Source organism: Larus michahellis, chromosome 7 (genome assembly GCF_964199755.1).
Source record: "Larus michahellis chromosome 7, bLarMic1.1, whole genome shotgun sequence".
NCBI classification, from domain to species: Eukaryota; Metazoa; Chordata; class Aves; order Charadriiformes; family Laridae; genus Larus; species Larus michahellis.
Genome location: NC_133902.1, coordinates 29386555 through 29614306, shown reverse-complemented (window position 1 = coordinate 29614306; position 227752 = coordinate 29386555). Strand labels below are relative to the sequence as shown.

At 39.2% G+C, this 227752-nt stretch overlaps 6 protein-coding genes across 12 annotated transcripts; 4 read left to right on the top strand and 2 right to left on the bottom strand.

Moving 5' to 3' along the window:
* The first annotated feature begins 12801 nt into the window (after positions 1–12801).
* ADAM23 (ADAM metallopeptidase domain 23) lies at positions 12802–92424 on the top strand. Of its 5 annotated transcripts, XM_074593988.1 has the most exons (27): positions 12802–13236; positions 14360–14586; positions 26401–26477; positions 39204–39267; positions 42585–42667; positions 43361–43424; positions 44597–44669; positions 45193–45266; positions 46200–46265; positions 50527–50598; positions 53296–53462; positions 55548–55632; positions 56594–56684; positions 58297–58345; positions 60527–60626; positions 63143–63214; positions 64029–64115; positions 64603–64683; positions 66646–66696; positions 67161–67224; positions 68900–69005; positions 70451–70570; positions 71506–71674; positions 73583–73694; positions 82441–82531; positions 84902–84956; positions 89125–92424. In XM_074593988.1, exons 1-27 carry the CDS (start codon positions 13083–13085, stop codon positions 89236–89238), a joined length of 2568 nt encoding a protein of 855 aa, XP_074450089.1. In that variant the 5' UTR covers positions 12802–13082; the 3' UTR covers positions 89239–92424. The 5 variants fall into 5 exon arrangements, with proteins under 5 accessions (XP_074450089.1, XP_074450087.1, XP_074450085.1 ...); XM_074593984.1 differs by lacking the exon at positions 84902–84956 and having other exon boundaries at positions 12803–13236; XM_074593987.1 differs by lacking the exon at positions 82441–82531 and having other exon boundaries at positions 12803–13236; positions 89125–89263.
* DYTN (dystrotelin) lies at positions 92102–138775 on the bottom strand. The gene is made up of 15 exons (XM_074593989.1): positions 138739–138775; positions 136584–136658; positions 134803–135004; positions 132643–132728; positions 131677–131765; positions 130928–130999; positions 130419–130582; positions 129427–129538; positions 126676–126821; positions 124912–125080; positions 123109–123179; positions 120868–121027; positions 119115–119595; positions 118410–118556; positions 92102–92762 (listed from the first exon to the last, which is right to left on the bottom strand). Exons 1-14 carry the CDS (start codon positions 138755–138757, stop codon positions 118453–118455), a joined length of 1950 nt encoding a protein of 649 aa, XP_074450090.1. The 5' UTR covers positions 138758–138775; the 3' UTR covers positions 92102–92762; positions 118410–118452.
* Positions 108227–112915, top strand: FAM237A (family with sequence similarity 237 member A). Its single transcript, XM_074593990.1, has 2 exons — positions 108227–108635; positions 112782–112915. The coding sequence occupies exons 1-2, from the start codon at positions 108227–108229 to the stop codon at positions 112913–112915; spliced, it is 543 nt and encodes a 180-aa protein (XP_074450091.1).
* Positions 138776–143133: 4358 nt separating the features above from the next.
* On the bottom strand, positions 143134–154939 carry MDH1B (malate dehydrogenase 1B). Of its 3 annotated transcripts, none has more exons than XM_074594544.1 (10): positions 154870–154923; positions 154102–154214; positions 153004–153138; positions 152700–152842; positions 151529–152031; positions 150320–150461; positions 149176–149339; positions 147871–148010; positions 147285–147369; positions 143134–143189 (listed from the first exon to the last, which is right to left on the bottom strand). In XM_074594544.1, exons 1-10 carry the CDS (start codon positions 154889–154891, stop codon positions 143134–143136), a joined length of 1503 nt encoding a protein of 500 aa, XP_074450645.1. In that variant the 5' UTR covers positions 154892–154923. The 3 variants fall into 3 exon arrangements, with proteins under 3 accessions (XP_074450645.1, XP_074450644.1, XP_074450643.1); XM_074594543.1 differs by lacking the exon at positions 143134–143189 and adding an exon at positions 144809–145566 and having other exon boundaries at positions 154870–154939; XM_074594542.1 differs by lacking the exons at positions 143134–143189; positions 154870–154923 and adding an exon at positions 144813–145566 and having other exon boundaries at positions 154102–154385.
* On the top strand, positions 154739–167795 carry FASTKD2 (FAST kinase domains 2). Its single transcript, XM_074594541.1, has 12 exons — positions 154739–155061; positions 155728–156518; positions 156934–157037; positions 158538–158646; positions 160166–160289; positions 162546–162685; positions 162992–163164; positions 163539–163702; positions 164700–164921; positions 165907–165991; positions 167073–167187; positions 167648–167795. Exons 2-12 carry the CDS (start codon positions 155835–155837, stop codon positions 167765–167767), a joined length of 2040 nt encoding a protein of 679 aa, XP_074450642.1. The 5' UTR covers positions 154739–155061; positions 155728–155834; the 3' UTR covers positions 167768–167795.
* Positions 167796–179867: 12072 nt separating this feature from the next.
* CPO (carboxypeptidase O) lies at positions 179868–194067 on the top strand. Its single transcript, XM_074595717.1, has 11 exons — positions 179868–179947; positions 183183–183258; positions 183679–183803; positions 186313–186427; positions 187467–187568; positions 188310–188414; positions 189015–189125; positions 190294–190384; positions 190969–191171; positions 192508–192592; positions 193799–194067. The coding sequence occupies exons 1-11, from the start codon at positions 179868–179870 to the stop codon at positions 194065–194067; spliced, it is 1362 nt and encodes a 453-aa protein (XP_074451818.1).
* Positions 194068–227752: the final 33685 nt, after the last annotated feature.

Below are 227752 nucleotides of genomic sequence, written 5' to 3'. Positions count from 1 at the left end.
AGTTGTATATGGATATATGCTTTGTGCAGTTATATAGCAAAATGTTCCTCTGACACTGGCAAGCACATTCAGCAGATGGCTGAAGAGAGTCTAATACTCTCCCTCCTGGCACAAGGTATGCTAATTACTATGTGCCTTGGGCAAAGAGCCTTCTAGATATTCAGGCGCCTTTCATATTGGGGCAGAAATGTCTGCTGGAGAAGGTAATAGAAAGATCCGCATGAAAATTCCTTGAGGACATCTTTATCATAAAAATGAAAAAATGTAAGAAACCTCTAATATCTCCAAAAGTCAATTGGAAAAGTAACAGGGCTTGCTGTCTGCCTAATTCAAATCCCACCAGGGATTTGTGCTGGGTGGAGGCTGGGTTTGGCAGGGTAAGTAGGAAGAGATTACAGCTGCTTCCATCAAAAGAGAATCAGTTTTCAGGGGAAGCAGTAAAGGATCTCTCAGTGTTTCCTCCCGACACAGCCATCTGAGACCCGTGAAAGACACGGTATGAGGGTCACTGGATGAGCACTTGGCACTTCTTGTCTCATTATTTGCAGTTCCATTGAAGTGACAACGTAGCATCACAGCAGAGGAGCCAGAAAGAGGCCAGGAAAAATGCCACTTGCCTAACAAATTGCTTGATGAAACCCAGGATGCTCCACATGAAAGCAATCCAGAGAGGTCCCACACTTCCAGAGCTGTTCAAAGAGAGAGGCAACCCTAATGCTGACCCAAAGTTGCAGGTGCCTCAATTCCAACAGCAACATGATGGGAAGCCAAGGGATGGGAAAGACAAAAGGATACAGCGCTTGCCCTGGCACCCCCAGAGGCCTTGGCTGCCCTTACCCGATTGCTACTGCCACCGAGGGGCTCTGCCCCTGTCCCACCACTCGGCAGGGCAGTGAGTGTGAAAGGTGACCAGGCTGCAGCAGGACGTCTGCCGTGGGGGCTGCTGGTGCCTGATCTGGCTGGCAGCAGGGAGCCAGGGAATCTGGAGAGACGCTGACCAGTGTCTTCACTGGGCATTGAGGTTTCCTCCAAAGAAGGGCCTGGAGATGGCAGCGGAGATGGAGAAGGAGCTCAGTGCCTGACGCACGTACCTACCTGTGAGTGTGTGATGGGGAGGCTCCTGGCTGGTGGAAGGGAGCCAGTCACCCGGGGGCCTCCTTGTCCTTGAAGTTCCAGTAAAGGCCATCAGGCCCAAACGCTGCAGGTCTTGGGCATGTTGCTTAGCTCTTTTCCCTGCACACTCTTGGAGCCTTTTACACAGGGACTTACTCAGGAAATGACGCTCATGAAACAAGCTCCCCCATCACTGCCCCAGCCTGTCCCCAGAAGGCGGATGGCACATGGAGAGACAGCAGTTGTGTGCTCTTCCAACATCCTCTGTGGCGGTAAGCCAGCTGGAAGGACCTCCCTGCCTGTTACATGGGTTACATGGGCAATACTGACCTGTTCCAGCTAATATGGTGGCATCAGCCAAAAAAATCCCAAAGGCAAGATTATAATTTACCCTGTAACTCTGCTTTTTAGAAATTAAAGTTGTTAGCACCTGGTATTTGCCATCTTAATACTCTAACATAACAGCTGCTAAAGTCTCCATGCTGACTCTTCACTTGGTGCTAGAAGGTCCTGTTTCTGCTCGCGGTGATACTGGTGGAGAAGATCTTGGGGTCCATCGCTCCTGGCCTACGTCGCTGCTGCTGGGAGCCCTGCAAGGTCCAGCGCCAGAATCGTGGTGGGAACTGCTGAGAGGCAAAGGTGGCAGTCCAAGCCGCAGTAGCAAGCTGGGAAATATGCTTTCTGCACGCTCAGAAAGCTTTCCCCTGCTGTGTGAGCACGGTATTTCCTCAGTGACCTAGTTTTATGAATAAAGAAGTCTTCATAACTATATCAACTGAGAGTTTTATTAATGTTTGCCACTATAAAGGGAAGGTTACTGTGTCTTAATTTTACTAGGTTGCTTTAAAACCTATAAGATCTTTATGGAAGTTAGGAGGTAGCTTGTGATCAGCTGTCAGTCCTATGTGCACGCTTCTTCTAGAAATGAGTCTGTAGGGATGACTCAGGCTTGGCAGCCCAACAAAAGATGTTCCCTCTGTAAAACAAATAGTTACATCTGAGAATGTAAGACTGTGTCTTCGTTGCCCTCTTGGAGAGGGGAGGGGGGAAAGATTGCGAGGATGATCATGAATATTTTAAATTTGAGCTCTGCAGTTCAGCTGCATGACAGCTCGTATAAGCCAAATAACATTTTATACCCTGACTGGATAAGCACATTAGTGCTTCCAGTACGGTTTCTAGTTTTGGCTCTGCAGCTCGTTGCCTTTACACATATGTCTGGGACCAAAAAGGGTTCTAAAAACCAGCATTTAAATATCACTTTAAACCTATTCATGTACTTATCGAAGCCTAGACTAAGGGCTGTTACCATACGGCCACATCTGTAAGGGCTGCTCTGGCACTAGGAATTAATAAATACAAGGCACCTTTCCCTGTAGCCCAGCAGCAAAGAGGAGGTACGGTGTGAGCTCTGCCTGGCGATTTGCCTCTCTAAAAGGAACGCTTAAAAAAGCAATGAAGGCAGATTTAGGGTTTCTGTACTGCTGAAGATAGGACCCACAGAGAATCCAAGGTCATGTGAAAAGGCTGAATGTCTTAGTCGGTAGCCACACCTGGAAACCAGGGAGAGGGTTCAAGCTCCTGGGTGGTAACCAGTGCAGCTTCACACTGGTCTGGGTACTGCACTGTGCTGCAGAGTGGGAAAGTCAAGTTTAAAACAATTGGGGCCAAGCAAGTAGGGTGATTCTTTAGCCATCATAAAACAGGTTGACATTTTGAATTGCGCTGTTGAGTGGCCAGCCTTCCTAAAGCAGAAATAGAACTGCATGGGTTTCTTGTGGCTGTATGAATGCAAAATAATGCAAAAGAGATTATATAACTCTGATTGCATCGCTTTCATTCTAAGCATGATTATTTATTTTTTTTAAGTGATGCTCCTTGTCTATATCCGTTCAGGTATTGTTATTTCCCCCATAAAGATTGTAGGTGGTGTAACATTGTGAAAGACTGTTGTATTGCTTAAACGGTTGCCGAATCAATGGATAGCTGTGCCTGTTTAGAAGCAGTTTTCTCTTCTACAAGAAAAGTCAATTTATCTATAGGCAGAATGAGGAAAAAGAGACAGTTTGTGCTCAGCAGGATTTCTTACCATTTGCTAAATGGAAGATTCATTGATTATGCATCTGTGTCGGAGAGCAATGTAAATTTTGGGATGTGGCTAAAATAATACAAAAAATAAATGCAGGAAAACACTGCCCAGTGGGAAGGGCCTTGAACTGCTTTTGGCCTGCAGGGGTCAGATCATCCTTTGGACTGTGCAGTTAATCTGCTTCGTACTTTTGGGCATGTTCCTCTGCTGTTTAGTGCTTCAGTGCACCGAGCTCTACCAGTTGAAGTGTATTTGTTTGTTTATTTAAGAAATTCTTTTGTACTCCAAGCTCCACATGCAGTTTTTATCACATGAGAACAGTAAAAAAAATTAAAAATAATTCTTTATTTTGCAGACCCATGATCCAAGTTTTGTGTATGCATTCGTTATGGAAAGAGGGTTTGCTCTGAAACCCAATTTAATCAGAGGTGAGATTTCTTTTGATTTTGGTTCTTGTTTAGGCACTTGCTGCTTGCAACGCTTTGATTGTCAGCAAACTGGTCCCTTTCAGCTACAGGTAGGAGCAGCTAATTTTCTGGAGTTGCTTACAATAAGCAAATATTTTCTGCTGCATGTTAATGCATTCCTACGGTTTTCTTAATATTTATGTGAAATTCTTTAACTGTGATAGCGTACTTGGTGCAACTAAACCTTCATTGGAGGTGTGAACTGCTTTTGGTGATGTCTCACTTCCAGTGGTAGTTGGTGCATGTATGCATACAGATAACTTTGCCACGCCACTGTAGCTTGTCTGCAGCAAGAAACTGTTCTGACATCATTATGCATTGAAGCCCTTGGTTTCTCAAGGCAACAGTCTTGAGAAAGGAAGTGATCTCCTCCTTTATTTATGCAGCTTCTGGTGCCCACATGTAAAAAGCAGGATGAAGAGGATGAGAAACTGAAAGATGGTTAAAGTTGGAGCATTTCTTAGCCATAAGATATGGATGGAATTTAAGAGAGAAAAACAAATTAATTCCCCATAAGAAGCAGTTTTGTAAGTAATAATAGAAAAGGGTTTTTTTTTGAAGTATGGGTTTTGAATAATAAACATGTTCTTGGGGGGGTAGTATAGGAAAACTAGCACTTTTTCAATCATGGATGCTACAAAGATACTCCATGCAGGATAAAATATCGCTGCTTTAATTTCCAAGGAAGTCTTTGAAAAAATGCTACATTACCATAGCAACAACAAATAATAATGTGTGTTTAAACTTATAGTTAACTAGTGGGATAAGCAACTCCAGGAAATCATGGGGAACATATGTAGAGAAATAATAAGATCTTTGAAGGGTGACTAAGTGTAAGTTCGTGTGGGCGAAACGAAGAATGGAAGCAGCGGGGTAAAGGGCATAATTTCACATCCCCCAACTGTGGGTTCTCGACATGACAATCCACATGGTCAGGCTGTGTGTGGCTCCTGTGGGTGTGAGAGAGGACTATCCACTTCCATGGTTGTGAGGACTTGGGTTTTTTTTTGTGCTCTAGAGATTTGTGTCCAGAAAATCAGCAAGAAGACTGAGGCATACGTACTACATCAGGAAAGACTGTTTGGGTCTTATTTGCCTTTGTACCAAGCTGACAAAGCAGAAGAAGTAATCCCCTGAAGGATCTGCTGCATTATGGCACTGGCAATTCGAGTCTAGTAAACTAGTAAAATATTACTGGGCCATTACTCTTTCTTTGCTTTGGGAGATTGAAAATTTACTGGAGTTTCCTTAGGAAGCAAGAATCTGCTCAAGGAATTAGAAGCAGAAATTATGCAAAGCATTCACTGGGATCTGTGCATAATTTTGATGCAATGTTACAAAACAACTATGTTGACATTACCAGATGCTGTCTCTGACAGAAGGGTCGTGAGAATCACCAAATCTGTGACTGACCTCTTTAAAAATCTGGGAATCCATAGGTCCAGACTGATTGGTGGGGAGAAGCTGAAAGACTTTCTTTGGTCGTATATCAAACTTGTAAGGAAATTAGTTTAGAAGGTCTTTTGTGGTGGGGATGATAACACACAAATCTGTGATCCACATCTGACACTGAAAGTTATTTATGTGACAAAAAATATATTTTAGTAACTGTAATGTGTCAGGGACACCCTAGGACTTCAGTGCAACACTTTGATTCTACTTTGCACTGATTTTTTCGTAAAAATTCAGACAATCTCTCTAGGAAACTGCTGGTTAAATGTTTTAGGCTCTCTAGAGGAATCAGTGCCAAATCCTAGATACATCCTCAAATAGGAATCTTTCAGGATAGCATGTTTCGTGTCTGATTCATCCTTATGCCTAATTAGGGAAGGAATAGGGAAACTGGTCCAAGTTTGTCTACAAAGAAAAGGCAGGATGCCTAATTGGATATAGCAGTTTCTTTTTTTTTTTTCCCTATTTTTTATGGAAACGTCAGGATTTTCCCCATCTGACTAACATTGCTGCTTCTCAGCATTTTTACCTACCTTTTATAGCATAGCATGACAGCGGTGATGGCAGCAGCAGCAGCACAGGTCTCTGCTGAACGCGTAAAAGTCTCTTACCTAAGCAGCAGCCCCAGAACCTGCAAATTGCTGGAGGAAGAATATTTTTATTTTGGGGTGAACATCTGGAAAGAAACTATAACACCTTTAAATGCTGCATGTCCATGTCAATCAAACCAGCTCCCAAGCAGGACTAATTGTAGCCAGTAAGTTCCTTTTCCTAGTGAGGTTTAGTAGCTCAAGCATGTGTTGTACTGGCACGGCCATATTCCTTCTGCTTCTCAAGCTAATGCAGTCTGTGTTATTCTGGGCATCTCTGTGCTGAAGACAACACCCTTAATGTTTTCAATTGCAGTCTCATGAAATTTTCACCCATCACTTGGGCCTAGATGCTGTAAGCATCGAGAGGCCAGTCATTTCTACCAGCAGGGGGAATGAGCTATTAATGCTAGCGTTGGCAGAAGAACAAGTGGGTTTCTGTTAGGCATGAATAAATTTAAGATGGGAAGTGGGAGGATTTACTTAGTGATTCTAACAATGAGCTTCTGGAACAGCCTTCCAGTGGTAGTAGAAGGGCAAACCCCCCAATTACTTTTACGTGCAATGTATGAAAGGAACTGTGTGATGGAATAACCAGGGGTAGCTGGGGGCTGGACTTGATGACTGGAGAGATCCCTTACAGCCCTCTTCTCCCCTGTGCGTGCACAAGTGGGTCAACAAAAGAGTGATGATATCTCCCCTCCCTTTTGCAAAGACACACTGGAATAGCTGCAATCTCTCTTTTTTAGAAGCTACCACTTGGAAGTATTTGATCAGCTGTGGCAAGTCCTTGGGATGTGAACATGTATTTAGTTTGAAGGAAATATAAATCAAAGTACATATTTAAGTGAGACTTCCCCTGCCACCCCATCTTACTTTCTTGACACTGTTTTTACATTTTAACTCACAAGAGTGAAACGAGCTAGCAAGGAGCAAGCTGATGTCACAGCCACAGTTAGAACTGCTTCCTTATTAGAAGAGCAGCATTTTTTTTTCTGCTGGTGGCATATGTTTTACTTGCTAAGTATATCCGTATCAGAATGGCTGACAAATGTGTTCTAGATAGCATCACTGACCAGCATGTTTCTGCTGCTTCTCTGTCTCTTATTAATAAATTGGACAATATAGTGAATAATTAGAGCCTTTAGTATAATAATATTTCCATTGATGGCAAAAATGCCTCACTGCAGTATCTTGTATACAATGACTTACACGCAGTTATTTCAACATTGCTGAGGAATCCTACTAAACAAGGTGTGAAATCCTTCGGCTATGAACGCTTAGTTAATTGCACAAGAGTACGCAGCAAGCTAATTCTGAAATTACAGTCTGGTGTGGTTTATTCAAAATAATTTTTTCCTGCAATCAAAAGTAGATTACTGATGCTAAGTTTCACCTGGATACCAATTGAACTGCAATTAATAAAACCTCTGACTTGTTTGCTATTAGCAGCATGGCTGTGTTCCTTTCCCTTCCTTGCTGAATGTTGGTAAGATATATTCTTTTTATCATCTTACTTTCTTCACTCGACTTTACCATCAACATTTCACAATGTTGAGGGGAAGGGGCTGGCAAGTATATCCTAATTACCATTTGTATTCTAACTTGTAGTGCTGGAACATACGGTACTCACAAAAGAGTTCATTTGTGTAGTACTACTGGTGAGAGGAGTAGATAACGATGATGTGCACATAGAGCTTGATAAATGAGTGACAGTTCTGGTGGAAAAGGGACATTTTTTCTGTATTCTATTTTATAATATCACTGTGTTTAAAATAGCGTTGTGTCCAATATTGTATGTTGTTCCACTATTGTACATGGAGGGGAAAGCTGGGTTTATGGCTCTGTTGCAACTGTGGACTAAGTAGTAGGAGAAAGCTCTTCCTCTGAAGAGTGTGAGGTTGAAATAAGGAAGATGGAAAAGCAATGGAAACCCTGTACTGTTAGAGCCACAGTTTGGAAAGTGATGCTTGCTTCAGAAGAATCTAGAGCCACAGCTCTGTTTCCTGAATCAGTCTTATGTGTTTATTGCATTTATGCTTTTTCTTTTTCCTCCCAGTCGCTAAAAGGAATTTAAAGAAGCTAAAACAAACAGAATAAATGAAAAGTACTTATTTTTCTGACCAAATGCTGGTTGCTGCTGGGCTGTTAGGTGGTGGGATGTGTAACAAGTTATTAAAAAAATGTTAATAGCCCTTTGTATAGACTTTCACACTAATGATTGAGGAGCTCTTTGAGAATAGCTGAACATGGAGAATCAGTGAGTATTCAAACATGTGTGATTAAAAAAAAGTTATACTAATGCAATGCATTGTTCATTGCAATTCCCAGGTTTCTTCTAAGTATAAATTATCCATACTTACACTGCATATGATATAAAGTAAGGAAGCATGAGTAGCATGACATTTCAGTACAGCTTTGTCTTGGTTGTTAACCCCCTGTTGAGAAACAGGGAATGGCCACCACCTTCTTTTGCATGCAAATTACAGGTTGTGTGGATTAGTTATGTGCCAACTAATGAGGTTCTGTCGTTGTTCAACGTCTCCTCTGTAATTACGGCTTTTTTGACCTGCAGTGTGCTTGGTACACCTCCTAAAGCTGTTATATTTCTTCTGTTATTTACAGCGCTGGCTGACTTATTTGCTATTGCAAATCAAAAGAAATTTCTCCAACAGACCTGTCCTTTTGTCCTGTGTCTGTACAGCATGGAGCACAGCAGGACCTCAGCCTACGGCTGAGCCTGCTGGTAATATGAATAAATCATAATCACACTTGATTACTGCACTCACCTGAGAGCAGAGTTCAGCAACGGCTGCTTCTGCTCTGCTGTTTGTCTTGGTGTTCCCTATGGTGTTGTACCCTTCATCACCCAAGGCCAGTCTTGAGCTGCCCAACTGGCACCACCTGTTATTACCAAAGTAACTATGCTAGTCTTCCTATACTTAGCCTGTTAAACTTAATAATTTCCTCTTCTGTAATGATAATCACTACTGTAAACTTGGCAGCCAGTGTTCCTACGGCATCCTTGCAAAGACTTTTTTTATAAATTAGTTACCCATGTTTGTACCTCCTGAGCTTGTCTCCTTCATATTCCATCTGCAACAGTAATATTCCTCTTTCTACTAAACTGGTAAATAGTTTGCCTGTGTGAGGAATATCCAGGAATACCCCACCTGCTCATTTGTTACAGGACCTAACTGGATTCTTGAAATAAGTGTTAAATAAGAGACCACTGTCAAAAACCAGAAATTTTCTTTATTTCCTAGTAAGACGCAGTCTTGTTGTGCTCACTTAGCAAGGTCAATATTATTTATGCCTTGTATCAAGGAGCAAGTGCTCTAAAAACATATTCTATGTAGAGACTTTCCCAAGTCAAGTGATACACTGACTTCTTTTCTTGTTTTGGGTGACATCAAAAAAGGCATTTGATCATGTTGGAAGGTTGTATCTTTATTACTGGGTTACTGAATCCTGGACTAACACTTCCTGACTGGCTGGCAATATGAACAGCCAAGGCTACTGTCAGCAGTTTTGCATCTGAAGCCTTTTTGATTTGAATTGTAGCATTACAAAATTTCATCCCATGTGCTCACTTGCCCCCATCCTGATAAAGAAGTAATGAATTCAAAAGTCCTGGGCAATCATCTGGAGATATAATGTAAAGTTTATTGATTACCCATATTGAAAGTATGTATATACCTTGCATAGTATGCCTTTGGTCCCTAGCCAGTCTTGAAGCACCAGCTATCAGTGGTTTCCTGATTCAGACATTTCAATTTCTTTCATTGGATACAGATGTTGCTATGATAATCCATGCTTCTGGTATTTTGTTTTCAAACATCTGCAGAGCAATCTATCTGGGATTATTCCATAGTGTCTTTCAAAGATGAAAGTACATTTAAAAAAAAAAATGTAGCTGTCATTCCTACTGGGGTATTTCATCTTGAGCTGATTATGCTCTGTGAACTGCATATGACCATCTGAAGGTTTGTGGCAGGTTTATGAAACACAGCTTGAGTTACGTGTCCATCAGGGTCTGGGAGAGAGGCATGTCTGCGTCAGATGGTTATTCACGTGGTTATTTCTGCTGCAGACTTGTACCTGAGTTAAAAGAACTTTAGAAAATCCTTGATGTAGGCAATAATTGTAGAAAGAGCAATCAGGATTTTGTCCCCTCAAAATCTGAACAGCAAAAATAAGAACTGATAGTTTCATAGAGCAGGCGTTTCTAGCATTCATTGTTGCTAGATTTGTTGTTTTGTTGTGTGGTGAAAGTTAGTTTCTGGATTTTTTTTTTAATTATATGGTCATTTTACTCTTTTGTTCCTTGTATTTATTCATTTTAGATCTAGATGCACTGACGTAACCAGTCCTTTGATCTGTTTATACGTTTATGGGGAGAAACAGGAGCTGCTGTTGGTTGAAATGTTCTAGTGATTATCTAATGATGAGGAACAACTGGGCTAGATGGGCTGCATGAAAGGGTCTGGGAGGAACAGTATCAAGGAAGACCATTTTATATAGAAAACTGGTACGCTTTTTCCCTAGACCCAGACAGCAGATAAATCCTAAGGCACATTTTCTGTTATTTTTCACACCTGGTCATCCCATGGGTCTGTGTCGTCTATGTGTTTGTCTGCCATTACGCACTTAGATTTTAAGCTTCCACAAGTAGCACCTTTTTGAACAGCATGATAATTCAGAATTAATTTTTTTTAAAAGTAATAACCCTACTACTATGAAGTAGTCTGCATGGTAATGATTTTTAAAACTGCTTATGCTTTCTAAATTAACAATGATAATGAATTCAGGCTAGAATCTAAAGAAAATTATGTGTAGCAGAGAAAGTTCCTATCTTTCTGGAAATCCATGTGTAACCCAGACACAAATTAGAAGGAATAAGCTGACAAATAAAAAGTAATATCGAGACAAAAAGGAGAAACATCATTATTTCCTCATCAGCCAGACCTGCACCAAAATAAAACATATCTATGCTTGGGTATTAGAAGTCTGCTGGGCAAAATGTGCACTAAGAACTCAATATCTAAACTCGTCTCTGAACTCAGCTTCCAGGTTTTTCTGACTCCTGAAGCCATGGAATGAATACAAAGCAGCAGGTTAATCTTCTCCTATCTCTTTGAAGTTATTTTTATCTCTGCAAATATTCTTCATATTGGTGGTTCACCCCAGGCATGCTGCACTGAAGTATAAGAGATACTACTCACTGTACAGAAATGCACTAATACTTCTTTATGTTCATGGTCCAGACTGTCTGCTGCTGAATGCAGCACGCCAGAGTGAATTTATACCAGGTTACTGCATCCAGCTCTGGAGCCCCCAACTTAAGAAGGACATGGACCTGTTGGAGCGAATCCAGAGGAGGGCCACAAATATGATCAGAGGGCTGGAGCACCTCTCCTATGAGGACAGGTTGAGAGAGTTGGGGCTGTTCAGCCTGGAGAAGAGAAGGCTCCAGGGAGACCTTACTGCGGCCTTCCAGTACCTGAAGGGGGCCTACAGAAAAGATGGGGAGTGACTCTTTATCACGGAGTGTAGTGATAGGACGAGGGGTAACAGTTTCAAACTGAAAGAGGGGAGATTTAGATTAGATATCAGGAAAAAACTCTTTACTGTGAGGGTGGTGAGACACTGGAACAGGTTGCCCAGGGAAGTTGTGGATGCCCCATCCCTGGAAGTGTTCAAGGCCAGGCTGGATGGGGCTTTGAGCAGCCTGGTCTAGTGGGAGGTGTCCCTGCCCATGGCAGGGGGGCTGGAACTAGATGATCTTTAAGATCCCTGCCAACCCAAACCACTCTATGATATATGACTATAGCACTCGACTCTCCACCCAAATCATGCTAAAATGTCCCCTCCCCTAGGGAGGGGAACAGGTAAGGTTAGGATGTAAGAGATATTGAGAGCATTAGAGAGAGATCTCTCCAAGGGAGAAGAAACTGGAGACCTAGGAGAGACAGCTGATGGGCTGTGCTCCTCTTCCTCTACCAAGACAGGGACACCTTCTTGGTAAGCATTGCACCTTCGCCTCTTGGTGAAGAACACCCGGGATATCATTCATTCATTTATTCATTTATTTTGCTAGCATTATTATAGTATATTATCACTATTGTAGCTAGCGAATTTATCAACGGCAATTCCAAATCTGCTCTATCTGTCGCTTCAATAAATCATTTTATCTCCTCAACTTTGTGAAACTATCTCAGTGAAAGTCCTTTGCGGGGGCTCTGAAATGGGCAAACGTTGAACTGTTTCAGTGAAAAGCCCTTAGCAGGGCTCTGAAATGGGAAATCATTTACCTGTCCATCTGTGCGATGCTGTCTCAGTGAAGGCCCTTGGCAGGGCCTGGAAATAGGAACAAAACTAACTCTGTTATGAGGAAAGGCTGAGAGACCTGGGTCTGTTTGGCCTGGAGAAGAGAAGACTGAGAGGGTTCTCAGCAATGCTTATAGATACCTAAAGGGCAGGTGTCAAGAGGATGGGGCAAGACTCTTTTCAGTGGTGCCCAGCAACAGGACAAGGGGGCAATGGACACAAGCTGGAACACGGTAAATTCTGTCTGAACATGAGCAAAAAATTCTTTACCTTGAGCGTGGCAGAGCACAGGAACTGGCTGCCCAGAGAGTTGGTGGAGACTCCATCTCGAGATACGCAAAACGTGCCTGGACACGTTCCAGGGCAACCTGCTCTGGGTGACCCTGCTCTGGCAGGGGCGTTGGACCAGATGATCTCCAGAGGCCCCTTCCAACCCCGACCATTCTGTGACTGTGATTTTAATGCGGGCGGTGAAACGGCTCCTTTGCCTTACCCATGCCGAGCTCCCCTGGGACCTGAATAATCCGTGGCTTCCTCTTCAGGCCGCGCTCTGCCTGCCCTCACCCGCGGGGCTGCTCGGCGTCACCCGTGGGGCGACACGGGGGAAAGGCGCCGCGCCCCGCCCCGCCCCGCCAGGGTGTGTCGCGGTCCCCCGCCACCGGCGGCAGCACAACGGACAGCGGCCGCGCGGCCCCGCCCCATCCCGCGCGCCCGCCGTGGGACGGGGTCGGCGCGCGTGCGCCTGCCGCGGGGTTGGCGGTTGGGAGGCGGCGGGGGGGGGCGGTGTTGAAGAGGAAGGTGCGCGCGCGCCGGTGCCTGCCTGCCCGCCCTCGCGCTGAGGTAACGGCCTCCCGTAACGGTGGCGAGAGGAGCCAGACGGGCGGGTACCGCTGTGGGCAGCCGCCTGCTTCCATCCGCCTCCGCCCGCCCGGGCCCCCCGCCTTCCCCTCCCCCGGACCCCCGGGCACGGCCCGCGGGGTGAGGGCGCCGCGCTGCCCCCCGGCCGGCCGCCCCCCGCGCCGCCCCGGGGCGCTATGAGCCATGAAGCCGCCCGGCAGCATCTCCCTGCGGCAGCCTCGCTGCGGCGGCCGCCGCCTCCCCGCGCTCCTGCCGCTCCTCGGCCGCCTCTTCTCGCTGCTCCTGCTCCTCCATGGCTCCTCCTGCCACCGGGCCCGCGCGGCTGCAGCGGCCGCCGGTGGGTATAGCGGGGCGTGTGGTGTGTTGGTGTGCGTGAGGCATCTGCTACTCTTCGGTTCCCGTCCTCCCCTCGACCCCCCTGTCTCCGCCCGGGGTGACAGACCCCAGTAACATCCATTTTCCCCCGGACGATTTCTTCCTCCGCCCCTTTCAGCCTTGTGTACGTGTCTGTTTCGGCGTGTAGGAGAACGGGGCTCAGAAAATGTTTCCTCGGTTTGCTTGCTTACACAAGAGAGAGGAACGTGAGGTTTCCTCCTCTGATCTTCTGAAGCCAGTGCTGCAGTGTTTTAGATGAGAGGATGGGGTGCGTAGAGGTATGCTGGTGAGGTATGCGGCAAAAAAAAAAAAAAAAAAAGAAAAGGCTTAGGTGTTTTTTGCGTGTGTTAGGATGCGTGTATACGGGGTTCTGACTGGGAAGCTAATTTGTTTGTTTGGGGTTGGATTTTTTGTGTGTGCTTTTGTTTGTTTGCTCTCGCATGGAGATGGCATGTGGAATGCTGAATGCAGTCGGTTTGTGCATCGTGTTATTACTGTTATTGTTACGTTGCTTGTTGACTGACTGTATCTTGAAATTTTAATGAGGAAGGGTACAGGATTTCATATGAAAAGCTGCCACTGAAGAAAAGGGCTCTTTTCAAAGTTAGAGAGGTAGAAAACTTCCCATTATGTAAATGGAATTGATGAGCATTCAGTGCGCGTGGACTCTGAATTCAGTTTGTCTTAGGAACATGGGGAGTGTTCTTAGCTTTTTGTAGATGTATATTTGTTTTTGTGTGTGTGTCTTTGAGTAGAGGAGAACTTGGCTATCAAAGAGGATGTAGGGGTAACTAAATATCCATTGAGGTGCTTTTTTTTTTTTCTTGGAGGCTGAGAGGCATGAAAATATTTATAATCCATGACTACGTATGAAAATGTATATGCATTTAAATAAATAATGTTATTTCTGAAGCCATTTTATGTGTGAAAAATGAATGAGATCTAGCTCAATGAGTAAGCTATCTTTTTGTTTGCTTGAGTGATTAATAAAATATTAGAATACTGCAAGCTAAATATGTAGCTTTTTAATGGAAATAAACACATTCTGCCATCTAATTTATGGCTGGCGTATCTTTCTTCCTCAGACCTGCATTGGAATGAAACGACAGGCGGTATAGAGGGAGTACTGGCAGATGTAGAGAATACCTTTCAACAGAACAAAAGCAGTAACAGTAAAAACATCAGCTACAGCAATGCAATCCAGAAAGAAATCACACTGCCTTCAAGACTAATCTATTACATCAACAGAGACTCTGAAACCCCTTACCATATCCTGGATACTAGGGCAAGGCACCAGCAGAAACATGACAAGGTAGGGTAAAAAGAGGCTAATCTGCAGAATTATCAGAATGGCAATATGTGATGTGGAACTGTGTTCGAACATGTTATTCTGTAGATCTTCAAGGCTTAATGATGGTCCTTACCACCCTTTCTAGGAATTAAAGGAGGACATGTAATTAAACAAGAATGTAATTTCCCTTGTGTTAATTTAAAAATAATTATTTTGAATTTCAGGATGGTTGGGAATCTGAACTGGAGATAAAATGAATGGGAATTATGCAAAGTTGACTTGTCTGATCAGTGTAGATTCCGATATCTTGACTTATGGTATATCGTTATCAACAAAATGCTTCTTCTAAAATAGCTCTAGACTGCAAAAATGTCTGCATAGGGACTTTATAATTCTGAATTTACAGCATGAGTTACTTGGCTTTGGCTTTGAGTGTACCTAATAAATGCAGTATTGGTTTCCTGCCAGTGTATGACCAGTGAACACCACTGTGAAGTGTTACCAGTTTTTGTCAGATAGTATCTGCATTTTTCATTTTTAATGGCAACATCTATTATTTAATTTTGTATAGACGCAGATAGCATTTTTTTTTTCTGAAATTGCACGGGATTGAGCAACCTTTGGTTTTGTGAAATAACTTGGTAAAGAAGTAAACCTAAACTATACCGCTTAGGAGGTACCTTTTAAAATGATTCCATCCTATTTTTATGAATTTTTATTTAAAAAATTAATTTCTTCCCACAGGCTAAAAAGGTAAAGTGAAGGTAAAGATGGTTTGTATAGGAAGATATTGCCATGGTAGAGAAGAAAGACAGCAAAGCAGATCAGTGTGTATGATATTACTGAAGGACTTACCTATAATGCAGTTCCTAGCTATTGAATTGCATTTCTTTTGAAATTTTAGAAAGTGAATTTATTATGCATCATATGTGCTTTTGTTGATATTAATTATGTGCCATTTTAGATGTGGAATTAATATGGAGGCACCGTATAATCTTTGGAAAAAAAAAAAAGAGATAGTTGTATAGTTTTGATCTTTTCATGCGGGGAAAGGTTGCTTCCTAGCTTATTAAACTTGAACACCAGTATGTACCTTTGGATGCATCTAAATACACCAATGTGTTATGGATGGCATAGAAAAACTTTTCAGTTGTTGGAAACTGGAGCTACTTAAGATAATGCTACATTCAGAACTAATACCCCTTTAAAATGAGACCACTCTTTAAATAAACACTAGGGACTTTATGTTCCCCTCTTTGGAGAGGGATGTGGGAAGAAAGGGGTTTGCAAGTGCTTGCAGACCTGCCTTTGGGAATAATGCTTCCTCCGTGTTTCTACATGATTTTTTTCTTGGGAATCCACAGAGGACAATGTCTGCCAATCTCTTTACTTACCTAGCATTCCCACAGGAACATTACTGCTGTTGCGTATCCTTCCCATGCCCTACCTTATCTCTACCTGTTGGGGTAAAGCTCTGCAGAAATCCGTGCTGACAAAATTGGTATTGATTTCCTTGGGTATGCTTGCTGCTGAGTACTGTGTAAAGTGGATCTCCTTTCTACTCACCGTGTCCCTTTTAAGCGTAGGGAGTGCTCACGCTGCAGTTTTTCCCACAGAAGGGTTCTGTAAGCTTGGGGCTTCATGGAGTGACATTATGTTGACTTCATTCTTCTGGCATGAAACTTTTATTGCTTTGATCCATTTAATTGAAGGAAAGGGTTGATTATGTTCCTTGTCTGGATTGATTTTTGCATGTCTTGCTTCCAGAGCACCATAGAAGGCTTCGACCCTCTCCCCCCCAACTTGCATCTTGTATCTTTCCTTGCATGAAGTAATTTCTTTGCCCTTCCATCTATTTTACCAATAATACAATAACAAATATTTTGGTTATTTTGTTCTAACATTCACTATAATTAACTCTATAGAGCAAAAATTGCAGGGGGGAAGTCTGCCTAGGAAAACAACCCATAAAGAAACCAGAATGCAGTTGGATTGTGAAAGATACATAAGATACACAAGGGTTTTGATTTTTTTTTTTTTTTTTGTTGGGGTGGGGGGTGTGGGTGGGCAGTAGGGAATTTTTTAGTGCTTGCTTTTATCCTTTCCCAGAATTAAAATAAATGCTATATTGTAATAAATCCTACTTGCGAGATTTTGCTGTGCCCCATATTGGTAATAAAAGGAAATAACCAAAATGCTTTTATAGTTAGATAAAAAATAAATCTATATTTAGGATTGATTTTTAGAATATGAAAAAAGTAAACTAAAATATGATGACCATATATACATACACAGCTGAGGAAGAAAAATGCCATCTTTTTTCTTACTGTTCTTGGAACATCCTTTACCTGTATTTTCTTGTCAGCCTTGATATACCATTTATAGACATATGGTGTGGATATACTCCCTGGCTATGGATATTATTCAGTAGACCCCTTTCTGTGGAACTTCATTATAGTGGCCAGAAGAATATAAGCCATATGGATAGTTTGTGGCATTAGGCCTGAATACCTCAGAAATGCTGAGTCACCCTGAGGAGAGGGGAAGAGTAGAGAAAACTGTGTGCAAGTGGGAAGAAAGAGGTAAAGCTGGAGAAATATAATTATGTAAAATGATTTAAAATATTTTATTTTTCTAAGTCCCTTCCTAAAAGTAAGGTTATGCAGCCTTCTTCATGAAATGTATGTAGAGATGAAGGGCTGGAGGAAAAAAAAACCAGTATACCAGAGAACCAAAAATTTAAATAGTTAATTGCTTTCTTAGCACTGATCCTCTTTATGCCCTTTTGAATTTTGTGAAAGGGCATCATAATGGGAGGGTGTATGTGATTTAAATTGTTGGTAGAACCTCTCTCGTTCCTTCTTATTCTTCTAAGAAGGTTTTTCTCACTGTTCAAAGAAAAGGAATGTTCACCATAGTTTTGATTAAGTGAACTGGTCTATCTCTAAGGTGGACAGAGTTCTACTGTATAATCTATTTTTTCTTCGTGCTCTAAAAAAGCCTATTTTAAATACCTGAAGACTAAAATCTGTATACCTGTTTCCTCACAGTCAAATTAAGGCTAGCTGGTTTTGAGTTCTTCTGAAATTATTTTTAGTGTGAAATGCTCAAAAATGAGCATCTGTTTATAAAAACAGACTGAAGAAGCTCACGAGAATCCTTAAACTTGCCGAAGAGGTCTGAGTCATCTGTTTTCTTTAGCTCTGTCTCTCTAAACTTCTGCAGATGGAGGTAGCATTTTGAATGAACTGGTAATCTCTTTATTGAACCAGAGTACTGCTTTGATTCATTTTTGCAGACTGCATATACAAGGTTTTTAGGACTTAGTAGGAAGACTGTACAGGACACTACTTGTCACAAAAGGCTAGGAGCAAGTCCTTATGGTGTCCAGCAGAGGGAGAAGTCTCGCAACACGAGATGTGATCTCAAGATAATAGGATTGCCAGAGAAACACAGCTCAGGGCAACCTTACCAAATTTTCAGTGGAAAATAGCTTGAACTAGGTGCACATGAAAGACAACTGTATCTACTGGGCAGTTTCTAACTGGTTTTAGATCATTGAATCATGAGTTCTCAGAAGCTGTAAAGAAGCAATGTCTTCATGCATAATTCTAAATTGTTAGTGTAATTTTTGGGAGGAGGGTGGTGTTAAGAAAACTGTTTTGCAGACCCTAAAGACTTTTTTTTTCCCCAAAAGAAGTGTGGTAGTAGTTTTGACCGTGAAGACAGTTCCACCCTCCAAAAAAAATTAAATTAATTTTTTCTTGGAGTGAAAACTCCAGGTGCTTCTGCTCAGTTCAGCCGTTTGCCATTTAAATAAGGGAAATATTCCTGCCAGGCTGACTGTTATGTTTTCTGCTATGTTGCCCTGCTTCAAATGTTGATATGGTGCTGTCTCAGTCCTTTATGCAATTTTGGTACGTAGTGTACAAAATTTGAGAGGGAAAGCATCCTTAATATGACAGGAAAACAACTGTATCACAGCAAAGGAGGTAGTATTGAAGAAAAAGTGGGCCTGTTTTGTAAAAGATGAAAGATCATGGTTAACAATCTCTCAAGGGGAGGCATCATGTGAATTCTTACTAAAATCCAGATAAAAATCCTATGTATTAATTATTGTCTTCCCTTTCCTTGCCTGTTTTAGGCTAGGTCTTCACTTTTAATCCCCATGTAATGAAAATGGATCAAAATAATGAATGAACTTCATGTGGCTTATGTGTATAAATTTAAGACTGTTGGAGACTCTTTGTAGTATTTCAGCTGGCTCAGCTGCTTCAGTTTACACTGCTTGCAAATTGATGATTTTGTGTACTTTTGTCTCTTTTTTTTCTATTCTATATTGAGTTTATATTAATGCAAAAGGCTTATCTGGATTCAGCGTCTTCAGTAGTTACTAACAGGAGGGCTGAAATTGGTCTTCCTATCTTCTTTGGTTTCTGGGCTTAGAAGGCCATTTTCCTTATGTCAGCTTCTCAAGCAGATCTACATCTTGGTTTCCTAGCTGAAATGTGAGTCATGATATTTCTAAAACTTTTAAAATCCTTTTTTAAAAAAATATGTTTCTGGGTCCTCTCATGGGCTTCAAGTGATAACCTATAAAAGGTTTCAGTTCCTAAGTGTTAGGTAGTGCAACACTTGCGCTTCTTAAGCCTTGTTCCGAAATTAAAAAAAATGAAGTTTATAGGTTTTCTAGCATTTGTGGGAAGATGGGTACTGCAGGAAAGTGGTCCAAGACATGGACGCACTACTTCATAGAGCTTTATGAACAAAACCCGAGAGGGATATAATTTTAGAGGACAGTGTCACTACAGTCAGGAATCTAAGTGTTGTCATGTTGGGAGAGAATGGTGATTTCTGGCCCCTGGGGTTAAAAATGCAACAGTAGGATTGCTTTTAGAGGTAGGCCTGAGCCTTTGTTCACATCCTGACAACGATTCTTTCATAGAACAGTCTTCGAGGCTTGAGGTTCAAGTGTGTCAAAGTAACCTCTCTGTTGTTACTCATTAAAGATCAGAAACAAATCATCAACAGGAACTTTTCTGAAATCCTGCGTGTTTTAAGCATGAGTTCTTACTTATGCTGCTGTGACTTTTATGTATGCTGTTTCAGTATGAAATGTTTTTAAAAAGACTAGAAAGGAGGACTCTGGGAACTACTGACCCGTCAGCCTCTACTCTGTGCCTGGGAAGATCATGGAACAGATCCTCCTAGAAGCTACGCTAAGGCACATGGAGGACAGGGAGGTGATTTGAGACAGCCAGCATGGCTTCACCATGGGCATGTCCTGCCTGACCAACCTTGTGGCCTTCTGTGATGGAGTGAGTACATCAGTGGACAAGGGAAGAGCTACAGATGTTGTTTATCTGGACTCCTGTAAGGCCTTTGACATGTTCCCCCTCAACATCCTTCTCTCTAAATTGGAGAGAGATGGATTTGATGGGTGGACTGTTCAGTGGATGAGAAATTGGTTGGATAGTTGCATCCAGAATGTAGTGGTTAGTGGCTCGATGTCCAGAGCCACTTGAGACAGGTGACAAGTGGCGTGCCTCAGAGGTCTATGTTGGGACCAGTACTCTTTAATATCTTCATCAATGACATAGACAGTGGGATAAAGTGCACCCTCAGCAAGTTTGCAGATGACACCAAGCTAAGTGGTGCAGTTGACACACCTGAAGGCTGGGATGCCATCTAGAGGGACCTGGACAGGCTGGAGAAGTGGGCCTGTGTGAACTTCATGAGGTTCAAGAAGGCCAAGTACAGCATCCTGCACCTGGGTCGGGGCAACCCCCGGTATCAGTACAGGCTGGGGAATGAAGGGATTGAGAGCGGCCCTGCCAAGAAGGGCTTGGGGGTACTGGTGGATGAAAAGGTGGACATGAGCCAACAGTGTGTGCCTGCAGCCCAGAAGGCCAGCCATGTCCTGTGCCGCATCAAAAGAAGCGTGTCCAGCAGGTCGAGAGAGGTGATTCTGCCCATCTACTCTGCTCTGGTGGGATTCTGCCTGGAGTACTGCATCCAGCTCTGGAGCCCTCAGCACAGGATAGACACAGACCTGTTGGAGCGGGCTCAGAGGAGGGCCGCAAAAGTAATCAGAGGGCTGGAGCACCTCTCCTGCGAGGACAGGCTGAGAGGGTTGGGGTTGTTCAGCCTGGAGAAGAGAAGGCTTCAGGGAGACCTTATTGCGGCCTTTCAGTACTTAAAGGGGGCTTTATAAGAAATATGGGGACAGACTTTTTAGCAGGGCCTGTTGGGATGGGACAAGGGGTAATGGTTTTAAGCTAAAAGAGGGTAGATTTAGACTAAGTAAAAGGAAGAATTTTTTACAATGGGTGTAGTGAAACACTGGAACATGTTGCCCAGGGAGGTGGTAGACGCCCCATCCCTGGCAACATTCAAGGTCAGGTTGGATGGAGCTCTGAGCAACCTGATCTAGTTGAAGATGTCCCTGCTCATTGCAGGGGGATTGGACTAGATGACCCTTAAAGGTCTCTTCTAACCCAAATTATTCTACAATTTCCAATGAATAGTGAAAGGTTATCTCGGTATGTATGCCACATAGGAGATGTTTTTCAAACACTAAAGAAGGATGGCTTCTGTATGAAATCTGAGGATAGGCAAAGAAGAGTAAGGAACTAATATATTTGAAGTCACATGGATTTGTGACAAAAATTGTACTATTATCAGAATGGAGGTCTAGATCAAAAAAATGTTTTAATGGTGTAAAATCCATCTAAATGGGACTTAAGTTTCTAATTCCAAAATGGGAGTGATGAAACCCCTTGCTCAGCTACTGAAATGAGAGATGCAGCTTTTGGCCATTATTTTAGTCAGCAGAACTATATGCAAAAATAGATTTCTAAAAGCAATGAGCTTGTAATTTGGAGATCATATCTGTCTGAATATAGCAAAAGACCCATAGTAACTATCAGTCAGTTAAATAATGCTGTTACTTTTGTTTAAAGACTTGTGACAGAACTTAGTATTTTTGAAGTGATAACACATTAATGCATTTGGCATAGTTTTATTGTGAAGAAAGTAAAACCAATATAATACTTTACTTTTGGTGATGATGGCTGTAAAATTCCTGAAAGTCTTGAAAAAATGAATTATGGAAAAATGGTGCCCAAGCACAATAATGAAAATGTTCAAGTTGTGACATGGATCAATAGAACTGAGATTCCAGTTACAGCCTTCTGGTCCATTTTTGTCTTGAAACTTAAAGTAAGCTAATAACTAATTTGAAAGAAACTGGAGTTCTTTATGTGTATGGATTTTTAGCTTGGAAAAAAACCTGAGAACTAATGTTTTGCACAAGCAGATACTGCAATATCCCCAACTATGAAGAATCTCTTATTACAGTGACTATGCTAGTAATCTGAGCTTCCGGAACAGTGAAAAAAGACTTTTTTTTCCTCTCTAAAATTTGGGTTTGTGGACAGGAAAAATTTTAAATACTCGGACTCTCCCTTCAGCCTGCCCCTCTGTATATCATCAGTAACTCTTTGTTGCAGAAAAAACTTTATGTAATTTTGCAGCTTTGCCAATGGAGTAGCTTATAGCTGTCAAAGCGGGAACCTCTGCGGAGGTTTTAAAATTATAAACAAACATGTTCAAAGGAACTTAGTCTCCTGTTTATGTAAGTAAAGAATACTTGTGCAGATGCGAACATATGCAGGTATGCAAGTCGTAGGAGAAGTCGTGTTTAATATTTTTCCTGTGAAAAGACATGGTAAGATATCTAGCCCATATATATTCTTCAAAATACATGCTAAGCTACATTATATTCTTGCTTGAATTTTTATTTCTATGCCAATAAGAAGAACACCGTATTTCATATTATACTGCAGGCATTGTATTACACAGTAGCTGTTAAGAGAATACTGTGAAATGATGAGCTGTATAACAGAATTCCACAGATGCTTTTCTGAAATACTTCCTCCCAATCATGGTGGTACCTGATGCTTTTAACAGTTAAAACACCTGGTGATAGCTCACTGGTAGCTTTCTGTGCTAACTTGTTGCAGGAAAAATGTCAGTTTGGGGATTAAATACTTTAGTCCTGTTACCTTCACCTAATTTCTGGTTTATGGCTTTCACTGGTGGTTTTTTATTGTTAAACTGGTTTAACAAAATCTGTATTTTGCTGCAGCAGTGGTGTATCACATTCACCTGAATTCAAAACGGTGTTTTTGCTAAACTGCACAGATTTAAAAATCCAGTGTTCTTTTTGTAACCAATGGTTTGAGCTGAGTCTGGTGGAGAACACACTCTACTGCAGGGTAGCAAACTAGTGTCAGCTGCTTTGCAGCATTTGCTTTTGTGTACGGGCTACACCTGTTAAGTGAGGCACAGTAATCAATAGCAAGTGGTGTTTTTATATACAGAAGGAATTGTTTTCAGAAATAGCAATGATATTATATCTAATCCTACAAGATTAACTTTTTATATGATATTGTAGACTGAGAATGCAAGTTAATTTAAATAATTTTAAATTGCAGAAAGATGAAGAATACATGGTTGATGGCTTAGAAACTTAAAGGATGATATACGTTTATCATTGAATGGGCTTGATTGGACAAAAGAAGAGCTATAGCAGATCAGACTAGAACGTCCATTTAGCTGTCCCTGAGAGCAATCAGTAGCAGATGCCTAGGGATGGATATAGGAGCGTAACAGTCATGGGGTGCTACTTCCTAGCCTGGTCTCACAGACTCCAGCAATTTGTGTCTCAGGATCTCTGGGAACCAGAACTTGTCTTTTGGATTTAGTAGCCCTTGATGGAAGTTCCGAACCTTATCCACGTTTTTTTTATACACATTCATTTTTAGTATCTGTGATGTCTTATGCTGAAGATTCAGGATTTTTGCATGTTTCAGTACACCAGCATTGCTTTTGAAATATGTTTTGTTATTCAAGGTGGTATGTCATCCTCCACGCTTAAGCATTTTCTTAACCGGTTAAGTAGCTTGAATCTTCTTGAAAGGAAAGACATTCAAGAGTTTGACTTACTTAGTTGGTTTGGAATTGGCAGTAAGAACAACTGTACTGACAAAAATGGAAAAAAAAAAAAAAATTTAAAGTGGGAAACAAAATACTTGGGTATTTCTCTCTTGCAGGTGATTATTTAGCGTTGATGCTGCTCTTATTCTAAAAAGTGTTTCAAATAATATGCATTTTAAGTAATGTATAGTATGTTAGGAGAAGTGAAAGCAATGCTGCAGTTACCAAACTGAAAAGAAAGAGTGTATTTTTGTTTCTAAACTAACCCTGAAAAAGTCATGTTTGATGTTACTTTTTTGTTCAGCTTGGCTAAGTATAGCATTTGGGATCAGCAGTAGTTAGTATTTTTTCTTAAATGACTTGTAAACATCATTAATGATATGCTACGCTGAGTAAATCCTGATTGCACGGTCACTTTTTGCCAAGTTACATGTGTCAGGAATGTTACGTCATAGATCTGTAAATGATAATCTTATCTTAAAGGGAAGACTTAGTCTTCATGGTTTCTATGTAAAAATGCAATATACTCAAAATTACCATGTTTATCTTCAAGCAGGAGGTACTTTGAAAAACTTCCAAACAGATACATACATATAAAAAAATAATTTTTATATATATTAAAAAAGGATGATAAAATTAGGTACTTTGAGATTCTGTAGTTCTCATTTCTCGTGTTTCAGAATGATCTTAATGGAACAGTACATGCTCTTTTAAACTTCCAGATAGTTAATATTGAAGTCTTGTTTGTGGCATATACATGAAGAGACATAATTTTAAGTAAATGTTACATGTAATGGAGACTCAAAGCAGTAGCTCTTGTAACTCTAAGTGGAATCTTTAAGGGATAAAAATAATTGCAACAGTTTTCTTGCAATAAATTTTCTTTTTTTTTTTAATTAAATTAATAATTGTTGAAAACAATTAGGTTTTTGTCATGAACAAGTGCTTGAAAAACTCCTTGTGACACTTTATCTTCACAGTGCAAAAAAAGTGGAGCAGGGGCTGAAAAGCCCCTCCTACTAGGCATGCACTTAAATTGAGATTCTATGCTTTTTTAAAAAAAATATATATATTCTAACTTTCATCCTTGCAGATTCTCTAAGATTCTCTCTTGATGCAGATTCTCTCCTGATGCAGATTCTCTCCGTCAAGTCACCTGTTTGTCTTTATACTTAAGCTGTTTCACTCTGGTGATTCAGAGCAGCTGTAAACTCAGTTTGCCAGGCCAGTGTTATCTCGGTGAACTGGTGAGACAACCATTAATATTCATTTACCAAGAAATGGAACAGAGAGAAAGCTTGATACTGGTTTGCTTCTGTATTATTTTAGATAGCACCTAGTAATATTATTTTTAAAATTCTTGTTTAAAGTTATTGTATTTTTTTGATAAACAAAAAACAGGCTTTAGGTAGGAGGTTGATTAATGATATTAAAACTTTTTGGAATATTTTACAACTACATGCTTTTTAAAAAGAATATTGACAACAAAGCTCTGTGACCCTGTTGAAAGGGAAATGATAATTCTGGGGAAAAGAATGATAAACTAACACAGGAAACATCACAGCTGATTTTAGTCACTATAGCAACTTTTAGAAATAGTTTTTTAAAATTATATTGCAGGGGTTTATGAAAAATGATGGATACCTTTGCTGAGAGATGAAAATCAGTGCTGGTCTGTGTAGTGCAGGAATGGAAAGGAAGGTAAAGAATTTATCCTTTGTGGAAAAATTTCTAAAGGAGAAAAAAAGTGTAGGCCTTGTGGGCCATAAAAGCTAACCTTCATATTATTTAGGTTATGTCATAAACTACCTAGAATTTTATATAGTTTTTGTAACATACCTGAAGATTGATTGTGGAGTTTAATAAAAAATGGTATTTTTTTGTCTTTTGATTAAAGGGCTTAGTCATAATATTCCAACTTTATATAATTATTAATGCTGTATCAAATTAGTGTATAAGTAAGCATGATTTAATTAGAATATTATTAGCAAAGAGGTTCTATGAAATTCAGATCTAATCTCTTCCATCCTGCTGGAACAGTGTCTTCACAAAAATAAGTTCTTGGATCATTTCTTATCTTCTCCTTATTTTTCTAGAAAACAGGTGAGCATGTCTTAAGTGTCTTTGGCTTCGATTACAATGGTATAGAAAAGAATAAAGAATACAATTTATACATCTGACAAATGTTGAATATCCTGCAAGTTAAAGTTAACTCCCTATGCAAGACAAGCTAACGTTGTTGTGTTGTTGTTGTAGCAGCATCGGTCTTCTGTACACTGGTTTGGCTACAATGCCAAGTACAAAGCCTTTAATTGTGAAGGGATTACTTTGAAGGAGTCTTTTATGACATATAATGCAAGCTTTGCCATGATTTTCTTATTTGAAGGCGCGTATTACAAATGCTTTAATTATTTCAGGCCTTTTAAAGTGAATGAATGTAGTAACATTATTAAAAGAACAGTATGCTACGTTACTTACAGTTTTGTTACATAGCCATCTGGTTATGGCAAAATATAGGCATTTATGTGAATCTTTTTTCTTTTTTCTTTTCTTGTTAGGAATGAGTGTGCATTTGAAAGCATGCTTTTCAAGTACCATTTGCTTCTCTCTCTTCCTTTACCCTATAAAAAGGCCAATCTTTTTGAATCAGAATTTGGTACAAGGGCAAAGCTTTTCATATGCCTGTGAGATTCATGAAAATAAACATGTTTTCCATAACTTTGCTTATCACAGGTGTTTGTCATGTATTTGTTGCATATGAAGTTCAGTGATTCTTTTGACAACTTGAAATGTTCTGCAAAATTGTATAGTACTCCTGTGTGTTCATGTTTACAGGCTGTACATCTGGCCCAGGCAAGCTTCCAGATTGAGGCCTTTGGCTCCAAATTCATCCTTGACCTCACACTGAATAAGTAAGTGCGCAATTTGAGGTTTCTTTCTTTCCTGCTCTTATTTTCTCTAACTTATGGTACAAGGTCAGAGTACATGAAATCCCAAGATCTGCAGAAAAATATGCTGTTATCCAAGTTTATTAATGCAAAATAACACTGAGCCTTTTTTTAGGTGAGGTGTTATCCGTGCTGACATCCATAACATACATACTTTTAAAATTTATCGCTCATGATAAATAGAGTGTTTTTTAGTAGTGCTTGAAAGGTGTGGATTTTCTTGTGCATTTTTTTACTTATTGATGAATTGTCATGCAGATGTTATTTTGGTTGCCAAACTAGGTGTGTAAGAATATTGTGAGTACTTGTATGAATTGTTTGGCTACTAGTTATCAGATGTTTTGCAGTAAAGATGAACTGGAAACATTTTCCTTCATCCATGCATGATTTTGAAGTTAGGTTGCTCCTGCAGTTCCATCTTTTAAAATATGACACACGGGCTTCAGTGGCTGGCAAAAGATGAGTTAGTACAAAGGCCGGGAATAGCACACAAGGGAAGGAGAAAGAAGGCTTGAAGATAACTGGGTGATCTCTAGCCTCTGGAAGAACTATAGTGTAGTGTACAGTGCAAGACTATGGTGTTTTATGAGTATGCAGAGTAATTACAGTGGGATAATCACAATGCATTTATGAAAGGAACCTATATCTAATGGCCTTTAAGCTACAGAGAATTTCTCCTCTTGGTCTGCTTGCTGCTGTTCCTGTTTGCATATCCAGCCAGTAGCGAGACTGAGCACACAATCCCAAGATGGCACTATACATAGGATATGGCTGGTCACGCAGACCATCACAAAGGAAAAACATTGCCTTTACTGGCACCACAGATAATCGCAAACAGCACTGAAGTAAACAAGAATACAAACAGCCTGATAAAGTTCTTCTCCAGCTGATGAGAATTGGAAGTTTGCTAGTGAAACACATGCACCAGCCCTCTTCTGATTCACATGCACGCCCAAATTCTCAGACTCAAATGTTAACACAGGCTTTAAGATCAGCAAACATTCACGTCTAGGTCTGAGGTCTCTTACTTGGCTTAGACCTTAGGTCTTCCCGGATACAGATCTCCTCATAGTTGTTGACTGACTCTGAAGTTTACTTGCACATCACACCTATGCAGAATAGAGAGCAAAGTCACATAGAAAATACTACAAGTAGGACTCAATAAAAACATAGGACAAACTGCAGTGATAAGGTGGGGGGCTGGACCAAACAAACCCTACTGACTTGCAGCTTACACTAATGACTCTTCTTTTATGCCACTACCTCTCCGTTTTCCCCTCTATTCGTTCCGTCCTGATTCACCTTCCCTACCTTTGGCATTTCCCCTGAGCATCCCAATGTCTGCACATTTCTGCAAGCCCCTACATCCTGTAATAAGTTTATTCTTTCCCAGGAGACCCATGATGACATTGTTTACCACTTCTTATCTGTTCTAAAGTTCTGGTTGAACCTCTTCAAGGCCATGCCTGAGTGACTCCTTACATGGCCTGTCAGTCAGTGACCTAACAGATAATAACAAAGACCAGGAGGCTTATCTTCTGTTCATTAGGGTTTGTGTGTCTGTGTGTTGGTTGCTTTTCCTTATGCTGAATGGCTGTTAACCAAATGCCATCACAAACCCGATAGCCTTACATTCCCCATATCCTTGCAGTGCACCCAACAGCAGTCCAGCCCTGCTGTTTGTCCTTGCTTATTTATAACAACAAGTGGTCCATAAAGAAAGTAAATGTACATATTTTCTCCAACTATGGTTGCTTTATCAGCAATCAAGAAATGCAGTGTCTTTCCCTTCAAAAAGAGAAAGGGAGATCACTTGCTGTGCACCTTATGCAAAGAAGTTCTGTTCTTGGGCTATCAAGAATTTTCTGACTGGCTATATGTAAAGTGCAGGGTGTTCAGGTGCCTTACTTGGTATCCCTACCATTTGCCTCTTTATACATTAGGTCTTCTCCTAGCTTCCTAAGTAATTTTCGACTCTCAAACATTTGACTCTCTAGCTGGTTCTGCTCCAGAAAATAATGACTTCAAAAACCTGTCCTACTTTTTGACCTGACATAAGGAGAGCTACCAGGCTGGTGAGGGGTCTGGAGACGAGGTCATATGAGGAGAGGCTTCAGGAGCTGGGCATGTTTAGCTTGGAGGAGGCTGAGGGGAGACCTCATGGCCCTCTACAACTACCTGAAAGGAGGGTGTAGAGAGGTGGGTGTTGGCCTCTTCTCCCAGGTGAATAATGACAGGACCAGAGGAAATGGTCTGAAGTTGCGTCAGGGGAGGTTTAGATTAGATATTAGGAAGAATTACTTTACTGAAAGAGTGGTCAGGCACTGGAACAGCCTGCCCAGGGAGGTGGTTGAGTTACCATCCTTAGAGGTATTTAAGAAATGTCTAGATTTGGCACTTCAGGGCATGCTCTAGTGGCAGAGATTGTAGGGGTTTGGGGTTTTTTTTTGTGTGTGTATGGTTGGACTCAGTGATCTCAAAGGTCCTTTCCAACCATGAAGATTCTATGATTCTAAAACCACAAGTCATGAAACTTGTAACATCATAAATTGTAAATACCCATAGACAATGATTGGAAAAAGACCCATTCTTGTGTCTCAGTTATATTAATGCGTTCAGCAAAACGCTGCCTTTTGCTACTATGTTGGATTACAATGAATTGTTGTGGGCATACTGGTATTACTAATGTCTAGTCAGAAGGAAAGGCAGAACAACAGGGCCACAGACTTCAGCTGTTAATGTGCTATTGGCCAAAATAATCCAGTTGCATGTAGAATACGTATTCAGAATTCGGAATACCCTTGAGTATGTTGAATGTATGTTTGTATCAGTTTCTCTAAGGTGAGTTAATGTCACCTACTCTGTGTGTTTATTCTGTGTATTCTGGTTTTGTCCCTGCCTTTTTTATGAAAGTTCTTTGCATATATGAAACTAAAATCAGAGGATAGTTGTTGCCTACACACAGGTTCAAGTTTTAAGTTGTCTTTACCTTTGTTAGAATATGTGTCGTCGCCTACCTTCTATGTTCCAGTTGCCCTTTTTTTCACAGCAAGTATTGTATGCAGGACATGAAGAAAATTGGATATTCACTTGCATTAATAACTGTCAAGATTTTGTAAAAAAAAAAAAAAAACAGGTGGCAATTTGAAAGTTTCTGGAGCATTTTACTGTACATTTTTACTTGATGTTTTCTATCTTGCTATAGCGCAACAGCGCAAACAGCTTGAAGGAAATACAAGCCCATCAAACCTGTTGAATTCAGTGTGCAGAGAAGTTGAAATGTAAGATTCGTATGGAGTTCGAATGGGTAATAACTTTTCAGTTGCACAAAGCTACCGGTGTTAAAACAGATGAATGTTTAGGACAACAATTTTTTGTCCTAAAAGTCATTGTTGGCATTTTTTTCTGACACTATGATTCAGGAAAAAAGATTAGTTTTGAACTCTTTAACAAGGTGGGCTGCTCTGAAGTTTCAGACATCTTGCCCCTCGTTACACTTAAACGTTTGACCAATTTCAGGCTGTCAGTGTGATGTCATTGATGACAATGCATAATAATTGCAGATATGTGGATTATGGAAATAATTTGATGCAAAAAGTAATACTTTTTCTAATCTGTAATGGATTAAATAACGTTTTCAATTAATGCTCTTAATACAAAAATGAAAGATTATAGGGTTTTAGGGGTAACGATTAATCCCGTTTGAGAAGTTCAACTTTTTATAGTTCAGATATGATTGTCTGCCCAACTCAATAAATTCCTTATGCAACAAGTAACATGTAGCATTGTCTTAAAACCCAATTTTTATATAAAGAGCCTTGAAAAGTGTTCATTACTTTCAGTAAACTTGTATTTTTGTCTTCAAACAATACTGCCAGTTCATTTGTTGTAACAATGTATTTGAGTAATAATCCTAATGTATCTGAACAACTTCTTATTTTTTCATTTATGTAATATATACATAAACGTCTGAGGTGCTACCAAATTACTTTTTAATGATCTCTTTTCCACCAGCATATAAAAGGCTTTTAAGCTGCTGTTTTTCTGTTGAAGGACAAGTGTTACTTCAGGTAACTCTTATGTCCTGTTTAAAGCTAGCAGTCTTTATGTTCTGGTGTAGTACTAAAACACATTAAAGAGCAGTACTGCCAAAAGCAGGGAATTAAAAATGTCTACTTGCTGGTTTTTTAGTGATGAGGGAAGTTGGCTATATTGTCCGGCAATTTTCAGCTGATGGTCTAGCACCAGTCTCTGAATAAAGGGATCTCTTCCAGCACTGGGGCTGGGGCCGTGCTAGAGCCTTCCCCCACTGGTACTGTGGTGGCTGGGGGGCACATACATGGAATGGGGAATTAGGTACCCGAGCTGGACAGAAATGGAAGGTAAAAATCAGAGACAAAAACTTATCTCCCTTCCTACTGAAAACTTCCCTCAAAATATAGGATTTTGGGGGAAGGGGAGGGAAAAATATCACCAAAACCAGCCTGTATTTTTCATCTTTTTCTTTCTTTTCCCTGTAGAAGTCCACCTTTCCAGGAAAATCTGTTTCCAGGAAAATGGATTTTCTTTTCGATGAAGAGCTAGATTTTGGCATGATATGCCAAAATGATCAACTTTGACATGAACTAAAAAACAAACAAACAAACACCCTACCACTTTTCCACATTTGGCTGTAACATGACTTAAATATTTGAGATATTAAAACATGATGACTCTTGCGAGCAGTGAGTCTCTTATGTGAAGTGCAGCATTACAGCCAACATATTACAGCCGATTTTATCCATCAGTTTAAAACTTATAATTGTTCTGTAGTCTTTGTGGTGTATGTTTCTGTAGGGCTGAATTTAATTTGAAACTAGTCCCAGAGGAGATTACATTGTTAACATAATTTAAAAAACAGTAGGGCAGTAACTGGATTATTTGAGAATCTGTCTAATTCTTGTTTTTTCTCAAAATTCTTTTTTAATGGAAATGGGAAAACTAGTCACAGTTTTCTAGAAGGAAACTTCAAATATTTATAACATTTTCTTAAATAAAAGCTTAAACATTTAGGGTACTGAATAGATCGTGTAAGATACACAGGCTGTGTAATTAAATGTGATATTACTGTGTCAAGTTTAAGTCTAGTCAGCTTTTTAAAATTTGTTACAGATGAGTTGCAAAGAACTCAGTGTTAGCATTTTACAAGAATGTGTGTGTACTCGTGTGAGTAAGTGCAGTCTTGAGCGTCTCAGTGGTAGATAACAGAGCTGTACTGCCTCATTTGCCACTCTCAGAACTGGACGTGATCTATTAAAAATTATCGTTTGCTTCAGTGGACATTTCACTTGCAAAAAGACTTAAGAGACAGATTCTAAAAACCTCTGCACGTTTTCACACATATTAATGTGTGAAAAAAGCTTTCTTGTTTTCTTTTTTTTAATTATAAAAACCTGATGGTTGAAGAAGCTCACTCTCAATTACTGTGTTCAGCTGTAAATTAGAAGCATTAATTATAAGTAATATTTCAGTTACTCGGTCTTCTCTTAATATTTTGTTTCTGTAATTTGACGTGTTTCGTAGAATTCTCTTCAGGTATTTTTTTCCATCACTAGGTTACTAAGATTATGATAAAAATGTGTATTTTGTATTATGTGTATGCACATTTGCACGTTCAATAATATGCACTGTCTAGTGTTTTACTCATTCACTCTTTCAGTACAGTAGAAGGCAGCACCAATCCTGTCATTGCACTCTTCGCTCAATGTCTCAAATTTCCAGCTCCTTGCCATCTGCCTCTTTCATTCCTCCTAGAACTTTCCAGATCAGTCCTTTTAATATTTTTCCTCTTTTTTGATCTCATTTTTCTTCATCTCATCCCCTTATCTTTAGCAAATATTTATAAAAGAAAAAGAGTGTATGTGTGTCTGCTTCTGTATATGTTTTGTAGGGGAGAATTTATAACTCTAGCCATAGAAATTAATGTTGCAGTCCCTGCCTTTGTCGTAATTAAATAATGTCCATATGCCTGCTGTGCAATGCATGAGTAGAGTTGTGCTCCATAAAATGGCTATCAATAAAGTCATTGACTGCAGAGTTTATTTCAACAAGACTGTAAGAAACTCAGCATAGTCTAACTTGTTCGAAATTCCACTTTTTTTTAACTTTTTTTTGGCCTTTTTTTTTTTTTTGGCCTTTTTTTTTTTTTTGGCCTTTTTTTTTTTTTTGGCCTTTTTTTTTTTTTTGGCCTTTTTTTTTTTTTTGGCCTTAAGACCTTACAGAAAAGAAATCTGAGGGCCATTGAAAACAATTATGCTAACTCTGGTTTATGAAATTCTGGTGTCACAGATCACTGGGTGCTGTGAAAACTCCCTGAAAAATTCCTACATGTGTATTTGCAGTCAAACAACATACTAAGAGTTGTCTGACTTGATGCATCTGTTCCTAGGTTATGTTCGTACTCCTTGCTCACATGTAGCCACTGTAACGTGTCAGTGGTAAAGAGCTGTTACCTTTTGAATCTAGTAGATTTTTTGGCCTGTTTCTGAGATGGTCCAGTCTTGTCAATAGTGAGATCTTTATGCTGAAGTGAATTACTAGGATCTCAGATTCTATTACAGTCAGGCTGAAATATTTGCATTTGGAGCTAGTATAAAGCCTGTGTATACTTGACATATGATTAATTAAGTTCATCAAACTAGCTCCTAAGAGTCTATAGCACTGAGTTTAACTCGATTCAATGACAAAGCTAAAATTGTGCAATGTAGTTCATCATGGAAGCATGGATTAAGGGAAGCAAAATAAACTTTTAGTTTGCTGGAGTAACAAAAATGTATCTCTGATTCTGCTATAGTTGTTAATCTAATCTGAAGGTGGTCAAGTCAGCTCTCTGTAATTATAAACAAACCAATTTCACTAGTTTTAGTATGAGAAGGAAAATAAAATAATTTAAAAAACCCACACCTGCATCTGGTTGGATTTTTCTTCATAGTAAGAATTGGTTTGAATTGGGCCGTTAATTCATTAGATACAGAGTATCAGAACATGTGGAGCATTCGTGAATTCTTTGAGAAGAAACCAACGTTTCTTTTGTATATAAAAAACCCCTTGCTTTAAGTGAAGGAAGCTCTGGCAGATATGATTACCCTTGAATGAGACCATTCTGGCAAAGACAGATGGCAACCCTCAACGTTACACTACATGTTAATAAAATTCTTATTGATAATTCAAAACTATCTGTTTTCCAAGCTGGTCATGAAAGAAAGGGATCAATTAAAATGCAGTATTGAATGAACTTGAACAGTTCTTTAAATGAAATCCTTATTTTGTCAATTGCTCTTCTAGGAAAGTTCTGTCATAGCAAATTGCATTGAGGTATTTTCCATGACACAGTACTCATGTCTTCTGTAATATTGTCTCGCTGTTCATTTCTTCATATCCTTTTACATAGCACTTTTTAAAGTGGTATCATCTTCAGCGCTATGGTAAAGGAAAATAGAAAATATAGCAGAAACTGAGCAACATAATGTTCTTAATATTCTGGAGAATGCTTCAAGTTCCTACTTTAAAAATGCCTGCTGAAGTACCCATTAAAATATAGCATGCTGCGTTCTCAGATGGAGGACTTCAGGACTTAACTAGAGAAAAGATCATGAAGAATTTGTTGTGTGAACTCCCTTGAACTGACTCAGGGTTTCTTGCACTGAGGAAGGCAGACTGATCCAGAAAAGAATCTGGAGCATTTTCTGCACCATTCTATATGACTTCAGAACATGCTTTCCTGTCAGTCTTTTCTGGAGATCTTTCCCCATTTGAGGACCTCTTAAAAATACCTAAAACATTATCTACATAATTTCAGTTTAATAAATTTGTTGTCAGGTCATCCTTTTCTCTACCTGAAAGACAAGCCAAACAAAAACAAACACTGAGCAAGACTATGCAAGAAGTGATTTTTAAATAAGCATACTGTTTACTGTTATAGAATCATTATGGTAACAATAGCGGAAGTGAGCGGGGACTTTCTTTGATTCCATAGTTAAGAAAAAGTTGACCTATATATCTGCATCATCAGTTGTTTCTTTTAATTGCTTGGAAACACAGATGCTTGACCCACAGTATCACGTTTGAATTTTTAAGCTCATTCAAGATAATATAAGAAAAAGTAGTGAAACCTTGCTGAATATTTGCAGTATATGTATTCCTTGGAGACACTCTTGTCAGAGCAGCTTCAAAGACAACAGCCAAGTAAAGACTACTGTAAATACATGCTAGAAACTTAATAATAAATTCCAGTAAGAACAGTCGATTCAACAAAGCTTGTGGATATAATTGAAACTGGTAATAGAAACAAGGTTATAGATGGCCTTTTCATTAGATGGCAGTGTCTTGATGATCTGACAAAATGCTGTAGCAAGGTCTTAATTTGTTTTTCACATCTTTATGTGCTACTAAACTGTATCTGTCAAATGGACAAAAACATCTGATGGGTATTCTGTTAAGTAATTCCACTAAACTAGGTTGCTCAGACACTGGTACTGAGCTTGAATCATTCCAGAATACTTAAAAATTAATAATAAATTATTAAAAAATAATAATAAATTGGTAGTCCAATTTTCTGCAGGCTGTGTCCAAGGTTCCTGGAAGCTAACTTGATTACTTGTGTACGAGATATCTTTTAGTCATTTCATAGCCTTTACCTACGCGAATCAATTCTTTTCATCAGGGTAGCTAGGTGCCAGCTGTGGTAAGCCACTTCTCACACTGCAGTTCTCCTGCTAATGAAAACAGCAGCAGTGAAATATGTGCCAGGGAAGTAGATGTGAGTTCTTCAGAAAGCATCTGCTGCTTGCTTTAACAGCTGGCCTGTGTCTTCAAAGGCAGCAGCTGCTGGGAATGGCATATCCCCAGGCATATCCCTGCTGCATCTCTCAGTGTAACTCAGATAGAAGAGCTGGTGGTGCAGGACAGCTTAATAAAAACGGTTACCAATGATAAACTAGGCAGGGTCCTATAGGAAAGGACACAGCAGTCTAAAATTAATTTTTTTTTTCATGAGTTCATTCGGCATGTTGCAATTTGATTTGTTCATTTTAAGGCGTCATACTAATGTGTCACTAGCCTAAATATGCTTTTGTTTGATGCCATCGTGACTTACACAATTGTTTCAATTAAAGCTTGCACTGTTTCTGGTGTTCATAATATTGTAAATCATATTTGCTGTACTGGATGCATTTCTGCTCAATGAAAATGTAAATGGATCAACTGAAAGGTGACAAAATACAGTCCAGTGTTGACAATGCACAAATGTTTTTTTCTAGAAAACAGGGCTGCCTTTCAGAGATAATTTTAGGCATTCTGTGAATGATAATGAAGGAAGAAGAGTTATTTTGTGATGTAGGGAACCCTACTTTGTGCATGAATTCTGTATCGTTCTTCAGGCATCTGTACTTATATATGAGCTCTTAATCAGTGCGTTCCTAGCCTTTCTTTTTGATGTCACTTGCATAAAGGATCCCATCGCACTTACTGGTGAAATTGCAGTGCTCTTCTATGTTTCTGTCTTTCATGTTGGAAAAAATGTTTGAAAGTTATTTTGTTTAAGCCATGTTGGAAAAGGCCTGCAAACATAATGTCCCCCATCCATTCGTCCCACTTCCCCTGAGTAAGATCATGTTTTTCTCAGATTAGCAATACATATTGAGAGATTTCTGGCTGGTTGGAAGTAAGGTGTTCTTGAGGATGTTCGGTGGTTGTAGACAGACACTTGAAATAGTGAAGTGATACAAGGTACCTGGCAAAAATCGGGAACCTACCAAGGTAGAGGCATACAGTTTAAGGAGAAGCTGACTGATTTTTTTTCAATGGACAATTCAAAATTCTTGCTGGTCTCTGGGAAATGTTAAGAGAAAAATGCCCGTGCAGTACGTTGGTGGTTATGTGTGACAAGCTGAGGAACATAATATGACTAATAATGACCAGAAACTGGTGTTAAATACCCTGTTACAGTGTAGCATGAGAATGGGTTTGTGAAAGACAATAGCCTTATAATTTGGATTTTCTGCTTCAGCTTCTAGGTGGTAGATACTGTGTTGCATTTGTCAAAAGGGTAGTTCACAAATTGAAGGTGCGTTTTGTTTATAGCATGGCATTTGGGAAGTATATCGTGAATAGCAGGCCTCAATTTTCTTTGTAGGGAATTTGTTCAATATGGAGAATTTCATCAATGTACCTTGTATCCAGCAGATCCCACAGGACAGTAACATTGGAAAGTCAGCAATGAGAGAAGTGTAGAGTCTACTGGAAAAGCCACTGTCTCCTGCGTCTGTGCTTTATACTTGTACTGTATATGTAGAAGTATTCCATCATAAGCATGTCATGTTAGATATCCTATCGTGTGGGACATTGTATTTACTACCTGAATCAGGAATCCCTTTGCAGTTGGAAGTAATGAGAAGCTAAAGAATGGAAAAGGTTGGCAGATGAAGGACACAACTGGGTTACAACAGTTGTTCAACCAAAATCCAAGAAAAGAGCCCTGAGCTCTGGAAGGATTCTGCAAAGGGTGGACTAAAGAAATTTTGAGCAGCTCTTATGTCACATGAAATGAGATAAATCTAAGAGACAAATGCTGTAATTAATCTACAGTTAGTTGTGAGTCAGTAGACACAGTGGGAAACCACCTACTGCAAGTCTTACAAGATGCCAAAGGCACTAGATAGCACTGAAAGCAGTTCTGAGATCAGTTGTGTAAGGTTACTAGAAGAAGGCAAAAAACGAGGGTGTGAGAGTGTGAGCATGATTTGAAAATGGGTAGATAAATGCTGATCCTGGAATTGGTTGGAGGAAACCAAATGGTCTCCGAGAATCCAAGCAGAAGTGTCTGTAAAAATCTGAATCTGGTCAAGGCCCTTTCAAGCTGAGCATAGTTCCAGGGTTTAACTATCCTAAGTGATTTTTTTAAACTTACATCTGATAAAAGTTTTCCATTTTCCTACTTGTGTCAGTTACCTCTAGCCTTGTCTATAGCATACCATTAAGTACTGAGGACAGCAGTCCTTATGCTTCATAGTAAGTATGAAAAATGCAAAGAAGAAAAGGACATTATCAACACTGAAGTTTAATTGCTTTGTATATGTAATCCTCTTTAGAAGCTTCAAGCCTTGCCACATTGAAGAAGTGAATGTTTGCATTGTAGTCAAGTGCTTACACTATTTATAAAGCATTTGTGTTCTTGTACAGAAAATTTATAGCTTACTATGATACAAATAGAGAAAGTTAAAATTATTTTATGCAACTGAATTTATTTTTAAATCTGCACTTAAAAAACGTATCTATGAAATATTGCTGTCAAAATGAAGGTTAAGACAAATGACGAGACTTCAGTAATTATTCATGGCTATTAGTGTTGGTTTTGCAGGCACAGTGTGCCCATAATGTGGTCTCTGAGTTCCATGAAAAAGGACTTTTGAGACAACCACTGGTAACAGACTTCTGCAGGATCTTCTCTGATAAATGTAGTGCCTGATAAATGCAGCATGAAGAATTGATTTTATGAGCCAGTAGTCACAGAGTTAAAGTGTTATCAAGATTGCTAATAGCCTAATCTGAGTTTGAGGTACCCATTATCATAAGTTGTTGTTCGTTGTGAATTCCCATCAGAGCTATTTTGTTAGACCAGGCTTCCATAATGAGGATGGTTTTTATTCAGAGCAAGAATATTTATGTTTTGATATATATAACACTACCAGATCCTTTAATGCTGTTTTTGGTTTTTTGGTTTTTTTTGTTTTTTATTTTATTTTGAAGAATACAGGCTCTTAGAGGCTTGAAAAATGATGAGAATTATGGATCATATGAAATAAAATGCTAACCTTGCTTATATGATGGGGCCAGTTAACATTTTTAACTGCTTTGCTCTCCCTGGGCTGCTATACTGCAACCCTGATTATAATGGAGTGAGAGGTGAATGGGGCATTGAAGTTCTCCCAGGATGTGTATAAGCTAGCAAATTCAATTTAAGAAAAATGAAACTTTAACTGTAAATTATAACATATGAGAAACTTTTATGCTTCAGGAATTTGTCTTGCCAGAGTTAGGAAAAAAAATAAGAGTGAGAAAAGAATCTGAGAAAAAAAAGTGAAAGGAAGAAAAGGGGTAGTATGGTGTTTTTTTCTGTGCGTTGTTCTTTTTTTTTTTTTTTTTTTTTTAAAGAACATTACTGGTTTTGGAAAAAATTGAGTATTTGCAGTTGTGAAAGTGAGGTACAGGTAAAGTATACACTCTTGTCTTCAGAACAATCATTTTATGTATTTGTTCAGCCTTACATATACCCTGTTTAAGTTTCAGACAAAATATAAAACTTATTTGAAAACAGTAATGAACTAAACATACATTTTGTCAGTACCAGTTACTGGCAGCAAACAGAGTTCTAAAGCCATGGGATATTTTTTTGCATATTTAAAAGGCTGATAATCTAATTGTAAAGCTAAAATACAGGGGATTAGACTGCAGAATGAAATTCCCCCTTCAATAACACTGACTTCTAGTGTACCAGCAAGCCATTTACTGGACACAAGCTGCTTGATTTTTTTAAACTAATTTACAAGAAAAAAAAATGTTTTGAAGATTCTAACAAAAAAACTCAAACCCACCCATAGCAGTAGAAAGAATATTCAGATTTTTGTCATCTTGATTTTTTCCTTTCTTTGACAGTGACTTATTATCTTCCAATTATGTGGAGATTCATTATGAAGATGGGAAACCGAAGTTTTCTAAGGTATTGTGCTCTTAAAATGTGTCAGAATGGTCTTTCTAAAGGAATTATACCAATAAATTGTTAAAAAAAGAAAGTTTTGCAAGACTCTAAACCGCCAGAAGCCTTTTTCCACACCTACAAGGTAACTGTGATCTCATCTTGTAAGGATACCTCAGTAATGCAAGAAGAACTGTACAAAAAAGGAAAGCTGTGTGTTGGAGTGAGGGGTAGGCAGTGGTTGGTGGTAGCAGTGAAGATCATCCAGATACTGCCAGAACAATTACATCTTGTAAAATGTAGGGGGTGGAAGGGTTTAAGTCACCGTGAGTATAGTCTTCGTTAATTATTTACATGTCCTTAGCACAAAGTGCAAGGGGAAGTGATAATGGTAATATAAGACATTCAAACAAACCAAAAAAACTTGCCGTGACTTTTCTTTGCAAGAATTATACAGTTGTGAAACAGTAAATGAAAAACTTAACTCCAGAGGCTAAGGTTTCAGTTATTACAAAACCAGCATATTGCTTGACATCCAATTAATTACATTTGTCAAACTAACTCCCAAATTGAATGCAGTGCCATAGGCTATTGATCCAAAGACAAAGAGATTAAAGTTATGCAAGATAGTTCAGTCCTCACTAATGGAACCAGATCAGTCTTTTTGTTTGTTGTAGTAACAAAATGAGGACTGGTACGTTCCTAGGAAGGTTATAAACTCTATTTTCAGGGAGCGGCTTTTTCATATTTGGTATGAATGCTGGAATATTTGTTGTGAGCTTATTACGTGTGAAATACCTCTCTATTTAGAGTGGAAGGAAGCAAACATTCAAGTTGCATTTATGCCTTCAGCAAGTTGGGACTGTTGTTTGTCCAAGTATTAGGTGTCTAGTTTATTATTTTGCCCTCGTTATAGAGAATCTCAAATAAAACATTATATCTCAGATCAGGGCAAAATTAAACAATTACATTGCAGTATAATTATTGCAATATACTGTTTTGTTTTCTTCCACTGAAGAAGAAAAATAGTTTCATGTCACGTTCTAAGGAAGTTGTTTCATTAAGACTCAGTACTCTGCAGAATAGGCAAAAATGCTAAATGATGCAAGAAAACAATTCCCTCTGGCATTTAGACAAGCTCATGCAATTGTCAGCTGCAGCACTAGCATTGAGCAGTGCGGTTGCTGAATCATGAATCTGACTGGAAAATTATATTAGAACTTTAGACTCAGCAAATGGACTACCTTTGCATGCTGCAGTAACTTGATCCAAACTTCCTAGGGGATGTTTTTTGAATTGATTTATTTAGAAACAATAATAGAGCTCCTGAGGTCACATTAATCTGTAAAAGGCTTCATTATAAGTTCAGAGAATATACACACAATTTGTGTAGGAGATCAAATAAGGACTGTATCTTGGTCTTTTGCAGTGTTTTCTAATCCTTTTTTAGACCTGAATAAGTAAAAGATTGTTTTGTTTCCTGACGTGGATGTAAAGAAGTGAGATCTTGATGAAAAGTATTGCATTTTCTAGAAAGGGATAGTTTATTACAAGAGTGAAAACAATGAAGAGCAAACAGCAATTGCTTTACTTGGATGACCATCTTCTAAAAAAAATTCTTGAAAAGTTACTTGTGTGAGAAAGACAATAACGATTAAGCTGTTAAAAAGCATGGCTTATGCATTCTTACTGATGGAAAGGTAAATATGTAGCGATTGCTTTCTGTGTAGTACTTTGTTTTAATTACGCACAGTAGTCTGTTAGGAATTTCATTCAGAAACTGAATAACTCATTAAATAAGGTGCAAAATGTAAATAATGCTGTGCATTATCTAAACAAAGAGCATTTACATTTTTGATACTTCCTTGATTATAATAATAGCAGAAGGAGTGAGTCCAATATGCTTGTTGGAATTCAGATGATATGACATCAGAATTAAGAATATTTTGATGATGAATGATACGTTTTTCAAACAATGTGTGTGAACCAACCACACTTAAGGGTTTTTAATAAAACTTTTTGAGAATACTTTTTAATTTAGCTGGGATTATTGTTGATAGACATTAAAGACCAACTACTTAAGTGAGGTAAATTAGTATCATTCAGTTTTCCTCATTTTAGCTTCACTGACATATAGCAGCAGAATTTCTGGTATTTTACAGCTTCTAAATTCACTAGATTTCTTTAGAAAAGTAAAAGTAATGCTTTAGAAAGTCCAAGTAATGTTTCTTGGTTTCTTTCTAAACATTCATAGCTTGTACAGTCTGTTAATGTTGCTCTTGGTGCTTTGTTTCTGTTGATAGAAAATAAATATGCTCTTCGTGTTTACTTGGTTGAACCATTCCTATGAAGCCAGTTTATTTTACCCTTAGTCATGATAAGTAGCCCTGTAAGCCTCTAACACTCTCGTGGAGAAGTGGAAGACTATACACAGAGCTTCACTGCATGCCCATTTGGTAGCACATTTTGCACTAATTCTATTCAGCCTAATCCCCGCATCAGTTGACTGTTAAAATCTTGCAGTGCAGCATTCAGCAGGGCTTCCCTTACTTCATATCATTAGGGCCTTTGAGAACTGAGGTTTTGGATCGCAGTTTTGATAATTTAAATGTTGTTAGTTTTTAAATAAAAGGCAGGACCTTGTTTAAAACGTGACTGCCGACTTCCTTAGGGAAACAAAAATCCTGCCAATCCGGAATCATTTGGGTTTTGCATCTATTTGGAATTTTATGCAGTTAAAATCAAGAGTTGACTTTTAGTAGCCTTTTGATATATACAGTAAAAGTGCAACTGTAGACTTTAGTGTTGCTAAACCAGAGTCACTTTCTAGCTCATTCATCATTACTGATGTTGGTACCTACAGTCTAATTATGTAACATTTTAGTTGATAAATTTTTAGTGAGAAAATTGGTAGAATCCAGATCTAAGGCAAATATATGCCAGGTGATTGATGAACACTGTATCACTTGTAATTTTAACAGACCTGGAACACAACAAGAAGCAATTCAATGCTTATGTAAACTGCTTTACATAATATTTTTACAGAATCAATTTACAGAAAAGAAATGCACTTAAAAAAAAAGGATAAAGAATGCTGTGACTTCAAAAAAAGAATAACCCATGATATGGCTTGAAGACTTATATAAATTAATCTTTACTGGGCACGGTTTTTCTCTTATAAGAAATTAGGGCTAGTCATTGGTATTTAGTTTAGCAATCACTGCTTTCTCTGAAATTTTACGTAATGCAAGGTGTTAGATCTTTTTTTCCTTGGTTTTAAGCAAGACATTAAATCGGGATAATTTTGTGCGTGTCATTGTTTGTTTTTTAAACATTATTAGGGCGGAGAGCATTGTTACTACCATGGAAATGTCAGAGGTATCAAGGATTCCAAAGTTGCTCTTTCAACATGTAATGGACTTCAGTAAGTGCATGTTCTCATTTTACAAACGAGGCTATTAACTAATTGTTACTCTTTAATATGATCTCTTAATATGTGAGGGACTGAAACTCTAAAGGCCCAAAGATTTTTGACGTTTTGAAATGCCGGTACCAGCTATGCAAAACTGCTGGTCTTTTGATGCTGTCCCATGAAAGTTTTGAATATGGTAAGTGCAAATAAATATTTCCCCAGATGACTTATGGTAAAGGATAAACAATGATTGTACTTCAGCAGTTTGCATGCTCAATATTCACATATAATTTTGTCAGCCAATAGAAAAATCTTTTTGTTAGATTGTACAAGGAAAAAAATATAAGAAATTAGTCCTCATTAGGATTATTTTCTGTTAAGTGCAACTCAGCTGGTGATTATATTCTGCATGCTTATGTGCATCTTAGGGATTCCTCCTTCCAAGGTCAAATCTTTAGTCTTTTGGGTGCTTTATCATTGCATTGCCGTTACATTCAGTGTTACTTCATTAAAATGTGCATGACCTTTTAAAAAAAATTCTTGGCTTTAGCCACACACAGTAGTAATGAACATACATGGAATTTATTTTAATGTTGATCAGTTTTTCAGCCCTGAGTTTGGTTTTGTCTTGTCAAAAATCATATCCTGAAGTCAAATTAATTGCCATGTAATCCTAAATATCACTTATTTTTCTCTATGTTCTAGTGGCATGTTTGAAGATAGTACTTATTTGTACTTGATAGAACCAGTAGATCTGACCCACAGTACAGTAAGTTTATTTTTATCTAATCTATTTGGTTTGGGGAAAAAGAGCGCTCAAGTAAAAGCAAATAAAAGTATTAGAATAAATCAATAAATGAGTGACCTCTCTCATGCATTTATACGAAAAAACAAAGTTTTTTTTAAAACACTTGATTGGAATTTATTTAAGGCAAGAAATGTGCAAGTATGAATTACCTAAGATTTTTCCCTGCTTTTCTTAAATCTTTCTTTTCCTAGTTATTGTTGATCATTTTGATGTTGGGAGTAGACTAATAAGACCATTTCCATAGCAAATGGTTATGGATTGCCAAAAAGCCTTTATCAATTTGCTCTAGTACTTGAACTAAAGGATTTATAAATTCATAAAAGGGATCTCTGGAAGTCGTTTATTCATCCCTCTCTAAATAGTTGCATCAGATTGGTCTTTGACCTACCACGTTTCTGCAAAGAGACCCTCCCCCCCCAAAAAACAAAACCAAAATCCCAGCAAAAATATGCAATATTTTCCTTCAATATGTTATGTATTTCTCATGGAAGTTACAGACCAGTAGCATCCTACCCTTTGAAAAGAATTGCTTGTTTTGGCAGGCTCTGTGGAGGAGGTGTTACGGAAGAAAAGACGGTTGTTTTCTAGAGCAGATACCAAAATGTGATAATCTGGGGCATGTCAGATTTCTAAAGAAAATATGCATTGAAAGTCTTCTCCTTTGTTGAATACACCAACAAGACAGGGTGAAATAATCCTCTTAAAGATAGTGTATTGATTAATTTCTTGCATTTTGCAGCAGTTAGAAAGATACGTTTTTGTCATAAATAGTAATAGCTGCTTTTCATCTGTGGAAGATTTCAACTAGATATGTACTTTTAAATTTGATTTATTGGAATAAATTGTCTGTGTTCTCTAAGACTACTGCTTTTGAAAGACTTTATTCCAGTCATCTTAAAGACATCTGTGGTACTTCAGTTTTGTAGTGTAGTGAACGTTCTTGAAGCAGAGTGGTTCCATGATTTGTTCAGGATTGCAAATAGATTGCTTTAAATTAGTAATATGCCAAATTGGTACTAAGGTTGCTTGCATTTTATGGAAAAATAATAAAAATTATAAATACTGAAAGAAGTGCCTCACTTTTAACTTGACATTATTAATTAGAAGAAAATGTCACTTATCTTTCTTATCAGGAAAGTAAAAGTAGGCCTCATATCATCCAAAGAACTTATGGAACACAAGCCTCCAAGCAGTTGCAGGACCTTGGTATGTTTTTGCTTATGTTATGAATTATTCAATATTGGAAATAATTGTATATATAACTTGAAAAATTTGAATATTAGGCTAACAGTCTGTATAAAATTTAGAAAAACTTGAAAAATAGATACTAACCTGACTTTTTTTACAATTGCAATAAAATTTAGAGTTGTCAAAACACAGCTGAATTGTTTTCATCCAGGAAGACCTGTATTTAGCTTTCTTCTGCAAATCCTTTAATTTAATCAGTGATATTAATGCTATTGAGGACACGAAATGGAAGAAAACGTATATTCTAAGCCCAGGTTACAATCTCTTTACCTCCCCTTGCATGCTTTAATTCTAACTTTAGATTTCTAAATGACTTGAGTTTTGGTATGAGATAGTTTACATTTTCTATATTTTAAAAAGTGAACTTTTCAATATCAAAGGTGTTTCTAATTTTGATGATCTTAATCTACTTTTGGTTTGGACAGTGTACAAACATAGTTTAAAATAATGCCATGAAATTCTTAAATTGTAATTTGTACAGAGACTGAATCTAGTTCTGAATGGCCCTTTCTGTCTGAACTACAGTGGCTGAGGAGAAAGAGAAGAAAGAGAGCAGTGAGTAGAAGTGTGACCCTGAATTAAGACCATTTATAAAACCAAAACCAAGACCACTAATTTCCAGATTTTTTTAATGTTGAGAGAACATAGACTTTAGAAAACAAGCATTTTTGGTAGATTAATATTGTCACATAATACAATTATCAAATGATAAAACAAGATGACTATTCTATAAAAATAGAATCTTTGGAGAAAAGTGGATAAACTTTCTAAAGTGACAGTAATACTATACATCAATTGAGTGGAAATTTAGTAGTGAAAATGAGTTTAGAATTTTAAGTTTTGAGTCTGCTTGAGGATAAAGAATAATTTTGAATGAAGTCGTACTACTTTGTAGATATCTGACTTTATTTTCATTTGGCTCGTTAAGTAGCATGATTAAATTAAAAATCCAAATGAGGACGCCCAGAACTGAGTTACTGAGAGAACAGAAGCAGACGGTCCTCATGATCTGCACATGCGTATGTGTCAGTTAGGGCAATAACTGAGTTAAAGAAGATTAATCTGTATTTCTTCACTGAGTTGCACAATCCACAGCATGTTTTTTGAGGCACGTCTATTTTTAGTAACTTCCTTCCTCATTAAATCTGTGATGAATAGTACGGTAGACCAGGAGTTTTTAGTGTTTGAGATTTTTCTCCTTTGTGAAAATAAGAGAGGAGGGAAGCAGTGGTTGCTTCTGTGCTGAACCAAAAAGAACAGACTCTAAACATTCTTAATGAAGTGAGTCAGATTCTCAGCCGGTGTCTCTCATAACTCACTAAGTTACTGGAGCTATGATTATTTACCCTATTTGAACATCTGACCCAGTTTTTACAGGTTTACACACCCTACGTAATACTTATGGGTAATCCTATTAAATCAGCCATTGTTATTTTTGAAAATAACTACATCTTCATGATTTCTCAAACAATTTCTTTAATCTATCAGGTATCTCGTGGTATCTTCGAAGAAATGAAATATCTGGAGCTCATGATAGTCAATGACAATAAAATGGTAAGTATATCAATTCTGTGCTAATCTTCCTTTTGATTATAATTTGTAGGTTAATATACAGCATTGTGCTACGTCAGCAACTTTTCAGTCAAATATTTTGCTTATCAGCAACTGTTACCATTTGTACTGTAAGACACAGTATAGGCCATAATACCCAATAATGTTTAATGTGACGTAAGATTTTCTACAGCAATTATATATTCAATATATATATTTATATTAATTGAATATATATATTCAAAATACATCTGAAACACTTTGGTATCATATGGATAATTTAATATGCCCATGACCAACAAAGTAAAGCAGCAAAACGTTTACGTCCAGAATAAACATGCTAAACATTCTAAAATTACATCCTATCACAGAATCACGAAATTTTTCAGGGTTGGAAGGGACCTCTAGAGGTCATCTAGTCCTGCTAAAGCAGGATTGCCTAGAGCACATTACTCAGGACTGCATCCAGGCGGGGTCTTGAAAGTCTCCAGAGAAGGGGACTCCACAGCCTCCCTGGGCAGCCTGTTCCAGTGCTCTGTCACCCTCACCGTAAAGAAGTTTTTTCTCATATTTGATCAGAACTTCCTATGTTCCAGCTTGTGCCCATTACCACTCGTCCTGTTAGTGGGAACCACTGAAAAGAGGCTGGCTCCATCCTCCTTCAGCCCACCCTTTAGATACTTGTATGCCGTAATAAGGTCTCCCCTCATTTTTGTTGCCCTACGCTGGACTCTCTCCAGCAGTTTCCTGTCTCTTTTGAACTGGGGAGCCTTCTTGGCAACAAGGGCACATTGCTTACTCATGGATAATTTACTGTCTACCAGGACCCCCAGATCCTTTTCTTCAGAGTTGCTTTCCAGCAAGTCCACCCCTAACCTATACTGGTGCCTGACATTCTTCCTCCCCAGGTGCAGGACCCTAGACTTGTCCTTGTTGAACCTCGTTAGGTTCTTCTCTGCCCAGGTCTCCAGCCTGTCCAGGTCACGCTGGATGGCAGCACGGCCCTCTGGGGTGTCAGCCACCCCTCCCAGTTTGGTATCATCAGCGAACTTGCTGAGCATACATTCTGTCCCCTCGTCCAGGTCGTTGATGAATATGTTAAACAATACTGGTCCAAGTATTGACCCCTGGTGTTGATCCTTAAGGTATTGATCCTTAAAGTAATGAAGAAAGAGGTCAGAACTTCTTACTTTGAGTTTAGTTTTACTAACTTACATTTGAATGTGGCAAAGTATATAGACAAAACTATCTGATGCTTCTTCCTGGCTATTCCACATGTATAAACAGGATTTATAATTAAGTGCAAGATAAGTTTCTTATTCGATTCAGAAAGTGTTTGTCATCTGATTTTAGGAAAAAAAAAAAAAGAAAAAACCCACTTTTTTTTCCCCTTTTCTCTTGAGGGATGACTGGAAAAAAATCAGACCAATGGAATTTTTAAATCAAATTCTATTGAGAAAACAGTTTCTGCTTATGTTATATGCAAGTAAAATGAACTTTTAAGTTTCTGTAAGAGCTCCTCGCATCTCTCACTCTACTGCGTGTTTTCCCAACGCTTTATGTTGTTGTAGGCTCTTTGTCAATGCTGAGGGATGATTTTAAAGAGCCAGAAATAGCAGATATCAGAACAGGATGCAGTACTTGTTCTAGCGCTGAATAAGATAATACAACCTTCCCTTATCTGTTTTATAAATCTTAGAAGTAGTCTGGATAAAAATAACCTATATTTAATCTGTGTCAGTTCAGCAATTTGGGGGGAATTCAAATGGGTGGAAAGAGTAGGACAGAAATTTCTTTAACTGTTTTCACTTGCAAAGCCACCTGGTAGGAGATTATTGTAAGAGTGCTCACGTATTAGTTGTTTAGGGGTTGGGCACAGTAACTGAAGTTATGGACATTTTTTTATCTTGTTTGAGGTCTGTAGTTGGTGTTCCTTATAAAGAGGTCGTATTTCTAAGTCCCTCTGTTTCCTCTGGCCTCCAGTATTACAGACATGCTTAAAGGACAACCATCCTGTTCACTACATTTGTTACAGGCACTAACTGTTGTCTCTTCTCAGGCTTTATTTGTTAGAACTTTAGACCACAAGCATTCAAGATTTTTTTTGCTTCAGAGTTGTCAGTGACTCAGAAGCAGGTAATAACTCTTTTCAAGGAATAAAATGGATATACTTAAGAAAGTGTTCACAATTACAAGTTAAAGCCTGCCAGTCCAGGAGCTCCCTAAATGTACTTTCAATGTTTCCTGCTTACCAGTAGAGGTCATATTTCTCCTGCAGGAAGATTCTGTGTTGCAAGAAGTATCTTAAACCTCTTGGGACATTGTGTTGTTAAGTGATTAATACTATGTATTTTCAAAAAATTTTCCTTTCCTGTAACACTACAGACACAGCTAAACGTATTTAATTACCTTGTTTCACTTTTTACTGACCTAGCTTAATTTCTGTTTTAGGAGCTGTGTTTAAACACATTATGTCATATGGTATTTAAATACTTTCATGAAAATCAGAACATTTTCCAGAGCATATTATTTTACTTTCCACTTCTGGGAGAGTTTGGGATTGGCTCAAAACAAAAAACCAAAGCCACCCTTCCCCCCTCTCCTATTATTTTGTTCTAGTATCATGGTTCCCCAGGGACCAAAGAGAGTCCTGTGATACGGATACTCTGCTCAGTGTAGATCCAAAGTGCCTACTAGCACTGTAACTGAAAGTGCTTTTTTTTGAGAATGGTTACAGGTGAGGGGTCTCTGCAACCCTATGTTGTAGGATCTTTGGGTACTAAAACCTGCTGTGGGTGTGCTGAAGCATTGTGGAATGTAACAGTGAGTAACTGCATATGTAAAAAATTTATCTTCCTGCAGTCAAATGAATGAGTGTAGTCCTTAAGTTTGATGAACTTTTTGTTATCTCTATGGCATTTCATCCATATAAAACTAGATAGCTTGTGCAAAAATAATTGGAATTTAAAGGGATAGAAAATCTGTTATCTAACAGTATAGTGTGCATGTCATTCTTCTGACTTGCAATTTGAGAAAAAGATTATTTAATTTTAAAAGCATATATGTCTTCCAATTTTACTCTCACCTTCGCACCAAGCATAATTCTGGAAAACAGAGGATTTGTCTGGTTTGTAATTCTGATCTGGGAAGACAGTTAATCATCTAACTTACTTGATGAGAGTAGCTATTCAGTTTCTCAGAGAAGAGTCAGACCCTCTTGTTTCAAGGCCTCTTTTTGGGTACCGTGTTTCGGAGTGGGAATAGCTGACACTTTCATGGAACTTGATAATGTTTGCTCATGAGGTGATGAGATTTGTTGCTTTTAACCAGCAGTTGAAATTAGTAAGAGTTTTTTAATGAAGACTTTTTACCCTCTTTCTTCTATGCAATTTTGTGTTCCTTTTCTATGAAATTTTGAAGACTTGTTTTTCCTGCCTGCAAATCATATTGTGTAATGCAATTTTGGTTTACAATTTTTCAGTTTTTTGAAAATTATGGGTTCATGTTCAGATATCATAGCAGCATCTTTGGAAAAGTTGACTTGGAATGGAGGGGACTTGTGGGGCAGGATGAAGGACGTGAAATAATTATAATATGCACAGAAATTAGGAAGCAGAACTTGTAATACAGCTTATCTAAGTCTACAGAAATGGAAAAAATTGAATTTAAAACTTAAGATACTCAGCTTAACTCTTTCTGTATTCAAACACATATTTACTTTTAGCATGCACTCCCTCTTCCTTTTTGCCTTTTGGTATAACTAATGCTACTTGTCATAGAAGTCTGGTGCTATAGTAGAGAAAGGATGCCTTTGCACAGAGCTGTACACAGGACAAATGGTAAATGCTTCATCTTCATGTCTTGTAATTATAGTCATGGTATGTGGCTAGTACAGTCTATGATATTTTACTCATCAGGTTAAGCACAGTTTTAATTGGTACAGCATCCCCTCAATTTTCAGCTCATACTTATGCTCATGTTTACCTGTAATTTTGTCTCAAACATTTGAACTCTGTTTCTAAATAGGATATTTCTTGTGGCTAAATGCTCCTTCTATAGATGTGGAAAGCTGTCTAGCATAAATGGCTTCCTTTATCTTTCAGGAATTCTGGAATATGAGATATAGGCTGTGATCTGAAAAGCTTCTTGAGTTTTTCCCTTGCTCTTTCTTAAAATATTAATTTTCTTTTCCTCCTGTAAAAATCAAGAATTAATAATAAATATTTAAGTTCTCACTGTGTTCTACTTTTTCTTCTCCTTTTAGTTCAAAAAGCACCGTTCTTCAAATGTATACACAAACAATTTTGCAAAGTCTGTGGTAAACCTTGTAGATGCTGTAAGTATCAATGTTTCTTCTGAAAACTGCATCACTGACTTTTAGTTTAGTGCTGTATTAAAAAAGTTAGCATTAGCAGATACCAGGATAAAATGTAATTTTTATAGGTGGTCATTTTTTTAAAAGCACATTTCCAGTTCCTCTGCAGAAGAATGTGAATGTGTAAGAAACCACTAGATTATCCTTGGCATTTTCTCAAAGCTTGCAATTGACAGAGTTTGCTCTTGGCATGGGGGATTTCAAACTTGAAGGCGCTTTCAATGTCTGTCACTGCTTAAGAATGAGATTTAATCAAGTGTAGATTTGTGAAGCTGCAAGTATAGTTCACAAAGGATGCACTTATCTATTGGGAGAAAAAGAGTGTGAATAAAAATTCTCCTTTATAAATCTGTATTTTGCTTAAAAACAAACAAAATCTCAGCATACTACCTTATAAATGGGTAGCACTGACACGGATACCATACTTGTACCTGTGACTAAATTTAGAAAAATTTCACATACAGCATATAAACTAAAAATAAGTTTTGTTGTAAAATTTGATTTTTTTCTCTTTTTGATATACTTGTAGTGACTACACACATTTCAGAGCTGTGTTTGTAGTGAAAATAGCATAGATTCCGTAGTAGTGATAAATACAATGGCTACCAAAATTCTGACTCAAAGTCCCCTTTTCATATGATGTTATTGATACCAATAGAACTGTGTGATATGATTCAGTGCAAAACATTGTCAACAGTTTGTTTAGTTTGGAGGAAGCAATAAAGTATTTGTTCTTAATATCTTACATATGAAGTATTAGGTATACTGTATGTATATTGAAAATATAGGTGAATATATTTAAAATACATGAAGTACTGGAAGTGTTTTGGAATATTTTTGTGTAATGGTTTGAAAATGCCAGTATGAAGAAAAGTTACAAAAGCAGATAAAAATATTAATAATTGAAATAGTATTTCTGCAATTTATATTGGACATTCCCAAAGAAAGGCTGGCATCTTAATTTTTTTATCACCTGATCATTATTTCTTCATATTTCTTCTGCATTTTAATAAAAGTTATTTAATCTGTCTTTCCTTTCTCTGACTATTCCTTCTGTTTTTCCATTTTTATTTGCTTTATGTGTGTATACAGAAACATTCAACTTCCCTCCAGTGTAGAATTCAGTCTCATCATAGAGATCTTGCAAAATGACATCTTAATGGCCTTTTCTTTAAACAAAGCATGAAAAGGAGCAGGAATTTTCGCCTTGTTATTCCCTTGTGTTCCCAGGGAGTGGGCTTTATTTCTTACTGGTATATTACTGGGAAAAAGATATTGGCTTACGGAGGCTTCCAGGTTCTCTGCCCCCTCTTCCATTCTTTACTTCCTGTTTGCTTCAGGAAATAGTTTTCCTCTCAGCAAACAGAAGTAAAGTCTTTATTGATCCACTCATATATAATTTCTGGGGTTTAATTTTATTGATTTTTCTCATGCCATTAACCATTTTCTGTGTATGTTCTCAGCCTGTCTCCCTCAGATTGAAGCATATTAATATTATTTTTTCCTTCAAAGTTCTTGGACGAAATTGAGCTTAGCTGGTTGCTCTCTCTTGCTCCTATATTTTTTGCCTTTTTTTCCGAAGATGAATATTATGCATTGACTTTTTTATAAGGACAATGCTGCTTTGGTACAAAATAACTAGCGTGCTAGACAGTGCGAGTTTATTCAGTATAAATATCTGTCATAAATGCAGGAGGATATTTGCAATTCATGTTGTGTATTGTAGGTATAATTCAGAAAACTATAATAAAAGCATGTATTTAATATGATGCCTCATGGGACTGACCAAGTAACTTGCTTTTTGTGTATTTTATGCATTAGGCAGCCAATGGATTAATTATCCAGTGCTTTAGATCATAACTAAGTATGATCAGTAAGTGTTCTTCGTGTCCCATGTAAGAGTTTTGATGGGCAGACTGTCTATTGTGGATAAGGAGTGCATCTTTTGTAGATTTGCATGTTCTGAATAACCTTAGTTAATAAAACTTGGCATTTTATGACCTGAACCTAGGGAGAGCAGCAGTTTTATTTCAGAATGAAGTACCATGCACAAAGTTAAAATGGATATTTTAAAGCCGTTTTGTAATTATTAGAGCCTGATTTTCATTTCCTTGTCTATTGCTACAGTGACGCTAATAGTGAAAGAAAAAAAAAAATATTCTTACTTAATTCTCACATGACTTTAGTAGCATAAAGTGATCATACTATAAATGAAAATCAAGGATTATGTGAATTAAATTTTGGATATATTGGAGAACCGAGAAATTATTTAATCTTGACTTAAGAATTGGCTTTGGCTATTCTTTGTCTTTGAGATGTTTCTTTTCTTTTTCTTTGAGATCACCCAGTGTGCCTTTACATTTCTTCTTTGCTGCTTCTTGTACAGGTTTTCTGTAAAACTCAGTCATGAAATTATTTGTCAGGAGAATTTTAAAGAAAAGGGAGTAGCTCAAAAAAGCAACAAGGGTATTTTTTTTGTCCTCTAAAACATAAAATTTAAGATGATCAGAATATTAACTTTTAGGCATTACCAGCTAACTGTTTCCCATGTTTCCCTCCTGCTTTATCCCTCTTGTCCTTCCGCTTTACTCTTACTGGCTAACTGTGCATGTTTGACCCAGTGTTCTACTCCTGTGCCTGTCCTGTCTCTGCCCTCAGATATACAAGGAACAGCTGAACACCAGGGTGGTTCTTGTTGCCGTGGAAACTTGGACAGAGAAAGATCATATTAATATTCACCCTGACCCTCTGCAGATGCTTCATGATTTCTCCAAATATCGACAGCACTACATCAAACAGCATGCTGATGCTGTGCACCTGCTATCGTATGTACCATTATACTGTTGTTTAGACTATTACAGTTTTATGTACTTTTCTGTCTACCACTTTTATCTACCTGTCTCTTCTTGCTTACTTTTGCTTTGTAGTCACTACATCAGTCAACATCTGCCTTCCTTAGGAAGCTTACTCTATTTTTTACCATGTTAGTCTATTTTTAATAGGTGTGGTATATGGTCACGTTGATATGTATCTATAATGAAACTTTAATGTCTTTGCAACCTGGAGACAATGTCACATATTTGAAGTGTCTTCTGAAGAGCACTTAAGGACATGTAGTTTTGCTAATCAGGTGTGTAATGTACTGCTTTCCAGTAAAGAGCAGGAGAGGGCAGAGCTGACAGTATTATGTGTTGCCACAAGAGCATTCCAGTTACTATATTTAGTCACACATGTGGCTGCAGTGATGATTTGTTAATGGAAGGTCTCCTCCTTTAGAGCTGTAATGAATTGTTTTCTGAGACACAATGCATTTTGAGGGGAAAGTCCACTCGCATCATTAGGCACGACATCAGCCTTAACCAACAGTATTTTTTTTACTTCTTGGCATTGTAAGTGAAGAGGAGGAAGAGTGTGCTCCCCTGTGCAGCGTAAAGATCTTAAGCCTTCTCCCAGCAGCATGACATACTACAAGGATGGAGTGACAGATGTCTTCCGTGTGATTCTCCTATCATTCATCTTCTTCAGAGGAAGATAAAAATAGGGGATGAATATTCTCCTCCAGTGTCTGTCATAGCTGTACTGCCTTAACACAGGCATTGCAGCACAATACTAATTGTGTTTTTCATACGATATGCAAAGTGCTGATGATGTGCACTCTTAATTACTTTTATGCATGTATTGTGTCACTTGGTGAAGAGTTTGCCCGTGGGCAAACAGAGTCTTCTCAGTGGTGCGTGGTGAAAGGTACCAAACACAAACTGAAATACAGGAAATTCTATTTAAACATAGGGAAAAAAGACCCTTTCCCTGTGCAGATGCTTGAACAGGTTGCCCAGAGAGGCTGTGGAGTGTCCATGCTTGGAGATGTTCAAAAGCCAATGGAACATGGCCCTGAACAGCCTGCTCCAGCTGAGCCTCCTTGGAGCAAGGGGATTGAACTAAGACCACTTCCAGAAGTGCCTGCCAGCCTCAGCCCGTACTGTGCTTCTGTCTCTTGTAAAGCATCTAGCTTTAATCATTTAGTATAGTTAAACTGCAGTTTGAAAGTTCTGATGGCTGTCAGAATGTTCTGAAAAAGTAAATATATACCTGTCTGGAGTATCCTGACATTTAAAAAAATAAAAGTGACATTGATTCTGCTATTGTAAAATAGTTTAATTTTCAAAGAGTAGCTATATTTGTTATGCAGATACAGATTTATGCTATGTATAGGTTTATTATTATACCCATGAAGTTAAAATAGGTATCATTCATAATCATTTATACACATTTTATAGAATAATTTATATCTTCCAGATTACATTAATTTAATTATTTGGGGCTTAGCCGCTTTTAAAAAAAAGCACATTTAAATATAATTATCATGTGGTATATCAGTTGTTCAGAACCACCTCCCCAGTGATTAACCATAAAATAAAGAAGGCAGGGTTAAAGACCAGTATTAAATTACTTTCCCTTTAGGTATACTTCTCAGTCTTTTCATTTGGAGTTGAAACTAGGACTTAAATTGGTTTGGATTAGGAGCATAATTTAAAAAATTCTCAACACTGACACATTTCAGTACAGAATCCCTTCTTGACGGATTAGAAATTGGAATATATTGTTATCTTTTTAAAGAAAATGTTATCATTGTATTTTCTTAGGAATCTGGTACTCTAGCTTTGTCTGCTTGGTTTGTTTGTGGATTGGGATTGATTCTGACTCTACAAGATAAAAATAGTATTTTTGTCAAAGGTGTCTAATTGACTCTTTTGGTGTCGGTGTTCTCTTTGTAAACTTGCAGTTGCTTTTGATGTTATATGAGGATTAATATGCATGCAATATATCATAGTATGTGTGAAAGTGTGAGCTTTCACTGAGTTTTTGGTGCTCAATATCGATGTGTTGTATTTTCTTTATTTGTTTGTAAGGAATGTGACATTTCATTACAAAAGAAGCAGCTTAAGTTACTTCGGAGGGGTTTGCTCTGTGACCAGAGGAGTAGGAGTGAATGAGGTAATTTTTTTCATGACTGAAGTGAAATAAAATAGAAACTGTATGTTATAACCTCAGAGTTTAGTATTTTAGTAGATGTTTCAGTATTCAGGGCCTTAAAGATAATTTACATTTTAAAAAGTTAGGATTCTTATAGCCAGCCTTCTTGTATTGTCATTGAACTACTGCTCACTGTGCTTTTCCTTTTAAAAAGTATTCCTCCTGTCTCCATTATTCTCTTATTGAGATCTAAAATTGGCTTTTAGTATATATGACAGGCTGCATTATTCTCTTATTGAGATCTAAAATTGGCTTTTAGACAGAAATTTAGACACAAAAATCTTGTACAGGACTATTTGAAATATATCATTGAACCTCCTTTTGGGTCTTCTCAGTATAAGAGTCTTGATCTTCTGCAGCGCTGATGTAATTCTTACATGTAATTCTTACATGTAATTCTTACATGTAATTCTTACATGTAATTCTTACATGTAATTCTTACATGTAATTCTTACATGTAATTCTTACATGTAATTCTTACATGTAATTCTTACATGTAATTCTTACATGTAATTCTTACATGTAATTCTTACTGATTTTTTTTTTTAACATTAAAACTAGAAAAATTTGTTCCCTGTGTATTGATTTTTCTTTTTAAAAGTTATTATTTTTTTCCTGAAAATCTCCTGTTTTAACATGGGTTAACCATACTGTACAAAACTATATTACATATATATCAAACACACTCCTTTCCGTAGGTTAACCAGCAGACGGGGATTCTGTCAGGTTGAGAGGAAATTTTTTTTCCGTTACATACTTCATTGTGTTTATTTTCCTTATGTGCACACAGAATTGTTATTGGCTGTACAGAATTACTGAAGTGTAGGTATGTGGTAAGCCAGAATGAGTGTTCATTACAATAACTTATGTTTTGTTTTTTTGTTGTTTTTTTTTTTTTAATTGCGCTCCTCTTGAAATACAGTATGGCCTCCCTTTGGCCATGGCACAGGAACTAGCACAAAGTCTTGCTCAGAACCTTGGAATACAATGGGAGCCAGCTGCCAGGAAACCGAGTATGTACATGGACTAGGAGTCATCTTTTGTCCTCCTTAGCTAAATATATAAACTGTTTCTATCTAACATTTGAAACAAATATCAAACTTGCTGTAACTGTAGAATAAGAATTGCTGCTTTTGGAAATACATGCACCAAAAATGGAGTTTAATCAAAATAAAAGCCACCAGTTTAGGACTCACTTAGCAATGACCTCAGTGATGTCCTGTGTCAGGAGGTTAGATTCATAACCCATATTCAAATGTATAGTTGTAAACCCACCATTAATTTAGCTCAGAACTCCTTATCTATGATAATGAAATCTGTAATTCCTGTAGAACTATCATTGATCACTTACAATACAAAAATACCTGATTTATAATTGAATAAATGGTAAGAAGCTCTAACCTAGTCCAGGGTGACATTTGCTCAACTTGTTATTTTGCTGCTTCACAGCCAGAAGATTAGACTGACATGGCCTTAACACATGTAGAGTGTAGGTACAGAAGCTGCTGCAAAAGCAGCTGAAGAAAACTGTTGAGTTTTTCCACTTATATCTTGTAAACAATTTGGCTACTTTCTGTCTTTGATTCTTCTTTAAAAACATGAATGATAAAGCTGACTTTATTTTGAGACCACTTCAGAAAACTGAATTAGGAAACTGTGGAAAATTATAGGGAATGTTGTTTTGTAAAGCATCGCTTTTGAGTTGGGTAAATTTGGAAATTGCTAAAATATTTTCTATATCATTGTTTTTTGATTACAGGTAAAACAGAGTTCATATAATTTGGAAATCAGAATCTTTTTTATAAGATAGAGGTTTTTACAAGGATAGCCTAGCTTCCTTATTTCGATACCCTTCATAGAGAAAGATTGATGGAAGACCTGGATAGAGCAGAAATAACCATATAAATAATCTGTGAATATTTTCTGAGGATAAACAGTATGGATTTTCTGTAGTAATTAGAATACAGAATCCTCCTTATTGAAAATATTACTTCTTTGGCAGATAATTTTTATGAGCAGTTTATAACTTCCGTTTTACCAACTGTAAGATGTTGATCTGTTGATTTTGTGAATTTGGTCGCTGTTGACTTACATGCTATAGCTGTAAGTAAACTGTAAATCCATTTTCACTCAACTACTTTTTCTAATGAATGTTTGATTGGCTGATTCACATATTACTAACTCTATTCCAAAGGGAAAACCGTGGCCTGACCAGTAACATTCTCCTTCAGGGTGTTCTATACACATTTTATCGGGGAGAAAATGCCAACATTTTAATCATCAGTGTCTTGTGTACTGCACATACCCTTATGCTGCCTCTTTTGAGAGCATGCAGGGAAGAACGTTGCCAGCTATTTTTAGCTTTCTGTACTGCCTGAAACTTTGTGTTGAGTCTAGGAACGTGCACATATGGTAATTTGAAAGTACTGCATTTTTATTAAGTATATTAGTATCTCTTCATGGGGGCTGGTTTCCTTTCTAGGGCTAGAAACTGTACAGCCAAGCAACCATCTAATCTTTGTATAATTGGTCAAGGTCCATTTTTATAGTGAGTACTTTATATTTATTGTAAGCTTATTTATAACTGCTTTCCTTTTCTGTTGTATTTTGTTCTTGTCTGAGAAGAGTGTGACTGCACTGAATCCTGGGGTGGTTGCATCATGGAGGAAACGGGGTATGTCATAATTATCAGTAATTGAGAGCTCTGGATTGAGTCCATAGTTTACATTATGGCATAAATATTTATGTATTGGGATTTGCCCATGTGTTTTAGTACTAATAAATGAAAAACTAGAAGCAGTTGGAACAACCCAAACATATAGATTAATGACTTCAATTTTCAGCAATTCATTCCCTTTGCTATTCACATTTTAGGAAGTTATTAATAAATCTTATATTTCAAAGTGCAATGCAGTGTATTCACTAATGCTTTGCTGTACTTACAGTGATTGAAAAGAAAAGCATATACATTTTTCATTAAATAACTGCAGTTGTACTTTTTATGTGCAGCTGAAAAAGTGTTATAATACAGTTTTGATAAGTGATATTTCCATTTTCCTCCTAAATTTTAATTACTTTTTCCCCAATTCCTTCAAAATTCTAATTTTGAGCAAACAGATCTCTCTGCTTTTGTTCCAGTGAATAAAAGTAGAAATCTGAAGCTTTCAGCAAGTGCTCTCAATCCTTAGCAAAATGGTCAGTGAAGTCTGAGGGGAAAGCACATCTATGTGCGAGGAAACTGTGTATCATTGCCCTCTACCCTCACACACTGCCAAAGATTCTCTTCTCTATACTGTAAGGAATCAATTAGAAAAGGATAGCTTCTGAAACATAGGTTTTTGAGTCTTATAAATCACTTCCTGTCAGAATTCTTGCTCACTGTGGAAGTTTGATTGCAAAAATCAAATAAGGAGAAAATGAGTTATAAATAAGACAGAAGGAGCTTAGTTTCTTCATATGGTATTTGGAAATTGGTTCTTCAATAGACTTAATGTGTGGCATTCCTGTAGATTTCTAATTGACAGCCACCATATGAATGCAGCAGAAAATTATTCATTAAATTTGCTTCTGGAATCCAAAGTAAGGCATTGATCAGAATAGATACTAGCTTCCTTCCTATGGTGAACTCATCAAAGTATCTGTCATGGATGGAAATATCAGCAGAAAAGGTTGTGGAACAAACCTCTTCCATATATAAGGTAACATAATAGATAATAATATTCACTTAACTCCATCTGTGCCAGAAGACATTTTATGTATATAGAATAATTCATTGGGGAAGTACCAGCTCAGTAGCAGTGATCTACTGAAAGGAATGGAGAACCTCCTTGTGGCATGGTTACCCCCATCTTTAATAGTGTGAATAGTTCTCATTCCCAGATCTCAAAACGTGGCTAATAAAAATATCAGGCAGTTTCTGTATGAGAAATGACTAATAAAGTATGTTTTCATCAGCCTGGGAAAAAAGATGGGGATGAGGAAATATGAAGAGAACATCATGAACAACATAGCAAATAATTACTGTTTCTTCCAGTGTAAGAACTAAGGAGACATGAAATGAGACTAGCAAATAGGTGACAGAAAAAATAGGATGAAATTGTTCTTCTACCAGTCTGTAATTAAGTAGTGAAACTTCTTGCTATAGCATCTTGTAGATGCTAAAAGATTTTGGGCAAATTCATGGGAGAAAATACAAAGATGATTATTAAATAAGACAAAACAAGGCTTCCTGAGAAAGTCATTGAGCTGAAAATTGTTGGAAGCTGGAGAAATATTCTGCAAGTAGTAGTACGGGCTCTGTTCTCTACTCTTCCCTGGGCATATTCTTAGGGCCGAAATCAGAGATGTGATTTGGGTAAAGTGGATTTTTGGTCTGACCCTATACAGCTGTTCTTTTGGCTACAATTTTACTTGAAAAATTAACCTCATTAACAGGATCAGATGAATTGAACAATTTTAAAACCCTGGCATGAAATCAGGGATCTGGAGTGTAATCCATCTTTTAAACTGAAGCTGCAGGGAAAACAAACCCAAGAAAACACTGGATTACGCATGCAATCAGGAAGGTGCATAGCAGCTATTATGATAATGTGGTTTCACATTATTAAGAAGATTAGAAGACCACACTTTCATGTACTGTAATCTATATAATAGAAATATGAAAATGCAAAATGTTTAAAAACTTTTCTTTTGCTCTGATTTTATTGCTTAAGGATAAGACTGAGCTGACATACTGTTGCACACAGTGGTTGTAAGAAACTGGGATTTACAGTATTAAAAAAAATGTTGTGACCCCTCCTTCCAGTAACTGTTGGTGTTTCAAGGCATTTACTCAGCTAATTCTTTGCCATTTTAGGGTATACCATTCCAGGAAATTCTCCAAATGCAGCATTGCAGAATACAAAGAATTTTTACTTCGTGGGGGAGGTGCCTGTCTTTTCAACAGGCCAACAAAGGTAATAAATATGACGGTAGTCAGCACCTCTGCTAAACATTGTAATGAAAATGTACTAATTTCACTAACACTCATCTGTTCTTAAATTATTCAAACGTTTCTGTGGGTATTTTCTTGAGGTTGATTGTAATTAGCTGATTGTTCATTCCCATTATTTATAATAATCTTCAGAGTAGTGCAAAATAAATCCAGAAGTGAGGTCGTAGTGCATGCTCCACAATACATTCAGTTCTCTGACTTTTTGCCTGAGGTTGTTAAAAAGAATTCCAGTTACCACACTAGAAATTAGAAATCAATAGTTTACTTCATATAGACAGTATTTGTGTTTGTTCTGAAAGTTAACTTCATTTCATTTCAGATGTACATCTAGAAAACTCTGTAATTTATAATTGTATCCTTCTACCATCCATTGGTTTTTTTCGCCTAAAAACTTACCAAGGTCATAATTTTTTCAAAGGCAATGTTAGCATGACATCCTACTAAAGCTGAGTAGTATAAAAATATTCCATGTGGCTCTTTTTGCAAAGTAAGATCAATCCAAAATATTAATATTCAATTTAATCATGGTGTCAAACTTGCTGTCCTTGTAGAATTTAATACCACATGAGACTACTAGGCTGTTCTGTTTACTGCTCTGTATCCTTTGGTAGACCATCACCTTGCACAATTAACTAAAAAAATTTTGCTTGTTAGAGTGTTTTTTAATCTTTCCCCAGGGTAGCAATCTTTGCTTATAGAATAAGAATGTAAGAATTCTTACAGAAAAGAGTAAGGAGGGAGAAAGAAAAACACAGCTTCATTTTTTGATGATGGCTGTCTAGCAAGGTAATGTGAACAAATTGTCAAATTGACTGTATACGGAATAAAAATCTGGTTTACTTCCCTGAAAATAGTCCCAGGAGAATGGTTGAGTTATCTTCATGTGTTATGTGTGTCAGTATTTCACAGCTTTGAAGTTAAAGTACTTTGAGGTAGGGGGGAGGAATCATGCAGTGTTTTGAAACCTGTTATTTAGAGGTTGGGAGGAAAGGTAGAAAACGGTGTGTTTAATCTTTAGGTAAATAAAACGTAGTTGTGTTAAGCAGTCACCATGGTGTCATTTTTAATTATAACCTTTTAGTTATGTTCTGACATATATATGAACACATGATATTTCCTCATTAATGCCGTAGGAAATTTGTGTGTGTTCTGTTATTTTCTTGCATTCCGCTGGTTGACCCCTATTTGTTTTCTTAAGAGCTACAGGTCAGATAACCAGGTCTGTTTGATGGAGAGCTGAATTTCAGGTTCAGAATAAGAGATCTTACTGTTTCCACTGAAGCATGGTTGTAACAGTAGCTTATAGAGGAAAAAAAAGACATTTCAGTTTTCTGAATCATGTTGACATTGCTAGTGAAGAAGAGTACACACGAGTATTGCTTCAGTGTAGTTTTGCTTCTGGCACCCAAATTTGTAGGTGTTATTGATTGTTTATGCAACAAAAGTAAAATTTCTTTCTTTTTGATTAGGCATTCCTCCCCCACCCCAAAGTACTGAAGAAGAATTCCATCCAAATTTATAAATAATTTCTATTATATGATATGTTATGTTTCATATCTTTATGATCCTCAACAGCTGTACTGCCACTAAACCCGTCCAGAACATGTTTACTTGCATCTTTCACTGTCATCTAGCTGTAGATTTACCTGTTCTCATTTTAACTTGTTAACTTTTAAATTCTCATTTCAACCATGTTCTAATGATGAATTGTTTCAGTTGCTAATATCCCGGTTAAATTGGGGATTCCTGATGTTCTTATAGGATTTTAATGCAGAATTATTCTATTGAAAACAGGCAAGTTTTTTGCAAAATTGTTTCTGTGACAACACTGAAAAATACAGTATATCACTTTTAATCAAAATTATGATCTTTGAAACCAGCATAGAATCTGTATCATCCTGAACTGTAGAATTTATGTATTGTATATATCTGGTCCCAGAAGTAACTGTTTAGCACTATGGTTGTGTTATTCTAACTTAATAAGGCACATAGAACTTCCTTTTGACACTGTTTCTTAATTTGTATTGTTTTGGTGTACAAACATGTGACACTGGCATAGACAGTAGCTAATTGCATGAGAAAGTACGGGTACCTGAGTAGATCCCAGGGATCATATTACTGACTGGTTTCTTGAAGGAATTGTCAGAGAAATTAGACTCCATAGAATTGGAATGAAGTTCAGATGTTATCCCCTTCAGAATTATTTTAGTGTCTCTCTGTCTATCATAATTCTCTGAGATCAGTATTCTCCTAAAGAGGGCTAGCAATCAAGTGATTTAGCTGTACATCTTTTATGTCTTAACAATTCTGACTAGCAGCACTTGAAAAACATGCCGCCTTCCCCATCAGAGTGGCACGGCATATATATTCTCTGTGAGACTGTGTTTCTGTAGCATTGCAGAGATGGGCTATGTGCGACAGAAAAGTCATTTGATACTAGTTTTATTGATACTTTGGGGGGGGCTTTTTTGCTTTCAGCTGTTTGAAACCACCGAGTGTGGAAATGGATATGTAGAAGCAGGAGAAGAATGTGATTGCGGCTTCCGAATGGCAAGTAGAGTTATATATTACTCCACAAGTCTTTCTTACTCTTAAGATAAATTATGTGATTGGTAAGGGAAGGGGAAAGGTTATGGAAATTAATTTTGTTTGCCTATTGTTAGGGAACAACTTAAAGGACTGCGTTAAAACATTTTTTCAAGTGAGAAAGAGTGCAAAGATAGAGTGTGTCCCCAGAACAGGCTTCCTATCTGCCCTGGTTCGAGGACGCACACTGTCATACTAATGACAAGATGTTGCTGTTTCCCAGCAATTTTTGAATGGCGCCGTAGCAGTGCTTACCCCTTTACTTTTCCTGGATAGCGTCCCTGGAGTGGTACACTCCTTTTCCATGCTTTGGAGAGAGCTGCCTGTGTTTGGACAGCATAAGTAAATCGTTGTTTTCTTCTCTATTGTAGAAATAGTGCAAGAATGTCTTTTGCAAAAATCTGCCCTGTAGCTTTGAGTCCTAGTTCTAGTATTTAAATGTAATTACACCCGTAATAAGTTTTCTTAACTTTTTTTCTGCATTGAATGCAATGTAACTAAGCAGCATGCATTGGCACAGGCTATTCCACACCTGTGAAGAGGCTTCAGGTGTGAATCCCAGTGTCGCTATAGCATATATGTCCCTGTTTTCCCTTTACTTTAGTATTTGAGCATTACAAAGGATTCTTCCAGCTGATAATTTCAGGTCATCAGTGCTGAACTGAATCTTTTGTCTGCTGGTACTTTTTTTTTGAAAAATTTTGTTTTTTTGAAAGATTGTGAAGTAAAAACTTATTCAAAATGGAAGACTAAAAATGTTGCTTAATATTTTCTTCAGGAATGCTATGCAGACTGTTGTAAGAAGTGCTCTCTTTCTAATGGAGCTCATTGTAGTGATGGACCCTGCTGTAATACATCATGTCTTGTGAGTGTTGCTGCTGTAGATCTATTGTTCTTTTCAGTTGTCCATGGAAGTCATGTGCAGCCTGTTACAGTTCAAAGTGTGTTTCATGTAGAATGAAAAGGAACAGCTTATGTAGGCTAAGACTGTTATTCCAGACAATAATGTGGTGTCTGCCCCAAATATAAAGGGAATGGATTGCACTGGCTATGTATTCATGTTTATATGAACGTCTTTTGCGTTTATATCTCAGAGATGAAAAAAACCCCTAAATTTTCAAAATATTATATACTTCAGTTTAGCCTTTCAAATATTAAGAAACTGAAATCCTTTTCAACGCTTTGAAATAATTATTGAGGTTGTGGTGTTCTTTTCCTAGCCAAGCAAAAAAAGACAAATATGTGTGAGTATGGTGTTCACAGAGTGTTAAAATGAGGAGTAATTCCAAACAGGAACCTTTAATTTTGCTTTTACATAATCTTAGTCCTGAACTATATTCTTCATTTTCTAGTTTTTTCCACGAGGCTATGACTGTCGATATGCAGTGAATGAATGTGATATTGCAGAGTTCTGCACTGGAGATTCTGGCCGGGTATGTCTGCAGAAGCTTTCTCTGCTTACACTACTGATGTTTGCTTGCGCTCATTTTATATCAATTTAAGAGGAAAATCAGGATTGACAAACTGCACTCATATACACACAAATAACTGTGGGGGGTTATTTGTTAATCCTAACAAAATTTTTTAAACATAAGAATAAACTGTCATAAGCTCAAAGAGAATTAATCTAAATGGACTCAAAATATGACTTTTGTGGTTTTATTTGTTTTTTAGAACTTGTGGGGTTTTGTGTATCTGTATAGTATTTGTGTCAGATATCCTCCTTTATTCTTTGCCTGGTCTATAGCGTACATACTAAGAATAAATTGCAAATGTGAATGTATTCAAAGGTAATAACAGTAAGATTTTATGGAATAAAATAGTTTAAAATATAAATGTAGAAAATTACAGCTAATTGAGTATAGAATCAAAGAATCATTTAGGCTGGAAAAGACCCTTAAGATCATCAAGTCCAACTATTCATCTAACACTGCCAAGTCCACCACTAAACCATGTCCCTCAGCACCACATCTACATATCTTTTAAATACCTCCAGGATGATGACTCCACTGCTTCCCTGAGCAGCCTGTTCCAATGCTTGATAGCCGTTTTGGTGAAGAATTTTTCCCTAATATCCATCCTAAACCTCCCCTGGCACAACTTCAGGCTGTTCCTCTTGTCCTATCACCTGTTACCTGGGAAAAGAGACCGACCCCCACCTCGCTACAGCCTCCTTTCAGGTAGTTGTAGAGAGCGATAAGGTCTCCCCTCAGCCTCCTTTTCTCCAGGCAAAACAACCCCAGCTCCCACAGCTGCTCCTCATGAGACTTTCATTATGTTTTTTAAGAGCGTGCGCATGTATGATAATTTTAAAAGTTGTGGATCTTAAGCATTTCTCTTGAAAACATTTAACTAATACTCAAAAGTATAGGAATAAACAGCAACCACAAGGTTGTTTTAACTTGAGTTCTTTTAAATAGTCAACATTTTGTATATCTTTCATTTTTGCAGTAACTTTGATGCTTTAGGTGGTATATGCTCCTTTTCAATATTGAGTATTTAGCTTCAAGGTTATATAAGGACTTCATAAGTCATCTACTGCGTTAAATTCTCAGCTTTGAAGAAGTAAGATTCAGGACAGAGAACATGTCTCTGGGCATTGTCTGTAATTATAGATGCCAATAAATTAACAATATTATATTATATTATATTATATTATATTATATTATATTATATATCATCTGAGACATCCACACTTAAGTAGCTATTGCTGAGACTTTATTGTAAATCTTTAGATTGTAATTTCTATAGATGGAGCACTCCTTATGGGAGGGAGAAGGGCTTTCTTAAGCTAGAAAGGCTGCCCTCAGAGTATTGGCTAATATGGTGCATTGCAGCAACATACCCTTTCCACATCTTCACAGGTCTTTTTTGATGAGGAAAAGCTTTGACAATGGTCTGCTCCTAGCTTTATTAATCTGAGGCTTCTGGACCTAATGACTTGTTCATACCAAAAAAGTTTCTAATACCAAGAGAACATGACAATTAACATTGTAAAAAAACCCACAGCTCTGTAAGCAATAGACTGGTAGGCTACAACTAGGTGCTCACTTGTTTCTCGGTAGAACTGAAATGAATGCAGTGGCAGCATTGCAGATATGGCCCCTGTATTAGCTACCAAATATACTGTTACTGAACACATTTACTTTTTATTTTGCCTCACCTCCTTCATTTCTACTTGCAGTATGCAGAAAGCTAGGATCAAACCTTGTATTTCATGGCTCAAAATGTTCATTTTTATTTGTATTTGTAGCTGTAAAGATTCCTGCACTAATTATGGTATCTACCTCCTTTATATGTTGTGCAGTTATCTTTTAAAATGAGGAAAATTCCAATGTGATCCTTTGATGTATTGCTACAATACACAATAAAAAACATTTCTTCATTTTTTTCAGTGTCCACCAAATCTTCATAAACAAGATGGGTATGCCTGTGATTCGAATCAGGTATGCAATGTTTTGTACATAGGCAAAAAGAAATTAACCAAATACAAGTTTTCATATTTTTTTTAATCCTGTCTTTACATTTCTTCATAAATTTTGTCTTTTGGACATCAGTGTTGCTTGTGCTTTATGCACTCTATGAATAGTAAAAATTTCTAGTTTGAGTAAAATTTGCTTGGTGTCTTTACATTTTACATGTAGATCTTTTATTACACTCCACATTAGTAAGTTCTTTACAACTATGTAAATGAAAAGTATAAAGCAGCTGCCGAAATGTCAGTATGTATTAGACACCAAATGACTTTGAGAATCTCGTCCAAAATGTGTACTCCATCTACCCAAATTCATGAAAACTATTATACATCCCAGTACGTGTGTGAAGAATCAAAATGAGACGTTTGTTGGGGGAGGGGAAGGAAATGAAATAATGTTCAGTTCTCATTGCTAACATCTTGTGTTTTGTTTAGGGTCGTTGCTATAATGGTGAATGCAAGACAAGAGATAATCAGTGCAAATATATCTGGGGATCTAGTAGGTTGACTTTAATGACCTTAAGTGTGTTTTAGTTCTGGTTCATTCCTGCCTTTGTTTTGTGTTTCTATTTTTTGTTCTTCCCACTGTAAGTTAAAGTTTTCTGCTCAGGAGAAAAGGCTGCAGCGAGAAACTGTGGCTTGACTGGCAAGTGCAATTTGGAGCTGTATGCCTGTTTGGGTTTGAGGGTGATGACAGTGAGATTGTTCTGACATGATGTGGTTGCAGACAGGTAGGGCAGCAAATGCTGGACTGCTGGAATTAGGTGAGAAAACATACAAAATATTAGCAACTTTGAGTTACTGTTACCAAGGGGGGGAAAATGGGTTTGAGGATTTTTTTGGTACAGTTCAAAACAGATGTTTTTTACTTTTTTTAATGACAGTTGTCAGTTCCATTATTCCAGCAGTGGTTCATGCTAAAGCTGCTCCATCTTGCCTTTCTTTGCTGTACCATCCTATAGTCAGGAAAATTAATACGTTAGTGTGAATTTAAATGTACATAGTATGATTTAAGCCCAGAGGTGTTGAATAAAATAGAATTTCAGTTGCAATGGATTTTGCTTGCAGCTGAGATGGGATAAATGCTGTCTGTAACGACTTGGAGGCAGTTCAGCAGAGCAGAACTATCAGGATGTCCTGTTCTCTAGCGCTTAATGTTTTCTTCTGCATTTTCTCTAATCATAACTGCCACTCCTGACACTGCCTGTTTGAGGCAGAAGAATCATTTCATCATAGGGAAGATGGGATGGGAGGGATATAGTTTTACCATTTATTGTTTGTCTTGTACAATACAAAAGATGCTATGTAAGTGTAAAATTGGATGGAGACATTTTCTTTGTCTTCTGATGCCTTTGTGAGCTTTATGTTGCTACCACATATTTATTGATAATATTAAAGGCAACAGGTGTTTTTGTTAACTAATTTCTTTGTATTTTACACACTTATGTTTTAAAATATTTGGTTTGTCTTGCATGCGAGTGATTTAATTTAAACTACTCTGTCTTTTTTACCTGTAATATTTTATCTTACTCTGTATAATTGCTGTGGTTTTCTTTTTTCTTTTTTAACTGATTTTTAGAAAAAACAAATGGGGTTGTTAGTAAATTTTTGTGGTTTTAAACCTATTAGTTCAGATTTCTACTCCTAAAAAGCAGCAGGAATTAGACTCTTGACTGTTCAACCTTGTTTTTTCTGTGAACTCCTAAAAAATAAAATAAAATAAACATTGAGTTGATGTCAGAACATATGCTTATGGTATATGTCATATATAAAAACTTCGATCTCCTGAAATACAGATCAGGAATAATTGCAATGAAAACACCTTGATTAAATCTTGTGCAGTTGTTATGAAGTGACAAAATTATACCACAGATAAACTCAAATACAGAAGATCATAAAGCTTCTGTGGAGATTGCTTTTTTTAAAAAAAAAATTATAGCGAATTTTGAATATTGAGCGTTATTTTAGAAAAGCCATCTGGAGGTATTGCAGTTCAGTCTGCTAGGTTCCCACTGTAATTACAGGAAAATACCAGCTGTGTACATATACATGGGGTTAGATTTATGTTTTTTATTAAAAATATACAGAGAACTGCTACAATAAATTATGCAGGTTTTCAAAGCTCTCGTGTTGCCAATGGAAAGTACATTCCTTTTTCCTTTCTTTATCAACAGAGTCTTCAGGATCTGACAAATTTTGTTATGAAAAGCTTAATACAGAAGGCACAAAAAAAGGAAACTGTGGAAAGGATGGAGACCGATGGATTCAGTGTAGCAAACAGTGAGTTCCATTTGGTAGAGATTATTTGTATTTTAAATAGATTAATACTGGGTTAGTATTGTCTACTTTTTCATGAATGTTTCAGCAGTGTATTTTGCATTATTTGGAATGTTCTTTGCCTCAGAAGATTTGCATCTTGAAAAAGTTCCTTTGTGACAAATCCATGGGTGACTCAGCAATAGACTTGTAAAGAATTCCTGATTTTCAGAACAATGTACTGTGACTTTAATTCTTTCAGAGGAGCTGGGGATAAGGCAGCAAAAAGTCACAAGTTCATAGTATACAAACAACTCAGACTTGGTAGGGATAAATTGGGCTGGAAATACGCACACTATTTCCACTTGCTCTGGGACTGATACCAGATTATGCTATTTCAAGTTTGTTCCAGCCATTACTTTGACCATAGAGGACCATTAGACATTTGGATGCTATAGAGGAAATGGCTGATTCATTTGCATGTGATCATTACTAGATGCATATTTGATTAAATTTACTTTTCAAGTTAATGATCATCAGTGGATAGACTTAAATTTTTACTGAGTTACTTATTTTTTCGTAATTTTTAAGTATGCGTGTAAATATTTCAGTCTTGGAATGGTGGTTTCCTTTGACTATTTGATGTTCGTCAAGTGGCGCTATTTTTTTTTTTTTATTACATGATGCACTTTTCAGATAGGATCACAAGGAAAGGAGTTATTTAATGGATTTTTTTTTTATATATCTAGAGGAGAATAGTGTTATTCTGATATGTATATTAAAAACCTCATTTATATAAAAGCCTTCCTTGGTCAGTAGAGAGAAGCAGAAAAATGGTCCAGCTGAAGGTCTGTTTAAATTTTTTGCAGTTTTAACAAATACAATTTCTAGCATTTATCTAGCTGCTTCTATGACTTAGGACAACTAGAGTAGGAGATTGAAGTTTTAAGCTGATATCCTTCTGCTGAAGATCGCATCAAATGAACAGATCAACATCAAATGAAGCAGATTCTTTACTAAAATGCAGGCACACACACTGCATGCTAATGATTGTTATTATCGTTCTGTTGTCCTGCAAGGGAAATAAAATTAAATTAAAAATTCAAACTTCACATTAATGTATGGCATCCAAGCTGCTAGAGGGAGGGAAATGTAATTTAGCCTGATATGACAAAGCACTGTACAATTTGGCTCCTCTTAATTGTACTGTATTGTATTTAGAGTACACATAATTTTTTTGTTCATGTGAACATTCACTGGTGCATTAGAGAGAACGATTGCTTGTTTCGGCCTCTTGTCATTTATATCAAATAACATTTTATTTCCAGACTTGCACTCCGAAAGTCTGTCATGTGGTTTATGGTAATATATTACTTAATGTGATCAGCAGCATCATTGCAGTCTTTCTTTTTTGTAAGTTTACTTCATAGTATTCCAGCAACTTTTTGATTTATGTTTTCATTTTACAGTGATGTTTTCTGTGGCTTTTTGCTTTGTACTAATCTTACTAAAGTACCACGAGTTGGTCAAGTTCAAGGAGAAATTATACCAAATTCTTTTTATCATCAAGGACGAATAGTGGACTGCAGGTAAAAGATAATGTAGTGTTCCAACATGATTTTGCTCTGTCAAACCTAATTGAATTAAGATAAACATAAATGTAAAATTTTGTGATTTTTACGTAATTAATATCTTTCAGATAAATCATTATTCTGAGTGGTATTTCTTTTTAATTAAAAAAATAAAAAGCCTAATAGTCCACATTTAAAGAGGGCGACATGTGGGTTATCCTCCTGATTACTCTATCTGATCTCTCCAGTAGCAGAAGTTCACAGTCAGAGTTTAATGCTCAGCATTATATTTTTCTGGGGGATGTGGGGCAAGTCTGTAATTGCCAAAGACCCATTTATTAAACACAGTGTTTCTGAGTATTATATCCGCAGAGAAATAGCTGTAAGGAAGCGAAGGCTGGGAGGGAGGATAAGATGCTAAGCTACAGTTCAGTTAAAGGGCAGGTAAATGGGTTTTAGTCTACTGTGCACAATACTGGATTTGTATTTTAAAGACATTGGCAATATTGCTGTCATGCTAGTACTCTCTTATATAGTTAGGTCCCGAGAGAACAATGATTCTTAACTCTTCTACTATTCCACAGGTATTTTTATTTAAATGTCATCTCATGGGAAGTTAGTTTTTAAACATTTTTCTAGCAGTAGTGTTTCACAGCATTTGGAGAAAAAAAATAAAAAAATCAGCCCATCAAAGACTATTAAAAAAAACCCCAAAGACTAAGGTACTCTTTTTGAGTATGTAAGTCATTATCTAGACTTCTTTTTAGTCTGACAGCTGGGACACCTTGTCAATGCCATGGACAGACAGAAGAACTTTATAATTTTGTTTAATCTGTCTGTATGCTTAAATGTGAGAAAGGTGTGAGGCTTTCAGTATCTACACTGACATGTATAATACTTTCAAAAGACTCTGGTCATAATACTAACAGTATATTAAAACTTATTTCTCCTAGTGGTGCTCACGTTCTTTTAGATGATGATACAGATTTAGGTTACGTGGAGGATGGAGCTCCATGTGGACCTCACATGATGTGTCTGGACAAAAAGTGCCTCCCAATTCAGTCCTTGAACATAAGCAGCTGTCCCATTGGCTCTAATGGAAAAGTCTGTTCCGGTCATGGGGTGAGTCTGTACTGGGAGTTAGCAGCTAAGCTTCCCCAGCTGTCTCTGCTCTATCTATCTGACCTTAATGTACCCTGTGGAGTTCTCTACCTGAACTTGTGCTTAAGACCTGTTGATGTGAAAACACAAACGTTAGACTTGGGGGAAGAGTGCCGTTCTGTGAAGCATGGATAAAATTTTAGAAAGCAAAGCTGTCAAATTAGTTCTGCAGTTATATCCAATGTGTTGTTTCCGTTACTAGCAAGAAAGAGCTTTGACATCAGTTACTGTAAAGACTTCTGTAATGCACTACCCGTATTTCAAGCTACTTGCCATCCTCAGTTAAACTTTTTCCTGCATACTAACATCTTTATAAAGTTATTCCTGTATTTGTGGATTTATACCTCACGGCTTAAATAATTAAAATTCTAAACTGTTGGATCTCAACAGAGTTGATGTATTCTTCTTGAACAGATACAAAGTATCATTTTACATTCTGGTACATTATATTCTGTTATTCTACCTGTAAGTCCATTTATCTAAGGCGTTAGGTATGTTTTGATGAACAGATTCACTGTTCCATGTCTTAACTGTAATACTGATAAAACCTTTCCACTCTGGGATTCAGTGAGAGATTCTTGCCGAAGGGGGCTAGACTTTATACAAGGGTTTTTGGCTTTTTTTTTTTTCCTCTTGTTATGTGTAATTGAAGAGGAATTTAAGTGCTTCAAAGAGGCTTAGGTTCAAAATCAAGAAGAAAAATTTCAAAATGGAAAATAAAGGTTCTAGGAGTTCTAGAAATCATCTTGGCACTTTTGGTGAGTGGCATGAGTGATGAGAGAACTATATTACCTTCTTTGTTTTGCTTTGGTTTATTCCAAATCATAATTTTAAAACAATATTTAATCAAATCTGCCATAAGATGTATTTATCTTCAGCTTCCTAGATAAGATTCTTCTGTGAATATTCAAGAAGCAGAGTGAGCTAGAAGTTAAAGTTAAAAATATCACATGTAGTACTTGTAATCATTAGTGTGTAAGTTATTTTCTGGGTTTTTTGACATCATGTTCCAATGTCCAAAAGACATTATTAGCTGATGCCCAAGGACAGACTTTGATTCTAGTCCCATAATCAAAACTTCATTCTTTGTTTTGTGTCTGTTTCTCATGTCATGCTTTTTCTTTAGTAACCTCTTCTAGCAATACATTCCATGTTCTTTTTCATGTAGAAAGTTTATGGCTATTGACTCTCACTATTGATTTGATACTTTGGGTTTTGACAGTTGGATAGGTTTTCCTGTATCTGAGAAATGTACTGCCAATTTTAGTGAGTCCTAAGTCCTTTTTCAGAGGTCATTCAAGTAAATATAGACTTAGGAAGAACTATTTCCTCTCTTTCTAGAAGATAAACAAGCACTCCTCATTGCTGCTTAGAAAAAAATGCCAACAAAACCAATGAAAATATGACTTCTTTTTTTAACATGGGAGCAAGCTGTAAATGAGAGGTTGTAAAGCATAACCATGTCTTGAACTATTTAAATGCAAATGCTTGTACTCCTGGACATCCAGGCTCAAAGTCTAAATAGTTGGTTGGTGAAGATCTAACTAGTCTACATAGGGGTGGTTTTGGATGAGAATTCCTGTTATTTTTTACATTCTACACAGCTGTATAGTGCAAGTGATGATGGCACCACTGGGAGCGCTTGTGCTTTTCCTAGCATCTGAGTGTATTTAGAGGGTTAAAGCAAACGTTAAGGTTACTGATGTATTATACTCACTCTAAACGCTGAGTGCTATTGTTACAAAAGATAAATGGGTAAGTTTTATACTGTGAATTAAATACCTAATTACACGCTAAATAACCTTAATAAAATGTAATAAAATGTAAACTTAATAAAAACCAACTGCTGTCGTTTCTTTTCTTTTCCAGGTTTGTAGTAATGAAGCCACTTGCATTTGTAATTTCTCCTGGGCTGGGACTGACTGCAGTATTGATGATCCTATCAGGGATACTGGTGGCAAAAAGGATGAAGGACCCAAGGGTTTGTGTGATTTCAATTTTGATGTTCGCTCAAGTATTTATGATGTTTTTCTGTTGATACATGGTAGTAGAATTAGCATATAGAAAGAGAATATTATTGTACAGTCCTGTTTAGACCCACAGGTAGATGGTTTGTGTAGATGAAGTAGGTCTTTCTGCTTTCAGAACTGATGAAACTTACTTTTCTAACCTAAATATGGGGAAGATTTCAGTGGGTAATTGTATGTACTTTCTGGTTTTTCCTTCATAACTTATTCTCTCTTTTATACAATAATTTTCTTTGTGATTGAAATCTGACTAAGTGTGGCTCTTATTATTTATATGATAATTGAGTATTTATGTTTTACTAGAGATTTCTGGTTCCCTTAGTTGTTTTCAGCTAATTCAGAGAACTGTGGCATAAAAACGGGCGAAGTGGAATATCCCTGATGAAAAAAAGCTTTGGTTCCTTGAAATTACATTTCAATGGGAGGGCACAGAAATAAATTAAGATTTTAAGAACTTAAATTATTCTTACAGTTATTATTGCTTACTCTTAAGTATTTAGTAGGTATTTCAGTTGCATATTTAGTATAAATACAAAGAGGAGCTATTGAGGAAATAATTAATCAAAAAAGTTTTTCAAAGAGGAAGAAAAAGCATTTGAGATTCTCTCTTACCTCTCTGCCAAGGAATGTCTTTGGATTGTACTGTCCAATTTTTTTTATGTCCTTCCTGTCACCAGGATGTTGTCCTGTCCATCAGACTATATTTATCCAGTGTTGTGTTATGCATTTACAGATAAAGTTCCAAATAAACAACTGAGAAACACAAACAAAATTTTTCTGCTACGTCCCAGTTCCAGGTTCTTCTGTCCCTTATACAAGGCTGATGGAAAGAAGAGAGATTTGTTTAAAAATGTAGTCCTTAGAGCTCAGACTCTAATTGATTACTCCTTAAAATACCCAAGGTTTCAAGGGAGGGTGGCATTTTGCATGCCCCTCCAGAATGGCTCTACTTCTGTCTTGTGTGCCTTCCTCTTTTGCCCCTTAGCAGAATCGTTCCAGTAGACCTTTACCAAAAACTGTGAAGAGATCGTTTTAAAACAAGTTGCCACTGTGAAGGAGGCTCTCTAGAACAGTCCAGCTTTGTATTAGTGAATCTGTGCAGGTGCTTCCTGGGTTCCTAACCCCACATTGTTCAGTGTAGAGCTGCCTGGTTTGTACCCTCCCTTACAAAGCAACTTGTCATTCCATTTCCCATAAAAACCTTCCTAACTGTGGAATGCTGCTTACAGAGTCTTAAAAAAAATAGTGGAGAACAGCACTACAGAGTTGGCTACTTCTCTTTGTGTGGATGAGGAGAGCAGTACTTACAGTTGTGACACTGAGCATATGCAAATGTTATATTGCTTATTTCCAAATCCTGTAGGTAAGAAATAATTTCCTCCTCTGTAAAAAGGTCTCTAGGAAAGGCAACACAGAAGGGTACGCTTATCTCGGTTAGATTTTTGTAATTCAGATTCACTCCTCTAATTCAGACTGGAAATACCTTCATGAAAATTAATATGTCAATGCTGAAATATTCTGGGAAAAAGTCTTAAATTAATAGTGTGTGCCTGGATTTCTGCCAGTAGGTACAGACGTAAAGTTTAGACTGCATTTTTCAATGGAGTCCTCTGCAAAGAAGCAGAATATGTTTTTGTACAAGGTGGCTCAATGATTTCAAAAGATGGGTTATTTTTCCTTAACGTTGTTACAGTAATTTATTGATGTTGAATCACCTAGAAATGAATTCACTGACATTTATTATAATCTCTTTTGGTGTGCTAATAAAGGAATTCCTTTGTAAGAAGATGTCAGAAGGTTATGGAAGTAGTTTTCTGTATTGTAAAGATCCAACATACTCAAGTAGTTTCCATTAAGTTTTTTCCCCTTATTACCAGTACTTTGTATGTCATATGACAGTTTACAAGTCTGAGACAGAAACCAAAATACTTGTTTTCCCTTAGCCCTAAATTTGAGGTTTGTTACATTTCAGAAACACAACACTCATGATGTGAAAATTCACCTAACAGATTTAAGATTTTTCACACCATAAATCTAAGCATTTTTCTTACTACAGTTAGAGCATGCATAGCTAGGAAGTATTGCTGCTTATTTATATCTTGTTATGATAACTGGCTGGTACCCTGCTGCACTTTTCTTTTTAGACCTTTCCATCACCTATCAATTGCTTTTGGGTCCATACTATATTTCAGGATTTAAAAATTTAGTGATCCTTAATTATGTTGGTATTAATACATGAGTCTTGAATTACTTTAAACTCAGCAACCTACTGTATCCTGTACCAGCAGACGTACACAGCATGATAGCAGTTTTGGAAGACAAAGTCTCCTTGCTGTTAGTTTTTGGCTACTGCAGAAACTTTGCATTACTTCAGAGCGTTGGCTAGTAGTTTTGAAATCAGTAGGACTCCATAGGGACACAAGATTCTTCCTTTCCAGTTTCATTTGCAGAATTAGGCCTTTGTTTGACTAGTGGAATAGTGTGTGTTTGGTTTTTTTTATTATAAAACTTTTGTCTGAAATGTGTGTGTGTACGTTTGTGTGTGTGTATATTTATGAAACAAGAAAAAATGGTGAACCATTTCAAAACAGGCTTTATTCAGCATGAAGAGTATAAAGTTTCTGTCCCTTGGGGAGTTCCCATTAGGGAATTCAGCTGCTTGCTTGTGGTCTATTATGACTTGATGAATCTATCAAGCTTGTAATCTTGAACATAGGAAATGTATAGATGTTTTTTTCTCAAAAGAGTTCCCTTAAAAAATGAAAAATAAGGCCTCACTGCCTTGAGAGACTGTCTGAACATACCGACATTTTCAGAGTGTTAACCTGAAGCACATTTCTAGGGTAGGTTTTTCCTTTTAAAAGGTGCTATCTGTCTTTAGGTCATACAGATAAATAGAGTCCTACTGATAAATGCAGTAACAGAGAAAAATATTACTAACTAGTAAAAGAATGACTTTAAAAGTTGGGGCTTTTTCTTTTCCTTTGATGCAACTGTTTCCAAACATTTTTCATTTGCTTAGTTATATTATGGATACAGTAAGTTTCTGGTGATCAAAAGGAATTTTTCTAATTGGTGACTTATTACATTTTGTCTGTTTTAAATAAGCACTAGGTTGAGGATGTTCCCTTTTTATGTAAATAATAGAATCACAAGCTAAAAGGAATAGTCTTACATTTACAGGAAAACTTCTCAATGAAATATTTGCAAGCATTCAAAGAAAACCAAATATAGCTCATTTCAGAATCCTTAAAGCTACAGTATTTGTTAAATAAAGATTCATCAGGAGGTTTGAAGTGTTTATCCGACGATGGATCGTGGTGTAAAATACTCCTTGAGGAATTATTTCATGTTTTCATTTCAGACATATATGTGATCATTTCCTTAAAAAATCTTCCCTTTTCCCTCCACACAGTGAGCATGGCCACTAACAGGCTAATAGGTGCAGTGGCAGGGACCATTCTGGCCTTGGGGGTGATTTTTGGAGGCACAGGGTGGGGAATAGAGTAAGCATTTTTCTTAGTTTGAGTTTGATGTTTGGTGCCTAGTGTGTGAGGTAACCGTATGCACCCGAGCCCTCTGTGTATTACCCCATTAGCTTTGTCATGTGGTGACCGTATTTGTCATGTGATTGACCGTGTCTGTGTCATGTGGTTTGCTCATGCAGTGTTGAACCTTCTCCTGTCTGGGATAATGTGGGGCATAAAACAATAAGTTTGTGAATTTTTACATTGTCACAGTAAAATTAAATGTCTAAATGTTTCCATTACACCAAATTATAAAAATAATGGGGAAAAATGGAAGTTGGTGATTACTTTGAAAAGTAGACTGAGTAACGTGGACTATTTCATAAAAAGCAGAAATTGTTTATTATGATCTATGGGGCTTTCAGTGTAATAATAGGTCCCACGATTTAGCTAGGAAGATGAAAGCTGCTGATAATAGTGTAGACAGCTAGTTTTACAGTAAAGCTTCTGAATGTTCCATTGCTAGGATTTTGTTACCTCAAGGCAGTAGAATGGTGAAGTATGGAATTCAGATAGAAAGAATATGTATGAGCATTTTTTACTGTCTTTTCATAGTTTTAGGAAACTGTAATCTTAAGTGTTAGCCCACTACCGCAGTTTTAGCAGTGGCTATGATTTATATACTTCTGTGTGTGTGTATATGTATATACACACATATAAAAATGCCCATGTGAGAGCTCTCTTCGTTCTGCATTCACTCTGCAAACTACAGAATAAATTGCTTTTATTCTGCTCATCTGAGATTTCTGACTTCGCTGTGTTTCTAATGCTGTATATTACCTCTGTCATGTGGCAGTGCCATCTCTCTGAAGGAGGAATCATAACAAGACAGTTTGTGATTTCTGTTCAGGCTGTGTGAAAAAGCATTCATATGCAGTTCTAATTAAGGCTGAATAGGCACTCTTCTGGTAGGCAGCATTTTGTGTGTCTGAGTTTGCAGCCCTAGATACAGCCTTTTTAGCTTTTGCTGAATGGGAATGTTGCATGAAACCCATCTTAGATTCTCAGAAGAGTAGAGACCTTTGCACTCTCAGAGGACAACTAATACAAAAACAAAGAGAAGGAAGAAGTTAATAGATCATCTGCTGGAGAAAGATCAGGTTGGTGTTTTACTGGTGGCTAAAAATTTTTGCTAATGTTTGCTAAAAATTGAAGACTCCGAAGATTGTAGAGATTTGGGACCCGGATTCTGGAGCAGAGATTTACCTCCAGGTTGAGGACCCATGTGCCTTTTGCTTACGTTCTGCCTTGCACCCTTCTGTTTTTATCTTCCCTTACCTGCTGTCTTGGTCCATCCAGCTCTGACCGATGTCCCTGACCATTTGTTCTTGCTCCTGTATCCTTCTGCTCTAATTCCAGCTTTTCTTCATTTTTCCGCTCCTCTGATCACTTACTACCCGACTCATTCTTCTTTTTGTTTCTATCCATTCTTCTTTCCTGGATCCCATCAGTCTTTTCTCTGTCCTCTGGTTCCTTTAGATACAAACGTATATTCAAGGCAAGCCTTTTTGTTGCTTTGTTTAAAGAAAGTACATGGGGAACACAAATACACTTTCTGTTCCTAGTGCCCTTCAGGCCCTGGTGGCTGCTACCATCAATGGCTTCAGGGAGGTTGTGTTCATCACAACATGATGCCAGGTCCTGCCCTTCTTCCTTGCCATTTCACTTGCAAATTGCAACCTTTTCTTCAAAGTGCTGGAAGAACTTTAGTTTCTTAGTGGTTTATAAATTTACTGTAGTAATCATGAGGGACAAAATGGCAGAGTTGGTTTTTTTTCCAGATGTTATCCTAAAATGGGTACTTAGCTTTGATAACTGAAACCAGAGGATTTGCCTGGCAAAGCGATAGGCAAGAAAAGAAAATATCAAACCACCACAGTGTGTTGTTATCTGCAGGACAATCTGCAGGAAACTTGCTTCTTCTACAACTAGCAGAGTTTCAAAGCAATATATATTAACTCTTGTAGAATCTATACGATGATGATGAAGATTTAGGGAATAGTCTGAAGTCCACTGAAATTGAAGGTGTGTTCTGTTTTAACACCTTCAGTAGGATTTGTGTCAAGGTCCTAAAAGACGACTAGCAATGGTAGGATAGCTGTGCCAAAGCAGATCATGCCTTGCAGGAAAGGGTGCTGTGCCAGGCAGTTACGGTTTGCGTAGTTGCAGGAGCTGATAAATCTGTGTCTGCAGGTTATAGCAGTGGTACGGCAGAAGGAACAAGTATGGCAGAAGTGTTCAACTTGTGATAGTCTGGATGGAAAATGACCCCACAATATGGTGGTTGTTAAAATCTTCCTCTTACTTTTGGTTTGCGTGTATTTCTGTTAAGCATCTGAGTTCAGTGACTAGAGAATCTTATTTAGCTGAAACATACTGACCTATACTTTTCTTCATGAATGTCACTAACTAAAAGGAACTGATGCAAAGCGAGCTTCATACTGTTAGCAAAATTCTGCTTTATTAATAATACAATTTCCTTGATAATGCTTAATAAAGCATAAGGCATTCATCTTTAAGGTAAGGTATAACATGTAAAAGCAGTCCCATTGTAAGTACTTTTATCTACAGTCTGTTATGGCCTTAAAACGGCTCACCAATAATCCTCTTAAATCTCTGTATTTCAAAACCGGAATTCATTACTTGGAGGCCTCCGCTACGGTAGACAAATGGTTGCTGTTTAGTAATCATAAGTATTTGGTGAGCTTTGTTTTTATATTGAAGCAGAAATGAGATTATAGTCTTGTTGATCATCAGTGAAATGTTACCTTGATGTAGCCTTTTCAGTTTCTTTAGCAGGACAAATAGCTGTTTCTCTGCATTCCTAGGAACTCTCACTCCCAGCATACTGTGAAATAGTTTTAAAATGATTCCAGAGGAATGGACGTGCCTTTATCCACAGCCATCTATCATTTACTCTGCTCTTAGGCTCTCTCTAGCAGATAGCCTAATTCTCACTGGCATTTGATTTTCAGGGGTTTTTGGGTGCTAAAAATGAACATCACTTCTTTAGTCACTGACGCTTTATAAAATTGGGTCAGATCCAAAAAGTGTTTTTTATCAGGACCCATTTATTATTTAACATAATTTTAGTAACTTTTCTATTAACCGATCATAATTATTTTGTATATTATTCTCTTCTGTTTAAATTTTTATTTAATTCTTCGATATTTATAGTAAATAAAACCATATTGATTTTCTGTATTGAAAGAACAAACTGCTGTTTGTTGAATGGATGCATGCTATGAAATAGATTTTATTTTTAATTTACTTTTCCCTGTGAACATTTAACAACCAGGAAACATAGTAAGAAGAGGGATGTAAAAAAGTGGCCAATTGGTACTTCCTTATCAAAGATACGACTATATTACTATCATTAATCATTGTACTCTTTTGTTGGAAGACAGCATTCAATGGCTAGAAAGAAATCGGCTTCAGAATTTTTCAAGACTTTTAACATTTATTGCAGATAAATTATTTGCTGTGGTTTCAGTCTTTTGTTGTGTGCAATCATTTGATAAAATCCAGAGTAAGCCATAGATCTGAGTCAGGTACAGAAGCTCATTAGGCTGCTGTTGATAGCAAGCCTTAATTGGGAATATAATGCCTATGGAATGGCATTAATTCACCCTCCACTGTGCTCACTCCTGTTGACTTGAGCCAGGTGTGACTTTAAAGGTAAGTCCAGATAAAGATACGTTCTTCCAAATTGTGAAAAATTATTGTTGTCAAATTTGTGCACTGCTCATATCTGTAAAGCTCACTATTTTTTTTTTTTTCAGTCCAGGTCTTTTATTAATAATCCTGAATACTGTTTGTGTCAGAATTGCAGGAAGCAATTTTTAAACCTTGGTTTTTCTTTTAGCTAATCTGATCTCCAGAAGCACTGATATGGGAAACATGTAATGGATACAGTGAAGTTAGGTCACTGCAGTAAATTTTAAAACTTAGGGCACATACTTACTGTAGTGTCTGGGACTGGGCAGAAGGTTTTGTGGTACCAGCTTAAAACTTTCAGTTGTTGCAGCTGCCCTTGCTCTTTCCTTTGCTGATCTCTGGCTGCTCCTTTTTCTTCCTTATGTTAGCTGTCTGACAGTTTTCCAAACTCAGTTTCAGAACATTTTAAATAGGAAAATTCCAATTGCTTGGTTTGGGGAGACTGGGATAGGAGGTAAGAACCGTTTTTGAAGGCTGTTCCTGGATATGTAAATGTTTAAACAAAACGTGTGCAATATGCTGCACAAGAACTCTTGGGTTCATTTTGTTTTGCCTTGAGCTCAGATGCAATGAGCTTTACATCAAAGACTGCTCAATAGGAAATTTATGTACAGAGCAATTAAAATGTTACTCAAAGTCTGTTGTCAGTTTTCCTCCACCCTGTGTAAATAGAGCACTTAAGGGTCAATTATGACTATCTTATTTAGGTGTCCTCTTGCCCTCTTCAGAAAATTGCACAAACATATTTTGTGCTGCTTCTTTCTGTTGCCCTTTTTTCCTGCTCCACCCTTCCCCGCTTTGTTGTTAAGTAGCTTCTTGAGGATGTTGAAGAGATGCTTTGATGTTTGGAAAGCTTAATGGGAATACAGCTTTTATTTCAACTTCTGCTCCTTATTATGTAATCCTTTTGCTTTTGTCAAACAATTTTTTGTAAATTTAGGATTGACGTAACTGTAGGGAGTCTGGACTCTGAGTAGCAAGTGGTGCTAGATGCTCTCAGGTCAAATTAAGATATCTACCACCTTTCAGGATGTACATGAAAAAAGTTAGGCTTTTTGATTGTGGGGTTTTTTTCTTCTCATTTTCTGTAGTCATAAAACATACAGCTCTGATTGTTTTTCCTTTTAAGTTAAGGAATTAATTATTCACCAATATCCTAGTGTCCTCAGTTGACAGTTCATTTGCTAGGTAATGGAGTAAGTCACAATGAAATTTACTGTCTAACACTAGGTTTTTATCTACGGTAGAAGTCAACATAGCACAATGCAGAGACCAACAGCTTTGTTCATTCTTACTGTTAAAGAAAACTAAGTTGGGCTTGCTGAAATTGTCTGGAGACATCACCTTGTGTGATGTCTGTACTCCTTGAATTGTTTGACTACCCTTCCGTTGCTTCACTTAACGTGAATAAAGTGGTTGGTTCTTATGTCTGTCTTACCATAATCCTTTATCACAGGTCCTAGTGCCACCAATCTTATAATAGGCTCCATCGCTGGTGCCATCCTGGTAGCAGCTATTGTCCTTGGGGGGACAGGATGGGGCTTTAAGTAAGCAATGCCGCATGTCTTCTCTTCAGTGGCTATGGCATTTCTATTTCTTGCTTACATCACTAAATTTTGAGTTCCTGCTACAAGATATCAAAGGTAACTCCCCCACCAAACTATAACAAACTGCTTTAAAGAGAAAGAATTATGTGTGCGCTGAACAAGAGGAGGAAACAGATTTGAAAGTAGCAGATGCCATCAGGGTGCAAAGTTGAAGAACAATAAAAGAATGAATTTAACAATCATGAGTTCACCCTAACACTTAGGGAGCAAGGCCTTTTTTTTCATTTCCACTGACTAGTGTTGTTCTCAGAAGTTGACTACAGTGGTTAAAAACCCCGAAAGACACATGTCTTGAGGAGCGTTCATTTTGAATGCAGTAGTCCTTTCAAACTGATAAACTTCGATATAATTAAAGACTTCATGTGTGAGTGGTGGCAGTAGCTGAGTAGCTTTCAGTAACAAACGTGTTGACACAGTTGACTCGGAATTGCTAGAGCTAACTTTTGTTTGTGGTTACTGATTTATTTTTATTTATTTATTATAAATTTGCATTTAAAAAAAATATTATTATTGTATTTAATTCTCACTTTTTTTTTGTAGTGTCAAGTCTACCTACATGCATGGTCCATGTTTGGTAAAAAGGATCTAAATGTAGAATCAATGTTTGTAACCTTGCAAATCATGGAAGCTTTAAGCATAAGAACAAGATCTTCATTAGCCTTTTTAATTCCTGCTGACAGACTTACCTTGAGCTGCTGTATTTTTTTTCTTACAGCTTCTTATCAGTTAAATAAATTAAATCCACTTCTTTGTACAATAAATACCCCTAGGTCAGCCTCCAGTATTTATAAGTTATTACAGGGCAGCTCTAAACGACATAGTTTTAATTCGGTCCGATATCTTTTGCATTGTCTCTCATATGGCTGAGATTTATATTTTCCATATTTATAAACAGTAAAATAATTTAGTATTTATGCTTTTTTGACTTATGTTGTTTCATCAAATCTGTGTTCCAAGGCAGAAATTCAAATGAGGTACACACTTTAGAATATGCAGCGACAGACACGGATTCGCATGTGGTGTGAACACAAGAAAGAACCGGGATTCTTTCCATTTGATGGATTGTAAGATTTCTTCTGTGTAAGGGCCTAGTCTGTAAAAAGCATTATTCCCAGACTCTCTGTAATACTTGGACATATTCTATAGCATTAACTAATAAAAGTACATTTACATTTTTTCTATCAGATCCTACTAGATGCAAAATTATAGGAGAGAGTTGTCTTTTAACCTAAATAAAGCATATAAAAAATACATTAAGATTTCAGTTAGTGGCAGAACTGAGGGTTGTCTTTTCCCTGCGCTTCACTGCAAGTAGCTTTCTAAATAAATACAGATAAATTTTGTGCAGGGCTGGCCTTAGCATTTCTGTTAAAATTTTTGTTTTATTGAGAACAACAATGCACGCACATTTAAAGTGATAATATTGGAAACATTGATACTGCAAGTTCCCATGGGAATTAAGCAAGCTAGATTTTGTTGGAAAAAATAAATGTCAGATTATGCTTTTGGACCAGTTTTCTACTATTAGAGACGTATGTCTGTTACTCAGCAATTCATATACTTCACAGAGAGTACACATCCCTAAATAATACATTTGTATTGCAGAAGGTAATGTGTTGAAAACACGGTACGAGTCATAAAAATATAAAAACTTTAGGCGGTTTCTTAATCTGTTTAAGCTGTCTGGTGCTGTGACCACCTTTGCTCTTTTGCATGAGTGCTGCAGCACCTGCCACAGCTGTGCGAGCAGCTGGGCTGCCCCGGGCAAGCCTGCGCTCCAGAACTCGCATCAACACAGATCTTTAGAAGAATCCCTCCCTGTCTGAAACTATTGTAAAGTATTTAATTGACTGTTTATTTCTTCTTTGTGTTCCACTTCTCTCAAAATACTCTCACAAGCATTCAGCTTTGCATCCTGGTGTCAGTCGTTTGCCCAAACGTAGAAGCTTGTTATCCCTATAGAGGAGCTGTATTGGAAGTGTCTCTTGAAGTTCTTATTCCCAAAAGAGCAAGATACAAATGTTTATTCTGTAGCAGAACCTCAAATACACTGGCCTGGCCTAGCTCACAGCTTGAAGTGCATGTTTCTTCTGGGGGTCAGAAAAGGCTTTTCAGCTTGTATGTGAAAGAAGGACTAGCACTCGTAGACGCTCTGATACTTTGCTTCAGATTTATCTGCAGGGGCAGATGAGGATAATAAAGAGGATTTTAACTTTTCCTTTTTAAGCAAGTGATATGTTTAGTCTCTGCAAATATGAGAGAAGGTAGCCAATGCTTTACAAACTGGGAGATGTGATTTCTGTTTCACAGGTTATCAGATGTTCATATGAACATACGGTACTGTGGTGTCAAGTCCATATCAAACGTAAGCTGCAACTAAGCAAACTTTGCTCATGAACTGAAGTGGCGCGGGGTGGTGGGTTGGAGGGGAAGTGGAAAAGAAGGCTTGGTGCAAGTTTGGAGAAACAAAGTTAAAAAAACCTAACAACTTCCAGTTTCAAGAACAAATCCTTGGTTAATTTTTCTAATCAAGTTACTGTGTGGATAGAACAGGAAAGAAAAAAGTTAACTGACAATCTTAGGAGGTATAGAGCCCTGTTACACATTTCAGGTGGCTTAGAGTTAAAGGCGGAAACTCTTGAGAAGTAGATCTTACTTCAGTTGAGCCTTGCGTAGTATTTTTAAAGCTGTTGGTGTTTAGACTGCAGTAAGGGAGCCCTGCATATTTCTACCGGAACTCTGCTGGGAAATGCACAGAAGTACAGCATTCATGAAATGTGAAGTTCATTTTGATGCAGCAAGTCTGCAGAAGATTTCAATATACAGCATTTAATATAGGACTGTTACAGGAAGGACTTTTTTACCATTAAAATAGTTCTTTTGTTCATTGGCTGCAATTGCAGTCTCAGGGGCCTACGCTCACTTTTTTTTTCTAGCATACATTCAGTTACTTTTGCAAAGCTACTGCAGTAATATAAGCCAATTAAATGCTTTTGTCGCTGACTTTAACTGCTTTAATTAAAGCAATTTTTGGTAATAAAGCAGCACTGCTAAGAGGCATTGCTAGTAAAATGTGGAAATGCATATGAAAAGCTGCTGCGTGTTATATCAGAATGCAAAAGTGTCTGACAGCAGAGCTGACTGTAGGCACAATTCTATTTACAGCAATTGTTTCTTAGCTGAAGAGCTGCGGGGTTTTCTGTCCCTTTAATGGAAAATTAACGGATGGACCAAAGACTTACCCAGTCCTTACAGATGCCAAGTTTTTAACTGGTTCGTGCAGGTGCATTTAGACCCCAAAAGTTTCTGCAGGATAAGGCAGTGAATGCTAATGGCAACCTTGTGAGGAAGGAGGCGTCGGTCCCTTACCAGCATTTCTGTAAAGCATGTATTGGGACCTAAGTACAGTCACCACTACACAAATGTCAGAAGCAAATGTGAGATATGTTCTAGGAGCTTGGAAAAAAGTGAGAAAAAATGGCAGGTTAACATTTTATTTTAAGCTGGTAATTTTAGTCCCTCATTTTGTTAATTTGAATCAGTTCTGTAGCAGAAGGCCATTTATTTAATCTCCAGCATTTGAACCACGCTGCAGGAATGGCTATGAAAACATTAGCTATTTGAAGTGTTTAAAATACTGGTTTTGGATAAATCTTTAAATGCTTAAGTAAAGCTTTGCATTTAAAATACTGGTTTTGGATAAATCTTTAAATGCTTAAGTAAAGCTTTGCATTTGTGTGATCACAGACACAGATTTGCAAGTAACATACTCTGTAGCCACATTCCTAATTGGTTGAAAAAAAATGCAGAAGGTCACAGCAAGGTATTTCTTACAAACATCCAGCCTTTTTGAAACCAGCTTTCTTTTATGAAATATTTTTCATTTGTAAAGATGACCATGTTACAGAGGCAGTGATGTGCTCTAGTACGGTGTGCTTTTCTGATTCAGAAACATCTATAATTTTGGTTTTGTTTGAGACACTTTATCTGGTTGGATTACAGACTGAAAGGCTTACCCTCATTATTTAAAGAGGCATTTAAACATTAAATGCAAGAAGAAGTTAACGTTCTAAGATCTTTCAGATAAAGAACGAACTAGGAAAAGCATTATTCTCCTGTGTGTCCTTCCACAGAGGACTCTTCTGCCCCTGCCTTACTGTTTTACTGAAGGAATCTTGTACCACTCTAATACACAGCTATGAAGAGGTGCAAATATCCAAGATCTGATACTCACCTAGTTTCCTTTCTTTTTATTGTAATTTTCTTGGGGAAGAAAGAGACTTATTCTATTTGCTGATTAAGTAAGACTGCTGTCTTCAGTTTAGTATTAAAATGGGCGGTGGTTTGGGATGAAGTTGTTAAAGCAGGTTGGGGAATCAGAATAGAATTCCGTATTCCTGCAGGGTAGCACTTCACAGAGGCAGGCAAGTGTTACGCTCGCAGCAGAGAGATGTGGCAGGCTCCTCATAATGCTTTGCACACGTGCTCTGTGTTCCCTTACTGACACTGTACCTGATGTTCCCTATCTCAGAGGCTATTTCTGGCTCTTACGTTAAATATTCTTTTAGTTCCTCACATGTTTCTTTCTCATACAACACTGTTAGCAGAATATCCCAAGTGAAGAAAAGTACTGGTTTGGTTAGTAACTTATTCCTTAAAGTGTATATTTCTGCTGGATAAAACTAGGAAATGAGTAAATGTATGGTTTGGACAGCTCACAGAATGCTCGGCGAGGGCACAGCAGACTTTGCCTGTTGCCTCATGGCACGGGTGCCGTCCGAGCTGTCGTACAACCCAATGGCCCTTGCTGGGATACTGCGCTGGTAGAGATCAGTTAGAAAAGATTTGATAGGATAAAAGTCAAAAGAGTTTTGTTACAAGAGTTGTGCGGGGAAGCTAGCATAGCATTTGTCCTCTGTACCTACTTCTAAGACTTGTAAGTCCTTTTCTTTAATTAAAATAAGCTCAGGTAACAGAACGTAATTCAGTGTGTTTTAATGACTTGTCCTCTTCGAGCAAACTGGAATACGGTACTTTCCTTAGAGTAGGAGGACAAGTTACATCATTTGGATTTTTTACATGCATTGATGATTTGTTTTAGTTGCTCATTGGTAGTATTTGAATTCGAGTATGCTAGACAGTATTTAAAGCCTGGGCGGGGGAGTGGAAGAGAAGCAGACACGTCCTTTCCCCATTGAAACTGGCAGGGCAAGCAAATGCAAAGCGGGTTTTAGCTCACATTTAACTAAGTTATATTCATACTTCCTATCATGCAGTTCTGCAAGTTGGCCTGAAAAAATAATTTGCTTGTCTCAAATTTACCTGTAGTACAGAGGAGGATGGACTGAGATATTGAAGTAATGTCAGCGTAATTCAAAAGGAGCATTAGTATGGTACTCCTAGAGGAGAAAGGATTAAAAGATTAATATAGCAATCTTTCAGAAACCAGCAATTCTTAAGCATTCACCTTGCAAAAATGTAGGCACTGGTACCCAAGGGAAAAACGAAACAACAGATGCCCAAGAATTACCAGTCTCTGGAAATCTGCTCAAAAAGAAGTCGCCTTTGCATACATCCATTAGTCTTTTAAACCACCAGGCAAACCGTGTGTATAGTACATTTATAAATATTGTAGCAGTGGTAGTACTTAGCAGGGCTGCAGAAAATAGAAAGTCCTGGGGCTGGTGTATAGCTTTAGGGAATTTATGAATTCCTGTTCTGTATTTTTTGCATGTCATTTGGTGGCGGTAGTGGTGCATATGCCCAATGTTAAAACTAAATGCATGAGCCCCTTGCTTGATGCCCCACATAAAGCCAGATACCGGGGAGGTTGCACCCAACTTTTGTTGTTGCTTCCTAATGTCTTGCTGTTTGACATAGGATATCGGTATCGCAGGAGACTGGATATCACCGACCAGCTTGCTATCCACTCTTAACCTTAAATTCTAATCGCACAATTTACAAAACTGTCCAGTCTCCTACGAATGCAATGTTTTTGCTACATTTTGCACCTTACTAAGATTCACAGCAGTTATGGTCAATAGTGGGGTAAGAGCTCACAGAGGCACTCACTTTTTCATCATACTGGAACACGTAAACTAAATTCTGGTATTGCCAGAGATGGGCACTTGCTCTGAGAACTCAAGTCTCCGTGTGCTCAGTATTTCCAGTACTTGCACTTCTGACTCATTCCCTTTAGGTATACGCATGCTTTCTTGGCCTAGGGGACACACGTGTTACTGTGGGCTGAAAGTTTCTGCAAATTTAAAGCACCACTTGAAGTACTACAGAAATAATTGAATTCTGTATGCCAGCATGATCTTTAAACTACATAAGGAGACCAATACTTGATACTATGCTACAGAAAGCATGCAACCAAATTCCTTAAATTGTTACCCCTTGGAAAAGTTACTTGTTAAACTGTCTCAGTGTGAGCCTTTTACTTTACTGTGACCTTGGCGATGACATTGTTCCTGTTATGTCTAACATCTTGCATTTTTCTCTTTTCATCTCCTTTTGATGCAACCTGGAAGAAATGTCAAAAAACGAAGGTTCGATCCAAGCCAACAAGGCCCTATCTGAAGAAATGCAATTCAAAAAGCTTCTTCTTGCACTACTGGATTTTGGGTATGATGTCTTTGCTGTAGCTGCACAGGAACTAAACGAGTAAGAAAGAACATGAAAAATAGTAACTATAAACACAATGCTGGGATGTTAGGATTTGAGGTGGTAGAAGACTGTCCTTTTTGGAGATAAGTTCAAAGTATTTCCTCCATTCACCTTTCTCTTGTTAAAGTTAACTGACAAGCGTTACAAGCAAACTGTTTCAAAATCAGGTGGGTTTTTTTTTTTCTTTCCTCAAACAAAGGAGGAGACACACAGACCAAGTGCAATAACAGAACTGTTCCAAACCAGTGAAATAGCAGAAGATTTTTTTTCCCAGCCTGCTGGCACTCTGACTTCACTTGAGTTCGCATGAATTCCTTTTTCTTATCAAACTCCAGTGGCATGAGTTTTGAAAGGGTAACCTGCATGGCTCACGTACAACCAACCAAGCTAGCAAGCTGACCCCAAGCAGAATCTGCAGCCCAATAAATACAAACCGCTGGGAAGCTGATAGCAGGCTCCGACAGCTTTTCCAGCCACGCAGTGCATTCTGCTGCTGGACTTCAGAGTTCCCTGCTCTGTGAGCTCGCTGTCGACCTTGTTGTGGTCTCCTGGACCAGGAGTCTGTTGGGTATGGAAGCTATCAAGTGATGGTTGTAATTCTTCCAAGAAGGAAAAAGTGTAAATATGGAAATAAGATATTGACATATCATTTTCACAGATTATATATAAATATATATATATATGAGGGAAAAGGATTTCCATATGAAAAGGTTCTATTCTTTATGTAAATCTATTTTTGATGTTGGGTTTGGTTTTGGGTTTTTTTTGCTCCCCTTTTTTTCCTGTAGCATGTTGTACAGCAGATGTTCTGGGCTTGCTCAAAAAAGGCAGATAATAGCATGCAGATGCAGGGAGTTCTGACACCAAACAGATATGATCTAAAGTTTGTATGCTTGAAACCAAAACCAATTAAAATGTATAAATGCATATCTATGTATTGACTATAAGTCTGGATTACTTTTTTTTGGCTGTTATACAGATTTTCCGTAATATAATGTAAGATAAGTGACACCCTCTCAAACTAATCACAGAAGTGCCAAGCTTTTATTTTATTTTAACTATAGCTACTTTTTTTCATGTCTAGATCCTGTGAAATAAAAACTTAAATAAGCCTTAAAATACTCACAAAATGTTAAAAGCTTGGAACGAGTTATCATCTCTTGCCTTCTGCCCACCCACCCGAACGGGCTTCCAAAGGTGACTGACGTTTCTAACTCACTCCCTGTATCTCTTTGACGCCTCTCACTCTTCGGGATATAACACAAATCAGTACTTTGACCCTCAGCTACCAATACCTAGTTACCATCACAAAGGGTGCGCAATCCCATGTAATTTCAGGGGGATGGGTGTTGAAATTACTTCTAGATACACCTTGTGTCCAAACATAGATTTTTGCAGGGAAGTTGCAGGGCAGCGGCGCTGTTCCCATAACCAGGTGTGTCTGGCTGGAGAACGGTGTGAGGATGTCGAGTTTAGGCCTCCCTTAAAGTATCAAGCTGTACAGCCTGGCTCATCCTTTTCATCTTGGATTAAAACTTGGGTAATTCAGTTTGTGTAAGTGAAGTGACCTGAAAATTTCATTGCTCCATCTGATAATCAGAATTAAAAACTGCTGTAATTTTGGATTTGATGTAAAGGTTGGATATTAGTAACAACGGAAGTCCAGTTCCACTCCTTACTGCATCTTTGTTCAGTGGAAATCCATTTCCTGAGTTAGCTTTAAGAGCCAGAACATTAAGAAAATGCTGCAGATTTCCTGTGACTTACAAAATCTTATTTCAATTATATTTCTTATTATGATAATGTTCAATCCAGCAGTCTCACAAGAGAGCTACAATACATTGTTTTGGTTGACAGTTATTATTAAATGTTTTTAAACAGCTTTAACATAATCACATTAACACTTACTACGTTATGAGTTAAAGGTGCTGCACACAGGTAGTCAACATTGATATATATTATAAATCTTACTCTGAAAAATTCCTGTCTGGCTTCAAGCAGAATGAAGTTAGTGACAATACTGTTATGGCAAACCAAAAATATTTGCAGCTGTATTATTGTCCTCTAAAAGTACTTTGCTTGGGAACATAATCCCCAACTATCTTAGGGTTCTGCTTCCAAAGCAAGTGAAACCCACACCAGAAACACTAGTGGTTGTGGTTACCAAAAATTAAAATAAGTAAAATCAACTGGATATACGTAAACTACCTGTGTAATAAACCTTTGAGAAGCATTTCACAAACAACATTGTTAGTGTGTGATGTGATGTTTTAATTCAGACCACAGTGGTCCCCAACTACTATGTACATATGTTCAGTGCTGGAGTAACTTTTCTATTTACACCAGCGGTTTCGTAGGAGTTACGAGTTCTTGACTGAATTGATGCTCCACTCATCAGCCGCTGTGCGTATGTGGCAGGCCACATTTGCGTTCTGCCCTGTGTGTACAGAACACAGCGACAGCAGCTCAGGGTAGGTAAAGGTTAAGTGCTTTCTGTGGTGGTAGACAATTAAAAAACTGGTTTTGGTAGGTGTTGATTTTCTACATCCTGCTTTTGCTGTGCTTTGGGAAGTACATATGCATTTGGTGTTAATTTGTTCATCACAAAGCGTCATCAAAGGAAGACCTGGTCAGCGCTGCCTCCATTTCATCCGCTGCATATTTACTCCATCATTTTTGTATTCATCTGGACAAGAAACTGTGGTAACTGTATAGCTCCTTCCAGTTTGCTGCATGATCTCACTGAGTTGATCTGATCCTCCTACAAGAGAAGTCTGCTAGGCAAATTAACAGCTGTATAGGTGCATGTTAAAAGAAACAGACTACTTAAGGCTGGAGTTTAACCAATTTTTCTTTACTATGCAAAGATGGGTACTGCACAAACAAAATTAAGACAAATGTCTGAGGAAATGCCATAGAATACTTGAAGTTATGTTTTAAGCCTAATCAGTCATGTCTTATATTCATTATTGCTTCCACTGTTACTCTTCCTTTTAAAAATGATTTGTAATTATTTTTTTAAGTGCACAACTTGATGTTATAAATCAGTTTTTGTTTGAAGTTAATACTCATTCATATCTTGTTGGCTGCTAATGAATGGAAACTCAATAGTCCTTGTTCTGCATCTTAGCAAGATGAGTATTAAAAACATCATGAACATGGAACGGAGTAGTTTTTAATTTTGAACCATTTTTTCCTTATTTATTCTCTCCATTTTATTTAATTTTTGTGTTCAAGATATCACCACCATTACAGCAGTGGAAATGGACTGGAGTTTTCTTTTACTGAAGATCTCTAAAACTGTGTCCCGTCTCGTAGCGAGGTTCCCTCCGTGAGAGGATGTTGCGCACAGGCTTTCAGCCCCCGCACCCAGGGCTGGGCAGACCCCCAGAAGGAGCTGCTGGGCCTGCTGCCGTCCCAGCTGCTGGCTTCACCCAGTTGAATGAGACCCGCCTGCACCAGCTAGTTCAAGGAGGCCTTTTGCAGTTCAAAAATCTGAATTCTACAATTACATAAAGTTTAAAATTATGTCATTATTTAAAAAGTATTTTGAAGGCCTCATATAACCAAGTAGTACGGTCATCATTTTAATGGATTACTGAAGGAAACTCAGTTTCCCTTTCTGTTTTTTTTTTTTTTTTGGTTGGTTGGTTGGTTTGGTTTTTTGTGGGTTTTTTTAGGCCAGACTAACTCTAGTGAAGCCAGTCTGGGAAAACAAATGCATAACACAGTTACAAATAACTACTGTTATTTTTGTGCTTTCTCCAGCTCCAGACAGGGAGAAAAAAAATACACTTTTGTCTTAATCTATCCCAAAGTTATGTATGAAATCCTGTTTCTCATTTAGAACTATAGAGTGAGGGAACACAGATCCACTATCATCCACTTTTATTTCCTGTCATTTGAATATAGGAGGATTCATCTGGAAACTCAAGACGAACATGCAACATTTTGGCTATAATGACTGTCTACAGTCATTCCTAAAGTAGGAGTTAAGCCTTTTGCAGCATATGAATACAGAAGCAACATATAGATAGATGCATACCTGCCTTTGATTTTTACAAGAAAAATTCTTAAGATTGTTTTTGAAAACTTTGACAATTACAGCATGAAATACTGAAGAGTGATCTTGCAGGGGCACTTATTAAGAACAAAACCAACACAACACAACAGCAAGTCATGTTGTACAAACCCAAAAAACCACCTTTTGTTCTAAATGCACTTACTACAGATTCCTACCCACAAGAGCTGAAAAATTTAGCGTGACTCATCCATCAGAAATACAACAGAGACTGTTTAAGTGCCCTCAAAAAGCTTGAAGGAAAAAAAAAGTAACTAACTGGGAATTTTAGTAGTAGTGATGCTCAAACCAATACTATTGAAAGCCAAAGGTCACAAAAACATTATCTTAAAGCTGTGCACACTATACTTCAGTTCAGAGATTTGTTGTTCGGAACTCGGCAAGCACAGCAGCACATCTCCACATTTCTGTAGGTTTGTTGAGTAAGTTCTTTAGTAGAAGCGCGTAATGCCAAGAGGACGTATGGCCTCTAGGTTAAGTACAGGGACTCTCTATCAGACCAACAGAGACATCCACTTTACGGGTGTTATTTACGAGCAAACACAAACCGCTGAGGGTGGCGTAATTCAGCGTGCTCTGATTTGTAGAAACCCAGTAATAAGCGTCAGTCTTGTTTTAAAAGAGCTTATTTTTTGTCATAAGTCACAGGACATCCTTCATCTTTATCACTACTAGTATAACAGGCCGTGCTGTAGTGAGGCACTTTCTAAGCCAGTACAAGAATTTCCCCACCAAAACTGGTAACTCAAAGCATGAAGGAACTAAATGTTTTTTTGCCTGCTCTTGCATGCAGGACGCAGCTGTGCCCAGCATCCATCCTACAACCTGGAGGGAAGCTGCTGCTCTCAGGATTGACCTAACCACTGCCTCAGGCTCCCAGTAGTGTGACGAGTATTACTGCCCCAAAGGCTGGGTTTAGTCTGAAGCACTGACCCGGGAATTGGTCCTCTCTGGGATACACACTGTTACGTGATGCTTAACTGTGGAGAGGCAGAAACCAGAACAAATCTCCTGGTCCAAGTCCAGTTCTCGGACTTCATAAGCCCAGCACTGCATCACTTTTAAGAAAGTTCTCTGACTGTTTATATACCATACACTGACACATTTCCTCAGCCATCGGACCAAGTTACAAGCTTTGAATTTGCTTTTGGGACTGTGAAGCAATAGGTTTTCATCTGCGCTACCTCTGGCTTTGTCTAGTGCTTGAAGTCCTACAGAGAAGCTCAGAGAGAAGCGCAGGTTATTAAAGCTATGCTTCTAACTGCTGACCAAGGCGGGAGCATCTGACACACTCATTACACTACAGACTGGTAACATGCTGTGGTTCCATAACATCAGTTTTGCCTCTTCTGCAGAAAGGAAATGCAAACCTGTGCCGCTTCTCTGCGGTCTAACCTGGACAACGTCCAGATAAGTAATGACACAAGAAAACAGTACTTTTGACTGGTTTCCTACCTCCAGCTGAGATGGCGACCAGTTTCTTCTCAAGAATTAAAAGCATTTAGACACCTCAAACCTAGCGCTGTTTGCATAAGCTTTAATTGAAGAGAAATTGAAAAATGGTAACTTCATGGCAGCTGTGCTAAACTTGCTTCCATATCAATTGCAAGAAGCACTGGGTTAACAACTGACAGCTCTGGGTTTACCCATTTGACTCCTTTGGAAGTATTTTGAGCATATTCATGGTTATATGGAAACAAGAATCAATATCCATGTGCATGTTTTCCCTCACACATTCGATCCAAGATATAAATTTGACAATTTGCCTTGGAACAGAATAAGCACTGACCTTATTAATTTTTCTATAGATTGGGGGTCTTTGGACTGCAAAGGTTGAGATTTTAACTATCTACTATGTATAACTGCTCTTTAGAGGGGACTCTTCAATACATGTATTACTTAGAATGCTATGGATTCACAGAACAGTGAAACACTCCTAACCAGTACACAAAAGCTTTACTGTTCCCAGAAAGGGCCATTTAACGTTCCAGAAAACTGAACGGGTCTACCCTTACTGTCTAATCCGGGCAACAGGGCACCTGGATGCCTTCTGGAGCTGCAGCACAACCAAGTAATTCACAGTAGTTGTAACAGCAGAGGCATTTTCTTTCTTGAGAAACCTCCTCCCCTCCCAGCTCGCTACGGAGCTCCAGGCCGGCTCAAGTGGAAGCCCCCTCACCCAGGGGGTTACAGAAGAAAATGGCACTAGCAGCAGCAACTGATTTCCCTGTGACCCTGCAGCCTTGACTCACCATGGACGACGTCCTTAGGACCCTCGCACAAAGGTGGTGGGAGCTGTGCTGATTGGCACCTTCTGCTGTCAAGCCAAAGGAAGAGCTCGGATCACGCTGGCACAACAGCCACCCTGCTTGCCACTGCTCAGTGCATGAGCTGCGCGGCAGCAGCAGCATTATGGACACTTAAAGCTCCAACTGTCTATAGCACTTAGGTTTGACAAAGCCTGAATATCAACCTTACTGCAGTCACACAAAGTATGCTTCCACTCATCCCTTCAGATTATGTAAACAAAGATGTTGCCCTTCCTAACAAGGACCTCTTCCCAAAACATGATTTATAGCAGTCTAATGTGCTCCAAAACACACCAATAACTATATAATTAGAGAATGACTGTACGGAACTCATGGTCGTGTCAAGCAGTCTCAATTAGCGCTTTCAAAGAGAAGTCTCAAGTTACTTAAAAAACTCACGGACTGGAGTCTAAGCCTCTCTACTCTATTCATGTATTTATGTAGGCATTTGACATACTCTGACCATCCATTTCCTCCCCAGACCTATTCCCTTGTCAGCATGCCCCGCTCTAAGTAAGGGTGGCACAACAATGAAGTCAGATGGACGCAAAGTGCTCAAGCAGCCCGTTTGCTTTGGAGTCAGTCATTTCTCCCCTATTTCCTTTCAGGCACATCCGAACTCTCTTGCTACTGCAAGACTTGCTCCATTATGAAGTTACTCTTACAGATATTGTTAACAATAATATAGTTTACAGACAATGCAGCTTGACTGGGATTTCTGTGTAATGAGAAAGCAGTTCCAAGAAATGGGAACTATTATAGTGCCTTCCAGCATTCACTGAAAAGCTTCAGGAAATTAAAGACTAAGTTCTCCTTTGTTTAATGAGGAGGCCCTGAACTCAAGACACAAAACTGCCTTATTTGCAGGAAGAAAGAAACAATTCCCTTGCATAGCAGGATCCTGACTGCATGCTGTTGGATCAGTGGGCCGGACAGGTAGGTAAAAGATTCAGGTACCATTATATTTTGCTTCAGTTTTCCTTTCTCCCATCTGGCTGAGTATCTTTCACTTCAAACGTAAGATCTCTAGGACAGGAACTGCCTTACTCAAAGGTGACCTTCAGCACCTGCCCAGGGAGCTCTGATTTTAGGCAGAGCTGGTCAGATGATATCTTTATGACAACCCTGCACATAGGCATTCGAAAAAATTATAGTTCTTCATGAAATATGCTGTGCTTTAGGCATGCCTAATTAAGAATAGAACAGGAGAGAAAGGACCTTGTTAAATCAAACCACAGTCTCTCCAGAAGCTCTGATTTAAAGATAAACTTACTACATTGAATTTCCACTCTAGCATCAAATTTGTAGCATCTCCTTTGAGAAAAGGTTTCAAAGGGTACACTTGTGAAAGAAAAATGGGGGTTTCAAAGGCTGACTGGTCTGAGCTATTAAAAAATCCAAAGAATAAAAAGAAAATACATTGAAAAAAATAATTAAAAAACTGCTTTATCTGCTTCCATCACAATATTCCTCACTGAAAATCTATGGGTTTTGTCTGGTTTAATTATACTAGATAACAGAGCTTGTACTACTTCACTTGGAAAATCATTCAAGAAGGCAGATTTTCCTGCCAGTAAGTTATCCATGACAACATATTGACACTTCTAATCAGATTTTGCACAGAAACAACCATTTCATCTTAGAATCATAGAATCATAGAATTGTTGAGGTTGGAAGGGACCTTTAAGATCATCGAGTCCAACCTTTAGCCTACCCTGACAAGAGCCACTTCTAAACCATGTCCCTCAGTGCCCCATCTACCCTTTTTTTAAACACCTCCAGAGATGGTGAATCCACCACCTCCCTGGGCAGCCTATTCCAATGTTTAATAACCCTTTCAGTGAAAAAATGTCTCCTAATATCTAATCTAAACCTCCCCTGACGTAACTTGAACCCGTTTCCCCTCGTCCTATCACTTGTCACCAGGGAGAAGAGGTCAGCCCCCATCTCTCTACAACCTCCTTTCAGGTAGTTGTAGAGGGTGATAAGGTCTCCCCTCAGCCTCCTCTTCTCCAGGCTAAACAACCCCAGCTCCCTCAGTCGTTCCTCATAAGGTTTGTGCTCCAGGCCCCTCACCAGCTTTGTAGCCCTTCATCTGACTACATGAAACAACCATTTTCCTCCTGCAGTGGAAGATGTAGAAGGCATCACATCTCTGAGTTAGTGAGATGCAAGTACTTCAAGAGCAGCAAAGAACCCTAGGCCAGAACTCATAGCAGAACACATAATTGTTTGCTGGACTATCTGAGAATCGGCAGGTAACTAGCGAAACCTGAAGATCTCACAAGTCCATCCCTTTCACAGCAGACAGAATATCCTCGTTATTCTCCAGAACCTCCTGTGACCCATTTCTTGGCCCTAAATAATTTGCTGGCCCCCGCTTCAATTTCTTCTTGCAGACCAGTTTCCCCAAACAGCTTGCGATCTGAGTGTGCAGGCTTCCAGCGTCAGGTCCCGGCTGCCAGGGGAGTGCCAGTGCTGCAAGGTGAGGTGACAGTGGCAGGACTGGCCCACTGGCATGGCACGGAAGCTGCCCTGAGGCCACTATGCTCAAACACCCTTTTCTCCCAAGAGCTGCAGGAAAGAAACACCCTTAGAGCAAGAAAAGCTAGGAGAGACCACGTTACAATCCTATTCACCCTCAAGAAAGAGCACGCTGTGACAGTGTTTTTTCTTGTCCAGAAGACTTGCTGTAACACGCTAGGAGAAATCGATCCCATACTAGGCTTGCTTTCTTAGATGTTAGTGGAAGTTTTATGAAAGCATGTGTCACTAGACTGCTCTTTTAACAGTGACATCCCCAGGGTGACTCTCACTTCTGCCTTGAGGCCCTGAAGGTGAGAAAGGTTTCTTTATTGCCTGCGAGTACTTGAGCAAGGAGGGGAATGGGGGAAATCGGGAAGAACCAATTACTTTATTCTTGAACACTGAGATATCAGTGCAGCACCCAAATGGCATGAACCGCTTCATTCAAAAAACAACAGTTGTCTAGATATAAATATCCTGGATGCCATTAAAATTAATCAGAAGCTCTCTAAAAGCTGCACTGAATGGTTCAAGTATGACAACGTGCCCACAGGACATGAACAGTTAACTTTTAATGTATTATATTAGTCAGTTTGGGTTTGGGTTTTTTTTGTTATTTTCTTGGAATGTTCCAGTCTGGATACAAATGTGGGAGGTTCATAGTCACATTCTTTACAGAGGTCATTTATATTTATAGTGTCACATGTCACCAAATTACATTTCAAAAAATATATATTAATTTTCTAACCAACATCACTTAGCTTGCACTTGTAAAATACCTGCCCCAAATGTCTTTTCAATGCTTGTGTTAAATACAATTGCCACAAGAAACATTACCTCTTTTATGAATTTAATTAAATCAATGTCAGTCATGAAGCCATTTCAAACTTCTGACTAATGGCACCTAAATTTACTCTTGGGAAAACACTCCTAATATGCCCCTGGTGACAGAACTGCTTGCACACAACAGCTAGCAGACAAGGAGAGAGAGGGGAAAACTTCTTTCTTTAATAGAGACAGATCTCTTCTAATAAGGAACTGCAGTTCCTCACACCTTCTAGTGGAAGCAGAAAGGTGCGGACATAAAGGGATGTGCGCTTGACCCATTTACACTAAGGCCAAAAGATACCAGTGATTCAAAAGGCCTTAGTAAACAAGGTCCCTACACACTGTTGACACAGGACGAGAAGATCTAGCAAGAAGAATTAAACCTCTAAGATCTAGAGATCTGCCACACAGTAGGAAAACCAGAACAGGAATATGGCCCGTGTGATGACAAGTGGGGAAACAAAGAAAGCACACTGCACGGCCTGCACGCCACACGAACAGTCACCTAACATCGGAGTTACCAAGAAGAGCTTTGGCCTGCTTTTCTTATATGAAATACTAACTGCTGCAGCAGCTCACAGTGGAGATCTGTACACACATTTCTCTGAGTACACAAGCAATTACCAGTTATTAGCAACTGGCAAAACCCAATGGTATTCCAGAAAAATACCACAAATGCTTGCTCGTAACTCAAGCTGTGTTCGAAACGTCAGTGTCACCAAAATCTATGCATTCAAATCATCTAGAAGTTAATCAAGGAATTAGACTTTATACTCTAGGCAGGTTTAAAGGTAGGACTTAACAGCAATGAAAAAACATTGCCTTTTAAAAGCAAGGAGAATAGCTAGATGTAGCCTGCATCAGGAAAGAAATACCAGAACATTGCAACTTATAACTGGCTAAGATTTAGCCAAAGAAGGTGACAAGTCAGAGGCACTAACAAGCTCTGTTAGGCGAGATACGGAAGCCCTTTCACAATGGTGGTGTTAGATGTTCTCGCAGGGCCAAACAACAGATGGCAACCGAGTCGGGCTCCTACCACCTCATGAAGACAGGCTGAGGTAACTTGGCTTGTTGGGCCTGGCAAAGAGGCAGGTAAGAGATGATCTAAAACGTCTGTAACTTCCCTTCGAATAATTGCAAAGATAACAGAGCCAAATTCTTCTTGGTAGACCAATCTGTACTGTTATTGGGCAGTGGCCACAAATTAGGAAACTCAACCTAGATGGTAAGAAAATCGTTTTCCACCAGGAGTCCAGACACAGCTGACTTGATCCAGTGTTGGTAATAGACCTGCTTTAAGCAGAAGTTTGAACTACAGACCTCCAGAGAACTGTTTTCACCAACACTTCTCAAACTCTTTGAAATCCAACAGAGCGCAGAAGCATGTCCTGGCGGAGGAAAACAGCAGCAGCAGAGCACCACAAAGCTTGTGTAAGTCAGCAGGGGCTTGAGTCCACTTCTCAGGCATAGGCCAGTGACATCGCAGGGTGTCCACAGGGCTCCAGGTCCTGGCTCAGAAATACACTTGTCTCCTACCTGTCCCATGTCTTGTCTGCTACCTCCGTGGAGACATTTCAGGTCATCACCAATAGTGTATAGCACTGAAGACTTCTATGTTTAAGTAATTACATATCTCCACCAGTTAGAACTAGGTAAATGTCACATCACATGTACTGACTTTCCTGTTGGCCATTTCATCATAGAATAGATCCAGAGGATTGTTTAAAGCAGTGTGGGGTCATCAAACACTTTGTGACTGCAGATTCAATCCACCAGAAAAAAAAACAAAACAAACCACAAATAAACCAACCACCAAACCAGAAGACATTAAAAGTGTAAAAAAACATGTTTTGATTCCAGTACTTCGATGTAGACTACTTATCAAGAGTTACACAAGCCATCCTAGATGGGATGGGTGCAATCAAATTATTTGGTGAAGAATTTGTTCAATTTTGCCCCTCTTCCCACTTACAAAACATCAGTCTCCTGCTAACAGGATACAGACTGCTCACTATCCTATATGATTTCCTTGCTAAAATTAATTTTTTTGAAACAGATACTCTACTTGTCACACAAGTTCTGCATTCAGAGGCTTTCACTGTCCTTTACAAGGCAGTAGTGTAACTCTGCATCCACTCCGAGTCCTGACTCAAAGCCCTCTAAATATCACTTTAAAAATTAATAAAAAATATCCACAAACAGACTTTGGATCAAGCATACGTATTTCATTTCCAAGAAGCTCTTAGGTATATTTGTCAGGGAGCCAATTTTAAGCATAGTTTAATCTCCCACTTAAAAGAGAATTTTAAAAGGTATAAATGGGAGTTAGATTCCCCACTTTGCCTGTGTGGATTCTGAAGAAAAATCAAGTCTCCACCACATACTGTGAATTTAAAAACTAACGGGCCTTTGGGTTTCCCCCCCCCTCTCAGAGTCACAAGTTTTGCCTTTGCTGTCATTTAGCCAGGTTTCACACAAAGCTGGGATAACTTGGAACCCAATGCATCAAAACACAAACTTTCAGCTAAGACTATCTCTTTAAAGCTTTGCGGTTTGGGTTGTTGTTGGTTTTTTTTATTATTATTTTTATTAAGGCTTAAACAGGTCTCATCATGCAGATCATTTTACAAAGCTTAATACTGCATCCAGGTGTGGCTGCTTAGGAAAGTAGCAGGCAAGCTGCATGTAACATCACACATTGCTGTGTCTCAGTGCTGAATTAATTTTTTTTACATTTGTAAATGCTTACTTAGCTCAAGCAACTGTAAGCCATTGCCTATTAACCTGCTAATGTTAAACCATTGGAGGGTTTGCCGGGAGAAAATGCAGGAAGGACACAACGCTGCAGCTTTACTCTATTCAAAATACAAATACCAATGAGATGGCCTCCTACTTTTCTCTCTTTCCATCCCCTACCCCTATAGCCTGATCATTTTAACAGTTGCTTGTATTTTATTTTGATATTTTTCAGGTAGAAATAATGTCATTTCTGTAGCATTACATAATCTGAAATATCTCTCTTATCTCTGAGTTAAAGAATCAACTTTTCTTGATAAAAACATCCTTTTGCAAATGACTCTGGATACAGCCTCCAGCCCACCTGAATTAAATTCATTCATGAGATACAGAGACCCACTGAAAATGCGAACATTGGCTGTCAGGGGAATACATCATGCAGGATTAATGAAAGAAAGATTACTGATAGCCTAAAAAGGGCACAGAAAGCTTTACTGAGGGAGCACACGTGGAACTGAGATGGCCAGTCTTTCCATGTGTCTTCTCCACTAGGAGGCTGAGGTGATGAATCCAATTATCAAAAACCTCTTTCCCAGAAATAGAATATGAGTGCTCTGGTTCAGAGGGAACAGAGCGTAGTAGGCTCAGCAAGTATTTGTGGCGCCGAGTATTTTATCTGTAGCAGTATTTCCCCTGAGCAGCAACTCACATTTCTCTGAGAACCCTGGTTCAGCACCCTTGGGTCTACCAGAAGAATTCCACATGGAATGAAACCAATGTCCTTCTTGATCCAAAACCAGATAGAGTGCTCCCCAGAAGGGGACTCAATTAAATAAACTCACTTCTCCACAATGAGTCCAGAAAGGTTCCAAGTTGGCAGAAACATATCAACTCACAAGAAACATTTTGCCTTTTCCTTTCCAGTTGCAGCTTTTTGCCCTACCCTTAGCAGCACGGGGCAGAGTCCTCAGCGCAATGCACCACAGATCCGTCGATGTCAGCAAAAAACACTCCTGTGGCATCTTAGTCCTGCTCTGGTCTGGCCTCCTGCACCCAGGCCAATCATAAACACAAGCAGCTTCAGAGATTTTTCTACCCAGGAGCTGCCTTTAGGTTGCATCGCAGCACCCACATCTTACAGGCGCATGTTCCTTCTCTCCCTCACCCAGTTCAACCCCCAAACACAGAGGCCAGGAGAAGCACAGTGGTTACTCACTGGCCAAGGGGGCTCCAGATAGAGCACGGGCCCAGAATCAGCTCCTACAGAGCAGACTGGGGGAAAAAAAAAAAGCTTAAGGATCATTTTAGCATTAGAACCAGGGACAGGGAAGTTTACTGGAACAGCCTGTATTCAACAGAGAAGAAACGCTGGAGACCCCATATGTGACAAGAGGCTTCCCCCTGCCATTTTGCAAGGGCTCCTTGCAAGGCATTGCACACTTCAGTTCTTCCTGAAGTCTCTTTCAGCAGTTGGTGCTCACTGCTCCCCCATTCCTGACCCCACACTTCTTGAGAAATAAATGGAACATTTGCAAATTTGCCAAAGCCCTACAATATAGTTATTTACATTGGTTCTAGCCAGATGTCCTCTAACCCCCAAAAGTTCCTTTCACTTTTGTTAAAAAGTAACATTACTTACACAAAATACACTTTCACATGGATTGCTCATTGAGAAGAGGAAATAAAGCACCAGGAGAAAAGAACAGTGTTTGTTGTCATAGACACATTGTAAAATCACGGGTTAGGAAAGGAACATGCTTCTCCATTTACATGGACTTGATGCACAGAAAGATATCAATTAAGAGGATATAGATACCTAACAGTGTTTCAAGCCAACTTTCCAGATGGTATAAACCAGTGTGGCCTCACTGACTTTAGCAAAGACAAGCCTGGTGCTACTGAAGCACAGTCGCTTCACGGAGAAAGGATTATGGTTCAAAGTACAAAGACAGAAGGGAGTGGCCAGTCAAAGTCTTGAAGCAAATGGGCTACTGCCCAGTTGGTATGGACTGGTGCAGCTGCACTGGCTTCAGTCAGCAGAGTGCTACATGATGTGGCCTATAGACCACACAGAGTTATGAAAAACGAATGGTTTCACCCTCCCTGTTGCTTCAAATAGCTAGTGTTAAAAAAGTTATGCCCAACACTGGTTAGTGGCCTGTTACCAGAGCCCCAGCTGTTAAAGTTGTATGTTTTATGCATGCGAGAGGGTAGCTACAGCAGGAACAGTAAACACAGGCAGTGTTGTCGCTTGCAGAGTGGAGTGCGGGCTTTCCTCTCTGCGCTGCATGTACCAGGAGATGGCCCTTTCACCTTTCCCTCCACTTCCCTCCTAGCATGGCCCATTTCCCCAGTGTGTACAGAGGTTTGCAGCTGTTCCAAGGAGCTGGAAGTTAGTGGTTGCAGCTGAGAACCTCACAGAGAGAAAATACAACAATAATAGGCCAGATTATTACTTTTTTTCCTGAGGGAAGAAAACATAGCCAAGTGCCCTCTCCTCTTGGAGGGCATGCAGCCGTCCAAGACAGCTCTCCTTTACCTAAGGTTGTGTGACTTGAGCTGCAGTGAGCAGCTCAGCCCCGTTGCTGCAGTTAATGCCTTTACTGGCTTTCTTCTGGGGCTCTACTCTTCTCTGGGTCTCTGCTTCAATTCCCAGGAGAGCTGGACCTGCTGCAGTACAGGCTGAGCAAATAGCTCCAGTTGTGCCACACAGACTCCTGCTCTGGGGTGGAGGGACGTCCAGCAGCCAAGCACAAGCAAGCAAGATGCCTGTGGGCTGAGCCAGGTCTGGACAACTTCAACTCCAAGCTGGGGACTTGCTTTCTACCCTTGCGCCCCCCCCCCCCCCCCCCCGCCGCAGCCGCGCTGCTAGGAGAGGGGCAAGGGGAGAGCTGCAGCTTTGCCAAGCGCCCGGGCGGCCCCTGCGCACAGCTTCCCCCCGTCCAGAGGGGACACCGCTGCCGGGCTGGAGGGCCGGGGGGCGCAGGGAGAGGACAGGCGGGGCAGGGGAGCGGAGCAGGCTGCGGCAGGGGCAGCTCCGCCAAGGGAAGAAGGGAGCGCCGGCTGCCCGGCAGCGGCGGCCGGAGCCCCCGGGGGTGGGTGGGGGCTTCTCCCCGAGCCCTGACGTAAAAACGAAGCGGGGCTGCCCGCTCCGGCTTCTTAAGGAGCGCGGCGGCGGGCGCGGAGATCCCTGCCCTGCCCGGAGCGCCGAGGTGAGTAAGGGCTGCGGCGGCGGGGCCGGGGGCGCCGGGACCGGGCCGGACGGGGCGGGAGCGGGGTCGGTCGGGGAGCCCGGGGCTGGCGGAGCCCCCACGGACGCTCCTCTCGGGCAAACGCTTTGCTAAAACCGCTCGCCACCGAGGCGGGCACCCGCCCCTGCGCCCCGAGACCGGCTTTGGCATCTTTACGGTGTAGGGTCGAGTAACTAGTCGTAACCGATAGCTCCAACCAGGTAAAGCGGGGATAACGAGTGAGCTAATTAACTTTTAAATTATTGTTATTGTAAGGCACCATTCATGACAGGGAGTGGAAACTACGAGCAAAACAGGGAGGGGAAAAAAAAAACCCAAACAAAAAAATATTCAGAGCCAGGAGGAGTAAATAGCACAAACATACAAACTTAATTTTATGGACAGAAAAACCTAAAGATTGGAGGGCGAGGAGTGGGGGGGTAACTGCATGGAATCATTCACCGCAAGCATAGGTAAGAAATTAATGAAAACTGACATTTCCTGAGCATCTCCCTCAACTCTCAGACATCTTAAAAAAAAAAAAACAAAACAATAATAATCCTGAACCTTGTAAAAGACTAATGTCAAAATGCTGCCCGCGTTTGACCAGACCATAGGACTCGTGCTCTTGGCTACTGGCCCTGGCCAACGCCATTCACACCACACCTTAAATGGCACTCACTCTCCTATTAATGTCCTGCCAGCTCCCTGCCCACCGCAGTCCCTTTGCTCACACCTCTGACAAATCCAGAACCCTTGTCCTTGTCTTACCCAGTTTTGTAACCTAGAAAGCTTCCAAAAGGGCAGGGGGGCAGAGAAAGCAAAGCAAGCAATTCAGTTGTTAACCAGTGTAAACCAGACGGCTTCTGTCCAAGTGACAGAACCACCCTTAAAAGCCAATTTTAGTATTAGTCCTTTGTTTGAACTATCTGTTGTTGGTGGGTTTTGTTTGGGTTGTTTCTTTTTTCCTCTCCCTATGGCCAAATCTGACATTGCTAAGTGTTTATCAAGTTTCTAGTTTTCAATAAAAAAAGTTAATTATGTCCCTTGAAAAAGTCTCAGTAAACAGATAAATATGTGCATATTGCACAGCATATATGCACAGGTGTCTGCTGCTCAGTGGAAAGGCTCTGATGCACAAACAAGAATTAAGTAGTGACTCACAGGATGTCTTCAGGTTTGCTTCTGAGAAAGCAATCAAAACCTGCAGTAGGGTACAGAAGAATGATGCTTCTGGAGATCTTTGGAGCAGCATGAGGACAACCCTATTACTACCACCACTGTCATAAGTGACATCCCACTGGGCAGAGCTGTGTGGGAAGAGCGTGCTGTTCCTCTTCTATTCCTTAAATGCAAGTTGCAGATTCAAGGCTGTCAAGCCAATTCTCATGAGATCCCAACTCAGATTAAAAAGTTGGAGAGTAAAGTCTGAATAGCACCAAAGTGTTCCAAAAACCTGACCAGACAGCCAGATAAGGGGCTAGGTAAGAATATGACCGCCAGGACTGAAATCTCTGAAGAGTCCTTTAGCTCTACAATGAGATGTGTTCCACACAGCAGCCCAACCTTCCCTGGGCTTTCACACTGGCTGTGGCTGGGCGACTTTTGACACACAATCTGTCTGCACATGCTTATCCTGCCTTTGACATTTTTCTTCACATAGCGGAGAAACATTGCTCATGCTCCAGATGAACACTGATGGAAGAGGCTTTCTACTAAAAATCCAGTTGATTATTAAGTTAAGCTTATTAACAGGGGTAGCTTCTCCCCCTCCAAAATAAAAGTATGAATACTCAACAGATCAGCACACACGTTTAACAGTATTGTTTGTCCTAAAAGCTGATCTCAGATGTTGCAGATTTCCAAAATGGGAGGTTCCCAGGAGCTACACTAAAGACAACCCCCAAATCTGTTACACATTAGAAATGTGTATCAGGAATGGAATAGTAGAAATACTAGAAGCATGTTAGAAAATGCACAATAGAAACATGTACTAGAAATTAAATCTGATGGAGACAGCTGGGCCTTTCTGTCCCCCAAGGGTATATCATTCTCAGGATTTCTCCCACTATAGCTGCTACAGAACAAGTTATACAATTTTAACATAACAGACAATTGTTACAGTGATCTGCAATAAGCATCTGTACTTCCTGTATTGAGATATATATATTTTAGAAAAACATGGATCTGTTAGAGCAGGTCCAGAGGAGGGCCACAAAAATTATCAGAGAGCTGGAGCACCTCTCCTGTGAGGACCGGCTGAGAGAGTTGGGGTTGTTCAGCCTGGGGAAGAGAAGGCTCTGGGGAGACCTTATAGTGGCCTTCCAGTACCTAAAGGGGGCCTACAGGAAAGATGGGCACAGACTTTTTAGTAGGGCCTGTTGCAATACGACCAACAGTTACGGTTTTAAACTAAAAGAGGGTAGATTTAGGCTAGATACAGGGAAGAAATTTTTTACAATGAGGGTGGTGAAACACTGGCACAGGTTGCCCAGGGAGGTGGCAGATGCCCCATCCCTGGCAACATTCAAGGTCAGGTTGGACGGGGCTCTGAACAACCCAATCGAGTTGACGATGTCCCTAGTCATTGCAGGGGGTTTGGACTAGATGACCTTTAAAGGTGCCTTCCAACCCAGACTATTCTATGTTTCTATATGTATGTATACATGTTGTGCAATACAGCTGCTGTGCTGCGGCTTTGCTATACCCTCTTTTCAGAGCTGTTCTGCATTTTGGCAGATAAAACACTCCTGTTCAATGGATGATTTTGCAACATACCATTAATTCATTGGAACACACTTTCAACAAATAGTTTTCCACCTGCTGCCCACAGTTTCCTGTGAGTACAGGCTATTTTAAAGGGCTCACAAAATTTTGAGAAGAATAAAATTTTGAGGAAAGCAATACTGCCTAAAGACTTTAAAAAATCTGTAAAAAAGAATGGATTTTTACTGAAGAAGGTTAGGGATCTGTAAATCAAGAAAGGCCAAAGAATTTCAATATGAAGAAGTTCCAGACAAGAGATCATCATATGGATTTGAGGATTATTAACAAATTTTAACACACTTCTAACACTGCACAGAGTAATGCAACTCCACTAGTATTTATATTTACAGATCTTTAAAGAACAGCAAAACAATTATCAACATCTGAACTGCCTTCTACATAATGTAAGATACCAGAGCTTTGTTACTGCATCTAACAGTGAAAAGTTTTTCAGCTTCTTTTGGTTTTGTTATATTTCAGTGATACAATGGACCCTGGGAGCAGAGGAAGAATTCACTGCAACATGAGACTCACCTGCTCTCTGCTCATCATGGGAGCATTCTGTGTGACACCTTTCCTCTGCCATAGCCAAATTGATCCACTAGCTCTTGGGCGAGCAGACCCCCAGTGTTGGGAATCCTCCTCAGCTGTCTTACTGGAGATGAGGAAGCCTCGCATTTCTGACTCGGTCAGCGGCTTTTGGGACTTCATGATCTTCCTGAAATCATCAGAGAACTTGAAACATGGGGCTCTGTTTTGGGACCTGGCTCAGCTCTTCTGGGATATCTATGTGGACTGTGTGCTCTCCAGAACCCATGGTCTAGGGAGAAGGCAGCTAGCAGAAGCTGAACAGAAGATCTCTACTCTACGTTCTCAGTTCACAGGGAGAAACCAAGGTTACTACTCCTTTAATACACGTCTCACGGGCAATAACTAGAGTCTAGTAGGAAAGAAAAGAGATACAGGCTTATTGCACTATGTGGTAATAGTACAGAAACAGAGGACAGTGCTGCACAACTGCTCCCCACTCTCCCCAATCCAGTATAGAGATATGTTTATGTTAAAAATGATCTCAGTAAAAATTTGACCTCCACAAAAGCGCTGCCATTAGAGTTCAGGTTAAGTTTCAGTTTGGTGTGGGAGGAGGGAGAGCAGAAAGTGAAACATAGGAGGATTCAAACAAAGAAGGCAGCTCAGCAATTGAACATACAAATATATTCTTCCACACCAGCATTTTTACCACTATTGTACCATGGACAGGCTAGTTCCGAATTCCTCATTGCAAGAGGAGTGTCGCCCCAGGAATGCATCATACTGGTGCTGCTGGGGAGAGTGGCAGTCGTATCACAAGAGTAAGGATACGTTTACTTGCCATCCAGTTGTTAACCACTAGGTACTTCCTATTTCCATACTGGTAACTTTGCCCAACACACAATGGAAACAGACCTAGGGCTCAGATGCATGCAGGCTTTCAGACACAGCTACAGCTTCAGGAAGAAAAGCACTACCCTATAACACTAAATGATCCCATTCCCAATCTCCAGGTTCCCAGCCTCAGAGCAGATTCCCCAGGCTCAAAGTCTCCATAAGCAGCGAGAGCTAGCACCTCACAAGATCTGCAAAAGGTCGCATGTTGCTTAGCCTCCCCATTCCCAGCAGGAAGATACATCATAACTTTTCATAAATCTCAGTCCCTTCCAAGGCTTCATTTCTGATCCTGCTACCAAGAGATGCATCCTTCCCTTGAGAATGTCCACTTTCAGAAAGGGGCAGGTGCCGTATTTTGATGGAGGGCTAGAAGTACTGTTGCCATCACCAACAGTGTAGCACATCGGGCCCACAGGGAGAAGGCAGAACTGCCTTTCCACTTAAATAGATTCAGACCCTTATCTTCACTTACTGCATCAGTGTCTTAGTTATTAAGATGTTTGTGGGGAGTGTCCATGGAACAATGAAGAACCTCGCTGCACAATGACCCATTAGAATGTCTTTAAAAGAGGGACTTGAACTCAGAATTCTTCCACCGTAGGGCCACTATACCACTGGACAGTCCAGCTCTTGTTCACAAACCTTAAAACATTTTGTGTACTTAAAGATAGGATTTGAGATGGGAAGGATCAAGAGGTCTTTACCCCCATTATTTACAGAGTATCCTAGCCATTAAGACAGTTGTATTTGAATTGATCCCCTCAGACTGAAGAACTCCTCAACCACACAGGGCCAGTTCCTATGCTCCGAGCCAAACAACCACTATCAGCATTTTAAAAGCAAGGATTGGATCCTACTCCGCTCTGCAAAGAATCTGAGCTATCATGTAGCTCTGAGAAGATCTTTACTGTGTTAAGATACACTGATGGCAGGCAGCACAGAATTCCCTCTGTTTCCCAAGCGGCCTTAGACATCACAAAGGCAACGAGTTGCTCAGTCCTGACCGGACTGATGCACTTTTGGGTGCAAACAGAATGCAGCTTTAGACACATGAGGCATCAGTACTATCAAAAACTGAGATGAATTTTTGTTTTCAGGATTGCAGCTTTGAATATCACTCTCTGAATTTCCCCTTAGCCTTTTGTTTACATCTGGCTCTTTATGTCTATACCACACCGTGATTTTCTTAAGCAAAGAGCTTTTGTTCCAGTCAATATTAAGAGTAACAGTCTGATGTATTTTGAAGAATCAAATAATGGGTTCTGTGATTGATAGTGACTTTCATTTACTCCCATGCAGAGAGATTTTAAGTACTACTAAGCAGTCACACTTTAAGACAAACAAGGATTCCTCTCCTTCTCTATCCTTTTACCTCTTTGTTTTGTGAATTGTAAGCAGTTAATCTGGTTTCTCTGTACAATTGATTAGCATCAGTCAGTAGCGGGGAGCTTATAGCAGTAACAGCCTAAATTTTGTTTTTTGGAGGAGCTATCTAACCTCTCATCCAAGTATCCCAGTTTCCTAACAAAGCCAACTGTTTTAATCTTTGTAACCCTTGACCCTGCTGCCTTGTTTCGTCAGTGAAAGCAAAAATCAATTGTTAATAATTGCAGATAGAAATCACACCTTAGCAAATGATGAGGACTAGAATTACTGCTTCTTATGCGTAAAGAGATGTACAAGCCTGTTTTCTTAGCCCAAAGAGTAGCACCAACAGCATTTGAATGACCTTATGTACTTCACCCCACGTCTACATGGGCAGGTATGAATAGCTTTCAGTAGGCTTGTTCTAAGAGTCGAACAATAAAGTAAGATTTTTTTGCTTTATACTGTTACTTTTGTAACTGTTGATAATATCCTTTTTGCTCCATACTGAAGTTTTCCCATCTTATTCCTCTTAAATATTCACAATTTTAGTTTAGTTTTTTAATTGCAAACAGGATCATAAATCAGGAGCAATCTGTAAGCTGCATTCACTGAAGTTCCTTAAACATAGAATTGAATTGGAGAAACAAGACAGAGATCCGGACTTGGCACAGAAATGCTGATGTTAAGGTGCTACTATTCTAGTGTCAGAGCTACTAGATTTCAGAACTAAAGGATAAATCCCATGAGGTCATTGTGAAAATTGAGTATCAGGAACTGAGCTTTTCTAAGAAAAAAACAGAAAAGCCCTCCAAGCCAAAAAACCTAGTTAAGTCCTTGGTAAAAGCTTCTCAGTAGTACTGAGCAGAACTACCTTGTTACATCTAAGAAGCGCTTCCACGGTTCCACATGACTTGCCCTCCTGGGAAACAAGTCTGTCTGAGTGTATACCAAGTCAGTGATAGAAGTAGCCCAGGTCCAAACTTACAGGTTCAAACACTGTTTTCTGAACTGATCTAGTCCTGCCAGGCTCCTGATTGTAGTTACTAACAAGTCTAAAAATACTCTTCAAACTCCATACAAGGCATGAAAAACACAACAAAATCAGAACAGCTATATATGAGTTATCTAACAAACTGCCTCCATCCAGCTAACAACCTACTTAACCCAGCAGCATTTCAACTTCCCTAGATACCCTCGGGTTAGTTTGCTTTAAACTGAGACAAATAGGGAGAGTCCTTTAGAGCTACCTGGCCAAGGTATCTTCAGCAACTCCCCTTTTTCCCCTAACAAAACCCGAACACTATGAAAAAGCAGGTTTCATAAAAACATTTCCAATATATAACAACACTGAAGTTCGATGCAACAACTTTTAATTAGCCAAAATAAGACTTAAGAACCACAAGGAAAACACAGCTTTTGTACTTACAGCAAATCATCCTGAAGAGCAGTCGTACAAAAAGACCCTCCTCAAGAAGCTACATAGCACATGCCCAGTATAAACTTTTGAAGAATACCATAACGAAAACCTCTCTACCTATTTTCTCCTCTTTCAGCAGTCCCCCTGATACCCGTCACTCAGAGTGGTCACAGCTGTGCCCACTTCCCTCACAGGTGCAGGTAATTGGGCTCAGATCAGCCCTTGCACCTGGCCCAAGACAGACACAACTTGCTGTCCCAGCTCTGCCGGGCTGCAGGGTGCCAGGGAGGGCAGTGGGGCAAAGGCTGCTGTATTACGCATTTGAGATCTACTAACATAAACAGGTACTATGTTAACCAGTTATTTTTTCAGAAGACAAATGTGTCTAAAAGAAATAAGGCCAATCTAATGGCTTTTGGATATCATTGCAAAGAAAATGCTCCATTAGTTCCTCAAGAAAATAAAAAACATACTACTAAACAGTGTGAGAGATCTCATCCACTGTGCAAGGAGGTTGATGACAAGCCAGTGAGTCTGTAAGACTGTGAGCAGACTCAAGTGCTTTCACTCTGCTAATTACAAGCGGAAGTGTTTTATAGGAAGACTGATCTTTTCCCCCAGCATGGACCTTTTTCTTCAAAGTAACTTGTCACTGAAAACGGAGGGATGTGACCATTGCCAAAACAAGAGGGTTGGGGGCAATGCAGATGAAATGGGGACCAGTAGCAGCTAAAGATGGAGCAAACATGGATGTGGGAAACTGAGTATTCAGCTCCTTTTTGCTGTTTGAAAATTGCTTACTTATATGCATTTTCATATCACTTTTCAGGGATATTTTCTCATATTCAGAGGTTGCCAGAGAAGAAAGACTCATTTGAAGATTTAATAAGTATCCACATGCATAAGAGCAGATCTACATTACTTGGAAGAATCTTTGGAGAGCTCGGGAAAAAGAGGAAATGACACATTTAGTCCAAGATCTTGATTTGTAGATATTTTTTAACTACTTCTCTTTAATTTTTGCATTTTATTCCTCATTGATGTTAATTTACATTGTGGAAGAAGGCCTATAACTATGAGCACTGTATCTCTGATTAACTTGGGACTTGTGTTTTTTTTTAATTACCTATGAATTCAAGTCTCCTTAATAAACTGCATGGTTTATAAGCAGTTGCCTACTTTAATCTGTATGTATGTGTCATGGTTTGGGCTGGGCTGGCGACTAAAACAAACGACAGATGCTCCCCTTCAGAGTAGGGAGTGCATCTCCCTTCAGAGGAGAGAAAATGAGAGAGAGACCCTCTGCAGTAGGGAATGGAAAACCTGGTCACCCAGGATATGGAGAAGGCTGAGGTGCTCGATGACTTTTTTGCCTTGGTCTTCACCAGTGAGTGTGCTAGCCATGCTGCCCAAGTTGCAGAAGGCAAAGGCAGGGACTGGGAGAATGAGGTACAGCCCACTGTAGGAGAAGATCAGGTTAGAGACCATCTGAGGAACCTGAAGGTGCACAAGTCCATGGGACCTGATGAGCTACATCCATACTTCCTGAGTGAATTGGCAGATGAAGTTGCTAAGCCACTAGCCATCATATTTGAGAAGTCGTGGCAGTCTGGTGAAGTTCCCCCTGACTGGAAAAAGGGAACCATAACACCCATTTTTAAAAAGGGAAAAAAGGAAGACCCAAGGAACTACAGGCCAGTCGGTCTCACCTCTGTGCCTGGCAAGATCATGGAGCAGATCTTCCTGGAAACTATACTAAGGCACATGGAAAATACAGAGGTGATCAATGACAGACAACATGGCTTCACTAAAGGCAAATCATGCCTGACAAATTTGGTGGCCTTCTATAATGGGGTTACAGCGTTGGTGGATAAGGGAAGAGCATCTGGCATCATCTAGCTGAACTTGTGCAAAGCATTTGATACTGTCCTGCACAACATCCTTGTCTCTAAACTGGAGAGACACGGATTTGATGGGCGGACCACTTGGTGGATAAGGAATTGGCTGGGTGGTTGCCCTCAAAGAGTTATGGTCAATGGCTCAACATCCAAGTAGAGACCAGTGATGAGCAGTGTTCCTCAGGGGTCAGTACTGGGACCAGTGCTGTTTAACATCTTTGTTGGTGACACGGACAGTGGGATTGAGTGCACCCTCAGCAAGTTTGCCAATGACATCAAGCTGTGTGGTGCAGTCGACACACTCGAGGGAATGGATGCCATCCAGAGGGACCTGGACAGGCTTGAGAGGTGTGCCCATGCAAACCTCATGAAGTTCAACAAGGCCAAGGGCAAGGTCCTGCACGTGGGTCGGGGGAATCCCAAACACAAATACAGGCTGGGCAGAGAATGGATTGAGAGCAGCCCTTGAGAAGAAGGACTTTGGGGTACTGGTGGGTGAAAAGCTGGGCATAAGCAGACAATGTGTGCTTGCAGCCCTGAAAGCCAACTACATCCTGGGCTGCATCAAGTGTGGCCAGCAAGTTGAGGGAGGTGATTCTGCCCCTCTAGTCCGCTCTTGTGAGAGCCCACCTGGAGTACTGCATCCAGCTCTGGAACCCTCAGCACAGGAAGGACATGGACCTGTTAGAGCTAATCCAGCGGAGGGCCATGAAGATGATGAGAGGGCTGGAGCACCTCTGCTATGAAGACAGGCTGAGAGAGTTGGGGTTGTTCAGCCTGGAGAAGAGAAGGCTCTGGAGAGATTTTTGTGGCCTTCCAGCACTTAAAGAGGGCCTAGAGGAAAGATGTGGAGAGACTCTTTATCAGGGCGTGTGGTGATAGGATGAGGGTAATGGTTTTAAACTGAAAGAGGGGAGATTTACATTACATATTAGAGAGAAATTCTTTACTGTCAGGGTGGTGAGACACTGGAATGGAACAGGTTGCCCAGAGAAGTTGTTAAGGGCTGGATGCCTCAGCCGAGTATGATTGGTACGGTAGTAGACTGAATGTTACCTGGTCCCATATGCTTTCAAGCTTTAGAAAATGTAAAACCAGACAGATTATCTGAATAGCTAATGCTCTTCCACAAGGCCCCTTGGGAAGATGCTATTGTTTCCACTGCAGATATGTCCAACCTATAACAATAGGATCCCCTAGGAAAGGGCTGCTAGCAACTTTCTTCCTCCCTTCAGATAGCAACAGAAATGGTGAAACACCACTATGGGCTGAGCTGCTGTTTAGCTTAAATAAATTGGCAATACTTCTCTGCTTCAGCAAGCTTCTTACTTAACAGGCCATAGCATTATTTAGCCCTTGAAGAAATGGGCAGGAAGGGATTAGTATGTGGAGGAAAGACTGAGAAAACAGACGAATTTCTAGAAGAGGTAACACTATGGAAAACATTTGAAAATTGCTGATGTAAAGGAGACAATCTCTGTTATTAATTGTGCTGAAATAAAACAGGGGATGCAATTAATTACATGTAAGCCTGCAAGTGATAAAGTTCCTGAAGAAACTCCTACTTCAGTCGATTTCTTCTCTCTGAAAGTGTCAGAATTTAGGTCTTGCTTGCTTTTATCTAGCTCTCAAAAATTTGGCATGAAAACATAATCAGATAATGCTGATGTTTGCTATTGATTCACTCACTATCAACTGGGGCCTTCTAGGGTGACTGTGTTAAGAAAAAGCAAGCGCTGTGAGTATGAGATGCGAGCAGATTAGCTGTACAGGAATAATTTAAAATGTTCCTGTGGTTAAAGACAGAATATTGCCTCCTACTACTCCACTCTATAAACTTCATGGTAGATCTTGGTGTGAGCTAGGATTGTTTTTGCAAATACTGTTCCTGGCTTACTGTTTCTCAGTCTGAGCATGTCAGAAGAAGTATGGGATGAACATGTTTGACTGAGGTTGCTTCGTTGTCAACTGAACTGACTAACAACAAAATAAAGGCCTTGGGATTTTGTCCCTTTCATCATGTAGGGACTTGGCAGCTAAACAACTGCTTAGTAGTATGGAAAAACACTTCATTGAGTCTTTATGTGCTAACATGAAGTAAGAGTTCATGGTGGTTCAGGAATATCTATTTGTACAAATTTGTGCTCCAGACCTGTTCCATGTTGCGTCAGACCAAACCAGTATTTGTCAGCTGTCACTGTTTCCAATCAATTTTAATTCAGATCCACTCACTCTAAAGGAGACTAAAAGTCTCATCAGAAGCTGATAGATATCTTCCCGTAATCAGCTTGTATATGTTGGCACTGGTATATTGCAAAAGCTACTAAGCACCTATCTCACACTATATTCTGTTTATGTGATAATATGGCTGTATCCCCTTTCTAGTGACCCCATCGCTATTTGTTTTCTGGGGTCTTCTTCCTTCAATTAGTTCCTTTATTTTTCACCCTATTCACCTTCCTTTGCTAGAGACAAAATGCTTGTTGGCTTCCAGTTGAATACCAGTTTGTTGCTGTAATTCTTGAATGTTTGCAGTATGTGTAATTAAGGCCTCCAGTACAAAAACTAGCAGAAAGAACCAGGAATGTTCATTACTATGACTACCACAGTCTAAGGTCTTTCAAGAAAGTGGCTGAGGTGCTACCAACAGAAAATAAGATTTCTAGACATTTTAATGAGTCAGACAGTCCCTTTATCTTGGTGATTATAATTCATTCTGAAAAATACAAGAACAGGAAAATCTATATGGAAAATTAAGCGTTCTGCTGAGCAGCTTTTCTTAAGCACTACACTTTTCATCGGCCTTTTCAATCACATCAGCCTAAACTTCGTTTAATTATACATGAAACAAAGCTTCAGAATATGTAATTTACCTAACTTTTCTCCCAAAGCTTCCAAAAATACTTTGCTTTCACCCAAACCAAATTAATTTTCTTAATAATCACAGAAAAATTCCTGTAAATACTAGGAGTATTTCCTCTCTTGGAAAGCTGGTATAGTTCCAGTGATTCAACTAAAATTCTTTTGAGCCTGCATGCACATACTCTTTCACTATTTTTTATGCACCTCCTTCAGAACAGTAATAGTGAGTCGTTGAATCTATAATCTTTATCTCCGAAGTGGTACTGAATAATTTCCATTTCTCAGATCTTTAAAATACTTCTGTGCATTATCAGAAAAAAATGTTTTCCTTTCTGCTGTCATCAACAAGAGATACAGCACAATTCCAAGGAGGTAAATTGACCATGGCATATAAACAGCTAAAGAGAAAGTATTGGGCAATCATTTGCACTGCTGAGGAATTGCACTTGGTATATTTGCCATTAGTTCACGTTGTCACTTAACAAATAGTTAACAATACAAAGCACAACATCTGATAATAACATGCAAATCACTAACATGCCATATCTTAACCCATTATCTCAACCTTCATAACTGCTATCGCTAAAACAACACGCACTTGATGACACTATCACCACAGCCTATACTGATGTATCTCAGTGAGTTGCACTGCTGTAAGAAACATGTAGGAAACAAGAAGCAATCAAAGGAAAGCAGTGAGCAGCTATTATTTTTCTTCTAAGAATGATCTAAATTCTAAGGCCTTCACTTATTCATTATTCTAAGAAATGAAGCTAGACCGTAGTATGAATGGATCAAAGTAGTAGGCAATGTTTCCTTTGTGTGATATCTTCCTTTCTCTTAAAACCCCAGCCTCTTTCCCTGCTGATGCCTAATAGATGCTTTGTAATCAACTTCAGCAAGTACAACCCGCTACCTACAGCCAATCACCTATCTGTTTACAAACTTCTGTGCAGCTTATATGTTTACTTACATGCATATATATGCCTGTATGTGAGTGTGTACAGACTTGACAAATATTTTTAGTACTCTGGGAGTTTTAGATATGTTCCATCAAATACAAAGTACTAGCAACCAAGGAAAAAATTACTTTTCTCACATTTTAGATGCTGCAGGTAAAATTACATTCTTATTAACCATTCTATACTAATATATAGGTAATCAATAGAAATCTATAGAAAGGCTCTTCTAAAGCAATCAATCAAATTCCTTTAAATGTTCAAAGCATCTTTTCCTATAGATACGAATTCAGTAGTTTGGAAAAATACAAATATGTAAGTATCAAGTATTGATTAATCTGACAGTTAAGAACTTATTCCTTCCTTTAGTCTAATAAACATACAATAATACAAACATACAGTAACAGAAAATACATCACTGAAACCTGTTGACTCAAGCCAATTCTCCTATTAACAATAAATGTTCCCAAAACACAAGCCATTACATATTACATAGCAGTGAGAAGGGAGGACAGGGCAGGACAGTTGTGAAAGCCAGTGTGACATTAATGAAGACATGCTGATTTTTATCAGCTGGGCCAACATCTACTGCACAAGAGCTGAAAACCACCAATAGAAAAGTTACATTGCTCTTTAACACTATTTAAGGTTCCTGTTGAAATCAGTAAATGCAGAAATCTGGGTTATTACAATGCAACATCTGAGACACTTTAAAGAGTCTGACGTGTCATCAATTACCTTCAACAGTTCAGTGAAGCTGTAAGGTGAATAGTAGTTTCCATCATTTACAAGGTGGTGAAGTTACTTGGTTGATGAGGTCAGAAAAGGATCTGCAAACATGTTCAGCTGTAGAGAAGAACTCCTGCTGCAAAGCAGACTGTTGAGCTGAAAAGTAGAACAGATTTTGAGTCTTTCAGGACATTTGGATGCTGCCCTGAAAATCTCTTTATAAATCTCTAATTAAAGATAACTGTAGAAACGGCAGCTTTTTCCGTCACTCTCCTCATTACATCCTCATTATCAAAAGTGAGGCATCCTAAGTGTTGAACACAGCTCTGCTGTGTAAGAGCACTGATTACAAAGGGATTTTGTACTGCTGGAAGTCTGCCTGGGACTAGAGTCATAGTTACAGTGTGACATAAGTGGAAACAGAAAAGGCCTCCAGTGCCCTCACCAGTATAAGTTTGCTCCTTAATTGACTGCTGAGACTGATTTCCTCTTATGCGCTTTGACTCATCCTGTTTCAAATCAGTCCAACATTAGGGGTTATATTCCACATTACAGGAATATGCTCTACCTTACAGGACAGAGCTGGAGTACTTCTGCAATGGCAAAGGCAAGATTCTGAGTTTCCTTTGAGGGTTAAATGATTATGAACGATATTATAGAGTAAACTGGAGGAAGGCGAGAAGACAGCGTCAAGATAACTGGGAGAATTTATACCTGGTTGGGCTTGGAGAGACAACGCATCCTTCAGTTTCATCACTAGCTGCTGCAGTTCCACTTCCTCACTGACATCCTTCTCATCAGGTGGTATCTGCACTGCAGTGGGAGTAAGAACTGTATTCTTCACCATGCCACTGAGGGAGTTTTCTGTCAATTCAGGCAGATATGCTTGATTCTCCTTTGCTCTTTTATACTGTCCCATAAAGCGTTTGTCGCTCTGCAGGGACACAGACTCCAGAGGCTCTTCTGAGAATACAAAGTCCGCTGCAGTGGGAACCTCAGGTGTCTGTAAAAACTGCATTCTATTTGCAGAGTTGGGGGAATTCAAAGATTTCCAGTCTGCACATGTTCTGGAAGTAGGCCTTAATTGGGCAGGATTTAATCCACCGGGCATTCTCCTTTCCAGCAGTACATGTGGATTTCTTGCCATTATATTCTGACACTGTGAAAAAGGATACTCTGATGACTGTAACATTGCCTACAATAGACAAAACACATAAACTACATTTTGAGAACAACTGATATTTTGGTTTGCTAGTAGTACTAAAATAGGTAAGAAAATAATTTGGGGTCAGAATAATAATATTTTTTTAATTTCTGGTGAACTAAACCAATTCTTTTTGCAAATAAAAGATTTTCCTGCAATAAAATAAAACTGTGATTGAGTTTGGACAAATTTATGTCCACAATTACAATCTGAAGACATTATATGTTTTAATGTCATTGAAAAGTAGGAATAATAATGTTCCAAGAGTACATTTGCAGGAAAATTGTTCTAAAAGAATTAAACAAAGGGAAAAATAGATGTGTATATTAAACACATATCAAACACCTCACACTTGTTAACATTTGAAATCCCAAACTAGGTAAGTTGTCAGTGCCACAATTGTACTTGGAATATTTTAGACAGAACTATGATGGCAAATACCATTCACTGCATGAACGCCGAGTCTGATGTAACTGGGATGCACTGAGCTGACTGTGCATGCACTGAACACTTAACTGTATGTGTGCAGCCACTCCTGCATGTTGTGACAGGCTAGCATCACAGCATACACACAGGATGGTAGGACATGCCAGGTCTTACTGGTCTCCATGTGCAAGTGATACAAAGCTGACCAAGTGTGCACTGCAGATATGTCTGGCTTTTCTCTATGTTTGACCATCCCTGAAAAATAGTCTAAGAAGAGCAGCACTACAGAAAATGCTACCTGAATGCTGTAGGTGGCAAATATATATGCGTTCCCTGTGAAACAAGGGCCTTTTTAGAACCTCAGAGATACTTTACATGAACAAGAGTCAATACAATTGAAAAGAGATAAAATACTTTCTGTAAGAGGTCTGTATTACATCTCACTTCAAGACAGCAACTAGGAATGACAAAAGATTATTTTATTTATGCAATGCCAACACAGGATTCTTCTTTAAAGAAAAGACTGCAATGAAGTATCTATCACTTCTGTTTGTTGGAAACCATTTTCTCACTCTTATTGGAATACCCTCTCATTGTTTTCATTGCAGATATAAACATCCCAGACGTGGACATCTGTGCCAGATGCTAAATGACAAGAAAATCTCTGCTGCAAAGAGCCTATCTGCTTTCTCTGAAGACAGGAACCTTAAATGACTAAGCAGACAAGCCGAAGGTGCACCAAATAGTATCAAGAGCACTGGTCTGTAGGAAAAAGAGTAGTTAGTATCCAGAAATTGCCCACAGCTGTGAAGATTCTTGGTATATTTATCACTATACCTTTACTTCTTGCTTCATTTGCTGCAGCTTCATTTGCAGGTTTTCATGGCTTGCTCTCAGGCTCTGGAGCTTTGCCTCTATTTTGCAGTTTTTGTCTTCCTGGCAGTTGTGAAGAAATTGCATTTTGTCCTTCCACTTGTTGAACTGCTTCTTCATGTACCTGCCAGGGAAACAGAAGAGTGGAAATTTTGCTACATCACACACACGCAAATATATGCAGTTATGGAAAAGAGCAAATACTGTAGCACAAACTTTCTCCTCTTTGTCAGTTCAGGAAATTCTTGGCAGCTTTGGGTTAGAGGGCAGTATTTCAGGAACTGGGCAGTATACATGGAATTATCAAGAACAGGAGTGTTCTCGATGAGGAAAGAGGTGAGCTGAGTGGAACTGTGGCAAAGACTGAGCCTTACATTTTGGGGTTTTACCTTTCCTGCAAACATGGCTGCGACAGGAAAGACATTATAGCAGTCCCTCTGTCTAGAAGCAAACTACTTATGGCAACTCCCTGACCTGCAAAAGATTCCCATCATTCTCCCCTGGGCAACAAAGGAGTAAAAAAAGCCTCTCCCCTTTTGATCGAGTTCCTTCTTGCTCCTGGTATTCTATGCAGCTTGTTTGGTGACACCAGTAGTTTCTGCACAGGCTACTCGTCCTTGAAAAGATACTGTGATTTTTGCAATAAGTGCCACCCTCCCACGCAGACCAGAAAAAGTTTAGAAATTACCTACTCAGAGCACAGTATGACAAAAATACCACCCATATCTCTGTTCTAGAGTTGAGATTTCTCTAAGAAGTCAGGGTAGATATACAGTTTTGTCTTCCCCGCAGCTGAGGTGGAGACGGACAGAAAAACTTGTTAACACTACAGTAATAAATCAACTGCTGCTTATCACACATTAAATAGTTATCTGCCTTGCTTAGTTAATCCAGAAGTTCATCTGATTCACTTTCCTGTGGGTATGCATTGGTTCACAGACAAGAGCCCCATCAGTTTCACTGGAATGATGCAAGAATGGGACAGCAAGTCAGACTGTTTAAAATTAAAATTAATATTAATATTACAGTGGTCCCTTGTAACAACATTTAATGGGTGTTTACTGTAAAATGCTGTAAAAAACTAGCTCCAAGCCCAGTTCTGTGAACTGGCAGATAAATGCTGGAAGTTGGTCCACAAATAAGAACAAAGAGCTTCCCATGAGTAATATGATTCACTCACCCAGTTATATGATAAGCTTTGTGTCAGAGGGTGATGCAGTATTTCAGGAGCAGGCTTTGCAGATATCCTCTCAGCTATTGCTAATCTAAATGAAAGCTGAAGATCTTTGCCATATCTCTTTATTTTCCCATGTAAGAACAGAGAGTGAGGTAAGAACACAGACTTACAATAAAACTGCAATTGCTTTGCTCTAGTCTTGGAGTGCCCTTGTGTGAATTTGGAGCAACAGTTATACGTTGACTTGTATGAATGAAACAAAACAGGAACAGAGGGAAATGAACATACTGAAGGAAATAAAGGGAGTAGATTCAGGATCAAATTCTACACTTAGCTGTAATTCCATTGGTTTCAGTGGTCACAAACATGATTATATCTACAGCACATTCATACATAACTACAAAAATGAAGGAGGGAAAAGCAAAAGTGAAAGGAAGAAGTAAGCGTGTCTGCCCATACACCGATATTCCCTCCTCCAACAAACAAACCACCCAAGAAATTTGTAGTTTAGGAATTAATATTTTATTGTGTCAAAGATTTGAATATCAGAAAGGACTTCTGTGATAATCTAAGTTGTGGAATTTTTACGAATAGTTACTGTATTAAGCTTGTAATCTCTATTTGACTTATAGCATATTTTTTAGCAAGATATCCTACTTTGATTTAAAAACTTCATGTGAATGATGAAATTTGTTTTGATTAAGCCTTACTCAGAGAAAAATTTGAAAAAGTATGCTATTCTGACATTGTTATGTGAATGAACATTTTTTTCCCTTAAAAATGCCTTTTAGGAATGTAAACTAACAATTGCAAAAATGCTGATGAAAGCAAACCAAAATGTTTTGCTTTGCCAGAAATTGTTATTCCAGTGATCTCCATTTAGAATTTTTGTTGCTGAGTTTTTATCATTCATCACCATTTGACAGGATTTTTTTTTAAATCTCAAAATCTCTAAAGTATGGAAAAATCACTTTAGCTGTTCCCACCATTCAGTCCCATACAGTAATTATACCACTGCATTTACCAACCTGCTCTCATTGTGAATGCTTTTGATGGATTCGTGCATTTTTAACACATCTGCTTCAAAAGAGCCTATTGCCTATAATAAAAAAGAGAAAACTATCTGTTTATAATTTTATCAGCAATAACATTTCATTTTCTATGCAAATTTTGCTATAAGAGGGCATGATAAATTTGGGATTTAGTCTGTTTTACAGATTTACTAATTAAAGTTTTTATTTAACTGATTGCAAACAACTGATGCATTAAAGTATTTCTAATGGCTATTAGAATGGACTGGAAAATTTACTCTATAGAACAAATTCTTTGTCCTATATAAAATTCTAAGTGTATGAGAATTTCTTTTGTTTTAAATTAGAACAAAACCCTCATTCCCTGGAGTTTCTGCAAAATGGAATATTCTGATTTGGGAACAGTCTCTCCCAAGTCCCACAACTGGTTTGGGCCAAGGAGACGAAGGGAGAGACTGGATGTAGCAGAAAGAAGAGAAAGTCAAGTCTTTGGTCTTTGGATGGAAGTAGCAGTCTCTTGGGCCATGCAGGGGACAGTAGTCCAGAAGTCAGGGAGACAAACACTTTCCAGGTAAGCTGTTTTAGAGGCATGGTATAAGCTGGGCTGGAAACAGGGATGCCAAGAAATTATGAGACTAAGAGCTGGGTCCCTAGGACCTCCAAGCTCATGGACTCTATTAAAAACTTTCATTAGACTTACAGTCTGCGTGCTTTCAAGCAACATGGAAATAATCTGCACTATAGCATGTTGGAAATCAGTATAAAACTGCTCAAAAAGAATTCTCAGCCTAGAGAGAAAATGAACAAGAGACCAATGCATGTGACAGGATCCTACTACAGGCATGCAAGTTCTGTCTCAGTGTCTTCTAGAACAACAAATGCCAGCCAGCAAAATTACATGCTTAAGAAATGTCTGCCCACAACTTCTCCCGCAGGTATGTGCTGGCTGGCACTATATCTCAAGCTGGGCAGTAGTGTCCTAAAAGACAGATCTTCCAGAGGGCAGTACAGGAGTAGCAGCCAAAGGAGAGACCTGACACGCACAGACTAGTTCTCAGTTACTGAACCCTTGGCTTCCGGGAAGAACAAGATGAGTGGATGACACAAACTGGTTTGAACACTACCCAGTGTTCCCTATATTCCGAGTATGTGCAGGGCTACCAACCTCTCAAATAAATATAGAAAGAAAAAACTGTTATGTAATTATTTTTATCTACACCGTCCTACCCACTCCTCTAGCATCATTTCTATGAGGCAACCTGGAAATGGATTATCAGAGAGCTTTTATGCATGAGCTATTTTAGTTGGAGTGGACACTACTCTGGGTTTATCCTTAAGAAGGGCCCATTCTGTCCTCTTGCTATTGCCATGGTGACAAAAATGGCCTGAGCCTAATAAGAATTAAGGCATCCTTCCTTGACATTTGCTTGCAGTAGGAGGACACGATGGCATTTTTTACTGTCAGAACACAGAGAGAGGAATCCAGTCTCAGTCAGTCTTTAACGTGCTACTCTAAGACAACTTGAAAAGAAAAAGAGTAACAGAGAAAATATTCTTAGAAATACTTCTGAAGGTCATGGAAGTCAAGGAGTTAGTCCCTAATCTTGAGAAGGTATCAAATTCAAGCTTCACTAAGTCTTCAGTTTAGACATTTTTTTCCGCAAGTGAGAAATTAACAAAAAGGTGAAGCTGCCCATTACATTTATTTTTCATTGGTGATTATTCAGAAGGCAATTAGATATTAACTTGGTAGGTCTTCCTCACAGCTTTAGCACTATTACAGCTTCATGTTTTGCTCACCTGAGCTTTTGTCTTGCCTTGCTCCAGTGTCTTGCTGTTATTCTCGCTCTTCTGTATTGCAGTTCTGTTTTCAGATACGAACTTGGGTGACTCCAGGACAGGTCTGTCCACTGGGAAAGACAGGTTTTCAGGCCCATGAAGTGGGGAAGCGCTGAGTTCTGCAGGGGGACTGTATACCAACAGAGAAATAATGAGTAGAGAAAGGATCAAGCCTTATATGGTTTCAGTACCCAAAAAGATAAAATTAATGCCCTATAAGTAGAGAGACAGCTGTGCTATTGGCTAAGCAAGAAGTACGGTTTAGCTATGCTTGCTGGTACATTTTGGCTAAAAGAATTAAATTCCTTAAAACAAATTCCATTCTTTCAACAGAATCTCAACAGGTTCTTCTTTCCACCCATTTAGTATCAGAGCAATTTGACACCTCTTGTTTTTGCTTCCTTTAGCCAAGAGCTAAACATCTTGGGAAATTCAACTACAACAAGACAGCAAAGGGCCAGATATCCTGCTGTTCAGTCCATTCTATGCTAGGAAAAGCCCAGAAAACTATCAGCCCCACGGTGATGCCTGTAACGGCAACCTCAAATTCTTCTTTCTCTCATTGCTACCCAAGCATTAGGTAAGCAAATCCCCATAGAATTACAGAGAAATCGTGATTGCTCACAGAAGGATTAAATGACATTCAAAATGAAGAAAGACTTTTTGTTGCTGAATACAAGTGGGGAGAAATCAGCAATGGAAAATGTTTTGCATTTCACATTCTAAAAAACAAACACTGAAATAATATTTTCTGAGAGAATTACTGTAGCTATCATCCATTGGTCTTACTGTATATAAAAATTGGTTTCTAATAGCAGTGTACTTACCTAGCAGTGTAGCACAATCAAGTTTTATAAACAGATTTTTCTCCTCCTTTGCACAAGGATGAAATAAATTCTTTTAGAGAGGAGTGACCAATTTTTTCTATTTCAGCCTCACCGCAGCCTCATTTGAAGAACACACATGAGATGCAAGAGAGTTGCTAGGTCTTTGTACTACTAGGAAGGAATCTCACCCTTCATATGTTTGGAGTGCTTACCTTGTATAATCATTCCTTCAATTCCTACACCTAAATATCAACCAAAACTTCAGAGCAAGGAAGGAGCAACTATAGGGAAAACCACAACACAACCTCCAATGCCTATTATTCACAACTGTGATCAATGGAAACACAGTAATGAATTTTCTTGTTAACTAAAAGCACACAAAACTGAACTGATCTGAAAGAACTGGAATAGTGAGATCAGCTACTCACTATTGTGAGTAATCCCACAGAGCTGCAATTCAGTGGGACTTGAGTAGAATGACTATCAGTGAACACACTGTGGGTCACATGTGGAAAGCATTCACAGTTAATTTCCAGTGAATTTGTCACAGAGGAGGTGCTTAAAAATGCATGCAATTGTGACAAGTACTAAATATTGGCAATGCTTCACCCTAGACTAAGCATAAGAAATGGCATGGAAAGACATGACATAGGGAAGGAGGGAATGAAAACACAAGTACGCTATATTTTACCAGACAACTGGTCATTAGGTTGTCAGCATGGTAATCATGGTTAAGCTACACAACAATGAGCAGCAATTTTCCATTTATGCTTTCTCTTTTTAATGGAAAAATCATGACATGGTGTCTGTCATAACAAAATCACTTACTCAAAGGACACAATCAAGCAGCCTGACATATTATTCAGAGATTATGAACTCATCGGAAACAGAAACTCACAAAGTCTTTTTGTGAGTAGGGAAGGGCCTTTCCTCCATTATTTCCAGAGCCCTCCTTCTCTGAGCCTCCTTTCTTCTGCAGCGCTCTTGAAACACGTTGTTCCTGATGGTGCGGAGAAAGTGCTTTAAATTCGCCTTTGCTGACATCTATTAGAATGAGAGATAATAAAGAAGGCAGTGAATTTTCAAACAGGTGCTGCCCAGAAGTAGACACAGTCCAAGGCAAAGGCAAGACATAAGAAAGCAAAGGTACACCTGTTCAACAATTGAAGGGGTTAATGGCTCCTGTCAGCCCTAGAAGGGAAGCTGAGGTGGATGATGATGCAGGACCACAGGCAAGAGCGGCTCCAATTCTGCTAGGTAAGCAAAACACTGCCTGGGCCAAATTCAGGCAGCCTGGAAATGCTTAACGCAGGATTTCGGCAGTTACAATGATTAAGTTCACAGTCACAATGATAATTCTGCCCAACTAGTGTCTAAGTTTCCTTTTGATCAATGGGAAGAAGTACTTTTATACCTGTATGAAGTATTAATCGATACAGCCTTCTGTGCCTCACATCCTCCTCTTGTACAATACATTAAAAACCACACTTCCATTTGTCACAGCAGTGTCAGGCTCAGGCACAACAACTAAGCTCAGTATTATTGGAGGACACAAATCAATTCTGCCCCAGGAAGTGATTGCTGCAGAACATGGGGTGAGCCCTGACTGACTGAACAGGAAAATAAAAAGAAAACATACAGCATGCCTCCCAGTCATTTCTCAACATGGTAATAAAATTACCACAAGGTGTCAGCACAGTAAGGAATAAAAAAAGTGCTGATATTTCAAATCCCCACTCAGCAGCCTATTTCTGATAAAGACAATGTGAATACTCACCCAGCCAAGGACAGCATCTGATAAGAGTGGAAGGTATAGGAAAATCCTTTTATGTCTCACACAAAGGATATAAAAATGGTATCTGTCACATTGAGTAGCTTATGTTTCTAATTTTGGTATAGATTTTAGCCACAAAAGTAATATTTACAGGGTTAGTGTTAGAGTAGGGCTTCATAAAGGAAACCTAAGTTCAGTGATCCAGTTGCAATATTGCAGCAACAATGTAGGAAAGCTCAATGTCAGACAATATAGGAGAGGAAGGGGACTTCATTTTAAAACAAAACTGATTTCACTCACTCATACTCACTCACTCACAATCTCTAACATACATGTGTCCAAGTAGCCTTGCCAGCATTCACACACCAAGGTGTATGTATACACATGGTAGGGCCATGATGACTTACAGTGACATGGAGAACAAGAGATGTCAGTTCTCCTTAAGCCTCCTGGGTTCCTCTTAGCATGACTGTGTGCTGGTTTTTGGCTGTGCCTTTAGCTCCTTTAGGAGCTAGCAGTGATTGTGATCTTTTGTCTCCTTATTTGGGTGTTTTATGTCTAGTTCTTTACTTTCACATCATCACCTCTTGTGATGGCATCTGCAAATGGCACTTTGTCCTTTGTTTCAGGCTACCTTTTGTTTTCCTGATTTGATTGTCCTGAGAAGCTGTGCATGGAAGTGCTGTGATCCTGCTGACCAGCTAATCTAGATTGCATCATCTCCTACCTTGTTATATCCCTCTTGCCCTTCCTTCTGGTGCTTCCAAATCCACACACTCCCATTCACTCTCCATGCACACTGATTTTAATGTCTCTATTAGTAATCTCTACATGAGGAGATCAGCTGCCATTTGATTCTCCTACTTCCTCACACATGGAGGACGAGGAAGACTATTTGGAGGAATGAACATCTATCTGTTATTTTTAATGCAGATATTGAGCATTCAGATATAGTTCCTCACAGGGTTAGCAACAGGGTTTGGTTTACAGAAAGAGAGCAATGAAGTGGTGACAGTTTCATGTTCCTCCAGACAAAGGGTGACTGCAAGAGCAGTCTAACATTCTTTAGTTTTGGTGCAGACGCTGGCTACCCAGGTATCTTTCATGTTAAGTGCAGGGTTTCAGGAAGGAGACCATGAAGTACAACTTACAAGGGAAACTTTCATGGGTGCTTTTTAGCTCATTTACTGGAACAGAAGAAAATATTGTTATATAGATCCATAAAAAAACCTGCCTGCCACTATGTGCAAGATCTGGAATCTCCTGCTCAAAGGAGAAGCTGATCTTTCACGCACAAATTCCCAGTGTTGAACTTTGCCGTTAGTGTGATGAAAGCACAAGTTACACCTGTAATGGAGCTCAAGTAGGTGAGTTTAGTTGGGCCCATGCTGCCTCTTTGTGCTGCATCCCTAACTGACAGAGAAAAATGGGTCCAAAAGGTTTACAATAAAGTGAAAAAGCTCTGAAATAAAAGAAATTTCATGCAGGAGTTTGTATAACTTTAGGATGAATTAATTTCTGAATAAGTCGGCACTGGGACTGGGAGGAAGGAGCACTGGGAGACACTGAGGGCCTTTTCCAGAGGTTTAAGGACAATCTACAAATGGCAAACTTGCCATAAAACTCCTTGGGAGGAGGACTTGCACTATGACATTTGATGGCTCTAGTCAGTTATTTCAGAACAAAACACTCCTAAAGTTAGAAGCCCTCTTTTTCCTTTCACTGAGTCACTGTTCCCAGATTAATAATGCTAATATGTCATGACCATTATGGCTGACACACAATTTCATAATCAATGTTGTTCAAAAGCCTACTGCCTACTTGCCTACATGAAGAACCTGAACAGGGAAATGAATCAGTACAATGGGACTCTACCTGCACACAGTGTTCCATAACAGGATGTGACCTCTTATGTGGTTTGCTGAGACGGCCAGTGAAAAAGCAGGCTTGGCAAAGGTCAAAATTGAGGCACTTCAGACAGCGATATCTGTGAGAGAAAACAGAGGGATTAAGTTACTTCCCCACAAGTAAGAAATTGGCGAACATGAGCGTGATTACTGGAAATCCTGATCCCTGGGTTCTGAAATGCAGAGAAGCACTTTTGTCAGAATAACGACTTTCCTCAGCATTTTCTGAATGCAAGAGTTATTTTGTCCAAATGACGCTGGACTATTCTCCAGAACCCACTAATTATTTTGCTATTATTTATTTGCAGCATCAAAATTCAGTCCAAGGAAGAAACAGTAGTTCTAGTACCATTTTTGAGAATGCAGTTCCATCTTCGTATTCTTCTTATGCACCAGCTTATCTCTATTTGCTGCTCTCATGGAACAAGTAGTATGACTATATTGTTGATATAGGATTTGCAACTTTGCAAAAAAGTAAACCTGCAAAAAAATAAACCTGAAAGCTTACTATTAGTGAGAAGAGAGTAACAGAAAATGCTTTTCTGAGCATTCTGGTCAGTAGGTAATGGATAGTGTTGTTTTTATACCGTTAAGCCATTTTATATCATTACTTAAATGAATACGATGCTAAAATGGATAACTTAACTAGCCAGTTAATACACCTGATTATGGGACAAAGAACTAAGAAATGAGATACATGGGTTTAATTGGCTTTACCACCGAACTTCCAGTTTACTTTCAGTAAGTGTCCATAATCATGTCTGTGCTAGTGAACTGAAGAGAAGCAGGATGCAGGCTTGAGCACTAGCCTGTGATGGTTCTCTCTTTCCCTATCTTACTTGTTAAACTGGATTATGTCCAAAGTTTGTTGCTTAACAGCAGTAAGAGCCTGTAAGGTATGCAAACAATGGTAATAACTATTTATGTGGATGCTATAGACTACAGTAATTATTGACGCACCTGAGGCCTGTAATGGGGAAAATTTTGCAGACTCTGCATCTAGCTCGGTGAGAAACCATTTCTGTGGCTGATAATCTGTAACATGTAGGGAGCCACAGGAGAACAGCAGGCTCCGATCTCAGCCAAGAGAGGAATTTTTCTTCAACAATTGCTGAATTCAGAACCTTGAAAAAATACATGTCTCAAGTTCAGTCATTTACTTGAAAAGAACCGGTGTCTCATCTACAATTACTAATAAAAGCTCTGATGTCGGACTCTTCTAGCATAGATTTTCCATTCATGTAAAATGGTACTGGGTTACAAAGGTGTTGGAATAAATGCAGGAGTCTTCAGTAGTATCTTATTGAGCAGCTTTTCTATAGATATAAATTCTGCTATACTGTGAGACTGACAAACAGTCCCGCCTCTTAAAAGTAGATACTGGTGGGTGTTATATGGTGATACACTTTCAATTTTAATCAACCAGCAACATTCAAAACCATTTCCCAGGACATCATAATTTCACTCACCCCATGGAAACAGCTGTGAGTCGCCATCTCCACACAAGACAGAGTGCAGCTTTCTCCCACAATGGCTGGGATCTGCATCAAGAACATAGGCTTAGAAACACCTCAATAAAAAACAGATGTTCCCATCATACTCTGCTGATATGGTGACAGCACACAGATGGTGAAGCATCTATAGAAATGCCATTGTACATACTGTTCTGAAGAGAACCTGTTCATATTCATACCATCACTATGCAATTTCGTAGTTCAGTATGTGTCAGAATTATTTGCTTCCAGCTCACTTATTGAAACAGATCAACATACTATGTTGCCATACTAGAATTCTGAAAGACACTGGGTTTGAACCTCAGGGGTCATTTTCATATAGCATTTTCAGTGCCAGTTCAGCTGGAAATACCTGTATGCTAAGCCATTTTTCCACAACTGCAAGCTATTCTAGTGAGTACAGGACATCCGAAGTTTGGAGTTTCTTTAGGAAGAGCTGTATGCAGCTGTTCTCAGGACCTGTAAGCTCAGGCAAAATGAATGCACGCAGGCACTGATGAGAAGGCTTAGTTTGACTGAGAAAAGCTACAGAATTTGATTCCTTTGCCTATTTTGCATGGTAGCTCCCTATATCCACCGAGTGCCCTACTGACTACAGTCCCACAATGTAATAAAACATAAAATGTATCAACTGTGTATTTTTTTCTCCTAGATTAGGATAGTCCTACAAGATCTGTTGTGTAACAGCACTGCAGTGGTATTACCTGATTTAAGTCTGTTAGTAGGCTTCTCAGGGCACTACGGGTAATCAAGGCCGCATTCCCATCAGGGACAGCATAAAACTGGAAGAAAGCTGAAAACAACCAGAGGAAAGAAACTGGAATCCTGGGCAGAGCCTGAAGTGTCTTCTAACTACTTATTCTCAAACTGTCTGCATGATGATTGCAGCTTACCAAATAAACCCCTCACGAAAGTTCCCCTTAATTGTCTACCTGACAGGCACTCAGTGACTGCTGTGACAATACTTTCTTCCTACAGGCAGGGGAAAGAGAAAAACAAAGAAATTATGGCAATTCCTTATTCCTGGCAGTTAAGACAGGTAAGGATGAAGGAAACAATGAGCTCATTTTCATGTCTGTAAGAAAAATATTTAAATATGTTTACACAAGATATGACCTATTTAAATTGTGAATTGTTAATTCCAAATTGTAATTTGGAAGGAAATACACAATATGCAGTGGGAAAGTATGAGGCCAACTGCCACTTGTGGTCCATTTGTTCTCCATTTTGAGCATTTAATTCAGGCAGAAATCTTTGTGCTGCACATTGCACTGGGGTACCTTTATCTGTCATACTTAGTTTTTTAAGCATTTTTGCCTAATGTTAAAAGGTTCTAAAAGTTTACTGGACCAAATATATAAAATTGTTTTCTAACTTGAACTAGGGTTTTCTGTTCTTTTCTGCTAGGCAAATAGAACTTGGCCTTCACTTTTAAGGTCTACTTATCTTAAACTTTATTATGACTTGTTCTGAGACTCTTTAGGCAAAGACGGCTACGGACATTGATGGAAAAATTCTTCCACATCAGCCTTTCTCTACAACTAAGCAGTCAACATAATTTACTTTTTCCATAGCAGAACTGTATTCTCTTTTCAACTAAAAAAATTACAATGGAGATTTTTCTCAACGTCCAGTATTTCAGGCAGTGTATAAAATCATGTATTTCCCACCTCTGTATTTAGCCAGTAGAGTGTCTCCTGAAAGGGCAATTAGGGCAGCTGCAGCAGATCTAGTTTTGATATAACCTGTTCCAGATCTAGAAAAATAAAATAAGTTACACCATATTCACTGAGAATATAAAAACTGAAATCTCTAAAGAAAAATATATTGCTCTGTTGGAAGACAACTTCAAAACTGATATTCTTTCATATGTATATAGCTGATGTTGCATTTTAGTGGTATTTTGTATTTAGGACCCTTTGTCACTGAACAGAGTTAACTGTTAAAGATAACATGCAATATAAAACAAAGAGACAGCATCTCCTTCAAAGACCTCACATTCCAAATAAAATATAATTTTACATTTACAGTATGTGCCCTAAACAAATTCTGCTCTTCATTTGTGGAAAGCCTTCCCAAACATGAAAGAGAAAGCAGGATTACAATCTGATTTTTGTATTATATCATCAGGCATCTTCACTGTGGCCCCAGATCTGCAGTAAGCTTCTCTTGTAGGGAAGGAAGTAAAGGAACTTTATTTCCTTTACTTCCTCTTGTAAAGGAAGTAAAGCTTCCTTTAATTTCACTGCAACTCAAATTAATGAAAAGGATATCTGCAGGAGCAGGACTTTAGTTTTGATCATTAGATCATAAAGAATGTAGCCTAATTTAGAACTCAAGTTTGCGACATAGGCACCTAATGAAAAAACTTTTCTCTATGTGAAGACAAAGCAAACATGAATTGGAAACCACAAATCAGGAAATCCTGGAATATATTTAAGATACCACTTTTGCAAAGCAGTGCTGCACTTCAGAATATCACTACATAAAGTTGCCTTCAAGAATCTTTAGGTAAATGGCATTTTTACAGAGCGTACTGCATAAAGCTACAATATAGTCTCTAAAGTATGAGCTGCATGGGAAATTGTTGGTCAAAAGTTTCTAGAATGTATATATGTAGTTTTTCCAGAACTTTCAGAGAAAAAGTCTAAAATTAAAGCTAAGGTATACAATCAAAACCCCTTATGATGGTTTATGTAAGCTTATTAAGTAAGCTACCACACAAAAATGCTCTTGCCATTAAATACTTTCCAGTGTTGATAGTGGAGAACAGCACCCTATAGAGAAAAAAGGATTGGAAGAAAATTGTAAGAAGCTTTTTATATACTACATACATGGCAAGAAACTTGTGAAAATTTTTTTCAGATGCAATTACAGCAAAACCAACACGATACACTGTCCTAAGAAAACAGAAAAAAAGGTCAAGATAGTCCTGTTAAGAATCATTCTTCTAAATGATTTCCACACAGTGCACACAAATTACAAAATATTCTTGATGTTTCTAGTTTTGTTTCATATTACAACATTTTATTCTTAGCCTTAATTGATTTTTTTAAGTACAAAAAAATTCATAACATGGGACCTTAAGCAGCAGTGATCATATTATTAATAGTGATTCAAGAAAAAGTCCTGCAGACCATTTACATCTCACTTTCAGTAAAAAACTTTGCTCTGATGTAGAAGGGAATACATTTCACCTGTAGTGAATAAATTATACAATGAACTTAGCCTTTTTCTTTTAAATCTGATACAATCACAAACCAATCCTGCATTTACTGAATGAATTTATTATTCCCAAACAATACATGAGAAAAATATACTCTGTGAGCTCCTTCCTTATTATTCCCAGAAACTATTTGCTATTCACAGGAGCTAGCTGATCAGCTTAGTTTAAGACAGTAGTTTTGTTTCATAATTGGTTGATGAACTTTCTAAGCTGGAGAAAAATTAATAATGAAAAGTGACTGGCCAATTCTTGACCTGTGCATGGGTACTGTCATTCAAAGGCAAATACAAATTCTTTTCCAGGAGTGTATCAAGATATCTTGGCAGTCAAAAGAAAAGCTACTCTCTGTAAAGCTGTTCACAGAAAAAGTTAGCATGGACTAGCAGACATCTGGACTTCCAGATAATTTTGGAAACATTTAACCACCGTTTCTCTGATAAAGCTTTGCGCCACATATTCCTACAGCTGAACTACTCCCATTGTGTATACCAAACAAAATACCATCAAAATGGGAGAGTTTCATATAGAAATGGTTTAAGAGTGGTAGAAACAGACTTAGTCTAGCAGTACGTCATGATGGATTTACATTTGTGCTTCCTCTCACCTGTCATACATAGCAACTAGCAGGCTCAATGTGAATTCAGCGGCTCTTGGATCTACCTGGCCTGGTTTTTCTAATCTCGCCCTCTGGAACAGTTTCATCAGCATTCCAGAGATCTGCTGCACTTTCAGAGAAATCTGCTTTTCCCTCTGGCTCCGTTCACTTGGTAGGATGTGCTGAATCAGAGAAACATCAATCAAATGCACTGTGGGAAAATTAAAGGAGAAATGAATGAGAATCCCCTTTCCTTCCATGAATGGAAGCTTGACATTTTTTTATTACAAGCGCCTAGCCAAGACAAGTCTGTAAAATGAAGTCTAAAACAGTATGCAACATAAGGAAATAATCTGGGAAAGGTCTTGCTAAGTTTATGTATGTAGTAAAACTTTTGAGGCTACAAAGACAGAACAGCTCCACTGAACTTCCCTGGATGCGATTTTGGGATAAATAAGAAGGGAAAAAAGTAGCAGAACTAACTGCATTCAAATTATACAGGAAAATAGCATTATTAACTGCATACAAATTATAGACTTAACTTTAATTCCACTTACAGATAGCATAAAACTATGCATCATTCACTAGTTCAGAAAAAAGCTCGCCTGGGACTGTGAAAACAACTTGTGCTTTGATGTAAGCTTTCTCCTCAGGCACAAATACGAAGAGAGGGGGGCACTATGGCCAAGAAAGGGGCAAACAGGTTGTATTATAAATGTGCCATGGAATAACTAATATCCAGTGGGAAGAGAGAGCTAGGGCTTCTTAAAAGTCACATTCAGTACTGCAGAAGCATGATCAATTAGAATTAACATTGGAAGAGAAAGATTGTAGTAGATTGAAAGGTTGTAGATTGCTGAAGAAGCAGAGAACCTACAATATGTCATCTATGGTCTTTCCAGCACAGATGGGAAAATATCAGCATGAGACACTGGTGAATCTCAATCTGGAAACCCATGTGCAATTCGTATCACCAGTGTTCAAGGAGGAGTAGTGTAACTGGGATAGACACTATGAGTGCCTAGAGGAGACATGGAGGATTAGGCAACAGAGCTAATATCTGTCTGAGTTGGTATGTCCATGTTGTGACACATAACACCAGGCAGATCTGCCAAATCAGGGCTGAGATCAGACTAAATACATTCATAGAAGAGCGTGCCCAAATGAAAAAACATGGCCAAGGCCAACAAACTTGTCATCTTTTCTGTGCTACCATGAAGACTTCACTTGCAATGTTGTGCATTTTCGGCAACAGACTGTTTCAGGTGGAAAATTCAAGATTTCCATGCATTTTAGCTCAATATGGAATTTACATGCAGCAAATAGCCAGGGGTTTTCTCGTCTATCGTATTTTATTTTGTTCTCATTAATACTTATAGTATCAATTATAATGCCTGTCAATGCATTTTTGATGATCCACGATTATTTGCAATAAATCAACTCCTAATAAACACAAGAGAATTCGACATTTAACGAAAATAATAATATACAGATAAAGATGCATAATTGCCAGTGATATCTACATAGCAGTGTTGCAGATTGTAATAATAATTTGATTCTCCCATGCCTTTAGAATTTTACTAATGTATTTCCACTGACATTCAAAAGGGGAAAAAAAATCAATTTGTATATGATGTACTATCTAGCTCTTAAGCGTTCGTAATGCATCCTGAGATTCTCAGGTGGAAAATAAGAGAGGAAAGCAGCATAATAACTCATTGTGACAGCAACACAAATTTTTTACAGATTCTTCTCCCTGTTAAAGCAGAGGGTTCTCTTCAGCTACTAACACTGGCACAGACTTTGTACAGAGCGTAGTTTTAGGGCTGTTCTGTAGACAGAGCTCTGAACATCATTGAAGGCCTCTGTGAAAGAAAACAAACACACGTTACAATAGAGTGGTTCATTTAAAAAAAAGGAAAGAAAGAAAAACAAATCGTTTAACTAAAACTAAAAATAACCACATTTGGACTTGATCAAAACCGACAATATTCTGAAGGAAAATTTTGAAAAAATGAAAAAAAAATTAAAACATTTTCTTTTTTTCCCAATAGCTTTGTGGTGAAAATGGTCTTTCTATGACCAGTGACATCACAAGTCATAAAAACATTATTCAACATAGACAGCACTCCAGTTTCTTTGGGAATCAAGTCTATTCACAGACCAGAAAAAAGGATATGCATATTTTTAGCCAAGATCATAATAAAACAATATTTCTTCAGGCAAAACAGTTTCTTGATCAGAGATGCTCTTCGACAAGGAACAGTTTGTCAGTCTGCACAGCAGGGTTATTGTTTTGGATACATATTGTTTCAAGTATTAAACAAATTTTCTGTCAAGATGCACATCTGGGACTCTCACAGAAGAAGATAAGCAATTTACCAGAGCAACTGGCTTTTGACATGTCTACTTAGTAATTCCACCCAAGCTGCTTGACTAAATCCTACACCCTTACATGATTTCAGCTCATTCCTTTCACATCACTGAAGGATGGGTGGGAATTAAGGGCTTCTGAACATGACCCATACCTGATACTTTGCACACATACCTAGAACTTCAAGAGAAAAAAAGGTTTGTTAACAAAGCTTTAGAAACTAGAAAGGGATTTATCAGTTATCCTCCTGTTCTCAGAGACTCTTTTGCCCTGTACTTCAGAGAGGAAGAGTTATTCACAGCTGATAAAGGTCACAGATAAGCAACAAATATGCATAACTGAGAAAAAATAACTCACAAAACTCTCTACCTGTTTAGTCTGGCAATCAACTGTGTGCAACAGTTTCCCACAAATGTACCAGACCAACATGAACAGTCAGCAAATTACGGGCTCTGCTGGTTCCCAGATGCTGCCTATGATATAGAAATAAGCCAATATCTGCTATACCATCTGTTTAGTCCTGCTCTTGTCATACTATGTTTTGTGATATTACTTGAAGATGTATTGTAGCATGTCATACAATGTGAAAAATGAGTTTTGATTTCCATGCATCATCAGTTCTTTTTCTTCAGTAAACTGATCCAAAGCTCTTCTGAAAGTAACAGACTCACACAGTTTTCAGTAGGCTACGGATTAAATTCCAAATGCTTATTTTCAAATACAAATGCTAGAAACGTACACATGATCCAACTCAAACACCTTCCATGTGCAAGATGACTTTCTAAGTGGAGGCAATCTGTTTTAGTAGCCATCTGCTACTCACTTCAAGTCCATCCTTACAGACAAAATGTGACCTCAAAGTAGGGCATTCTGTGCCTGTCAAGCAACAGTTCCAGAATTAACATGCAAGAGCACACGAGTAAAACAGCAGGCAAAGGAAAAAAAGCCCCCCCAAAATACAAAATATTTTAGGATTATTATTTATGAGAGGCTATTTAGGGGCACGAAACTCTTTCATTTCTCATAGGAATGGAGCTTCCCCTTTGGACAGAAAACCAGCATGTAATCATTCTGCACAGGGTCAAATTTCACCTCAACTCATAAATGTCCTTTCTTGAGAAGCTGACAAAGGAATTCCTACACATATAGAAAAGAGTGCATTGTTTCCTGACATCTCTAGCTGGTTACCTGCTAGGCCTGCATTTTGCACTACTTGTTATGTAGCAGATGAAGTATCCACTAAGATTTTGCACTCAGAAAGGCAGCGTATGGCCATCCTTCATGCCTATTCTAGAATACGTCAAAAATACTTTATTCTATATTATAAATTAGGGAACACGGCCCTGTGCACCTGACCATTCCATGAGCCAAGGTGATAATGGTCAGGGAAGGTGCCAGGACAGATCCAAAAATAAAGGTAGAACAGCACAGCTGTATAATTTGTCATTTATGTGTTTCAGCACAGAGATTCTGAAAGTGGCGTGACTTCACTACAATTCATTAGTTTCTGTTCAAACAGACACAGAAATGCCTCTTGAGAAAAGTTGGAAAAAAATGAGAAAAATCCTTACCCTGCAAGTCTGGATCCATTTAAAATGAACAGATGGCATTAGGCGTTCTATAATGAAACAAACCAAAGTGTAAACCCACATTTTTTAGACAGAGACATATCGAACCACTCATATCAAACCTTTTAATCTGAACAATTTACTGGATGCATTTCAGAGATGAAATTAAACAGAATTACATAAACCAACATAATAGTTTTGGTGCCACATATAGAGAAACTCCAGAAAATTGCATGCTCTGTATGCTCTCTGCTCAGGATAAAGTAGGAGTAATTCTAGTAACTGCAAAATTGTATCAGGGTGAAAACAGTCCCCAAAACAATTTTAAGTACAGGAAATGGTATCTTTCAGTATTGGAAGAGTCCAGTGTTTACATACAGGATTATACAGTCCATAGTGTATAATTTCAGGTCAGAGAGGGCTTACTTCTATACCAGACTCTTCCCAAGATTCATTGATTGCAATGGCTCATGAGTCCATTTTCTAAAATTTTCAAACTGAACTAAAGTTTTCAGCTAAGCTGACCATATATCTTTTGAGCTGAGAAGGAAGGGAAAAAGGAAGCATAACCATGAATCTACTTCTTTATACAACCCTGAAAGCAAAAGTTAATTATGTCCTCGACAATAATAGAAACTGAATGTCTCTCCTGAGGATTTATTTAATGAATCATAGAATGGTTTGGGTTGGACGGGACCTTAAAGATCATCTAGTTCCAATCCCCCTGCCCTGGGCAGGGACACCTCCCACTAGACCAGGCTGCTCAAAGCCCCATCCAGCCTGGCCTTGAACACTTCCAGGGATGGAGCATCCACAACAACTCTGTGCAACCTGTTCCAGTGCCTCACCACACTCACAGTAAAGAATTTCTTCCTAATATCTAATCTAAATCTACCCTCTTTTGGTTTAAAACTGTTACCCTCCTTGTCCTATCACTACACTCCCTGATAGAGTCCCTCCCCATCTTTTCTGTAGGCCCCCTTTAAGTGCTGGAAGGTCGCTATAAGGTCTCCCCAGAGCCTTCTCTTCTGAAGGCTGAAGAGCCCCAAGTCTCTCAGCCTGTCTTCACAGGAGAGGTGCTCCTGCCCTCTGATCATCCATCAAATCCATGTCTCCAATTTAGAGACAAGGATGTTGTGCAGCACAGTGTCAAATGCCTAGCAAAAGGCCAGCTAGATTATGTCAGATGCTCTTCCCTTATCCACCAACGCTGTAACCCCATTATAGAAGGCCACCAAATTTGTCAGGCGCGATTTGCTTTTAGTGAAGCCACATTGTCTGTCATTGATTTTTTTGTTTGTGTTCTTATTTTCCATGTGCCTTAGTATAGTTTCCAGGAAGATCTGCTCCATGATCTTGCCAGGCACAGAGGTGAGACCGACTGACCTGTAGTTCACCAGGTCTTCCTTTTTTCCCTTTTTAAAATGGGCGTTATGGTTCCCTTTTTCCAGTCAGGGGGAACTTCACCAGACTGCCACGACTTCTCAAATATGATGGCTAGTGGCTTAGCAACTTCATCTGCCAGTTCCCTCAGGACCTGCAGATCTATCCCATCAGGTACTATGGATTTGTGCACCTTCAGGTTCCTCAGATGGTCTCTAACCTGATCTTCTCCTATGGTGGGCTGTACCTCATTCTCCCAGTCCCTGCCTTTGCCTTCTGCAACTTGGGCAGTGTGGCTGGAGCACTCACCGGTGAAGATCAAGGCAAAAAAGTAATCGAGCACCTCAGCCTTCTCCATATCCTGGGTGAGCAGTTCTCCTGTTTCCTTCTGGAGAGGGTCCACATTTTCCCTAGTGTTCCTTTTATCACTGATATACCTGTAGAAGCTTTTCTTGTTGCCCTTGATGTCCCTGACAGATTTAACTTTACCTGGGCTTTAGCTTTCCTAACCTGATCCCTGGCTGCTCGAACAATTTCTCTGTATTCCTTCTAGGTTAGCTGACTGTGCTTCCACCCTCTGGAGGCTTCCTTTTTCTGTTTGAGTTTGTCCAGCAGCTCCTTGTTCATCCATAGAGGCCTCTTGGCATTTTTGCCCAACTTCCTCTTTGTTGGGATGCATTGCTCCTGAGCTTGGAGGAGGTGATCCTTGATTATTAACCAGCTTTCTTGGGCCCTTCTTCCCTCCAAGGTTTTATCCCATGGCTCTCTGCCAAGCCGATCTCTGAACAGGCCAAAGTCTGCTCTCCTGAAGTCCAGGGTAGTGAGCTTGCTGTGCACCCTCCTCACTGCCCTGAGGGTCTTGAACTCCACCATTTCATGGTCACTGCAGCCAAGGCTGCCCTTGAGCTTCACATTCCCTACCAGTCCCTCCCTGTTAGTGAGAACAAGGTCCAGCATAGCACCTCTCCTCGTTGGCTCTAAACTACATTATATTTTTAAACATAAAAATATAAATATTAATTCAGTATAGTAACTATCTTTCAGTTAACATTACAGTTGAAAAACACCAGATATAACCGACCTAAGCTACATGAGTCTCCAAAGGCCACATACATGGCTTTTAGTGGGGACAAAAAGGAAACAAAAAGGAATAAATAAAAATTAAATAGTCCAAAACTGTTTAGAACTTAAACAATAAATTTGGTATTAAATCTGAACTCACCCAACCTTTCCCTTTATTACCTTTTTCCAGTGAGAGTCACTGATCATTTGTTATACATGTGACAGAATATTAGCCAATTATGAAGCATAAATATTCAATGATCTATAATTATTGAGTCTACCATAAATGTGGTGGTGAAAGCTGCAACTTCGTGTTCCACTCAATAACCTATAAATATTTAAAATGATGGGAAATAGATTTGCTTTAATAACTTCTTCATTAAAGACTACAATGCCACAGTTGTTACTGAAGTCCTTCTTTGAAAGAAATACCACTATGTTTCTTTTTCACTCTTCTGTTTTCTTCCCTACTAAGGTTCAGAGCTTGGACTCAACTCTGGGTTCTGCAAGACTGCAGTTCTATCCAACAATTACATAGGCATGTAAATTTGCTTATACAATTACTCCTAAAACGAGTGCAGCAGTATATGCCTCTGCATGGCTTGACAGAAATGTCAATGTAGGGAAATCAATGAAATCAGAAGATTCTAAGCAATGAATTAAACATAAGTGTTTAGTGAAAGCTACACGTAGCAACCTAGAAGACAGAGTTTCAAACACACAGCTTGCCTCATGTTTTCCTCCTTTTTTTCTCTCCACCAAAGGTACATAAAATAAAGCAAGATGATGAATATAAAAATACACAGGTTAAACTCAGATTAGAACTCATTAGAATTTGCTCCCTCAAATAAGAGCAGATCCACTGACGTCACTGAGTTATACAGCATGCATAATCTATTAGCACTTGATACTTACTGTAAGATGACAAGCTCTCTATCCAGTACAGAGCAACATCTAACCTTTAAATTACCCATATGGATAAGCACGCTATACTCTTTTACTAGGGTATTCATGGTCCTGAAGTTAAGTATGTGTTTACGTGTTTTACCAAACTGGCTGTCATTGTGCAATATCATAACATCATACCCATGAACCCTGCCTCCAAACAGTTATGAAAGGCATTATTAACATATGTACAGTCTACATTTTGACGTACAAAACTCTACGAAGAGTCCAGATCTTGATTGCTGTAGGAGTGCTTGGGTTAAATGAACAGAATCTACTTCAGTGTTAGCACATCTACTTTATAATGAACATTATGAAAGCAGAAGCAGCATCTGCCTGCCAAAACATCAGATCTGAACTAACGCTGTTAGTTGATACACTATTTAAGTCAGTGTGTCGTATTTCAGCTACATGTGCCCCTTATTAATAATTAAAAACACTTCCACAAAACAAAAAAAAGAATTTTAAAATTAATTACAAATGTACAGGCAATAAATTTTTACAATTATAAACTCCGATCCCATTAACACAAATACTGTTATGTGCAGACAAGAGTAACCTTATTCTTGAATCCTACTGGAACGTGCAAGAAAAGTAACATGTTTGATTACTTATACGTATTTTGTTTGCCTATAGAGGCTGTCAGAATACATACTTTAGCAAATAAAATGCATTTTTAAACATGTTACATAATTAAGTTAAAGTACAGAGAAAGACAAACCAGATCAAGTAAGGCAGACATCTCCAAAGACTTGATGACAGAAGCCTTCCTTCTTCTGAAATCAGACAACATATGATCAACATTTGAAATATGCATAAAATAAACAACAATTACTTTTGTTTCCTGTGAAGGGTGAAAACATTCTATGTTGTGTTCAAAGGTCAAAATTATTTTCTCTTAAATACAGTAATGGCGCTTACCTTTCTCTCAGCTACTTACTAACGGCCCAGAAGTCAGACAACACCGCCAGAGAAGTCCAGTAGTTTTATAGCACTTAAAAGTTGACTTCAAGACAGAGTGCTAAAGGTTTTGCTTTTGAATGAATGCTGTTCACAACAAATGCCTGGCAAAGGCCCAGATCAAAGTATCAGGTAATTGTCTAAGCAGTCAAAACAGAGAACACTAATTAATTAGTAATAAATATCCTGAATTATTAAAGATAAAACTTCTTTGATCTTTGTTTCAAAGCAATTTTTTCTTATGGTTGGAGTGCAATATTTCTAAATTGAGGGGCCTTTACTAAGCACCTCTGAGTTGCTGAGAAATAGTGTTGCTATAGAGACTGAAAATGAGGTGGAAGCTGGCACAATAACGCAGAAAGCACAGTATGCTGTAACAGACAGTTGGTGCAACTACACAAAGAGGAAAAATAATAACTCCTAGTAGTAATGTCCTAGAATAAGAATTGTTCAGAGCAACCAGAAAGCTTACACAATCTTCAGTACACCCAAATGCTAGGGTTTATGCAGAATATATATAACATTTGTAAGACACATACATGTATCTTAAAGACCATTTTCATATTTTTTTCCACAGTTACTCTAAGACCCAGGTAGTAGGATTCATCAATGCTATGAATATCCTGCATACACAGCATTACTCAGTAATATATGAGAAAGTGTGTACTAGAAATTACTTATTACTTATAGAAAACCCAAACTTAGTGATGACTATCACTGTGTTACGACTGTATGAATATGTTATCATATTTTAGCTTTCCTATAATTTTTATTCTTTCTTTCTCTTCGAAGCAAAAGCTAGGAAAAGAAACTTTAGTTTCTATTCTTTTATGCTTCCAGGAGGAGAGACCTAATTTCCCTGCAGACCACTAGGCAAATGTAATTAGAATAATTTAGGATACAAGAGACATCCAAGACATTTGCTTTGTCTTTCTCCTCCCAACCTCTGAGAAGAAATTATTTGCCTGTGGTTTTCAGGTAGTGCCTCAGAAGTCTGGTAAGCCTGCAGAAACAACTCATTTCCTTCTCATTAACAGCTGGCAGTGTTGGTGCTTGAACTGCAGTCTGTTGGAACTACTATCTCTCCACAGGTGGAATAAAAAAAAATAAATCAAAGAGTAAAAGACCGCCAAATCATATTTCATATAGAAAAAAACAAATGTAAATACACATTAGAGAAGACAACTTTTCCTCTCCTGTCTTGGACAAGGAGCTATGGAACAAACCGGGTAGTTTATAAAGACTACTGGTAGCATCCTTACCTGCTATGGTCTCCTGAGACATCTGCCTCCAGGCGCTCCTCAGAGACTCGGCCAATTTTCTGCGCATATGCTACTGGAAACTAATTCCCTGGAGACCACTTCCTCATTAAATGAATGATTACCAACCACTTTCTTCAAGACGATTTACAACACCTGACTCTACAACTCCCATGTGAACTCTTCCATGAAGATACTTGTAACAATATCTCAGGTCCAGTAAATGTTGCTTCTCCCATATACGTTTCACATAAGAAACTACACTCTTCCAACTCCCTTGTGATACCCCAGCTTTCTGAGCTCCTCTTTCTAAGACCAGTGAGACACCCCTCCTCATTCTGTCCACATCAGCTGATAAATAACAAATAAACTCCTCTTGTTTTCCTCATGTAAGAAGTTGTCTACTCCTGTTCAGAGTTTGAACCTCCACTTGAACAGAAATAATGAATTTATTCCAACTATATGTATCTGATTCAAAGAACAGGAAACTTTTTATTTCGCTTTAAATGCTCACATCTGATAAAAAATTAGCAAGTACAATAATACTTCATTTAACACAGCCTCCATCTTTTAAGACACCAAAGACATGCAAGTGAAAATGGTACTTCAACAACCCTGTTTAGACAATAATTTAATTAATTGCATGTTTGACTTAAAACATATGAGTAGTCCCTACGAAACTCACGAAATAAATAAAAAACATGGAGAGAAAAATGATCTTGTCACTAACGAAATGCATGCAGTTAAATTTTTGTGTTAAAAATCCATTTTGCCTAAGAATACACATTCTTACTGTGTTTCATTACATCTGAAACAAGAACCTGGAGTTATAAAACTGTTACCTTATTTGTGACATTCTTGCTCAAAATTGTCTTAATATGAATGCTTTTGACATTAAAAGATGTTTTTGAAACAGTTTATCGGCCTGAAGAAATAAGTGGTTGGATGTAAATGAAATCTCAGACTCATTAAAGTTAACAGGAATTTTGCTTTGGTCTCCAGATTAAGAATGTTACATTCACACTGTTTTTGAAATATTTTTCTGCCTACAGATTTCCAGGTTTTTGATGAGGAAGATGATACTGTAAAAGCTATGACAATGTTTAGCCTTTGTAGTTTGTTTTTTTGAGCAATGGAAACTATGTTTTAGTATAGGAATTTTCAGCATTTTCTCCTCCAGAAATCTCTGGCTAAGATGAGCCAGTAGGCAAGGTTTCCACCTCTGTAAAAAAAAGCAAAAACAGTACATATTTCTGCCAACATCCTAAAATACTTACGCATGCAAGGAGATAAGCGGGGGCACTTTAGGTAATCCTTGAATAGTTCTGCACTCGATACTAATGTCACAAGAGGAGGCCACAATTAAGCATTTAGCTGCTTGCAGTAGAAAGGCCCTCTACTTAGTGTTCAAAGCAGCCACAAGAGGAATGGGACAACTCTACAGAAAAGCAGTGCCATACGAGTAGAGAGAAGACAGGGAAGGACACTCCTATCTAATGGGAATCTCCTGTCTGGGTTAATCAAGGTCATGATTAGTAGAATAATTAAACTCTGCATTTATCAAGAAAATCTTATTGTAGTCCTTTCCAGAGAAAGAAGCATGGATAACCAAAAGGCTTATGTGCTCACAAAAGGCCCTGGACATCAAGCTGCAAATAGTTTCCCCATTCTTCAGCCTGCCCCCAATGCAGAAGGACAGCTCACAGTATGGTAAGTGCTTATATAAAAGTACTGGCAATAATCTGAAGGAAGGGGGAAAGAAAACTAACTGGGGAAAAGGCCTGTAGGACCTAAATGTAGAAGAAATGGCTAGAACATTGGGAAAGTGCAGGGATTTCAGAAGCTGAGTGTAGAGAAAAAGTGAAAAAACAAAAACAAAGCACACTTTAAAGTTCATCTGTTCTTATTTTGATGAATGATTCTTCTTGCCTTTATATAATCTAAGATGATAGAGCACTTGAAAAGCAAAATAGGTAGGAAAAGCAGCACAGAAAGATTTGTGAGAAGATGTGGGGGTTTTATTTGGCATGGGAAAAGTACATTGTGGATTCGGGGGAAGTTTTGCCATGGTAGAATCATGTAGCCTACAGCCTTCCCACATGCTCCTTAATATTAGGAAGGGATATTGGAGTTGTTCTATAGATTATTAGTTGAAATTTCTCTTATCATTGTGCATTGAAAAAAATCAAGTCATGATAAACTTTGTGTGTCATTAAAAATCAAAGCAAAATGGCTTAATAATTTATAATGTAGGGATCTCTAAAAGATCTGTCATCTACTGTAACTGGAAGAAGTGGCAGATGTGGCTGCCACTTACTGAGATTACTTTCTCTACAGAAAGTAGGAATATCTCCTTTTTTTAGCCTGCTGTCTTTGGGTGTCTCAACCTTTTCTTCTTCTGACTGGCTTATAGACTAAAGATACTGAAGGAACTGTTTGGTACTGTAACAAATGGAAAAATGAGAAGTTTGAGCTCCAATTTACAATATTTTTTTCTCTGTTAGAAACTCAACTCATTATTTCTAGAAAGTAAAGAATAGTAAAGTATAGTAAAGAATAGCTTCAAAAACATATAGTAGGACATAGGGTGAAAATGCTTTTCTAATAATAGTTACTTGGGTTAAAAAGATTTTATATTTACTAATACCCTAAGATAAAATTTGTCATGATAAATGTATTATTTATGCTCAGCTTTTATATTCATGATCTGTGAATGACACAATAGAAACTTATCAAAACAAGGGTGCTACCATGTAGGCTTGCTCTTCCTATCACCATGCCCCAGGCACAGTCAGGATACATTGGACAAGCACTTGTTATTTATATTCCTTCCTGAAGGATTTTATATCCGTTTTAAACAAAAGGGACATAAAATAAGAACCCATTCCTCAAATTCTCACTTAAAACTTGATCTCATCTTTTGTGGGGAGAAAAACCCACCTTCACGCAAATAATTTTTACTGGTGATTTCATCAGCTCCATAAGGATGCATTTCTTTAATTTCCCTTAGTGCAATGAGCTTTTCCTGAATGGGAAAAAAAAAAGAAGGCAGTTTTAATATCACCCGTTCTTTTCATCCACTAATCCTAGTAAAATCTGGCCTTCATTCATGCAGACTCACAGCCATAAGGATCCCAAAAGATACGTCTCCTGGCATAGAACTACTTTGAATACCACACAAGCAAAATCAACATCAGCAGCATAGAGTGTAAAAACATTAAATTAAAGCTAATATTTCTGTTTTGCTCAAAGCCTGCACAACTTAGGGGTGCAAATTCTACACTTTCATAGGTAAACTTATTTTTTTATTTCACCTCCTTTTTGAGCAACAGAACAGTCATGTGTTCATTTTAATATATAAATACTACCTAACACTTATAAAACACGTGGTATTTGTCACGCATAAGTGCACGTGTGCAGTTTGTATGTCTAACATTTGGAGTAAAGGTCTCAGTATTCAAAGTTATATTGCAAGCCACCCATAGGTGGCAGAATGGGTATACTATTAGATACAAGAAAGCATCACCTGAATCAGCTCATGGGCTAAACGTCCCAGAGCTTCTTGGGTTGTTTCACTAATTTCTAATTCTGTGATGACTTTCCAGTTACCATTCTGGAACCTCACTGGCATAGAGAAGACAATTCCATCAGGAACACAAAATTGACCTGAAGAAGAGAGAAAAAATGATCCAAACGTATCATTTCTGATTAAAAAACACATCCTCACCAGTATCAAGGTTAAGTCCTACAGGCTTGCAAAAGTCTGCAACTGTAAGATCTTAGTATAAACAGAGACTGCCTTTTTCAATGTACAGTTCAAAGACTAAAGAGTTCCCCTCTTACTGTAACTTTGTATTTTAGTTAGATGTACATGAATCATAAAATCATAGAACAGTCTGGGTTGGAAGGGACCTTTAAAGGTCATCTAGTCCAACCGTCCTGCAATGACTAGGGACATCGTCAACTAGATTGGGTTGTTCAGAGCCCCATCCAACCTGACCTTGAATGTTGCCAGGGATGGAGCATCTTACCACCTCTCTGGGAAACCTGTGCCAGTGTTTTACCACCCTCATTGTAAAAAATTTCTTCCTTATATCTAGCCTAAATCTACCCTCTTTTAGCTTAAAACCATTACCCCTTGTCCTATTGCAACAGGCCTGCTAAAAAGTTTGTCCCCATCTTTCTTATAAGCCCCCTTTAAGTACTGAAAGGCTGCAATAAGGTCTCCTTGGAGCCTTCTCTTCTCCAGGCTGAACAACCCTCAACTCTCTCAGCCAGTCCTCGCAGGAGACATGTTCCATCCCTCTGATCATGCTTCTAGCCCTCCTCTGGACCTGCTCCAACAGGTCCATGTCTTTCCTGTGCTGTAATACAATTGCTGTAACAATTTTACATCTTAAAAAGGGGAAAAGCTCAAATTTTTTTCTTTCATGCAAGGGTTAAATGGCTGTTGTGAAACATTACGTTTATTGGTCCACATAACTACACAAGGAGAACATGCTTTTATAGCTTATGCTCTAAGAACTATAAAGAGTCCTTGCACAAAACACATATAGCAGAAAATCATTTAGACTAAAAGACTAAGAGACAATCTGCAACAAGACTATATAAACCTAAGAGATGCTTACGAGATGTGATTATCAAATCACATGCTCTGGAGATCAAAATTGCTTAGATTTGGAGGTTCTTATGCCGAAACAAACTCTCAGCCTCTCATCATGTCATGATTTGTTTTACAAGTTTTTATTAAATTAAAAATCTTGATTAAAAAATATCATTATACATAGTGGGGAAAGCTACAAGAGAATATGTGAAGCAAAAGTAGATTTACCTTCAGTAAATACTCCCACAGAAACGATCTCCCCAGGAGGAGAGCCATGATACCAGTATCTCAGTACAGTGGCTACTGCATGAGCAGGTAACATTCCTACACAATGACTGACCCGGGAATTCAGTGAATTCTGTGCAGATAGAAATTCTGAATGTATCCATTCACTATCAATAAAAAAAAAGGGAAGAAAAAAAAAAGAAGGAATCAAAAACTAAGATGACTGCAGGAAGAGTATTTTTCTAAAGCAAAAAAGAACTAAACCTGAGGGAAGAAAATAGTTGAAACTTATTCAAACTTCACTGCTGAAGGCAAGGCACTTAAAGACAGAAAAAATAGCATTGAACAAAAAGTGGCTCAAAAGGTAACAACGAGCACTACTTAACCTATCAAAGTTAGGTCATTTACTCAAGTCATAACCTCTATGATGATGATGATTATTATTATTTATATGTATTGACGTCTTATGTAAGAACCCAGCCATGAACTAAACCCCCCTGTGCTAGGCACAGTACAAGTACAGAACAAACGAAATGTCTGCTGTCCAGTAAATGCTAGGTTTAGACCAGAGTGGGAGCTCCATATAGCCAGGCCTGAGTGTATGCCGTATCTGCTGCCCTCTCCCTGCACCCATCCTTTCTCTGCTACTTCTCTTTCCACAAGAAGCTATCTAGCTGCCAGGTAGCCCTCTTACGTATGTTAGCAAATTGTCTCTTCTGAGAAACTGACAACATTTGTGTGCTCAGGCCGTATGTTCAGTGGAATTCAGGTACTTCAAGATGAATATATACGTTTAGTATTATTTCAAAGTTTCTTCATGCATACTAGACATCTAAGTCACTATCTGGACTTCTGTTACTTTATAGAGGCTGCTCATGATACGATAGAAGAGAAAGACACTTAATATGTAGGAAAATACAGTTATAAACAAAGCTGTCAGGAGAGCCAGAACTATGTATAGCACTAGGAATTACTCAACTTCTTTTGCAGACTACTTCAACTTGAGTTTTCCTTTATGCACAGCGCTAGTCAGTAAAGACAAACCCTAAAAACAAAACCTTCCTTGATGTTTATTAAACAGTTCAGATAAACATGGATTGAAAGCAGTTATTTAGTTTTACTTTAAAAAAATAAATCTGTACTGTACCTATCATAAATCATATTCAACACAGGACGTGGAAAATTAGCTGGGCCCCAAATAGCACAGTTATACCCATAAAGTTTTGCATGTGACAAATCAATGTAGTTACAGCCAGTAATATTGCCCCAAACAATCACATCTTTAACTCCTGTAACAGAGGAAAATACATAGATTAATGAAGAGATAGACAAATACTTTCACAGTGTAGGCTGGACTAGATGACTTTCAGAAGTCCCTTTCAAGATGAATTATTCTTCAACTCAGTGTCCTGCCTTGATAGCAGAAATGATTTGATCTGAAAAATGCAACAAGATTCTCCATAACATATGAAACTTCATCACAAGCTGAAAAAGGAATTTTAATTTATATCATTTTATTGTGCATAATAGACAAAACCTAGTAAATACTTATGTGTTAAAAACAACAAAAAATCATATTGCAAACATACAGCAATGTTCCTTTTAAAATCCTGTACATGCAAATATAGAATGCCTAACAGTAAAAAAACATTTTAAAAAACCCTAACTGCTTTGGTGCAAAAAGAATTTCCAAATAATCTGCTGAGAGACTGTTTGGCCTATTAACTTATTTTATTTTATTAGGCTCCAAAATGTCTAGACTTGTTATTGATGACCAGTTCCTGCCCCTGCAACACTGAAAGAATCCTGATGCTGAGCAGGCTGTTAGAGCACACCTTTGCTATGCAGTGCAGAACCGTGCAATGACCTGAGAAAGTGAGCTAATTAACCCGGAAATAATACTACAGCACAGTTCTACTATACGCTCATTACCTGCACAGCAGTATGTTGTCATGTTTATTCACAGCTAGTTGGTGTGTCTCCAAAATAACAATGCGCTGCAGAGTGCAAATGCAATCTTGAAGTCCTAGTTCCTGATCCGCAGCACAGCTCCATCCTTCTTAGTGTATTTCCAGCATGAAATACACATCAGAATAGCAGGGCTGCGTCCAAGAGTTAGCAAAAGAATTGACATTCATGGCATCAGGCACAGATCCTGATGGTGGTAAGCACAGAGAAGAGTAGTACCTGCTAGTCACACCCTGGCATTCTGTACAGCCATGCAGTTCAGTGGGTGCACTGCTGTGCTTGCACTTCTGCATGCTCATCAACTGTGTTCTGCAATGTAATATGTACTCTTAAAGGTGTCCATCCACTGAATTCCCCAAATGCTACCAGAACACAAATAAATATTCACCTGCTGCATTCGTATTCAGCTTCCTGGCCAGTGTGGCTTTAGCTGCGCTTTCCCAGGATGTCGCAACGGCAATGACATTTTCAGTCTTAATGGATGGGCCATATGTCATAATCATCATCGCCTTAAGGTTTACGAAGGTTTTTCCTGATGAAATTACTCTGACCTCACTCTTGGCATTCTTCTCAATCAGGGGAGCGTACACTTGACAAATGTCACTCACTTCTCTGATGTAGTTCCCAACGGACTGGACTTCACAGTTTAAGAGGACATCATCAAGAACAATGATAATATCAGCTTGAATAAAAGCCTCATCTATTTCAGTGTGCGCTGAAATACTGTGGAGGAGTGGGAATGCCATGTCTTCAGCTTCCATTACAATACCACAAAGAACTTCCTTAAACTGGTCAGAGTCAAGCAAATGGATACTTATATCTGTGGTCATCCCAAACACTTCTCCATTTGCCAACAGAGGGATCAGCTGATAACAGATTGGAGCTGATGCACTGATAAGAGAAGGGTATAGAAAAATTACAGTTCACTACTAACCACTGCTTGTTTGGAAATATTACATAAATAAATACAAAGATCTTTCTTTTGTATTTGATTATATTTAAATAGACCATTAGCTTAGGTCCTTTATTGCTCTTTCTGTCATTTTAACAAGTTAAAAATTAAAACAGTTGGGTCCTCCTTTCATTTGGAAGTTTTTCCATCCTATACATTTCAGTTGATACTGTCACTTAAAAGTTGGTGTCTTTAAAGAACCACAATTTTTTTTAAGGTGCTCTGTTAATACTACCACAAATAAAGAAATTTCTAGAGCTAGAACTGCAAGAAACTCTTTACTTATTTAAATATTTCCAAAAACATTTAATGCAAGATAGTTGCACTAAAAAATGCCTAGCTTATTTTGTAAATACTTGCTTTTCCCTAGGGTGACTGGGGTCTAAATGTTGCCTGTTCGCATCCCTCACTTAAACTGGTGCAAAATGTAACAAAACTAGAAATAATTTCTAAATTATATACTGAATGCTCATAGTGAGGGGTGCAAGAACCTAGTTCAAATCATCAAATTACAGGGATTCATGTATAGCTTCAGATGGTTACACCTGTTATATGTGATAGGAAAAGGTGCATTCCTCTGAATCACAGATATTCTTTTTACTCTCACCTGGTGATCCAGATCTGCAAAGGCTTGATAAGACTTTTAATCTCTTCCTCCTCTTTTTCAATTTCAATATATGCCTGCAGGTTTTCCTCAGCAATGTCTAACATTTCCTCACTCAACATCATTGAGGTGATGCCGTAATAGTGCTAAGAACAAAAAGGACGATCTCTAATCAAATGACAACCCAAATACAGCAAGGTAACACCAGAAAGGATAGCTTTACTTTACATTTGAAGGAGGTATAAAGAACAACAATGTCATAAGAAAACGTAAAATATGGGTTTACAGATTAGAGGCAACTCATTACCTGAGCATATTCCAGGAAATCATTAACTCCTCCCAGAAGCAGGCCCTTCCCTCCACGGTCCAAAAGTTCTCTCCAAATTATAGGAGATTGTCTGTGTTCCCATCCATTTGTTTCACAAATGTCATGAAGCCACTGCTAATGTAAACAATCCCACCAAAAGGTTTTAATACTTCTTCCCATTTGATAACACTTAAATGTTACAACTATAAACATTCTTATTATTTCCTCTCAATACATACTTACAAGGTGATTCACAACTAAGGTATCAGTGTGCGCAAAACGGGGGAATAACACAAAGCAAGGCATGGTGATATACTGTGATACTTCAGCAAAAGCGCAAGTCTTACTTCTGCTTGATTTTATTGCTGTAATTTTGCTCAATTTTCTTAGTGATGCTGAAGACAGCAATGTTGTGAAGCAGCAAGTAATCTGAGGATTCCTATTTATCTGCAGAAGGTAAGCAAGCTGCAGAGGTTAATTGCTGTTGGTTTAACTCTTTGAGTTACTTGGTTGAGGTTTCAAGCAAAATATGAGGTAATAAACATCATAGTACTGTCTATCTCATGAAGTAATATTGCGGTTTTTCATCAGTTCCTTATAGGGACTACAGTGTAGACACGGCAACATGTCTACAGCTAAAGCATTCAGAAAGGCCCATCCACATTGTAAACAAACATGTGACATTTAATTTCATACTTCCATTGTAATTCAAACGCCCTAATGCCAGAAATGTTCTCGACAAGTAACAACTCTAAAGGCATATGCAATCACAATGTGCAAAAGCTTTACAGGCTGAGCAGCCATTTATACATAATAAAAAAATAATAAACTTGAACTTGTTACTGACAAAATACAGCTTTAGGCTGGCTCACATTTTGTGCCCATCTTCTGCGGTAAGACTCACGAGAATGCCAGTCTCTCACAACATTCAAACCTTTTCTCTGGCTGGCTCTCCTAGCCAAAGCTGCTTCTGCAGCACCTTTACCCACATACCAAAACTGAAATACAGGAGGAGGAGAGACATACTAGAGATAAGCACATTTGTAGCTTTCTAGAGCACTGGGGCATCTACCAACAACTTGATTTACGATCCCTTACCTCCCATTTGTCAGGGTGCTGAGTGATCTTGTGAACCCTGAAGTCTGGCAAGTTAGCCTGGAGGTAGTCAGCCAGCAGTTCAGCTTTGGCATAGTAAGGGCAGTTCGCCTTACCTGTGAACACAGCGACACCACCACAAATGGAAGATTTCATGACATTGATTGATAAGGGCTTAACAGGCCAAACGCTTTTTAATTGTTCCAACTAACTGTTCCAAGAGTTCTCTCCAAGTGATAGGAGATCATCTGTGTTCCCATCCACTCATTTCACAAATGTCACGAAGCCCCTGCTAACATAAACATCCCTGACAAAAGGTTTTAATATTTTTTTCACATTTGATAACACTTAAACGTTACTCTTTCCTCTCAATACATAATTAAAAGGTGCTTCACAACTCACGCATCAGTGTGTGCAAAATGAGGGAATTACACAAAGCAACCGTTCCAGTTAAAAACCGAGTCTTATGTAACCAGCATCCCGGGAGTTCCCAGAAAGTAACAGGACAAGCATATGAGCCAGCAAAGAAAGGATAATTTCTGAGGTGAAACGGTCTCTTCAACCAGGGCTTAAGGGGCTGAGAAGGCCACCCGCGAGGGCGGAACACCCCAGCAGAGAGCGGCAGGAGCCTCACCGCCGGGGTAAGAAGAGGAGCGGGCTGACTCGGAACCGGCTGAGGCAGGTTGCCGTACAGACACCGCTCTCCAGCGAGGCGACAAGAACGGCAAGTTTCGAAGCCCGCGGAGACGAGCGGCCGCCGCCGCGCCTCACCCGCCACCACCAGCTTGGCCATGCGCGCGGCACCCTCCAACGGTCGCTCCGGCGTTGCGCAGCAACGCGCCGCGGTGGCGGTTTGTCCCTCGGCCCAGCCCGTCCCGTCCCTCTCGCGAGGCCCGCCGAGAGCGCGCGGAGAAGGCGGCGAGGGGGAACGACCAGCGGTGTCATGGCGCCGCCGCGTGAGAGGTAACGGCTACCGGGCGGCGGCGGGGCCGGTGCGCCGTCCGCCTGTCCCATCCCGGCCCGGCCCGGCTGAAGCGGGCGGCCCGGCCCGGCGGGATCCCCCGCCGTTGCGCTCAGGTGTATCGAGCCGGTGCGGAGCCGCTGAAAGGCCCGTGTCCTCTGGCGCCGGGCCGCGGGCCTGCGCCGCCGGTACCTCGCCCCACCCCGGGCAGCGCTCCCAGCGCCTGCAGAAACGGAGAGGCCTTGCTCCGCCGGGTGCCCCCGCCCCGGGGGGTGGCGGCAGGGAGGCCGGGAGAGGCTAGATGTGGCCGGGCAGGGTTCTGTTAACCGGAGCCGGCGGTTGGCAGTGACCCACCGGAGCCCTGCCAGGAGACGGGTCTGCTCAGAGAAACGCCCGTGAGAAAAAGGCTCTCCCTCCCGGCATAGATTTTGGTTAAAATAGCAAAGAGGAAAAGAGTTGACAACCCAGGATGAGTTAGCCTTGTGTTGAGAGCTTTGACTAAAACGTAGGAGACCCAATAAAAGTCCCTCTGCAAATAATTTTCCAGCGGTTGTTTTCCTTTTTTTTCTTTTTCCCCCTCCTGTATAAGATGTGTATAGATATGGAAATTGAAACTTCGGGAACTGAAAGGCTGGTAACTAATCCATCATTTTCAATTGTTTTTACAGATAAGTGATCATAAGCAGTTTATCCGTCGCTGTTTCCGCTGTAGAATTTCATTGGATCCCTTACTTTGATTTGGCATTTCAAATCTGCTCATGAGACATTAGCAAAAATGAAAAATAAAATAAGTTATTTGTTATATACTGTTAGATGCATTCATAGGTGCAATTCTGTGCTCACTCCCAAATCTTCAGCCACAACAAGAAAACACATTTTATGGACTGGCAGATACAGGGATCCCCTGGAAAATGTGAACTTCAGGAAATTATTTTTAAATATTTCTCCTTCTCTGCATGGATCATCTCTTCGATTTCTGTCTCAAAAGATAGATGTTTTTAGCACAGGTGCTAAAATGCAACCAGAGAAGAGTACAGAGGCTTTGGTGAGTGAGCAGGTTCCCCACAGCTCCTTGGAACTTGAAAAGTTGGATGATTCTGGGAGCTTCAAAGAGAAGCGTGTAATGGATCATAGTGGACCGTTCTTTGATAGTCTCCAGAAATGTACCTGTCCTTGCGATGTGCTCGACTTGGCTGCAGAGTCTGCTGTTTCCATTAAACACTTCACAAACTCTTTAACTATGATATGGAAGCTCTTCAAACACCTGTCCGAAGACCAGCAGCGTTATGAGAAGCAGCTAATCTTTGAGCACCCAACTTTTGTCAAGCTTTGTCAGCAGCTGCTGCGGGATGCCAGAAGGATGACACGAGGTGACCTGGTATTCAGTCTGCATGCTGTGGTGAACCTAGGTGTTCCTCAGAACACTCTCCTAGTCCAGACTTTGGTGAGGGTGTGCCAAGTAAGTATCAAAATCCCTCTTTTCCTGACTTTGGGCTGAAACCTTGGGGCTAGTTCTGGGAGTCTGTGCAACATCAGAGAGAGTTGGGTTACTTTCCTGTTTTTGTCTGATGTTCTATGGAAAGAGGGCTCCCATGGTTAATTTGTGTGTACTTCCAATTTCCTTCATTTTTGAAACTACTGCCTGATTTCAGACAGATTTAGCAGAGAGGAGAAATCTCAAAAGTCATTACCCTTTTCAAATCAACTAAATTTGACTGATGTGAGACCTTGTAGGCCACTGCAGAATTAAAGTTTATGAATTGACTTCTGGGGAAAAGAGAAGATGGCACGTACAGGTTAAGAGTGGTCAGTTTTTCTTTTCTGAAACTGTTACTGGTCTGAAGTAATCTGACGTTGTGAAAACTCTTTAACAGGAGAAACTCAATCAACTTGATAACCGATGTATCTCAGTTTTGGCAACTACTTTAGCAGGGCTGGATAAAGACAAGAATGTGAGCGCTCTTCAAGCTGGATTACAGTGAGAAAAATAAATCTTTCACATGTTCTTCATATTTAAATGTTGTTTGAATATATGTCTTTTAGAAATCATGGAGGAGGTGTTTGGGCATAAAATACATACTGTGGTTTTAGGACTTAAATGATAACATGAGATAAGACAGTGATTTTTGGCATTGTCTTTGCAGTTTCAAGCAGAAAGGCTTCCAATGGCAGAGGGTGCTAAGACTGCTCTGTAGGGGATTCATATTCTGACCACAGCGCCACCACTGTGGGTTTTTTTTGATGTTGCTAAGTCACTCGCTTTGCATATCTATGCCTCTGTTTTATCCATGTGTAGAAAAGAGTTAATGAGACTAGCTTAACTTGTGAAGTAGTTTGATTTGTCATGATGAAAAATGGTGTTTAACAGCCAGGGAATATTTTCTTTTAATTTAGTAAGTAAAAATTAAAATTAAGACAAGTTTAGACTTTATGTGTGCATCCAGGAAGGCCGCCTGTGTAGTGCTATGTCAGAATAACTTCTTTGGCTGTAGCGATTCTTTTCTGGGCCAATGAGATTTATGTGGGTAACCAATCTGCTCACTCCCATGACATTGTTTTTACTGAGGCTGTCACAAAACTTGCCATGGATTAGGGCTTTTGATCCTGTGTCACGTCCTGCTTTGAGAAGGTGGATGTGTTAGTGATACACAAAAACCAGGTTCTCCTGGAAGCACAGTTACACAGTTCATGTAAGTTGGTAGAAAGCAGGAGATCCATCTACAGTTCTTTCTCTCTCTGGATGTCTGGAGCTCTTGCCCGTTTGCAGGAAGCTGCATCTGCAGGGTTGAATTTCAGAAGGGTGCCTTAGAAAGTGACACTTCATATTTTTGTAGCTGTGCACGTATATTTAAGGGTGATTCAGACATAACAATTACAATACTCCCTCTGAGCCAGAAAAGGAGGTGCTGGGAATGCAGAACTCCTTCATCTTGTGCTTGTGCTCCCTCTGTGTTATGATATCCCTTTCCATTCCTGCAGCCCAAAGCACTGCTTGTTTGATTTTTCCCTCACTTGCACCAAGTTGTTGTCAGGATCTGTCCCCAGGTTTCTTGGCTGTTTCAGAAATTGCCTGCACATACATGATTCTACGATAAAAATGTGCAAATTTTTTTTTTTCTGCAGAAGAGTGTTAATTCCTTGAGGCTTAACAGCACTCACGTCTACAGTCACATGTGCCGTCTGGTCAGGTGCCCCTGCTGTTAGTGTATCAGCAACAACACTCATCTATCAGGATAACATTAAGAAAGTATATATAACTATTTACACGTGCAAAATATCTGTGCTGCAGCTACATCATGTAGACTTATGCCAGCCTTTCAAAAAAGAGGTGGGAGAGGAGAAGGGAATTACAACTTTAAGTCGGGTGTACATCAGTGAGGGAGAATGGGGGTACCGACCTGTTTCTGCTGAAATGAGGAAAGCTCTAGTAAACAGTTCCTCTCTTTAGCTCAAGGCTTTGTGTGTGTTTCTTCATCAGGTTACTAGTGGAGCAGCGCATTCCAAGTATCAGAGACATCTTTATACTGCAAAACCTGATGAAATGCTTGGGAAAAGATGTTCCAGTCTTTCTGAAAAAGAAATTAGAGGTAAATTTAGTTGGAGGCTTATTTTTATTTCCACAAAGCCTGTGCTCTTGCATTGTTTCTAAATTGTGTATGGTTCTTTCCAGGCACTCAAAGAGAAAATATAATAGAAAGGTTAACTGCGTTTGCTACATGAATCATAGTCCAGCTATATCTGTAGGAAAAACTTAAATTAGAGGGCTGGGAATATCCCACCATGAAAGGGGGCAGAAAGCAATGGAGATGGTACAAAAGGAATTGAGGCGGGAAAATAGCAGTGCCGTCACCTCTTGTTTGGGTTGGTCGCAGTTGCAGGCTGGTCCCTGATTCCCTTGCCCAGCTTGTGGCTGGAGGATGAGAAGACAGAAGTAGTCTGTGACGGGGCTGTGTCCAATAATAGCATGGGGCTAGAGGACCGATGGGAGTGAGATGCCAGGAGAACTCACCTACCTCATGGCCTTACCTTTCTGTGTATCTGAAAGGTCCCCTGGGAAATACAGTGGTAGGGAGCAGGCTGCAGATTTTATGGCACGACGTACTGGGTTTTGTCCCCTGGTTTAAAGACGCTTTTTGAAACCTTTCGAACAGGGCCTGCTAGTGTTTTCATCACATAGCTGAAGGGCTCTGAGTTTGTAATAGCATTAATGAGGAAGTGAAGGAAGATACCACTGATGGGAAATTGGGCAAGAATAGAACAGTGCAGGGGGCTCGTGTGTTAGATATAAGTAAATCATAAAACCTTGGACAAGGTAACACTTTTTACAAGATGGTGGGAAACTGGCTGAAAATATGGTGGAATATGAAACTGAGAGGAAAGTAACATTTCCACTTGTTAACTGAAGGGAGCTCTTAATTTTCTAAGCCTACAGGGTGCTATTTTTAATACTGTGTAATTTCTATTGTAGACGTATTTTGTATTTAACCTTTGATATGCATGCAATAAGGATATTATATTTTAATAGCCAATATACTTTGTAGTCTCATTTTTACTGTCATTTATACCAATCTAATTACGGCCTTGATAAATGAAGTCTCTCTTGTGGCATCAGAGCTGACCTTCTGTTCCTCAGTCCACATTTGCAGCTGTACGCCACTCGGCGTGCTGTTGGATCACTTTGAAGGCTTACAGCTTTCACACACATACAAAACAGTAATTGGAGTACTATTAAGTAAGTCAGCTGTGCCAATTAAATTTCTGCTGCTTTTTAAAGAGTTGATAGAAGATACATATTCACAGTAGTTGAAAATGAGCTTTACTGAGCTCAAATGAGCTTTTTTTTTTTTTTAAAAAAAACCATATAAAGGCAAATTGCTGGGAACTTGCATAGTGACACAGCTCTAGAACACTTGATCTGTTATAATTGTGTGTTAAGAAATTGAGAGTGGTTACTTTATGCTTTTGCTATTTGTTGCTCCTGTTTCTTTCATATAAGTTTGAACAGGCTAAGGAATTTGGGTAAGTTTTGGTGAAAATGCCGTTACCAGAAAGCAGTGATCGTATACCTGAAGAATGAAGGATTTAATAAACTCTAATTCACTTTAGATGGCAGTTTTGAAAGAGATAGACCATCTGACTTTCCCGAATGCTCTGCGCATGTTTTTGGCTCTTGTTGCAATGAATTATTGTTCCATTCCAATCCTGAATGCCTGCAGTAAAAAGATCCAGGGTAAGAAAAATATGTTTATTATATTTCCCTTCCTTATACCAAATTCTTCCTAACTATTGTCTCATCTCCCTTTTCTGATTTCCTTTAAAACTTGGGAAACATCTTCGTTTTACAGGATATTGTAGTAATGTGGAGCCATTTGACAATCAGCAAGACAGAAAATTACTGATCGATAATGAAAGCAAATAGCTCTTGGCATCTCTACCCTTCTTAACATTTACCTGAATTAGATATTTTTCTTTACATTTTTGTGTATGCAGAATTTAGGAAAAAGAATTGAATTCTAGCAAGAAAAAATAGATTTCAGATAAACTTTTAAAACAAATCTGAATTCGAAGTGGACAGGTTTGTGGTTCGGTGGCTTAGTGTGACTTACTGTGATTTGTTGATAAACTAAAGGGAACATAGTGTTTCCCTGATTAACTGGATTTAATTATTGAGTGCTGCTTAATAACTCATGCTGCAGTCCAGAAAAGAATTTAATGAAAGCTAATGCTTTCACCTATCTCCATACCTTTACAATACATATCTTAAGTACATGTGGTCAGTATGTATTCATTCACAGTTAAAATACGTGTGAATTTGTGTCTAAAAAAAGATTAAGATAACAAAATAGCGTTCTTAACATAAATGAACCAGGAGTGTTTGGGCTGCTTGTACAGCCTTTATTTGTCATGGTTGTTCATATGTGTTTGGACACGGTCTTTAATTACACATACCGGCTTCTCCCATAGGACTTTCACCGCACTCAGGACACAGGCTAGATGGCGCACACAGAATGAGCAGCTACTCAGTACATTTTCTGCATTTTTTAGTGCATGTTCTCAGGACTTACATGCTGCACATCATGCAAATGATGCTCTGGGGGCAGAGTGATTAGTTTCTGGACAGATATGAACCTCCCTACCAGAGGCTGGAGATAGAATAGGAAGAGGAGGGAGGGGCACGCTTTGGGGCCCATGGGGCAAAGGAATTCTCCAGCAGGTTTTCCAGGTCTTGTGCTGTTGCTCTCATATCTCCTCTCCCATGTCTGGGGACCTGACCAGAATTGTAATAACTGTGTACTTCATAGGTACTTATTGAGTTAATTTTTGTAGCAGCGAGAGAATGACTCACTGGTGATATTAATTTTCTAATTGGGCAGAAGAGAGAGATTAAGGTCAAAGTGTCCAGTAATACGAGATTTTGTTAGCCTATTTTCTTTAAGAATACCTAGCATTACAAACCACTTTATTTGATGCACAGCTCTCATTGGCTTCCATTGCAGTTGTCAGCACTCAGCACTTCAAGAAATGAGGTGACAGTGTTTTATGCTGAGCCTGGAAAATTACTGATCACAACTCAGAGGAGTTAAATTCAGTTGTTTTCCTGCTATCCTCTTGAGTCCACTGGAAGACGAAAAGATAAAGTCTAGTTTCGGTGGGTGCTGATCTTACTACAGTAACTATGCTCTTTTCTCTTGCAGTCACCGTCTTATGACGTGTATGCCCCTCGTTGCATCAAACAAAGTGGGATGTTCAAGAGGGAGCATTGTTCTTCATCTTTGATCTCAGGAGTAGGTCCATCTTGTGTAGCAAATGAAGCAGCAGTCCTGTGCAGAAGTCTTTTGTCATCTGGCACTCAATCTGTGTCGTCATGCTGATAATGCCAGGAGGTTATGTTATGGTTCCATGTTTTCCAGTATGGTGTACACTAATGCTTTAGTGCTTGACAGCCTTTAGTGCTTTCTAGACATAGATTCATATATGTGGTTTCTTGCCATTTTGTAAAACCAAATGGTGAAAAAAATGTAAATTTAATCGTGTGCTAATATCTGATTAATCAGCAGCTTTAGATCCACGTCTTTGTTACTCCCTCAGCTGGCATGGTGAAGTGGACAGCCCAAAAGCTCAATCAATACTAAAGAGGCTAGCCCTGAGGGTTTCTGTGCTGAGTGCAGGGAGGTGCTGAAAATCAAGAATCCTGGAACAGATGATGTTCTGGGAACACAACCTTCTTCCTTCTTTTGTTAATTTGTCCCTTTTTGCTGACTTATCCCTTCTAGCCTGATCCTGACTCAGTTTGGTTTCTTCTGCCTCTCAGTTTCTTCATGTGTTTTAGCTGAGTTGACTTTGCCTAGCTAGTCTCAGTGTGTTCCACAGTTCCTTATCTGATTTTTTTCCCCCCCCTCCTCTAAACTTAGCCAAACTGATCCCACAGAGTCTCCAACCTACAGTTGCTTTGTATCATTTGTCCTTTTTTGCTCTTCTGTTATAGAGAATGTCCACGATGTTTCATTTCGGCACTTAATTCTCATTCTGGAAGCTTGCTACAGTCTCCAGTACCGTAATGTAAAATTATTTTCAGCAGTAGCAGACTATGTTAATTCCACTGCCTGCCTTTGGGACAAAAGACAGGTGAGTTTGAGATCCCATAATTGATAGTGGCACTAGTAGAGTATCTGGTGCTTTCCATCTTACGTTTCTTTGTGTTTGTGTTTGATCTTTGGAGAACAGATTTATTAGGAATACCAATCTGATGAAGTTGATACAGTTAAATTTTTTTAAATGCTCTTCTATTTATTGATGAATAAAGAAATAAAAAATAAAAGGGGTGTTATGGTTTGAAAAATTTGCTTTCGTTAAAAATGCTTTTTATGAAATCAACAGGTAGGATTCACTTTACTGGCTTTCTTGGCCTTATAAAACTATCTTTTCTTTTAGATTATGCTGTTTCTTTCTGCCTTCGAGACACTTGGCTTTCAGCCTAGTGAGCTGATGGATGTTTTTGCTGAGAAGGTGACAGAAGACCCTGAATTCCTCAACTTGAAAAACCTTTTGATTGTTCTCCGAGTATATTCACGACTCAACTATATTCCCAGAGGCCAAAAGCATCTGTAGGTTTTCATTTAAAATGCCTGATAATATGTTATGTAGTCGTTATAGAGTAATGTACAGCAACTAGTGTTTGATTTAAGTTGTGAAAGAGTTCATAACCCTGTTTTATTAATCTGTAAGATAAATTTGCTGTGTCTTTTCACATTTTTTCTACATAGGAATTTTTCTCTGTAATTGAAAACGGACTGACCAGGCTACTAAATCTGTTGATAGGTAGCTGTATCCTCAAAGAGGAATCAAAAGCTAATGCTAGATTACACAACATATGATTATACAAGATAATAGAGATTTTAACTTGTATTTTTGTTTGGAATCTGGGTTTTATATAGCCTTATTTGTGTACTTAGATACTTTTCTTCTGCTTTTGGAAAAGGTTTTTTGAGACTCTTCATAACTGCTTGAATGAGTACCTCCCTCAGATTTCCAACACAGAACTGCTGAAGGCAGTGTATTCACTTTGCATGTTAGGATATCTTCCTCGCCGTGCACTTGATGAGCTGCTGCAAAAGGACAGCAGGGATGAACTTCTACTGTCAGGTCAGGCCTTACTTTGTCATGTTCTTGTTTTAAAAGGGATAGTCTGTGTCTGTACATAATTTGTTGTAGTTGTGTTAGAAGTTCAGAAATCAAAGAATGGAAACTTGATTAATACTAAATTTGAAGTCCTCAAGACAAAGCTAATGTAGTCATGGTGATCTGAGTGATCTGTTTCTGCACTAGGGCATCAGGATTATTGTATTGTATACAGTTGAGTAGTATGTGTGCATGTGGAGAGATGTGAATATGAGATTTGTGGAAGTGGTAGAAATGTGTGAGAGCCAGGGGTTCTATCTTCGACAGATGCTCAAGCATTTTTAAAAACTCAGGAAGTCTTAAGCTTTGTACACCAACTTTAGTACCTGGAATCATGAGTAAAAGGTTTTTTTGACTGCTCTGAGTTATAATGAGGACCTTGGCATGGTTTATAGTAGAATTTGGTTTCCACATTACAATTCGCTACAGCCAGTAGAGTGGTTCAGCGGAGTAGAAATTCAGTGTAGAGTAAAACACGGTGTCTTGCTGTTGAGACTGCTGTAACTGGGCCTGAAAGCTGTAAAGCTGTAACTACTTAGAGTTTGTGCAGCTTTAGTACTCTTAAAGTACAGTTTCAAAATTATGGCCAAGTCTGATATCCCTTCTTTGTTTTATAAATAGCCTTCTAGTTGTCCGAATTTTGCATTATGCATGCTTTCTCATTCCATGTTCTCCTTAAGTCACCTGTAATAACTGGTAGCATGCACAGAGCTGTGTACAGTAGAGGGGAAACACTGGATAAATAGGCGGACCCAGCTGTAGACTTTATAATTAGTGAATCAATGGTGTATATTTAACAATATATTGAAGATACTCAATAATATTCAGTGAAAAAACAATTGGGTTTTGATTTCTGTATTGAAATTCATTTGCTCTGACAGAACAGGCTATAAATGATAATAAAATGAGAAATTCTGTGAGATGATACATTGGATGAAATATTTTTTGTATCCTTTTTCAGATGATCTTTACAAAGAACAAAAGGAAGTAATGATTCGTGCTGTGAAAGCATGTATGGAACTTGATAGCCCTTCCTTCACAAAGCCTGCATTTGTGCTGACTGAGAATTCCTCCTCATTAGTATCTCTTAATCTCAGAAAGGCTCAGGAGGCACTGATAGAACTTCTGGGAGATGAGAACATGTTTCAGCAAAATGTTCAGCTGCCACATAAATATCATATTGGTATGAAGCCAAATTACTGTCATAGTCTTTTTAATGTAGATTTATAATCCCCAAGATAATAAGGTGGTAACAAATTTGTGTAGGGTGCAAGTGATTAAAAGTGTAATACTTTGAAGACACGATCTTTTCACAACAGATGTTTTTTATCGGTGAATCTACTTTCTGGGATGCTTCTGTTAAAGTACTTAAGTCAATTTACTAAAACTTTATGATTGCTCTTATTTACAAAACTACTTTGGACTTTTTGTTAAGCATTAGCGAGCAGATATTAATTGTACATAAATCCAACATGGCCAATTGTTTTAGAGAGTTGACATGTTAGTGCAGAATCACATTAGTGATTCAGCCTTCTTTTGTTCTCTGACTTGTTTTTTTTCTGAAGCTATGTTGAAGGTTTGGATTCTACTTTAATTTGTGAAAGTGGATATGACCTTCTTTATAGAATCATAGAATGGTTCGGGTTGGAAGGAACCCTAAAAATCGTCTAGTTTCAACCGCCCTGCCACGGGCAGGGTGATCTTTTGATAACATTTGTTTTCTTTTACATTTTGATATTTTTTTTATTTTTTGCCAGCCACCCAGGTTACCAGTTTTTCTGCATTTGTAATAATTTTGTTCCTAAATATTTCTAGTGAGGAATCGGATTACAGGAAAATCTGAGTAGGTATGATGGACTGTGATCAAGATTATTTTCTTTAAACTATGATTTCACTCCCATAAAGTTATAACTACAGTTTCCAAAAATAAATGTGGTTTTTTTTCTGGAGATGTGCAAGCTATAGCTGTTTATATGGGTTGCAGGGAGGAAAAAGCCATCAGTAATATGTAAGTTATTAGAGAACAGCAATAAGAAACAGAGCAGTGGCACTGTCTGTTAACTTTTTCGAATTAACTGTGAATTTGAAAACAATTAGGACAATTAATGTTTAAATAACATCAGTTGTAACCTCTTGTGGTGTTAAATGTTTTGGTTTTTTGTTTTCAGATTTTGAAATCAGAATGGATTCAGACAGAAGGAAAGTGCTCCCAATATCTGCAACAGATGATCATACTGACTCAAGTGTTCAAAGGTGTCTTTTTTGACTGCATGTTTTTCTAGCAGGCTAGTTTTATTTGTATGTATTCCATCCAGTTACTTCTTTGGTTCACTGATTTGAAGAAGCAAAGTAGATAACTAACTTGTTATTTGTGCTCACTGAGATATACAAAAATTGCCATGCTGGTTCAGAGCAACAATTAATCCAGCTCACTACCTTCTTCTAACAGAGGCTAAAATTTAACATTTCAGAGAAAGAGGCAGGAAGCATCACTGTGATCTGATACAGTTGTAATGGATACAGGTTTTGAAGTATGACTGCAATCCCTTCAAAAAAATTGCTACATTGTGGTTTTAAAATTCCAAGTATTTGTGTGTCCAATTAAATGTTCAGTTATTCTCTTAAGTTTCTAAAATGTGCATCTCAATGGTACGTTATGGTAATTAATTCAGCTGCTGAAATATAATTTGAATAAAAAGGATCATCATATCCACATTTTTGGTGATTAATTTAGTCTTGTGTAGAAGAGTGACCTCTCAGTAACTGAAGTGGGACATATTTCATTTAAGTAATGCTTAAGTAGAATTGGGTAGTACTTCACATTTGTGTGCTGGATCACTGCACAGCAATGTATTTTGTGTAGTTTGCTTTTTGGGAAAAGGAGAACTAGTGAATTGTGTAACAGAAACTAACTGTCAGGCTTCAAGGCATTCAGCTTTCTCACCCTTCCAAGTAGGTATTTATGGCAGGAAGTAACTGATTCTGAATATTAGCAAAGGATCAAAGTAAATGGAGAAGCTGTCAAAATAATGTATAATTCTGAATGATCTATTTCCTTCTCATTGCGGGAGAACTGGACATCTAAGGACTTAATTCTGCTGTAGGTATTTGGGTAGATGCTGGAACTTGTGTGAAGCTCACAGAAGAGAGGTTCTAAATTACTTAGGTGTGGAGAAGGAAAGGGATAACGAAGTTTGTGCAGTCCTGATATTTTTGCCTGCCAGAAAGACAGCTATATAATCTGCAGTGTTAAAGAACATAACTGAATCATTGTCTTAAAAAGGCTCATTCTGCATTTGTACAATGGAGTCTTCCCTACTCTTCTTGGTTGTAGATTGGCCTTTCTCTTTGTTCCTCTGTCTGCCTTCTGTGTGGGTACAACACATCCCCAAGGGAAGCTGGCAATGAAGAAGCGGCATCTAAATAAACTGGGCTATCATGTGATTCTGGTAAGAAGAGTCCTGTTATTCTCTCTGTTTCAGCCCTGCTGTCAGCACAGTGATGAGTATGTTTGTTTGGTAGAACAGGCCTTGTTGGGAATAGTGAGCCTTCTCCAGAGTGGTAGTTGTGTATCACCTCTACTTAGAAGGTAGTGGTGTTGTCACTAGGGAGAAAAGACAGAGGAACTCTAAAAGACAAGCTACCAGTTATCGTTACAGTGAAATAAATATCAACGTAGTTCAGCCAAAAAAAAAAAAATCAAGCCACCTAATTGCTTTGTACCTAAAAAACCTATGTGACTTTGGCTTATTTCCCTGTTTTTTATAGAACAAATGATAGAAGTCAACTTGTTTTCACAATACAGTGACTCCCTATGGCCTTCCCGTCACTGACCGCTTGGTTTGTGGGACAGGGTAGTTTGCTACAGACAGTAGAACTAATGTACCCTTCACTTTTCCTTTCTTCCAGGTCCTGAACAGGAAGTTTCAGGAAATGACAAATGAAGATGCAGTTGAATTTTTGAGAGAAAAAATTTATTCGGAAAATGCTTTCCCTTTTTCTGAAGGGACTGTGCAGGATAGTAATTAAAATAAACTAACAGTTTTGGTTCTCCTGATCTGTCATTTTCCTGTGTAATTAATGTAAGGTTTTAAGGGAAGAGATAAGCAGTTTTATACACAACTGCCTACTCCAGAGTATTACAGATTGAGAAAAGTTTGTAAAGTGAACAATGTCTGCTGATAGTGGGGGTTTTCTTTGGTGAAGTGGGAGTGGGTTTTCTTTAGCGGAAGGAACTACTTAATTAATCCAAAAAGCATTCTGGCATGAATTGCTTTTCAAATGTATTCATTTTATCTTCACTTTGCTTCTCCTCCCCTATGCCCCAAGTCAAATTTGTTTCTTGAGCTGGGTCAGGGAAGGGAAGTGACTATTTCAAGTGCTATTGGAACCTGGCCTACAAATATGCACTAGAAGGATTCCCCCCCACCATCCACTGTGTTCTTTATGCAAAACTACAGATGGTAAAGCAGTAAATAACTCAGCCTAAGACGTATATTAAAAGATACAAAGTTATGTGAAAAGTTTCTGAAGAAATCAATCTCACAGAGTTTTCAGAAGTTCAGGCCAATAATGATTCTGTTAGCTCTGTGCTTTTTCTTTTGAACCTTTTGCTTCACTGCTACTGTAATAGATTTTGAGTTTTCTCACTACAAGAACACAGGTCTGTCATATCTATAAACTGACTCTTGCTCTCTGTTTCTGATACTAATTTTTTCACAGCCATTTCAAGAGGTGTTGCAATACTCAAATTTGTTCATTACATACAGTGATGCATCTCTACTGGCCTATTATGTAGGGGTGGAATTGATTATGTTGTCAGAGTCCTAGGAGTTCAAAGCAGCTTTGTGCTGAAGGAGCAGAAAAAACTGGTACATCTTTTCCGTTCCCGGTAACGTTTACTTGTAGAATCCATTTCGTGTGCTGGAGTTGCTGAAGTGCTTAGTAAGAGCATTTGACCGCTCAAAATGCATACATTTGCCAACAGCAGCTTGCTTGTTTCTGTGGTGTCACAATTTTGCTGTGTCGTAGCCACAGCCCAGTCGACATGAAGGGAAACGGCAATACTTTCTACAGTGACTGTGTGCTACCTAACGGTGGTGCACTTGCTTCACTTGATAAGCTACAACCACTACGTTCTTTGTCTTTCTGAAGTAGCGTGGACACATGGTTCAGGTATTACAATGATGAGATAAAAAAGGCATTACAATGATGAGATAATGTGAAAAGAAACAATGTGCTTAAAAAAAAAATTCACTGCAGAACTTTTTGCAGAACATGCAGAAAGAATATGGTGCACATTTTTGAAGGAAAATTGCAACCAAAGAAGTGTCCCAGCAGTCTGGCATAAAAAGCAGAGCGAGCTGTTCAGCATTTCAGCCTCTGAAATGCAGCACATGCAGAAAAACAGATTTGATGCAACTGTAGAACTTAACAAACAGAAAAGAGTTCGTCTGTTTGACTTGATAGAAGTTTGTGTACCTTTTTTGGATCTGCTACTTTAAGAAAGCATTGTCTGTGCAAATTCGTCTGTGAAGCAGACTGGTCAGAGCCATTCTGATGTTCTGAGCTGGCCGACTGATTCGTGGTCCTGGCCTGCGCTGGAGGAGGTCTGAAATACTCTGTGCTGGAGAGCCGGGTGGTGCTCAGAGCGGTTGTTTGGGAAAGCATTTGGTGCTGTTCAAAGCTGAAGCCCTATAAACCAAGCTACTGCAGTGTCAGCTGTGGCTCTCACCTGAGCTGTGGAACTGCTTCCTCTGCTTTGAGCTTTTCAGTCAGGTCCCCAGTAGCAGGTAGGTAGCTCCCATCTCTTCAGGCACAAAACACCAGGTAGGGAAGAATACTGTCTTCTTGGGTGCCAGCAGCCTGGACAGAATAAGCCACCAGTGGACACAAAATGGCATTGCATGTTATGTTAAATTAGCTGATCACCATCTTTCTTTTTTTAAACACCTTACAAATAGGTGGAAACTTAAACAAGCAGGATGGAAGTGTAGTAGTCTGCCATAGCGACCACCTTGCTTATTAAAATATCTTGCTTCATGCTACCCCTAATCTAAGTCGTTACTATCACCTACGCTGATTCATAGTTCCAAGCAGTATGTAGCTGCTGCCAGAGGGACTTCAGAGCTGTGGGTTTCTTGAATATTAACATCTGCTAAAAAGCTTCTCTGCTGCAATGTCTGAAATAAATCCAGGTTTCTCAGGTGTCCAATTCACACACTAAAGGAGATCTAATCCCCTGTTTTGTGCATTACAATCTGTATTTAGAATACCATTCTCCTCTTTCTCCTAAATCATGCTCGTTAAAATTAGTGGGAGACTCACAATGAAGATCAGCAATAATAATTTTGCTCCTGTAACTGTGGGCTTTGTCACTGCATGGATTGCTTGGTGCAAAAGGTGGAAAATCCCCTTTTTTAAGCAAAACAGATACTAAACATGTTTTTAGCTGACCTGCCAGTGAAGCTAACGGGAGATGCAAGCTGCACCTTTTTCTACCATTTTCTCATTCTGCCTGCAGACTCAGGAACGTGTGTTTCTAATCTTTATTCACACTGGGAACGCTTTGCAAGTGCAGTGGCTGGAATTTTTTTCTGAACAAGGGGTGAGGAACCAGGAAGCTGAATATGGCTTTATTTCATACAGCCCATGGGTGTATCTTATCAATGGATGGAACCCAGGCATTTGCTGTGGTGTTTGGCTCACTAAAGGTATTTCAAGGGTGTGTATCCAATCTGTAGCAAGGCCAAGGTTCTTAATGCCGTGTAAAGTGAAAATAGGTAATTTATTAAGTAAAATAAATTGCTGAGAGAGGGGAGGATCTTCGATGAATTGAAGGCTTGTTAAAGAAGATAAAGCAAGCATAGGGCTTAGAGTAATTATGTAGCTATAACTTAGAGACAATGGACTCAGCTGCACAGAGCAACCTTGTATTTGACCAGATTCTTGTATGAAGGCAACATATTTTATTCCCGGGCCATAAAGAATTCTGAAAAGTAGATCCATGCAAATCTTTCCTTCATTCTGAGCTATGAAATACTGGACTAAAGCATTTGTCCTGCTAATCTCAAAGAAACAGATACTGCCTTTTATGATTCTTGTTTCCTACATGGTGCTTGCTGTTAGATATTTTTTTCGCTCATAAATCTTATTACAAAACAGTAAAATGCCAAGATAAAGCTGGCTTATCTGGTAAATATTTCCTTGAGAATAATGCAGATACTGTCCATCCTTTGAATTCTTCAGGTCACCTGAGGGATATCCACATACGAAAGGGTGACAAGCTCAGATCATTGTCATGTATCACACAATCAATAAGAAAACATTTTGAGAAGGATTTGCAAATATAAGTTAAATAGCAAACTTCACTGGCCCAAGGATGATGTTAAGCATTGCAGGATGTGTGAAAAGATCTAAAATGAGAGCAAGAAACAGGAAGGCAGAAAATGTGGGCTGCAAGGGTGAGAAAGGCTCTTGCGTGAATAGAAAATAAACTAGTACCATCTGAGCAAAAATGAAACAAAGTTTGTGAAGTAATGCAGAATGAGAACAGTGAGTGTTGGGGAAAAAAAAATTGTTTCCATAAGCAGCTGGATTTGTAGACCCTGATGACTTGTAGTTCTCTCCTGCTTGGATTTGCTTATGTCCAAAACCACATTTGAGCCCTAACTCCAGCCTTCTCAGGGTATGAAATATTCCAGCCACTCATTTACAAGAAACATCCAGGAACTCTCTTTAAAAGTTCTACCTTGCTCTCAAATTGGCTGAGACGTCCAGAAGTGACTGGGAAAGAGGGACTGTAAGTGCATTGCAAGAGTTTGATTTTTGTTAAGAAATCAGACTCTAAATAAACTGGAGCTTGGAATAGAGAATGGAAGTCTGTTTCTCAGGTATTGCAACTGTTTCTGCATAGGTAAGAGGTTGAATAGTGCTTTGTATGCAGAGACCTAGAGATGTAGCTCTGGTTAATCGCTAAAATGAAGAAAATATGAGGACTCCCCTCTAATGCTTTCTTTGTGCCCCTCCGCCATTCAGTAGGTGTTATTTTATATTGCTATTTGTTAATGTTAAGGTATTCTCTTTGCACACAAATCTCAGAGCACGTAGGTTTGCATGAATGAGGTTCCAGTTTCAATACCTCCTGACTGACACTAGAATATCTGAAATAAAAGAGAATTGCAAGTGTTTTGTAGATCTCAAAAAAAGGTGGAGCATTCAGTCCTAGGCAAAATGTGCTGAGATTTGTTATTTCAGAACAAAAGCTGAGCCATGGTTATCTGTTTTTCTCTACAAGCATACTTTTAAAGCAATTATGGTACTTAAGCATAGGTTTTACTGAACATGTAATCCTGTGGGTTTGTTGTTTGCTAGTAACCACAGTGGATTCAGTAGTTCTGCATTGTTCTTCTCTTACAAGTGCTGCAAATATAATGGAACTCCAAACTGTGTTTAAGATCTGTCCTTCTAGTTGCAGCAGGTTTTTCCCTTTTTTCATTATTTCTGGACAACCGCAGTATAAAGTGAAAGCATAAATGTAGTGGCAACCGTAAACAGCCACCTGGGAACAAGAAGAAGGAGAATCTGTCTTTGAGTCTGCAGCAGAAGATGTGTCCACATATAACCAGTGAGCTTCTTGTTCATCCCTTCCCCTCTCTCTGAAAATGCTCTATACTCCAGTAACATTGTTGCCATGGCACCCATCAAAACCCAGATATGCTCTTGCTTTATGTAGCAAGATGCAAAATTTTATAAACAGAATTTCTTTTCACTGCTATAGGTGAGGGACTCTATCCATGCCTCCAGACAGAGACAATTTACTGAACGCTCCTTGTCACTCCTGAGTACGTGCCATAGTTTACTCTTATCAGTTCAATCCACAAAGGGCACTTGCTAAGTTTTCTTTATTTGCCTGTTTGATTTTCAACATACAGATTCTGCTGCACATAAGGTGTCATCTGTACCCAACCACCCTTTAGAAAGGTGGGGAAGTGTGTGGGGAGTGTGGGAAAAGGGGGAGTCGCCCATCAGCTGGTTTAAATTAAAGTTGGGGCACTGCAGCAACATCCACCAGCTGAGGCTGTGGCTCTATGACTTCAAAGGAGAAAACTTGAACTGTTACATGAGCCCAGTTTTCCCCTTCTGCAGCAGGGAACAGCTGGTGAAGCAGACTCTGACTGCATGGAGGCTGGTGTAAATGGTGACAATTGTCACTGAAGACGATGTATACTGACACGGATGAGATTCAGGAAATAGAGTGGCTTGTCGTGAAGGAGATTATATATCTGTATGTTAAGAGGTTTTTGCATGTAATAGCTAGTGAGGGAGGAGAAACCAAGCACGAAGCCCACATTTGAAATGTCAATCACATAATAAAAGACTATTTAATCTTTTTAAATATACATATCGAAGGCCAATACTGGGTTGTTACTTGCCCTTTGTGCTGGCTCAGCAGTTAGATATCAGCTTTTGCAGAACAACAGACGGTTCATTGGCACAGGGAATTCTCTGGAAAACACAAAGGCAACCTAAACCTTTTATGCACTGTGGTGTATGAGGCAAGAAGAGGGTAAAGACTGCTTTTTTTTAAATGTGTGTTTGGAGATTTACTCTGTATCAGTCTATGCTCAAGGAACAGTACAAAATGATGAATGCTTCACCGATGTCAGCAAGCAGATTTCCTTCTCAGTAGGCAGTACTTCCCCCAAAAGGTAGTACTGAGGAGGATGAAGGTTGGTTTGATTTCTGCTGATGCAGAATAAAAAGAGAACTTTCCAAACCTTCCACTGCTGGTGGTAGGTTTGATATTCATTTGCTGAATCTAATAACTCAGTATTTGAAGGGGTGAAAAGAATAACAATGAAGGTATCCAAACCACTCTCTCTGAACAGAGGATGAGATGATCTGACACTAAGGCATTAGAGAGAGACATGGGGAATCTGAGTTCAGCTCCCTGCTTGCCACCACTTATCTGTTTGCTCATTGGCAAGTCTCTCAGGAGGTCCCCATGACACACCCGGAGTCCCGGTGTCCACACCCATCTCAGTAGTGCCGTGACTCAAAGGAATGCTCTGCTTGGTAGCAGGGGCACAGTCCCAGCACAGCCATGTATCGATGTTCCCTGTCTGTATAATGGGGATGTCCCCATGTTGAGTTGCTTGGATTTGTAAATTCTCCCAGGCAGAGCTGGCTGATGTTTCAGATCCACTCCTTGTACAGAGAGTAGTAACAGTTCAGCCATGAGAGTGGAGAAAGTCTTGGCTAATTGTAAAAGAAACATCCTCCTTTGCTGAAGAACCCCAAAACTTGTGACCAATGCAAGCCATGTCAGTAGCCTTACTGCAAACCTACCCAGCCCTGTCACAAGCCGTGCAAAGTTACACTGCCCCATCCCTTCCCCAGATACTATTAGCAGCAATGTTTTTTTACAAAATCAGACCCCAAAATACAAGCTGTTTCTACTGCATGTCACACCCATACGTACACAGCATACTTCAAACCCAGCTTATAAATTCTTTAAGGCTCCTTTGCAAAAATACACTGGAAATTCTACTGAGTCTAAGTTACATAGAATGGACTTGTTTTGCTCAGACGAGATCCACTTTGACATCTTTTGTCAGGTGCTATTGGTTTCATTAATAATCACTGAGATTCCTCAGGGACATCATAACCATTTTTAACAGATCCTCATGCTAGTTGAGAGGTTTGGAGTATTACCTACCTTGCATGGACGTACATACATAACTGCATGCATGCAAGCAATACTGTTATGCTCAGTGGTGCTGGTATTAAACAGGAAGCTAAGTATGTGTATCATTGATAGAACAGAGGCCAAAGGTTAATATGAACACATTTTATGCTTGCAAAAGCTAATTACTTAAGTTAAAGGGAATACAGTGTATATTGTTTGGGTCTAAGAAATCGTATGCAAGCATATTCACATCTAATCATAAAGTATTTTAGTGCTTGTAATAGAACTCATTAAAAGTAATGTTGGTTATTCTAGAATACAGTGCAGTAAGCTTGTTTTTTAACCATTAAGCAATAATAGACTTATGTGCTGTCCTGTAGAGTTCTGCTGGTAGCAATGAAATAATGCTACTTCATTTACTTACGAAGGTAATTATTTTATTTAAAAATACAAGATAGGCTTTTAATCTTATTTGACATCTTCTTTTAAACAACAATACATTGCTTTGACAGCTAAAGGTTTACAAGAAGTTTTGTTTCTTCACAAAGTCACGCATTCTTGCCTAATTCTTGCCCACTCAGAACAACAATGTAGGATCAACCGCTTCTGAAAATCCTTTTCCCCCAGAGCAATACCTTTGAAATCATAAGTTCTAATCACGTCATTAGAAGGTATTCTTACGAGGGAAAGTTTTCAGGACTGGAGAATGTGAGTGAGAAAATCTAACTCGTCTTTCTCACAGTGGATTCAAGCACATTAAAAGCTGTCAGCAAATTGAAACTTCCTTTGATCAAACTACAAGGGCAATATTTTGCAGCCAGCTTGTATGTGTGGACTTTGGGTTCAGCAAGTTACCATTGCACCTGAAATATACTAGTAGTACTTATTTTTAAGTTAAATTGCACTATTCTTATGCAGACAAATTTCCCATAGAAAAGGTGTTTACATAGGATTTTGTGCGCAACTCCTTGTAAAGGTGATCACCTTTAGCTCCTGGAACTGAACCAATAGTGTTTGTTACCTTTTAGAAACAGGTGGTAACCTTCATCTTGAACTCAGATTGTATGTTAAAGGACCAGCTCAAGGTTCCTTAGCAGTGACATTTTGCTGTCTAAAGCATGAAGGAAAAATAATCACCCAGGCCACCTGTTATTAAGCAAAGACAATTCACTAATATTACTCTGCTTTCCTGGTTAAAGAAAATGGTGTCTGAGGAAGCTGCTCTGCCACCCTAATTAAATCAATACAGATTTTGTCAGCCTGCTTCAGCCCACTTCCATAAGGAGCTGCTTTCTGAACAGGTACTTGAAGCTCCTCTCTGATAACAAAGCTGTCTAAAAACTGCATCACGGGACTTGTGGAGAAAAGGCAGGTGTTATTTCCCACACTGTCACAACACACTGATATTTCCAGTTTTGGCTCAAAATATGTAAGTATGCATGTGTATAAATGCTGTAAAAACTATGGAGAAATCTTTGAAAGTATCTGTAAATGTGTATTTCTTGAAATTACTAGATCATGTACCAATTGTCAAATTAGTTTCACTAAGCTAAAGCCTAAGTACCCTGTATCACTTGATGATCTGCAGGACACTTAAGGTTGGCTTAATGGAACTAATTATAAGGTTTGCTAGTAATGTCATTCTAATCTAGTGTATGTTAGCTGGATTACTTTCTGGTTTAAGATTATTTTAAAATCCCAAATGTAAGGCTAATGGGGTGTTTTCAGTGTAACCTCAGAGAAAGAGAGGAAAACTCAGCAAGATGACTAGAAGAGAATTGTCATAACTCAGCATAGCTTCTGGTATATTCCCACTTATGCTAGGATTGTTGATGGAGCTAATGAGGCTTGTGAACAGTTAGCGCTGTCAAATCACAATAGAATCCAGAGAATTTCAGAAAAAACTTTCTCTAAAAAAGCTGTGAAAGCTGAAGACTTGGCATATTGAGAGAAAAAAATGATTCACATTGCAGACCACACAACATACTGTTGAATATTCATATGCTACAGAATTAAGACCATGTACTTAATATTGTAGAATGAATTGGAGTATTTTGAACATTGCTCAGAAAGACAGAAATATCTTCTAATACTCACAGAAAAAGACAATACCTATAGAATAAACTATGTCCTATGATAAGTCAATGGGAAACAGCTGTCGATTCATTGTGTGCTTCCTCCAAGTAAAGCTACAGTGATAACCAGAGGATAGTTTAGTAAAACAGCTGAATTATCCACCCCCCTTCTTCAGTGTAACAGAAGACTAGGATTTAAGGCACATTAGTCAGCATGCTACTGTACTGACCCTCCTGAGTGATGATTCTGTCTCGAACACATACTGTGAGTGTTTTGCAGCAATGAGAGAAGGAGATTTACTGGTTTTCTCAGAATCAAGGCGATGATTTAAAAAAATGTTGATCATGTTGAATTCCATCTCGTTCTAGTTTGGTTTAGTTCAGACGGACTCAGTGCAGGATTTAGCTGTGGGACTGTGAGAGATTAACGTGATGAACTGACGTTTGTGGAGACGCACAAGTGTGTAAGTTTTTTGTCTTTTTAATAAGCTCTTTGTCCTTGAAAATTACATGCAGCTCAGTAGGAAATCTGGGTGCAAGCAGCTACCAGGATCAAACTCACTGCTATATGATAGTTGTTTAAAACATGTGGTATGCTTCAGTATGGAATCTTTAAACAAAACAGTTCTAGCTTGAGGCTGTTGCTACACAGACTGTATGCAGATAATTCACAAATAGCTGAGCATATGTGTGGTGCAAGGTTAAAACAATAACAAGCAGGTCGAATCATTCAAACACTGGAAATCACTTTGACTCCAGGCCAAAAGCTTAGCTTGAGATGATATCAGTATGGGATAAAAAGAGGATAAACTAACAGGCTTAGCAGCCAGCTTGTTGGAGTCAGCATATAGTATCTATACTTCCAGCAGGAGAGCAGATGGTCATATATTTAAGGAAGCACCAGACAGGGAGTCAGGAGATCTAAATTCTATTCCTGGCTCTGCAGCAGTATTCCTATGTCACCTTGGGGAGTCACTTTTTTCCCTGTTTTTCTTAATCTTTTAAGTAGTGGAAATAATATTTGCTTGTCTCACAGGGCAGTTGAGAGGCTAAACTGATGCTGAAAAAAATGCTCTCAAGCTCTAAGAAGAATGTATGGAAGAACTGCAAAGTAAACTTGTTTGGAAGAAAGGACACCGTATGGTTTCATATAGCATGTTTGTGCCATATGTTTACAACCTTTCCTCTCCCCAGAATGTCCCATGTCTTTTTGCACACAGTTTTCAAGGAGGGAATAAATGGATTAAACTGCCTTCCACATTTGCTAGAAAGATAAGCAGCTGCCAGTAAGAACCTGACCAAAGAACAGACTTTATTACTGAGATAGACATTATTTATGCCCGAGAGGGCAATAGGCTTGTTGAAGTTAACTGTTCGTCCCAAGATATTTTTGCATTAGTGGCAGAATAAAGTCTCTAATGGCTTGTATTCTGAATTCAGCGGTGCTGCTTGCAAGCTGAACGTTAAGTACATACTTAAGTATTGTCTTTTATGAACAAATCTTCTGCTGAAGTCCCAAAACAAGTCCATTTTTTAAATCAGTGAGAAATGTCCATGATTATTTCCACAGGACTTTAATCTAAAGCCCATTAAAATCAACTAGACTTCAAAGGAATTTGAATCAAAGACTTAGCAAGCAACTGCCATTTCTTCCGAGTCCTATGCCCATCAAGCAAAATGACCCTATCTGTCTTCATAACTATTTAGCATCATAGGAGTAATGTTTTCACCACAGAATAAACACTTTCTGCTTTCAGTGTGGAGGTGTAAACTTTGGGTTGGAGTTGAATTTTAGCATATTATTGTGATTTGCTCCATTTGTGTACATCTTTTTTGGAAAAAAAAAAAAAAGAGGATAAAGCCTCTTGTTTTTTTCCTCTATATCTCCATTTTTCTTATTTCTAGATTCTGAGTCCCTGTCAAGGGATTGAACACCAATACAAAGCCAGCTTTGGTTAAAGGGCACAGACAACACAACAGAGGTCTTCAAAACATTAGTCCATCTCATAGCAGTGGAGACAAAGGAAGAAAAGCAAAAGTTATCTGAGCAGATGTCCTGAGTGTCAATATGGAATATGGTCTTCCAACATGAGTTTGTTTTTCTGATTCCTCACAAACAGAGCTGCCTCTAATCCTGTAAAGAGGACTTCCTTCAGCTCTTTTGGAAGTCACTGTGGGCTAGATATCTACATGGAGTATCTACAATATCTGTCATTTTCAGCTTCAGGCTGTTGAGCAAATTATAGAGTGTGGCAATAAAATGGAAAGGGTCTCGTGTGATTTATGAAGGAGAACATATTCTTCTCTTACATACAGCCTGGTTTCGTGAGAATACACTTTTGAGTTAAGCTGGTCCTCTTTTATACTGGGACCGTTCTGCTGCCTGTTTCCTTGGTGACAGTCTTGGTAGTAATGTAAGATGACTTCATACTTTGCTGATAAAGATTTACAAAGATATCATAATTACAGTTAATGTCCATTGCATGTGTACACAAACAAACTGACTGACTGGATTCTCTTCACCCCAAATCCATGCAGTTTTCTGCATTAAATCACCATGGGATAGCTTTAAACCAAGAGAGAATCTGAGTGAAACAATTTCTTTCTGAAGGACTGTGCTGTATGTCTAGTTGTAGTCTATTAAGCAAGGAATTCAACTGTTTAGTCTTGATATATGAACTAAGCAAGAAATCAAATATTTCAGACAGTAACCAGCCCACTGTTTTGAGTATATAACAAAAAACACTCTTTATGACAGTGTAAAGTTGATAAGTTGATAGTCTGTGGCCAGAGACTGATCTGGTCCAATTTAAAGTGATTTAGATGAAACTCTGATTTCCCCATCTTTCCCTTTTACAGGAATGTCAGTTGTTTTTTCATGTCCTCTTTTTGGCTAGGCAAGTGACAGAATTGCAGTTAAGAGGTCAAAGAAGAGCTCCACAAACACAGGAAGGAAGAGAGCAAGGATGGAGCTTGTTTTACCAGCGTTCTCTTGATCCTTATAAGCTAATCTTCACTAGTTGACATGGACCTTGCAAGTAACATTTTCTCCAATGACTATCAACTTTTTCACATAACTTTTTCAAAGATTTGAAGGTGTCATACAGAAAAATCTTCGTAGGAGTGCTTCAGTGAGAATGTTGCTATTTGTATGTGTTTGTGTTTTGGGGTGTGGAACAGAGAGCTTGGAGAATTAAGAAAAAGTAGAACTATTTAAAAGTGAAGTTAATGATTCAACAAGGGCAGGTTCCCTTCTAGGATAAGTCTGGTTATATATTATAATTGTACAAATAAAGCGTTCATTCCAGGTCTATCCTCCTCCTCTCTAGTCCTGCACTGTCAGGGCTGTGTTCTTTGCACAAAGATGTGGCTTTTTCTTGGGATCATCTTTTCTCTGGGGATGCTGATTCCTGGAAACCTCAGCTTGAAATTGCAATATGATGGGTGAGTGTGAATGGAGTATCATGAAGAATTGTGCATGCAGTGAAATTCCCAGGAACTGTGTAAGAATAATAATAACAATTATGAACCGAAAACCTGGAGATAGGGTTACTAAGCTGTAAGCTTTGTAAGATTTCGAAAGAAAATTTAAAGACAGGAAATGAAGAAAGAGTGAACCAAATCCGAGCCAGCAAAGATATGGCTGCAGCCATAGGAGACACAGAATGCCCCTCAAACGGACCTCAGGATGCTCTGCTTCCATTAGCTGAAATTCGTTTGTCTTAGCCTCTTTCATAATGAACTTTGAAATCAGATGCTGTAGGAATAAAATGCCTTTCCTGAGTATAAAGCAGGGGGATGACTGTGCAAAATTACATCCATCAATAAAAGACAGCTGAGGTTATGTGGAAAAGATGGTGTCTCAAAAAGCAACTCGGATACTGAACCCCTGTTGGAAATCAGTAGAAATAACAAAAAAAAAGCTAGTGAAGTTGGTCCAGAAAATCCTCACCCCAAAGTGTTCAGAGAATGAGATTATCACATTTTTTCTTACTGTTTTTGAAAAGTATGAAATGTCTAGTTTTGCTGTTTTCTCCATTCTCAGTTCTGCTTCATAAGAAACTGAGTGATATAAAATTATGCTGTTTGCCTATCTAAATTATTTTGTTTCCTTCAATCTCAACTTTACAAGGAATGGTAAGTCATTCTGCCTTTACAGCAGCTGCGATTTGCAGGAGGGGCACAAATATAGTGTGGAGGCCAGCCATCCACATATAACTTTATATATGGAATTTTCTAAAGTAAACAAAGAAAGTAGCCCAGTGCTGAATGCCTCTGGACTAATTATATCCCCAGAATATAGTTTTAAAACAGAGAGAAGACAAAGCAATACCTACCGCAAGCAAGTTCCTTCATAGTATACCTGTTCAACAACTCTCCTGGCAAAGCCCCTGGAAGAGCATACAGAGTCACCACTTCTCTCTTTAAAATGTGTTATTTCACTTGGATAATAGTTAGTCTTTAGATTTGTATCCCGGACTCAGTCAGAGCCTGTCAGTTTCACTGGATAGAATTCAACAGGCCCTTGGAAATGTAGCGTTCGTTTTTCTTTCTAATTGCTGTCCAGGACCGAACCTGTCGAGTACGCGCACGGGATTTAAAAACACACTGAATAGAATGGTCAGTGTGACTTTGGGTGGGCAGCACCTGCACAAAGATGAAATGACTAGTAAAGCCCATGATCATTGTTATTTGCTCTGTTCAACAACTTAGATGAAATTTCCGATCTATGAGCATTCAAAGAAACACAGCTTGTGCTGAGAAAAGTCCTTTAATTTGGTAAGAAAGCTTAACTGTAGCATTTTAAAAACTGTTGTTCTCACATGGTTACATGGGCTGACTTTGCACTTCTCTACTGAGAATCCTAGTCCATAATCATAAATGAGCGTGTGCTTTCTAATCTTAGTTTACTATTAAAAATGATTTGTCTCCACACTGGCTATTGTAAAAGGTTTATCAGTAAATAAGAGCTGGCCATCTGGCAGCAATCTGACTGTCTGGCATTTCTTTCATTTGGTGTAATTAAGACATAATGTCAATGAGGATAGAAAGATATTACAGGATATTGTTTCCCTTCCTGATAGACAAAGAGCAAAGCAAGCCCAGGCATTTAGAGAGAATAAACTCTGAACTGCAGCTGAGATGTTTATTCTCCCAGCAAAGATGTTTATCCTGCATCTACAAGGTTCTATTACAAAGATATCATGGCTGTTGCAGCAAATTGTTAGCAATGCAAATGTAATCATTTTGCCCCATAGATAACGGTGCTATATGCTAACAGCATCTCCTGAACTAGTAGTAAACAGCCCATTTTAACTATCAAGTTCTACATTTCTCTATCAGCAAAGGTGATACTTTCAAGAGAGATGTAAAAAGCCCCAAATCCCCCTATTTTTCACTGCATAATATGAATGAACAGTGAATTCTATTTGCATGTATATTAAGTTGATAATTGTACATTTGTGTATGGAAGCACAAATGATAGCAGTTACAATTCAGATGATGAGAGCATATTATATTGATGACCATAATGATTCACCATACAAGACTTTTGCGACAAGAATTTCTGTTACAAAAGCGTTAAAATGTAAAATGTTCTTTTTTTGTACTTATCCTGTAAAGGCTCCAAGGCTCATTGAAGTCATTAAAGGAGATTGTAAAGCAGTGGTTATTGGTTACTAACAAATACGAGTATTTCTCAGGTTCCCCCTTCTATCACATGAGTAGTGGATAACTGCTATCTCACCTCTGAGTAATGTAATGTAGTCATCAAAATCCACTCCTCTTTATGAAACCCTTTCATTAGAGATGTCACACTTGCTATGAATTCTGGAAAATTGATTTGAACGAACACTGAAAAAGAATTAGAAAAATAATTACAGACAGGTTTTTTAATAGAACATACAGATTTGCTTTTTCTGCATTTCCAAACATTCTAATTTGTTCTTTGTAAACTTTCAATATTTTTTTTCAGATTAAGTCTGCTGTAGATGAAAGTGTCATGGGTCCTCATGAAGATATATACTCAGACACTGGATCTGTGTGTATTTTCTAGAAATAAAAAAAATCATAGATCCTGTAGTAGAAATTTTTGTTTCCTACAAATTGATTAAGAATATGCAGTTCTGGAGACCACGCTATTCATATTTGTGGAATAAATTGGCTCTTCTCGTGGCAAGTAGTTTGTGGACATCTCAAGCTCTTAGCAATGTTCATTTATCATGACTATCTAATGTTTTTGCATGCTCAAGTAGATCAGCGAAGCAACAAGTCTATCTAGAATAACTGAATAATTCCTGAACAGGAGGAAAAGAAAGTGACATCTTATCAAATAAATAGTTTATTATATATTACTGATGATCTTGTTTTGGCCCTGGTCCCACAAAGGCAGAAACGCACACCAGGGCTCATGCAAGCAGTTGAGTTCAGTGAAGCCAGTATGGGGAATAAAGAACAGCCACCGGCAAGGAAGCAAAGTTAACCTAATGTTCTAGCAACAGAAAACCCACATCACTTACTTCTACATGCAGCTAAACCATTCCAGAAATTCATCACTCAGATATGCTTTTGTTTGAACAGCACTCAGTTACATGCTGTGTCTTCCTTTTACATAACAAAATATCTCCTTTTGACTTTAACAGACATTAAAACTGATCCTGTTTCTCTGCTGAATTTCCAGGGATCAGGTTTTTCATATTGTGCCAGAAACATTTCAGCAAGTCCAGCATCTTCAGCAGCTTTGCAGCACTTTACTGGTGAGTAAGGATAACCATGTGTGCCCAAAAAGCGGAGTAGGGTCTTGAGCTGTAAAACAGATTTGCATGCAAATTTGGACAGGAATGAAGGTTAAAGTAAACTTGAAAAAGCTTTACCTAACTTTTTTTTTCTTAGTGTAAGGTGGAATTGCCCTTCCATTACCTGAAGGAATTTATGGGAAGAAGTTAGTTTCCTTGCATGGCTCTGTGAGGGTGCTGCTCCTTACCAGTGGTGCCCGAGTCAATGGAAACACTAAGCCTGTGTTGCATGCTCTATGAACAGATGGCTGGAGAATAGTTATAGAGAGAATTTGAAGGAAAACTTCTTTCAGTTATTGATATGCAGCTACTCTTTCTTAAATATATTTTCTCATTCTGAAAACAGAGCTTGATTTGTGCATTTCTTTCTTCTCTGCACAGCTGGATTTGTGGATGCCCCAGCTGCCTGAAGACATCAGGACTGGAGAAGACCTGCACATAAGGGTCCCAGCCCCTCTGGTGCAGGCAGTGAAAGATAGCTTAGATCATCATATGATCTCTTACAAGTACGACCTCTGATTTCCTGATGGGAAAGACTGGTTCTAAAAATTTTTGCAATCACAAAAGGACCTAGCCGTTTCCAATGAACAGTCAGCAAGTACTGACGATAGGTCCCAATCTTTGTCCAAAGTGCCTCCAACTTACCTTGACCTGTCCAATGCACAGATACTATATATACCTTTGAGTTTTAAAGGCACTTCCCCCTGTGCCCTGTTTATTCACCTTCCAGCTATCCTGGACTGTGAATTTGGAGCTGGGATCTGAGACAGCCCAGTTTCTCTTGTTTCTTGCCATTGCCTTCTCAGCAGTAGAGGACGGTACTCAGAATTATGACACAGTTTTTTATTTTAAAGTCAGGAAGCCAAGCTTGGTATAACCATTACTTATAGGAACATGCTTTGCTCTTGGAAAGTATGGATACTTCAACACAGGGTCCTCCCTATTTTGGAAAGCCCAAAGGTTTAACCAGTATCACTGCAGAGAAGCAGTTTCTGTAGCTCTCCTTTTCCCTTCCCTGTCTTTTGTTGCTCCTCTGTTTTGGAGAAGAGCCCTTTCAAAGTGAGTATCCAGACAGCTTCTTCAGAGCTGCAGTTTCCTACCCCAGTCCCAGCCCCTGCCAGGCTGGTGAGAATTTCCTGGCACCATCCATTCAGGACATCCCAGCCTGGGACAAAGGGCCCGGTGGCAGGAGCACCCAATTGGGAGCCACGAGCTGCAAATGGCCCATGATGCTTTTACACACCTACCCAGCCACACATCTTCACTAACTGCCATGCTTCTACTTCCAACCAGAAGATCTAATCCAAAGAATGTTTATAAAGACAAATGGGATTAAATAAAATTCCCACAGTCCCACTCCCATTTGGAACTGACTCTTTCATGTAACCAGTAGCCAGCTGTATTTCATATAAACAATCCTGTAGTCATTCAGGGCTGGCAACAAACAGCCAATGGACACACACTGACATTTACCAATCAAAGATAAGTTAAAGGATAATGGGTGCCACTTCAAAACCGTTTAGAGTTAAAGCTGATCTTGACTTCCTGCATCTTACCTGACAAATTCTTTTTAGTAAGCATGATGCCCTGACAACCAGAGATGGAGAGAGACGAGGTAGGAGCCAGTATGAACGATCTAGCATCAGGTTCAGGTATTCATAACTTAGACCACATTCCAGAAGATATTTAACCTCTTATTTATATCAAGGCTCTTCATTTTCTAATGGTTTCAACTGATTCTATTGGACATTTAAAGACTAAACTGAAGGTAGCTTAATCTTTTTTTTCTTTCTTTCTTTTTTCTCCTTGGATTGGGGCCAGAACTGTATCCACCTTGTGTAGGGTCCTAAAGAAAGAGGTGGGTAATTTAATAGTCAAGCTGAAATTTTGGCTTTGTATCGCAAAAGGGTTGAGATGTGTATGGCAATGTTAGAGTTAAATTTCCTATAACAGATTCAAAGCAGGAACCACCTTTTAGAAGGCAGTTGACATGCAAGGAAGGTAACATGACAGTTAGGTATATAATGATAGAGACATAAATGACAAATTATAATCAGGACATCAATATTCTGACTGTGTCAGACTCCAGGATTTCAATTCTCCAGAGCTCTGATAAGGCATTTTGCATGTGCAGCTTCAGTTCATGGGAATTTGCACCGCCTAAATTTTAGTTTGAAGTTCAGATGTGAATAAACATCAAAGTTCAGAGTGAAAGTCAGCTGTAACTACTCTTGAAAGTTTCTTATGTGCAGTTTCCAGAAATGCCTATCAGTGCTACTGTCAGCAGAATAGTCTATTAGCCCTTACAGTGTTTGAAATAAACAATGTTTAATCTACCTTTGCAACTGTATTACCACAAGCATTTACAAGAAGCACAGATTTGTAACAGTGTTAGAAGGGCTGATTGCAGTGTGAAAGCACAGTGTATAATCCAAAATCCTCTGAAGCCATGGAAAAGGTCTTATTGACTCCCTTGATTGTGGAATCACACTTGTGCTATACTAATTTATGAACTAATTTGTAACTAAAAAGCAAGAAGAGCATTATGAAGGAAAGAGGCACTTTTGTTCTGACTTTTGAAAATTGCAACGAATACTTCTGTGAAGTCTTTGCAAATGAAAAATGTCTCCATAAAACACAATGAAACACTAATCTTATTTTTTTTCTCTCTTCCCAAAAGGTGATATTTTACAGTTTTGCCCAGAAGTAGAAGCGGTGAAAAAAAGAAAGCTATTGAACATTTTTTGGTAGAAAATTGTCAATCTGTAAAAAAAAAAAAAATCTGGTAAAATCATTACTTTATTGTAAAAACCCAGTGAAAATCTCAGTATTTTGAAATTTCTCTTACATGAAAGTAACCACTATGCTGATGGTGATGAATTTGCCAGGCAGTTCACAACAGAAGGGGCTAAATCCTTTAATTTGTTGATGTAAGCAATGTACCCGCCATGATAGTTCTGCAGTAATTTTTATGGATTCTTTTCTTTTCTATCTCCCTCTTTCCTTGCCCCTCAGAGTCCTCGTACCTGACCTGCAGAAACTTGTGGATCAGAGCATGCCGAAGGAGAGGAGCAGCCACAGGCAGGTGCCAGAAGGTTATATCTACACCCAATATCATCCCATGGAAGAGGTAGAGGAACACAAGTCTGCTTGCTTTCTTTGTTGCTGCTATTTTGTAAATACCACAGCAAGCAATGCTGTGCTTGCAGAAAGCTCCGCAGAAAGCTCTTTCTGGCTTTCTTCTTTGCAGAGTCAGTCCTTACTATTTGACTAGAATCTTGGCCTGGTTGAGTTGGACATGAATTTGCCGTTGGTTTTGATTAAATCCTCAATTCCTCCCTGACCAAAATCTAAATGCTCTGCATGAAGCAGCCATATTGTTTTGCAAATAACATTCTGGGGTTCAGTTGCTTGGTTTACTACCTTTCTACCCTGTTATGCTTTATCATTATCTCTAGCATTTATTCATTTAAGCCCCAATACATTTGATGCTGAGCCAAATGTGAAGTGCAATGACTATTGCAGTATCTGGAATCTCAGTGAGGAAGAAGAGGTGAACTGTGGGAGATCTGTAGAAAGATGTAATTTAAGGAGAAGTTTTTGACACTTTAGGAGAGAATAATGTCACGACGGCGGGTAGCGAAGACTTCTTGGTGCTATATTTCACAGACCAATGGGTAAGCAGAGCATGGTGGTATTTTTCCTCCTAGCCACATAGTAAGAGTGAGAGAGCAGAGTCAATCCTCACATAAACGTTGTTTGAGCTACCCATTGGGGATGACTGCTGCTAAACTCAGGTGTGAAAAATCAGTACTGATAGGGAAGAGACTCTATTACTGTTTTGAAGATTTGATGGTGTGGTTCCACATCTGGTGAAGTCAACAGAAAGATGCCCAAAAGGACAGGCATGTTGAATGAGATCCAGGACAGAGTACCAGTGTTGTATTGCAGTGATGTTATATTTTAATACCCAGTGAGATATGACCATGCATTTGCTCAGAGGCAAGTGAAAGGCTTTCCGTGAGTGTTAAGTGATATCACAAATTGAAATGAGCTCTGAGGAAAACGTTGCTTGTCTAAGCAAAAGAAAATGCTTTAATCTGGAAATGGAGGTGGGAAAGAGAAGGAAAGTCCCACTTTGGACCAAGAATTCTCTGTGACTATTTCAGATTTATCAATGGATGACTCAGATCCAGAAGAACAACAGTGAGCTGGTGACTCAGCACTACCTGGGGAAGACAATTGAGAATCGAGAAATGTATTATCTGCAGGTATGGAAGGAACTTTCTTAAAATGAATAAAAGCTATCTTCACAAAAAAGTACACAGGAGAAGACAGGGTTCAGATCCTTCCTAAGACAGTGCTCATCCCAATTCACTGAAATAACAGGAGATGGTTTTCTCCTCTACACAACAGTAAGATTTGTCAACTTTCATATACACTATCACCATAACCTTGCTATTATGCAGTGAAAACAACAAATTTAACTGAAGTCTTGTTTAGAAATACTAATCAAGCTGAAACTAACTTGGCAACAGCTGTGTGCGAGGATAAAGAGTTTTGTTTTGTTGGTTTTATTACTTTTTACAGCATATAGCCTTTCTGCTAGGAGAATTCCATGACATTTTTTATCAGACACTCTAGTAAAAACCATAGCTTTATTAATTGGTTTAGTTATTGTCTAATCTGTTCCTGTCACCGAGTAAAATTAGATTCCCTGCCTTTTTGTGCTTCCCCATCAAAAAAAAAAAAGAATCCCAAAGTAAGAACATAAATGAAAAATAAAGCGGTTTATTGACAGTCCTGCTCAACAAACACTTTAAAACTTGTGCCCTGAAATACTACAGAGATGGGTTTATTAGGAAGGAGAGCTTGTCGTAATGATGTCTGTAATAATGATAATCTCAGATGGCTCAATGGCATATCAAGGCACATCCTTTTCTTTCTGTGTTACACTAGGCTGTTTTATCGTAATGTAAGTTTTCCAAATGATCATTCTTACACTCTCTCAGATCAGTCAACCATCAGATAAAACCAAGAAGATCATTTGGATGGACTGTGGGATTCATGCCAGAGAATGGATCTCTCCAGCCTTCTGCCAGTGGTTTGTGAAAGAAGTGAGTCCTCACTTTTCCACTTAGATAATTAAAAAAACATATCACTTTGGATACTTCTCTGTCATTGTACCAAGAATTATGCTTTTTCTGTTAAAAATGTTTCTGTTATGATTTTCAAAATTAGTACATAGTACAAATACCCGTGGAAACCTAAGTGCAAATCACAGTTTGAGGTGAATATTTGTTAGCTCATTGTTTCCTCCACCTGAACTGATTCCAAAGACACCGAACTTGATAGCAATCTCTCCATTTCCCATGGTGGCTTTTGGATCAAGCCTCTCTGCATCACAAACCCACAGTCCCCCTGGAATAAAGCAACCCTAAGATATGGTATAGCAACATTCCACATGTACTGAAAGTACCTGGCGCACAGTTACGCTATCACGCAGCTTTCATGCCTGCAAGACCATATCCATATGACTATACAATGTCACCTTGTAAATGGCAAAAGGTAGATATCTCCACATATCTGGGGATTGCATAGATCTTGGATAACATGGTGATACTCAGTAGTGATTCCCTGATGATAGTTCTAAACTAGCTCTTTCCAGTGATTACAACTAGATTCTCTGCTCGGTCCTCTGTATTTTTTCTTTTCAGATTCTTCAAAATTACAAATCTGACCCAAAGATAAGCAGATTTCTACAGAATTTGGACCTCTACGTCTTGCCAGTCCTTAATATTGATGGCTACATCTATTCTTGGGAAAAAGTAAGTAGTGAAAATCCAGGAATTATATTGAAAGTTCGATGTGCACAGTATGTTTTGTTAATTTTAGATACAATCACAGAAATTATATTTAAACAGAGAACAGTGACAGAATCATTACTCACACAAATCCTCTCATGGCAGAGCAGTTCTGTTTCTTCTGGTAAATCAGCAGTCACTTGAGATTACAGGGCTAAAAATTCCTAGTAACGTCATGAGCCTGGGGAAGAGAGGACAAAACCACAGTATCAATTGGTTTTGTATTTCTGGGGATGGATTTACTTTCCTCATAACAGCTCAAGGCTTGGTTGATGGAGTTAAGTATGTCTGGAGGAGACAGTCATTCTTCGCAAGAGATGTCAACTAGTAGATGGGTGTAAGCACCTTTGCAGCATGGGACAGAAGGGGAATTGATCAAATATTGGGCAATTTGGTTTTGCAATAGGTGTGCCCTCCCAAATAATCTTCCTTTTCTGATATGGAGGATAATGCAAAATGTTGGTCTTCAGCTACTCTCATCATGCTTCCAGCCCAGACAAAACACCCTTTAATGCAGGACCTCAGCATGGCCCAAGAGGCTCAGCCTACCACCATGTGGATCCTGCTGTCTCACAGCTTGCTCCCTGGCAGGTTTGGGGCATACCACACATTGCACTTGGATGCATGTGTAATTCAGCCAGGAAGCTCATACAGGCAGTGCGGTGAGGTCTGCAGAGAACCAAGTGTAGCAATAAGAATAGTAGGGAACCAAGAAGCAGCAGCAAGATTAACTAACAAAAAAAACATTAATCTTCTTTAATTTGAAACAAACATAAGTTCAGGTGTTGTCTCTTGGACACAGAGGTACCCCTCACAATGCCAAGTCTTTCTTAGGAGTGCAACACTGCATGGGAGCAGTTGAGTGCTACGGAAAAAGCAAACTTTTTTTTTTAAAGCTCAGTAGGCTCATTTCAAGGTGCACAGAGGCTTGTGTAATACGACAGCCTGGCTGTAGTAGATAAAATGTTCTGTCACTAGGCTTTATCACCCTTGCACACAGAGTTGCACTCTTACAATGCAAGAGTTACTCAGAATGCAGAGGTCTAAAGTAAAGGAGTCTTTACACCATATTATTACGAGGCCCTATGGATCATTGAGTTGTTATTATGTAACTGCAGTTACTTTTGCTTAGGATCGTCTGTGGAGGAAAAACCGTTCTCCACATATGAATGGCACCTGCTACGGGACAGATCTCAACCGAAACTTCAATTCCTCCTGGGGCAGTAAGTTCCAAGTATTTCAGATCAGCAACGCAAATGTAAAGCAAGAGTAATAACTAGTCTCTGAAGTAAGATGAGGTCTTATAAGAAAGGAATACTCATCTTGTTGTCATCAAGACATAAGTAAAAATAAAAACCTGGTTTGTAAAAATATTAAGTCATTGGCTCTCAACTGGCATTTAATTTTGTGAGCAGAAAATTGCTGCTTATATAACTATACCTCTAATTCACTGCCGGAGCAAGCATCAGTTCTAGGCAGCAATGTTAGGAGTTAGTCACTTAACAGCCAGCAGTTGGGTATGCCATGAATTTCAAGGACCCTCTACAGCTTCCCTGGCAGGTGGTACATTGTGGTGGTGTCAGAGTGTTTTCATTGCAGCCAGCCTTTAAATATGCATTAAATATTTCAGTGTTGTAGCAAATTTTAGTTTCTACCAATAGAGTGAAATGTTAAAGTCGCACTGAGCTGTCTAGTCTTCCTGTCCACATAAACACACACCTTTACACTCCCAGGTAAACTTCCCTGTTCCCTCTGAAATGGCATTTATATGTATCTCCTTTGATTCACTTTTTGTATTCCTTTCCAGGTGTTGGTGTTTCTTATAACTGCAGCAGTGAAATCTTCTGTGGATCTGGACCAGAATCAGAGCCTGAGACAAGGGCCGTGGCTCAGTTTATCGAAAGGAAGAAGAGTGACATTTTGTGCTATTTAACAATTCACTCCTACGGACAGTACATCCTCACTCCATATGGTTCCACAACTAAACCTCCAAGTAACAGTGAAGAACTGGTAGGGCAAAACATTCATCTTCTACACTTGTAGAGAACAAGTACAGGCAGTATACTGCATGTGGCACAACTCTAGTTGCCCTCTTGCCTTTCCTTCAGAGGAGCTGGGCTTATTCAGGGACTTGCCTTGGAGTTACTGCCGCTCCTCACATTTCCCACACAGTGAGGACAGGCTATGGGCTGACATTGGTTCCCCTCCCCGGCTTAGTCACAAAAATTAGAACCATGCTGTGCAGAGTTTAATATTTGCATTAGCTCTGTGTACTCTCTGGGTTTACAACTCCTCTCATGTCTATCTAATAATATATCAGAACTCTTGGCTTCTATCTAACACTGCTTTCCTCTCCTCTAAACAGAACCTCTGGTGACAGTGATTTAGTGTTTCTATGGAGGAAAGGGGAAGTAACAAGGAAAAGAAGTAGAAAGTAACTTTTCTTTAAAGAAAGCTTTCTCTGAGGCAGGTCTCCAGGGCTTCAGCTGCTCATTTCCCTAATGTAGGGCTGTGGTCTCTTCATCTTTCTTGGTTGCCTGTTGTATGTGCAGTATCAGCAAGATCTCCTTGCCGCAGAATTAATCCTAATCCTTCGTTTTAAATCAGGAAAATTGAATTATTACAGATAGGGTTACTGCAATGCAAGGTAAGTGGAGAAGAGCGCCAAGTTCTTGCTGCATACAAGAATGCATTTGCACTTTAGGATGCCAGCACACTATACACACATGGCTGTCACGATTGTATCCAGAAAGGGTATTCCAAATGCCTTCACTAGGAGAATGGGAGAAACGTAGGCATCTGCTTCTTGGTTACTTATTCCCTCAGCTTCTCAGTTCTCTAATTTGAGTTCATTAATATATGCACTTATGAACATTTCAGTAGCTGGAGCACTAGTCAAGAGCATGAGGGACTTGGGTTTGAACTTCATATGAGTCATTTAGTCTGTCTATGGCTCAGTTTCTAAAGATGGTGGGATACAGAGTCTATGGCAATATAACAAATTTAAGGGATCAGTCACTGCTGTAGTCAGCACCAGTGTGCTATACGGCATAGACTCTAACTCTCCAAAACACAGCCCTCTAGCTTTACAACAAAGTAAACACTTTCGCTAGCTAATAGCAGAGTTATTTTCAAAATTTTAATATAATTTTCATTAAAAAATCAAGAACAGTCTGCTCACATGTTTGTAATGGGTTTCTCTAAAGTCCTGAATTTATAATATCAAAACTTAAAGCTGATCATATGTAAATGTAAAGCTGAAAGAGACAAAAATTTTGGCCCACTCAAAATAATTGCCAAATGTACTGGTACTGACGACAATCCTGTTCCTATTTTGGACTTACAGATGCATGTTGCAGAGAAAGCAGCTGCTGCCCTGATGGGAAAGTATGGGACCAGTTATAAAGTAGGATCAACCTCTTTAATTTTATGTAAGTTTCTTTACATTTCCCTTTGATTGCTCTGTATTTCAAAGAAGAGAGTCGTTGTGTCACAGGCATCAGTAAGTACGGTTTTGATGAGTTTCCTCTTTGAGTACTATTAAATGGACTGGTTCGGTGGAACATCTAAGCAGCAGTCATTTGAATACAAGATAACACTGTACTTTATAAAGCTGACTGCAGGAAGGAAGGAAGCATTGATCAGAAGCTAGTTCCTACATGAATTCCTCACAGATACATCACAGGGGACAGGAGATTGGTGATACATCATCCTGACCCTGCTGAAGTCAGCAGCAAAACTCCTATTTGTCTTCACTGGAGTCAAGCAAAAATTAAAACCCCAATCAGGTCTATAGTTACTATACCAGACATTATCACATGGCAGCTGCTTGCAGTTCTGCGTGAAATATGTCGGTTTCAGCCTTGTTCCTAATGGACTGGATACCCACATCATGAACACACCATCACAGCCGATACTAGTTGATGGCCTTTACATATAGGACTAGAGGGCCCTAGAGACTTCCTGGTAAACCAAATCTTTTCCCAGTAAGCAATAAGTCATGCTAGTCACTGAGAAGAGTAAGTAGTTGGCTCTAGTACCCATGCGGTTTTGCATATTCACAGCATCTGTGCCAGTCCCTGAGTCACACGAGTCACCTACTGTGTGAGCAACGTGGTGTAAGTATAAGGTAACTTGCCTACGTCTAGCAGTGCATTTTGCCAAGGTTTGTACTTATACTGAATAGGTAATAAAAAAGATCCATGAGGCAGATGAACAGGGAGTAGCCAGAAAACTTTCAGACTTGACCAAAATTATGCTTAAAAACAAATATACAAAGAAATTTCAGGCAGTGTCAATGTAGGTAATGACATACCAAAACAGACAAATGGCCAATCCATCTTGTACTCCAAACTAATCACAGTAAATTGTTAAAAACACAGAATTCCTGGAACTCATATCCTGTTATTGTACAATACCACCTTATGGAGGATTGTTTCACTCAGGAAACTCCATGGAAGACTTTTAGTATAATTAAGAATTGTAGCACCTAGAAACTCTGCTTTCCATGTCACAGTGATATACGGTTACTGCTTAGTTCAGGGATTCGGGTATAATCTTTCATTAACTATAGCAAGAAGTATTTTCAAAGAACTGTGCTTAGTACATATGTCTCCCCTCTATTTTTAAATTCACAGACAGTAACTCAGGCTCCTCACGGGACTGGGCTCACATGATTGGCATTCCTTTCTCCTACACATTTGAACTGCGAGACAATGGTACTCATGGATTTGTTCTACCTGTTGACCAGATCCAGCCCACATGTGAGGAGACTATGCTGGCTGTGACAACTATCATAGACTATGTTGATCAGAAGTACTTCCCTGGTGGGGCTGTGATGCTGACCTCTGGCAGCTTGGGCCTGAGCCTTTGCCTGAGTGTTGTACTTACATGGACTGTTTCTTAAAAACGGCTTAGAGAACCCAGCAAGAGACTCCCATGCAAAGTATAATGTCGCTTTGAAAAGACAAAATTCCATGAACAGAGGAACTAAATGTCAAGTATTTCAATAAAGGCTCATCCCGCAAAATCCAAGCACCCACTTGTGTTTTTGATAGCTGTGTTTTAGGGAAGGAGAAAAGGATGAAGAGCTGTGGCAATTTCCCAAGCTTCCCTTGCTGTACTCAAGAAGCCAGCTTGAGTACACACGGGGACAGAATACTGTTACTCCCTGGTTCTTGAGCACATTTTCAGTGCTCACCTGGGCCTACGCAGCCCTTCTGTTGGCCACAGTCCTGCCTTGTCACAATTCTCCCCACTGCCTGACCCCACCGACTGCTGGGTCTTGCTGGCATTAGCAGGATGCCTGTGAGACTTAAATATTCCCGGTTCCCACTACAGGACATTGGACAGCTTCGTTGAGATCCACCCTCCTTCCCTAAACTAGCACATTGGGATTTACCAGAAAACACAGGGCCGCAAAAGCTGGTGAAAGGTCATAATCGGGCAACCATGAACAGCAGCCTGAAGCAAGAGTTGAGCTGGTGCAAGCATGTGGGGACAGACAAGAGGTCTGGCCCTGCCACTTAGGTGCAGTCAGATCAGTGATGATAGAAACTGCCCAAATCCTTAAAAAATACAGAAGGTAAAGGGAAAAGGAAGATGAGGATGGGGTGCTAGTCCTACCTCACAGAGCAGAGCAGAGAGTGATTTCATTGCATCCTCAATTGCCAAAACTGTGTGACTGGTGGATACAAATATTCTCCTAAAGTCAGACTCCTAAGGCACTTCATTGCAGATTGTACATAAAAAAAGTCTATTTACAGAGGTGTGTCTTTCTTACAAACCACCTTAATCCTTTGGGGTCGACTCTGCAGAAGGACTGGGGCCCATTTGTTGGCTTTCCATCACTTTGGAGAGCCTGCAGCTTGCAGGGTTCTGCCTGGGATCCCCATGCGAAGCTAGAAGCTCACTGGAGTGCCAGAGGAAAGGAGATGTTTCAGCCCGTTGAGCAGGGCCCCTCTGTCTGAGCTGCTCGGAAGGCAACACCAAGAGCTTCTGTGTTGTTACAGCCAACACCAGAGGGTGCAGGGCATTCACTGAAATAGAGACAACCTATTTTAACCTGTACTCTGTCTGCTTTTGAATCCAGGAGTCCCACTTCCCAGAAATATGTCCACCAGGCTTGGCTATACAGATAATAGGACAGATTTTTTTTTTTTCTTTCTGATAGAAAATGAAGAGTCCAGGGGGAAAAAAAAAATAAAAATTTTGTATTAAATGTCTGATTTTCTTAGCAAGTTTCAAGATTCTGCTTGAAAATTGAAGGTGTTCTAACCAGAGATTTTCAACTAAATATTTCCAACTTTGGGGAAGAGAATGTTTTTTTTTTTCCCCTTGATCGCTTGAAGGCCAGTGATGGCAAATGCAGATCAAAAGCTTCTGCCAGAAAACTCACAGATAAAGGACATTGGAAGAACTGTAATATTACTGTCTTCAAGTTATAAAGTACAGCGAGACTCAGTGACTTGACCAAGATCTTAAAGAGGGCCTGTGGCAGAACCTGGAAAATTCCTTTGTCCGATTCTCTTACAATGCTGACAAGAGGATCATGCATATCACATGGTACTGTTTTAAAAAAAAAAAAAAAAAGACAAAATCTTGCAGACATTTTTTCAAAACACATCTTATTGTCATTTTATCTGTACTGTTAGTCGACAAATATTAGCTCCTGTGTTCATTGTCCACAGATTATTACCAATTGGTGTAGCTAAATCTGTCTGACTCCTGCAGGTTCCCCAGAGCATAGTCCTTCCAGACCAGCCACTCATTTACAGTAAGACACGTCTGTCGCCGGGCTCTGCAGCAGAAGGTGTCGCTAATTAGCACTTCTCCCCACTGGAGCATCACTCCCCAAACTTATGTTTAGTTTAGGATGTGACTTGTAAGCCTTTAAATTTTTATTTGTATATTGTGTCTTTGGAACCATAAGAAACAAGACAAGTCCATCTGGCCCATCACTGTGAGCTGTCTTTAAGCTTTTGCCAAGAAAGGTTGGACCGGATGATCCTTGAGGTCCCTTCCAACCCGGTATTCTATGATTCTACGATTCTGAGTGGGGTTTGACCACAAGCGTTTCGTAGCCATTTGCTGGCACGCAGCAGTGAAGCTCCCAGTGCCACCAGCAGCAGATGGTAGTGTCCTCTGGGGACCAGTGTCCACACGGTCACCTTGCCAAAGCCAACCCAAGCTTGGGCTGCCACCAATCACTTTCCAAAACTAACCTATGACTACACCGGTACAAAAATGCTGCTGGCCAGGGATTCTTTGCTGGATTCAGAGATATTGCACAGCCTGGATGCCTAGAGCCAGGGAGGAATGGAGCTGGTTTTGCTGATCTTGGGTATCTTTTGATAAAATTTTTTATCATTACAAGATGCAACAAGGTGTGTCCCAAAGTTAATTAGTAGGTTTCTGTGGACTGTCTCAGTCTGTCACTACCTCCCCTTGTTGCAATAACCACCACCAGGCAGGGGAAGATGCCCTGCACATGGCACCTAGGCAGGGGGATGAGAGGAGATTTTGCTTCCAGCATTCCCAGCATTCAAGAATCATAGAAGCGGAGAGGAAGACTTCTCCAGAAAAAAAAAAAAAAAAAAAAAAAAGAGAGATTTGGCAATAATCATTATTTAGAAGAATGTCTGCTGCTCTCAGCACACTGATCACGCTTGGGCTTACAGCTCCTTGGATCTGTCAGCAATGACTCACTGACTTTGCATAGTGAAACCACAAATGAAGGTTGTGTGGAAGCAGCACCTTGCCCCCATTGCCATTGCAGAACAGATGTCCTGCAATGAGTGCTTACAGCTGCTTTTAGGAACTATCATTGCACAAACAAGCCACAACCACTAAAAGGCCAATGCTGCAGCAAATTGATCTTTACAAACATTACATGGGCTCTATATTTCACACACCCTCCCAGTGTGCTGACTTCTCTGTGTACCTTTTGTGCTTGTGGAAAAGTGATATGTATGGCTGACAAAAATCACTGCAGAGAGAGTGTATTTTATAAATCATGTTTTGCAAAGGAAAATTTTAAAGAAAAAGATGGTATGGGTGCCTCTATTGAATAAACTCCACTTACTTTATGAATCCATTGCATAGTTTTATCTCTCCTGCATTCCATTGTTGCTTTTTCTGACCCTTGCCAGGTTTTGCTTTTTTAAGTATGGAAAGAGCAGCTTTACGATTTCTTGCATGTTAGTAGAAGCACAGCATTATCCTACTGAGACAACAGTGTGACTTTCAATTTACTTGTGTAAACACATGCAAAACTAAAAGTTATCATGCAAAACTAAAAGATTCTTTTATTCATTGTTGTTTCTCCCCAATTATTTTACCAAGACCCATTACCCTTCCCTTTTTTTCTCACAGTTAAACACCCAGATTATGCTTGCTTTATTATATAATTAATATTGCAAAGGATTAATTACTTTTGGTCATTCAGGTTATTGAATAAAAACAAGGGCATCCCAGTTCTGAGTAAGTGTTCTATATTATCCTTGTTAACATTTTGTTAACATTTTGTCTGTAACGCAAAAATAAAGATTGAAGAATGGGCTGTCAGTGATCTCATTCCATTTCATGCAAGGAGCTCCTCTCTCTGTTAATTTCTCCTCCATGCTATGTTAATTTGATACAGTCCTCAGGCTCCTAACAAGTTAGCAACACTGCCCTCATTAAGAAAAGTGAAGATATCACGAGGGAACTATAATATTAAATGAATGTGTGTAACCTCATTTCTTAGAGCATCACATGATGAAAGAGCAAACACCTACAGTTTTGAGGGGAGTGCAGAAAACGCTTCTGTCAGTTGACCTTTCTGGGGAAGCACTTGCAACACAAGTTGTTACCTCCTGATAAACTGCTTATGCTCCAGAAATGCACTCAAACATTATTCTTTTTGTGCAGGTTCTAACCCAAGTGAAAAACTCTCTGACTTGAAGATCTTAGACTGTGTATGAAAATTGGAAGTAATTTTAACTGGAACAAACCAGCTCAGAAACACAGAAAGATGTTCTCAGTATGTTCCACACACTATTGTAGATGGATATGTATTGATTTATGACAGCTGAAGACCTAGCCATTTGTGTCCCATATCCTTCTAGTCAGAACTCCCCTTTTTTCCAAAGTAGCCTGGGAACTGCTTCAGACAGAAGGGTCAGGCTCTGAATGGAAAAGAAAAAAAAAAGTATCATGAGCTTGTCTTGGGTTCCCTCAGCCTAAAACCTGTAGGTATTCATGGTCCTGGTAAACTTTGTCTCATTTCCTGCGTTTTCTTTTGGCTTCATCCAGAGCTGGGTTTTCTTGACTAGATGGGATATCCAGTTATACCATACACAAAAAACACAGCAGAGCCCATTGCTTTGATGACACACACTGTGCTCACAATTTGCTTCTACATAAATGGCTGGCCAAGGCTCCTTTGTTTTCATTACCACTAAGCTGAGAGGGGATCAATAATAAGAAAAAATAAACAGAGGTTATGATTGGGCATTAGAATTAGCAAACTTGGGTACTCTTAATGAAAATCTTGTCTGAAATGCATTTTATATTTCCTGCATCCTACTTTCAATGAATCTGGATGATCCTTGTTGGTATAAAGGAATAATTTGCTGACAACCTGTCATCACTTGCTCTTGTCTGCCAAATCTCAGGGTATCTGTTTATGTGCATGGTAGGCATTCATAAAACCAGCTTATTTTCTGCAAGTTGGCAAACAGTATGAGTTTGCTATTCACAAGGCAGCCAGGGGCAAGCAAGAGCAAATGCAGTGTCATGCTCACACCTTTTAATTCACCTCAGTATATTGACCCAAGGTACATCCCATCACAGCTGCACTCTGTTGTGTGGGAATGCATCAAATGAAAGCAATGTAATTTAGGGAGGGGTGATTAGGACTGCACAGTACCAACCGCAACGGAAAATCTCTAGAGGAGGGAGAGCATTTGCAAAAATGATGGAAATTTATTGTGCTGACAAAGATGTAAGTAACACTGGCTTTAGCAGTGGGAAAGGGGAAATGGGTAGGTCACAGATGGACTAATGATGCCTTTTTTTCTAGCTTTAGCTTCTTCTGCATGAGTATCTAAAAGAGACAGCCCTTGTTTTGAAAATACAAAGCCTTCCTGTTCTCAAACACCCATACAGCTTTACCTGGGAGAGGGCTGAGAAGGAAAAGGATTACCGATGATTAGTGAGGCACAGGGCGGAAGAAGGACTAAAACTAATGAGGGAGATACTGAGCACAAGGATAACCAGGTAGCAAGGAACACACAAGTAGGCATCACACTCTGTGATAATTAGGTGTAAAATTCTATTTGACAGAGTCACCCATCAGAAGTTTCCGTCGTGAGACTGCAGTACGGGCTTTTATGTCATTTACTGCTAGTACCAGGGCAGGTCAATTAACTGATTGTAGCAAGGATTCCCCATCCACTGCCACCATCTAACACACAAAAAGTAAGTCTGTATTTAGTGTCTGTGTTCCTAGTTTCTAAAAAAATAGAAACACATTCATCTATGATAAAGGCTGCTTTACACCAAATTCTCTCTTCTCACTTCAGTCATTGTTTCTGCATATTCTTTAGATTTGCATGGTGTGACTTTTTTTTTCCCCAAGCTACCTGGTTAGAAACAAGTAAGTGAGGGTGTTTTGTTTGATTTGGGGGGGGTTCTGCTTTAGCTTCTACTTGAAAAATGAATCTTCCTTGGGATAAGCGATATCGCTTGTGGCAATATCACACTTGTGATACTGGAACTGTCTCTGAATCCACTGCTGTTTGCTTCACCAGTTACCTGTAACATTGACCTGAACCAATTAGGGTGTGATTTTGAAAACACTTGAAGGGATCATTACTGAGAGGTAGAAATCTGGGAAAGCCAGCTCTGTGTCAAACAGTTGACCAAGAAATATTATAAAAGGGTCATGCTGAGGGATGACAAACCATCCCACACCAGGAGAATGTAATTCTATAGGGGAAATGATTACACAAGAATTTCACAGCCCAAATGCATTACTTGGCACAGCTCCCATGTCAGAGGCAGGTATCAAGCTACTCATGCATGGAGAAACCTATCCAACTGTCTTTTATCTGCTACCTACAAAATCCCATTACTTCCACAAACTTGTTAGTGCCTTAAATCCCCAAAACATCATCCAAGGATATTCTTAGCATCTGAGCAACTGGGAATCAATAATAGTCTTGGGAAGGGGCAAGAAGCGGAATAAGGGTTAATAGCAATTATTCATGGAAAGCAATCTAAACCATTTTTTAATTTAATTTGGAGTGCCAAATTTAAAGGATTCTTGAATGCTAAGGTCATTTTCATCATGCTGATCCTGTGTCTTATTGAGTAGGACCAGAGTATTACTCATTTTTTGTGACCCTGAGTTATCAAGGACATGCTGGGCAAACAGCCAAGGTAATACAAGCTCAATAATAATAATCTATACTTAAAGTTAACATGATGGCTATTACATGATGGTTGTGCTGATTGGAGGAAGGTTAGATCTTCCAGCTCTGGTAACTGCTTGACTTAGCACTTTTTTTAGTGCATGAGAAACGTTATAAAATAAAGCATATATCTTACAAGTGGGAGAAAAGTCACGCAATATAAGCAGCAAAGAAATGGGAAGAGGTAGCAGAATGATGGGGGTGGAGAACCAGAGAATCCAAAAGCAGTTTGGACATGTTTTTTAGAAAAAAGAGGCAGTAAAACTCCCCTGGCTCCATCTGCACATAGGACTGTCATTGTGTGTGCCAGGATAACAGATCAAGAGATTGATAGCAGCCCTGTTCTATTTAAAGGACATGGAAATGTGTGGAATCAAAGAAGTTAGAAATGACAAAAAGGGCCAATGAAAGTCTATGTCTCTCCTAGGATTGCCCTCTGGGGTACATTTCTGGGGGTGGTTGTCTAGTTGAGTCATTAAAGTCTCAAACTCTCCTCTTCCATGTCCCACTTCAAGCTGTGGGGTTGTACTTTTACCTTCAGTTTTCAACCTTCTCCAGTACGTATGACTCTGTTCAGCACAGGAAACATATATTTTAAATATATATGTATTTTTTATATACATACATGTTTTGTTTAGCAAGTCTTACTTGTCTTAGTTACTTCTGTGGATCCGGAGACAGCCACTGCCTTCACCCATTAATTATCCATCTTATGACCCACAGTGTCTCAGTGCCTGAAAAAGAGTAAGTTCTAGAAATTGTCACTTCCTTTATACTATATGGATAAGATGGCCATGAAGCTTTTTTCAGCTGTAACGTGTTAAGACAAAGCTTATTCTAACCCTACACGTACTCCATGCTCAGGATCACTCAAATTAGGCAGTCCGATCAGTCCCACTAATCTAGCTATGTTATTCTTCAGTCATCTGCCAGGTGAAAGTCCTCTCAGAGCACCTATGTTGATGCAAAAGTGACCAGGAAAGAATAAGCTATTTCTTTTCTGAATAGGCTAAAATGGCACTTTCCCATACTGTAAACTTTCAGTGCAGAACTATTTTGGAGGGGTTTTTTTTAACAGCAAAATTTTTAAACAGCAAAAATATTACCTTTTATGTGACTATAGTACCTCCAGTGAGGTGAACACAGCGAGGCCCACATGGCTATTGAAAGTCTTACTCTTGACAGCAAGAGAAACTACTCAACAAAGCACACGTGAACTGAGGGGAAAGAAAACCAGCTTGCGTAAGGGTACCTAGCAAGATGGACTGCAGAACACAGCATGGGCCCGGGTCTTTGGAGTCTCAGTCAGTGACCTGCTCGCTACCCTGTAGCATTCAAACTGAGCCACAGAGCTTTAAAATGGGAAATGTATTCAAAGGAAAAGAAATTGCTTCTAAGCACAGCTCTACTTTAAAAACACATAGCATCCTAGAGCTAATCAGTATTTTTTGCCTATCACATTTCTCTTACATAGTATTTTTAGTAACGTAGTGCAAATTTCTCATTTTGCTTTTCTACAGAAAAACCATGAAAAACATTTCCTAGTATGTTTAACAGATATTGTAATGAAATACACCCTGCTTAAAGGTCACTTTTTTTGAGAGAGAGAACTTAGATTTCTATATGAAATGCAGCAGGTTTTACTTAGAGGACTAAACACAAATGTTACATGGTGCTATAGTATTTTGTGAAATTACTGGCTCCACCTCTTCCTCAGCTTCAAAACACACAGCCATTTTAGAGAAACCCACCAGGAACGTTAATACAATGATGTGTCAGGAGCAGCCTGCAGCTAGCGGATGAGGAGTTCTGACCTCACAGAAAGCTGAGTGTCTCAGAGGGCTCTTCACTAAAGAACAGCAGCATTTTCCAAACACAAGAGTGGAAACAGAAGCTGCTTAAAGGGAAATCAATGTCTTTGTTGAACAGTCATTTTTTCTAGATGAAAAGAAAGAGGATCTGCAAAACCACGATGTACCTCGAAGATGTAAATATGTATATTATTGAATACATTTTATGAGAAAAGATAGCTGACTATAATTTAAATGGCAATGTTAAACTTGCTGTACAGACTATTACAAATTTAAGCTTGAAATTAGTCCAGCACACCAGCAATGTCTCAGAAATTTCCAAGGTTTCTGTCACCATGGTAGCTAAATGGCAATGGGCTTAATCCTGCACTCACTGAGTCTGTAGTCAAACTTCTCCTGGCCTTAGCAATGCTGGATCTGACCCTGTAAATCCTAACATGCTTGAGACCAGAGCTTGATTTCTAAAACCTTTTTACCCAGTTTCCCATGGCAACTTGGGTTGGGAATTCTGTGGAGACCATTCACTTGAAAGATGTCTGGGGGAGATGTCTTTCATTCAGCAACAAATCCCTGACTGATTAAAAGAACTATGTTGACAGCCCGACAGGAAGCCATGTCATCCACTCCTTGGGCAGTGGGCACTTTTGGCAACATGTGCCAATTTAGAAGACAGGGAACAGTAAGGGAGGGGAATCAGGAGTCAGACAAGGTCCCTGGAAACTTCCAAGCTGTTTAAAAAAGAAGGGAATTGTTGCTTTGGTTAAAAGCAGTTCCCAGTCTCTCACAGCCAACTAGACAAATTAACCATTATACTAAAACATTTCTATTGTCCTCAGTGGATGATGGTAAAATGTAATGATTAGATAATATGCAGGACTATACACAATAACTCCTCAAGAAAAACACAAGCTCTGTGGGATAAAGATGCCTCTAAAAACCCAGGTCCATAGACATAAAGACTTGGGCTCTAATTACCTTGTGGTTTTATCCTCTTTTCCTGAAGAAATAAAGCTTGAGAGATCATACTATCTATCTCTCAGCCTCTCCTTAATAACTTGTGAACCAGCTGGCTGCCTTCAGCCAAACTGGCAATGTGAAAGAGGTCACATAAGTAAGAAGTCCCTACAAGCTCTGTAAAAAAAACGTGGCTGCATGGAGTACAGACCACATGTTAGTGCCTTTAAGAGGAAAAGGGGTGTGTGAGCTCAGTAATTAGGTCTTCTTTGAAGAGAGTGGAGGGGGGGGGGCTCTCCAAGAAGAGGGCGGTGGAAATTGAGGGTGTTTTTTCGGTACACTTATGATGGAAATTGAGGAGAAGTGGGTTACAGACTGTGTGTGGGTGGGGACACAATTTCAGAGGAAACTAGACTTCGTTAATTCTGCTGCTTGGTTCTATTATTGTTTTCTGTTAAAATGATGAGGATTATTAGATGTAGCCAACTCAACTGCATTACCAACATGAAAAGGCCTGAACCAAACCACAAGAGGATGATGAGAAAAGACGCTCAAATGCTGAGAAGCCATGTAATATGTAGTCATACACAATAGGAGCCAATATCAACATATAACCTACACTGCATGTTAATTAAAGTAATGTATGTGCTGGAAGCCCTTGAAAATATGAAAGAACCTGCAAGGCATTTAGAGCAAGGGTGGCACCTACACAAATCAGTGTGTATTTTTGGATGTACCTGAGTTCAGCCAAAGGTTGTTCTGAGAGTTCTTTGATCCTTCTGGAAATTGGACAACCCAAACCACGTGATTATTGAGCTGCAGCTTCCCGTGGAAGTGTTAACTCTGAAAACTGACCACTGTAGTCTCTAGAAACACATTTGAACAACTTTCTGTTTTGTAGGAATATACTTAAAACATCAGCATAAATGCTTAGAAGTAAAGCAAGTGTCAGCCCCCCAAAAACCACATCCTTCAGATAGAAGAGATCTCAGACGAGGCCTCTGTAGAGAAATGAGGAAGCTATAAGCTATACAGGAGCTGCCCCTATAGAAGTGACTAAAAGAGTCAGATTCTGCTCTCATTTGTGACTTGAAAAGCAAGAGCAAGCCTGTAGAAATGCCAGGCTTTTTTCCCCATTTAAAGCCAATCTGGGAACAAAATCTGTTTGCTGTGTGAATTTAGCTCCTGCTGAAATGAGGATTGTCTCGCTCTTCAATTGTTAAAATATTGCTTTATTAAAAACAAGCAGAAGGCAAGGCAAGGAGGGAGTTTTGCTCTACAATTAGGAAGACCATTAAGAGCATACCCCCTATCTTCATCAGGTGACAGGATGATAATCTTGAACAACTTTTTCTGTTGAATAAGTGTCACAAGGCTCAAGGGGACTGCTAATTCCCTTTCCTAAAATGACTCAGGCTGGGATTTCCCCTAGTTTTGTTATTAGCCTAGTTGCTATTTTTCCTCCTACCCATTTTGTTGCTTAGGAGACTGCTAGTCATAGAAAAAAAACACACAAACAAAACAAAATAAAAAACCCTAAGGCCCAGTCCTGCCACTGAGATCCCAAGTTATGAAATGCTGATGCTCTTGCCTCCTGGGATCTTCCTGCACAGGAGGAACATGCTTTGTTAGTATAAAGATTTTCCAGGAAAATAATTTTCCAGGTACAGCCACTGTTTGCTCTCCAAAAGCCCGGTAGAATAGATTCATTTGTTATGTTTTCAGGGCAGCGACAGAAGTTTCTCCAGCAGAACAACTGGGCAATGATTTATGGGGCAGAGGGTTGGTTATATGACAGAGTTATAGGACAGTGCAGCAATTTCCCTGTCATTATATCAAGACTGTGCAGTCCTATAATGATTATACTTACATCCCTGTGTAAATACAGGAAAAAAATCAGGGACCCCTTTTCCTGGGGAGGCTCTGCCAAGCCTATTTGTACACATTCTAGTCCAGCACGCATATGGTGCCCCATAATAACTGCTGGCTCTTCTGTTCCGTTTTCATCTGGAGATCTCAATCTGCTTCATGAATCTGATCACCATAACTTCTTCTTTTCCCCTTACATTTTTATCCTCCCTCCACACCTTTAATTTTATAGAAAGTGAAGCTGCAACTGAGAGAACAGGTCAACAATAAGAGGTGAGGAAAATTCCTGGACCCTGGTCCAGTCCTCTAATGGACGCATATCACTCTAAAGAGAAACCGGTCCAAAACGCTGTTAAACAGTTCACACAGGGTAGAAAATGAGTCCTGAACTACAAGCCCTGTCTCTTGTTATTTTCTGGCTTTTCAAAAGGACCAAATACATCATTTCTTGATGTGGGGTTAAAGCTATTTAGATTTCATCCCTCTTGAAAATTCTGGTGCTTATTTTTAGGATCTCAGCCACAGGTTTAAGAACTTAATGTCAAGCTCCTGTGCTTAACATGCTGAATGTGTGGGTTTCTGGCACATGTATTTAAAAAGACATGTGTTATAAATTGGCTTCCTAGGGCCTGAGGACTTTGGGAAAAGACTTATTAAAAGATATGCAGCGCTAGAAAGCAGAACACCTTCAAAAACTGCTGCTGTACAAGATGACTCATAAGGTGATACCACCGATTTTGCTAGTAACACCAGAGGAAAATTATGTCCCAGATCAAAAACACTCAGATGTTGCGGACTTGTTCCTGGGGAAGACGTATGACACGTTTTACCAAGCTTATTTCCTCAGCTGAATAAAGTGACTGAGAAAGTAGATAATACCAGCATATTCAATGCAAGTGGTAGGCAATGAGGGGATAGGTTCTCACGTCTTGGTCTTGCTCTTATTTGTAGATGCTGACACATGTCCCTTGGACTTTAAGGAAAGTAGGACTGACACCAATATAGCTGTCCTTAATTTCCTGCTTTCTCTTGCAATCTGTTTTTCCTATCTCTTGCTCACTGTAGCTGGTCTTTTTAGATTCCCTCTCCAGGAAGCTTGTTCATATCTTCTTATCTGTTTGCCTAAGCCAGTGGAGCAGTCGATGTAGCTCTTCACTTTACATAACATTTGCTTAGTGTTTAGCAATGCCTTCGGAAGAGCTGGCACTTTCATTGATCTATCAGAAGCACGTACGAAATGATAGACCATTAATGTCCTTTCAAAATTACTGCCCTCCCACTGGCAGAGGCGAGGACATAAGATGGGTTGTATGTGAACCAAGATATATGATCAGGAAAGAGCAAAGAGACAGAGGCACTTTCCCACAAGGAGAAAGCCGATGAGGTTACACTCAAAAGATGGTAATATGTGTTCCATCACGGAGTGACAACCACAACCTAGGATTGAAGACTCCTAGGAAGGGTGGGAATATGCATCATGGGGTCATGACCAGCCCACCCTTCCTTTATTGTTAAGGTGGGAGGATTTATGTATTAATTACTATTTCTGTAGCTCTTAAGACCAATACCAAGAGGTCAGTGCCATGCTGGACAAGGTATGACAGTGACATTTAAAATAAAGACAGTGCCTCTTCCACAGTGCACATACCTTGCTACCTAGACAGTATGCAGCATAAGGAGAGAGTAACACATAATGGCGAGACAAATGGGGGGCAAAGCAAGAGCCAAGCCAGGGGCACTAGAGCAGACTTGCTATTCAGCCACAGGCAGAAGCAAATATCCTGATTGATGTCTGCTGCAAGCTAACTGGGTCATGCTGGCCGAGGGTGTGAAGAGGATTTCATTTTCAGTACCATCCTGCTTCTGCTACAAACAGCAGTAATAGCACAATTCAGCCTATGTGAGCTCAGGAAACAGATAACTTCATGGAGCTCCCAGAACAATCCCCTTGCCTTCATCAAGGGGAGGGCACCTCCATCAAGTATGGGTGCTTTAATCCGCCATCATTTCAACATGAGTGAGAACAACTGAGTCAGATTTGACAGTCAGGACTTCTGGCTCCAGCTCCTGGACTCTGAGCTCTCCTCTATCACCTCCCTCAATTGGGAACTGTGCAGCTCAGCTGGGAACACTTCACATTCATTTTCTCCACTGATTTCCTTTGTAAACCCGTTATGCTTCATCTATTTAGACAAAAACTCTTCAGTATCCTCATTATAGCCTGTACATACAGTGCCAAGCATGACATGGCACCAAATCCCTGCTTGGAGTGACCATACTTTACTAAAATCCAAATGGAGCCATAGGAAGGGCAGAGCAAAGAGAAATAACTCTAAGAGGTTATAGGGAGCATAAAAAGACAAATTTACTAGTGTCCCATTAGCTTCTGCCATGAGGAAAGGGGCAAGAGCATCTGTGGCAGTAGATATCAGGTATGTCCTTGGTGAGGGAGGGGAGATGGTAACTGTGGTTGTTGGTAAACTACAGGCACCAGTATATCTCACAGCAATGTTCCTTTTCCATTCACTTTAGCTTCTCTTTTGACAGGTCCTAGCTTTTTTCTTTTTATTTTAATCAAATAGAAGCAGTTGGAAGTGGGGCCACTTCTGAGTGCCCAACGCTTTGTTTTGGAAAGCTAGGGAAATACAGTGTCACCTCCATCTTGTCTGAAAGGGATAAAAGGCATCACAGACCTTACACAGGCTCCCGCATCCTTGTGGACTGTTATTGCAGGGTTAAGCCCTGTGTTTCAAAAATGGAGGAAAACTTGTATTAAAAGTGCCTGGGGCTTTTGAACTGGTTTATAAAAATAGCTGCCTGAAGAAGAAAAAGAAGAGAAAAAGAAATCTGAAAAACAAATTCAACACCAAATAGTTTCTAGTGTGCCCATCTATTTCAACTAGTATGATATTAATAGAACACACAACAGCAGGGAGTGGGAAAATAAATGTATTTTCACTCACATAAAGGGACTGCCTAAATGACTCACAAATGCAAAAATAAATAAATGGCTCCCCATGATAATCTGAAACTATATTATATCCACTGAAACAACTCAGCTTCTTAACTGTAACCTAACGTGTTAAATTCACTCAGTTTTATTTGAGGCCATGGACAGATTGAGTGATCAATCTCTATTACCCTGAGCTTTTTTTTTATCCCATCCTTACAGTGCCATTTTTCTTCTCACTAGACATTTCAGTTCATTTCCCTGAGCCTTCTTCAGCTTAATAGCTGAACTTCAGACTTGCAGGGGAAAAAAAAAAAAAAAGGCATTCAAACTTCCAGAGGGAAATGAGCAAGTAAGTGCATGTTGTGCATGTTGTGCATGGGAGGGGGAAATATAGCAAAAAAAAAAAAAAAAAAAAAAAAAAGAAGAAGAAAAAAAAAGGCACTTGTTAGCACTGCATATGCTGCACTTAGTGGATAAAAGTTATGTATTCTAGTTTCATAAAGGAGATGTTCAGGGTCAAACAGGTGCTGCCTTCAGATGCTGTAAAATCAAGAGGTGGTTGGTTGGGGTTTTTTTGTCTTGTAGAATTGGCAAACAGGTATTCCCCTAGAGAAATGGAATGAGGACATAGCAATTAACTCTCCTGTTCCTGCAATTGGAGTGCTAATCACATCCTTAGCAACTGCATGGTCACTATGGTACCAACACCATCTTTTGCTCAAATCCTTTCTGATTCATTCTCCTGGTAACTTTGGTGATGGCCAGAGCAGAGGTTACGTACACTTGCTGACACTGTGCTGAATGGTTCCATCAATCTCCATTCTGCAATATTGGTCTCTGTTGCAAATGAAAATCAGCTGGGAGGCTAGAAAGGAAGCCAGTAAGTGTCCGGAGAATCTATGCTGTTTGCTTTTCAGAAACGCTGTGCAAATGACAAACACAATGCTTCACTACAGCCTCTCTGCTCTAATAGTCTTAAATGTGAGGCTAATGAACTTTAGCTTTCAACGCCATTGAACCTCATTATACTGTAAATACTCTTTGTGTAACATCTTCCTGTGACTCAGCTGCCAAAAACAATAATGAAGCTATCAAGAAAAAAAAAAAGGAAAAGAAAAAGCTACAGTCTTAAAAACAAGCCAATCAGATTCATCTCTCCACAGCAAATATTTGTCCTGGGAGAAGCAGTGACAAGTTATAGAGACTGTAATGGAAAAATGCTAGATGTTGAGACATTTGTAAATGCTACCAGAATCAGAAAATAACATACAGGAAACACACTAACGATCTGTCCCTGATGGAATAGCTTAGAGTGTTCGCTGAATCTCTCCTGTAAGAAGTTCTGTCCCATGCATTGCAGGCAGAAACAACTGGATCCAACTTCTGTTCACTGAACGTTTAGGGTTCAAGTCACTAATCTCCTCTAACTGCTTTGAGTGCTCCAGTGACACAGAAGAGCTGGAGCTCCAGGCCTCAGAGTGTGAAGAGGGGCTGCTGACTCCCTTGCCTCTGGTGGTATAAAGCGGTGAAAGGGAACTTACTAAAGATCCCAGTCCGTTATTTTAAAATGTCAATGTTTTGGTACACAGGAAGGCTAACTTCAGCATCAGTCAAGCTGAGGAAAGGAAACAAGTGTTTGCAGGAAGAAGACGGATGTCATGTAATCAAAGTAAGTGAAGACTATGTCAGGACACCACGCAGTTAATGGGAATAGGAGGAACCTTCCCTGGGAGCGTATTTTCAGTAACTTCTCAGCTGAAGGATTATGTCCTCTGATAAACCCAGTACTGATCATTTTTGGAGGCAGAGCAGGTGAATGCTGTGTGGATCTAGGGCAACAAACATCTCTTTTCACGTGTGGGAGATATCGTTAAAATGAAAGATATGGATACTGGGAGGTAGTTAACTGGAGGGAGTTTCAAGTGGTGCCAACTGAGAAGCTAATAAATGCATAGCTTCAGAAAGATTCGCAGAGTGGACATTTTCAATAATGTCAGCATTTATTATACACTTCTAATTGGAGGACTCAATTCTCCATTTTCCTAATTGATTCCTGTAAAAAAGATGCCCTGAGTGCTGTATACCACTCACTGATTGCTGGGCAAACATTATTGGAGTGTCAATATTTGCTTTTTCCTAGAGCTATCATTGTTTGAGAGGGTATAAGTCATTTGGGATAATGTTCTACTAGTGCTGTATTAAACACACATGAAAAACATCTGGTACGCTCACTCTATGTGGTTTTTTTCACTTTTTGTTTTACTTTGCAGTGAAAACAACTGCAAGTCAGTTGATAAAGCCAGAAGACAAAACAAGGTATTTCAAAGGAACACTATTTTACCTATGCTATTGGAATCCCATTGCTGGGGCCTTAGGTTCAGAAAGGACAAGAATTCAAAATCTTTACCAATTTTACATTCTCAAAGCTGGTCTCTATAACCATGCTTTCCCCTAACTCCCCAACTCCTTCTACCCTGGGTGCTGATGCTTTGTCTTAAACTAGAAGTTAACATCTTCATGACAGATAGTTTCCTTCAGAAGTTCGTACCTAGCGTAATAGGTACCCTGCCCCTAATTAGTTCTCCTTGGTGCTGCCGTGACACAAAACCACATTTTCATGTTAGAGGTAAAGGTTTTATTCTTGAATGGGTAAAATAAAGCCTGACTGTGAACCTGGAAAGAATAAGAAGAAAAGTAGATGGTGGTTTCTTGTTAAAGAAGAAGGAGGAACTATTTTGCAGTCTAGCCAATATATAATGAGGCTTTCCAGTTTTTCCAGGGGCTCATCTTTTCAAATACCGCATAGATTTTCTCGGTAGCCCAAGAACTTGGGCAATAATCAGTGTAGTGGAGCTGGAGATAACCCTGTAATTGCAAGTTTGGACAGCTTACCCAAAGCCTTCACCAGCAGTATTTATGAAAAATACTGCTCATTTATGTGAAAGTTGCAGTACACAGAGTAAGGTATTTTTGACAGGCTGACTGAGCTGCATAGCTGTGGAGTAAAACTTCAGATGATCCTATTGGTCCTTTGGTCATTCAATACACAAGTAACTGCATTTCATATAAAACCATCCCAAGGCAGAAAATCACTATGATTTCTGGTAATGAGATGCCTGGGGAGTCTCCTGCTATGCTTGGAAAGAAGACAGAAGAAAAGTGTATTGCAAAATCCAAATGCTATGGTCTTGGCTCCCCGACATGGCTGAAGAAGAGGTTGGTTGGGGAGGTTGACTGCATATTTCAGATCTAGAAATCCACACCACAGGACCAAAAATTTTGAAAAGACAGCTTTGTTACACATGGTTGTTTTTCGAACTTCAATGTTAACTTCATCCTGCCCTATAATCAGGATAGAATATGACCTCGTATATAAAAAATGTGCCTTTCAGTGGGTGTTTAAATTAGGTGATTATTCTTGTGCAAGTCAGTTGGAAACGTGCCTAAATCCACTACACATGTCTTTTTACATGTGCAGAAATTTGGTTTCATGAATAGGAACTCCACGCATCTGGAGTAGATAAAAATCTACAGTAAGAAGAAACTTTTGCTTGTTCTACACTAGAGCTTAACATTTATATGAAACATTACCAGTATCCTGCTGAATAGAAATTTGTCTTATCATTAAACTGACTGTTTGGTAACTGCTGGTCAGTGTAAGTCACGTTTTTCCTTTCTGCAACATCTGAAGAGAGTAAGAGCCTCTCACAGCTCCACTTGCAGAGGATAAGTTCAAATATAAAGGCTCAAGTTTTCAGCTCTCTATACTTTCTTGGGACATTCCCCAATGGATCAGCTATTTCAATGGCCATCACAACACCACAAAGCTCCTTGCTTCCTCTTTTTTCACTTCTGATAAAACTTCCTCTATCACAGGGCAGAGCTAATGGTCCAGATTTAATCAACAAAAGCATTTACATTTCAAAATAATGAGACCCACTCAGCTGGCAACTTGTTAATTAGTTCTCAAGCATTCTCTCTTTATCCTCTTGTGCTGCAGCTCCAGATAGATGTGGCTGCAGCCCACAATCCTTCCAATAATAAGGGAGGTAACTTGAGCAAATGTTATCTCAGAGTCCTGTCCTGCTCCAGGCTCAATTTACACCAATATGTCGATTTCAGAAGATTTACCTAGGGATAAATGCCTTAATGTGTCACACTGTCTTACTTTTCCTAACAAGTTTTTGCCTGCTATTTTTGCACGATGCATGTCTGCAAAGCAATTACATGCCTGAATTTAAGCCTCTTTGCCCCTTTATTTTTTAACAATGCTATTCTTTCACTCCAGAGCTTCTAATACTTGAGGTCAGATTCACATTTACAGAAAAGCTATTTATACCACTTCACAGTTCAGTGCAATTTTTTTCTTGATTCTAACATGAAAGCCCTTCTACCCAGCTATACAAAGGTAGGAGAATATAAATAAGAATCTACCCATTAATTTTTTTTTCTAGCACCCAGATACTTGCAGGTGAGGATGAATGCAAAGAATGAGGATCTCTTCCCCATTTCTGTCCCTGTACTAATAAAATTGGAAATACATATGCTGTCTTTCCCAGCAGATTCCTTAACAACTAGAGAACCCCACCAATTAGTCCCCAGCACAAGATATGCTTCAGCTGACCTGCTGGTAATCAATTGCTGCAGAGCCTAGATCGATTTTGTCCTGTGATTATCAATACTCCAGTCAGACAGAACAGACAAGATCTTAAAGACAAGAAGACATTTTAGGAAATAAAATCAGGATGTTCTACTCAGCACACAATTTCCTCCTATACCCAAATTTTGCAAGGCACTTAAGTGTGTGTTAAACTTCAAGCACATGATTAATCACCTCTTTGGGAATAAGAAGTCTCTCCTGAACTTCCCTGAACATAGGAGACTATGTCTTTTGCAGCCCTGTAGATGAAGGCCTTCTTTTTTTCTGTGTTTTTTTCTTCCTTTTTTTTCTTTCTTCTTTTCCTCCCCTTTTCCCATTTCCTCTTTTTCTTTTCTTACCTTTCCCCTTTTCTTTCCCCCTCTCATATATAATGCATCTGTGCAAAGTTCCTCTCTTTCCTAAATACGGTGAATGGGTGAGGGACTGTAGGAGGCAATTATTTAAATAATAAGGTGGGGAAATAGGTTATAAAAATAGCAGCATATTCACAACTTTTAAACTGGAATTTGTACTTCTGCATCATTTAAATTGATCTGGAAGCCTGAGGACTAAGTACACATAAGACTAAACCTGGATTTTTTATTGATGCTTGTTTTCTATAAATGAACTACTTAACTATGGTTTTGAAAACCATAAATTAGCACCAAGGAGCCTTGCAAATAGCACGTAAACCATAACGAAACAAAAGAAGAAGAAATAAAACTGCCACAAAAAACTTTATCCTTCCTAAGTCTCCAGGACATCTTTTGAACACCCGTCTAATTTTATGTGTTTGTGACCATGGCAAAAAATGTTCTCACCTGTTGCAAATGTGGAAAAATGTTGCCAATACTTTTAAAAAAATTTTAATAAAGAGGTCTCATGTTTTAATCAGACATTTAGAGTCTGCATGTGTTGCCTGTAAAGCCAATGCAATGATTCTGCATGTCACAGAAATATGACCCAACCCTAGGGCTGGCAGCAGTCATGATTTTGGATCTGAACTCCAGGGAACAAAATTCTAGAAATATGATTCATGAATTGGAGGATCTCAGGTCGGGTGTATTTCACTTGAAATACTTGAAAGGAGTCTAATCACTTCCTTAAGGATAATCTCATGTGCCTGTAAGGGTTGCTCATGAAGGTTCATTCTATCACAAGGTTTCCAGCTTGATAATCCATAGGAGGCATAAAACCTGCAGAGTATCTATCACCTGATAGCCAAACTTGTGACAGCCAAACTTGTGACAGCCAGTGTACTAATTGCCTGTATCAGAAAAAAAAAACATTAATCTGATTAAATAGATGGTTCCCTAGAACAAAGAAAAGAAGTAAGAACTGGGGAGGAAGGAGGTAATTAATTAAATAAATAAATTTTTATTTTTAAAAAATTAAATATTTTTAATTTTAATTAACTATTTTCTGTGCTACTACCATTTATTTTTTTCCTGACTCCTTTTTCTGTACTTTTTAAAAATATTCATCCTCCTAGAATCAATAGCACAAGCATTCACAACAGATTAGCCCAGAGGAGACTCTGATCCACTTTCACTGCTAAGACAAAACTTCCATTGATACCAGTGAGTTTGACCCTGGTATATGCATTTGTAGTTGACTTGTCAGAGCTCAGCTTTGCTGCCCACTTGGTGTGATGCACATGATGTACCCATCTACTTAGGACTAAGAAGGAGAAGTGAGAGTTACAGAAAATCAGTTCTGAACTAGTTTAATTTGCATATTGGTGGGATTCAGTAGAGAGATAGCAAGACTAACCTAGTTATGGAATAAGAATATTAGCCATTGCAAGTCAGGCTCTGGCCAAATTATTTTTCAAATACAAACAATCTTTGTTGTAACTATGAATTTACAGGTTTGGGATTTTGTTGTGGTGGGTTTTTTGGTTTTTTTTTCACTTTTGCATGAAATTTGGAGGCTCTGTCCGTACAAAGACTTGTGCACATGTTTGACCTAAACCTCTGTGGAGTAGCCCACCCCCTCCCTCCCATGGCAGATTCCTTGATTTCAGCATGTGCAAGGTACAAGGTTAAGCAGCTCAGGGATGCTTTGCGGCATTCTGGCCTATCATCCGTACAATAGTGTAGGAGTCTTCTGCATATATTCACAGCAGCAAGAAAACAGCTGGACTATTGCTATAACAGTTTTGTGGGAGGGAGCTATAAAGGGGAACAGCAGAAGGAAGAATATCTTGGAAAATATTTCAGTGTAATGTTAGGGTGTGAGGTAGGGAGGTAGAGAAGCAGGCATTACATAATCTAGTCCTTAAAATCTACTGTATGTAGTTTGAAATAATTGTGAGTTACTCAGAAAAAACCTCCTTGCTCAGCCTAAGGCTCTGACCATCCTTACTCACAGTTCTATGGCTTATTCACTAGCTTCTCTATTTGATTTTGTATTTTTTATAAGAAAACTCCTCCTTCCCAAATTTTAATATTGGCAAGCTACTCTTTGGTATGATTCTTACCCAGAGGAAGTTCCTCAGAGTTATACTGTAGTCCGTTTTATTTACTTCCAATATAGAGTTTCTTCTTGTCAACCATTAATAGATGAATATTTTACTATCTGGTTTTCTTCCCCTACTAAAATCTCATCTATATAGACCCAATGGTCTCTTGCAGCTGCAGAGTCCCTTCCTCCCCCTCGCTCTGTGACCTAATGTGTCCTTGCTCTAGAGATTATAGTAAGTATTACAATAACCCATTGATTTTTGACACTCCCTCATTCTTCAGAAATTCCCATTACGTCAAATTCTCCTTCCACTGTCATACACTCTGCTTTCACCTGATATTATTTTTAAGCTTGTGGTATATAGACATTGATAGCATTTATTTTTGGCCATCTACCTATTTTTAAACAACTCCTCTGCCTAGTTCCCTATTTCAGAATATACCATTGTGATTTCAATTTAGTTATCCTCAAGGTCATCCGTGTTCCCATCTTTTAGAACTGAATACACAGTCAGCATGTTAATAGGGAAAAATAAGGTATGCGGAAATGCAGGCACTCTTTCACCCAAAGACTTGACTACCTACATCCTACCCAGTGCAGACAATGCACTGCCTGATGCTATATGGTGCGATGGGGTCAGAGCTGTGGGGCTGCAAACCCCTTTCCATAATTAGATCAGGGCTGCATTTTCCCTTGGAAATGCTTCCCCTTTATCATCAAGACATTTGAAAGCTCACTTCTATTTTTTTCTTTTCTTTTCTTTTTTAAAGCAGTGGGGCAGCTGATTTTTCCTAGCAATTTTTTCCCTGTCACGAGAATGATAATGAAAAACAATTTCTACTTTGAATTTTTTTCAGCTGTTCCATTACTGATCTTTCCATTGGCTCATTGGAAACTGTGAGAGAGGGTTTGATTCTTTTCTGTGGAAAGAACATGGGAAAACCTTGTTAGATTTTTTGTAGAAAAAGAACAATTTTTCTTTCATCCAGCATTTTGCTTTCAATTTTGTATAGCATTTCTTTGAAAATACATGTCCCAGTTTCCTTTTAAATTTCTTTATTCTGTTCTGCTACTGAAAAGGCTGCAGATGGGAGGGGGGAACTAGGAACTCCCTGTGTCAATCAGCTCTATTCATTCACTGTCTGTATTTATTAGTTTCATTAAAAACATATTGAGCAGCCCTGGTTCCTCAGTTCTGCACGCCTACACAATCCCGACTGCCTTGCCATCCCCCTGTCAGTTAGTGCTCTATCCTGAGGCCTCTCTCAGCTTGAGATTCCACATGAAACATGAATCCAAGAGGATATCACATGTTTTTAGGTCTTTCTGGAAAGATTTCACACAGCTTGATGGGTGGGGACACACTGGGGGCGGTTAGATGAGAAAAAAGGAAAGCTCGAGGTGGACTGATAATTAACTTTTTTTTTTTAAAAAAAAAAGAGGAATGGAAGGAAAAAGTCTGTGTAAAGCTTGGGAAATATCTCCATTGTTACTGCCATTTGGTAATCTTTGACATGAATGTACATGTAACATCTGACCAGCGTATTAGTCATAAACTATGGGTTTGTAGGAAATATGGCACACTGGGCTGTCGTCATACAAAGGAGCAGTTCTTAGGGAAGACTGTTAATTTGCTACATTATTAATGCTGAGGCACGGACTGGTCCCCTGCTGAAAATGTTACACTTTCTATATGCCTCCTCCTGCTCTTATTAAAATCAGAGCTATGTGGAAGAGCAGAACCATGGCAGGAGCCTGCTCCTTCTGGGGCCAAAAGAACCGGTGCCGACAGAAATATTATAACTAGATTGGCTGTCTTTTAGCACTTTTGTTGGTGTTTTTAAAAAAATATCTATTTTACTGCATAAGAAAATTAAAAAATTTTGGCATGAAACAAAAAATCTCCATACTCAGGACTGAGAATTAAGATTGTGGTCTGAACTCTATTTAAGTTGCAAACCTGACCAGTAGCTTTAATGGTCTTTAGCTCAGACACCAGGCAAGGGTTAACTTTGCAGAAAAAGGAATTTTTTTCTGTATTCAGCCCTGAAGAGTGATCCATAAAAATCTATCTGCTCAGACACATTGGAAATTAACGTCTCCCTCTCCTCGGAGATAATCTCTCTTTCAAAAAACATCAGACTGAATAACTGCTACCTAAATACCCTAATTTCCTTTTTCCTCCCCTATATATCTATGGACCATGAACTTTTAATGCCCGCACCCTACAATTGTCCAAGAAAGGAAGACACTGGAGTATGCACTGATGCTCTCAAGCACTGCCAAGAATATATAGCACACGACCTCTTCCATATGTATCTTCTTTTTCCTAAGTGGGTCACAGTGTGTTAGCACTGGTCTCAGAATTTCTTACAGAACCATGGTACATTTTTGTCTTTGATGGCAATAGAGATTCAGGGATACAGAAAAAAACCCTGCTTACTACCAAACAAGTAATGTTCTTAGCAGTTACTCCCCCCCCAAAAAAACATTTGATCCTCACAGTCACCCTTGACAAGGAATTCTTAGCGTTGCTTCCAGTTTCCACATGAAAGCGCAAAGGTGCACTGGCATCATAGAATAGGGATCGGTATCACACAGCATACATCTGTATGGACCCAACCAAGGCTCAAATACATATGGTCCCTTAAATTTACACATCTTTGTGTGAAAAGAAACAAGTCCTACTGAGATGGAGAACTCACGCAGTTCACAAGCGCGTGCTTGGCCATTCCCAGAATACACACAGCCATTGTGTGCTGCATCACACAAATAGAATAAAGAATACAATAGAGAACAGAAGGCAGGGAAGGAGGAGAACCATGGTAATGCAGTACTTTCACCTACTGTATGTAATATCACGGTGTTGCCACTGAAGCTATCACTTCATGGTTTGGCAGTCAACTAAGGAGAGGCTGGTGTTTAACAGGATATAACTTGATTGAAGGTGATATTAACCAGGAACAACATGGTGTTATAAACAGATTAGCAGACAGGTGATTCCAGGGAAGTCAGTCTGGGACCTCTGTATCTTTGGAATCTGATAATCTCATTAATACAGGTACTCCTGTCTGGTAGAGGAATGCTATCATTCCTGGTTTAAGGAGTTGTTGGGAAGCCACAGCCTCCCAATACCCATAAAGATATTTAGGCATTGAATACTACCTGTGAATTTGGACTGAAGTGACAGGTTTACAGTGTCACAGGAGATTCTGGTTTGTCAGACAAGGCTACTTAACACCATACTAGTATTACACTCAGAAGAGCTTTGTTCCTCTCCTCCTCTCACACCGGTTAAGTATAGGGGTGGGGGTAGGAGAATGTTCTTAAAGGATTGTGTTATAGTATCACCAGGAAGGTCAGGAGGGAACATAAGGACATGAATATCCCTAAATACATATGTGTGTACACATGTATAAATACATACTGATGTTTGGAGGACAATACATAAAGCAGTAATCTTGCTGATGGTGATAACCTGTTCACTCTGACAGTTGCCAGCACACAAAATAGATGTTAGTCTGGTTCTTAACAGATGTGTATCCACCTCCACAGCTGGCAATGGTTGGCACAGCTAAAGGCAGTTAGAATCAATAAGCCTTCAATTTAAGAGGTGCAGAGACTGTTTTAGTCTTCCACTTCAAATAGTTCTTCTGGGTCAGGTGTGAGGCACATGGCATGTGAAGCAGAATCATAAACCTCCTTCATTTACCAAGTATTTTCACCAGCCATAATTTTTCCCCAAACAAAGCAAAACCAAAACCATCATGAGCAGAGGCTGCTTTTGGCATCAGACTCTTGTTTACAGGCCCATTACACCGTAAGATAATTGGCACCATAATCAGACAAATAAAAATGACAGAGCTGTCTAAGGGTCATATCCTTCTATTGGAATCATGGATTTTTCTGAAAATATTTACAAATTCTTTTCAGAAAAGTCAACACACAGAGTAATGAAGTCACTCCCTGCCTTAGAGAAAACTGGTTGCTGTACTTATAACAAAGGGCATTGTGGCTACTGTTTGGTTTTCATCAAGGAGAGATGCCTTTCACAACTTGGTGTCAAAGTCAACTCTATTTACAGCAGACTAGGCTGTAAATTCCTCGAATCTGGATTTAGCACAGAATTCAGTAATAACAAATGATAGTTCAAACCATCCTCCTTGGGCTTGGCTACTGTCAGTAAAAACCTTCTCCCCACTGCCTATTGCTAATGTTTGAACTTCTATTAAGTGGACCATATCTACTCTGCTTATGGAAAGAGGAAACCAGCATTAGCCTTTCACAACAGAATCACCCAGGCAAAATGTCTTACGCAGACATTAACACCTTGCGGTGTGTCTGCCAGAGCCATGGAGCAAGTGAATTCCATGGGCATACTATACTTGTGCTACATAGGAGCATACAGAGGAAAAAGGGGTGCACATCACTAAAACTGAGCCAAGATGATGACATTTAGTTAAATTTACCTAAAATGTCTGCTGTGGCATAGGTACAATCTGGCACTTCCAAATCCTGGTACAGTTCCTTGCCATACAACTCCACTAATATTTTGCTCTATTTAAAACCAAATGAGTTAAGATTTTCTTTGCATGGTTTGTCTTCAGTGTCCTCTTCATCCTTTTCTCTTCTGTAAAATAAAGTAAATCAAGCAGGCATTTAAATTTGAGCGTACATTTCTCTTTTGAATTGACACAAACATATAGGCAATTTTCTCAGAGCTGTTGACTATTTTCCATCTGCTCAAGCAGCTTCCAATCAAGACCTTCCCTGTGTGGGAGTGGGGCCCCTCTGAAGAGTGAGGGACTAGTGTCCAAAAAACCCTTCTGACACAGTGACTCACTGCCGGTGATTTCCGATTAATCAGGGGCACATTCTTCCCTTGGTGTGTGTACAACATAATTCACACTAACATCAAAGGGAAAACTGCCCTCCTTAAATTTGTCAGGCAGCAACTACCCAGGGGCTGGTCTTTTGTTCAGGGGCTGAACAAAATTCCTCAGCCTGTGGATGGTTTTTTTTGCCTGCCCACTGTGGTGAGCCAGCTTCCTTCTGGAGCATGCGCTTACCTCCTGCTGCCCGGTACCACCAAGCACATGCAGCGGCAGGGGAAGGAGGAGGCCTGCTCAGCCTGGCGGCCATCCCAGCTACTGCTGGCACAGCCGCCATCTTGAAGCTTCTGTGCCGTGGCGGACATCTGAGGCACTGAGCCCGAGTGGCATGGCTGCCAGGGGCTGTGCTTAGAGAGCAGCACAGCTACCTTCTCACCCCACAAATAAGTTCATTTTAGGCAACACCTGATCACAGTGACACAGCTCCCATGAGCCCGTCGTGCCCTCCTCACAGACAGCTGTGGTCATTGCAAGAGCCCAACAGCAGCTGCTGAAGAAAATGGCGCTGTGTGGGAGTGCTGTCGGCACTCATACAGACAAGTAAACCCTCCCAGGACCTGCTCTGGCCCTGAGGCTGACTGGCTCGGCATGGCTTACGTCTCACACCACTGAAATCTCTTACCTTTCCCCACACGATCTCCCGAAACAGTGCCCATGTCTGGGCTGCCTTTGGGCACCTGCTAGTCCTCAGCCATACCCAGGTGGTGTTGCAGGGGCTGTCTGATGGGGCCACACCAGCAATTTAACAGGATGGACAACTGGGCTATGGCCCTGTTGAGTTTACTAATGAAAATGTGACCCGTGGATGCCCAGGTAGCTCGTTTTTATCGGAGCCACAGCTCAGGAGGGCAGGCATACAGCATCAAAAATGCTGAGAGAAAAGCAGACAAGGGATTAATTGCAATCCCCACCATGAAGAACATGGCAGCGTTTTATAATTCTTTGGTTACCAGCACTGTGTAAAGAAAACCCTCAAGGCTAAGCAGAAAGCCTGGCCTGACTCCGAAACAGTGAAGTATGTGTAAGGGACAGAAAGGTGACAGAATTGCTGTACAGGGAGAGGGCAGCATGGCTTCCATGTGCCGGGAAATGACCCACCTGATGGGAGGAGAACATTTCCTCCTGTGCTTCCCTTCAACCTTAAAGCTCCTGCTGTCGCTGCCACCATTTCCAGTTGCTCAGACACTGAGCAGGGCTGGCGCTTGCCGTCTATTCCAAAAGGTGCCTAAGGGAATAGGCCGGCTGCTGCTGGGAGACCTGAGGAGGGAGAGGCGCCATTTTGAGGGGCCCTGTGCCTCAGTGTGGTGGTTGGAGGCCCCTGCCCCTCCGAGAGGCAGCAGACTGGCCTCCATTTCACCCCCTCTCCCCTAGCTAAGGCTCTGCTGTGCTGGGGCCCGGGCGCAGCACCTAATTAATTTCTTAGGAATGGGGTCTCTGCCTCTGGCAACCTCCTCCGTTGGAGTCAGCTGCCCACCAGCCAGCCGTACGCTGCAGAGTCATGCCCAGACAGGGCTGAGCTCGCTCAGCCTCCTGCAGCCTGAGAAAGGGGTAAGGGCTCCTCAGCCCTTCTCCACTTCAGCTGAGACGCATTTGAAAGAGAGGAGCTATGTCTGAAAAGTCATGCAAAGTTTGCACGTGATAAGTTTGCATCAGATGAGCTTAACAGGATGGTGATACTCAGTCTAACCCTAGAAGTGAATAAATTTGTCTTTTCTTTCCTTAAGAGAACTCCACATCCCGGCAATGGGAGTCGGCCAAGGTGCATGACTTTGTCCCACCTGAACAATTTCAGAGGGAAGGAGTTCTTTCACAGTATCTCTTTTCCCTGGCCTCCAGCCCGGGGAAGCGTCTGACAGCCATTCCTGCAGACCAATAACCTACCTGCTTCTAAGAGGAAGCGTATGATAGCTTTGTATTTTCTGAAAGTTCCTGGAAAACAAACTGGTTGTATGTTTATGTGTAATTGATAATCCTCCCTCCAATCAATTCCAGTTGAACACCGGCCAAAAACCCAGCTGTGCCACCCCAAGGTTTCCTTCAGAAAGGTTGTTGCAGAGCTCTCTGGAAGTCCCTCTCACAGGTGGAGAGCAGAATACTAATTTACACTAGACATATCTTTGTCTAGACAAATAGACATATAACAGCTTCCAGAGGTTTTCAAGGAACAGAGAAAGTGAAGAACCTGGACCTTGTCTTTACAAGTCAAAATTCTATTTGCAGAAAGAATTCTGTGTCATACATAACTCCGTTCATACCTATATCACACAAATACTTTAATCTATAGCAAAGAGACCATTTTTTTAAGACTTGTATTTTCATGGTAGGATGCCAAAAACTTGGATGACTGACTGACTGCCTCACTTACCACTTCGTTTCAGTAGCCAGTCCGGCCCAGACCACGGTAGCTTTGTAAGAGTGACACAAAGGTAACACTGCCACAATGAAGCAACCAGAGCACTGTGCAGTTTTGACCATTTGGAACACAAACCCAAAATTTTGACCTCTGCTGAGCCCTTTTCCAGTGCTCAAGAGCTGTTCATTAACACACACCCAAACACTACAAATTATGTCCATCATCAAACATCCGGTACAACCTGAGAGACCAGAACAGCCATGGGCATCACTGGAACTTTTGTCTTCCAACTTACCATGTGGTTTTCCAGAAATGCTTGACATCACCTCAGCTCCTTTTGCATTCAACTCATCCCCTGGAGTGAGTCACTTCTGGATATGTCTCTCTTCATTAGCTACAGAGGGAGTATAAATGAGTAGGTTAGAATGGTCATCTGGCTTCTAGACGCAGATGTCAGGAGGGGAATCCTACCTTCTGTCTGTCTGACATAAACAGTCCTAGCAGGTCTCCCAACAGGGGTGTTGTCCCAGAAATAAATGCAACTTTGCATCAGATGAGCCCTACGGGATGTTCATATGCAGTGCCCACTGAGGTTGCTGCAGTGTGTGAGCACAAGACAGCAAAAACCTAAAGGGATACCGGCCTGACTTGAAAAAGTAATTTCATTTTATGCCACGACACAGCAAAGTAATTGTGCTCAGAATGACTGTTTTTACTGCCTAAATACATTTTTAGTACTTGAACATCCAGGTAGATTCAATTGTGCTTGCAAATTTGCAGACATTAAAGAGGGAGACTAAATGATGACTGAGGCAGGGGAAAGAGAAAATACTGCACTCCTGCAAGACAGCCTGATGCACGGACTAGAGCATTGCACTAGTGCTCAGGAGCCTCAAAGTCTAGTCCTATTTTGACCACTGACTGAAATGTTTTAAAGCTAGGCATGGAAAATGCAATGCAAGTGTTCTCTGTGTCTTTTACAAAAATAATACTGGCTGAAATCTTCAACCAGTGTAAAATGTCAAATAACAGAAGTCACTGACTCCAACAGAAGGAGTATTACAAGCCAGATGGCAATCTGGTCAGCTTTTAAGAATAAGAATTTCCTTCTTGAGCATCTTTTCCAAAAGCAACATGTGATACAGCATGAATATAAGCAACAGTTGAACTGTTATAAAATACATTAAAAAAAAAGAAAAGAAATTATTTAAATCCAAAAATGTGATTCTGATAAGCTAAAGCATACTTGGAAGTTACATATTTTATGTCAATAACTGTTTACAGAACCATAGTGTTAACTGATATTCAAAAGCCATTTCACTGTTCACAAAAGCTTTCATGAAGAAATAATATACAAGGCACACTAAACACTGTTGGGCCAAACACATTCTACTGTTTATTACACATATTACATTCTTAAATAAAAATGCGTCACATAACATTTTTGCATAGATATCTTACAATATACCAATTTAAAAAAGAATTATGAAACAGACCAGTAACAAAAATAAATTTTTTCTTCATTAATAATTTTGTAACATTAACATACCACCATCATATAATACAAATAATATTTTTAAATCTTAAGACTTTTTGTACAGCAAAAAAACTGACAAAGTAATATATTTATATATATATATATATATAAAAAGCTTAAAAAAAATAAAATGTCAAAAAAAGGCAGAACTGAGGGCTACAAGACTGGGTACTTCTGTGATATATTAGAAATACCAGAGTAGGCCTGAGAGAATGTGACCGAGGGCATCTCCAAAATGCACTTGTCAGACACATCTGGTAAAAGAAAAATTATAGTGCAAAATGAAAGTCCTTCAAGCAATGTTGTTTGTTGTTGTTTTTTTTTTTTTTCTTAAATAGGGAGCATTCATACTTTTTGTTGTTGTTGCTAAAAAAAATCCCCCAAACAAAAATCTAATGTGTAGTAGAGAGCAAGAAAGGTTTCAAAGGACAAGAAAGAAAACAGACCATTTTGCAAATCAAGAAAAAAAAAACAACTCAGCCTGCATTATTATTTTTTCAACTAGATGAGTAGACACGCTAAACTAAGGCCTTGTTTCTAAGAGAAAAGCTGTCATGGTTTATACGCAGTGATTTCAAAACCAGGTACTTAAGTTGGTGCAAGAACCTTCCTGTAGAGGTATCTTAGGCTGAAGTGTCTTACACTTTAGCTTAACTGCATAGGATGCCAATGCAAACTCCATCCAGGCAATCAAGTAATAGGTGCAGCTACAAAGTGATTTTAACTAGATCGATATTTTAAGGTAGGGCAACTTCCCTGGTAGAGACATGGCCTTGGTAACAAAGTAGTGTTTAAACCAGTGTTTTGATCTACTTCCAGAATCTGACAGGCCTGGGGTTTAAAATACAGAGTGACGGGTAAAATGTATGTTGCAAAATATAAAGTAAAGATCAGCCCTTCAGCCATCAGGCCTTCCAGGGGCTGCGTATTAGCTTTTCATTTCCCCGAGAGCCCAACAATAAAGGCTAAAAATGTCACCTTTCTGTCCATTCCAGTTCACTTTTAGTGTGTACATGCTAAGCCCTCGTCCCCCTCCCTTCCCACCTCCCCTCCCAATCCCCAAGTTTGCAGCCTACTCATTCACAGTACACAGCAACATATATTCCCCAGCGTTGTTGAAAACTTTCCTACAGAAGCTGACGTGATTCCTAAAATGCAATGGCAACAGCAAGTGCCCTCCCTAAATCAAAGCAATAGGCACAGTTGGCTACTACAAACTGTAAGTCAGTAGCTCAGATTCCTCTTCTGTGTAGGTATATACAGGATACTGTTGTACATCCACATCCACACAGAGACAGGGTGGAGAACCTGTTTTCTGGCAGTATATAGAAGTTAGGACCAAAGCACTTAAAAAAAATCATCAAAGCTTTCGTTTTGAAAATTGCGAAGAGTTCCAACTTTAATTATTACAGCAAAAATGCCATTAACAAGCATTAAGGAAAACTATAAAACCCTGTTTGAAAAATGACACCTGCATTTGAAAGTTTTCAGGTAGGGAAATCCATTTTTCAAGTGCTAAAGGCAGCCTGCCCCTCCATCTCCACATTTTTATGTATATAATCTATATATACAACTATATCATTATTTATGTAACTTATATAGCACAAGTATGTCTTGGACTTCTTCCTCTAAGGGAGGAGGAAAGTCTCAGCTTTACAAGACAGAGCTTAGTACCTGGTCGGCCAGATCTTACAGTTCTTACAATGCTAAATCTTGCCACTGAAGCCAGCGTAGAGCTGTGGAGGAGAAAGACTGCAGTAGTCATCCCTAAACTATTAATAAAAAGAGATACAAATGTGACAAAAGGAAGAAGAATATCCAAGCTTGATCTGGAAATGATCATTCAAGAAGGCATAGATTTAATGCTAATAAAAGACAGGCAAGACTTGCCAATAAGTAGTTGTAATATCTTGGGAGGAAATAATTTTCAGTTTTCAAGACAGAGTTAAATAGAGCTATTGTCAAGCATTTTTTTGTTGTTCTTGGTATGTGGGGATGTTTGCAAGTGCAATTCTATCTGGAATCAGCAAAAAGTACTTTAAAAGAGTGTTAGGTTAGAGGCGTCACCCAGATATGAAAGCTTAAAAACAGTCTTACTGCATGGAATGCCAGGAGGTGCCAAGTCCTGAATGAAATCAAGAATAAAAGCCCTTGATCCACTGGGTGCTGGCCTAGTAACATGAAATTATTTACAAAATTTTCCTCTTTGTATTTTTTTTTTAAATGTAAAGATTTTGACACACATTAAGGGAACAGGCGGAGAAAAGGAAACACTTAATAAGTTGGATTTTCATCGGTTTTGTCAAAAGCACCAATTATGACCTCTTTTGTACACAGATAAACAAACTATGTAAAATAGGAGGAGCGACCTTTGTGTTGCAGACAGCTAAAAAGCCCAAATTTTCTAGGGCCAAGTAAAAATGAGGGAGACTGCCTGATTCGGTAAATATCAGAAAGGTCACATGTAAGTTGCACTCAATCACTACAACTATCATATTGATCAACTCCATTTTAGCCACACACCCTAGTGATTAGTTATGTTTTTACTCCTGAAGTTAAAACAGTTCCAAAAGCAAGGACCTGGGGGCTCTTGCATTCAGGTTCTTCTTCCCCATCTGTGTTTGGTTAGTGCTTTCCACATATTAAGTGAAAAAGTGCTAGCCTAAAAAAACAGTAAATCCATTTCCAAAAAGTATGAGGAAAACAAGAATGAATGAAAAAAAGAAAAAAAAAAAGAAAAATTTAATGTTTACCTTTGTAGAAATATATGTTGGCTTAGATTTCATGTCCTGGAAACCATTTTTGAGACATCATATGGGTCTTCCAGGCTAGCAAACTTGTTTCTATAATATTTGGTTGGTCCCTGCAGCTGTGACACATTTCATGGTATGATATTGCTTCAAACTGGCTTGCTAAAGGTTTTGTGGTTTTTTTAGATTTCCTCCTCTCTAAGTCTCCCTCATGAAGAAGCACTAAAAGTTTAATAAAGATGAAACTATCAGAGTTTGAGCGAAACCCTACAGACCTGTCGAACAGTCTGTTCTGCCAGCACAAGGCTGGGAAGAACTAGAAGCCATACACACTTAATCAGTGAGAGCTTTGAAATAAATCAGTCATAGAAACACAGGAAAATTAATGTTGGAAGGTATCTCTGGAGGTCACCTAATTCAACCCTCTGTTTAAAAACCAGTTTAGTTAGATCGGACTGTCCAAGACATTGAAAGAATCTAGGATTTCAGTCCTTTCTTTTCTTCATTTGCCAGTTTATCCAGGTAATATAGTTTTCTAGACTGAGTCCTGGCTATTGAAAAAGAACAACTCCAGGAAAATGAAAAATACTCTAGAATCCCCTTTTCTGTTAGACCAATCTTTATAAAATCCATGTGATGTTTTAGGTTGCTCTTTATCTGCTAAGGGGAAAAACAAACAGAAAAAAGTGTTGGTTTTGTCTAAAAAGTGACTAAAATACAGTATCATATTTGATGTAGTATGAGTGAAACAATACATTTTTTTAGTTTAAGGTAAACTAGCAAGGATTATGTTGGAAAAACAGAATTTTGCTTGCCAGGCCTTGAGCTGGCAGTATAGAAAGCATACTTCTATAAGCATATTTTAATACATGGATTCAGCAAATCTGATTAGAAAAATCCTTATACTGGTG

What these genes read in the sequence shown, in the direction of transcription:
- DYTN (XM_074593989.1), bottom strand. An exon ending in CTAGTTGCTATGTATGACAG is followed by an intron (nt 132,729 to 134,802) that starts GTGAGAGGAAGC and finishes TTATTTTTCTAG; the next exon opens with ATCTGGAACAGGTTATATCA. An exon ending in TTCCCCATTACAGGCCTCAG is followed by an intron (nt 129,539 to 130,418) that starts GTGCGTCAATAA and finishes TTTCTCTCACAG; the next exon opens with ATATCGCTGTCTGAAGTGCC.
- FASTKD2 (XM_074594541.1), top strand. Translation starts at nt 155,835, where the DNA reads ATGAAAAATAAAATAAGTTATTTGTTATATACTGTTAGATGCATTCAT. An exon ending in CCCAGAGGCCAAAAGCATCT is followed by an intron (nt 163,165 to 163,538) that starts GTAGGTTTTCAT and finishes CTTTTGGAAAAG; the next exon opens with GTTTTTTGAGACTCTTCATA. An exon ending in TGGGCTATCATGTGATTCTG is followed by an intron (nt 167,188 to 167,647) that starts GTAAGAAGAGTC and finishes CCTTTCTTCCAG; the next exon opens with GTCCTGAACAGGAAGTTTCA.
- MDH1B (XM_074594544.1), bottom strand. Translation starts at nt 154,891, where the DNA reads ATGGCCAAGCTGGTGGTGGCGG. An exon ending in GGCCAAGCTGGTGGTGGCGG is followed by an intron (nt 154,215 to 154,869) that starts GTGAGGCGCGGC and finishes CTGTGTTCACAG; the next exon opens with GTAAGGCGAACTGCCCTTAC. An exon ending in TAAAAATTATTTGCGTGAAG is followed by an intron (nt 143,190 to 147,284) that starts GTGGGTTTTTCT and finishes GGCCTTTGCCAG; the next exon opens with GCATTTGTTGTGAACAGCAT.
- CPO (XM_074595717.1), top strand. Translation starts at nt 179,868, where the DNA reads ATGTGGCTTTTTCTTGGGATCATCTTTTCTCTGGGGATGCTGATTCCT. An exon ending in CATCATATGATCTCTTACAA is followed by an intron (nt 183,804 to 186,312) that starts GTACGACCTCTG and finishes CTTGCCCCTCAG; the next exon opens with AGTCCTCGTACCTGACCTGC. An exon ending in CTTCAATTCCTCCTGGGGCA is followed by an intron (nt 190,385 to 190,968) that starts GTAAGTTCCAAG and finishes ATTCCTTTCCAG; the next exon opens with GTGTTGGTGTTTCTTATAAC.
- ADAM23 (XM_074593988.1), top strand. Translation starts at nt 13,083, where the DNA reads ATGAAGCCGCCCGGCAGCATCTCCCTGCGGCAGCCTCGCTGCGGCGGC. An exon ending in CAAGCAGTTGCAGGACCTTG is followed by an intron (nt 44,670 to 45,192) that starts GTATGTTTTTGC and finishes TAATTTGTACAG; the next exon opens with AGACTGAATCTAGTTCTGAA. An exon ending in GGACGAATAGTGGACTGCAG is followed by an intron (nt 70,571 to 71,505) that starts GTAAAAGATAAT and finishes TATTTCTCCTAG; the next exon opens with TGGTGCTCACGTTCTTTTAG.
- FAM237A (XM_074593990.1), top strand. Translation starts at nt 108,227, where the DNA reads ATGGACCCTGGGAGCAGAGGAAGAATTCACTGCAACATGAGACTCACC. An exon ending in GTTCACAGGGAGAAACCAAG is followed by an intron (nt 108,636 to 112,781) that starts GTTACTACTCCT and finishes ATCACTTTTCAG; the next exon opens with GGATATTTTCTCATATTCAG.